The following is a 244091-nucleotide window of genomic DNA, read 5'->3' as shown; positions in this document are numbered from 1 at the left end:
CAGTGTACAAGGGTTCCATTTTCTCCACATGCTTGCCAATAGTTGTTATTTGTAGATTTTTGATGGTAGCCATTCTGACAGTTGTGAGGTGATATCTCTTTGTTTAGATTTGCATTTCTCTAATAATTAGCCATATTAAACATCTTTTCATGTGCCTGTTAACCATCTGAATGTCTTCTTTAGACAAATGTCTATTCTGGTCTTCATCCCATTTTTTGATTGGGTGGCTTTTTTGATACTGAGTTCTATGAGCTGTTTATATATTTTAGATATTAACCCCTTGTCAGTCATATGATTTGCAAGTATTTTCTCCCATTCTGTAGGTTATCTTTTCATTTCATCAGTGGTTTCCTTTGTTGTACAAAAGCTTTTAAATTTAATAAGGTCCCATTTGTTTATTTTTGCTTTTATTTCTTTTGCCTTAGGAAACAGATCCAAAAAAATATTGTTACGATTTATGTCAGTGTATCCTGCCTATGTTCTTCTAGGAGTTTTATGGCTTCAGGTCTTACATTTAGGTCTTTAATCCAACTTGAGTTTCTTTTTGTATACGGTATAAAGAATTGTTCTAATCTCATTCTTTTACATGTAACTGTCCGTTTTTCCCAGCACCACTTATTGAAGAGACTGTCTTTTCTCCATTGCATATTCTTGCCTCTTTTGTCATAGATTAATTGACCATAGGTCTGTGAGTTTATTTCTGGAGTCTCAATTCTGTTCCATTGATCTATGTCTGTTTTTGTGTCATTATCATGCTGTTTTGATTACTGTAGCTTAAGTATAGTTGAAGCCTGAGAGGATGATAACTCCAGCTTTGTTCTCCTTTCTCAAGATTGCTTTGGCAATTTGGAGTCTTTTATGTTTCCATATGAATTTTAGGATTATTTGATCTGGTTCTGTGAAAAATGTCATGGGTATTTTGATAGGGATTGAATTAAATCTGTACATTGCTTTGGGTAGTTATGGACATTTTAACAATATTAATTCCTACAATCCAAGAGTATGGGATATCTTTCCATTGCTTTGTATCATCTTCAGTTTCCTTCATCAGTGTTTCATAGTTTTCAGAGTATAGGTCTTTCACTTCCTTGGTTAAGTTTATTCCAAGGTGTTCTTTTTGATGAAATTTTAAACAGGAATATTTTTTTACTTTCTCTTTCTGATGGTCCATTATTAGTGTATAGAAAGCAACAGATTTCTGTTTGTTAATCTTGTATCCTGAAACTTTGCTGAATTCATTTACTAGTTCTAGTAGTTTTTTAGTGGAGACTTTAGGGGTTTTTATATATAGATAGTGTCATGACATCTGCAAATAGTGATGGTTTTACTTCTTCCCTTCCAATTTGGATGCCTTTTTTTTTTTTTTTTCTCATCTGCCTCCTGTGGCTAGGACTTCCAGTACTATGTTAAATAAAAGTGGCGAGAGTGGGTATCCTTTTGTTGTCCCTGAATTTAGAGGAAAGGCTTTCTGGTTTTCATCACTGAGCATGATGTTAGCTGTGGGTGTGTCATAAATGGCCTTTATTATGTGGAGATATGTTCCCTCTGTACCCACTTTGATGTGAGTTTTTATCATGAATGGATGTTGAATTTCGTCAAATGCTTTTTCTGTGTCCATTGAGATGATCACATGATTTTTAACCTTTTATTAATGTGGTGTATCACATTGACTGATTTGTGAATACTGAACAATCCTTATATCCCTAGAATAAATCCCACTTGATCATGCTGTGTGATCCTTTTTATGTATTGTTGGATTCAGTTTGCTAATATTTTGGTGGAGATTTTTACATCTATATTCATCAAAGATATTGGCCTGTAATATTCTTTTTTTTGTAGTGTCTTTGTCTGGTTTTGGAATCAGGGTAATGGTGGCCTTGTAGAATGAATTTGGGAGTAGTCCATCTTCTTCAATCTTTTGAGGTAGTTTGAGAAGGGTAGTTATTAACTCTTCTTTATATGTTTGGTAGAATTCCATTTGAAGCCATCCAGTCCTGGACTTCTGTTTGCTGGGAGTTTTTTTAATAAAAATTCAGTTTCACTACTACTGATCAGTCTGTTCAAATTGTCTGTTCTTCATTCAGTCTTGGCAGATTGTATGTTTCTAGAAATTTTTCAATTTCTTCTATGTTGTCCAATTTATTGGAGAAAAAGTGTCACCTTGATCCAGCATCTTTGAGGAGAAACTTCTTAAAACTCTCTACAATATGCAATATACTGTATCTCAAATTACTCTACTAATGGGTCAGACTCACATCATTACATTAATTACTGTCATTGCTCCTTGTCTGCATGCTTCTCTATTGAGCATGCAACTGGTCAAGTTGCTTTTCATGCAACTGATCAAGTTGCTTTTCATGCAGCTATTGCTTGTTAATAGCTAGAATCTTGGGCAGAGAGACCAGTTTCCTGGGAAAAAAAACTGCTGAGGTTAGAGAAGACACATCCATAAGAGAGAAGTCTGAGTGTGATGGGCCTTGAAAGGCGAGACTTGATTGATTTTAGAATCCCAGAGGGAATGAAGAGAAAGGGAGTTCTAGACAAAACTCTCTAGTTCTGACTTTAAAGAACCAAAATGAAAACGGCAATAATCATTTTCTTTTTTCTGCTGTATATTTCAAAAATAATACAAGGATAAAAAAAGTTCGTAAGTAAAATTGTGCTACCTTTATTTAGTAAACTTCCCTTAGTCTAGAGTTGTACTGCTTTCTGTTTTACCGGATTTTACTAAGTCACTCCCTTTTTTTGAAATGTTTCTAATGCCATAATAGAATACAGCATGTAATGTTGTCAGTGAGTGAGGAGACGGACTACAGAAATGAATATATTGGTTCAAACAGTCAGCATATTACTGGTGGGGTTCTACAGAAGTAATGTGTTTCTATCAGGTTTTGCTTTTGAATTATAAAAACAATACATACTCATGGTTTTTAAAATAAGAAACAAATAATATGGAAAAGTGTAAAATAAAAAGTAAAATTTGAAGCCATCCTGTTTCTACTTCCCACAAGTAACTTCTATTAACTTTTTTAATGTATCATTTCAGAATTCTATCATATACAAGTACATGTATGCACATACATGTGCCGCACACATATGCATACACATTTATGCACTGCATATACTTTTATATGCCTTTTTTTGTACATAAACACAGCATATCTATTGTTGTTTGCTAGTGGCCTTTCTGCTATTTGTCTCTGTATTATTGATTTCTAAGAGCTCTTTGTATACAAATAAAATATGCCTTTTTCATGCATTTCAAATGTTTAATTTGAACATTAATTCGTTGTTTAATTTTGTCCTTCAACTTGATTTATGGTAGTCTCTTTTTCTCACACTGAAATTTTTAATTTTAGTTTAGTCAAATTATCATTATTTTCTACTATGGCTTCTGGAATTTATGTCCAAGATTATAAGATATATAACACCGTTTTTTCTTCCCTACCCATATGGCTTAATTTTTGTTAAGATAACTTTGTTTTACAGCAGTTTTAATTTCACAACAAAACTATGAGGAAAGTGCATAGATTTCCCATAGACTCCTGCCCCCAAATATGCATAACCTCCCATTATCAATATGCCCAACACAGCAGTACATTTGTTACAATTGATACACCTACATTGACACATCATTGTTACCTGGAGTCTATACTTTACATTAGGGTTCACTATTGATATTGTATATTCTATAGATTTGGACAAATGTATAATGGCATGTATTCACCATCATAGTATCATACGTAATATTTCACTGCCTTAAAAATCTTCTATGTTCTGCCTATTCATCTACCACCACCCCCAATTATTTTATAAAATTTTTTGTGTTTAAGTGTTTAAGTCACCTAGAATTTTGTTCATGTCCCAGTGGCTTTTACTGAAATAACCTTTTCTTAAAATGTCACCTTTATCATATATTAAAATCGTATATATATTGTAGTGTATTTCAGGATTCTCATTATACATTTTTCCATTTGTCTATTTCTTCTCTAGAACTAAACTCTTTAATTACTGCACTTTTACAATGTTTTTAACATCTGGGAGGACTGGTCCTTTCTTTACTCCTCCTTTTTTTCAAAATATGCCTAGATAATGACATGTTTTAGCCATATAAACTTTAGTGTCATCTTTCAGGTTCTCAAAATAAAAAAAAATTCTATTGGTATTTTAATAAGAATCTTAGTAAAATAATATATTAATTTAGGAGAATCAGCAGTCTTAGAATATTGATATATCTATTCTGAAAACAAATTATATGTCTTGCAGGTATCTGGATTTATTTTGAGTTATTTATTTTTCTAGTGTTTTTCATATTAAGTGGGTTTATTTCTAGTTTTTATTTTTTTAACTTGGCTTGTAAGGAGAGTCCTAGATTTCCATATACTAATTATATAACTAGTTACCTTTCTAAATTCTTTTTTGTCTTAGTTTTTCCATTGATTTTCTTGGGGTTTTCAAGTATACGTGCATGTCATCACGAAAACTAGGATATAATTGCCTCCTCTTTTTATTTTCTTGGGTTTATTGAGATATAATTGACAGAAAACATTGTGTAAGTTAAAGGTGTACAATGTAATGATTTGATATGTATATATACTGCAAATAATTACCACAATGTTAGTTAACACATCCATCTCCTCAAATAGCTACTGTGTGTGTGTATGGTGAGAGCTTTTAAGATCTTTTCTCTTAGTAACTTTCAGGTATACAATACAGTATTGTTAACTATAGTCACCATGCTGTACATTAGATCCCCAGAACTTATTCATCTTATAACCAGAAGTTTGTACCCATTTCCCCAACCTCATCCTCCCCACACCTCTAGCAACCACCAGTCTACTCTCTGTTTCTGAGTTCAGTTGTTCGTTTGTTTTTTAAGATTCCATGTATAAGTGAAATCATTCTATGATGCCCTCAGGGTTAATCCATGATGTCTGATGTCAAAAATGGCAGAATTTCCTTCTTCTTTACAGATGAGTACTATTCCATTTATTTTTATCAATATATACATCATCATATTTTCTTTATCCATTCATTCACTGGCGGACACAGGTAGTTTACATGTCTTGGCTATTGTAAATGATGCTTCAATGAACATGGAGATGTAGATACCTCTTTGAGATACTGATTTCATTTTCTCCAGCTATGTACCCAGAAGTGAGGAACCTCTATACTGTTTTCTATAGTGGCTATACCAATCTACATTTCCACCAACAATCCACAACAGTTCCCTCTTCTTCACATCTTTGCCAGCACTTGTTATCTCTTGGTCTTTTTGATAATAGCCATTCTACCAGGTGTAGAGTGGTATCTCACTGTGGTTTTTATCTGTATTTCCCCAATGATTAATGATGTTGAGCACCTTTTTATGGAACTGTTAGCCATTTGTATATCTTCTTGGGAAAAAATGTCTGTTCAATTCTTTTACCCAGTTTTTAAACATCAGGTTTAGTTTTTTGCTATTGAGTAGTATGAGTTTCTTATATGTTTTGGATATTAACCCCTTAATCAAAAAATCGTGGCCAATACCAATGTCAAGGAGTTTTTTCACTATGTTTTCTTCTAAGAGTTTTATGGTTTCAGGTCTTACATTTAAGTGTTTAATCCAGTTAAGGTTAATTATTGTGAGTGGTGTAAGATAGAGGTCCATTTTCATTCTTTAGCATGTGGATATTCAGTGTTCTCAACACTGTTGAAGACACTGTCTTTTCCCTACTGAATTTTCTTGCTTCCCTTGTCAGCTTGGTCCCTTGCTGACCGTATGTGTGGGTTTATTTCTGGGATCTCGATTCTGTTCCATTGGTCTCTGTGTCTGTTTTATGCCAGTACCATACTATATTGATTACTATAGTTTTTTAATATAGTTTGAAATCAGGAAGCGTGATGCCTCCATCTTTGTTCTTCTTTGTCAAGATTGCTTTGGTCGTTTGGGACCTTTTATATTCTATACAAATTTTTGCATTTTTTTTCTCTGTAAAAAATGCCATTGAAATTTTGATAGGAATTGCATTGAATCTAAAGATGACTTTCGGTAGTATGGACATTTTATTTAATATTAATTCTTTCAATCCATTAACATGAGATATCTTCCCACTTTTTTGTGTCTTCTTCAGTTTCTTTCATCAGTGTCTTCTGGTTTTCAATGTACATCTTTCAGCCCCTTGGTTAAATTTATTCCTAAGTATTTTATTTGATACTATTGTGAATGGGATTGTTTTCTTTATTTCTTTTTCAGATTATTCATTGTTAGCATATAGAAATGCAACTGATTTTTGCATATTGATTTTTCTCCTGCAACTTTACTGAATTCACTTATTAGTTTTAACAGTTTTTTGGTGGAGTCAAGGTTTTCCTATATGTAAGATCATATCCTGTGCAAACAGGGAAAGTTTTACCCCTTCTTTTCCATGTGGATTGCTTTTATTCCTTTTTCTTGCCTGATTGCTCTGGTTAGGAATTCCAGTACTGTGTTGAATAAAAGTGGTGAGAGTGGGCATCCTTGTTTTGTTCCTGATCTTAGAGGAAAGGTTTCAAACTTTCACCATAGGTATGATGTTAGCTGTAGGCTTGTCATATATGGCCTTTATTATGTTGAGGTTTTTGTTGAGAGTTTTTAATCATGAAAGGATGTTGGATTTTGTCAAATGCCTTTTTGGGCATCTGTTGAGATCATTTGATTTTGATCTTCATTCTATTAATGTGATGTATCACACTTATTGGTTTGCATATACTGAATCATCGTTGCATCCCATGAATGAATCCCACTTGAACGTGGTGTATGATCCTTTTAGTGTGCTGTTGAATTCACTTTGCTAATATTTTGTTGAGAATTTCTGCATGTATTTTCATTAGGGATATTGGCCTGTATTTTTCTTTTCTTGTGGTATCCTTAGCTGGCTTTGGTATTAGGGTAGGCTGGCCTTGTAAAATGAGTTTAGGAGTGTTCTCTCCTCTTGAGCTTTTTGGAAGAGTTTGTGAAGGACTGGTATTAATTCTTCTGTAAATGTTTGGTAGAATTCACCAGTGAAACCATCTAAACCTACCTAGCCTTTTGTTTGTTGGGAGGTTTTTGATTGCTGACTCTGTCTCCTTATTCATTATTGGTCTGTTCATGTTTTCTATTTCTTCATGATTCAATTGTGGTAGGTTGCATATTTCTAGAAGTGTAACCATTTTTTTAGGTTGTCCAGCTTACTGGCGTGTTATTGTTCATAGTAGTCTCTTATTATCCTTTATATTTCTGTGGTGTCTGTTGTAATGTCTCCCCCTTCATTTATAATTTTATTTATTAGAATCCTCTCTCTTTTTTACTTAGTGTACCAAAAGTTTTGTCCATTTTGTTTATCTGTTTAAAGAACCAACTCTTAAGTTTTGTTAATCTTTTCTATTCTTTTCCTATTCTCTATTTCATTTATTTCTGCTCTGATCTTTATTTTCTTCCTAATGCTAACTTTGGGCTTAGTTTGTTCTTTTTCAAGTTCCTTGAGGTATAATGTTCAGTTGTTTATTAGAGATCTTTCTATTATGTATGCATTTATATCTATAAACCTTCCTGCTAGAACTGCTTTTGCTGTATCACACTAGTTTTGGTGTGTTGTGTTTCCATTTTCATTTGTTTCAATGTTTTTTATTCCCCTTCTGAGTTCTTCATTGATCCATTGGTTATTTAGGAGTGTACGCTTTAATTTCAATGTATTTGTGTATTTTCCAGCTTTCCTCCTGTTATGATTTCTAATTTCATACCATTATGGTTGGAATACATCCTTGATATAATTTCTCTCTTCTTGAATTTGTTGACATTTGTTTTGTGGCCTAATATATGATCTATTCTAGAAAATTTTCCATATATACTTGAAAAGAATGTATGTTCCACTGCTGTTAGATGGAATGTTCTGTACATGTCTCTTAGGTCCATTTGGTCTGTAGTGTTGTTCAAATCCACTATTTCCTTATTTGGTCTCTGTATGGATTGATCTATCCATTGTTGAGAGTGGTACCTTTTCATTCCTAATATTTATCTTTTATTCTTTTTCTCCTTTCTAATTAGCTAGTATATTCAGAACAATATTAATATAATTGCTTTTAATAGAATTACTGTCTCTTTTTTCCTATGACTACTTTAAGATTTACTCTTTATCTTTGATCTTCAGCAATCTGACATGATGTCCCTAGAGTATGTTTCTTTGTATATTTCCTTCTTGAGTTTTGCTGAGCTTTTTGGATCTGTAGGTTGATTTTTTTCACCAAACATGGGGAATTTTGAAATCTTTTTACTTATTCACATATTTTTTCCTGCCCCATTTTCTCTCTCTTCTCCTTGAGGGGCTCCAAATACATGTACACTAGATTACTTGATGTTGTTCAATGGATAGGTACGTGGATCACTGAGATTGTGGATTTTTTTCCTAATATTTTTCTATCTATCCTTGAGAAATTTCTATTCATCTGGCTTCCAGTTCTCCAGATGGTTTATCTGTGATATCCAATATGCTATTAAGCCTGAACAGTGAATTTTTCATTTTGATGCTGAGCTTTTTATTGCTACAATTTCAATTTGATTCTTTTAAAAAAATGTATTCTGGTAAAATATACGTAACAAAATGTATTATTTTAATCATTTTTAAGTATGCTCAATTCTTTCTTATTGTTTCTGTTTCCCTGATAAGATGTCTATTTGTGCATTCATTGTGATGATATTTTCCTTTATGTTCTTGATAATGTTTATAATAGCTTCCTTAAAATACTTGTGTGAGTCTTCTCAGAGTCTTTTCTATGGGAAGCTTTTTCTATGGACTTTGGGTCACATTTTACTGTTTGTTCATGTTTATTGTATACTGGATAGATATACACATTAGAGATTCTGGATTCTGTCATCTTCCTCTGAAGAGTATTGACTTTCACTAGCTGCTGTCTTTATCTAGTAAAGGCTTGGTTTTATGTTTTGTTAGAGTAGGTCTCTTTGGGCTTTGCCCTTAATCCTAGGGTGACTCTTTTAGTACAGGGATATAATCTTTACTCCTAAAATGTTGCCCTTGAGGGATTTCTGTGGAAACCCTGAGTTGTTCACCAAGCTGCTTTAATTTGGTGGGATTCAAACTCCAAACTCTGTCTCACACAGTGAGCAACAATAGAAATCTCTGTTTCAGCCTTCCATCTGTTACTTTCTGCTGGGTTCTGTAGAGTCTTCCCCAAAAATGTACAGTTCAGGGATCAACCCTGGTGGGAGTATACATGCAAATTTTTTTTTTTTTTTTTTTTTCCAGTATGCGGGCCTCTTACTGTTGTGGCCTCTCCCGTTGCGGAGCACAGGCTCCGGACGCACAGGCCCAGCGGCCATGGCTCACGGGCCCAGCCGCTCCGCGGCATGTGGGATCTTCCCAGACCGGGGCACGAACCCGTGTCCCCTGCATCGGCAGGTGGACTCTCAACCGCTGCGCCACCAGGGAAGCCCTACATGCAAATTTTTAAACTCCTTCTCTGTTTTCCTTTTTTCTGAAATCCACCTCTCCGAACACTCAATTGTCAACCATTCTCTCAACTTTGAACTCTGGCCTCTGATACCTCAATCAATAAAAGTGTGGCCTTCTGCATTAATTCTAGCTGCTCCGCCATCTTTTTACCTCAAGGGAAACCCATATAAATGTAGATCTTGCCCAGTGATGTTCTCCTCTTTCAAGCATAAAATTCTCTCTTTCTGTTTCTGCCTGCTTTTGGTCACTCTCCATTGTGTCTTCAGATAGTTCTTTTAAATTTGTTTGTTTTAGTATTTTTCCACAGTTTATAATTGTTATCAGTGGGATAACAAGTCTGATTCAAATTACTCCTCAATTACCTAATTGGAATTCCAAAGGATTTTTATTTTCATATTTATCTATCTACTTCATTATTTCACATTCATGTTTATTATTTTACTTCATGATCAGTTTAGTCACTTAGACCTAGATTTGACTCCTGGCTCTGACATTTATTATGTCGTTACTTCAAGTTTCTGATCTTTAGTGAGTTTATATGGCCCTTATGTGTAAAATGGAAATGAGCCTATGTACCTTAAAAGGTTGATTACTTTTGAATATTAAATGTGAAGACATATGTAAAACATGGGCACAGGGCCTAGAACCTCATTAACACTCATAAATGCTGCTACTCTTCTTAACATAATTCTATAAGATTGGAAGGTCAGATATTACTATATGGGATGACTTACCTAAGATCTTACTGCTAGATAATAGGAATACAAATCAATTAAATCAATTCTGCAAGATAAGTTTATGCTTCCCAGAGGTTCCTGTGTCAGTATTATCCCTATACAAAGGAGAAACTGCCAGATTATGATTCGAAGGAGGAATAGCAAAATGAGGATTACTAACAGTAAGGCTGCATGGTCAACATTCTGTGCAATGTCGTTTTCTCTTCTTTGAGCATTTAAGAGCCAGCCAACTGACTAGTGGCCAGAAGATACTACTGTAGCATTTTTTTTTTTCGTAACAGAGAAGAAAGAGGCTAACTTTCCAATTTTAGAACCAGCCAGAATATTCAATGAGAATACTTAGGCCCAGTAAAATAAGTGGTCCTCATATATATGGTCAGTAAATATTATATACCACTATGCAATGAACTCTTCTCTCCTCCTGGTTTACTTGTGACTCACAAATGATTAATTTGTACCCTGGGCAAACGTGGAACTTCAGAAATTGGTTATAGAATGAGCTTTTCTATGAATAGTTAACATCAATATTTGTTCTGTATACTGGAATCATGTTATAGATGTGCGTATGTATTGTTTGGGGTTATATCTAGGCAATGCATAGGATTTTGTGTGTGCTTTGTTAAAGTATTTTGCTATAGTGGAGCAATTTAATGCTATAGATAAAAGGGGAAACTGGTTGATGTTGCATCAACTCTCTCTCTGGTAAGCATTATTACAGCTACTATTCACATTTATGCCCGTTCAAATAGAAACTCATCAGGCATGTAAACTTAGGGCTAGATTCTGATCTCTAATGCATAGCATGAATTGCCACATATTTTTTTCTACCAAAAAAAAAAATCCTTAGTAGCATCTGAGATTAAAATCTGTCCTTTCAAATTGATTTTATTTTTATCTAGACTAAAAAGCAAAATGCAGTGTCAGAAGAGGAAATAAAATAATTCCTGTCAAGCTGTGGGTTCTTTTTTTATATATGATTCTTGTGAAATCAAGTGTTCATATATTTCTATAATCATAATAGCTCTGAGAAAAAATAGAAAAATTATTATTTATTCCTTTTAAAATAGAATCTTTTTATCCTTTTGAAATCATATGCACAAAATTAGATTGTAGGGAAAGGCCATATTATAAAAAGAACATTACCTAAGATTATAATACATGAAAAGCAAGCAAAGCCTGTTTACATAGAACATGAGATTTATAAGAATAGATTTTATATTTATTTCTATGAAAATTTAACAATTTTATTAAAACTCACCAATAAAATATTAAAAAAATAAAACTGTCTCATTTGGGGCATTTATATTTTTTTTCAGTATAGGATAATTGCATGGAAGATTTGAAGATAAAATCTTCATTTACATTTTTTCTCAGCCCAGGAAATTTAGTTCAAACTATGTTTATTGAGAACTTTTTATAACATCACACTGTGCCTAGGCATTTTTAGGGAACACAAGAAAATGAATCTGGTGCCACCCTGCCTCAAAGAAGTATGTAGCTAGTAGGACAAACAAAAGCCCACATGTTACACCTGGATATGAAAAGAGTGGGGAAACCTTCGGAGTATAGTTTTCAACAGTAAGGTCTCAGAGAGTAATGTTGTTGTATGCCACTTATTTCAGAATTACAAGTGATCTTAAGATTGCCCAGCATAGTGCCTGGAGCATAATAGGTGTTCAGTAAATGTTGAAAGAGTAGATGAACATTGTCTCATGCTTGCGGTTGGGTAGCAGGCTCGATGTATTGTGAGTCTGTGTGTGTGTGTGTATGTCGACTGTCTCTGTGATTAAACTGTTTACTTTAGAATTAGAGTAACTTTATATGGATTTTACCATCTTTGTGACCTTGGACACCTCCATTTTAAACTCTGTTTTCTTCATCTGTCAAATGTGGTGATAATATCTGTCTCATAAATTTGTTGTAAAGAGTGAATGAGCTAATGTATGTCAGGCCTATTTATAGTGGCTATAATAGTTTAAGTTAGAAAAAATTGCTACAGTTACTCTTACTGTTCTCATTATTTTTACAAATAAAGGATGGGTGAAAGTACCTCATTATGAAACAGAAGTAGTTAAACCATACATTGACATTGCATTGTATAAGTAGCAGAATTTTAACTCCAAATTGATAGCACTTCGTTTTATCTATATTATTTGATTTTTAATTAAGGAAAAATATGTCATGAGTTATAAATAAAATAAGTTTATTATATGATTTTGTACTTAGTAATTTTGTCTTTGCAGAGTGAAAACTCAATCACTTAGGAATGATTATTTACTCTTTCATCCATTCCACAAATGTCAGCTGAGCATCTAGTGTTCACCAGGCATTAATAAGGAAGGCACTGTTGATAGAGCAGTGAACAAGACTAACTCCCTGCTTTCAAGAAGTTTACATTTAGTTGGAATTCTAGTTCATTGTTCACAGACCTGGATTTACAAGTCCAGCCCTTCAGAGGTGGTGGTTCACAGGTGGTGAGCAGTGTCCTAGGCATAGATGGCATATGAATGAGGGTTTCTTTTTTTGACTCCATGAATTATAACAAGGCCAGACACCATCAGGCTTGAAAAGTTACATTATAGCCCACATTCCTGAAAGTTATATTTAATTGTTCTCCTCTGTCATTTTAAGGGAAAGATCAATTTTTGAGCATACTTTAAGAAATTATGAGGGCTTAGGTACAAATGAATAACAAAGTTAGGTCAGGAAGTACATGATCCCAGTTGACTCTAACTCTACTATTAGAGTTCTATTAATTCTGTTATCTAGGCTACATTAAGTAAAACTAATTAAATTTCTCTCTCTGTCTTTTGAATATTAGAAAACTTTGGGCCTTGGACTGGTACCTAGATTCATAGCTATTTTCTGTTTAGAACTTTTCTTCTATTTTCCCCACCATTAATCACCTTATTGCTAACTATGGTGAAAGAACTTATTTATGATTAATGATTTCATCATTATGTATGATGAAAACAGTGTACTAACCCTCAGAAAAGGCTATATGTCCTTGCCTTCTCTGCTTTTCTGTTTATTGTTTGAACGAGACAGAACTATTTTTGAGACAGACTGAGCAAACTAAGCATTTGTAATTTTGTTTCAAGTTTAATTTCTTACCAGTAGGAGGATTTGGGCAAATAGCCTTGTCCTTTTTGCTCAGCTGTAAAGTGCAGATGATAAAGCTTGCCAGATAGTTATGTGATTCAGATTTCAAAATAAGAATGAGGCTTTAGAAAGTATGCATAGACTTTGATATAGCTAGCTATTGTTTTTATTGGCAAGAAATAATGAATAATTATAGCAGCAACTATTAATTAAGCATTTTCTAGGCGCCATATGCTTCATATAGATTGTTGGTAGTCCTCACAGTAACTCTGCATTATAGGAATAATTATTGCCTAATTATATATAAAAAAATATGGTCTTCAAAAACATTAACTGGCTTTCCCGCAGGTATTTGAAATACTCAATTGCACAGCCAGAATTCAAATGCATGTTTGTGCCGATCTGAATCCAACGCTTGTTGCACCATATTGCCTCTCTATTGGATGCTAAAACGCCGAAGTGGAGTGAGAAAGCTTATGCCTTCAATTCCCTGTTATGGCCTTACTCTTTTTACTTCTTTTTCAAAAAATTTACTCGTTATAGGCACATGTTAAATCAAATAGTATTGAGTGCCCCCTCAATAGGAATCCACCTGAAGATAACTGCTTTTAGTTTTTAATTGCTTCAAATTTTCTCAAGTATTTAGCCACCTAATTGTAAATAATGCTATGTCTAGGTTTACCAATATTAGACATTATTTATAGATAGAAATTATAGATAATTTATCATAGGTGATGACTTAGCTCACTTATACCACCTAGTAGCTCTATGTCTCCCTATCTTACCAATATAGTTTTAAAAATTAATGTTTACCTTATTGATGTTATATAAATATTGTTCACTGCAAAACCAAGTAATATATTATAATTACATTTCCTTTCTTGTACAACGATTTTTATTGCCTAGGGTTTTTCTCTCATTCTCTGTTACAAGCTTTTTACGATCAGAAAGAAACTTTCTTTTCACCTGTTCCTTTTCCTATCTCTATCACTATTCTTTGAAACCATGATTGATATAAATGTTAACTTTTATCCAGTTAGTTTCTTTATTAAACTTGCAGCAGGTTTTCTTGTAGACTCTGCAACCCATCCCTGCCAGAAATTCATTTTAATTCTCAAAGAGCCAATGCATTTGATTCCAGAAGTTTGCCAAAATCCACATTTAAAACATCTTTTGATAGACAAAATTTAAGCAGAGATCTTTGCTCTTTTTCTCACAATAAATAGATTCTATGGTAGGAGCAGTATTTTATTTTAATCAGTAAGTACTTTAAGTAAATTAGCATGGGTTTTCATCACAGCTTAAAAATATGTGCATTGGGGCTTCCCTGGTGGTGCAGTGGTTGACAGCCCACCTGCCGATGTAGGGGACACGGGTTCGTGCCCTGGTCCGGGAAGATCCCACATGCCGCGGAGCGGCCGGGTCCGTGAGCCGTGGCCGCTGAACCTGCGTGTCCAGAGCCTGTGCTCCTCAACGGGAGAGGCCACAACAGTGAGAGGCCCACGTACCGCAAAAAATATATATATATGTGTGTATTGATACCCTCTTGGCTAGTGGACCTCCAAAATATTGAAATGGTAGATGTCATTAATTGTTCATTTGATCTCTCAAAGGAGGTATGCTTTTGCAGCATATCAGAGCAACCAAAGAAGATGGTAGCTCAAAGCCAGTGAGAGTATTGAGTCCCTTTAAGGAATATAACAGCTACTTTAAATCTACTTAGTATCATTTGAAATAAAATTTATGTAGTATATTGAGCATATTGAAAATATTTTGTAATCCCACTATACCTAATGACTTACAAAATCCTAATCCAGGGATGGAATTTTATAAAAAGAAATGAGAATGTCAAGCCTTGAAAATATGTCATGTTGAGTCTATTTAAATTATTTACTAATAAATAGCATAAAGTGAATTGGTGAGTGTGGGTCTCCAAGCAAACATTGCATATTCAATAAAGTATGTTAAAATATACTTTCAGAGTGTCTTTCAGAAAGTAGGATTCTAAATTGAACAAAAGAGAAATAAATTCAAGATTTGCAGGACAGTGTTTTCTTTTGAAAAGGTTCATGAAGAAGACCTGTAATTAATGTGTTAAATTCTACCTGATACAGTGTTTCTTTTTTTTAAACCATGTTAAAGAACAATAGGGAAATATGAGTAGGTATACTGTTTTGTATAACAAAATATATAAAATAAAAATATATATCATATGAGAGCAAAGTATTAACACTGTCTTTGCAATAGGGTTATGTGGAGGTGGGGTGGGGGACTGTAACTTTTATACTTCCATATCATTTGAGGTTCTTAAAGATGAGTATCTGACTTGTTGAAAGCAGAAAAATAAAAAAATAGAGACATCTTAAAGAAATAAGTAAAGGGTAGATAAATCTGAAGGAAAAAAATAAAATGTAGCCTTTATGTCTTGTTAGTATCGTGAACTACATACCCGAACGTCTCAGAGTAAACAACCAAAAATGATGTGATAGATACAAAAATAGTGTTTGCATGCAACTGTGAACTGGAAAGGCAGTGTGGAAGATGATGATGGTTTGTTTAGCCAAAGAGGTTAAAACAAACAACAAGAAACCTAGGTAAAAATGTGATCCAGAGAGGTATGCCTTAGAGTATTTGTTGAACCTGGTAAACCCTGGGCTAGGGTTTTCATGTGCTCATTCCTTTTTGTTTTTTCTTTTGCAGTATGCAGGCCTCTCACCGTTGTGGCCTCCCCCGTTGTGGAGCACAGGCTCCGGACGCGCAGGCTCAGCGGCCATGACTCATGGGCCCAGTCACGCCGCAGCATGTGGGATCTTCCCGGACCGGGTCACGAACCTGTGACCCTTGCATCGGCAGGCGGACTCTCAACCACTGCGCCACCAGGAAAGCCCACTCATTCCTTATTGAAAGAGGAACAGGAAGCAGTCAAACTCCAGGTTCTTCTTTGGTGGAGAGTTTAAACTTCAGGTCCCCTCAACATAGACTTCAAATCTCTGCACCTTCATTGTAAGAGTGCATAATAAAATCAGGCTGTCACCACCCACAGCACTGCAAGAAAAACTGATTGGCTCAAACCTTAGCACTGAATATAGTGAAAAGAATATCTCCCTGATCACTTGTAACCACAAGCTGGTCTTGTGGGTTTGCTACTGAAATTCACACTACATGGTGTTATAAAAAAGAAAATTAATGCAAGAATTTACAGTGGTCCTAAGTTTAAAATCCCCCCAAGTACCTGGCAGAAGCAAACATAAATCCCCTCTGAAGGACTCTACCTTCAATGAAGGACTCAAAAAAATCCCCACAGGTAAAATTTTTTTTAAAAAATGAGTTTGCAGGCTTTCCTGGTGGCACAGTGGTTGAGAGTCCATCTGCTGATGCAGGGGACACGGGTTCATGCCCCGGTCCAGGAAGATCCCACATGCCGCGGAGTGGCTAGGCCTGTGAGCCATGGCCGCTGAGCCTGCGCGTCCGGAGCCTGTGCTTCGCAATGGGAGAGGCCACAACAGTGAGAGGCCCATGTACTGCAAAAAAATGAATAAATAAATAAATGAGTTTGCAATCAAAAATTACAAAACAAGTTGTCATAAATGAGTATCAGAAACAGTATTCAGGAGAATAAGATTAGTAAACATTTCAGATATTAAAATTATCAAACAATATAAAACAAATGTGTTTAATTAAGAAATAATAGAAGGGATTAAGTTCACAAAAGAATAATAATAAGGTGGGGAGACTTGACCTACCACATATAAAGATTTGGTTTAAAGCTTTAGTAATTAATACAGCAATATACTGGTGCAAAGGTAACTGGATTGGCCAGTGAAACAAAATAACCCAGGAATATCTATGTGGGTGGAAACTTACTATATAACACAGCTAGTGTTATGATAGGGATTGACTTTTCAATAAATGATATTGGGCTCATTGATTATTATGGGAAAACAAACAGATAAATGGGCCAAAGAGTTACTATATTTTAATCTGATTTTGCTTTCAGATGATCTTTTATTTCTGATCCTCTTACTTGTCTGTCCACCTGCCCACTGATCTAAAGGGGCAAAATCTGCTATTGTGTGTTCCTCAGTTACTGTTTTGGCAAAAAAATTAAGGAGAAAATTTAAATTGTTACACTGGAAAAGTTACCTCTGAGCTGACTCACTCCCACATCTTTGTCTACCCCCACCCAATTCATTGGTCCCTTCTCTCAGCTTCTGACCTTTGACACAGTCATTACATTACATTCATTCTTCTTCTGTAGTATCAAGTAGATACTACATTATCTACTTGAGAGTTACTGCTGATAGTTTTCCCCAGACATGATTCATATAAACATATATCATTTTTGTGTTCATAAATCTTTTTAAATTGTGCCTTTTTTCAACTGTGAATCTTTTGGACAGTATTATTAGTTATCTCACTCTTTTTGTCCCTACCACTGTTACCATCTAAATCAGTGTTTCTCACCAACGGTGCAAGAGGGTTCCCTTTTCTCCACACCCTCTACAGCATTTATTGTTTGTAGATTTTTTGATGCTGGCCATTCTGACCAGTGTGAGGTGATATCTCATTGTAGTTTTGATTTGCATTTCTCTAATGATTAATGATGTTGAGCATTCTTTCATGTGTTTGTTGTCAATCTGTATATCTTCTTTGGAGAAATGTCTGTTTAGGTCTTCTCCCCATTTTTGGTTTGGGTTGTTTGTTTTTTTGATATTGAGCTGCATGAGCTGCATGTAAATTTTGGAGATTAATCCTTTGTCAGCTGCTTCATTTGCAAATATTTTCTCCTATTCTGAGGGTTGTCTTTTCATCTTGTTCATGGTTTCCTTAGCTGTGCAAAAGCTTTTAAGTTTCATTAGGTCCCATTTGTTTATTTTTGTTTTTATTTCCATTTCTCTAGGAGGTGGGTCAAAAAGGATCTTGCTGTGATTTATGTCATAGAGCGTTCTGCCTATGTTTTCCTCTAAGAGTTTGATGTAAATTGATACAGCCACTATGGAGAACAGTATGAGGTTCCTTAAAAAACTAAAAATAGAACTACCATACGACCCAGCAGTCCCACTACTGGGCATATACCCTGAGAAAACCATAATTCAAGAAGGTATTACCACAATGTTCATTGCAGCTCTGTTTACAATAGTCAGGACATGGAAGCAACCTAAGTGTCCATCGACAGATGAATGGATACAGAAGATGTGGCACATATATACAATGGAGTATTACTCAGCCATAACAAGAAACGAAATTGAGTTATTTGTAGTGAGGTGGATGGACCTAGAGTCTGTCATACAGAGTGAAGTAAGTCAGAAAGAGAAAAACAAATACCTTATGCTAACACATATATATGGAATCTAAAAAAAAAAAAAAATTGTCATGAAGAACCTAGGGGCAAGACAGGAATAAAGACACAGACCTACTAGAGGATGGACTTGAGGACATGGGGCGGGGGAAGGGTAACCTGAGACAAAATGAGAGAGTGACATGGACATATATACACTACCAAATGTAAAACCGATAGCTAGTGGGTAGCAGCCACACAGCACAGGGAGATCAGCTCAGTACTTTGTGACCAACTAGAAGGATGGGATAGGGAGGGTGGAAGGGAGGGAGATGCAAGAGGGAAGAGATATGGGGATATATATATACGTATAACTGATTCACTTTGTTATAAAGCAGAAACTAACACACCATTGTAAAGCAATTATAGTCCAATAAAGATGTTAAAATAAATAAATAAAAAATAAATCAGTGGTTCTCAACCAAGGGTAGTTTTTCCCCCTAAAGAAACATTTGGCAATGTCTGGTGACATTTTGGGTTGTTATGGGTGCAGTGTAATATGAGGCCAGGGATGATGCTATGACAGCCTCCCATAACAAAGAATTACCTCACCCAAAATCTACATAGTGCCAATTTGAGAAGCCCTGCCCCATATAACTGCCTTTTGAGCTAATTTCTTATCATGCTTCTTTTTAATTTTGACTCTTCTGGATGTACCTGCTCTCCTAGGCCACCTTCCTAATGTAAGAAAACACTGTGTTCTGAATTCTGTTACTGCAACTAATATCTAGCCATAAGATAGCCTTTTTCTTCAGTGGGTCCCACAAAATAGTACACAAAGTGGAGAATGGATTGGCAGAAATAGGTTTGAATCAAGATAGCTAGGGCTTTCCTTCTCTCCTATATCAGTGTTTTCCCTGCTCTCCTGTATCAGTGTTTTTCCCCCTATAGATTATGAACTTTAGGCAAATTAATAAAACACAGATAGTGGTCCTGCCTTGGTTTTCATTCCCAGACTATATGGAAAAGAAGCATTTACTGGGTGGCTAGTTATGTGTGCCAATCATTATACTAAGCCAGTGCTTTCAGAGATTTAGCTCAGTGATTCTCAAAACAACTCTAAGAGAAATCTTATTATTCTTAATTTACAGAAGAGAAAACTGGGACTTCGAAAAAGTAAACATAAATGCCTTTCCCAGTTTCACACAGAAATTGGAATTTGATCCCAAGTTTTCTAATTCAGGGTTAATGTTCTTTCTACTATCCCACTCAACCACTTTAGACTTTTATTACTTGCAGCATGCCTGTTTTATCTAGTCCTTTTTTAAGACTTTATTCTGTTATCCAGAAAAATACTGGATAACAGAATACTATATGAAAAATACTGTGACTTTTTAAAAAATAGGTCCTCTTTTTTTTCTTCATGTTTTTAAAAGACTATTTTTTAGATCAGTTTTACATTCACAACAAAATTAAGAGGAAGGTATAGAGATTTCTCATATACTCCTTGACCCCACACATGTGTAACCTCCTCAATGATCAATATCACTAATCTGAATGGTACATTTTTTACCAAGGCTGAACCTACAATGACACAGCATAATCACTCAAGAGTCCTTAGGCTTTACTCTTGGTGCTATACATTCTGTAGGTTTGACAAAAGTATAATGACATATATCCATCATTAGAATATCATACTGTTTTCACTGCCCTAAAAATTCTATGTTCTCTGTTTATTCATCCCTACACCCACCTCCCCCCGGCAACCACTGATCTTTCTACTGTCTCCATAATTTTGCCTTTTCCCGATATCATGTAGTTAGAATCATACAGTATGTAGCCTTTCTGATTGGCTACTTTTACTTAATACGCATCTAAGATTCCTCTATGTCATTTCATGACTTAATAGCTCAATTTTTTTTTAGCACTGGTTAATATTCTATTGTCCGGATATACCATACTTTATCTGTTCATCTACTAAGGGACATCTTGGTTGCCCCCAAATTTTGACAATTACAAATAAAGGTGCTATAAACGTCTATGTCCAGATTTTTCTGTGAATGTAAGTTTTCAATTCCTTGCGTAAATACCAAGGATTTGCTGGGTCATGTGATAAGAGTATGTTTAGTTTTGTAAGAAACCACCAAACTGTCTTCCAAAGTGGCTGTACCATTTTCGATGCCCAGCAGCAATGTATGAGAGTTCCCTTTGCTCTACGTCCTCCCCAGCATTTGATGTCAGTGTTCAGATTTTGGCCATTCTAATAGTGTAGTGGTATCTCGTTGTTGTTTTAATTTGCATTTCCCCTTTTCTTCATTTTTCACCCTGCCATAATTCAGAGTGCCTTGTATAGTGCTATGGGTACAAAAATGCTCAATAAATATTCTTTAAAAAGAAAAAAGATACAGGTGGGGGGCAGATGGGTGTAAAGAAGAAAGGTAGGAATGCCTGACTTCTTCAAAACAATGTAAGAACCCTGCCAGAGCAGTTATTTCAAAACAGAAAAGGCTAGGTTTGCATTATAAATTAGGACTTTGTTTATATTTCCTTTTGACTCAAGAAATACTGTACTTCAGAAGCCCTTATTGCTTGATGTATTTGAATCATTTATCTTACTGATTTGTATTTTCTTGTTGCAGTGAGGTTAAGTGTCATGATGAGTAAAGAAAGGCGAGACCTCCCATGCATTATGGACTTCCTTGTGACTCAGCATTCTTGTTATCATCAAAATAAAAAATGGGTTTCACTTTCATACCATTTTTTGTTTGTATGACCATTTTGATGAAAATGACAACAGTCATTTGAAAATATTCAATACCTATGCATAATATTTTTAAAAGTTTTCAGTAGCTTACTATAGCTAATAAGATAGAGGTGTAATTGTCTATATTAATTGATTTAAAGCATACATTTTACATAATTTCTATTCAATTTAAAGTACCTGTTAGTCATGGTTTTTTAAGAGTTGTGGTCATTTTTCAGAAGAATTATTTCCTAATTTTAATAGGGAGTGCCATGTTCTGTATGTTTAGCTTAAAACTGAGTAAATGTAAAAACATTTCAAAGGTAATATTTTTTAAATGTATACATATTCAACAATTAATACAAATGTTGATTTCTCTTAACGTTTTACTTGTATATGTCAAGAGTACAGGTCATTTTGAGAGGGGAAATGCATAATCATAACCTTCACAACTCCTGCCTTGCTTTCATCAATAGGAAATCAGGGACAAAGTATGTATTAAGTATATTAGAGAAATGAATATATTTTAGAGGTTATGTGTATGATCTTACTGAAAATGATTCTCGACTAAGTGTGATCATTTTCATTCCCCCTCACCCATGCCAGAAAGAGTTTGGATAGGTCTGGAGGCACTGTTGACTCTCACAGTGGTTGGAGGGAGCTGAGTACTACTGGAAGGGTCCAATAGTGTTAAATTACTTGCAGAGCGTGGAACAGTCCCCGCTAACAAAGATTTTTCTTATCCAACGTATCAGATGTCTGCATTAAGAAACACTGAAAGATATTGATTCATATTCTACTTTTATCACCAAGTATAAGACACTAGGTACCTTTATGAGAAATCTCTGAGAGTTAAGGCATCTCCAAGGCAAAATCTTTAAACTGAACAAACCTCTTCCACTCATGAAGATGTTTGTTGTAAAAATAAAGTTTATCCGTGTCACATGGCATTAGGTGTTTGAAGGATGTATCCTGAACTGTTCTTAGAAGCATTTTTCTCCAGTGTTAGCCCTTCAGAAAAAGGCCCAGAAATGAAAATAGAGACTTAATCTCTTATTATGAGGAGATTATTAAGGTTGGGATACTGAAACTCAGCAATGACAATTGGTTTAGATTCAGGTAAAAGGGCTCACTAAATGGCCCGGTACTTTATCTGGTAAAGGTCAAGACTCAAAGCAGAGAGAACTCTAGTAGGAGACTGTCATACTACCATCCCCACCATAGATTGAGAAAATTGATAAAGGGAATTAACATATATTGACCACCTACTATTTGCTAGACAGTGGGAAAGGCGCTATGTATATATTCATTCATTTGTACAATAAAATTTTGCTATGATATACAGTAGGAAAACTGCTGGGGGATATATAGCTCCTGCAATTCAAGAACATCCAGTATGATGAGGGAGACACAGAAGCAGTCAACTGTAACTACATATGATAAGTGCTATGATATGGAGTACATACTGGTACAGTGGGGGCATATACATTTATTCCTGACTTGGAGAATTGGGAGGTCTGAAAATGCTTTAACAGAGGATGTGACATCTAGTATGAGTCTCTTTATATCATCTAATATCAAAAAAACTATGTTGAGTTCTCAACTATAGATGAGACTGAAGTTACAAAAAGGCAATCTAATCTCTATAAGGCCATATAATAATAATAACAATTCTTCATATGGCTTGTAATCTGCAAGAGTGTTATATTAATTATTGTAATCCTCACAACCACTCTATAACATAGATGCTTTTGTTATTTCAATGTTACAATTAAGAAAACTAAGCCCAACAAGGCTAAGTAATTGTTCCAAGATCACGTATTCATAAATGTTGGGATTTGAACCAAAGCAGACAAACCGTAGTGTCTGTGTGCTTAACCACTGTAGCATACACTCTCTCTCCTACTTGATCATTAAACCAGAGTTCAGAACTCAGCAGTCAGACTCCAGAACCCAGGCTGTTAAGTGACAGAATGAGATTGGCATTTTAGAAAGGTTGTTTTGACAATGGTATAAACAGTGAACTGAAATTAGACAGACTTGGAGACAGGAAGGCGAAATAGAAGAAAGAATGGCTGCTGGTCTGATCTTGGGTAGTGGCAGCTAATGTGTACAGTAGTGTACAGATTCAAGAGATTTTAACAGTTGGAAAGATTATGACTTGGTGATTAATTAACATGGAATATGAAGGAAATAGGAAAGTCAGGGATCACACGAGGGCTTTTTGTTTGACTGAGTGAGAAGTTGATAGTTGGGATGGAGAATACAGGAGGGAGAAGAAGATTTGGAGAGAAAGTTGTTAAGTTTTTCCATTCTCTTTAAATTTTATGTTTGAAATGCTCTAAGACACCCAAATGAAGATATCCAAAAAGCAGAGGCATTTTTAAATCTGGAATTCAGGAGAAAGGCCTGGGCTGTAAATAGAGAAAAGGACCAAGCAGGGAAATGTAGGATTGCCAAGCATTTTTAAAGACACAGTTGAGGTTTTTAGGTCGAAATGTATCATGGCCCAAATCTATAAAATTGTGGTGGGTGTGTATGTGAGAGAGAGAGAGGGGGGAGAATGGGGAGGGAGAGAGAGAGAGAGAAATGGTGGTGGGGGAAGATAGAGGGAGAGGAGAAGAAAAAGGAGAAATCTTGGAAGGCGTTGGGGAGGATAAAAGATTGTAAATACTTAAAAGTTAATAAATCTTTTCCTGTTTGCCTGCTCAGCTTCGGGGTCAATTCTTGGGCTGTTTTATAATGTTGGAAGGGAGGAGAATTGAAAGAAGCTGAGAAAGCTTGATTGATTTACACTAGGAAGTTAGAAAGAGAAGATAATCAATCCAGAAGACTGGAGGAGGGTATATATTGGAGGAAAATGTCATATTGGGTGGAGCTTGGAGATATAGTTTGAGGAATATTTGCGGGTATGAGATGAGATTCTGGGGCAGCCGTGCTGCTCTGGACAAAAGAGAATTTTAAGATCTTTTACTATGCATTAGCAATGAAATCCTACATTAGTGCTTGTTCATGAGAGTTCAGTAAAGATTTAAAATCTCTTTCCGCTTTTCAGTGCTTTTTGGATATAGGCTGCTGTTTTGTTTGTTTTTATCTGAACATGGCATTATGAGTCTGGCCAAAAGGTAACTTGGCTTTATATAGGTTACTTCTAATTTCTCTCCCAGAACTCCAGCAACTTCACAATTTCTACTGAACATCTTACATGACAGTTTTAGAAGTACATACTGTTCCATTGTATAGATGTATCATAATTTATTCAAAAATCAGTATCTTTGAACACTTAGGTTGTTTATAGTTTTTTAATCATAAACAACGCTTTAATAAAAAATGTTTTTCATTAGATTCGATTACTTTAGAAAAAATGCTAGAAATACACTTACTTGGTCAAAAGGTATCACATTTTAAAGACTTCCGGTTGTTATCTTCAAATTACTTTTCAGAAAAATTATCTCAATGTATGCATATAAATGTGTGTTCATTTTTCCCCAAAGTCCCAATATGGATATTTCAAGCTTTTTGTCTTTGCTAATCTGAATGATGAAAAGTAGGATTTTTTTTTTTCAATTTAACATATTTTTGAGCCCCTGCTGTATAGATTTGACACAGGCCTAATTTCTGGGAAGAGACAAGTTCCTTATTCTTGTGGAGGTTACATTTTAGAGCATGTGTGAGGTGGTAGGCTGAGGGTAAGAAAAATGGTTTAGGAAAGAGAAAAAATAAATACTTAAATATATTTGAAAAAAAGGGAGGATTAGAGCATAATCCAGTTGGTGGCTTGGACTAGGGTGGAGGAGGAAAGAAGGGTTTCAAGAAAAGTGGGAAAGCTTTTCTCTTTGATTTTAATATCAGAATCAGGCAAAGACAAATCGGAAAAGTTATAAACCAGTCTCACATGAATACTATGATGCAAAAATCCTAAATAAAATATTGGTAAACTGAGGTGAGTAGTGTGTTATGTGAGCGTTAGTATCTCTGGACCATTAGGCTTTATGGAAGAAATTCAAGAATGGCTCAGTTTTTTTAAAAAAAATCTATCAGTGTAATCTATTACATCGAACAAATTAAAGCAGAAAATTATATGGTCATCGCAACAGATGTGTAAAAAGCATTCAATAAAATTCAACAATAATTATAAGAAAAACTTAGCAAATTAGGAATAGAAGGAAAATTCCTTAACTTGATAAATGTTATCTACAGAAATTAAATAAGTAAAACCAAAAACAGCAAGCATGCCATTTGAAAGTCTGAATAAAAGAAAAGGTTGCCTATTATTTCAACTTCTCAACGTATTAGAAGTTCTACCCAATAAAAAAAAGAAAGAGGGCTTCCCTGGTGGCGCAGTGGTTGAGAGTCCGCCTGCCGATGCAGGGGACACGGGTTCGTGCCCCGGTCCGGGAAGATCCCACATGCCGCGGAGCAGCTGCGCCCGTGAGCTATGGCCGCTGAGCCTGCGCGTCCGGAACCTGTTGCCCCGCAACGGGAGAGGCCACAACAGTGAGAGGCCCGAGTACTGCAAAAAAAAAAAAAAAAAAAAGGAAAGAGAGATATACAGATTAGCTAGCAAAACACAATGTCATTACTTGCAGATGGTACTGTTATCTGTGTTGAATTAAAAGAACATAGCAGCAAGTTTGCTGGATAAAAAATAAACTCACAAAAATCAGTAACTCTCTTATCTACTAATAATCAGTCTTTTAAAAGAATCCTGATGTCACTTAGCTGTCTTTAGAGCTTGTTATATATTATGTGTGATTAGTAAATAACCTTAATATTGAAACAAAAAAAAGATAAAAAGGGTATCAGTAATAACAAAAATTATACCAAGAATAAACATAAAAGGAATGTCCTGAACAGTTTATCTGAAGAAAGTTATAAAATTATAAAGCTTTGTTGAGACATTTAAAAACATATTAACAAATAGATATATGTTGGTTTGACTAAATACAAAAAAGGTGCAAATTTTCCTCCACATTAGTCTGTAAATATAATGTGAATCTAGTTTGTCAGGGTTTTTCATGTTTTGGGTTTGTTTGTTTGTTTGTTTGTTCAGGGAAAATGAATGAATTTACTGAACAGATGCTTATTCAGGGACTACCCTGTATCAAAATCTGTAGACGCTATTAGGGATACAGCAAAAAACAAAACAGGGAAATCCCTGTATTCGTGGAGCTGACATAAATAGTTCCAAGCTTCACAGCTCTTCTAACATTTACTTTGAATGCTATGAGGAACAGTAAAGGAAGTACAAGGCTAATGCTGATTTGAGAGAGGAGGAAGAGTTGTGAAGAGAGGGAGGAGTAATGCAGGCTAGGCTGTCTGTATATTTTCAACTTGATTATAAAGATTCTTTTTTAATTGAGATGTAATTGATATAACACATTATATTAGTTTCAGGTATACAACATAATGATTTGATATTTGTATGTATTACAGAATGATCACCACAGAAGTCTAGTTAACATCTGTCACCATACACAGTTACAGAATTTTTTTCTTCTTGTGATGAGAACTTTTAAGATTTACTCTCTTAGCAACTTTGAAATATGCAATACAGTATTAACTTTAGTCACCGTGCTTTACATTACATCCCCATGACATTTATTTTATAACTGGAAGTTTCTACCTTTTGACTCCTTTACCAGTTTTGCCCATCTCCACACCCCCTGCCTCTGGCAAATACCTATCCATTCTCTGTATCTATAAGCTTGGGGATATTTTGTTTGTTGTTTTTTCTTTTGTTTTTTAGATTCTGTATATAAGTGAGACCATATGGTATTTGTCTTTGTCTAACTTATTTCACTTAGCATTATGCCCTTGAGGTCCATCATGTTGTCACAAATGGCAAGATCTCATTCTTTTTTATGGCTGAATAATAGTCCATTATATATTCTTTATCCATTCATTTGTCAGTGGACACTTAGGTTGTTTCAATATCTTGGCTTTTTAAAATAATGCTGAAATGAACATAAAGGTTTTAATAACTAAAATGCAATTCTACTGAATAGCAGAATAGACAAATAAAAAAGAAAGACAGAAATAGGCCCAAGTGTAAAAAATTTACAACATGATACAGGTGGCATTTCAAATTAAAATGGGAAAATTATGGATTATTCAATAAATAGTGTTGTGGCAATTTGGAATGAAATTAATACACTAGCCTCATAACTTACACCAAAATAAAGATCAGATGGGTTAAAAATGTTGCAATTTTTCTCACCTTATTTTTTGCTATGAAATATTTCAAATATACTGAAAACTACAGGATAATTAAGTAACTCAATCAAATCAAATTACATTTAATTCTGATTTCTCTCTCACTTAAAAAAAATAATAATAGTATGTTACTGACAAAGCTAAAGCCCACTTTCCATCCCTTCTCCAGTCCTCCCTTTACAGAGGTAACCACTATTCTGAAATTAATATATTCAAATGCATGGATGTTTTTATGTACTTTTTAAATATATGTTGATAAACAATAGTATTCATTAATTTTTTAAAATCTTATGTTTAAGTCTGCAGTTCATGTGTAGGGCTTAAATCCACCTGGAATTTGCCTTACATATGATTTAAGGTAGGGATCTAATTTTTTTTTTTTTTTTTGTGGTACGCGTGCCTCTCACTGTTGTGGCCTCTCCCATTACGGAGCACAGGCTCCGGACACGAGGGCTTAGCGGCCATGGCTCACGGGCCCAGCCGCTCTGTGGCATGTGGGATCTTCCCGGACCGGGGCACGAACCCATGTCCCCTGCATCAGCAGGCAGGCTCTCAACCACTGCACCACCAGGGAAGCCCGGGATCTAATTTTTCAATATAAATAACCTATTGTCCAGAAGAGCCCATCCTATTCCTACTGATTTTAATAGTATAGTTTCTATGAGGTTTATTACCATTACCAAGTGTGTATGCTTTTTTGTTTCTATTGTATTCTTCCTTGATACTCATCTTCCCTTCAGTCTCTCCATTTTTTTCCATTTGCTAGAGTATATTTTAGTCTGACACTTAAACATCTGAGTGTCTAATCAACTCTTCTGAGTGGGATCTGCCATTTCTTACACTCCTTAGTTTTCCTCTTTCTTGATTCCCTCCCTATTGCTAGATGCTCAAGCTCAAATAATCATCCAAGAAACGATAATAGGAAATTCTTCTATGCCTGAAAGTCTTTTTATTCGACTTTTCATATTTGAAAACTGCGTTTGTGGTCCAGTGGTTGGGAATTCTCACTTCCAATGCTGGGAGCCTGGGTTCAGTCCCAGTTGGGGAACTAATATCCTATAAGCTATGTGGCACAGACAAAAAGAAAAAAAGAAAAGATCGAAAACTGCATTTGTTAGATATCTGATTTCAAAATCATCTTCTCACAAATTTAAGATATTGCTCCATTTCTTTCAGTGTTGCTGATCAGATGATTGATCTGTGACTTGTTTCTTCCTTCTGGAAGCCTGTAAGAGCTCTTTATCTGGTGGTCCAAATTTTCATAAAGATATGTCTAATTATAGGTACTTTTTAAATCTATTGTACTTGGCATACATCCTTTTTGTCTGTGGCATTCTACCTTCTGTTATTTCTATGATTATTTTTTTCATTTCTATGTCTTTATTTTTTCTCATTCTGAGACTTAGTTGAATGTTAACCCTTTAGAATCAGTCCTCTATAACTCTTAACTTACTATATCCTTCCTTGTGCTTGTAATTCTACTTTTTAAAGATTTTTCTCAACTTTACTTTCTAAGCTCTGCTTTATCACTTACCACTCCTTCTACTTTCATTCTTTCCAAAGTTATTAAACTCCCTTTTCTACAGATAGATGGCCCTTCATTTTTTTTCCTTATTGTATGCTTTTCCCTTTAAAAAAGTATTTCATTACTAGTATATTAATGAGATCTCAAGAGAGAGGAAATGGAAATATGTGTTCAACGTATAATCTCACAGCAGAAACACATCTTAAGAGCTTTTGACTGCCTTTACTGTTCTTTTTAAAGCATAGAATATGCAATTTATGTTTTTATTTCCTCTTTGGAGAATGATTTTTAGTCTCTAGATAGTATTATTTATACTCTTTATCTTTAGTCAGTAGTTTCTAGTTTTATTGCCCTGTGATTAGTGGCTGCCCTATAGATTTTCTATTTTTTTTTTTTACATCTTTATTGGAGTATAATTGCTTTACAATGGTGTGTTAGTTTCTGCTTTATAACAAAGTGAATCAGTTATACATATACATATGTTCCCATATCTCTTCCCTCTTGCATCTCCCTCCCTCCCACCCTCCCTATCCCACCCCTCCAGGCGGTCACAAAGCACCAAGCTGATCTCCCTGTGCTATGCGGCTGCTTCCCACTAGCTATCTACCTTACGTTTGGTAGTGTATATATGTCCTTGCCACTCTCTTGCTTTGTCACAGCTTACCCTTCCCCCTCCCCATATCCTCAAGTCCATTCTCTAGTAGGTCTGTGTCTTTATTCCTGTATTACCCCTAGGTTCTTCATGACATTTTTTTTTCTTAAATTCCATATATATGTGTTAGCATACGGTATTTGTCTTTCTCTTTCTGACTTCACTCTGTATGACAGACTCTAGGTCTATCCACCTCATTACAAGTAGCTCAATTTCTTTCTTTTTATGGCTGAGTAATATTCCATTGTATATATGTGCCACATCTTCTTTATCCATTCATCCGATGATGGACACTTAGGTTGTTTCCATCTCCGGGCTATTGTAAATAGAGCTGCAATGAACATTTTGGTACATGACTCTTTTTGAATTATGGTTTTCTCAGGGTATATGCCCAGTAGTGGGATTGCTGGGTCATATGGTAGTTCTATTTGTAGTTTTTTAAGGAACCTCCATACTGTTCTCCACAGTGGCTGTATCAATTTACATTCCCACCAACAGTGCAAGAGGGTTCCCTATTTTTGGAGTTCAGTGAAGTTTTCTATGTAGTACAGAATATAATCAGTTTTGATAAACATTACATGGATGTTTGAAGAAAATGTGTTTCTATTATATACAAAGTTATGTGCATCCATTCTGTTGGTTAATCCTTTAATTTACTTCTAAATGCTTGATTTGTAAATGACTGTTAGAGAAGCTGTTATCCCAAAACAATTATTTCCATCTTTTCATGTTTTCCTTGAATTTCAAATAGCTTTCTTTTGTTTCCTTTTTAAGTGCTATGTTATTTGTAGTATAAAACTTCATAAAATATATATATATATCCTTATTGTAGATCTACACTTCTGATCAGTTTTTTTAAATTCACTTTGTCGGTAAATGTGCATTTGCTTTGATTTCCCCAAATGTGCTGTTAACGTTGCCACTCTTCCTTTTTTTGTTTGTATTTGCTTGATATATCTTTATCTTTTCCATTAATTTTAACCTTTGCTTAGAAATTTTTAACATGTGAATCTTACAGCATATAATTTCTTATATAGCATAGAATTGCTTTCTTATAGCATAGAAAGGAGCATAGAAATCAATTTTGTTGTTTAGACTAGCCTAAGAGTCTTATTTTTCTAGATAAAGAACTGAATGATCTCACTGTTACTATGAGAAGAAATATGTTTGTTTCCATGTTCTCTATTTTTTACACTTATTTTTAGAAAACATTTCTCTTTTTTTCTTTTGTTATATCTCTCATGTGTGCCCTGGGAAGTGACAGTGCTTGAATTCGCCTGTGTCCCTTACGAATATAAGCAGTTCACTGTCATCACATATACTTATCAGTGTTGGACTGTTTTTTTCTTCCACTTTTATTTAGATATAATTGACATACAACCCTGAATAAGTTTAAGCTGTATAGCATAATGGTTTGACTTACCTACATCATGAAATGATTATCACACTAAGTTAAGTGAACATCTATCATCTCATATAGATACAAAATTAAAGAAATAGAAGAAAAAAATATTTTTCTTTGTGATGAGAACTCTTAGGATTTACTCTCTTAACAACTTTCATATATAACATATAGCAGTGTTAATTATATGTTTATCATGTTGTACATTACAGCCCTGGTACTTAACAGGGAGGTTGTACCTTTTGACTGCCTTCATCCAATTCACCCTACCCCTACCCCCGCCTCTAGTAAACACAAATCTGATTTCTTTTTCTATGAGTTTTTTTTAATTTGATTTTTGAAGTGTCATTGACCTACAACACTGTTAGTTCCAGTTATGCAACATAGTGATTTGATACTCCTATACATTACAAAATGATCACAATAAGTGTAAGTTACCATACGTCACCATACAAAGATATTTCATAGTTGTTGATTACATTTCCCACACTGTACACTTCATGTCTGATTTATTTTGCAACTGGACGTTTGCTTAATCTCCCTCACCTATTTCTTCTGCACCACCCCCACCTCCCCTCTGGCAACCACCTGATTGTTCTCTGTATCTATAACTGTTTCTTTTTTGTTATGTTTGCTCATTTGTTTTTCAGATTTCACATATAAGTGTGCCCATCCATGTGGTTGCAAATGGCAAGATTTCATTTCTTTTATGGCTAAATAGTAGTCTATTATATATTCTTTATCCATTCATCTGTCAGTGGACACTTAGGTTGTTCCCATATCTTGGCTTTTGTAAATAATGCTGCAGTGAACATTGGGATGCATGTACTTTTTGGATTAGTGTTTTTGTTTTCTTTGCATATATAACCAAAAGTGGAATTGCTGGATCAATATGGTAGTTCCATTTTTAGTTTTTTTTGAGGAACCTCCATACTATTTTTCATAGTGGCTGCACCAATTTACATTCCCACCAACAGAACATGAGAGTTCCCTTTTCTCCACATTCTTGACAATTCTTATTTGCTGTCTTTTTGAAAATAGCCATTCTAACAGGTGTGAGATGATGTCTCATTGTGCTTTTGATTTTCATTTCCCTAATTATTAGTGATGGTGAGCATCTTTTCCTGTGCCTGTTGGCCATCTGTGTGTCTTCTTTGGAAAGATGTCTATTCAGGTCCTCTGCCCATTTTATAATTGGGTGGTTTGTTTTTCTGATGTTGACTGGTATGAGTTTTTTGTATATTTTGGATATTAACTCTTCATCAGATATATTGTTTGCAAATATATTCTTCTGTTTACTAGGTGGCCTTTTCATTTTGTAGACAGTTTCCTTCACTGTGCAAAAGCTTTTTAGTTTGATGTATTCCTGCTTGTTTATTTTTGCTTTTATTTCCCTTGCCTGAGAAGACATATCCAAAAAAATACTACTAAGACTGATGTCAAAGAGCTTACTGCCTATAATTTTTTGGAGAGGCTGTCTTTTCCCTAATGTATATTCTTGCTCCCTCTGGCATAGATTCATTGACCATAAGTGTGTGGGTTTATTTCTGGGCTCTCTATTCTGTTCCATTTATCTCTGTGTCGGGTTTTGTGACAGTACCATACTGTTTTGATGTCTGTAGCTTTGTAGTGTAGTTGAAATCAGGGAGCATGATACATCCAGCTTTGTTCTTCTTTCTCAAGATTCTTTTGGCTATTCGGGGTCTTTTGTGTTTTCATACAAAGTTTAAAATTATTTCTTCTGTGAAAAATGCCATTGGTATTTTTAAAGAAATTGCATTGAATCTGTAAATTGCCTTGGGTAGTTATGGACACTTTAACAATATTAATTCTTCCAATCTATGAACACAGTATATCTTCCCATCTGTTTTTGTCATCTTCAATTTCTTTCATCAGTGTCTTACAGTTTTCCAAGTACAGGTCTTTTACCTCTTTAGTCAGATTTATTCCTAGGTATTTTATTCTTTTTGATGCAATTGTAAATGGAATTTTTTCCTTAATTTCTCTTTCCAATAGTTCATTGTTAGTGTATAGAAATGCAACAGGTTTCTGCATATTAATTTTGTATTCTGCAACTTTACCAAATCCATTGATTAGCTCTAGTAGATTTTTGGTAATATCTTTAGGATTTTCTATGTATAGTATCATGTCATCTGCAAACAGTGACAGTTTTACTTCTTCCTTTCCATTTTGGATTATTTCTATTTCTTATCTGATTGCTGTGACTAGGACTTCCAATACTATTGGGATGTTGAATAACGTGTCTAGGGTGAGTATCCTTGTCTTGTTCCTGCTCTTGTAGGAAATACTTTCAGCTTTTGACCATTGAGTATGGAGTTAGCTGTGGGCTGTCATATATGACCTTTACTATGCTGAGGTTGATTTCCCTCAACACCCACTTAGTTGAGAGTTTTTATCATAAATGGATATTGAACTTTGTCAGAAGTTTTTTCTACATCTATTGAGATGATCATATGATTTTTATTCTTCAGCTTGTTATTGTGGTGTATCACATTGATTGACTTGGGGATATTGAACCATCCTTGCATTCCTAGGATAAATTCCACTTGATCATGGTATATTACCCTTTTAATGTATTATTGAATTTGGTTTGCTGATATTTTGTTGAGGATTTTTGCATCTCTTTTTGGATTGTTTTTTTTTAGTTTGCTCTTTTCTTTTTCTCTTCCTATATTTTGCTATATCTGCTGAGTTTTTCTTGATCTTTCTTTATTCTAGTTCCCACTTGGAAGTTTTACATTATATTTTTACTCTACTAGTGCTTTATTCTTCTTTCAAGGTCATGAATAAAATTATGTAATAGTTCCCCTCATGTACAATGAGAGATTTAACATTTTACTTCCTCCCATTCTTACCCTTGCCACAAACACACACACAAGTGCGTGTGCGCATGCACGCATACCACTTTTTTGTCATGATAATCTTGACTTTTAGCTTTAGATCAACGTTATCTTTTTTACATTACTTAAATTTTGTTAAATGATTATTTTAACATGTTCTTTGGCTTAGACCCATGTTAACTTGGGCATATAATCCAAAGCTTTAATAGTTTTTTGGTGATACTTCTTCATTATTAAGTATTTTGCATTTCTTAAATTCATTTGTTTTTTGTTTTTGTTTTTTTGTTTGTTTGGTTTTTTTTGCGATACGCGGGCCTCTCACTGTTGTGGCCTCTCCTGCTGTGGAGCACAGGCTCTAGACGCGCAGGCTCAGCGGCCATGGCCCACGGGCCCAGCTGCTCCGTGGCGTGTGGGATCCTCCTGGACCAGGGTACGAGCCCATGTCCCCTGCGTCGGCAGGCAGACTCTCAACCACTGCACCACCAGGGAAGCCCCAAATTCATTTGTTTTTATGATGGATGGTAAGTTTCTGAGTCCTTGCATGACTGTGAAATACTTTTGTGTCTTTGAAAGTGAACAATAGAGCTAGGCTAGTTTTAGATTCTTGGGCAGAAATCTTTTACTTTTAAAAATTAATTGATTATGGTCCACTGCCTTCTATTACATATGGTATGAGAGAAGTCTAGTGTCAATCTGATGTATTTCATTTTAGATGACATGTTTTTTCTGCTTGAAACCCATATAGGGTTTTGTCTTTCCTTTATTATTTAAATTCTTTAGATTTAAATGTATCACCAGGGTTTTTTATGAGTAAGACTTCTTTGTGTAAGTTTGAGTAAGCCCTTTTATTGTGAAAATTCATATTTCCTTTATCTCAGGAAAATTTCCAGTATTATTTATTTGATTGCTCCCCTCCCATCTACTATCTTTTCTCCCACTCAAATTCTTACTATATTGGACCTCCTGGATTTGTCCTCTGTATGCGGGTTCTCCAGAGAACCAATGGGATATATGTATGTGTATGCATACCATATGTATGAATGTATACATATTTGTATATATAAAGAGATTATTTTATGTATATAAAGAGATTTATTTTAAGGAATTGGTTTGTGCAGTTGTGGCAGCTGGCAGGCAAGTCTGAGATCTGTAGGCAGATTTCAGTCTGAAAATTCCAGCAGGAGGTTGATGTTGCAGTCTTGCATCCCAAGGCAGTCTGTAGACAGAATTCATTTCTACTTGGAGGACCTCAGTCTTTCCTCTAAATGCCTTCAAGTGATTCGATGAGACCCACCCACATTACCAGTTAACTGCTTTACTCAACATCTATTGATTTTTTTCATTAATTAGTTAATTAATTTGGCTATGTCGGGTCTTAGTTGTGGCACATGGGATCCTTCATTGTGGCACACGGGCTTCTCTTTAGTTGTGGCGCATGGGGTCCAGAGTGTGCAGGCTCAGTAGTTGCAGCACAGGGGTCTCTAGTTGTGGCATGCAGGCTCTAGAGTGCGTGAGCCCTGTAGTTGTGATGCATGGGTTAGTTGCCCCATGGCATGTGGGATCTTAGTTCCCCCACCAGAGACCGAACGCACGTCCCCAGCATTAGAAGGTGGATTCTTAACCACTGGACCACCAGGGAAGTCCAGCATCTATTGATTTTACATGTTGATTACATCCAAAAATTACCTTCACAGGAATATCTAGACTGGTGTTTGATCAGACCACTGTGCACTAGAGTGCAACCAAGTTGACATAAAATTAACCATCATATCCTCGGAATCACTTTCTCTTTGCTTTTTATTTCTCTTGCCTTTTAGTTTGAATTCTAGGAGAATAGTCTTCTAAAACAGTCTTCTAAATTCACTTATTTGCTGCTTGCAGCATTTATTGCTTTTTATAAATTTGGTGTTCATGTTTTTATTTAAAAGCAATATTTACTGATTTCATATTTTTCATAGTTATAAACTTTCTATTTTAATTTGAAATATTTTTTGGATAGTTATATATTTTTTTAAACAAATTTAAATTTTTTTTTTAATTTTTAAAAACTTGTTATTTTTTAACTATTATTTGAGTATTTTTTAAATTTTTATTTTGAAAAATCTCAAAGCTACAGAAAATTTGGAAGAATAGTTTAATTAATATCATTATACTCTTCACCTAGATCAATGTTTTTCACATTTGCCATATTTGGTTTATGTCTTGTCATATCCATGAATCACTTATCATTATTTGGCTAAACCATTTGAGATTAAATTACAGACCTTGACTTCTGTCTAAATAGTTACTTCAGTAATATCTCCTAAAGTAGGGACATTCTTTTACATGACTTAAAATAGTTTTTGAAATCAGAAAATTTAAATTTAACATTGATGCAGTACAGTTATCTAAATATACAGTCTATATTCAAATTTTACCAGTTATTTCAATACTGTCCTATTATAGTAATTTTTTTCTCCAGTCCAGTTTCCAGTCGAGAATTATGCATTGACTTTAGTTACCGTCTAGGAGATTTTTTTTGAAATGATATGCTCTTTCTTGACATAAATCTGTTTTATAGGGAAATATTTAGTGTGCCTCTTCAGAACAAACACCTTCTTTTCATATATATGATGTTTTTTTGTTTGTTTTCTTATCATAAAGAGCAGTTGTATATGTATCCAGTTTCAGGAGTTCAGAATTTGATAAAGCTTATATTAGTCCTTTCAAAAACTTCAAACCCAGGGAAGAGGAAAGGGAAAGTTTGTCTTTTTCTAGTTTTAATATACTCAGTTGATTTACTCTTGACTCTATAACTTCAGAAAACAATTGTGTCTTCCTTTCTTCAATATCATTCTTCAGGAACAATTTTCAGTTGTTATTCACAGTATTTAGAGGGCATTTTGTTAAGCCCATCTGAGAATACAAAGTAAGTGTAAAGTCTGGTTGAATGGGCTATAATCACGTAGAGAAGGCAATTAGAGAGCAGCTATGAGAAATGGGAAGAACTTATGGAAAGTTCAGAGCCTTGGGACTGAAAAGATGCATAAGATTTGCGTAATAGGGAAAAGATTCCTAGTGAGACCTCAGGAGGAATATAGATCGTTAAAGTTTGATTTTAGTATGCCACTATGAAGCATTTTGTAAAACCTACCCCTTTACTTTAATTCTATCAGATTAAATAAACAGGCAAACAGGCATAAATTGTTCAATTCCTCCACACTAGCAAATATGTCCTAAAGTTTTTAATATTTTGTTATTTTTCATACCTTATCTGTGATAGTGTCCCCTTCTCATTCATAATGTCTTTTGTTTGCTCTGTTCATCAGTCTGGCTAGAGATTGGTTTACATTGTTATCTTTATCATTTCCCTCCTTCTTCTTTCCTTTTATTTTAAGGCCGCGCCATGCGGCATGCAGAACCTTAGTTCCCTGACCATGGATCAAACCCGTGCCCCCTACATTGGAAGCGCAGAGTCTTAACCACTGGACCTCCACGGAAGTCCCCTTATTACTTATATTTACTCTTTTTTTCATACTTCTTTGATTGAAACATTTTATTGATTTTTAAGCTTTTTCTAATTTAATAAATGCATCTGAAGTGATACCTTTATTACTGTTTTAATTAATTAAGCAGGGTTTCAAAATCAGGTTAATTAGGGTATAAGTTGTACAAAGTAAAATTACCTTTTTACTGTACAGTTCTGAGCTTTGGTAAATGTACATATTCATTTACCCACCACCATAGTGAGGTTATAGAACCTCCATCACCCACAAGAATTTCTTTGTGCCCTTTTGTAGTCTGTGCCTCTCCTCAACTCCAGTCCTTGGAAACCAATGGTTTGTTTTATGTCCCTATAGTTGTGTCTCTTCCAGATTGTCATATAAATATAATCATACCATGTGTAGCCTTTTGATTTTGTCTTCTTTCACTTAATGTAATACACTTGAAATTTATCTGTATTTTTACATGGCTCAGTAGTTCATTATGATCAGACTACTGGCCTGTATTATTCTGAATCTTTTATACTTATTGAGGCTTATTTTGAAGTTTCTTATGTCCTCATTTTTCATCAATGGTCTCATATATACTGGAAAGGAATTCTCTATTTTTTGGTGCTATGTTCTATATACAGCTGCTAGAAAAACTTATTAATTCTGTTGTTCAAATCTTCTACGTTCTTACCTCTTAGCCAAAAGAAGTACTAGTACTGCCTGGAATATCTTTTCCATTTTTCTTTGTTTTTATACCACTGAATCATTTGGTTCTAGGTGTGTCTTATCTGAGCATCATAAAGCTGGTTTCATTTCCCTAATTCCATTCTCATATTTTTTAAGAAGTTAGTTTAACACATTTGTATTTATTGTAGACATAGGCACATTTGATTCATTTTTACCATTTTATTTTGGTTTTGTTTAATTTTTCTTTCCTTTTTTCCTCCTTTCATGCTATCTGTTGAACTTATATTCTTTTCTGCTTTTTTATTTCTCCTCTGCTGGTTTGGAAACTGTAACTTTATATTCTGATCATTTTAATCATTACCCATAAATTTTAATATACATAAGTACTATCGTATTTTCTCATAAATTTTAAAATCATTTATCCTATCCTCTACCTAAGCAATCTTTGCAGGTTTATCTCCCACCTTTCTTAATAATTTTTTCCAGAATTGTAATAACATCTTTGAGTTTTGTTGGTTTTATTTTTAAAAAGATTAATTTGATTTCTGTGCTCAGAGTTACGTCTTATGTCCCATGCTTTCCCTCAATGTTCAGTTTTTTCCTTGCTTTAAGAAGTAGCTATTTCAACAAACATGTTTAGCAGGTAAACTAGATCTTATAGGCCTAAAAATACCTTTATTTTGGCCTTACTACTTAATGGTACATAGTTTTAAATGTTTAGGTTGCAGTTGTTTTTCCCTCAGTACTTTGAAGATATTCCTCTATATCTTCTAGCATCTTTGGATACAATAAGAAGTCTGCTATTTAATTATTATTTCTTTACAGCGAATCTTTTTTTCTCTCTAACAGTATTAAGATTTTCTTATCCACCTTGATTTTTACATTTGCTCTATGTGGGGGTTGAGGTGTGGATTTATTTTCATGTATCTTTCTGTAGATTTAATGGTGATGATGCTTTCAATCTTAGATATCACATTGATCTTTAGTACCAGAAATATCTCAGGCACATGTCTAAACATTGCTTATCTGCTGTGCCTTTTATATTCTATTTCTGAAATATCTGTTTTGATAGATGTTAGAGCCTGTTTCCTCCATGACTGTTAGTAGCTGTTTCACAATTTTCACCTCTCTGTATCTCACTCTTTGTGAATTCCTTAATCCTGTTTTCTAGTTTACTGTCTTTTCTACTATATCCAGTCTAGAATTTCTACTGTATGCTACGATTTTCTTTTTCAACTAACATATTTTCATCTCCAAGAATTTTTGTTGTATTTTTACATATACATCTACTCTTGTCTTTTCTTTTGACTTTGTTTTGTATTTTCTTTTTATTTTTATAGGTGTGGTTTATTCAGTATTTCTTTGTGAATTTTAAACTCTTATTTTTAAGATGTTTTCTGATTCCTCCAAGTATGTATTTGTTCTTGCATACTTTTTTCTTTTTTTAACTTTACATACTCTTTTTAAATTTTTATTTTGTAGTGGACCATAGTTGATTTACAATGTTGTGTTAGTTTCAGGTGTACAGCAAAGTGATTCAGTTATACATATACATGTATTATTCTTTTTCAAATTCTTTTCCCATTTAGGTTATTCCAGAATATTAAATAGAGTTCCCTGTGCTATACAGTAGGTCCTTGTTGGTTATCTATTTTACATATAGTAGTGTGTATATGTCAATCCCAAACTCCCAATTTATCCCTCCCCACCCCACCTTTCCCCTTTTGTAACCATAAGTTTGTCTTCGAAGTCTCTGAGTCTGTTTCTGTTTTCTAACTAAGTTCATTTGTATCATTTTTTTAGACTCCACATATAAACGATATCATATGATAATTTGTCTTTCTCTGTCTGACTTACTTCACTTAGTATGATAATCTCCAGGTCCATCCATATTGCTGCAAATGGCATTATTTCATTCTTTTTAATGGGTGAGTAATATTCCATTGTGTATATGTAACATCTTCTTTATCCATTCATCTGTCAATGGACATTTTGGTTGCTTCTGTGACTGGGCTGTTGTAAACAGCTCTGCAGTGAACGCTGAGGTGCATGTGTTTTGTCCAGATATATGCCCAGGAGTGAGATTGCTGGATCATATGGTAGCTCTATTTTGTTATTTAAGGAATCTCCATACTGTTCTCCGTAGTGGCTGTACCAATTTACATTCCCACCAACAGTGTAGGACGGTTCCCTTTTCTACACACCCTCTCCAGCATTTATTGTTTGTAGACTTTTTGATGATGGCCATTCTGACTGGTGTGAGGTGATATCTCATTGTAGTTTTGATTTGCATTTCTCTAATAATTAGCAGTGTTGAGCATCTTTTCATGTGCCTGTCAGCCATCTGTGTGTCTTCTTTGGAGAAATATCTACGGAGCTGGAGGAATTGGGCTCCCTGACTTAAGACTGTACTACAAAACTACAGTAATCAAAACAGTGTGATACTGGCACAAAAACAGAAATATAGAACAATGGAACAGAATAGAAAGCCCAGAAATAAACCCACACACCTGTGGTCAATTAATGTATGACAAAGGAAGCAAGACATACAATGGAGAAAAGGCGGTCTCTTGAGTAAGTGGTGCTGGGAAAACTGGACAGCTACATGTAAAAGAATGAAATTAGGTGGTCCAGTGGTAAGGAATCTGCCTTCCAAGGCAGGGGACACGGGTTCAATCCCTGGTTGGGGAACTAAGATCCCACATGCTGCAGGGTAACTAAGCCCATGCACCACAACCATTGAGCTCACGCACCTCAACAAGAGAGCCCGCATGCTGCAAACTATAGAACCCACACACTCTAGAGCCTGCACGCCACAACTACAGAGCCCACACACCCTGGAGCCCTGCACGCCACAACTCGAGAGAGAAAACACACACACCACAACTTGAGAGAAGCCCAAGCACTACACCTAGAGAGAAACCCAAGCAGACCACACGCCGTAATGAAAAGATCTCACATGCCTCAGCAAAGATCCTGTGTGCCACAACTAAGACCCAGTGTAGCCAAAATAAAAATTAAATTAAAAAAATAAGGAAAATAAAGAATAAAATAAATAAATTTTTTAAAAAGAGAATGAAATTAGAACACGCCCTAACACCACACACAAAAATAAACTCAAAATGGGTTAAAGACCTAAATGTAAGGCCAGACACTATAAAACTCATAGAGGAAAACATAGGCAGAACACTCTTTGACATAAATCACAGCAAGATCTTTTTTGATCCACCTTCTAGAGTAATGAAAATAAAAACAAAAATAAACAAATGGGACCTAATTAAACTCAAAAGCTTTTGCACAGCAAAGGAAACCATAAACAAAGCAAAAAGACAATCCACAGAATGGGAGAAAATATTTGCAAATGATGCGACCGACAAGGGATTAATCTCCAAACTTTACAAACAGCTCATGCAGCTCAATATGAAAAAAACAAGCAACCCAATCAAAAAATGGGCAGAAGACCTAAATAGACATTTCTCCAAAGAAGACATACATACTCTCCTAATTGTTGCGGTTGTTGACTTTTTTTCTTGGCTTTAATTTGCCTCATGTACTTTGGAAATTATTTTGCAGGTTCATATTGAAGGGAAACTTTTTTCTCTATCTCTGTCTTTTTCTGCTTTATCACTGAGTCAGTATGTGACTTGGCCTGTGTTTTAGGAGGTAGACTTAGTGTCCTCTGGACTCCTGCGTTTTTATAACCTTTAGTTCTAAGAACTTTTTTCAGCCTCTTTTCATAGTTTGGGAAGTCATTCCTCAGTATAGGTATCATGCACTGAGACTGACTCAAGTCTTTTGCCGGGTAGTTATTTTTATCCCCACCCCCATGCAGTATCCAACCCCTGGTGCCTCTGACTGCTACCAAACCTGGAACCAAACAAGTCTATGCTGTCATCCTTGCTTACTACTTTGTGTTCTGTTACATGTCAATTTTTACTTTTATACAATTGTATTTTTTACTGTTTTCTCTTATCTGTTATTACTAAGTATCTGAAACAGAGAAGTCTCTAAAATGTGTACTCCCACTGCCATCTTGACCAGAAGAAGTCCTATCAATATAGTTTTTATGTAAGAATTTGGAAGTTAGGATATGAATCTTTGTCAAACCCTTCATCTTTGATATATATATAAGATTCATTCTGCCACCTTATTTAATGCCATAGATTTGGTGCACCAGAACAAGAAAATGAACACCAATTCATATTCTACGGGCATAATTTCTAGACTCAAAGTGAATAGGTTCAAATCATGGCAATTGGTATTCACTCCCTGTGTGACTCAACCTTTCGAAGACATTTGTTTCTGCATCTGTATTTATGAGTTTGTATCTACCTCATAGACATGTAAAGGATTAAATATGGTAATATATAAAACATTAGTATAATATATGACTTGTAGTAAGCCCTCAATGAATGTTAGCTATTATTTTTACAGTGAAGTTCATGATATGCACATTAAATTGTATAAATTCACCTAGAGCCATTCTCTTTTGTGAACTATATGTAAATAACACATGTATAAAATTATATTTAGGTATATACCCTAGTAAATGTGATATATTGATTTGTACTTTGAAATTAAGTATTACCAAGATTGTTAACCCCCTATGTTATGTTTATACCTTATGGGTGATTTAAATTATCTTCAAAGGCAATTTTGACTACTGGATAGTTTTTCCTTACAGACCAACTTTAAGACTTAATCGTCTCATCAGGTATAACTATCACTAGTTATATCTAAACTAATCAGGTGTGTATTTATGACAGGCATTGATAATCATATATAACTGTGCGGTAATAGAAAATCATTTGAGCTCAGAATCAGAAGATCTGGGTACACATCTGGACTCTGCCAGTCCCTGGAGGTGGGATTTTATCCAACACCATCACCTCTCTGAACCTCAGTTTCTTAATTTCTTAAACAGAGATAATAATACCCACATACCAGTGTGTTTGTAAAGGTTAAATAAATTATGAGAATGCAATCTGTAAACTGTAAATCACCGTAGAAATATAAGCTGTGATTGCTTGCCTTCATTACAGTGGCTTTATGGAGCTCATATGGAAAGCAGGTTACCCTGAGCCTGTAAAGTTTGTTTCATTTGCAGTCCATCCTGTACTTTTGTAATAAGGATAAACTCTCAGAGAGTAGTCTATGAAGAATGATTGTTAGGGAATGGCAGTGATATACATTATCTAGTGTTTATATTTGACAGTTTAACTGCTGAGACCAAAGTTTTAGAATCCTTTGCTCTTTCAAACACAACATACAATATTTAGTTCTTAGCAATTTGGAAAAGCAATAAAGGAATCCTAATTTTAGTTCTGGAGTCAGCTGAGCAGGCATTTCCTTCCCTATTCAAATAAAATTACTGCATACCTTTAGTGGATTATGCCGAACTCTAAGATGTTTATCCGTAGTTGATGTCTCTCTCTTTTTTTTTTTTGGCTGCATTGGGTCTTCGTTGTTGTGTGTGGGCTTCCTCTAGTTGAGGTGAGCAGGGGCTACTCTTCGTTGCAGTGTGTGGGCTTCTCATTGCGGTGGCTTCTCTTGTTGCAGAACACGGGCTCTAGGCGCGCGGGCTTCAGTAGTTGTGGCACACGGGCTCAGTAGTTGTGACTCATGGGCTCTAGAGTACAGGCTCAGTAGCTGTGGTGCACGGGCTTAGTTGCTCTGCAGCACACGGGATCTTCCCGGACCAGGGCTCGAACCCATGTCCCCTGCATTGGCAGGCAGATTCTTAACCACTGCACCACCAGGGATGTCCCAGTGGCTCTATTTTAAGTCACAAGAAATGTGTTCCCCACCTAAGTCTCCAATACAGTTTTTCCCTTCTTTCTCCAGACTCAAATGTAGCAGAAACTACTCTAAGTGGAATGCTTTGTCGTTACCAGAGCAGGATAAGCATTAAACTAAAATTTTAGTTCTTTGAAGCCCAGTAAAAGGTTAGCACGTAAACTTGTAGTTCCACTCAGCTCCTTTTAACCCCTTCCTTAACTGTCTTCTTAACTTTCCACGTATGGTTCAAAAAACAAAGCAGTATGAAAAAGTATTCACTGAGAATCTTACTTTCAATCATGTTCCTATCTGCTCCCACCATCACCCCCTTCTGGTCAAAGCTATTACTGGTTTCTTATGTATCCTTCTGGTATCTGTTTATACACACAAACACAAGATAGACAGAAAGATTCAATCCAAAGTAGGATTTACGGGGTGAAAGAATAAGTGCATTCTTTTAAAAATAAGTTTATTGTTTCAACCACCGCAAAACAACAGAGAGTAGAGGCATCGGGGATGGAGCCTGTTGGAGTTGTGCAGACAGCCTGGATTTGGTCCAGGCTTCTTTATTCCCTGGCCACGTGGGTTTGGGCAAGTCATTTCCCCTCTCACGGAGCCTTGGTGTACTCCTCTGCAAAAATTGGAGACCAGGCTCTGTCTTAATTGGTTGATTATGAAATTAGATGAGATAATGGATGAGAATTGTCAGCATTGCCCACCTTTAAGGTACTATGATCATCAACCTGAAAATGTCTACAACCCTGTGCCCACGTGCTACGCTCACTTGCTTTGTTTTCTTATTATCATACAGTGAAACTGACTTTTTTCTTTTTGATGTTCCGTACTATAAATTTTAACACATATGTAGATTTGTGTCACAACCACCATAATCAGGATACAAAATAGTAAGTACATTTTTATTTTAATAAATAAAATAAAATGGCTAGTTGCTCTCCACGATGAAGCTTTTACACCTTCACTGGACTCCCCCCAACAATATATGAATGAGTTTTTCTTATAGCTTTGACAAAAGATAGAGTTGATTGTTTGCTGTGATTGTTTGTTGTTATAGCATTCTCCGGGCAGACATAAGCAGTGGACTAAGGCTGCAGCAGCTGTCTGGTCCTTCTTCTCTTGATTAAAGTTGCTTAAGCCTAAAATCTGAAGCTTAAACAGAAAAATAAATACTAGATGGAGGCCTCACATTTTAATCACATTTGAGAGTAGCTACTTTTCCCATCTGCTCTTGAAACAAATAGACAGCTCAGTTTTCACCACTCTGTCTTTCTGAATAATTAAGAGAAACCTAAAGGAAAGCAGAAAAAGTAGTCTCGATTGCAGTTGTGTATCTTTGACATGATAACGGTTCTTCACTAAATATTGCCAAGTTCAGATGCACATATATTTTCTCTTCTGCCTCCTACCCAGCATCAAAACATTTAGAAATGGATAAAACAATATTACAATTTTATATTTTCATTTGTAAATTTACTTTAAAAAAAGAATGGTATTAATAAGATTGACATGAGAAAATTGGACTAAAGTGTTTGAAACATTTTCTTTCTGCACTAAAAATGTAAATCAGCCATAGATAACCAAAATAGCATTCCTTTGTACTTGGTTTGCAAACGACTGTCCTACAGGCCAGATTCAGCGAGCAGGCTTGTATCATCTGTATCACATAATCTTTCAAAATGGGGAGATTTTGCATTGAAATCCAAATCTCTGGTTTGTCTTGAATAATCAGACTATCTGGCCACAGTTACACATATTATTGCACTGCCACTGTTGATTGGGGCATGCACTCTAATTCACTACATTTCTGTATATGACTACTTCCCTTATTTTTTTCCTACATCCTCTTCAGAATACTATATAATTTAGTTAAAGTTTTAACAAGTTTTAATATCAGCAAACACTTGTTTTTATTACCAGTATTTTTAGGTTTCCATAGAGTATTTAGCAGTAATATTTCAGAAAAAAAATATAGTTATCATTATTAAACTATTTGTTTTTACAAACATGAAATCTGACATTTGATTTAATGGTTGGACTACTTACCATAGAAATTTCTTTCCTTCCTAATAAATGAACGTATTTTCTTAGAATCTTGGAAAACTTTCATTGATTTTTATCACTTTCCAAATGAATCTTGCCTTTTTTCCACCTGATAGATTATTCCATATCCATGTCATTTGACTTCTAAAGATACATATTGTATCTTTAAAATACTTTAGTTGCTGAGAAATGATACAGCAAAGTTATGATCAGAATTACAATCGTATTTCTTCTGCATTTTGATCCCTGAGCTGATGAGCTGACTTACTGTATAACTTCTCATTGATTTTAATCTTCCAGACTTTGCACACTTCTTTTCTATTTAGTTGAGCTTTAATCACTTGCTCACCTAACACCCTACACTCTTATTTTATCTTTTATTTTTTTTACATCTTTATTGGAGTGTAATTGCTTTACAATAGTGTGTTAGTTTCTGCTTTATAAGAAAGTGAATCAGTTATACATATATATATATCCCCATATCTCTTCCCTCTTGCATCTCCCTCCCTCCCACCTGCCCTATCCCACCCTTCCAGGCGGTCACAAAGCACGGAGCTGATCTCCCTGTGCTATGCGGCTGCTTCCCACTAGCTATCAGTTTTACATTTGGTAGTGTATATATGTCGATGCCACTCTCTCAGTTTGTCCCAGCTTACCCTTACCCCTTCCTGTGTCCTCAAGTGCATTCGCTAGTAGGTCTGCATCTTTGTTCGCATCTTGCCCCTAGGTTCTTCATGACCATTTTTTTTTTAATTTTAGAATCCATATATATATGTTAGCGTACGGTATTTGTTTTTCTCTTTCTGACTTACTTCACTCTGTATGACAGACTCTAGTTCCAGCCACCTCACTACAAATAGTTCAATTTTGTTTCTTTCTACGGCTGGGTAATATTCCATTGTATATATGTGCCACATCTTCTTTATCCATTCATCTGTCGATGGACACTTAGGCTGCTTCCATGTCCTGGCTATTGTAAAAAGAGCTACAGTGAACATTATGGTACATGACTCTTTTTGAATTATGGTTTTCTCAGGGTATATGCCCAGTAGTGGGATTGCTGGGTCGTATGGCAGTTCTGTTTTTAGCTTTTTCAGGAACCTCCATACTGTTCTCCATAGTGGCTGTATCAATTTACATTCCCACCAACAGTGCAAGAGGGTTCCCTTTTCTCCACACCCTCTCCACCATTGATTGTTTGTAGATTTTTTGATGCTGGCCATTCTGACTGGTGTGAGATGATATCTCATTGTAGTTTTGATTTGCATTTCTCTAATAATTAGTGGTGTTGAGCCTTTTCATGTGCCTCTAGGCCATCTGTATGTCTTCTTTGGAGAAATGTCTATTTAGGTCTTTTGTCCATTTTTGCATTGGGGTTGTTTGTTTTTTTGATATTGAGCTGCATGAGCTGTTTGTAAATTTTGGAGATTAATCCTTTGTCAGTTGCTTCATTTGCAAATATTTTCTCCCATTCTGAGGGTTGTCTTTTCGTCTTGTTTATGGTTTCCTTTGCTGTGCAGAAGCTTTTAAGTTCCATTAGGTCCCATTTGTTTATTTTTGTTTTTATTTCCAATTCTCTAGGAGGTGGGTCAAAAAGGATCTTGCTGGGATTTATGTCATAGAGTGTTCTGCCTATATTTTCCTAACCGTTTTATAGTGTCTGGCCTTACATTTAGGTCTTTAACCCATTTTGAGTTTGTTTTGGTGTATGGTGTTAGGGATTGTTCTAATTTCATTCTTTTACATGTAGCTGTCCAGTTTTCCCAGCACCACTTATTGAAGAGGCTGTCTTTTCTCCACTGTATATTCTTGCCTCCTTTATCAAAGATAAGGTGACCATATGTGCGTGAGTTTATCTCTGGGCTTTCTATCCTGTTCCATTGATCTATACTCCCTGTTTTTGTGCCAGTACCATACTGTCTTGATTACTGTTGCTTTGTTGTATAGTCTGAAGTCCAGGAGCCTGATTCCTCAAGCTCCGTTTTTCTTTCTCAAGATTGCTTTGGCTATTTGGAGTCTTTTGTGTTTCCATACAAATTGTGAAATTTTTTGTTCTAGTTCTGTGAAAACTGCCATTGGTAATTTGAAAGGGATTGCGTTGAATCTGTAGATTGCTTTGGGTAGTATAGTCATTTTCACAGTGTTGATTCTTCCAATCCAAGAACATGGTATATCTCTCCATCTATTTGTATCATTTTTAATTTCTTTCATCAGTATCTTATAATTTACTGCATACAGGTCTTTTGTCTCCTTAGTTAAGTTTATTCCTAGGTATTTTATTCTTTTTGTTGCAATGGTAAATGAGAGTGTTTTCTTAATTACACTTTCAGATTTTTCATCATTAGTATATAGGAATGCAAGGGATTTTTGTGCATTAATTTTGTATCCTGCTACTTTAACATATCCATTGTTTAGCTCTAGTTGTTTTCTGGTAGCATCTTTAGGATTCTCTATGTATAGTATCATGTCATCTATAAACAGTGACAGCTTTACTTCTTCTTTTCTGATTTGGATTCCTTTTATTTCTTTTTCTTCTCTGATTGCTGTGGCTAAGACTTCCAAAACTATGTTGAATAATAGTGGTGAGAGTGGGCAACCTTGTCTTTTTCCTGCTCTTACTGGAAATGGTTTCAGTTTTTCACCGTTGAGGACGATGTTGACCGTGGGTTTATCATATATGGCCTTTATTATGTTGGGGTAAGTTCCCTCTATGCCTACTTTCTGGAGGGTTTTTATCATAAATGGTGTTGAATTTTGTTGAAAGCTTTCTCTGCATCTATTGAGATGATCATATGTTTTTTCTCCTTCAATTTGTTAATATGGTGTATCACATTGACTGATTTGCTTATATTGAAGAATCCTTGCATTCCTGGGATAAATCTCACTTGATCATGGTGTATGATCCTTTTAATGTGCTGTTGGATTCTGTTTGCTACTATTTTGTTGAGGATTTTTGCATCTGTGTTCATCATTGTTATTGGCCAGTAGTTTTCTTTCTTTGTGACACCTTTGTCTGGTTTTAGTATCAGGGTGATGGTGGCCTCGTAGAATGAGTTTGGGAGTGTTCCTCCTCTGCTATATTTTGGAAGAGTTTTAGAAGGAGAGGTGTTAGCTCTTCACTAAATGTTTGATAGAATTCACCTGTGAAGCCATCTGGTCCTGGGCTTTTGTTTAGTGGAAGATTTTTAATCTCAGTTTCAATTTCAGTGCTTGTGATTGGTCTGTTCATATTTTCTGTTTCTTCCTGGTTCAGTCTCAGAATGTTATGCATTTCTAAGAATTTGTCCATTTCTTCCAGGTTTTCCATTTTATTGGCATATAGTTGCTTATATTAGTCACTTTCGATGCTTTGTATTTCTGAGGTGTCAGTTGTAACTTCTCATTTTTCGTTTCTAATTTTATTGATTTGAGTCCTCTCCCTTTTTTGCTGATGAGTCTACCGTAAGGTTTATCAATTTTGTTTATCTTCTCAAAGAACCAGCTTTTAGTTTTATTGATCTTTGCTATTGTTTTCTTCATTTCTTTTTCATTTATTTCTGATCTGATATTTATAATTTCTTTCCTTCTGCTAATTTTGGGTTTTGTTTGTTCTTCTTTCTCTCATTGCTTTAGGTGTAAGGTTAGGTTGTTTATTTGAGATGTTTCTTGTTTCTTAAGGTAGGATTGTATTGCTATAAACTTCCCTTTTAGAACTGCTTTTGCTGCATCCCATAGGTTTTGGGTCGTTGTGTTTTCATTGTCATTTATTTCTAGGTAGTTTTTGGTTTCCTCTTTGATTTCTTCAGTGATCTCTTGGTTATTAAGTAGTGTATTGTTTTTTTGTTTTTTTTTTATTTGCGGTACACAAGCCTCTCACTGTTGTGGCCTCTCCCATTGCAGAGCACAGGCTCCAGATGCGCAGGGTCAGCGGCTATGGCTCACAGGCCCAGCCGCTCCATGGCATGTGGGATCTTCCCAGACCAGGGCACGAACCCGTATCCCATGCTTCGGCAGGCAGATTCTCAACCACTGCACCACCAGGGAAACCCAGTAGTGTATTGTTTAGCCTCCATGTGTTTGTATTTTTTTCACAGATGTTTTTCCTGTAGTTGATATCTAGTCTCATAGCGTTCTGGTCAGAAAAGATACTTAATACAATTTCAATATTCTTAAATTTACCAAGGCTTGATTTGTGACCCAAGATATGATGTATCCTGGAGAATATTCCATGAGCACTTGAGAAGAAAATGTATTCTGTTGTTTTTGAATGGAATGTCCTATAAATATCAATTAAGCCCATCTTGTTTAATGTGTAATTTAAAGCTTGTGTTTCCTTATTTATTTTCATTTTGGATATCTGTCCATTGGTGAAAGTGGGGTGGTAAAGTCCCCTACTATGATTGTGTTACTGTCGATTTCCCCTTTTATGGCTGTTAGCATTTGCCTTATGTATTGAGGTGCTCTATGTTGGGTGCATAAATATTTACAATTGTTATATCTTCTTCTTGGATTGATTCCTTGATCATTATGTAGTGTCCTTTGTCTCTTGTAATAGTCTTTGTTTTAAAGTCTACTTTGTCTGATATGAGAATTCCTACTTCAGCTTTCTTTTGATTTCCATTTGCATGGAATATCTTTTTCCATCCCTTCACTTTCAGTCTGTATGTTTCCCTAGGTCTGAAGTGGGTCTCTTGTAGACAGCATATATATGGATCTTGTTTTTGTATCTGTTCAGCCCCCCTATGTCTTTTGTTTGGAACATTTAATCCATTTACATTTAAGGTAATTATCGGTATGTATGTTCCTATTACCATTTTCTTAATGGTTTTGGGTTTGTTATTGTAGGTCTTTTTGTTCCCTTGTGTTTCCTGCCTAGAGAAGTTCCTTTAGCATTTGTTGTAAAGCTGGTTTGGTGGTGCTGAATTCTCTTAGCTTTTACTTGTCTGTAAAGCTTTTGATTTCTCCATTCTCCACTGAATGAGACCCTTGCCGGCTAGAGTAATCTTGGTTGTGGGTTCTTCCCTTTCATCACTTTAAGTATAGTAATCTTGGTTGTAGATTCTTCCCTTTCATCACTTTAAGTATATCATGCCATTCCCTTCTGGCTTGCAGAGTTTCTGCTGAAAGATCAGCTGTTAACTTTATGAGGATTCCCTTGTATGTTATTTGTTGTTTTTCCTTTGCTGCTTTTAATATGTTTTCTTTGTACTTAATTTTTGATAGTTTGATAAATATGTGTCATGGCTTGTTTCTCCTTGGATTTATCCTGTATGGGACTCTCCGTGCTTCCTGGACTTGATTAACTATTTCCTTTCCCACATTAGGGAAGTTTTCAACTATAATCTCTTCAAATATTTTCTCAGTCCCTTTCTTTATCTCTTCTTCTGGGACCCCTATAATTCGAATGCTGGTGTGTTTAATGTTGTCCCAGAGGTCTCTGAGACTGTCCTCAATTCTTTTCATTCTTTTTTCTTTATTCTACTCTGTGGTAGTTATTTCCACTATTTTATCTCCCAGGTCACTTTTCCGTTCTGCCTCAGTTATTCTTTTATTGATCCCTTCTAGAGTATTTTTTTTCATTTTTTTTTTTCTTGCGGTACGCTCTGGACGCACAGGCTCAGCGGCCATGGCTCACGGGCCTAGCCGCTCCATGGCATGTGGGATCTTCCTGGACCGAGGCACTAACCTGTGTCCCCTGCATTGGCAGGTGGACGATCAACCACTGCACCACCAGGGAAGCCCTAGAGTATTTTTAATTTCATTTATTGTGTTGTTCATCACTGTTTGCTTACTCTTTAGTTTTTCCAGGTCCTTGTTAAACATTTCTTGCATTTTCTCCATTCTATTTCCAAGATTTTGGATCATCTTTACTATCATTATTCTGAATTCTTTTTCAGGTAGACTGCCTATTTCCTCTTCATTTTGTAGGTCTGGTGGGTTTTTACCTTGCTCCTTCATCTGCTGTGTGTTTCTCTGTCTTCTCATTTTGCTTAACTTACTGTTTTGGGGGGGTCTCCTTTTCGCAGGCTGCAGGTTTGTGGTTCCTGTTGTTTTTGGTGTCTGCCCCCTGTGGCTAAGGTTGGTTCAGTGGGTTGTGTAGGCTTCCTTATGGAGGGGACTAGTGCCTGTGTTCTGGTGGATGGGGCTGGATCTTGTCTTTCTGGTGGGCAGGTCCACGTCTGGTCGTGTGTTTTGGGGTGTCTGTGACCTTATTATGATTTTAGGCAGCTCTCTGCTAATGGGTGTATCTGTGTTCCTGTCTTTCTAGTTGTTTGACATAGGGTGCCCAGCACTATAGCTTGCTGGTCGTTAAGTGGAGCTGGGTCTTGGCGTTGATATGGAGATCTCTGGGAGGTTTTTGCCGTTTGATATTACGTGGAGTTGAGAGGTCTCTTATGGACCAGTGTCCTGAACTTGGCTCTCCCACCTCAGAGGCACAGCCCTTACACCTGGCTGGAGCACCAAGAGCCTGTCATCCCCACAGCTCAGAATACAAGGGAGAAAAAAAGAAAGAAAGAAAGAAGATAAAAGAAAAGAAAAGAAGATAAAATAGTTATTAAAGTAAAAAATAATTGTTAAAAAACATTTTAAAGTAATAAAAAGTAAAAAGATAGAAAGAAAGAAGAGATCAACCAAACCGAACTACAAATCCACCAATGATAACAAGCGCTAAAAACTATACTAACAAAAACCAAAAAAACCAAAAACGGACAGACAGACTGTAGGACAAATGGTAAAAGCAAAGCTATACAGACAAAATCACACACAGAAGCATATGCATACACACTCACAAAAAGAGAAAAAGGTAAAAATATATGTATATCGTTGCTCCCAAAGTCCACCTCCTCAATTTGGGATGATTCGTTGTCCATTCAGGTATTCCACAGATGCAGGGTACATCAAGTTGATTGTGGAGATTTAATCCACTGCTCCTGATGCTGCTGGGAGAGATTTCCCTTTCTCTTCTTTGTTCACACAGCTCCCGGGGTTCAGCTTTGGATTTGGCCCCACCTCTGCGTGTAGGTCACCTGAGGGTGTCTGTTCCCCGCTCAGACAGGACGGGGTTAAAGGAGCCGCTGATTCGGGGGCTCTGGCTCACTCAGGCCGCGGGGAGGGAGAGGGGTATGGATGTGGGGCGAGCCTGCGGCAGCAGAGGCCAGCATGACGTTGCACCAGCATGAGGCGCACCATGCGTTCTCCCAGGGAAGTTGTCCCTGGATCTCGGGACTCTGGCAGTGGCGGGCTGCACAGGCTTCCGGGAGGGGAGGTGTGGATAGTGACCTTTGCTTGCACACAGACTTGGTGGCGGCAGCAGCAGCCTTAGCTTCTCATACCTGGTTCTAGGGTCCGCGCTGATAACCGCGGCTCACGCCCGTCTCTGGAGCTCCTTTAAGCAGCGCTCTTAATCCCCTCTCCTCCCGTACCAGGAAACAAAGAGGCAATAAAAAGTGTCTTGCCTCTTCAGCAGCTCCAGACTTTTTCCTAGACTCCCTCCCAGCTAGCTGTGGTCCACTAGCCCCCTTCAGGCTGTGTTCATGCGGCCAACCCCAGTCCTCTCCCTGGGATGTGACCTTCGAAGCCTGAGCCTCAGCTCCCAGCCCACACCCGCCCCGGCGGGTGAGCAGACAAGCCTCTTGGGCTGGTGAGTGCTGGTCGGCACCGATCCTCTGTGCGGGAATCTCTCCGCTTTGCCCTCCGCACCCCTGTTGCTGTGCTCTCCTCCGCGGCTCCAAAGCTTTCCCCCTCCGCCACCCGCAGTCTCCGCCCGCAAAGGGGCTTCCTAGTGTGTGGGAACCTTTCCTCCTTCACAGCTCTCTCCCACTGGTGCAGGTCCCGTCCCTATTCTTTTGTCTCTGTTTATTCTTTTTTCTTTTGCTCTACCCAGGTACGTGGGGAGTTTCTTGCCTCTTGGGAGGTCTGAGGTCTTCTGCCAGCGTTCAGTAGGTGTTCTATAGGAGTTGTTCCACATGTAGATGTATTTCTGATGTATTTGTGGGGAGGAAGGTGATCTCCATGCCCTACTCTTCTGCCATCTTAAGCTCCTCCTCCCTGCACTCTTAAGATGGCTCATTTTTAAATGGTATAAGCAAAGATTGAAGATGATGGACATTGCTTTCTTTGCACTTTACCAGAACTGTGGAATGCTTTGTTTATGAGCGCACTTAATTAAGGTTCACATCTCTGTTAAAAAGAAATTCATTTAAATCTGGTTTTATTCATTTTTAAAAATCAAAATTCTTTTCATGACTTGTACTGTATTGTTGTTATCTAAGAATAATTGGTACCAGGATGAGAAATTTAAATGAAATAGGAACTAAAGATTTATGGTAAATAGCAGGGACATAGGAGTGAAGAGGGAAAGTTTAGTAAGACTTTATTATGAAAAGTATTAAACCAAAGGCTATTTAAAGACAGGTTATAATTTTAACTGTGGGAATAACAAAAATCAACAGAGTGAATAAATTTTTTCTTTTTTCTGATGTCTAACACAGTTGATAACACAATATGACATTCTGTCCTTAATGTTTAACTTCCTAGCATGCTTTTTAAAAGATTCCTTTCTTACAAAAATATTCAGAGCATTTTTTTCAATTTTCCCAATGCCCTCTCCAATCCTTTGATATTCAAATTATTCTCCTTTGTAGCACCCATTGAATCATCATCCATTTTCTCTATTTCATTTTAACTGGTATAACTGGCTTTATGTATGATTTGAGTAGTATTCAAATATCACTTTCATTAACCTCATGATATTCTGCATTTTTCCCAGTATTGACTTTGAGTCAATTTGCATTACATTATTTATAGCCATAAATAGCATCCCAAAAAACATATACATTTACATCATCCAGTGATTAAGGGAAGATTGACCAGCAGAACTTTCATCATGATGGGTAAGGACAGGCTCTTTAGTGTTGACTGGGAAGAATATTTGAGTAGGGAACAGTTATTGAGTGATGCATGCATTAGTCAGTATTTTATGGTGTGAGAACTTTTGCTTGGGTAATGAATATCCAGATAATGGGAACTCTTTTGGGTCTTTAGTCTTCTGGATATGGAACTGTGTCTTTCTGGGTGGCAGATTCTGAAGTTTTTTGAGTTCAATGTAAAAGCTTCCTATCTGACATATACTCATCAACTATATATTTCTTTAAGTACCATAAAAATGTGTGTGTGTGTGTGTGTGTAACCTTTAGACTTTGAAAAAAGTGAATTGATTTCTTCAAAGTAATAAGATGGAAGTTCATTCGTAGCATTGGTTAAACTAGGCTGCCAGTGTTGATACTGATATTCATTTAGCATGAATAATATTCTACCAGCCAAGAAAGATATTTTTCTATGTAATAGATATTAGACAAAAGAGCATAACACCAGGTGACGCACTACTACATTACAGTAGATGCTCCAAGGACAAATCCATACCAAGGAAAAGAAAGCCCTGATGACAGAACTAGATGAACCACACGTGCAGTTAACCACTCACTGCAAGGATGAATTTAGTTAATCTGTCACAACCTAATTTGTTAGAAGTGAATCTTAAAGTAGAAATTTAAAAAATGAAAGAACAGTAATCTAGAAATGGGGGATATAATGGCCAAATGTTATAAAACACTAATTAAACAGAACTTAAAAATTCTGACATTTATTGTTCAAAGACTTTTGAATAATGTTAAGACAAAGACTTTTCTAGGTTTCCTATATATGTAGTAAGTTCTTTGATTAGCAAATCTCATTCTAACCTTAAGTGATTTCTCTTTCCTGTGAACTTCTAGAAGTTTCGTTCTCCATATTGCTCCTTTGACAGATAATTTTATACCAACCATGAACAACTCTTCTGCTATTTTCTGAAACTTACTTAAATCTTACATTGTTACTGAACTACTTTTGTGCTTATACCTTTCCAGCCAAACTCTAAGCTTCTTATAATCGATCATACTCTCCAATTTCTATTATTACACCTTATTAATGGTAGACACGACCAAAATATTTATTTGATTTGGTTGATGCAAACCCATTCTTTTCCAGAATAAGAAAAATTAACTTGATTCCTATTTAATGTATGGGTACAATACTTTCGTGAAACTACAAAAAGCCTTTGTAGCAAATTTTAACCAATACCCCATTACTAAACTTATAATGAATTCTTCTAATACGCATTGTGAGTACAATTGCAGATTCATGCTCTAAAGACTTTCTGAGAGGATAGCATTTATGAGGGTGAGATGATGTATTTGTGAAGGTGTTCAGAAACAAGTATTTTCTGACACTGCTGTTGGATGTAAATTGGTACAACTCTTGGAAAGCAATTAAGATATATATGTATACCAGAAGCCTAAAGATATTATTATCCTTTGACCCAATTTCTAAAAATCTATTCTAAAGAAGTATAGAAAAAGCATTATTCTAAGGAAACTGCAATATTATTTATAATAATTAACTTTGGAAAAAACCTAAATAATTAATAAGAGTGAATGGTAATAGGCACATTACAGTACAATAATATGATGTTATTATAAATAATGTTTGCAAGGAATTTGAAACATTGACTTTTTTGTTAAAAAATGTATAAAATTTAGGTATACTATTATCACTGCTTTACAAACGAAATGCGTAGGGGAAAATGTCTGGAAGAAGCTATGCAAAAAAAACCTAACAATTTAACAGTGATTTGTCTTTCAGTGGTAGAACTGTTTCTTTCTTACACTTATTTGTGTTCTCTAATAATCCTATAAAAATCATGTATTATTTTTAGAATGCAAAAACAAGCTGCCTTATATTTTTTAATCTATGAAGCAAAACTTAAATCATATCTCTTTGGGGAAAGACATACTTTTAAAAAATGAGAACCCGGGCTTCGCTGGTGGCGCAGTCGTTGAGAGTCCGCCTGCCGATGCAGCGGACGCAGGTTCGTGCCCCGGTCCGGGAAGATCCCACATGCCGCGGAGCGGCTGGGCCCGTGAGCCATGGCCGCTGAGCCTGCGCGTCCGGAGCCTGTGCTCTGCAACAGGAGAGGCCACAACAGTGAGAGGCCCAAGTACCGCAAAAAAAAAAAAAAAAAAATGAGAATCTTGCCTTTTAATAGTTTTTAGGACCTTCAAAATAAAAAAGGAAAACTAGAACTACTTTAAAACACTGAGGACCTGATCAAATTCACAGTCATTCTGCCATGACTCTTCCTCCTTCCAAATCAAAGAGGCCTCAATGCAAATCATCAGACTCCTTTTCTCATCTGGCCTTCTCTCTCATATATACATATATATATATATATATATTCATTTACATATATATTATATGTATATATATAAATTTTTATTGGAGTATAGTTGATTTACAATGTTGTGTTAGTTTCTGCTGTACAGCAAAGTGAATCATTTATACATATAGATCATTACAGAGTATTGAGTAGAGTTCCCTGTGCTATACAGTGGGTACTTACAGGCCTTCTTTTGACTTACCAGAGACTAAGCCAAATGCCTGCCCATTTCAGTGTGGCAGCTTCCAGACTCCTGCCTTTACTACCCATTATTTACTCTTCATTTCCTTCTTATGAAACCAGATAGAATTGCCCCTTGTAGCTTTCACCTAATTATGTGTGCTGAGTCCAACCTCATGTTTTAAGAAACAGACTACTGAACTATCGAAGGAAAGCTTTACCTCTATTTGAGATGGACTACTCTTAATCTTTCTCATGTATTGTTTAATGTCACTGACATGGGTGGTTCAAATTGCAGACACAAAACTTCATTTTCTGAAACTCAACTCACAGTTCTAGTTCAGGCATTGTTGTTTATAATTTGCACATACTAGTATAGTTGGGCCATTAACTTTTTAAAATATATGTAACAGCTTTATTGACCTGTAATTCATATATCATACAATCCACCCAATTAAATTAAGTAGTTCAGTGTTTTAGTATGTTATAGCTTTATTGACATATAATTTATATCTAATACAATCAACCCAATTAAATTATATAATTCAATGTTTTTTAGTATATTCACACAGTTGTGCAACCTTCACTACAATGAATTTTAAAACATTTTCCTCACTCCAAGAAGAAATCTATACCCATTAGCAATAACTCCTCATTTCCCCCAAGTTGTGTTCCCCCCTTTGGCCCTCCCTAGGCAACCAGTAATCTGCTTTTTGTCTCCATAGATTTTCCTATTCTGGAATTTCTTAAAAATGGAATCATATAAAATGTGGTCTTTTGTGACTGGTTTCTTTCACTAGGCACAATATTTTTAATGTTCATTTTGTTGCATATATCATTAATTTGTTCCTTTTCATTACCGAGTAATATTCCATTTATGGATATACCCATTTTTATTTAACCAGTCATCAGTTGATGAATATTTAGGTAGTTTCTACTTTTTAGCTATTATGAATAATGCTGCTTTGAGCCTTTATGTACAAGTGTTTGTGTGACCATACGTTCTTATTGCTCTTCAGTATATAACTAGGTGTAGAATTACTGAGTCATATGGTATCTCTATTTTTAACATTTGAGGAACTATGAGGCTGTTTTCCAAAGTGGCTGCACCATTTTTTAGCCTACCAAGGGTGTATGAGGCTTTCACTTTCTTCATATCTTTGTCAGTGCTTGCTAGTATCTTTTTTATTTTGTTATTACCATCCTAATGGATGTAAAGTGGTACCTGATTGTGGTGTTTTGTATTTCCCTAATGTCAGATGATGTTGAGAATCTTTTCTTGTGCTTATTGACCATTTGTATATTTCTTAAAGAAATGACTATTCAGATGCTTTACCTGCTTTCAAGTTGTCTTTATTATTGTTTTAAGAGTTCTTTATATATTCTAAACATAAATTCATTCTTGTGAAGCACAGAAGTTTTAATTTTGATCATATACAACTTATTCTTTATCACTTGTGATTTTGGTATCATATCTAAGAAGACTGCCTAACCAAAGATCACAAAAATTTATTCCTATATTTATTTCTAAGAGTTTTAGCTTGTACATTTGGTTCTAAGATCTATTTTGAGTTAATTTTTTTGTGTATGGTATAAGAAATATACCCAACTTCATTTATTTTTTTAATGTGAGTATCCAGTTGTCATAGCACCCTTTCTTTTTTTAAATACTATAGTTTTGTGATGTTTGAAATAAGAAAGTAAGAGTCCTCCAACTTTGTTCTTGTTTTTCTTTACTCTAGCTATTCTGGTTCCCTTGAATTTCCATATGAATTTTAAGTTCAGCTTGTGAATTTCTTTAAAGAAGCCAGCTGTAATTGTGATAGAGATTAATCTAGAGATCAATTTGGGCAATATTGGCATCCTAAAAATATTAAGGCTCATGTTCATCCATGAACATGAGATGTCTTTCCATTTATTTGTCTTCTTTAATTTTTTCAACAATGTTTTATACTTTTGAGAATGTAGGTTTACACTTCTTTTAATAAATATATTTCTAAATATTTTATTCTTTTGATATGTAAATGGAAATTTTTCTTCCTTTCATTTCATATTGTTCATGGCTAGTATAGGGAAATATGGCTGATTTTTGTATATTGATCTTGCATCCTGTAACCTTGCTGAACTTGTTTATTAATTTCTATAGTTTCTTGGGGGATTTATTTTGATTTTCTTCATATGAGATCATATCATCTGAAACACAAATAGTTTTACTTTTTACCAATCCAGATGTCTTTTATTACATTTACTTGCCTAGTTTCCTTGGCTAGAACCTCTAGTACAATGTTGAGTAAAAGTAGTGAGAGTGGACATCCTTTGTCTTCTTCCTGATCTAAAGGGAAAACATTCATTCTTACTTCATTAGGTATGACGTAAGCTGTGGGTTTTTCATAGATGCCTTTTATTAGTTAAAGAAGTTCCCTTCTTATTCTAATTTATTGGATACTTTTATTATGAAGAGGTGTTAGATTTTGTCAAATTCTTATTCTGCATCTATTGAGATGATCACTTGATTTTTGTCTTTATTCTATTGATATGATGGATTACATTAATTAATTTTTGGATGTTAAACGAGCCCTACATTCCTGAGATAAATTCCACATAGTCATGGTGTATGATCCTTTTCATATGTTGCTGAATTTGGTTTAGTACTATTTAGTTGAGGATGTCTGTGTCTGTATTCATAAGAGATATTGTTCTATAGTTTTCTTTACTTGTGATGTCTTTGTCTAATTTTTGTATCAGGGTAATAATGGCTTCAGAATGAAAGGAGAAGTGTTCTCTTCTCCTGTTGTTTTGGAACAATTTGTGAAGAATTGGTATTGATTGTTCTTTAAATGTTTGAAAGAATTCAGCGAATCCATCTGGGCCTAGGCTTTTATATATGGGAAGGGTTTTTTTTTAAGACTTTCTTAGAGCAGTTTTAGTTTCACAGAAAAATTGAGGGGAAGATACAGTGATTTCCCGTAAAACCTCCTGTCCCTATACGTGTGTGAATCTTTCATTATCAACATCCCCCACCAGAGTGGTACACTTGTTATATTGATGAATCTACATTAACACATTGTGGGAAATTTTTATATTACTGATTCAATCACTTTACTTGTTACAGGTCTATTCAGATTTTATATTTCTTCTTGAGTCAGTTGTAGTAGTTTATAGCTCAGGAATTTGCCTATTTTACCTAAGTTATCTAATTTTTTGATTTTGTATTCCCTATATTCTTTTTTTTCTACAAGTCAGTTATATCCTCTCTTTCATTTCTGATATTAGCAATTTGTGCCTTCTCTTTTTTTTTTTTTCTTGATTAATCTAGCTAAAGGTTTGTCAATTTGGTTGATCTTTCCAAAGAACCAAATTTTGGTTTTATTTGTTCTTCTCTACTTTTTCTAGTCTCCATTTTATTTATTTCCACTATAATTTTTATTATTTCCTTCCTTCTACTTTCTTTCAGTTTAATTTCTCTTATTGGTGTCTTAAGGTGGAAAGTTAGGTTACTGATTTGAGATCTTTCTTCTTTTTTAATATAGGTGCTTATAATTTTCCTCTAAGCACTGCTCTAGCTTCATCCCATATATTTTGGTACATTATATCTTGTTTTCATTCATCTTAAAATATTTTCTAATATCTCTTTTATTTCTTTCTTGATCTACTGATTATTGAAGAATGTGTTGTTTAATATCTACATATTTTTTAATTTCCCAAATTTCTTTCTGGTACTGATTTTTTATTTCATTCTGTTGTGATTGGAGAACATACTTTGTATGATTCAATCCTTTTAACTTTATTGAGGCTTTTTTTTTTAATTCACAAGATATGGTCTAGCCAGGAGAATGTTCTGTGTCCAATTAGAAGAATGTGTATTCAGATATTCTTGAGTAGAATATTTTATGAATGTCTGCTGAATCTAACTGGTTGGTTTATAGTGTTATTCAAGTCTTTTGTTTCCTTGCTGACCTTCTGCCTAGTTGTTCCTTCCATTAATGAAAGTGGGATATTGAAGACTCCAGCTATTGTTGAATTGTATATTTTTCCCTTCAGTTCTGTCAGTTTTGCCTCATGTAATTTGAGGCTCTGTTGTTAGATACATGTGTGTTTATAATTATTATATCTTCCAATGGTTCTACTTTTTATCATTATAAAATGTCCTTTATCTTTCATAATAATTTTGTTTTAAAACCTATTTTATCCAGCTTCCTTTGGTTGCCATTTTCATGAGCTGTGTTTTTCCATTTTAAAAATTTCAACCTATTTTTATCTTTGAATCTAAACTGTCTCACCTATAGCATACAGTTAGATTTTGTTTTTTTAATCCAATTTGACAGTCTCTGCTTTTTGATAGATTGTTTAATCCATTTGCATTTAATGTTATTAATACATTTAGATTTATGTCTGAAATTTCATTCTTTGTTTTCAGTATGTCTCATATCTTTTTTTGTTCCTCTATTCCTTCTTTACTGCTTTCTTTTCAATTAAGTGAATATTTTCTCATGTAATATTTTAGTTCCCTTAATGATTTTTCATTATATTTTAAAGTTATTTTCTGACTGATTTCTCCTGGACTTACCATGTACACCTTAACTTATCAGATTCTACTTCAGATTTTACTAACTTAATTCCAGTGAGATAATTTTATTTCTATATAGCCCTATTTCCTCTTCTGCCTTTTTGTGCTGTATAAGTGTTATGCACTTACATGTATATGTGTTACAAACATAACAACACTTTGTATAATTTTATGTCTTTTAAGAAGCTAAGAGAAGAAAGGAAAGCAAGTGTGTGTTTATAGTTTGTTACATTAACCTTCTTATTTACCATTTCTGGTTCCCATTGTTTGTTCTTGTGGATTTGAGTTACAATCTGGTGTCATTTCCTTACTGCAATACAGCTTTGCTCCCTCTCTCCTCCTTACTGAGCTGGTGGGCACAGATGAGGGAGTGAGTGGGTCATGATTCAAGTGCCAATGACTCTCACTGTTCTTACCAAGAGTTAGTAAATTGTCTTGCTTAATGTTTCTTCATTTACTTTGTACCCTTAGGACAATTTCCAGAAATTTTCAGTGACTTTGTTTTTATAATTTTTACCAGTTATGATTGTTTTACTGGTGAACTCCTCATCCATTTCACAAGTGGGTCTTGGTCATTAACTTTTGGATGGTATCCTATCAACCTCTCTGTTCTTCACAGAGGACCTTTATTACTGTGTGATTTATAATTTATTAATATGTTGGTATAGCTCTAGAAATCAACATCATCATGCCATAAATCACTTTATACATTACATGTCAATGAATTACAGCATCTCCAAATATCAATAATACATGTGTAGACTTATGGCCAACAGTGTGAATATATATTCAACCTAACTTAAGATCACCTGTTTATATAGATGACACTTTGTAAGTCATATACAAGGAAAGGAAATAAGCAATTCTGGGTCACAGCCAATCTTAGTTTTTGTCATGTTATTGCCTTCATCCATATGCAATGTAACAAAGCCAAAGGGGAAACTTTCCGCTTTCTCTGAGAGATGATTCCCTAGTTAACCCAGGCTATGCCAGCCAGGATGGGACAGGCCCTCCTTCCTTCTCCAGCAGCCATTCTCTTCCCAGAGCCTCCCTGGCAAAAGGTGATCTTTGCTCTGTACTCTGTTTAAAGAACTTTGTCTCAAGTTCTTTAGAATTTTAAGAGTTCTGAAGTTAAATTTTAAGAGTTTGACTCTAAGGAGTTAAAGAATTTGAAGAGTTCTCACTTCTCCCCACCCAGTCTGCATTGGCTACTAATCCTCCACTCTAATTCACCCAAGAAAACCAGAGTAAAAGATCTTCTGGATCTATTGTTTGATTAAGCCTTCAGGCACCTGCATACAATATGTTAAAAAGGCTCAGTTTTATTCCATTTTCTTGGTAATAATTTTTCTGTTTTGTTTAATAATTGATATCTAGTCATTTCCTATTGTTCACTGAAGTGTTACTATTTCACCCACATGCAGGTTAACAGGTTTCTCTGTTGTGTTATTCCAATTTTCAAAAATGTCTGGTGGCCTGTAGAATAAACTTAAAACTGCTCAGGAAGTCTTTTATAACGTTTCCTATTTGGCCATAGTTTACTGGTCTTGCCTCATCTCTGATCTTCTGCCTGTGCTTTACTTATACTGGGCCAGCAACTTAACTACTTTCTCAGAACGTATCATTTACTTCACATGTTCATGCCTTTCCTTTCAGAGATGCTAAACCAAGTGATTGCAAAAATATCCTGAAAATAATGTGAGGTGGTAGGGCCCCAGTCCACATCTACTGAATCAGATTCTTTACAGATGATGAGTTTTTTAAAAGCTCCTTAGTTGATCTTAAAGCTACTTAGGAACCATTGCTGCTCTCATTTCTCTCTTTGCAGCATCTTGCCTTTCACTTGCTTTCACATTTCCTGACAAAATCTTGTTCAACAGAAACAAGAGACAGAGACCCAACTAAAATATTACCTTCTCTGAAAAATTTTTGTCAATTCTGTCTCCATTCTTAGTCTAATGGATATATGTTGTTGCTCTTGGCTAATTAGTAGTAGGATCCTCTTTCTGTGCTCAGAGAGTTCCCTACATTCTGAATTAGAGATAGTTCCTACCTAAAAGACTTAAAATGCCAACTCTTGACTTTATCAGCCTTCCTTACATATTGAGTGTGACTCCACAAACAAGACTCTTAATCAAGCATACACACAACATCTTTGAAGCAAAACCTAGAGACATTTAAAAACAGACCACAGACTCCATTTACAGAGAAGGTAGTACTGGCAGTGGCAGCTACTTCCAGTGTCCAATATAGCAGAAAAGTCGTTCTAGTGGCAGCATCCAGCTTGCAGCTCCCAAGCAGGAGCATTGTACACTGCTGCCTCTTTTCTGGCTGGGTCGCCTCCAAAGCTGATTCTACGACTCCCTGGAGAATTCTGTGAGATGCTTCCTACCTTTTAATAAATTTTTCTGCTGAAATTACACTGAGTTGGTTTCTATTGCTGGTAACTAAGATACAGGGACACCTAATAGAATAACCACCCCATTACACTTCATTCACAGGCCAATATAATAATGAATTATATTGTCTTATAGTTAATTGCCAGTAGAATATGGGTTAACTATGTCAAGAGGGAAGGAAAGAACATTTTAGGCAGAAGGCATAGCAGGAAGCCATATATGGCTGGAAGGAACATAGAGAATACCAGCCACTGAAGGGACAATGTGTCCAGAAGATAAAGTGAACTAATTGGTGAAAGATGTCAATGGATAGAAAGTTGTTAGGGGAATTAAGTAACTGGATCATAGTAGCTCTACAAGACCATCTGAAGACACTTTTATTTTAAGTTCATGAACAATGTAAAGTTATTGAAGGTTTTTAACTGGCAGATGTTATGCTCAGATTTATATTTTGAAAAAAAATTACTCTATCACATAAAGAATAAATTGGAGGTGGGGAAATGCTGGTTGGAATTCGCTTGGATTTGAGCTTTGCTCATAGTATTATGAGGTTCTGCATTGTTCCAAGTTAATCACTGCTTTCTAGCTTTGTCTTGCTACTAATTCTAAAATGTTCCTTTTGGAGTAATCCAGGGTGAAGTCCTCCCTCTCCCATCAGAGAGCCCTTTAACCTTTAAAGCTAACTAAACATGCAGAGCAGTCTGGGGCAATATTTTCTCCAAGTTTCTTGCTGTTTATAAATAGCTATTGCTAATAAAGACACTTAAATTTTTATCAAGGCCATTTAACTTCATATAGATGTATAACTTAGATTGGATTCTTTTGATATCCAGGAATTAAAGCAGTTCTAGTTTGTTTTTTGTTTGTCTGGTTTTTAAGAGCTGGGGTACATTTCATCTTACTCTTTTAAAACTAAAAATGAAAGTATCACACTAAAACATATGCTAATAATGTGTCTTTATGTTATTTTATGTATTGTTATGAATACTATGGCTGTATTACAAGAGCTATTCAAAACTAAAATTAAGTCTGAAGATACTATTTATACTTTTAGTTGGTCTCAGAGAATGAAACAATGATTGCACATGGCCAGATTGCAGATGGCCAGCCAAATAATTAGAGCTGCTACTGATTTTAATAAGTATGACCTTCTGAATTTTAGCATATCCCCCAAAACATTACAAAAGACATTCAGTGGAAAGTCAACCATTTGGTTTTTCATTCATTAGTATAGTCAAAAACCTTTCAGTTTCTGAAGAATAATGTTACCATTCTAGAAAATCTTTCCAAGCAATATCCCATGAGTTTGTTTCTAAGTCTATGAGTCTGTTTCTGTTTTGTATATAGATTCATTTGTATTTTTTTTAGATTCCACATATAAGTGATATCATACCAAAGGGGAAAGGGGGGGATAAATTAGGAGCATGGAACTAACAGATACACACTACTCTATGTAAAATAGATAAGCAACAGTGATTTACTGTATAACACAGGGAACTATATTCAATATCTTGTAATAATCTATAATGGAAAATAATCTGAAAAATATGTGTGTGTGTATATATATATATAACTGAATCACTTTGCTGTACACCTAAAACTAACACAATATTGTAAATCAACTATACTTCAATAATAATTTTTTAAAAAGCAATATTAAGAACAAAGGCAAGGCATTTGGTGACTAATACATGCAAAGTTGGTAGGGAGATATCTCTAAGGCCAGCCTGCTCACAACAGCACTGCAGAAACTAGGGGAGGAATCAGAGGTTAAAGGTCAAGACAGAGGAGCCTTTGCAAGTTCCAGACTGGTATCTTACATAAGAGTGATTTTGTTCAAATCATTCTGTGTTTTTTTGTTTTGTTTTGTTTTGCTTTTGGCTGTGTTGGGTCTTCATTGCTGCATGTGGGCTTTCTCTAGTTGCTGCAAGGGGGAGCTACTCCTGTTGCGGTGCATGGGCTTCTCACTGCGGTGGCTTCTCTTGTTGCAGAGCACAGGCTCTAGGCGCCTGGACTTCAGTAGTTGTGGCACGCAGGCTTAGTAGTTGTGGCTCGTGGGCTCTAGAGCGCAGGCTTAGTAGTTGTGGCACACGGGCTTAGTTGCTCCGTGGCATGTGGGATCTTCCCAGACCAGGGCTCGAACCCATGGCCCTGCACTGGCAGGCGGATTCTTAACCACTGCACCACCAGGGAAGTCCCATTTCATGCTTATTTTAACAAACAAAGAAAAGTGTAGAATTTGCTTAAGAAAAATAAAAGTATATATTATTTGTCCAAAGTACGTTTAAGGTAATATGAAGCTGAACCATATGAAAATGTCATTTTTGTAAGTCAAAAATGATTAAATATGACAATTTTATGTGGCCCAACCTAATAAAACCTACCAGTGCACTATAACATACCATAACATATAGCAAATCATTGAGTTTGCCCATTCTGAGAAGATAGATACACATTTTTCTCCATTTTTTAGTATCAACAATTATCTTCTATCAAATAAATTTAGTCTTACTAGATGCCAAAAACACTTGCTGTGGACCTTTTTAAAATACGTTATCAAATTTATAAGAGAATTTGATGGTAATATTTTTAATGGTAACGAAGGGGCAACAGGGTATAAAATGTACTGATGAACTGGCTCAACCTATAATGTTTTTAAAGACCTCATTGATCTCTGGGCTGATATTCTAGGACTCAGGGATTTTTCCAGAGCCGTCACAGAATTAGAGAAGATATACTCACACTGTAGATCTCCCTAGTTCCTTGGAACTTAAAATCTCAGGAAAGATGAGGGTTAATATAAATAGTTTTTTTTTTAAGTAATCGTGGCAGCTAACACTTAAATAGTGTTTACTGTGCCAGGCACTGTTCTAGGTGCTTTACATGTATTAACTCATTTAGTCCTCACAGCAATACAGTGAAGTAGGTAGTACTGTCATTATTCACATTACACAGATGAGGAAGTAGAGATACAGAACAGTTTGTACAAAACTTATACAGCATGTAAGTGCCTGAGCTGAAATTTAACCCTAAGAATTCTGGCACCAGAGTTGGTACTTAACCAACAGTAAACTGCCTCTCAATATAAAGAAGATCTAGTATCATTCAGTCAATTCTAATATACTGCAAGGTTGCTATATTAGTTGAAATACTAAGTTCCTTAATAGAGCTTGTCAAGTTTCTTTCCATTCTAATAGCTGCTATTCTGGACTGTTGCAATAGTTCTTTAGCTAGGATACAGATTTCTAATCTTCTCCCCCATTTCTAGGCCAGCCTGCATCCTGCTGCTAGATTAATACAAGTAAATCATCACTTCAGTCCTGTTACTACCTTGCTCAAATTGCTTTAATGACTATATTTCCACTGCCAGGAAAGGATGTAAATGAGAGCACCCTCTAGGATCTGGTAGCATAGCTCACCACAAGCTCAGTATTTCTTGGAAGTTTCCTGTTTTATCTTAAAAATTTGCACAAATTTTACATCCCACTCCATAGTACATCTGTTTGTTTTAATATAAAAATAATGTATTAAATTTAAATAAATGTTTTAAAATAGTGTTTTAAATTTAGATTAAAACTTAAATTACTTAATTCTTCAAATTTTCAAATAAAATTGATGAGCCAGAAAGATGCTTTATATTTATTCTGGGCCTTCTAATGTCACATGAGGTTTGCATTCTCCTATTTGAAGAACCTGGGTATTCAGGATAGATTTTAGGTGCCTTTGCGTCTTATTTATTTATTTATTTATTTTTGGCTGTGTTGGGTCTTTGTTGCTGTGCACGGGCTTTCTCTAGTTGTGGAGAGCAGTGGGCTACTCTTCGTTGTGGTGCGCGGGCTTCTCATTGCGGTGGCTTCTCTTGTTGCGGAGCATGGGCTCTAGGCACACAGGCTTCTGTAATTGTGGCTCACGGGCTCTAGAACTCGGGTTCAGTAGTTGTGGCGCACTGGCTTAGTTGCTCCACAGCATGTGGGACCTTCCCAGACCAGGGATGGAACCCATGTCCCCTGCATTGGCAGGCAGATTCTTAACCACTGAGCCATCAGGGAAGCCCTGCTTCATATTTTAGAGTCTAAGTTATCTGGCCATATTCCAACCTTCCCATCTTATAACTTGCTGTTTCCTTGTATTAATCCTCTGATAAATCCATCTACCCATCCATAAGTACTTACCACATACCCTCCTAAAGATGTCATTTACCGTATACCACCTGTATATCTTGGCTTTTGTCCTTTCTCCCCGCTTTGTAATATAGGCATACCTCATTTTATTGGACTTTGCTTTATTGCACTTCACAGATATTGCATTTTTTACATATTGAACGTGTGTGGCAACCCTGCGTTAAGCAAATCTTCTGGCGCCATTTTTCCAACAGCGTTTGCTCACTTCATGTCTCTGTGTCAAGTTTCGGTAGTAATTCTTGCAATATTTCAAACTTTTTAATTATTATTGTATTTGTTATGGTGATCTGTAATCAGTGATCTTTGATGTTACTGGTGTAATTGTTTTGGGGCACCAGGAACCACACCCATATAAGATATGGAACTCAATCAGTATTGTGTGTGTTCTGACTGCTTCACTAACTGGCTGTTCCCCCATCTCTCTCCCTCTCCTTGGGTCTCCCTGTTCCCTGAGACAAAACAATATTGAAATTAGCCCAATTAATAACCCTACAGTGACCCCTAAGTGTTCAAGTGAAAGGAGGAGTTGCACATCTCTCCCTTTAAATCAAAAGCTAGAAATTATTAAGCTCAGTGAGCAAGGCATGTAGAAAGTTAAAACAGGTTGAAAGCTAGGCCTCTTGTGCCAGACAGTTAGCCAAGTTGTGAATGCAAAGGAAGAGTTCTTAAAGGAAATTAGAAGTGTGAGTCCAGTGAACATATGAATGACAAGAAAGCAAAACAGCCTTATTGCTGATATGAAGAAAGTTTTAGTGGTCTTGGATAGAAGATCAAACCAGCCACAACATTCTCTTAAGCCAAAGCCTAATCCAGAGCAAGGCCTTAATGCTCTTCATTTCTGTGAAGGCTGAGAGAGTTGAGGACGCTGCAAAAAAAAAAGTTTAAAGTTAGCAGAGGTTGGTTCATGAGGTTTAAGAAAAGAAGCCATCTCCATAGCATCAAAGTGCAAGGTAAAGCAGCAAGTGCTGATGTAGAAGCAGCAGCAAGTTACCCAGAAGATCTAGCTAAGATAATGAAGGTTAAGAAAGAGAAAAACAAATACTGTATGCTAACACATATATATGGAATCTGAAAACAAAAATGGTTATGAAGAACCTAGGGGCAGGACAGGAATAAAGATGCAGACGTTGAGAATGGACTTGAGGACACGGGGAGGTGGAATGGTAAGCTGGGATGAAGTGAGAGAGTGGCATGGATTTATATATACTACCAAATGTAAAATAGATAGCTAGTGGGAAGCAGCCGCATAGCACAGGGAGATCAGCTTGGCGCTTTGTGATCACCTAGAAGGGTGGGTTAGGGAGGATGGGAGGGAGACGCAAGAGGGAGGAGATATGGGGATATATGTATATGTATATGTATAGCTGATTCACTTTGTTATACAGCAGAAACTAACACACCATTGTAAAGCAATTATATGCCAATAAAGATGTTAAAAAAAAAAAAGATAATGAAGATTGGTACACTATACAACAGATTTTCAGTATAGCCCTATGTTGGAAGAAGATGCCGTCTAGGACTTTCATAGGTAGAGAGGAGAATTCAGTGCCTGGCTTCAAAGCATCAAAGGATAGGCTGTCTCTCTTGTTGGGGCTAATGCAGCTGATGAAGTTGAAGTCAGTGCTCATTTACCATTCGGAAAATCCTAAGGCCCTTAAGAATTATGCTAAATCTACTCTGCCTGTGCTCTATAAATGGAACAACAAAGCCTGGGAGACAGCACATCTGTTGACAACATGGTTTACTGAATATTTTAAGCCCACTGATGAGACCTACTGCTCAGAGAAGAGATTCCTTTTGAAATATTACTGCTCATTAACAATGTACCTGTCACCCAAGAGCTTTGATGGAGATGTGCAATGAGATTCATGTTGTTTTCATGCCTGCTAACACAACATCCATTCTGCAGTCCATGGATCAAGGAGTAATTTCAACTTTCAAGCCCTATTCCTTAAGAAATACGTTTAATAAGGCTATAGCTGCCATAGATAGTGATTCCTCTGATGGATCTGGGCAAAGTAAATTGCAAACCTTCTGGAAAGGATGCACCATTCCAAATGCCATTAAGAATATTTGTGATTCATGACAAGAGGTCAAAATATCAACATAAATAGGAGTTTACAAAAAATCGATTGCAACTCTCATGGATGACTTTGAGGGGTTCAAGATTTCAGTGGAGAAAGTAACTGTGGATGTGGTGGAAACAGCAAAAAGCTAAAATTAGAAGTGGAGGCTGAAGATGTGGCTGAATTGCTACAATCTCATGATAAAACTTGAATGGATGAGGAGTTGCTTCTTAAGGATAAGCAAAGAAGGTGGTTTCTTGAGGTGGAATCTACTCTTAATGAAGATGCTGTGAAGATTGTTGAAATGACAGTAACTTAGCTGATAAAGCAGCAGCAGGGCTTGAGAGGATTGAGTCCAGTTTTGAAAGAAGTCCTGCTGTGGGTATGGGTATAATGCTATCAAACAACATTGCATGCTACAGAGAAATTGTGAGAGCAAGAGTCAATCAATGCACCAAACGTCACTGTTGTCTTATTTTAAGAAATTCCCACAGCCACCCCAGCCTTCAGCACCCACCACCCTGATCAGTCAGCAGCCATCAACATCGAGGCAGGAACTTCCACCAGGGAAAAGATTATGACTCACTGAAGGCTCAGATGTTTGTTAGCATTTTTTTAGCAATAAAGTTTTTTAATTAAGGTATGTACACCGTTTTTTAGACATAATGCTATTGCACAATTAATAGACAACAGTAGAGGGTAAACATAACTTTTATATGCACTGGGAAACCAAAAAATTTGTGTGAGTTGCTTTTTGAGAATAATATTTGCTTTATTGCAGTGGTCTGGAACTGAACCTACAATATCTCCGAGGTATGCCTGTACCCTCTCTCCTCACTTCTGTTAAAGTGCTAATCTTTCAAGACCTAATTCATTTACTAGCTTTTCCTGACTACTCCAGTCAGGACTTTGAATTCCTGTAATACTTACTCAATGCTTATTATACAACAGGTTGCATTTTTAATATTTGTTTGACAAAGTCTTACACATAAACTTTTTAAGAGTTCAACATGCAGAGAAGCAAAAAAAAGGACATTTCGGGCAGTGGACACGGTGTGTACAAAGGCACAGGATTATGAAGTAGCACAGAGTATCCCAGTAAATGCTAGGTTGTTTACTATAGCTGGAATGTAGAGTATATACTGGGAATGTGAGAAAAGTAGGAATCAAACCATGAAAGAATATATAACTCATGCTACGAAATGTACATCTCACCTGCCCCAGCCCCTACCATAATTAATGGGAATTCATCAAAGAAATCAAATAGGAAAGATTTATTGTATTAGTTTTAATCAACTTTGATGCAATTTCTCTAGGTTTTAATATTCTTCATTTTCTTAGATCTTATTTTTATTTTATATACCAGTAAAATTATCATATTTTTATGCAGCCTTTTTTCTTAATCTATATGTATCCTCCATATACTCAATGTGTATACACATATATATGTATAGACACATATAGAGAGATGAATTGTTCATTGCTTTAAAAGATGGAATTACACACACACACACACACACACACACACACACACACACAGACACCCCTGCACCTTGCATTTCTCGCTCTACAGTGCTTTGTAGAAATAGCTCTAATTTATTTTTTTAATGACTGCAATATTGTGTAGTATGGAGGTACCAAATTTTTTTTAACTTTTCCCCTATTTGTAGACATTCATCTTGTTTCCAGTTTCTTTATATTTTTTAAGGCGATATAGCTAAATCAAACCTTATGTTTATCTGACTAAATTTCACTGTAGCCTGTGATTAATTCACCATAAACTATTAAATAATCCATGTAGGTTTGGGTATATAAGATGAAGTAAATTTATATTGATAATTTCTTATTATGATACTGTCTCATACCCTCTGTTTGCTACCAAATTGGTGGATATTTAGGAGTTGTTCCCAGTAGTACTATAACATCATAATGCATGAAATAGACCCATTTGATGACTCAAATTTTAAGTTAAAGTGTAGTGATACCTTATATATTAAAAATAGGGAAATTACAATAATATTTTCTAAACTGAGATGTTAACAGGAATTTTATGACAGAAATGTTCCATGGTCAAATTATTTGGGAAAATATACTGAATTGAACTGGGTTCTGCAATTGTTCGCATTTCTCTAAGAGTGCATTATTCCATGAAATGCCATTTGGTAAGGAGTGCTCTACATTATTCTAAAATAATATAGACATCTGAATTGTGTTCAGACATAAGAGCAGATTTTCAAAGGCCATTTTTTGTGGCACCATTTTGATAGACGTGTACTGTTGGTCCCCCGGGTAGTACAGGTCTGGGAAAGATGACCCACTCAGATTGCTGCTAATTTGTCTAAGTGTTATTCCCAGTACCCCTCCTATAGTTAATACATCTATTAATCAATCACAAAAGCTTGGAATTCCAGTGATACTGGATTGTGAATATTGTAAAGCATACCCAGTACCTTCCTTACCTTCATAGTTTTGCAAACTTTTCCTGTTCCATCTGCCCATAATCCTCTCTCTCGTTATGTTTCTGTATATTAAGATCTCAGTTTTCTTTAAATGCTCCCTTGTTTTTGAAGCTTTCTCCAGTGGGAATTAAAACCATTCCTTTTCTGATTTTCTCATACCACTTTGCCTTTCTTTCAGTAATTTAACTTCCTGCCTTATGATTCACACAGTTGTTGTTCATGTACATTACAGTAAATGTTGTGCCATGACCTCTAGTTCATGTGGAGGAGCTCATAGACCAGCTGAGGATAAATAAATTTATACAATGTGATGTGATATGTACTTATAATGGTACACAATGCTAGTGGTAAAAGGAATGACATGAGAAACTATGGACTAAAACGTTTGAATGTAAATTAGCTTATATAACTAAGATTTTAGCTTTATTTAGAATGTTTAAGTCTAGAACTGAAGTAGAATGTTGTACTGGTTATTGTACGTAACTTTCTCTTCCACTTAGCTTATAATTGCTCTGAACACCTGGCCTGTATATTACTTATTTTGCTGTTTTCTATTGTACCTATAGCACTCCTATAGATAAATAGAATACATTCAATAAATGTTTGTTAGATTGAATTAATTTTTAGAAGCTGCAATTTTAAAAAAATTTATTCTCACAATCTGAAATTTGATAGTTTATGTCTGCATATTCAGACTGCTATTTTATTCTTAATTTAAGACATAGTTATAGGGAAGGCGACAACATTTTAAAATCTTTATTATTTTTTGACTCTCAGAAGCACTTTTGGAAACTGTAGACTTACTCCATGGATACTGCCTTTGCACAAAATATTTATGGACTTGCTTTTGTTCCTTAAGATACTATTTTGCATGCACATTACTAGTTTCATCTGAATTCTTAAACCAAGTAAATGTCATGTCAAACTAAGCTTAGTGGGTCAAAAGTTATGTATGCCTTTTGGGGTCAGAAACAACAAGGGATCTTGTGTCGTACAAAAGTTAACTGTAGAGGCAATTACAAAAGAGAAATTCCAGAAATATTTTCACAATTCTGGCATTTCTGGGCTTGTTTACAGCCTCCGAAGATAACCATTTTGAAGGACAAAAGTGACTTAAAGTATATTTATTAAAATACCACATTCTTCATAGTCCAGTTTATTAAGGAGAGTTGTTGGTTTTGTTGGACTGGAATTTAAGCATTTTATTATGTTTCCTTACTAATTATCTGTCTAATACTATTTTTAATTGGTATTAAACTTTTAACAGTGACCCTGATATTATAACTTGTTTTAATTAAAGAATAACATTCTTATCTCATCATTATCTTTCTTTAAAAAAATGCCATTACAGCCCAGTTTTTTTTTTTCATTTTGTATTGGATATTTTCCATCATGAAAAAAATGTATACATTCATGCTCATGATTTTCTCATTATTATATTCATTGTTATCATTGGGTATTGATAATGGAAGATGAGACCAAAGTCATCCTTATTACCTGATTATCTGATCCTTTACCTAAAGGAGCGTAATCTAGAGATAAGACCTAGGAGATATCAGATGAAGCAAATACTGTAAAGCAGCATTTATTTCAATTGCACTTATTTCGTTTCTGAGAAATTAAACAGGAGTTGAGCTAAAGTTTACTTTTGCTTTAGCCAGAAAGAAAAGAATTGTCAGTCATATTAATCCTGTAGACATGAAGAGATAGATCTATTTAAGAAAACAAATGCCTTTTTATACCCTTTGAGGTCACTTGGGATATCATTTATTTCTAATTTTTATTCTGAATTCAGAGTATTTTATTTTATACATTTATAAAATCAGCTTTTATAGGGACTAGGTACCATTTTTCAATTTCTCTTTAATTTGTGTTTTACTTATAAATAATAAAATAATTGTACTACTCTAGACTTTACTAATTAAGTCTGATAAAATTCACTTGCAAGTAATTAGTACAGAATACATATTTTCAAAAGGATTCAAACAGGTTTATGGAGCGTACAACTTCAAATATCAAAGGGTAAAATAGAGATTTGGGGTGTACTAGCCTAACCTTTTAAATCTGGTAGATAAGGAAGCCGTCTGAGCTGCTGTCACATGCATGACCTGGAATAATTTGGACAATTGGGCATTCTTATATTTTTTATGCAAAATATATATTCACAAATACTGTCCATCATGTCCAGATTTTTAATAAGGTACTTTGATTTTTGTGAAAATAAGTTATAACTATTACAAGGATAGTATACTTTGTGAAGAAATTGGGCTTGTGTTATTACAATTTTTAACAATTAACATTTGCATACTCTTTTACGTTTATCCAAGATTTTTATATTTATTATCTCAGTTCATCTTAGAAACAGTAGAGATAATACATACATGGTTGATAGGAGTTAAGACTCATTTAGCTGAAGAACACTTGCCCTTTCTGCCCTCCCCTCCCCCTCCCCTCCCTCCCCACTCCACACACACAAGCTTAGGCTAAAAGGAGATATTGTGGTTTATAGGATAGAATGGTCTCCAGAAAGACTAATCTGAGGCTCGCAGTTCTTATCCCCTGAATTGGCTTCATTGTCAGCTCCACACTTGGTGTCACTGACAGTTTTGAGTGTCAGTGGTCCTGATCTGATTAAGTATCCATCCTTGGAAACCTCACTGTGGACAGAGGGATAGGGGGCTATGCAGACTGGCTTTGGCAGTTAGGCCCACCTCTGAAGCTGTCGAACGGGTGAGTTGTCAAAAGGAAAATTGGTATACAGTTAGCAGAAATAGCAGGAAAGCATGGTGGAGAGACAAACTTCAAGTATCCACTCCAGCAGGTATTATCATCTCCACTTAACAGATGAGAAAATGGATAGTCAGAGAGGCTAAATGATCTGCCCAAACTTAGGTCCTCTGCTTACAAATTCTGCTCCAGGCTGCCTTAAAGGAAAAGGAAAGTAAGAATGGATAAGACAAAAGAGGTGGTTCCAGGTATTTATTTCTAGTTTGTGTTTTGAAGTGAACCAGGCAATATTGATTTTAGGGTGATGATTAGGGTTAGAGTTGTTGAACAAGACATTTGTGGGAAATAAAATGTCGTGAGGTCTGTGCAAGGGAGTAGTAGGAGGTACAGTAGACATGATCCTTAACATCCAGAGTTAGGATTTGGGGATAAAAATTAAAATAGCTAGCATTTATTAACCATTCCTTATGCCTCAGGCACTGTGCTAAACACTCTTCCTATAATATATGTTAACACTCACAACATTCCTATGAAATGAGGATTTTACAGATAAGGAAGCATAAACAAACAGAGATTTAATATCTTGTCCAAGACTATATAACTAGAAAGGGTTAGAGTCAAGATTTGAACCCAGGAGTTCTAGAACCCACCACAGTGCCTGTTTTTGTTTTTCATTGTTAGCAGTTAAAGTAGCAATGTTTAGTTACCTGCCATGTGCTGGCTGCCATAGCAGATATTTGTCTGGTGTAACACCTGTTTTCTAGAAACTTACCCTTTAAGGTTGGACAGTACAGCAGTTCATACGCAGCCACATTTAAGAATTTAAATTTGAATTGCTAAGTTCCTACAGATCATTGTTAATGTTAATTTTATACTGTTTTGTTCTATATTTATCAAAGTTACACATGCACATAGTTTAAAAAATCAAGTAGTCCTACAAGACTTATTTTTAAAAGAAATTAGCAGTTTCCTGTTCTACACCTCCTTTCACCATTTTTCCAATTACCAGAAGCAATCACTTTCAGTTCTTTCTAGGTGTTTCTTTTGGTGTTTATGAAGAACAATATCTCTAAATAAATGATTATATTTCTACTTCTTGATTTTTTTTCAGCTTCACATTTAATCCATTAATTTCCCACTGCTCATGTTTAAAGAAAGGGGGATATCTGGATAATACATAATTGGGGCTTGATGACTGTGCATTCCATAGATCTGACTATGCTGTTTTGTTCAGGAACTCCCAGTGTCAATTTATTGAGAACTTTAATCCAGTTTTTAATCCAGTTAGATTCTCTTTAATCCAGTTAGATTCTCCAAAGAAGAATCTTTCACTCTCCTACCTAGAGGTTATAAGATGCGCTACTAGCATTTTACAAACTAAGTAGAAGAGGACTTGGGATGTCATATTCAAAGTATAAAATTTCATTCAGTTCTGTTTTCAGTAGAGTACTCTGCTGACCAGAATTCTCCAAATTTCCCAGTTTGGGAACCTTCTGTTTTACCGCTCCAAAGAATAAACATTGTCTTCGGCTAGGATGATAGAGGGAGGGGTACTTGTCCAGTTGCAGATGGTAGAGAGGGAATGCAAGAGACTAATTCTTAAACAGACTTCCAACCAGCCTTGCTCTTATTTCTACCTTTAAACTACTTCCATAAGTCTGGGTGCTACCAATTACTAAGTTTCTTGGAAACTGTAATGCAAATAAAACTTTTTCCTGGCTTTATCTCCTACTAGTTTAAGATTTAGTTTGTTTGGATTTGCTAAGTCAGTTAGCTGTAGTCCTTCTGCTGTCTAGTTTCCAAATTTTGGTACTGTCATTCATCCTTCATTCTCTTTTTCTTTCTTGTTTCATGCTTTTTAAGGAAATATTTAATATTATATTGTATTTTAATGTGGTTTTGAAAGGGGATGGAATTAAGTATATGTTCAATCTACCATCTTTAACCAGAAATCAACATTATTATCTACTGAGTAGTTTTTCTTTCTAACATGTGTTAGATTTGAGATAAATACCTTTTTTTTTAATATCTTTTTCAAAAAGACAATTTCTATTTTAAGAAAATGGGAAATTACCATATCCAATTCCTATACTCAGTCTCAGAGTAAGACTTGAAGAGATTGCTGGTTATGTGTCATATATTTTATATTGAATGCTTTTATTATGACACAGGCCTGCTTTCTTCACAGTGTGTGGGGATGTTTAGTACTCCATTGCCCTGGGAACAATAACTAAGAGCCATATATTACAGAGCTCAATATATTAGAGTCAGGACATGGACAAGATTATCAAAATTTCCAAATCAAAAACTGGGCAACATTGTTTAACCTTTAGAGGAAGTAATTGTTTGTTTCATTATCTTACTTAATATATGTATACAGTGATTTTTGGTTATTAAAGACAGTGTCGTGTGTACATTTCATTATTTCACCTAATACAGTATAACATAATTTTTGATTGTCACACTATGTTTTATGAATAAAGATTCAGAGACTCAGAGAAGTTAAGTTACTTCCCCAGATTCTTACAGCTAGTGGGTGACAGAGGTAGAATTTGAACTGAGGATTCACTTACTTCAAAGCTAATACTCTTTGGAAGTGGCCGTGTATAATAAAATTTGGAAATATAGGACCACCGTAAAGTTCCCCAGAACTTGGGGGGAAGTCACAGAAAGGTTGCTATCAAAAACTGTAACCAGCAGAAACCAATGCAACATTGTAAAGCAATTATACTCCAATAAAGATATAAAAAAAAATTGTAACCAGAAAATCACACCATTTATTCTTTGTACATTTTCACACAACCATTTCATTGAATCCTTGTAACAGCCTTATGAGCTATGTAGGTTTAAATCTTATTAAGTGTGTAAAATACCGTTTGCCTGTGTGTGAACAGGATTAACTCACAAACCTCTTCTCCTGGTCCCCCAACCCCATCACTTCCATAGATAAAGGAAAACTTAATCTTACCAGCTGGTAGTAACTTGGTCACTTCTGAGTTAAAATTGAGTCAATTTAGGCTTTAAGATTCTTCTTCTTATCCTCTCCTTCGCTTCTGCTCTTCCCCAAGTTCCTGGGGAGGCTCATATCGTCCTGATATCAGCGGATAAGCATGGGCTTCCACATTCTTCTCTCTGCTTGCTGGTCTCTGCTGAGTTACTCAGGGCCCTTGGCATTTGGGCACCATGTGCCGTCATCCGCTGAGATGTGTTTCCTCTTGCTGGGCCTCTGGACTTCATATACTTAGTCTACTGCTGAGGTTCTTGCTGTGGTCTCCAATTGTGAGGACCAGGTACTCTTCACCCTGTTTCCTCAAACCCCAGTCTCCTTAATGTCTTCCAGATCAGTCTTAGCCACTTTTGCACCCCTCTCATGGCAAAGACTTCAGTAACTTTTCAGACGTTCTGCCACAATGCACTGGTACTCTCTGAATCCAAAGATGTCTTCAGACAAATCCTCCCAGCTACCTTTCTCAGTCGTCATCTTCAGTACTCTACCCTCAGATACCTCAACGCTCTTTTTTGTCTGGTGGACAGTATTTTTTTTCCTTTCCATGGGAAAACACCTGTTGTGTCGTCTTGCGTTCTTATCTACTCTGTAGTTTTTACAGTATAAGCTTTATGAAAATAATATATAATAATGCAGCTCTCTATGTACTGAAGTGATCAATTGACAAAACATATTACATAAAGAAAGCAAGGTATAGAACAGAGTGTATAACCTGCTCCATTTCTGTAAATACATGTATAGATATGGCAATGCATTAAACATTTCTGGAAGAATACATGAGCGGTAGCAGGGATTGCCTCTGGGGAGGGAAAATAGATGTCTGGGGGACAGGACTGGATGGGAAATTTTTCACTGCCTTTTTATATCTCTCAAATTCTATATCATGCAAATAACCTATTCAAAAATAAATAAAAGATAATTATAAAACATTTATAATTTGGCTTCTTCAGTCCTGCCAAGCTCCAGATCATCTGATTCTCATCCACAGACAGAAAGTAGCTCTTTTGGCAAAGCTATCTTTTTTGCCCTTCTCTGCTTCCTGATGTGCCACTCTTTCTTGTAGAACTTTATTGAAGGCTGCATGAAGCAGCAGCCTGCTCCAACATTCTGAATTTTTCCCCTTCATTAGAAGGGAAAACACTTCAGTAGGAAGATGGCCTGAGTCCCAAATATATCAGATGGTGGTTTAGCCACTTTGCTAACTTGCCAGACTAAGAGGGGTCCGCACTACCCGTCACCTGACCTCTTTGGCCAGGCCAAGACTGTATTTTAAGGTCTGTTACTTGCAAGAATTTTTATTATCTGCAGGCCTATCACACTGAATAGATGTTTAATTAATTATGATGCATATAAACGCATGAATGAATAATTTTTATTTACAGGAATAACCCACCTAATTTTAAATGTATTAACTAATAGGGATTTTAAAAGTCTGTATTTTAAATTTCCCAACTGTTCAGTAATTATAGCTGTCTTTTTTCCCCCTGATTCCAAGATCCACTCAAGGATCATGCATTGTATTCAGTTGTCATATCCATTTAACCTCCTTTAAACTTAAAAAAAGAAAAATTCCCAGCCTTCTTGTGTCATGTTGTTGACATGTTTTAAAAGTCTGGGCAAATTGTTTGCAAGATGTCCCTTAATTTAGATTTTTCTGATTTTTTTTTGATTATTAGATTGAGATTAAACATTCTTGGCAAGAATATTCCATTGGTGATGTTGTGCTTTCTCAAGGTATCATATCAGGTGTAAGAGGAGATTAGTAACACAGTAGAAAAGCACACTACTATGGTTTGATGGAAGATCCAGTTTGAGTTTTTCAATTCTACTTGCTTTAACTTTACACTAAACAGGTAGTTTCTAAGTGGTTTGTACTTAAATAGACCAGGTAGCAGGAAATAGTATTATATCCAGTCCATTTGCTATCATTTTGGAACAACAAAAAGTTGCCTTTTTAAATTTATCAGTTCTTGTGAGTTTGTAACAGTTTGGGGAGCTCTGATAAAATCAACTTTCTGATTTGCAAAGCGGAGGGCCAGGTGGTAATAATATCCATTCATAGCACTGAAGTGAGAATTACTTGAGATGTTAACAGAAGTAAAATATCACTGAAAGTAATATGCTCTGTGAAGAGTCTCTATTAATATAATCAACCCCACTCAGGTATTTCTCTTTAAAAACCACATATATGGCATACACTATTGTTATTGTATCTGACACTGTTGTACTTTATGAATATTAATCTTTATAATGACCCTTCTACTTGGGTACTGTTATTATCCCTATTTACAGATGAGGAAACTAAGGCACAGAGAGGATAAGTAACGTTCCCAAGGTCATATAACAAATAAGTGGTAATGGGGGACTTCCCTGGTGGTCCAGTGGTTAAGACTCCACGCTTCCAATGCAGAGGGCGTGGATTCAGTCCCTGGTCGGGGAACTAGATCCCGCATGCATGCCGCAACTAAGAAGCCCACATGGCACAACAAAGGTCCCTCATGCCACAACTAAAACCCAATACAGTCAAAAGTAAATAAATAAAATGGTTAAAATGGTAAATTAAAAAAAAAATAGGACTTCCCTGGTGGCACAGAGGTTAAGAATCCGCCTGCCAATTCAGGGGACGCGGCTTTGATCCCTGGTCCGTGAAGATCTCACATGCTGCAGAGCAGCTAAGCCCATCCTCCACAACTACTGAGCCTGTGCTCTAGAGCCCATGAACCACAACTACTGAGTCCGCTTGCCACAACTACCGAAGCCTACGCGCCTAGAGCCCATGATCTGCAACAAGAGAAGCCACAACAATGAGAAGCCCACGTACCGCAATGAAGGGTAGCCCCCGTGCACCGCAACTAGAGAAAGCTTGCACACAGCAACAAAGACCCAATGCAGCCAAAAATAAATAAATAATTTTTTTTTTTAAAGTGGTAATATTTCCAACTGTTTTTCTGTGAGACCCCACTTGAAAACAGGCAGCAGCCTATATAGCTGCAGTGTGTACTTAAGGATAATTTACATTCCTTTAAATAAATGTGTGTGTCTATGTTATTTCTGTTACAGAGAGAAGAGGTACTCCTTTATAGGGACTCGTAAAGACACAGAGCATCTAGAGATTTACTGCCTCCATTACACTGCTGGGTCTCACAGCACATGTTATGTTTTTATCAGTTTCTCTGCAGAAGGTAGGAGTTGTTTTCTCTGCATGAATTCTTCATATAATTATAGTTATCTTGTCTGTGAACTTAATATTTATTGAATATGAAAAACATCTGACATCTATAGATTAAAATGCCAATTGGGAGATTGGGATTGACATATATACACTAATATGTATAAAATGGATAACTAATAAGAACCTGCTGTATAAAAAAATAAATAAAATTCTAAAATTCAGAAAATAAATAAAATGCTGGACTTCTCGAAATAGTTGACATACAAACACCTCTAAAGAATATTTCTATTATAAAATTAATACATATTTATTGTAAAAAAAAAAGAAGACAATATGGAAAAGTAGAGTAATCTTACCACCTTGAGATAAGTACTTTTTATATGTTATCATGTTTTTCTGAATTTATTGATATGTCTATATGATGCATAATAATACATATATAATTATGCATTATGTATTATTATATACATATGTACATATATTATGACTAAAAATAATAGAATATAAATGCTCCTTGGCTAGAATGCTTCTTTTTTAATTTTTTTAAATTTAATTTAATTTTATATTAGAGTGTAGTTGATTTACAATGTTGTGTTCATTTCAGGTGTACAGCAAAGTGATTCAGTTATACATATACCTATATCCATTATTTTTCAGATTCTTTTCCCATATAGGTTATCACAGAATATTGAGTAGACTTCCTTGTGCTATACAGTAGATCCTTGTTGATTGTCTACTTTATTTATAGTACTGTGTATATATCAATCCCAATCTCCCAATTAATTCCTCCCTACCACTTTCCCCCTTGGTAACCATAAGTTTGTTTTCTACATCTGTAACTCTGTTTCTATTTTGTAAATAAGTTCATTTGTATCATTTTTTTAGATTCCATATATAAGCGATATTATACGATACTTGTCCTTCTCTGTCTGACTTACTTCACTCAGTATGACAATCTCTGGGTCCATCCATGTTGCTGCAAATGGCATTATTTTGTTCTTTTTTATGGCTGAATAATATTCCATTGTATATATGTACCACATCTTCTTTATTCATTCCTCTGTCGATGGACATTTAGGCTGCTTCCATGTCTTGGCTATTGTAAATAGAGCGGCAGTGAACATTGGGGTGCATGTATCTTTTCAAATTATGGTTTTGTCCAGATATATGCCCAGGAGTGGGATTGCTGGATCGCATGGTACTTCTATTTTTAGCTTTTTAAGGAACCTCCATACTGTTCTCCATAGTGGCTGTAGCAATTTACATTCCCACCAACAGTGCAGGAGGGTTCCCTTTTCCCCACACCCTCTCCAGCATTTATTGTTTGTAGACTTTTTGATGATGGCCATTCTGACTGGTGTGAAGTGATAACTCATTGTAGTTTTGATTTGCTTTTCTCTAATAATTAGTGATGTTGAGCACCTTTTCATGTGTTTGTTGGCCATCTGTATGCCTTCTTTGGAGAAATGTCTATTTAGGTCTTCTGCTCATTTTTTGATTGGGTTGTTTGTTTTTTTGTTATTGAGCTGCATGAACTGTTTATATATATTGAAGATGAATCCCTCCCTGGTCACTTCATTTGCAAATCTTTTCTCCCATTCTGTGGGTTGTCTTTTCATTTTGTTTATGGTTTCCTTTGCTGTGCAAAAGCTTTTAAGTTTCATTAGGTCCCATTTGTTTATTTTTGTTTTTGTTTTCATTACGCTAGGAGGTGGGCCAGAAAAGATCTTTCTGCAATTTATGTCAGAGAATGTTCTGCCTATGTTTTCCTCTAAGAGTTTTATACTTTGCCACCTTACATTTAGGTCTTTAATCAATTTTGAGTTTATTTTGTGTATGATGTTAGGGAGTGTTCTAATTTTATTATTTTACATGTAACTGTCCAGTTTTCCCCACACTACTTATTGAAGGGACCATCTTTTCTCCATTGTATATTCTTGCCTCCTTTGTCATAGATTAGTTGACGATAGGTGTGTGGGTTCATCTCTGGACTTTCTATCCTGTTTTATTGATCTATGTTTCTGTTTTTGTGCCATTACCATATGGTTTTGATTACTGTAGCTTTGTAGAATAGTCTGAAGTCAGGGAGCCTGATTCCTCCAGCTCTGTTTTTCTTTCTCAGGATGCTTTGGCTATTCAGGGTCTTTTGTGTTGTAAAATTGTAAAAAAAAAATTTCTAGTTCTGTGAAAAATGCCATTGTTAGTTTGATAGAGATTCCATTGAATCTGTAGATTGCCTTGGATAGTATAGTCATTTTGATAATATTGATTCTTCCAAACCAAGAACATGGTATATCTCTCCATTTCTTTGTGTCATCTTTGATTTCTTTCATCGGTATCTTATAGTTTTCAGAGTACAGGTCTTTTGCCTCCTTAAGTAGGTTTATTCCTAGGTATTTTATTCTTTTTGATGTGATGGTAAATGGGATTGTTTCCTTAATTTCTCTTTCTGAACTTTCGTTGTCAGTGTGTAGGAATGCAAGAGATTTCTGTGTATTAATTATGTATCCTGCAACTTTACCAAACTCATTGATGAGCTCTAGTAGTTTTCTGGTAGCATCTTTAGGATTTTCTATGTATAGTATCATGTCATCTGCAAACAGTTTCAGTTTTACTTCTTCTTTTCCGGATTTCTTTCTTTTTCTTCTCTGATTGCTGTGGCTAGGACTTACAAAACTATGTTGAACACAAGTGGCTAGAGTGGACATCTTTGTCTTGTTCCTGATCTTTGAGAAAATGCTTTCAGTTTTTCACCATTGAGAATAATGTTGCTGTGGGTTTGTCGTATATGGCCTGTATTATGTTGAGGTATGTTACCTCCATGTCCACTGTCTGGAGAGTTTTTATCATAAATAGGTGTTGAGTTTTGTGAAAAGCTTTTTCTGCATCTATTGAGATGATCATATGGGTTTTTTTCTTCAGTTTGTTAATGTGGTGTATAAATTGATTGGTTTGTGTATGTTGAAGAATCCTTGTGTCCCTGGGATATATTCCACTTGATCATGGTGTGTGATCTTTTTAATGTGTTGTTGGATTCGGTTTGCTAGTCTTTTGTTGAGGATTTTTGCGTCTACGTTCATCAGTGATATTGGCCTGTAATTTTCTTTGTTCATGATATCTTTGTCTGGTTTTGGTATCAGGATGATGGTGGCCTCATAGAATGAGTTTGGGAGTGTTTGTTCCTCTGCAGTTCTTTGGAAGAGTTTGAGAAGGATTGGTGTTAACTCTTCTCTAAATATTTGAATAGAATATAGAATTCACCTGTGAAGCCATCTAGTCCTGGACTTTTGTATGTTTGAAGTTTTTAATCACAGTTTCAATCTCATTACTTGTAATTGGTCTGTTCATATTGTCTATTTCTTCCTGGTTCAGGCTTGGAAAGTTGTACCTTTTTCAGAGTTTGTCCATTTCTTCTAAGTTGTCCATGTTATTGGCATATAGTTGCTTATAGTAGTCTCTTTTGATGCTTTGTATTTGTGGTGTCAGTTGTAACTTCTCCTTTTTCATTTCTAATTTTATTGATTTGAGTCCTGTCCCTTTTTTTCCTGATGAGTCTGGCATAAGATTTATCAAATTTGTTTATCTTCTCAAAGAAACAGCTTTTAGTTTTATTGATCTTTGCCATTGTTTTCTTCATCTGTATTTCATTTATTTCTGGTCTGATCTTTATGATTTCTTTCATTCTACTAACTTTGGGTTTTGTTTGTTCTTCTTTCTCTAGTTGCTTTAGTTGTGTTTTTAGGTTGTTTATTTGAGATTTTTCTTGTTTCCTGAGCTAAGATTGCATTGTTATAAACCTCCCTTTCAGAACTGCTTTTGCTGCGTCCCATAGGTTTTGGATCATTGTGTCTTCATTGTTGTTTGCCTCTAGGTATTTTTTTATTTCTTTGATTTCTTCAGTGATCCATTGGTTGTTTAGTAACATTGTTTAGCCTCCATGTGTTTGTGTTTTTTACAGTTTTTTTCCTATAATTGATTTCTAATCTCATTGAGTTGTGGTCAGAAAAGATGCTTGATATGATTTCAATTTTCTTAAATTTACCAAGGCTTGATTTGTGGACCAGGATTTGAACTCACCTGGAGAATGTTCCATGCTCACTTGAGAAGAAAGTGTATTCTGCTACTTTTGGATGGAATGTCCTATCAATATCAATTAAGTCTCTCTCGTCTAATGTGTCATTTAAGGCTTGTGTTTCCTTATTGGTCTTCTGTGTGGATGATTTGTCCATTGGGGTAATTGGGGTGTTAAAGTCCCCCACTATTATTGTGTTACTGTCAGTTTCTTGTTTTATGGCTATTAGCATTTGCCTTATATATTGAGGTGCTCCTATGTTGGGTGCATATATATTTACAATTGTTATGTCTTCTTCTTGGATTGGTCCCTTCATCATTATGTAGTGTCCTTCCTTGTGTCTTGTAACAGTCTTTATTTTAAAGTTTATTTTGTCTGATTAAAAAGCTGCTACTCCAGCTTTCTTTTGGTTTCTATTTGTATGGAATACCTTTTTCTATCCCCTCATTTTCAGTCTGTATGTGTCCCTAGAGCTGAAGTGGGTCTCTTTTAGACAGCGTATACATGGGTCTTGTTTTTGTATCCATTCAGCCAGTCTTTTTCTTTTGGTTGGAGCATTTAATCCATTTACATTTAAGGTAATTATTGATATGTATGTTCCTATTGACGTTTTCTTAATTGTTTTGGATTTGTTTTTGTAGGTCTTTCTTCTTCCCTTTCTCTTTTGTTCTCTTCTCTTGTGATTTGATAACTATCTTTGGTGTTGTGTTTGGGTTGCTTTTTCTTTTTGTGTGTTATGTATTGTAATTTTTTGGTTTGCTGTTCCCATGAGGTTTTGATATAGCAGTCTATACGTATACAAGGTTGTTTTATGTTGCTGGTCTCTTTCCCACCTAGGGAAGTTCCTTTAACATTTGTTGTAAAGCTGGTTGTTTTTGTTTTATGTACTTACTTTTTGCCATATAAAGTTAGCATTTTTATGAGGTTAAATTTGTCATCTTCCTCATGGGTTCTGGTTTTGGTGTCTGCTGGTCCATTGGCTTTTTTTTTTTTTTTTTTGAACTGTGTATATTACGGATGGTTTTAAACACAGAGTATTTGGCAGAATAGTATAATGAACCTCCATGTACCTCAGTCTGGCTTCAGTAATTAAGAACTCACAGCTAATCTTGTTTCGCTTATATCGTCTGTATTATTTTGAAGCAAATTCAGATATTAAATCATTAAGTACTTCAGTATGCACACTGACTTTAAAGGTATTTTTAACTAACCTGTATTTTACATCTGCCATAGTTTGTCTTGCTGGAATCACTGACTTTCACTACAAGATACTTATAATGTTAAACCAAACATCAGCATTAGTTAAGATTATTGTTACATAATTTAGGATTTTAAAATAGCCTCTATGAGAATTTAATTATACTGAATACTTATGTTACTCCTCTCGCATTGATTAAATATACATATCTGTATGATATCCGTATAACTTTTTTGTTACTAAAGTTATATCTTTCTTTTTTAACCAAATCCTGTTCTTTTAATCATTTTTTTTTTTTTTTAGATGTTGGGGGTAGGAGTTTATTAATTATTTATTTTTGCTGTGTTGGGTCTTCATTTCTATGCGAGGGCTTTCTCTAGTTGTGGCAAGTGGGGGCCACTCTTCATCACGGTGTGCGGGCCTCTCACTATCGCGGCCTCTCTTGTTGTGGAGCACAAGCTCCAGACACACAGGCTCAGTAGTTGTGGCTCACAGGCCTAGCTGCTCCGCAGCATGTGGGATCCTTCCAGACCAGGGCTTGAACCCGTGTCCCCTGCATTAGCAGGCAGATTCTCAACCACTGCGCCACCAGGGAAGCCCCTAAAGTTATATCTTAATAAAAAGCTTCAGCTTCCTTTTTTACTAAAGTTATGCCTTATTAGAATCTATAACTCTTCTTATACCATGATATAAATTTTATTTTCCTGTCCTCAGAAGGCACTATCCTAAATTGTGAATTATGTTACTATATTAAAAAGACTTTCCAAGCCTTTTGAGTAAAACTTCGTATACGCCTCTCCAGACACATAACAGGGTTTGTTTTGTTTTTTTTTTAATCCGTGGATTAGATAGAATTTCATTTGTTATATGTGGTTAATATCTGATTAGTTTTCGAGCTATCAGTTCAGAAGAAAGCAATACCATCTTAAGGCCTTCTTTGGGGTTTGATACTGAATGTAAAAGTTCATCATAAGAAGTTAAGAAAGTATCTCATGATTACTAATGCCAGAAAGAGTACAGAATATCATTAGACATGATTCTTATTCAAAGAAGAAGGATAAAAAAACCAGAGTTAGTCTCAACTGGAAATAAGATTGTCAATACATATCAAATGCAGAGAAGGAAAATAAATCTGAACCTTCATCACAGCTAAGTAATATCATGTAAGTTTTTATAGTTAAGAGACTCCTTTAGGTTAATATTGCCAGATTATTTCATTTTATAAATGAGAAAACAGAAGAGCAGAGAGCTTAGCTGAAGCTTATCCAAAGTCACAAGAATGTTTCTTTATCCAGTTTTCTCAGAAGATATTTAAGAAGTATTATAAATAAAAGGTTCTAAAAAGTTATCATTATTAGCAATAATAACAGTTATTCAGTGCTTACTATGTAGCAGTCAATCTACTAAATACTTTGAATTATTTATTTCATTTAATCCTTACAGTGTGCTTTGAGGTAAAATCTTTTATTATCCCCTTTTACAGAGGTAAGGAATCTGACTCTAACCCAGGCAGCCCGAGACACATAGCCCTCACTCTTAATTGCTGTTATTCAGAGAAGAGACTCCTAAATGTTATAATCAGTAAGAAATTGTATTTCTCTATCAACTAAAGTAGACAGAGTTACTGGAAGAACAGAGAGAGGATTCCAGCAGTCAATCCTAGAGATAAAGCAGGAATGGAAAGTTTTGGCAAGATAGATGGCAAGAAATTACATCCTAAGGAAAAATAATGTGAAAGGTCTAATTAAAGAAATTTGTGGCATGATTTGACTCTAGATTATTCCCTTATTTTCAGGGAATGCTGCATCCCTCAATTCATTTTTGCATTTATAAATTTTATTTTGGTTTTCAAATAAAGGATGGCTTATCTTTTTCATAAATTAATGAAGAAAGCAACACCCAAAACGTGTTGACTGTTGCTCTAGGTTTTAATGTTTGCTGCAGTTCGTGTCTAAAGGTGCACATGAATTAAGCAAAAAAAATGAAATCATGAAAGAAGAAAGAATTTTTTTTAATGAATTTGCAAGTTTAGTTCTAAGTAGCAATCACAGTTTTAGCTTGAGGCTTTTCTGGGTGATTGTGAATAATGATTAGGTGAGATTACAAACCCCAGGCAAAGCCCGAGGACATTAATCCTACTAGACAGTCATTTATCCTCAAAATAAATGGTCCTTAGTTTGTGGAGTATTGTTTGAAATACCAGAAGGAATCAAGACTTGAGTCTGTCATTTTATCCCAAGGGTCATCTCAGGAGTCTGAAGCTTAAATGTTAAGATAAATGTTAACCAAAATGAAAACCGTTGGCAGGCTTTTCATTTACTGTTGCTTTATTTTATTTTTACTGCTTTGGGGTATGTATTTTTATTTACCCTCAGATGGAATTATGTATTAAAAAATTGTAACCCCAAGAAAGTAATATCACTATTGAAAATTGTGTTCAACTGTGTAGAGCATCTATTCAGGGGAAATGGGTAAGATTTTTTTTAAAAAGATAATAAATTCCACCTCTCATTTTTATTAGATTTTCATGGAAATTTATGTTTGAGAGAATTCTGATTTACTACTCTTTGCTAAAAACATTCTTCTAGCCCGATCTTATCATGTAAAATTATGAACTGGTTAGTGTGGCTATTTTGAAAGCCCTGAAGTTTTGAATTCGTGGATAATTATGTATTTTCAATTACCAAAATCTCCATTTCCTTCGATCCTTATAGCTCTTTGCTCTAACTCTTCTCTAAAAACTTTGTGACTTAAGTTCTTAAAATTAGTCCACCCTCTTTTAAAACATATTTACATAATAGATAGTAAGAGGGAGGAAATTAACAAACTAAAACATTTACTTAACTCACCCAATGTATGGAATAATAATGATGATAATACTAATAAAAAGGGTAGTGTTCTCGTAATCATCTAATAACATGAAGAAGGGTAACGAGGCTTTATATAGGGTTTACTATATGCCGGTCACTATTCTAATTCACATTCTAACTCAAAACTCCATTATTATCCCCAATTTTAAATGAGGAAACTGAGTCAATAAGAGATTAAATAGTAAGTAGTAAATTTGGGATCAGAAACCTGAACCAGGGCTTGAGGGAGCCACAGTAGAAAATTCTCAGTCCTACATGGCCTCACATCAATACATATAAGGCTTTGTACTGGGAACATAGCGGTAAATGAGGTAGGCACAGTTCCTGATTTCATTAAACAGAAAATTACACAATTTATTTCATTTCCACATTATAAGGTAATGCAAGAACATATGTAGGGACCTCATATAGTCTGGGAAAATCAGGCAAAGGATCTCTGAAGAAGGGGCTTTTTGGCTAAGATCTGAGGGATGAGTAGGATCCACAAGGTCAGGTGGAAATGGGGAGTAGGATAGGCAGGGGCCACACTGTGACTTTTATGGGCCCTAGACACTTTTGCCTTCATGGGCCCCTTCCTCCATAAGAATATTAAAAATTGTATTTTGTGATTATACTGGTATGAAGACAAATATGTTAGTATTATATACTAAAACATTTTCTTTCAACGAAAAGTGTTTTTTTTTTCCTTATTTTAATAGAAAGTAAAACATTTTCATGGACTCCTAAAAATATTTTGGGCCCTAGGCACTTGTGCCCGCTGTACCTAATGGATAAGTCAGCCTGGAGGTGAATATTGGGCCAAACATTTCAGATGGAAGGAACAGCATAGGGACTTGCTTGCTCAGGAAACTGAAAGGGGGCCAGTGTGCAGGTGAGGGAGGCATGAAGTGAGGCTGGTGAGGCAGACAGGGCCCTGTAGGCAGTGTTGTTTATCCTAAGAGCTTCCAAACGGTGTGTGTGTGTGTGTGTGTGTGTGTGTGTGTGTAGGTGGGTGTGCTTAAGTCAAATTAATATATGCACATGGTTAAAATCAGTAGTTCTTTGGTTCCCCTTTTCCCACTGACGCCTCACTTCTCTTTCCACTTTTCCTTCTGATATTTATCTTCATTTATCCAGGTAAAAGTAATTTGCTTCCACCTCAGATTTTTTAATTTATCACTTTTAGGCATCATATAGTAACACGCACACACATACACACACAAATAAAGAGGCATTATAAATTCACTCACTTAACCCTACCCCACCTCTACCTTTTCTCTGTCATTCTTCATTTGGTTTTATCTCTGTTTTGGGTTTCTCTGTTGTAACTGTGGATACAGCAGTATACCTTTATAATATCTTTATTTCTTATCCCATTAACTGTAGATGCTGCTTTGGGATTGTTCCCTCTAGCAGATGAGGATAAGTGTGTCCACATTCTCCATGGTTCTGTTCTCAGTTCCTTCATTTTTGTATTTCTAAAATTGATGCCATTTACATCTATTTTATAACCATAATTAAGCATTTATATATTATTGTGTGAAAAGTGCCTTTGCATTTTCTGTTCCCACCACCTGGAACATCCATTCACCCACAAGACCACATTGACTGTTCCTGCCCTTCCTTAAGTTCTTGACCCAAGTGACAGCTGCTCTAAGTAGGGCTGTTCCTGACCATCTTATCGGAAATAGCAACTCCCCTACCTAGGATTCTTGTTTTACTGTCTGTTGTATTTTTCGCTGTAGCACTTATTGTTAATACAAATCATATATTGTATTTCACTTAATTTTTAAAATTATTGTCATTCTCCCTGTCCTTGACTACAGCTTCAAGGAGACAAGGATTATCTACTTTAATTTCTTTGATTTTTTTGGTTTACTATTTTTCCCCTCACTTTTATAATCTCAGTGGCTAAAATAGTGCCAGATACAGAATCATTTGAATTAATGATTAATTATAGTCCCAAGTAGTCTTCTTTGGTTATATTCCCTTACTTAGGCCAATTTTCAGTTTTCTTAAAATTTCTAATTGCCTATTTTTGTTTTTCTTGCATTGTTTTTCTTTGTCATATTCCCAGTTCTTTCCAACTCTTCATTATGTGAAACATTCTGGGCATCTCTTTTTGTTTTTGTTCTTTTCCCTGGGAGCTGCTCTTCTAGATCCTTACATCCTTTGGCTGCACAACTGTCATCCTAAGGCTTCCCTTTCCTCCTCAACCCACATTTTTTCTCTTTTTCGTTGTACATCCTCCTTTAATGAAGCATATCCCTTAGCAACTTTCTAAGAAAGAATATATGGATGATAAACTTTCTGAACTTTCACATGTTTGAATGTTCTTTATTTTATTCTCACTAGAAGTGTATCCAGGTTCTAACATCAGAAGGTGCAAGCGTGGGAGCAGGGCCTGACTGGGAAAAAGGGGAGAAGTGGGGTTTGTGCATCAGTATTGGAGAGGGAGAAAAAGCATTAAAAGGTGCCACGTTCGACTACTTGCCCTACGTGAGACACAGTCTAAAAACTGACATTTTGTGCCACTTCTACAACTGACTTTTTATAATAGTCTTAACAATCATTGTGTTAAAAATTGTAGAAAGGGTACCGACTTTGAAGAATGTGCTGAGGATAAGCAGTTGCTGCCTATCTAACTGCTTGCCGTCTGAATTGTAGGTTGTCTGGGATTCTAGGGTACAAATCATTTTCCCACTGAACTTGGATGGTGATGCTCCACAATCTTTTAAAATTTATTTACACCAGCCTGAGTTGGTCCTTTGTAGCTCATCTGTTCTTTCCTTCTGGTAACTTTTGGGGTCCATTCTTGTTTTTCTTGGTGTTTTCAGTTCCCAATGATGTGCATGTTATAGGCTTTTTTCTGTTCATGTTGTATTCAGTGAGCACTTTCATCTGAGGAGTTTAATCCCTAGAAAATCATCTTGTACTATTTCTTTAGTAATGTCCTTCCTTTTTTTCTTTTTTTTCTTCTTGTTCTTTCCTTCTGTAACTGTTGTTATTCTGTGAAGGACCACATGAGCTGAACATCTAATGTCTCTTCTTTATAATAATATTTTCTATTTCTTTTTAAATCTATTTCCAGGCAATGCTCTCAATTCCTAAAACCAAACCAAAAAAAGAGATTCATAGGAGGGTTGAAATATAAAATTATGTTTTCATTTTCCAAGAGTCTTTCATATTCTCTGGGAGTTTTGTTTGTTTGTCTTTGTTTGTTTAAAGATGAAGAGGGTAGTGATTAAGAGCACAGATTTTGGAGCCAGACTGAGCTTGAATCCCTGTCTCCCACTTAGTAACTCTGTGACCTTGAGCAATTTTAAATTATCTGTCTCTGTCCTAATCTGAAATGGGGATAATAATAGTCTGCTTATCTCAGAGTTCTAAGGATTAAATGAGTTTGTAAACATAAAACGTTAAGAATAAAATCTGGAATGTAGTAAGCCTTATATGTATTTGCTATTATCGTTACTATTATAATCATCTCTAATATTATTTTGTGTATGATGTCTGCTCACTGTCTCTGAGGATGCTAGCTAGAGTTCTTTTTAAAATTCATCTTTTTTCCCTAAGTTACCCATTGCCTCCAATTCAGCTTCATTGTTCTGTTTGCTTTTTGGTTTTTTTTTCCTCTTTTTTATGCAGGAAGCTTTCTTTAAATATCTGGTAATTCTTGGATACAGGTTCATATATAACAGTGAGGAAATAAACAGCTGATTGGGAGCTTTGCATACAAAGGCAGCTTTTCCTGATTTCAGGTGTTTAGGGTGGCTAGGACAGAACCCATTCATTACAATCGAGAGTCCCTAAATGCCAGAGATAAAAGCTATTCATAGGATTGATTTTCCCCAAGAGGAGCCCTTTGATTATTTCTTTAGGAATGCCTTGCTTCAGTGGATGTGGGTGCCAGCTGTTCCTTATACAAACCTTAAATTAATCCCCCCGTTTTCAGCCCAACCTCTCACTGCTGCTCTCATTGCTGCCCTCTCACTGGGCATCCGCGAGCCTTTGAACCTCTCTGTAGTTCTACAGATTGATGGGTCCGATCTTAGCTTTTGCCACTCCATGTCTACTGTAGGCTGAGGTTTCCTGTGCTCCACCGCAGCATTTTCCTCTCTGTATTTTCCTGTTCACATTAATTTTTTGAAATCTCTTATCTGTTGATGGTCTGTCCCCCATACATTGTGGTGTCACTTATTTTTTATTCCTTTACTATCATTTTAGTAGGTCTTAACAGAAGTAAAAACATGTATGGTCTACCTCCCATCTTTAACTAGCAGTCATTGAATGTTCGTAAGTAGAAAAATGACCAGATCAAATGTCATTTGAAGTATAGCAGCATAAACTAACAGACTAAGTTTTCCTGGATATAATTATGTGATGCTTATAGCACCTAGCACATGATAGATAATAAAACTAGTTATTAAAATAATGACATAAATATATGTTCTTAGACATAAATAGATCAATATTTAATGAAATAAATATTAAGCAAAATATATTTATCATATTACATAAAATATTAATATGTTATATAATATATTATTCCCCAGGCTAAAACAGAAGTAACTTTCTTCAGAAATCATCTAATCTCTACCTACTCTAGCAGTGCTTTCCATCTGTTGCTGAATACCAACCTATCTCTTTTATCATTGAATATAAACGTGATTTTGCATAGAATAGCAGTAAATTAGTCTTAAACCAGCCTTTGACTTCTAGAAGCTTATAATCCTTTATTTGCAGTAAGATGACAGCTATGAGGATCAAAATACTATCTCATAGGGTGGCAATGATGATTAAATGAGATAAAATATATAATTTCATTTTCCCCTTCTTCATACTGTGGACCCATTTTTAAACCACCTCTAGAATATTTCCATAACTAGAGTAAATTCGCTAATCCAAATCCCCTAACCTGTATCTGTATGAAAATTTGGGTACTTTAAAGAGGATTGTTGCCAGCTCATGGAATGTTACATCTAAAAAGTGTTTTTCCTGCTTTCTTGTTGTCTTAAGCAGCTCCGTTGGGTACTTGATTAAAAGATACTTGTAAGCTTTAGTGCTGTTAAAGAAGTATACATTGATTATAGCCAAGTCTTTATACTATGAATCATTTCTTTATCAAAGTTCTATCTTTATAAATTCTAGTCACTTAAATGCAGTTTTTTAGTATTTCCCATCTAATTTGTTGTGCTGTCATGTGTGATTTCTCTTTAATGTTATTGAATAGATTAAGAAAAATGCACTTAGACAAGTTGCTTTCATTTGAATATCCCTTAAAAAGAAATATACATACATAAAAATTATAAGTGGTAGCAGAGTTTTATTATAGATTATTAGGGTCTCTCATTTACTTCCTGTCTTTCACATAACCTGGGGAAGGGGAAAGGAGAAATTTTAAATCCAAAACCTAATAAATTCAGTAGATTTCAAGGAAAATAATAAAAGTTACAGTAAAGAAGATTCCAGACTCCAGATATCTACAACTATGTGATTGTGGCTTAAAGAAATTAGGAAACCACTATGCATTTTTCATAATTAAAATATATTGTCCACCCCTTGAGTTTCCTTATATAAATAAAAAGATTATAATTTCAGATATCATTATTGTCATACCTATTTGCCTTTATTGTAACTGGAAATTTTCAGTATCTTCTTCTTGTCTCTTTCTGACTGTTCAGTGCTCACACACACATACAGTGTGTGCACGTACACACACACACACACATCTGAGGGAGTAGTAAAAACAAAAGGCATTTTATTAAGTAAATAACGCTCCTCAATGGTTTTATTCATTTTAAATAATAGATCAGAAGTTCATTTTCAGGGCACTAGCTTCTATTTTTACATAGGAATTATTTTTAAAACCATACTATGCTATTTTCTTTCATAATTTGAATGTTGTTATGATTTCTTGGTAGCACTACAGAAATTTTCCTGCTTGTTTTTTCCTGCTTGTTTTTCTATTCACAGTATTCAAAGTGAGTCATGTGACCTAGATATTGAAAATTGAGGTAGAGTGTGCTGCATTGCTGATATTTACTGTGAAACCTCAGAAACTGCTTCCACGGGCTAGAATTACAGGGTGCACGTGCACACCATTTAATATTGCTGCACAATCATTTTTAAATCTTGCCTAAAATACTGTTTTAAAATATTCAATTAATAGAACATAATGCTTTTATATTCCAGTTTAAAAGGCACAAATAATGATTGTTCATTTTAAAGTTTTAGATCATGCTAGATAAGACTCATTATGGATTTTTCCCCATTATTTACCTTGTGTTTAGAATTACAGTAATCTACTTATTTTGAAATCTAACCCCAATAAGGTGCAATTAGTCTGTTGCTATTTCGTAATTTGGGGTGAACTCTGTTAAATTATTAAAAATAAAATAGTATCTAGAGTCTGCAGTATAAAATTGTGATCATCAAGAGAAGTTATTTTATCATCTGTCAGATTGGTGTAGAGCATCTCTTTCAAGAAGTCAGCTTTCACATTCAGGAAGCCATATTCTCCCAGTGTGGAAAGCTCTTTCACCACTTAATACTTTTGTGTAAAAAATAAAACCCAGAAAGGAAAGCACTGAATGAATTAAAGCATCTGAACACGTGACTGACTTTCAAGTCATGTATGTACTGAAAGAATCTGATTTGTTTTCTCTTTACTCACTGCAAAAATATTATAAAATAGAAGAAATAACAGATTACATAGCAACTCCCAGCTAAGAAAATTAAAGCACAAATGTGCTAAGGATCAGCTCTGTAGTTTTGTTTGTCCTCTTTTTTTTTTTTTGCGGTACGCGGGCCTCTCACTGTTGTGGCCTCTCCCGTTGCGGAGCACAGGCTCCGGACGCGCAGGCTCAGCAGCCATGGCTCACGGGCTCAGCCGCTCCGCAGCATGTGGGATCTTCCCGGACCGGGGCACGAACCCATGTCCCCTGCATCGGCAGGTGGACTCTCAACCACTGCAACACCAGGGAAGCCCTGTTTGTCCTCTTGATGACAGAGAGATTAGCTTACCAAACTAATTCATAGGTTTCTTTATATAGCCAGGGAAATCTACAGAGTACCAGGGCAGATGACCAGAATCCGTATTGAGAAGTCTAAGACCATAAGCTGGAAACTCAGTGCCTAGAATCCAATCTGAAGTACAAGGAGAGGCAGAAATAAGTAAGGAATACAACCAGGTTTGGCCAAAGCTGGGTAGAATGAGATGCAGTAAACAAATAAACAATAAGCAAATACAAGAGAGTGGCCCGGAACCAGGACTCTAACAGAAAGTGTGGGTGCAGCATATTAATATCTTTTGGGGGAGTGGGAATGGGAGGCATATCAGGACTAGATACTTATTATAATTGAACAGTACACCGAGCTCTGATTTGTCTCCAGCTCCTGGATGAATTTGCTCGTCCTTTTTCCCAAATCAGTATTTCCCAAACTGGTGTTTCATGGAACAGTCTTCTAAAAGCTGTATCATGAAGGCTGGGAGAAAATATCACTTGTCAAGTAAATCTGGAAAGTGAAAATACACACACACACACACACACACACACACACACACATATGTATATATTCTTCATATTTTTCTTTCTTGAAAATGCATAATGCCCTTATCATGTAAAAGTTTCTTAGTAGTCCTGGAAAAAAGAAATCTGTAAACCCAACCATTCCCAAACATGTTTGACCTGGAACACTATTTTGCATCATATCAAGTTCCATCTTTTAGAGCTGTGTTCTCCAGGACACCAGTTTGGGAAACTAACTGTCTTGTTTTATAAGTATTTCAATAAGCTGTTGCAAAGCCATTTTTAAAAGGTAGGATATATGCTGAATAAACGAATGAATTTGTCCAGTATTTACTAATATAGTTGTTTCAACTTCGCACAAGATCCAGTCTTTGATACAAGAAGGGCTCACATTATTATCTGTATAGTCAGACAAATAGGAAATCACTATAGCAACTTATTTTTAAAGGTCACTTACTGTGTTGAGTTATATAAGCTAGGCTCTACAACACAGAACCACTGATCCCATATTTGGGGCAGCAATCACTATTCATTAATAAGAGCATCAAAGCATGTTTCACAACAATTATATTGTGCTCTTAGTAATTCTTGGTAAAGAGGACTCCAACTAAAAGGGTCCTGAAGTGGTCTTGTGTTAACAAGACACACAGAACTGCCAGTAGCCAGGAGATTTGTACTTTCTGTTCTGGATCTGCCATCAGCTGTCTATGAGACATTATAAAAGATATTTCTCTTCTGAAAAATGAAGAGATTACCACTTCCCAGCTAGATATTAAGAATGAACTTCTAAAAAATTCTAAGTTCTGTGCTCATTCTGTACCCAATATTAATGTGAATTTCCAAAAGCTGGATGTAGTATTAAAAGTTTCTGTTACCCTATATTTTAAGTGATCTTCCAAACATAGTTTGGGAAATACAGGACTAAATATATTCCAAAATTCCTTGTAATTCTGAAATGTTATATTCAATTATTCTAAATTATATATTTACATTTTTCTCCTTACAAGAAAGAGGACGGTATAAGTTCTTTATAAGCAAAGAACTTTACCATGTGCTTGTGAGGGACCAGAGCTATTTGAAAAATGTCCTAGGTTACAGCATTATCTTATAACAGCTCAACGTTTAATTAGATCTTTTTAATTTTTAATTAATTAAAAATAATATATGCATGATTTTAGAGTGTTAAAGATTTTTTAAGTTGTTATATAGTATTGGTCTTTATGATTTCTAGATAAAATACTCTAAAATCATGAACATATAATTTTTACTTTAAAAAATTGCATGTTACAACTCTAAGGAAATAATAGCTAAAGAAGAAATAGTTTTTCCAAAATAGAAACCGTGTTGGTTTTTGTCACTTAATTTAGTAGTTCATCAGTGTCATGTGTCATCGCATATTCTTCTAAAACATTTTTGAATATGACATAGTAACTTTCTGCTATTAAAAAAAACAAAAATAAAGGAAAAATATTTTATTTCTTTGGAGGTAGAGTGGTACGTAGAATGGTTGGGATTTTCTTAAGGAAAATTTAGTTGCAAAAAATATTTGGGACAGGAGACCATTTGAAAAGATTCTCACTGGCCAAATTTGAGACAGTTTGAGCATCAAAATAAATAATGATGATAATGAATTATAACACACTGAATAAAATAAGAATCCAACCATTAAATGAATAAATAAATAAGTGGAGAGAAGAGAAAGCTCTTTCTTAAATTAGAACAACAACTAATGCAAGAGATCAGATCATGGAGTTAGAAAACCATCAATGGGATGCTAAAATTAGTGGGTAAAATTTTACATAAAATATTTCCCCACGAATAATATTTTAACTATAAAGGAAACAATAATTTGACAGTGGAGAAACCAGTGGACATCACATTAACAAACTGATGAAATTTAACACCATCAATATTGTATTAAACTGACATTTCATGTGCCTCCTGATATGATGCACTTGAAAAGCACACAGCATTACCTCTGTAGTATTCCCGCCAAAATGCATAACGCAAAGCTAATCATGAGGAAACATCAGACAGACTCAGAATGAGGGACATTTAACAAAATACCTGGCCTGCATTCTTCAAAAATGTCAAGATCAAGAAAGACAAAGAGAGGCCAAGTAAAAGTTCCATTTTAAAGGAAACTAAAGAATCTTTAACAACTAAATGTAATGTGTGATAATGGAACCTGGCCCAGGGGATTTTTAAAAAAGTATAAAATGCTAAAAGGGCATTATTTAATAGTTATCAAAAATTTAATATGAACTGTGAGTTACATATATTAAATTTCTTGATTTCAAAAATTATATTGTGGTTATATAAGAGAATGCCCATGTTCTAAGGAAATGATTACTGAAGTTTTCAGAGGTAAATTGGCACATTGCTCCAATTTACTCTCAAAATAAGAAATTAGATAAATAGATAAGATACTTAGATGACAAAACAAATGGGGCAAAATGTAAACAGTTGAGGAATCTGGATGATGTTTCTGGAGAGTTCCTCATCCTATTCTTGCAACATTTCTCTGAGTTTGAATTTATACCAAAATAAAAAGTTTTAATACTTCTTTGAACTCGAGTATGCCACTGAGAGTTAAAACCTGTTTCATTATCATGGGTCAAATTGTTCCAAGTATTTAAGAAAAAAGGCCAAACCTTAGAAATGTATTCCTTGCTCTTTGTCCAAATTGATAAAATTATAAACCTAAATTAATATGGTGATTAATCCCCCTCTCTCAAGAAAAGGTAATTGATAGTGTATTTGTGAGCCATGTTAAGTTCTTTTTTTTTAAGATTTATTTATTATTTATTTTATTTACTTTTGGCTGCATCGGGTCTCAGTTGTGGCCCACGGGATCCTCATTGAGGCCCGCAGGATCTTTCCTTGCAGAGCGCGGGCTTCTCTCTAGTTGTGGTGGGCGAGTTTTCTCTTCTCTAGTTGTGGCGTGCGGGTTCCAGAGCTCGTGGGCTGTGTAGTTTGTGGCACACAGGCTCTCTAGTTGAGGCACGCGAGCTCAGTAATTGTGGCATGTGGACTTAGTTGCCCTGCGGCATGTGGGATCCTAGTTCCCTGTCCAGGGATCAAACCCATGTCCCCTGCATTGTAAGGTGGACTCTTTACCCCTGGACCACCAGGGAAGTCCCTCATGTTAAATTCTTTATGTTAAATGTACCATGTGAATTCAGGGTATTAATATTTTAAGTGAATGCACTTGGAGAATGTACAATGGACAGCTATTTCAAGACACACATAAAACTTAGACTACATCCATTCTTCCCAACCTCCACCCCACCTGCCACACGCTTGTTTATTCCTCATCCTCCACTTTATGTGGCTAATTCAAGTGTAACAAGAGCTTTGTCCGGTAATCTTTTTTGCCTTCTATATTTTGTAATCATTGTCACCACTCTATAAAGGTGATAGTTTATGTATTAAATTAAGAAAGGTTTTTTTAAAAAGACTTTCTACTAAAAAAATTACCTGGTTTTTAATATTTTCTTTGTGTCATATATTACTATGTTTTATTTTTTAAGTGGGATAATCATTAAATTATCCTTTTAAATATTTTGTGTGCATTGCCATTTTTTAAAACCTGGCACAATATGTATATTTACGTTATGTATGTTATTTACATGTGTTATATGTATATTTACATAAAGGAAGTAAAAATATGTTTTACTTCTTTTATCCTTCTCAAAGTATAAATCTTGCCTTCTTTGGACACATAAGCTATATAGTCTTTATACACTAATTAATATTTGTTTTCTTTTCAGAAGTTACATTTGCGAGTTAGTTGACATTGCAAGTTGGCAAGTCAGAGTAAAATCCAGAGGACTAAATTGTTCTGTGGTTTAAATTCTTTAAGATATTTTCCGTTTAATAGATAATCAGGAGACAAAGACTGTAATAGATTCAGATATCAGCTGGTATAATTTTTGAATCCAAGAGTCTAGACCAAAAATAAATGTGTAAGAGGGGTAAACTAAGAGGGGCAAAGTATGTGTGAATATGTGAGTATGTTTGAAGCAGGATTTTTAAATTGTTTTGATGTTTCTGTGTAAGAAAGAATATTATTATTATTATTAGGCCATACCGCACGGCATGTGGGATCTTAGTTCCCTGACCAGGGATTGAACCCGTGCCCCCTGCAGCGGAAGCTCAGAGTCTTAACCACTGGACCACCAGGGAAGTCCCAAGAAGGCATATTCTTATTCTTAACGTTACAAATATTGAGAGAGATGAAGGATTGTTTTCTCACAGAACATTTAATGGCTTTCTAAGTAAAAGTAAACATATAAGCATTTTAGCAAATGATTTTTTTTCTGTTGAATCTTATTTTTTTTAATTCCACCAAGAATTTTATAGTCTACATTCAAAATGTATTGAATAAAACATGTCAGTAATATTCTTGCCCTTTTAACAACCATATAATTTCTCTGAGAAAATGGTCCTGTGTCATCATGTAAAATTATTTTATAGAATTAAATCTTGGCGCTCTTATCTACGTAAGAAAGGATTCAGCATCAATGTTGACCTACTTTTTTTCTCATTCACATTTTTTCAGCAAGAGAATAACTGTCTCACACCAAGATTTGAAACCAGGATTTTATCGTAACATATTTAAAAAGAGAAACTCATTCTTCTTGTGTTTCTGTAATCTGAATATCAGGTTATACCATATCAACAGCCAGCAGATGGAGAAAAAAAAAATGCTCTGGGAAGCTAGGCTATAAATACTAGGTTAATTCCAGAACTTCAAGATTTTCAAAATTTTGCTAAAGCTTCTCTAAACTCTCTGATCTTTTAGTAAGAAATTCATAGTTTAGAGTGGGAAAGAAAGGCACAGAATCTCAAGTTGAGGTCTGTATACTTCAGGTGGTTTCATCATCCTCTTATACTTCCTGTGAAAGCCATTTGTGGTCCTCTAATCTCCTCACTGGTGTCGGTTCAAAAAAATCGTTCAATTGGGAATAGAAAAGTTATTTTTTTTTTCCCATGATACCAGCGTTGTGACTCTCTTATACATCTAGTGATCTTCCTATTAAAAAAAATCAATATATTAAATTTACCCTTAGTAATTGAATGCCCAGTTGGAAAAGCTGCTTTGGCTTTCATTCATTAAGTATAATTCATGCACATGTGTGCCAGGTTCTGTAATTGGATTAATGTTGCAGACATAGAAGATATAGTTCCCATTCTCCAGTTGCTTAAGACAAGCCGACTGAACCATAACAATGCAATATAATAAATATGATATAAGTAAGCACAATGTGCTATGGAGGTATGTAGTCATAGCTCCTAACCCAAAGTGGGTAGTTGTAGAAGTCAGTGATTTTGACTACCAAAGATGGGGTTAGTAAAATATGAGGTGAATTTTGTGATCCAAATCAGCTTTTTTCAATACAAACATTAGTCTTATTAACATTACCAATGTATTGAATGTCTATGATATGTTAAATGTGACAACAAATGCAGTCTTATCATCTATATTAGATATCTTAATAATAATGAGAATTTTTTTTCCCTAAAAATTATTTGTCTTATTTCTTCTGATTGTTGGGCTCTTTATGGTTACTGGTATATGCCAGTTCAGGGCACACAACCCTCATGTACTATTGGCTTTCAGAGATACCTAAGGAAAACTATGGATTCATTAGTAAAAATTCATCCTTTACTACTATAAACCCAACTCAAACTCATGTCATACTAATGATTGTTGGATCACTCCCTTCATCCTTGTGTGTGAAGGACAGTAAATCATGTTTACATTGTGAGCCCTCAGTGATAGGAAAAGCATTGTGATGTAGTGTTTCTGAAAAGTAGTAGTAATGAATTTGGAGAAACAGCCTTGAACAGAGAGGGAGATTTCCAAACACAAGAAAAAGGGATACAGAAATTAAGATGAAAGATAAGAAGGTGGGAAAGGTTAGCAAAGAGAACATGAGTTTAAGTGAAGTAAGGTAAGTGGAAGAAAATGTAGTAGACTCAAGAAGTTTGAGGACATTAATAGTTAAATATCATGCAAAAAGACTTAATGGAAACTCACTTGTACTTGAAGTTGGGATGTTGGGCAATCTTTGTTATTTTCTACAATTCTGTCTCTGATTTTTACCAACTCTGCTACCACAGTAACTGCGGAAAACTACTTTAGCCTTTGATCAGTTCTAATTAGCTCTCTATAGTGTAGTGAAGACCTATATCTTATCTTTAGTTGCGTACTGCAGTAAACACATAGTTTAGTCGTATATAGTCATCTAATTTTTAAAAGAATTATGTGTTGATATGGCTACAGAATTAATTTTTAACTTTGGTAAGAACAGACTTTAGTGGTAAATGAAAATTTTGTTCTGTAATGTCACAGGAAAGCAAGCAGGCCCAATTTTTAAATAAGCTGAACCATTCAACATTTTCATGAAGCAGAGGGAGAGAATATCTTTGAGAAGGTTTTGTTTACTTATTTTTTATTTCCACTCATGACTTTAGTAGATGTCAGTCAATTGGGGGAATAATACCTCTTGTTTGGTGATACCATTTCATTACAGTGAGAAGTACACAGTGAAGAACCGGATAATGACCTAACACAGTAATGATTCTTGTTGATTTATATCTCATATGGGGAAAAATAAAATCATGTTCATCTGTATTTGCTGTTGAAAGGAGAGGTTTTACAAGTACCATTTTTGCTTTCACTTATGCATTACATCTATTATCTTTTCAATAATTGATAAATCATAAGACTTTTTGGACCAAAGTATGTTGGAATCTTTAGGATTTTGAAAATTTCAAACTGATGGTATTCATATGACATAAATATTGATGATGGCTTAAATTTTAAAATGGACAAGCTTCTGTCTACCTGCAAGTCACCTTTTTAGGAGATTCTGAAACCAGTTACATTTACTGAAAAATCTCCAATTAAAATGTGAAGCAAGTAAAATACTCTCAATAGTCATTAGGTGACTATAATCCTTTTTTTTGTGTTTACCAATTAGAATTATTCTTAATACTGTAATTGGCTTTCCACACCCTCCTTTTTTAGCACAGTCCTTTTAAGTGTTGAATATAGCCTTACCTGATGACATTACTGATATAATATATTGAGATACTTCATTGGGTTGGAGTGACTTACTAGATGCCAATTTGCCACACCCAGAATGTTGCAAAGCTTAGAACATGGCACACAGGCCTATTTACTTGTTCCAGACTAAATAAGTATCTTTGTGTATGTGTGTGTATATACACATATGCCCATGTATTCCTTTATTTCAATGATCTTTATTACAGCGATAGAGGGCAGAACAATTCTGAATGTATACATAGGTGTTTAACAATCCTCAGTCATCATATTATCTTTCACAGTGTAAAAGACCCTTGAGCAACATTAAGCAATATAAGACTATATTCTGTATTTCTTGTTATGGGTCTAAGGTATCCTGTTTTCTTTTTTCTTTTTTAACCTCGATAAATTAGTTAGTTAACAGGTGCTTGTTGAACACTTTCTAAGTGTAACCTAAAGTTTAAAGTAATATTAAGGAAAAGAAAGTGAAACCCTGGCCCCTGTTGACCTTCCATTTAAGTGTTTCCCCATAGTAGGAGAATCTGCAGGTGACCAGTCTGCTCCCTTGAACTGGGGTTGAGGTGTGGAGGACAAAGTACATCCTCTCAGGACCCTCGGGTACTGAAGAAGATGATCTTTCAGACAGATGTGCAAATTGGTGCTGCAGATACAAAGTAATAATAATACAGATTGTACTGTCCTCCTGAATTGTCATATCTAGCCTCCTTTCTGCCGCACATACATATGACTATACTTATATTTTAGAGCATTTCTTTTTTTTACTCCTAAGTGTGCTTTTTTCTTAACATTAGAAAACAATACTATTTTAAATACTTGATCACTATTCCAGTATAATGATTTTATTTTGGATTCAAGTTAACTTCTTCGCTAACACTATTTAATACCTGTTGTATTACAAATATTATGTTAAACATTGATCCTGAATGCCACAGCCCTGGACTTTTATTTTAACATCCTTTCCAAAGTATAATACATGTAATTAATGAAAATTCTATAAGCACCAGCTCCAAAACACCATGGTTTAATAGTATATCTTAGGCGTACTGCTGAATCTTTACTTTATTAGTAAAAAGAGAGTTTAGGGAAGAAATATTTTTAAATCATATATTTTTGTACTGGTCAAGATTCTTTATTACAAATAACATAATCCTCTTTGACCAGTTTATCAAAGGAAACACATTAAAAGGTATTAAGTAGCTAACAGACTCCAGCAGGACCAGAGAGCTGGCTCTGAAGTTAATAACATTTTCCAAGCATCTTTCAGGAGCTCCTCTAGCCAAAAACACTCTTTTCACTGGCACCCAGCACTTATGATGCATCTGTCTGAACATCACTGCTGTCCCAGAAGAATATCCCAAAGAAATACCTGATATTTCTACCAACAAATCAAGTTATCCAAGAAGAGTTGTATCCTCAGGTTGTTTGCTTCCAATGTCAAATCATGCTCTGTGAATTTGATTCCTGGAACCAAAGGTACTTGCCAAGCTGCAAGACAGTCTCAGAATGCTAGTTTTCTGATCTCTGCCATGAGAAGATTGGTATCGTATTGTAGAAAGTTAACAAAATATAAAGGAAGTGTTCAAAGTGTTGTGGCAGCCAGGGTGACCAATGCCACAGACAACAATGAACTAGATTAATTTTCATGTTAAATCTTCTTTGCAACATTTTATGTTTTTAGGGGTCAGATATAGGTCATTATCTTTCTCTGGGAAATTTATCCCAATCTTTGCCTTCACTAAGCATCCAAATTATTTTCTCAGTAAATCACCCACCATATATTAACTTCTCTAACCACCATTCATTGTTGAACTGAACGAGAGGAGCACATCTGTAGTGTAAGGCAAGATTTCTTGCCCTTACCACTATTGACATTTCAGATGGATAATTCTTTGTTGCTGGGGACTGTCCTGTGCATTATGGGATGTTTAGCAGCATCTCTAGCCTCTACTCATTAGGTGCCAGTAGCATACACACACACACACACCCACACACACACAATGATAATTAAAATTGTCTTCAGAAATTGACAAATGTCCCCTGGGGTGCAAAATCACTGCCAGCACTGAGCTCTGCCCACCAGAGCAACAGCCAGCTCTACCCACCACCAGTACCTCCCATCAGGAAACTTCCACAACCCTCTTAGATAGCCTCATCAACCAGAAGGCAGACAGCAGAAGCGAGAACTACAGTCCTGCAGCCGGTGGAACAAAAACCACATTCACAGAAAGATACACAAGACAAAAAGGCAGAGGACTATATACCAGATGAAAGAACAAGATAAAACCCCAGAAAAACAACTAAATGAAGTGGAGATAGGCAACCTTCCAGAAAAAAGAATGTAGAATAATGATAGTCAAGATGATCCAGAACCTCAGAAAAACAATGGAGGCAAAGATTGAGAAGTTGCAAGACATGTTTAACAAAGACCTAGAAGAATTAAAGAACAAACAAACAGAGATGAACAATACAATAACTGAAATGAAAACTACACTAGAAGGAATCAATAGCAGAATAACTGAGGCAGAAGAATGGATAAGTAACCTGGAGGACAGAATGGTGGAATTCACTGCTGCAGAACAGAATAAAGAAAAAAGAATGGAAAGAAATGAGGACAGCCTAAGAGACTTCTGGGACAACATTAAACACAACAACATTTGCATAATAGGGGTCGCCGAAGGAGAAGAAAGAGAGAAAGGACCCGAGAAAATATTTCAAGAGATTATAGTTGGAAACTTCCCTAACATGGGAAAGGAAATAGCCACGCAAGTCCAGGAAGCACAGAGGGTCCCATACAGGATAAACCCAAGGAGAAACACGCCGAGACACATAGCAATCAAGTTGGCAAAAATTAAAGACAGAAAAATTATTGAAAGCAGCAAGTGAAAAATGACAAATATCATACAAGGGAACTCCCATAAGGTTAACAGCTGATTTCTCAGCAGAAACTCTACAAGCCAGAAGGGAGTGGCATGGTATACTTAAAGTGATGAAAGGGAAGAACCTACAATCAAGATTATTCTAGCCAGCAACGATCTCATTCAGATTCGATGGAGAAATCAAAAGTTTTACAGACAAGCAAAAGCTAAGAGAATTCAGCACCACCAAAGCAGCTCTACAACAAATGCCAAAGGAACTTCTCTAAGTGGGAAACACAAGAGAAGAAAAGGACCTACAAAAACAAACCCAAAACAATTAAGAAAATGGTCAAAGGAACATGCATATTGATAATTACCTTAAATGTGAATGGATTAAATGCTCCAACCAAAACACACAGGCTTGCTGAATGGATACAAAAACAAGACCCATCTATATGCAGTCTACAAGAGACCCACTTCAGACCTAGGGACATATACAGACTGAAAGTGAGGGGTTGGAAAAAGATATTCAATGCAAATGGAAATCAAAAGAAAGCTGAAGTAGGAATTCTCATATCAGACAAAGTAGACTTTAAAACAAAGACTATTACAAGAGACAAAGGACACTACATAATGATCAAGGAATCAATCCAAGAAGAAGATACAACAATTATAAATATATATGGACCCAACATAGGAGCACCTCAATACATAAGGCAACTGCTAACAGCTATAAAAGAGGAAATTGACAGTAACACAGTATTAGTGGGGGACTTTAACACCTCACTTACACCAAGGGACAGATCATCCAGACAGAAAATTAATAAGGAAACACAGCTTTAAATGGCACAATAGACCACATAGATTTAATTGATATTTATAGGACATTCCATCCAAAAACGGCAGATTACACTTTCTTCTCAAGTGCACACAGAACATTCTCCAGGATACATCACATCTTGGGTCACAAATCAAGCCTCAGTAAATTTAAGAAAATTGAAATCATATCAAGCATCTTTTCTTACCACAACGCTATGAGATTAGAAATCAGTTACAGGGAAAAGAAACATAAAAAACACAAACAAATGGAGGCTAAACAATACGTTATTAAGTAACTAAGAGATCACTGAAGAAATCAAAGAGGAAATCAAAAAATACCTAGAGACAAATGACAATCAAAACACAATGATCCAAAACCTATGGGATGCAGCAAAAGCAGTTCTAAGAGGGAAGTTTAAAGCTATACAAGCCTACATCAAGAAACAAGAAAAATCTCAAACAATCGAACCTTACACCTAAAGGAACTAGGAAAAGAAGAACAAACAAAACCCAAAGTTAGCAGAAGGAAAGAAATCATAAAGATCAGAGCAGAATTAAATGAGATAGAAACAAGGAAAACAGTAGCAAAGATCAATAAAACTAAAAGCTGGTTCTTTGAGAAGATAAACAAAATTGAATAACCATTATCCAGAGTCATCTAGAAAAAGAGGGAGGGGATTCCCTGGTGGCACAGTGGTTGAGGGTCTGCCTGCCAGTGCAGAGGACATGGGTTCGAGCCCTGGTCTGGGAGGATCCCACATGCCGCAGAGCAACTGGGCCCTTGAGCCACGGCTGCTGAGCCTGCGCCTCTGGAGCTTGTGCTCCGCAACAAGAGAGGCCACAGTGGTGAGAGGCCCGCGAACCGCAATGAGGAGTGGCCCCCGCTCACCGTGTCTGGAGAAAGCCCTCGCACAGAAACGAACACCAAACACAGCCAAAAATAGATAAGTAAATAAATTTTAAAAATTAAAAAAAAAAGAAAAAGAGGGAGAAGACTCAAATCAATAAAATTAGAAATGAAAAATAAGTTACAACAGCCAAAGCAGAAACACAAAGCATCCGAGAGACTACTACAAACAACTCTATGCCTATAAAATGACAACCTTGAAGAAATGGTATACCTTCTTAGAAAGGTATAACCTTCCAAGACTGAACCAGGAAGAAATAGAAAATATAAACAGACCGATCACAAGTAATGAAATTGAAACTGTGATTAAAAACTTCCAATAAACAAAAGTCCAGGACCAGATGGCTTCACAGGTGAATCCTATCAAACATTTAGAGAAGAGCTAACACCCATCCTTTTCAAACTCTTCCAAAAAATTGCAGAGGAAGGAAAACTCCCAAACTCATTCTGTGAGGCCACCATCACACTGATACCAAAACCAGACAAAGATACTACATAAAAAAGAAAATTACAGACAAATATCACTGATGAATGTACATGCAAAAATCCTCAACAAAATACTAGCAAACAGAATCCAACAACACATTAAAAGGATCATACACCATGATCAAGTGGGATTTATCCCAGAGATGCAAGGATTCTTCAATATACGCAAATCAATCAATATGATACACCATATTAACAAACTGAAGAATAAAAACCATATGATCATCTCAACAGATGCAGAAAAAGCTTTTGACAAAAATCAACACCGATTTGTGATCAAAACTCTCTAGAAAGTGGGCATAGAGGGAACCTACCTCAACATAATAAAGGCCATATATGACAAACCCACAGCAAACATCATTCTCAATGGTGAAAAACTGAAAGCATTTCATCTAAGATCAGGAACAAGAGAAGGATATCCACTCTCACCACTATTATTCAACATAGTTTTGGAAGTCCTAGCCATGGCAATCAGAGAAGAAAAACAAATAAAAGGAAAACAACCTGGAAAAGAAGAAGTAAAACTGTCACTGTTTGCAGATGACATACTATACATAGAGAATCGTAAACATGCCACCAGAAAACTACTAGACCTAGTCATGAATTTGGTAAAGTTGCAGGATACAGAATTAATGCACAGAAATCTCTTGCATTCCTATACACTAATGATTAAAAATCGAAAGAGAAATTAAGGAAACACTCCCATTTACCATTGCAACAAAAAGAATAAAATACCTAGGAGTAAACCTACCTAGGGAGACAAAAAAACTGTATGCCGAAAACTATAAGACACTGATGAAAGAAATTAAAGGTGATACAGGGGCTTCTCTGGTGGCGCAGTGGTTGAGAGTCCACCTGCCGATGCAGGGGACATGGGTTCGTGCCCCGGTCCAGGAGGATGCCACATGCCGCAGAGCGGCTGGGCCCGTGAGCCATGGCCGCTTGGCCTGTGCGTCCGGAGCCTGTGCTCTGCAACGGGAGAGGCCACAGCAGTGAGAGGCCCGCATACCGCAAAAAAAAAAAAAAAAAAAAAAAGATGTTACAAACAGATGAAGAGATATACCATGTTCTTGGATTGGAAGAATCAATATTGTGAAAATGACTGTACTACCCAAAGCAATGCAATCTATACTACCCAGATCCAATGCAATCCCTATCAAATTACCAATGGCATTTTTTAAAGAACTAGAACAAAAAATCTTAAAATGAGGATACAAAAGACCTCGAATAGCCAAGCAATCTTGAGGGAAAATAACGGAGCTGGAGGAATCAGACTCCCTGACTTCAGACTATATTACAGAGCTACAGTAATCCAGATAATATCGTACTGGCACAAAAACAGGAATATAGCTCAATGGAACAAGATAGAAAGCCCAGAGATAAACCCACGCACCTATGGTCAACTAATCTATGACAAAAGAGGGAAGGATATACAGTGGAGAAAAGACAATGTCTTCAACAAGTGGTGCTGGGAAAACTGGACAGCTACATATAAAAGAATGAAATTAGAACACTCCCTAACACCATACACAAAAATAAACTCAAAATGGATTAAAGACCTAAGTGTAAGTCTAGACACTATAAAACTCTTAGAGGAAAACATAGGCAGAACACACTATGACATAAATCACAGCAAGATCCCTTTTGACCCACCTCCTACAGAAATGGAAATAAAAACAAAAATAAACAAATGGGGCCTAATGAAACTTCAGAGCTTTTGCACAGCAAAGGAAACCATAAACAAGATGAAAAGACAACCCTCAGAATGGGAGAAAATATTTGCAAATGAAGCAACTGACAAAGGATTAATCTCCAAAATTTACAAGCAGCTCATGCAGCTCAATAGCAAAAAAACAACCCAAACCAAAAATGGGCAGAAGACCTAAATAGAGATTTCTCCAAAGAAGACATACAGATTGCCAAGAAGCACATGAAAAGCTGCTCAACGTCACTAATCATTAGAGAAATGCAAATCAAGACTACAGTGAGGTATCACCTCACACCGGTCAGAATGGCCATCATCAAAAAATCTACAAACAATAAATTCTGGAGAGGGTGTGGAGAAAATGGAACCCTCTTGCACTGTTGGTGGGAATGTAAATTGATACAGCCACTATGGAGAACAGTATGGAGGTTCTTTAAAGAACTAAAAATAGAACTGCCATACGACCCAACAATCCCACTACTGGGCATATACCCTCAGAAAACATAATTCAAAAAGACACATGCACCCCAGTTTTCATTGCAGCACTATTTACAGTAACCAGGTCATGGAAGCAACCTAAATTCCCATCGACAGACGAATGGATAAAGAAGATGTGGTACATATATACAATGGAATGTTACTCAGCCATAAAAAGGAACGAAACTGGGTCATTTGTAGAGACGTGGATGGATCTAGAGACTGTCATACAGAATGAAGTAAGTCAGAAAGAGAAAAACAAATATCATATATTAGTGCATATATGTGGAACCTAGAAAATGGTACAGATGAACCAGTTTGCAGAGCAGAAACTGAGAAAGAGAAGTAGAGAAGAAACGTATGGACACCAGAGGGGGAAAGCAGCGGGGGCCTGGGGTATGATGAATTGGGAGATTGAGATTGACATGTTTACACTGATGTGTATAAAATGGTTGACTAATAAGAAAAATAATTAATTAAAGAAAAAAAAGGCAAGGCTCCTGATCTCATGTAGCTCATATTCTAGAACAGTGGAGGATGGGGAGGAGGCAGACAATATACAAGTAAATAATAAATGAACAGAATATTAAAAAAAGAAACAATCACTGCCAGTTAGAGCCCCTAAGTTACAACTGTGTTTTTGCTTAGTGGACAGCTTACACAAATTAATGGAAGCCACCTTTGACTACTTTATCTGTGTTTCTCACCATTGATGTTGTAGTTATATGTCTCTCACTGCTTCCCCTAAATTCTTTTCATCAAAATATAAGAAATTGTATAAATCTAAAAAGGAGGTTGAAAAATTATCTCTTCTGTGTAGCTTCCTCCAGTACTTCCCTTTTGCTTTGTCTTCTGTCCCTTTTGCACAGTGTAACTATTCTACATCCTCTCCCTTCTTCAAGGGTAGTCTTGACATTGGATACCTATAAGAAGGAAGGGAAAAGGAAAGTTAGTTCATATTTTCAATTTAAACTTTGTGCCCCAGAAATTTGGTTAATTGAGTGAGTACATATTTCTTAAGCTTATCATTGGAACAAATGAAATACAAGTTTCCATTTTGTCATTACATTAAATTTACTTGAAAAGATGTTCCCAGGATACAGAAATTAGCTGTTATGTAGTCAAGATTTGGGATAGAGCGTGGAAAGCCTCTTTAAAAAATCTTCCGATATTTCCTTTTGTAATTCAGAGCATGCACAGGGAAATATAGATAAGCCACATAAATTGCCTTTTTCTTTTCATGCTTATTGCAGTATTCATTAATTTATATATATTTTCACTCCTTAAAAAATAGTCTATATGAGTAAGATGGTTTTATATATTAATCCTTAACTATCCTAAGCAAAGATAAAATAGTAAAAGGAAAGAAAATCAGTTTAATGACATTTGGTTTCCTGATAAATTTCAAAGTTGACATGAATCATATTGCTACTTTTTCAAATTAACTTCCAAAATTGCTAACCTGTTTTAATAGTTTAGGAGCATGCTTTTCCAAAATTGAAAAGTAACATCTAATTTCCTTATTTTAAGCATTTCTTTTACTGCTTAATAAGTTGTAGTTTTGCAAGTATAAGAACATGATTAAATTTCTTTTTGTATTGCTTTTAAATAGAATGAATAATTCAGCTTTTTATAAGAATAGTTTCAGTTTTTATACTGTATCATAAATAGCTCATCAGCCGTGTTAAAGAGATTTTTTTCTCCTTGCCAGAAATACTTAAGGTTTTTCTATTATAAAAAAGAGAGAAAGAGAAATGTTGATGTTATTCTGTCTTGAAATAATTCACTTGAAATAATTCACTAATTCTAAACAATACATTTTTATTAATTTTGGCTAACTTTATCTTACTGTATCTCCAGAGTGTTTATTATACTAATTAAACTCATTTAGAATTTGGTATAGCTCAGATATGTTTTAACAGTATATATAGGAAAAATACTTATTTACAAATGTGTGATAGGTAAGCACAAACATATAATTTTTTGCTATCCGTTGACCTATTTGGAAAGTTACAAATATTTTGTGGCTTACATCTTCCTATTTTTAATATTAGCGAGGTTAGAATTTTACGTAATGCATCAAATGAAAAGAATTTGGAGAGTCTGAGGTACACTGTGTAAAATATAATTAAACATAAGAAATTGATATTCATGTTTTATTATTTATGGTTAAAATTAAAGAAAATATTTAATTGGAAAGAGAAGAGTAATACATTCTTGGTCGTCTGAATTATCATTAAATTTTTTAGAAACTATTATTTTTATTATAAAATAATACTATTTTGAAAACAGTGGAATAAGTAGAAAATCAGAATGAAGACCTCCATTTCTAGCAGTGTAACAGATTATTCTCAAGGGCTGTCTTAATTGTAAACAACCAAATCTTGCCTAAAGCTTAATATTATTTCATTGTTATGTTCCACAGGTTGAAGTAAAACCTCAGCAAGCAAGGGAGAAAAAACTTGGGCTGAAACTAAACCATGAGCAGTAAACATACAAGACAGGGGGAGTTGTCTTAATGGCAAATGAAAGTAAAAACACTTAATCCAGAAAGAAACCTATAGGCCAACAACAAGATAAATAAGCTAGAAGAAATTCTCACTTAAAGCCCCCAAGTGGGGTTTTTTCCTCTTGTTTTTTTGTTTGTTTGTTTGTTTTTAAAGATGGCTCTTTTTTTTTAAATTTTTATTTATTTATTTTTGGCTGCATTGGGTCTTCGTTGCTGTGCGCAGGCTTTCTCTAGTTGTGGTGAGTGGGGGCTACTCTTCGTTGCTGCACGGGCTTCTCATTGCAGTGGCTTCTCTTGTTGAGGAGCATGGGCTCTAGGCGCGTGGGCTTCAGTAGTTGTGGCACATGGGCTCAGTAGTTGTGGCTCGAGGGCTCTAGAGCACAGGCTCAGTGGTTGAGACGCACGGGCTTACCTGCTCCGCGGCATGTGGGATCTTCCCGGACCAGGGCTTGAACCCGTGTCCCCTGCCTTGGCAGGCGGATTCTTAACCACTGCACCACCAGGGAAGCCCTCCTCCTGTTTTATTTACAGATTATGTCAACCATATATGTGTTCATAATCAAAGTCCAGCAAACATATAAGGAAATAACCCATTGTGAGTGAGATTTAGCAGTATTGACCTAAAACAAATAGGCTGCCAGTTATTTCTCCAGGGGAAAAAAAGGGGGTTAATTTGGGATCAGCAGAGAAGTGAAATTTGGAGTCTGCATCCATGGTGAGCCACATGCAAGTCTCCACAAAGCAAGGAAAGGAGAACTGCTTTATAGAAGAGAGAAAGAAGTCGGAAGGGCTATAGTAAACTAAGAGTTTATGATTGGCAGAATTGTTGCCAGGAAAGAAGAGAAGTCTTTCTTCTTCCTCTAGGCTCTGCCGTCATCTCAGAGCATGAGAGCTCCCTCTTCTGATATCACAACTCTGTTTAATTGAGGTTTCTGTTTATTAATTTTTACAGTAGAAACGACAAATTACAAATTTAGACCCCAAGGACTGTGGATACTGAAATTATCTGATGTAGAATATGTAAAAACAAACCTGAAATACTTTTAAAAATAAGCCAAGAGAATTTAACTTACAAGTGGAAAATTTAATTGTCGAAAAGAAATCCTCAATGGATAGGTGTATTAGTCAGTGTCTAGTCAGAAAAACAAAAACCATTCTAATTATTTTATACAGAGACAATTTAATACAGGGAATTGGTTACCCAGGTTATTAGAAAGGACCAGGAAAGCAAAGAGAGGATGACTGGCAGAGCAAATAAAAAGTAAAAACGAGTAATAGCCAGAACTCAGAAGCTGCTAACATTTCTTGGTTGGAGCCTGTGATCCTAGACTCACTGAGATGCTGTTGCAGTCACTTCTGGATCCGCCAAAGTGGTGTCATCTCAGCCAGAATTACCAAAAAGTCACACTGCCTCTTCTCAAAATGCTGGGTTCCAGAATCACCTCTTTCCTCTTGCCCAAATAGCAACTCTTTCTTTATAATCTGCAACTGGTGTCTTTTATTGGAAGAATTCAATAGGAAACTTGTCAGGGGAACCAGGCATTTTCAAACTCCTCACCTCATACAATACTAAACAGAGTATAGAACAGTGGAAACAATGAGGACTTTAAGAGTCAACAGACAGATAGTTGGAAGAATGGATTATGTATCAGTTTGAACACAGCTGAAGGGAGAATTGGTGGGTTAGATGGGATGTTTCAAAATGGCAGAATATATGAGAAAAACAAATACATTGAAAACATGAAACAAAGGTAGAGATTTGTAGGCTTAAATGGGAAATTCTGAGACTAATCAAAGCTCCCCACAGAAAAAATAGAGGAAATGAAGGATAGACAGTATTTAAAGAGCTAATAACTGATAATTTTCCAGAAATGGTGAAGAATAGAGTCTACAAATAGCAGAAGCACAAGATGTAACAAGCAAGAAAAATAAAAATAAATCCATATCTTGAGATTGTATGGTAAAACTGTAGGATATCAGACAAGAAAAGGTTGTAAAAACAGCCTGAGGGGGTAGAAACACATAAGCTGAAAAGAAACAATGAAATGGACAACAGACCCCTCAAAAGCAACAATGGAAGCTAAAACTCAATGGAATATCTTTAAAGTGCAGAGAGAAAATACTTGTAAACCTAAAATTGTGTGCCTAGTGAAACTTTTTTTCAAGCCAAAGTTCTAAAAAATGTAGACAACCAAAAACAGAGTTTACCACCAACAGACATAAACTAAAGGAACTTCTAAAAGGAAATGATTAATTAAGAAAAATATCATTAAAATGACAGAAAAAAATAATTTCAAAGTCAAATATGAAGGTAGAAGTAATGATGAGTGAAAAAAATTGGCAGATAAAATAAGTCCAATAAAATCTATATAAAATACCATTACTACTAGTAGTAATAATAGATATTATTATTTAAAGTTTCGGGGGTTGAAGAAAATGGAAAGAATGTAATGTCAGACATCAACAGCATGAAAGCCTGGGGAGGGATACAGCAGGGATTATCAGTACTCATAGTAAAATTTCCAAGGAAATTAAAAGAGTATAAAAGGAGTGTATGAGGGCAATTCCATGGCAGTCCAGTGGTTAGGACTCAGCTCTTTCACTGCTGGGCCTGGAGTTTGATCCCTGGTTGGGGAATTACGATCCCACAAGCCACACAGTGCAGGAAAAAAAAAAAAAAAAAAAAAAGAGGGTATGATATCCAGTCCAATAGAAGGGAGAAAATGGAATAAGTTCCAAACAAATAAAAACTATGCCAATCAATTTTTAAGGCAAGAAGAGAGGTTTTTTTTTTAAGCATAGAAAAATGGGACCAATAGAAAGCAAAAGGTGTAAAGTAATTGAAACAAGTCTAAAAACATTAGCAATTACAATCAGTGACACTCTGAAAATATAAAGACATGAAAAAGTTAAAAATAAAAGGTAGTAGAAAGTTATACTGGGCAAACACCAAACAAACAAAAGCTGGGGCGTCAATCTTTTTTTTTTTTTTTTTGCGGTACGCGGGCCTCTCACTATTGTGGCCTCTCCCATTGCAGAGCACAGGCTCTGGACGTGCAGGCTCAGCGGCCATGGCTCATGGGCCCAGCTGCTCTGCGGCATGTGGGATCTTCCCGGACCAGGGCACAAACCCGTATTCCCTGCATCGGGAGATGGACTCTCAACCACTGCACCACCAGGGAAGCCCTGGGGCGTCAATCTTAATGTGACAAGCATGACTAGAGATAAAAAGAGTCACCACATAATAATGAAAAGTTCAGTTCACTAGAAAGATATAATATATAACATGCTCCCTGGTTTCAAACTATATTACAAAGCTATAGTAATTAAAACAATATGGTATTAGCATAAAAACAGGCATGTAGATCAATGGAACAGAATAGAGATCCCAGAAATAAACACATGCATGTATGGTCAATTAAGTTACAACAAAGGAGCCAGGAATATGAAATGAATAAAGGATAGTCTCTTCGACAAATGTTGTTGGGAAAATTAGACAGTCTCATTCATGAAGAAGAATGAAACTGAACTGCTTACATCATACACAAAAATTAAAATAGGTTAAAGACTTGAACACAAGACTTGACACCATAAAAATTCCTGGAAGAAAACATAGACAGTAAGCTACTTGACATAAGCCTTGGCAATAATTTGTTGAATTTGACACCAAAAACAAACCAACAAAAGCAAAAATAAACAAGGGTGACTATGTAAAACTAAAAAGCTTCTGTACAGCAAAAGAAACTATCAACAAATTGAAAACACAGCCTACTGAATGGGAGAAAATAATTGCAAATCTTACATCTGATAAGGGACAAATATCCAAAATGTACAAAAAATAAAATTTAAAAATAAAAATTGGGCAGAAGGTCTCAATAGATATTTTTCCCAGGAAGACATACAGATGGCCAACAGGTACATGAAAAGATGCTCAACATCATTAATATATAAGGAAATGCAAATCAGACCACAATGAGATATCACCTTACACCTGTTAGAATAGCTGTCATCAAAGAGTAAAAAAATAAGTGTTGGTGAGCATGGAGAAAATGGAACCCTTGTGCAGTGTTGGTAGGAATGTAAATTGATGCAGCCACTATGGAAAACAGTATGGAAGTTCCTCAAAAAAATTAAAAACAGAATTACCATATGATCCAGCAGTTCCACTTCTGAATATTTATCTGAAGAAAGTGAAAACATTAATTCGAAAAGATATATGCAGCCCCATGTTCATTGCAGCATTATTTACAATAGCCAAGAGATGGAAACAACCCAAGTGTCCATCAGTGGATGAATGAATAAAGAAAATGTGGCGTATATGTACAATGGAATATTATTCAGCCATAAAAAAGAATGAAATCTTGCCATTAGAGACAATTTGGATGGAACTCAAGGGCATGATACTAAGTGAAATAAGTCAGAGAAAGACAAATACTGTATGATTTCACTTATATATGGAATCAGAAAAAACAAATCAAGCTCATAGATACAGAGAACAGATTGGTGCTTGCAAGAGGTAGGGTTTGGGGGGTGAGAGAAATGGGTGAAATTTAAACAAAACAAAAACAAGTGTTAAAGAACTGACATATCTAAACTTCCCAACAATCAAGCCAAACTAAAGAGATAAAAGGATAAAAATATATATAACAATATTAAGCCTCTATGCCCATAAAAACATGGCTTCAAAATATATTAAAATATTAAAATTCAATAAAATTAAAGGAAGAAAGTGATAAACTCAATACCATAATAAATTTTAACATACATTTGTCTGATTGAACTATGTACCCAACAATTAGACAGTATGCATTCTTCTCAAGTGATTACTCATTTACAAAAATACACCATATTTTTTAACCACAAAATGTCAATAAATTTCAGAGAATTATCTTACAGACCACATCTTCTGACATATAAATAAAAGTCAATAGCTAAAAGATAAATTTTTAAATGACTATACATTTGGAAATTTAAAGAAAAAAGGCTTTTGAATAACTCATGAACCAGAAAGGAAATACTTCTAACTGGACAAAAACTAAACATTTCAAATGTATAGGATACATAACCTTAACTGCTTACATTAGAAAAGGAGGGAGGCTGAAAGTCAATGACTTAGGGTTCCAATTTAATGAGTTAGAAAATGAACAATAGCTTTAAAAACAAAAAGTAAGAATGAGATAACAAAGAGCAGAAACGAATGAAATAGAAAACATTTAGCAGGTGGGATCAACAAAGCCTGAAATTCCTTCTTTTAAAACACCTATGAAATAGATAAACCTCTGGAAGTTTAATCAGTTAAAAATTAAAGGGAAAAAGCAGAAATAAATGATATTATCAGTTTGTTTTTAAAGGTACACACCTACAAATCAAGTAGAGATTAAAGGATAAGAGGATACGCTTAACAACTTGATACCAATAAATTTTGAAAACTTAGGTAAAATATACAAACTCCTAAGAATTATCACTTACCAGAAGTGACTCAAGAACCAGATGAAAACCAAAATAACTCTGTAATCATTAAAGAATTAAATACTTTGTTAAAACCTTCTCATTTAAAAAAAAAAAAAACACTTCTGGCAGAGTTACAACTGACCTCTGACATTTCAAATAAAAATTATTTCAAACTTACATACTCTTCCAGAGAAGAGAAAAAGAATAAGTATCCCCAAATTCAGCAAATACATCTATATCAAAACCTTAATATCCAAACCAGATAAAGACAGCAAGAGAAAATAAAAGTATGATTCATTCTCACTCACAAATGTTAATATCAAATCCTAAACAAAACATTAGCAAACTGAATACAACAATGAATAAAAGGAGAAAATACATCAGGACTAAGAAGGGCATCAAAAGAATGCAAATGTGGTTTAACATTAGGGGGGGAAAATCTGTATGTGTCATTTAGCATATTTACAGGAGAAAAAACGTGGTCATCTCAATAGATTTTTGAATAATTTAGTTGACTCATTCAACTAAATTGAAGGAGGAATAAAACCTCTTAGCAAAAGTGGGAAAAAAGGGAAGATTCCCTAACTTCATAAAGGGTATCTATCAAGAATATGCAGCAAATATTATTCTTACCAATGTAATACAGACATTTTCTTTAAAATTGGAACAAGACAATTTAACATTGTAGTGGAGGTCAGAGTCCCCACAGCAAGAACAGAAAAGAAATATCAACTATAAGCATTTGAAAGGAAGAAATAAAACTGGCTTCATTTGTAGATGACATGATTGTCTGCTTGGAAAACTCAAAATAATGAACAGGTAAACTGTTAGAAATAATAAGAGAGTTTAGCAAGTTGACTGACTATAAAATCAATAGACAAAGATAAGTTGAATTTCTAATGTTAAAAAAGTTAGAAAACATGCTGTTTACTACAGCCACAAAGACTTAAAGTACATAGAAATAAAATGAACAAAAGTACGCAAGATCTCTATGGAAAAACTATAAACTTTATTGAGCAACAGTAAAGATCTAAATGGAGAGTTGCACTAATATATTAGATTCAGTATACTCAGGTTTTTCCAAATTGATTCATAGATCAATGTGATGCTAGTGAAGAATTGTAACAGGATTTTTAAGGAATTCTACTTCGGAATATCTACTTGATATTAACCTCTCTTGGAATTCCTTTTTATATTTCTATAAGAAAGGCAAGAAAAAAAAAGAAAGGCAAGAAAAGGGTCCTGAATAGGAAACAGACATAGTCATAAATCACGTAAGTCTGTAAAGTCTGCATTTCAAGCCAGTAAATTGAAACTCCCAGGACTCTTTAAAAACCTAATAATGGAAGAGACCAAAGAAAACATTCCGAGGTTTCTGAATATTTAATCTTAGATAGTTGCAAGTTATATTTCAAGGTATTTTTTATTTTCTATAAATGACTTGGAGAAATGTTGATTATTTTTTAGATGTTTAAGAAAACAATGTTGAAGAACACTACTTACTAGGAAGAACATCTGTATCTAAAAACAGTTTTATCACATGAGTTTATATTTCAGCACACAAACAAAAAAAAATTTACAGGTTTAATTTGCAGCCAGCTATATTTTTGACATATTCTTGCTTTACTAGACTGAATGACTCAATGACTTAATATTTCTCTCTGCACTGAATGCAAGGAATTTTACCAACTACCCAATAATTTAATGTAATTTATACTGTTTAAATCTCTTTTTCCTGCCTGAAAGTAAATTTTGACTCTAGAATGCTTTTCTTTTGACATCACATATTTCACAAGTAATGTACTTTGGGGGTCACCTAAAACAAAAAATGGGTTTCTTACCAGCAGATACCATTCCCATCTAATATGTTCAGTCTGCCTGATTTTTAGTATCATGTAAGAATTAATGGAAGTGCCCAGATATTTTTAAAATAGGCTTATTTCTTCAATTATTCTGTATTTTTTCAAAGCTTAATAGCCTGAAACCTAATAGATATATTGATAAAGTTGTGGGATAAAAACAAATATTTACAAATCATTATTCTGAAAACAGATGATATTCATTTGTTTCAGGTTTTGCATTTCTTCCTCAAGGAATATAGATATATAACATGTATTCTCTAAGGGAATGTTTCTGTTGCCTTTATATGTATCTGTTTTTTTCCAGTTCTCTCTGAAGTATTGAACTGTTGAAAAACAAATAGAACATTTAATAATTTTTTCCTGTAGCATCCCTCAATCTGGTGTACTATGTTATATAAATTTCTGTTTTACTTTTTTCTCACAAAGTAGAAATTTCTTCATTGGTTTTTTTTTTCTGAATATAAAAGGGGTGCTACTTATTGCAGATGTCTGTTTTTCTAATAATGTAGACAAAAGTTTATCTTAGAACGGGTTTTCTGGAAGATGTGATATCACATTTTATTATTGCCATAGATATTTCTGTAATAAGAGCAATGTAGACAACACACAGTAACATAATTCCAAATCTTTGTCATGGGATTTGATTGGTTTTTATTAACAAAATCAACTGGGGAACTGCCAAATACTCTATTTCTTTTTTATATTTTAGACCAGTGTTCTTCAATATGTGGCATTTAGACTTCCACTTCTATCAAAATTACCTGGAAGTGCTTGTTAAAAAGTACAGGTGCCGGGCTTCCCTGGTGGCGCAGTTGGTTGAGAGTCTGCCTGCCGATGCAGGGGACACGGGTTCGTGCCCCGGTCCGGGAGGATCCCGCATGCCGCGGAGCGGCTGGGCCCGTGAGCCATGGCCGCTGAGCCTGCGCGTCCGGAGCCTGTGCTCCACAACGGGAGAGGCCACAACAGTGAGAGGCCTGCGTACCGCAAAAAAAAAAAAAAAAAGTATAGGTGCCTAAATGCTACCCTATAGTTTCTCAGTTAGAATACTGTCAGTCTGGTCTGCACATATGCATTTTAACAAGCAGCACTGGTGATTCTTAAGCACTCTACAGTGCCAGAACCACTAATATACCCTATAGCCTGAAAACTGAAGAAACTTTATTCTCTGCTTTTTTTGCTATACTTCATCTTCCAAGTTACTACTTTTTTATTGAGGTATAATTGATATAATATTAGTTTCAGGTATACAACATAATGATTCAATATTTCTATATATTACAAAATGATCATCACAATAAGTCACATTAACTTCTATTACCATACATAGTTACAAAAAAATTTTTTTTCCTTGTGATGAGGATTTTTGAGATCTACTCTTTTAGCACCTTTCAAATATGTAACACAGTATTACCAACTGTAGTCAGCATGTTGTACATTACATCCCCACGACTTATTTATCTTATAACTGGAAGATTGTACCTTTTGACTCTCTTCATCCATTTCACCCACTACTGACTCCCCACCTCTGGCAACCAGCAATCTGTTCTCCGTATCTGTAAGCTTGATTTTTGTTTTGCTTTGTTTTGTTTTGTTTAAATTCCACATGTAGGGAATTCCCTGGCAGTCCAGTGGTTAGTACTCTGCACTCCCACTGCAGGGGGCACGGGTTCGATCCCTGGTGGGGGAACTAAGATCCCACAAGCCGAGCGGCATGGCAAAAAAAAAAAAAAATCCACATGTAAGTGAGGTCATATGGTATTAGCCTTTGTCTGACTTATTTCATATAACATAATGCCCTCACATTCCATCCATGTTGCCTCAAATGGCAAGAATTTTTTTTTTTTTTTTTACAGCTGAATAATATCCCATTGTATCTGTATACCACATCTTCTTTATCCATTCATTATCCATTGATGGACGCTTGGGTTGTTTCTATCTCTTGTCTATTGTAAATAATGCTGCAATGAACATGAGAGTGCATATGTCTTTTCAAATTAGTGTTTTCACTTTCTTCAGATAAATACTCAGAAGTAGAACTGCTGGATTATATGGTAATTCTATTTTAAAATTTAAATTCTATTTTAAAATTTTTGAGGAACCTGCATGCTGTTTTCCATAGTGTCTGCACCAATTTATATTCCCACCAACAGTGCCCAAGGGTTCCCTTTTCTCCACATCCTTGGCAATACCTGTTTTTTGGTGTGTGGGTGTGTGTGTGTGTATGTGTGTGTGGTTTTGGTTTTGTTTTTTTTGTCTTTTTGATGATAGCCATTCTGACAGGTGTGAGAAGATATCTCATTGTGTTTTATATTTGCATTTCTTTGATGATAGTGATGTTGAACACCTTTCCAAGTTACTTTTTTTTTTTAACATCTTTATTGGAGTATAATTGCTTTACAATGGTGTGTTAGTTTCTGCTTTATAGCAAAGTGAATCAGTTATACATATACATATGTTCCCATATCTCTTCCCTCTTGCGTCTCCCTCCCTCCCACCCTCCCTACCAAGTTACTTCTTAATGCTATTATATCTGCATTACAGCCCTTAAGCAGCAACTCAAACCAAGGAGAAGCAGCCTCAGCTCCGACTCTGAGCTAAATGGTCTTCCCTACACTAGTTTACCTGAGGAACTTCTCTTCATCCTTTACAGCCTATGGCTGCCCAGTGTTTGTCTGTCAGGTCTGGAGTACAGATAGCATTTGTAAAAATCTGTCCCATTCTTTCTTGTTACAAAGAGTTTAGGAATTATTATCTCTTGATTTATTTAAAGAAATATTTTAGTCCAGTATTAACTTAGGGGATAATGTTTACAGTGAACGGTTTGCTTTCATTCTTTAATTCAGTATAACTACAAATTCGAGCAGCTTTTAACTAAGTTAAAAAGAAAAATTCACTGCCCTTCAACCTCTTAAATACAGCTTGTAATTCTCTATCAGGGGTTATGATATATTTCTAAATTTTAGCTCTACATTACTAGGATTTAGTTAGTTCCAGAAACCTTATAGGCTACAGGCCTTTTTTGTTATGTAGAGACCAAGGGAGGTAAAGATAAAGACCTTCCAGCAAATTATTCGGCTCTCACTCCTGTAAGAGTTTCTGGATAAAAGAAATAAACTGTCAGCATGTTTTAGAGAATTGAGAAGTTTGACAATCCTGTGGGGAAGTATTCCTATCTAATCTTTTAAATGTATGTCCATCTATGTTTTCCATAGTTTTCGGAATCTCCTCTTTAATTCCTGTGATACTACAATAAAGAAATAAATCACCTCCAGAGTCAAAAATCTGAAATTAAGGAAAGTAAACAGTACACTACTCAAGCTTTTCTCTTCCCCTACCCAGTTAAAATAACAAAATAGAAAAGCAACATGGTCTGTAATTAACATCTCCCTTTTCCAAAGGCATTGCTAGCCTTATGTCATCCTCACAGGTTAGCAGGGAGTATACGTTGAAGCCATGAGAAACAGATTGTGTACCCCCAGCAGTCAAAACAACAAACTGCTTATTTCATTGGTTCCTATGCATTATAAACCAGTGCTTCTAAGTTATCCTAACAGGTTAACCAGATATACCAGATTTGGGGGACCAATGGTAGACATCTCCTTGTCCAGGACTCCGTTCTCTTCTCACTTTTATCCTGATTTGGGAAGTCTGATTTTCCTAGCCTGAGAAGTTCACCAACTTTGAAAGAAAAAGTTCAGCCTCCTCTGACATGAACTGGAGATAGAGCAGATGTTCTTAAGTTTATGTTCAATCCTAACACACCTGAGGGATTAGTAGCAGTGACAAAGTACAGTGGCGGAGAAGGGGAGATTGGCAGATTCGGAGTAAGAAAAGGAGTTGTTGAGACCACTGAGGATTCACGGTAGTTTTGAATTGCAAGGAAAAGGTCATGCTTATAACTTTAAGGTAGATATTAAGGCAATATTAACTTATTACTGTCTAGTATATTATTTACACTTTTTACTGCTTTATGTCAGAAATCTTCTGGCTTAAGATTTTGCAAATAGCAAATGCATTTTTGCATTAACAAACATATGAGGTCATATTTTTGCTTTTCTTCCATACTAAATTCACCATGGAGCTGGATTGGTTTTTGCGGTGCTATTTCTATCTGACTAGCTAAAATTATATTAGCTTCATAAATAACTTGGGTAGCCTTTATTCTTTTTGTATTTTTCTGGATCAAATTACATGAAATAAGAGTTCTATATGTCGTAAAATTTGTTCGAACCTACCAGCATAGCCATCTGGTCCTGGGATTTCTTCACAGGTGTGATCTTTGACTGTTACTTCAATTTCTATATTACTTATTCAAGTTCTTTATTTCTTCTTGTAATAGTTGTGATATTTTACATTTTCCTGGGAATTTATTTATTTATAAATTTATTTATTTCATCTCTATTTTCAAATATTTTAATATATAGTTGTTCATAATACCCATTCTCCTGTTTTAATCTTTTGATGTGTATAGTTATTTTCTTTTTTTAATTCTGTATTTTGTTTATTTGCACATTGTCTTGTCTTTTTTCAGTCTTGCCCAAAGTCTACTTATTTTATTAATCTTTTCAGATAATCAGGTTTTGGGTTGCTATTCTTGTTTGTTACTATTGTGGAGGTTGTTGATGTTGTTCTCTACATCACCTGCCCCTGTATTTATATTTCCTTCCTTCTTGTTTCTTTAGGCTTGCTCTGTGACTCTTTTCCAACTTCTTTAGCTGGATGCTTAACTTCATTTAGTTTTAATCTTTTTTGTTTTTTGCTTTTTTTTGATAAATGTTTGATCTATGGACTTCCTTCCAGCTCCTGCATCAACACATGTTCTTTCTTTCTTAGGATCACTGAGTATTAGATTTTCAGTTTTGTTCAAAGCAACCCTTTTCACTTGACTTTTCCTTTCCTGACTCCTCTGCGGCTTTGCTTTTAGTCCTTGTCTTAGTGTTGAAGTTTGGGATTCGAGGAACAGAAACTCATTCACATTAAGAGAAAAGATGAGTTAATGTAAGGATACCAGTGAACCGTAACTGGAAAGTTATCGGATACCAAAGCAGTTCTCTGTGTCACTCCTTTAGAGGGACATGGCCTCTCTTGGTGCCTCCACCTCTCCCCCCCACATCTCTGTTCTCTTCTGTTTCTCTCTAAGATCTAACTTCCTTATGCTCTACCTAACAGATGATTCCATCATCCACTCATGGTTTTTATTTTGTCTGACTTCAGCTTTAACATTGCTCATCACTGCTGTGCTGTGCCTTCTTTTTTTTAATCATTACTCTTTCCTCTGAGTTTCCACTGCTAATCAGCCAGTTATTTCCATATTTCTTAGTTCATACTCCTAACAAAGAGAATCCATTTGGCTCAATTCATCTTTTCTTAATAGGTCATTAACCAATTTATATGCCTACTATAGTCAATCACCTGTACTGAGGGGTGTGGGCAAGACACTTTCCCTTAGGGAACAGGCTCCAGCCATCTCTAATAGTTCTCTTGTTCTTATTTATTCAGTTTCACTCCATTAGCTCCTTCTCCTCATACTTTAATTTTGTTTTGTCACTCTAAAAAAATACTCTTTTGATCCTGTTTTTGTCTGGCTACCATCAACTCATTCTTTTTTTCACCTCATCCATTGTATTCAAAAGAACAATATTTGAAGTGTTCACATCCTTGTCTCTCATTAACTTCTCATCCCACTGAAATTGGGCTTCCTCTTTTATTATATTCCTGAAACTGGTCTCATCAAGGGCACCAGTAATCTTCTAATTGTCGTATCCAGTGGAAATTTTTCAGTCCTTATTTCACGGCTGCTCTTCAACATTTGACATTCACGGCAACTTTCTTCTCCAAATATTCTACTCCCTTGGTTTCTGTGAATCTGCATTCCATGGTGCTGCTTGTAACCTTCTGACTATTCTTGCTCTTTTTCTTTTTGCAGGTTTTTTTCTATGCCCTCCACTTATAATGTTGATATTCCCCAGTATTCATACTTACCCATGGCTCTTTTTCTCTGTGTTCTCTCTATTCTTATGGTTTCAACTATCATATATAAACTATTGATTCCAAAACTCCCATTTCCAGGCTGGACTTGCCCACTGAACTTCAGATTCATATATCCAGGGATGATCTTTGGGCGTCTCCAAGTCAACATAACCTAAACTGAATTTATCATCCCTGCTCCCTAATATGTTCCTCTTGTATTTTTTGTTTCATTTGTTGGTATAGCTACTTATCATTCAGACAAACTAGAAGTATGAAAGTCTTCATACTCCAGGGTTGGGAAACAGCAGACACACATTCTTATTACAGGCATAGGATTCATGAGCACATGCTGACACTGCCTCACCCCATTCTCATAATAGGTATATGGCTCTCATGGTTGTTTATCCTAATGAGGTTGGATGACATCACAGAATCCTTTTCTACATGGTGTTGTAGGCAACTACTGTCAATCGATTAGGCTTGGTATCCGGCTTATTCTTCACCCAACTCTTTGTGCAGTCACCTTTAGGACTACATCAAGAGCTTTCTTGTCCTGTGTCTTCTGGGTGGGTTTGCTGGGAGGCATCCACAGAAGATCAAAAAGTGGAAGAAGAGTGATATTGAGATATTTATTTTTACAGGTGTCGTCACAGTGAAGGACACAACTCCTGTCAATACCCTCTTCAATTCTAGAAACTGCTCTTTTCTGACTTAGAGGTGTAATGGGTCTTTGGTATTGCCAGTCCTGGGGCCATATACTATCCCTTGCCAGTTCCCCTAAATCTACTCCACATCTTTGCAGGTAAAGTTTTTCACAAATTACCCAATTTGAGTGTACTGTTGTCTTATTTTCTGCTGAAATCCATGCTATATCAGATAGCATGTGAATTAAAACTTATTTGCCATCCCTTTCCTAGACTCCTTACATCATCCTCAGGCCCCACACATCCATATAATAACTAAGATTTGCTTATTTCAGAACCCAAATATTGCTCAATTGTATTCCTTCTCTCTAGTCTCATTCTCAGAATCCTAGTTCAGGCCCTCAGTATCTCTCTATGAGATAAAAATGTATGAAATGGAAAAGGATTGATATTGAGGCGAACTATTTAACAAAGGTTGCCAATCCCTGGCAAACTGATTACATGGTCTACTTGATTATATTTGGTTTAATTATTCTCTGGTTAATTCATGAGTGTGTTTTCTGTGGCCCCTATACTTTTGCCTTCTGCTCCTTATATTTTAAAAGATCATTGTTTGGGGACGGGGGGGATTGTTTTATTTATAAATATAGGAATCTTTGATCTAATGGAATCCTCTTATATAAAATAAAAGTGGAGCTGGTTCTTGTTAAAGTAAGGTTAGCACTTCAGACACAATAGGAAAATTACTGCTCAGCATCTATTACCAGTGCTTAATAATTACTTTTCTCCTATTTCCTCCAGCTCTAACTCTACTGCCATCCTGGCCCTGTGCCAAATTAGCATGTATAAATATTCTCACCTGACCTTAGCCATGATACATTAATAAATAGGCTGTTCCGTTTTGCTAACAGAGAGTTTGTTCTACCTATATTCACCAGGGTAGTCAGAAACTGGTTAAAATGAGATCCTGGCTCTCATTCTATCTGGGGAAGATGATTTTTCAAGAAAGATTCTCATTTCAAAGGCATTTGGAAAGTCTATCATAAGAATTTACTTATTCTCATTTTTCTATGAATTAAAGAAATTTGATGAGTGAAATATGGAAAATTTTACAGTTTGTCAGAATTCCTCATTCTTTTTCTTTATAACCTTTTTTTTTTTTTTAATTTTTGGCTGCATTGGGTCTTCGTTGCTGTGTGCGGGCTTTCTCTAGTTGAGGCAAGCGGGGACTACTCTTTGTTGCGGTGCGTGGGCTTCTCACTGCAATGGCTTCTCCTGCTGCGGAACATGGACTCTAGGCAAGTTGGCTTCAGTAGTTGTGGCATACGGGCTCTAGAGCGCAGGCTCAGTAGTTGTGGCGCACGGGCTGAGTTGCTCCGCGGCATGTGGGATCTTCCCGGACCAGAGATCAAACCCATGTCCCCTGCATTGGCAGGAGGATTCTCAACCACTGCACCACCAGGGAAGTCCACAGAATTCCCCATTCTAATGTAGGCTGAATATCACTCTCTGATAACTATGATCCCGTTGGCCCTTCTACCAACTATATTGTACAGCAAGATTTTATATCATATACTATAAATTATATCTCCTCCATCTTCCACTTGATCTTTTTTTTTTTTTTTTTTTTTTTTTTTGCGGTACACGGGGCTCTCACTGTTGTGGCCTCTCCCGTTGTGGAGCACAGGCTCCGGACGCGCAGGCTCAGCGGCCATGGCTCACGGGCCCAGCCGCTCCGCGGCATGTGGGATCTTCCCGCACCGGGGCACGAACCTGAGTCCCCTGCTTCGGCAGGCGAACTCTCAACCACTTAGCGCCACCAGGGAAGCCCTGATCTTATTTTTTAAGGTGTTTTTTTTAAAATCCCTTTAAGGATATTAGGATCCTAATTCTATTCTGCAACCATCAACCATTCTTCCATCTCAGAGTTTCTTCATCCTTGTTAATGGAAAATGGTTATTTGGATAGGATTGCAGGGAAGGAGCCTTTCGATCTGCCAATAGAGAATTCTAATAGATTGAACTTGGACATTGAGTCATAAATCTGTAGTCATTCAGTCAATAATGAATATATACGACTTCTGAAATGTCATCTAGCTCTTATTTTACCATCTGGTCCACAAGCTTTCTAATGACTTTGCCAAATACCTTCTTAAAATCAAATTTACTAGGGCTAGAGTATTTTTCCGATCTGCCAAGCAAGCGATACTTTCAGGAAATGACTGAGGTTAGTCTAACATGACTTGTTCTTGGTAAAGATGAACTAGCTCATAGTTATCACTGTCTTCCTTTATAAACACATGTAAAGCTATCTGTTCATTAGTTCCTTCCAGAAATCTTGCAGAGCTTAAAAAGCACAATTTAAAGCCTGACTGGTTTATAACTTGAGATCTCCACATTCTTTTCCTTTTCAAAAAAATTAGAGTTTCATTATCTAGTCTCTTATCATCTCTTCTAGTCTCTGTAGTTCTTCAAAGATTACCATCATCCAGGGCTTCTCTTGTGGTGCAGTGGTTAAGAATCTGCCTGCCAATGCAGGGGACACGGGTTCAAGCCCTGCTCCGGGAAGATCCTACATGCCACAAAGCAGCTAAGCCCATGCGCCACAACTACTGAAGCCCACACGCCTAGAGCCCGTGCTCTGCAACAAGACAAGCCACCGCAATGAGAAGCCCGCGCACCACAACGAAGACTAGCCCCAACACGCTGCAACTAGAGAAAGACCACGTGCAGCAACGAAGACCCAACGCAGCCAAAAATAAAATAAATTAATTTTAACAATGTATTTTTTAAAAAAGGATTACCGTCATCCATCCAGTCATTTCATCTCCAGGTTCTCTCATTCATTTCTTTCAGGCAATCATGTAGGGCAAACCCGTGCCCCCTGCAGTGGAAGCACAGAACCTTAAGCACTGGACCACCAGGGAAATCCCTGTGATTTATTCTGTAAAAAATTTTTTTTGTTTTTAAATAATTTTAGACTAAAAAGAGAGTTATAAAAATTGTGCAGAGCATTTCCATGCAGGCTTTACCTACCCTCCCATAATGTTAACATCTTGCATAGGGCATAATCAAGTGGTCAAAGCTAAGGAATTAATATTGATGCAATATTATTAACTGAACTATAGACTTTATTCTGATTTCACCAGTTTTTCCATTAACGTACTTTTTCTTTTCAAGATACAGTCCAGGATCCCACATTACACTTTACTTTCATGTCTCTTTAGTCTCCTCCAATCTGTTAGAGTTCCTTAGTCTCCTTACCCTTCATGCCCTTGACCCTCTGAGTACCAACTACTCAGGCATTTTCTTTAATGTCCCTCAGTTTGAGTTTATCTGAAGTTGTGTCTGATTAGATTGCCATTATGCATTTGTGGGACAAATATTTGGAAGTGATGTCCCCTTCTCAGTGCATTCTAGCAGGGGGCGCATGATGTTGATATGTCTTTCTACTGATGGTGTTAACCTTGATCACTTGGCTTACTGGGTGTCTGTCAGGTTTCTCCACTGTAAAGTTACTATTTTCCCCGTTTGGAAATACTTTTATGCTATGCAAATATCCTGTTTCTTCTTATACTCTCGTCTACTATTTTTAGCATTCATTGATCACGCCTGCCACAGTTATTACTGTGGTGTTCAAATAGTGATTTTCTGTCTTCCTCGTTTCTTCTGCATTTATTGACTTATTCTGTAAGGAAGAGTTGTTCCTTCTTTTATTTATTTATTTTTAATGGTTTTATTGTGATATAGTTGACATACAATAAACATATTTAAGGAGTACAGTTTGATGTTTTAACATATGTGAAACCATCCCCACAATTAAGATAACTAACATATCCATGTCCACCAAAAGTTTTCTTATATTTCTTTATAATTCCTACTTCCCTTATCTCCGCACCCTCTTGATGTCCTCAAGCAATCACTGATGTGTTTTCTGTCACTGTAGATTAGTTTTCATTTTCTAGAATTTTATATAAATGGGAAAATGCAGTATATACTCTTTTTCATTAGGCACTTTTTGCTCAAGATGATGACTTTGAGTTTTATTCTTGCTGTTACATGACTCAATAGTTTTTCATTTGTTTTTCAGAGTTATATTCCACTATATGGATATACCATAGTTAGGTTATCTGTCTGTTCACCTGTGATGGATACTTGGGTTTTTTCAGTTTGGGCTATCACAAATGCCCCTTCTACCTTTCTTTTGATTAGTGTTAATAGATTTATCATTGTCATTTCGTTGCTATCTTTAAAGTATGATTTTTGTAAGCAGCATTACTTTTTATTTTTTACAAAGTCTGACAACCCCTGCCTCTTTTTTTTTAACATCTTTATTAGAGTATAATTGCTTCACAATGGTGTGTTAGTTTCTACTTTATAACAAGGTGAATCAGCTATACACATGCATATGTCCCCATATCCACTCCCTCTTGCGTCTCCCTCCCACCCTCCCTATCCCACCCTTCTAGGTAGGCACAAAGCACCGAGCTGATCTCCCTGTGCCATGCAGCTGCTTCCCACTAGCTATCTATTTTACATTTGGTAGGGTATATATGTCCATGCCACTCTCTCACTTCGTCCCAGCTTACCCTTCCTCCTCCCTGTGTCCTCAAGTCCATTCTTTATGTCTGTGTCTTTATTCCTGTCCTGCCCCTAGGTTCTTCAGAACCTTTTTTTTTCTTTTTTAGATTCCATATATATGTGTTAGTTTACGATATTTGTTTTTCTCTTTCTGACTTACTTCAATCTGTATGACAGTCTCTAGGTCCATCCACCTCACTACAAATAACTCAATTTCCTTTCTTTTTATGGCTGAGTAATATTCCACTGTATATATGTGCCACATCTTCTTTATCCATTCATCTGTCAATGGACACTTAGGATCCTTCCATGTCCTGGCTATTGGAAATAGTGCTGCAATGAACACTGTGATACATGACTCTTTGAATTATGGTATTCTCAGGGTATATGCCCAGTAGTGGGATTGCTGTGTCATATGGCAGTTCTAATTTTAGTTTTTTAAGGAACATCCATACTGTTTTCCATAGTGAATGTATCAATTTACATTCCCACCAACAGTGCAAGAGGGTTCCCTTTTCTCCACACCCTCTACAGCATTTACTGTTTGTAGGTTTTTTGATGATGGCCATTCTGACTGATGTGAGGTGATACCTCATTGTAGTTTTGATTTGCATTTCTCTAATGATTAGCGATGTTGAGCATCCTTTCATGTGTTTGTTGGCAATCTGTATATCTTCTTTGGAGAAAGGTCTGTTTAGGTCTTCTGCCCATTTTTGGATTGGGTTGTTTGTTTTCTTGATATTGAGCTACATGAGCTGCTTGTAAATTTTGGAGATTAATCCTTTGTCAGTTGCTTCATTTGCAAATATTTTCTCCCATTCTGAGGGTTGTCTTTTCATCTTGTTTATGGTTTCCTTAGCTATGCAAAAGCTTTCAAGTTTCATTAGGTCCCATTTGTTTATTTTTGTTTTTATTTCCATTTCTCTAGGGGGTGGGTCAAAAAGGATCTTCCTGTAATTTATGTCATAGTGTGTTCTGCCTATGTTTTCCTCTGAGAGTTTTATAGTGTCTAACCTTACATTTCAGGGCTTTAATCCATTTTGAGTTTATTTTTGTGTATGGTGTTAGGGAATGTTCTAATTTCATTCTTTTACATGTAGCTGTCCAGTTTCCGCAGCACCACTTATTAAAGAGGCTGTCTTTTATCCATTGTATATTCTTCCCTCTTTATCAAAGATAGGGTAACTGTATGTGCGTGGGTTTATCTCTGGGCTTTCTATCCTGTTCCACTGATCTGTATTTCTGTTTTTGTGCCAGTACCATACTGTCTTGATTACTGTAGCTTTGTAATATAGTCTGAAATCAGGGAGCCTGATTCCTCCAGCTCCATTTTTCTTTCTTAAGATTGCTTTGGCTATTCAGAGTCTTATGTGTTTCCATACAAATTGTGAAGTTTTTTGTTCTAGTTCTGTAAAAAATGCCATTGTTAGTTTGATAGGGATTGCATTGAATCTGTAGATTGCTTTGGGTAGTATAGTCATTTTCACAATGTTGATTCTTCCAATCCAAGAGCATGGTATATCTCTCCATCTGTTTGTATCATCTTTTTCTTTTTTTTGAATTTTATTTTATTTATTCTTTTTATACAGCAGGTGTTAATTAGTTATCCATTTTATACATTTTAGTGTATATATGTCAATCTCAATCTCCCAATTCATCACAGCACCACCACCACCCCCTGCTGCTTCTCCCCTTGATGTCCATACGTTTGTTCTCTACATCTGTGTCTCAAATTCTGCCCTGCAAATTGGTTCATCTGTACCATTTTTCTAAGTTGCACATATATGCGTTAATATATCATATTTGTTTTTCTCTTTCTAACTTACTTCACCCTGTATGACAGTCTCTAGATTCATCCACGTCTCTAAAAATGACCCAATTTCGTTCCTTTTTATGGCTGAGTAATATTGCATTGTATATATGTACCACATCTTTATCCATTTGTCTGTCGATAGGCATTTAGGTTGTTCCCCTGACCAGGCTATTGTAAATAATGCTGAAGTGAACATTGGGGTGCATGTGTCTTTTTGAATTATGGTTTTCTCTGGGTATATGCCCAGTAGTGGGATTGCTGGGTCATATGGTAATTCTGTTTTTAGTTTCTTAAGGAACCTCCATACTGTTCTCCATAGTGGCTGTATCAATTTACACTCCCACCAACAGTGCAAGAGGGTTCCCTTTTCTCCACACCCTCTCCAGCATTAGTTGTTTGCAGATTTTCTGATGATGCCCATTTTAACTGGTGTGAGGTGATACTTCATTGTAGTTTTGATTTGCATTCTCTAATAATTAGTGATATTAAGCAGCTTTTCATGTGCTTCTTGACCATCTGTATGTCTTCTTTGGAGAAATGTCTATTTAGGTCTTCTGCCCATTTTTGGATTGGGTTGTTTGTTTTTTTGCTTTTGAGCTGCATGAGCTGCTTGTAAATTTTGGAGATTAATCCTTTGTCAGTTGCTTCATTTGCAAATATTTTCTCCCATTCTGACAGTTGTCTTTTCATCTTGTTTGTAGTTTCCTTTGCTTTGCAGAATCTTTTAAGTTTCTATAGGTCCCATTTTTTTTAATATTTTTTTTATTTCCCTTGCTCTAGGAGGTGGATCAAAACAGACCTTGCTGTGATTTATGTCAAAGAGTGTTCTTCCTATGTCTTCCTCTAAGAGTTTTATAGTGTCTACCCTTACATTTAGGTCTCTAATGAATTTTGAGTTTATTTTTGTGTATGCTGTTAGGGAGTGTTCCAATTTCATTCTTTTATATGTAGCTGGCCAGTTTTCCCAGTACCACTTATTAAAGAGACTGTCTGGGGCTTTCCTGGTGGCGCAGTGGTTGGGAGTCCGCCTGCCGATGCAGGGGACACGGGTTCGTGCCCCAGTCCGGGAGGATCCCACATGCCGCGGAGTGGCTGGTCCCGTGAGCCGTGGCCGCTGAGCCTGCGCGTCTGGAGCCTGTGCTCTGTGATGGGAGAGGCCACAACAGTGAGATGCCCGTGTACCGCAAAAAAAATAAATAAATAAAAATAAGTAAATAAAGAGACTGTCTTTTCTGCATTGTATATCCTTGCCTCCTTTGTCATAGATTAGTTGACCGTAGGTGCGTGGGTTTATCTCCGGGCTTTCTATCATGTTCCATTGATCTATATTTCCATTTTTGTGCCAGTACCATATTGTCTTGATTACTGTAGCTTTGTAGTATAATCTGAAGTCAGGGAGGCTGATTCTTCCAGCTCCATTTTTTTCCCTGAAGACTGCTTTGGCTATTCTGGGTCTTTTGTGTCTCCATACAAATTTTAAGATTTTTTGTTCTATTTCCTTAAAAAATGCCATTGGTAATTTGATAGGGATTGCATTGGATCTGGGTAGTATACATTGCATTGCTTTGGGTAGTATAGTCATTTTCACAATATTGATTCTTCCAATCCAAGAACATGGTATATCTCTCCATCTGTTTGTATCATCTTTTATTTCTTTCATCAGTGTCTTATAGTCTTCTGCATACAAGTTTTTTGTCTCCCTAGGTAGTTTTATTCCTAGATATTTTATTCTTTTTGTTGCAATGGTAAATGAGAGTGTTTCCTTCATTTCTCTTTCAGATTTTTCATCATTGGTGTATAGGAATGCAAGAAATTTCTGTGCATTAATTTTGTATCCTGTAACTTTACCAAATTCATTGATTAGGTCCAGTAGTTTTCTGCTGGCATCTTTAGGATTCTCTATGTATAGTATCATGTCATCTGCCAACAGTGAGAGTTATACTTCTTCTTTTCCAGTTTGTATTTTATTTGTTATTCTTCTCTGATTGCCATGGCTAGGACTTCCAAAACTATGTTGAATAATAGTGGTAAGAGTGGACACCCTTGTCTTTTCCTGATCTTAGAGGAAATGCTTTCAGTTTTTCAACATTGAGAATGATGTTTGCTGTGGGTTTGTCGTATATGGCCTTTATTATGTTGAAGTAGTTTCCCTCTATGCCCACTTTCTAGAGAGTTTTTATCATTAATGGTGTTGAATTTTGTCAAAAGCTTTTTCTGCATCTATTGAGGTGATCATATGGTTTTTATTCTTCAATTTGTTAATATTGTGTATCACATTGAATGATTTGCGTATATTGAAGAATCCTTGCATCCCTGGGATAAATCCCACTTGATCATCGTGTATGATCCTTTTAATGTGTTGTTGGATTCTGTTTGCTAGTATTTTGTTGAGGATTTTTGCATCTACATTCATCAGTGATATTGGTCTGTAATTTTTTTTTTTTGTAGTATCTTTGTCTGGTTTTGGTATCAGGGTGATGGTGGCCTGGTATCAGGGTGATGGTGGCCTCATAGAATGAGTTTGGGAATGTTCCTTCCTCTGCAATTTTTTGGAGGAGTTTGGAAGGATGGGTGTTAGCTCTTCTCTAAATGTTTGATAGAATTCACCTGTGGAGCCGTCTGGTCCTGGACTTTTGTTTGTTGGAAGATTTTTAATCACAGTTTCAATTTCATTACTTGTGATTGGTCTGTTCATATTTTCTATTTCTTCCTGGTTCAGTCTTGGAAGCTTATACCTTTCTAAGAATTTGTCCATTTCTTACAGGTTGTCCATTTTATTGGCATAGAGTTGCTTATAGTAGTCTCTAAGGATGCTTTGTATTTCTGAGGTGTCTGTTGTAACTTCTCCTTTCCCATTTCTAATTTTATTGATCTCAGTCCTCTCCCTCTTTTTCCTGATGAGTCTGGCTAATGGTTTATCAATTTTGTTTATCTTCTCAAAGAACCAGCTTTTAGTTTTATTGATCTTTGCTATTGTTTTCTTTGTTTCTGTTTTACTTATTTCTGCTCTGATCTTTATGATTTCTTTCCTTGTGCTAACTATGGGTTTTGTTTGTTCTTCTTTCTTGAGGCATAAAGTTAAATTGTTTATCTGAGATTTTTTTTGTATCTTTAGGTAGCCTTGTAGCGCTATAAGCTTCCATCTTAGAACTACTTTTGCTGCATCTCATAGGTTTTGGATCATCGTGTTTTCATGTCATTTGTCTCTAGGTATTTTTTGATTTCCTCTTTGATTTCTTCAGTGATCTCTTGGTTATTTAGTAACATATTTTTGATCCTCCATGTGTTTGTGTTTTTTACATTTGTTTCCGTGTAATTCATTTCTAATCTCAAAGTGTTGTGGTCAGAAAAGATGATATGATTTCAATTTTCTTAACATTACTGAGACTTGATTTGTGACCCAAGATATGATCTATCCTGGAGAATGTTCTGTGCGCACTTGAGAAGAAAGTGTAATCTGCTGGTTTTGGATGGAATGTCCTATAAATTTCAATTAAATCTGTCTGGTCTATTGTGTCATTTAAAGCTTCTGTTTCCTTATTTATTTTCATTTTAGATGATCTGTCCATTGGTGTAAGTGAGGTGTTAAAGCCCCCCACTATTATTTTGTTACTGTTGATTTCCTCTTTTACAGCTGTTAGCAGTTGCCTTATATATTGAAGTGCTCCTATGTTGCGTGCATATATATTTATAATTGTTATATCTTCTTCTTGGATTGATCCCGTGATCATTATGTAGTGTCCTTTCTTGTCTCTTGTAACATTCTGTATTTTAAAGTCTATTTTATCTGATATGAGTGTAGCTACTCCAGCTTTCTTTTGATTTCCATTTGCATGGAATATCTTTTTCCATCCCCTCACTTTCAGTCTGTATGTGTCCCTAGGTCTGAAGTGGGTCTCTTGTAGACAGCATATATATGGCTCTTGTTTTTGTATCCATTCAGCAAGCCTGTGTCTTTTGGGTGGAGCATTTAATCCATTCACATTTAAGGTAATTATCGATATGTATGTTCCTGTGACCATTTTCTTAATTGTTTTGGGTTTGTTTTTGTAGGTCTTTCTCTTCTCTTGTGTTTCCCACTTAGAGAAGTTCCTTTAGCATTTGTCTGGTTTGGTGGTTCAGAATTCTCTTAGCTTTTGCTTGTCTGTAAAGCTTTTGATTTCTCCCTCGAATCTGAATGAGATCCTTGCCAGTAGAGTAATCTTGATTGTAGGTTCTTCCCTTTCATCACTTTAAGTATATCATGCCACTCCCTTCTGGCTTGCAGAGTTTCTGCTGAGAAATCAGCTGTTAAGTTTATGGGAGTTCCCTTGTATAGTATTTGTCATTTTTCACTTGCTGCTTTCAATAATTTTTCTTTGTCTTTAATTTTTGCCAATTTGATTACTATGTGTCTCAGCGTGTTTCTCCTCGGGTTTATCCTGTATGGGAGTCTCTGTGCTTCCTGGACTTGCGTGGCTATTTCCTTTCCCATGTTAGGGAAGTTTTTGACTATAATCTCTTGAAATATTTTCTAGGGTCCTTTCTCTCTCTCTTCTCCTTCTGGGACCCCTATAATGCGAATGTTGTTGTGTTTAATGTTGTCCCAGATGTCTCTTAGGCTGTCTTCATTTCTTTTCATTCTTTTCTCTTTATTCTGTTCCAAAGCAGTGAATTCCACCATTCTGTCTTCCAGGTCACTTATCTGTTCTTCTGCTGCAGTTATTCTGCTATTGATTCCTTCTAGTGTAGTTTTCATTTCAGTTATTGTGTTGTTCATTTCTGTTTGTTTGTTCTTTAATTCTTCTAGGTCTTTCTTAAACATTTCTTGCATCTTCTCGATCTTTGCTTCCATTCATTTTCCGAGGTCCTAGATCATCCTCACTCTCATTATTCTGAATTCTTTTTCTGGAAGGTTGCCTATCTCCACTTCATTTAGTTGTTTTTCTGGGGTTTTATCTTGTTCCTTCTTCTGGTACATAGCTATCTGCCTTTTCATCTTGTGTATCTTTCTGTGAATGTGGTTTTTATTCCACAGGCTGCAGGATTGTAGTTCTTCTTGCTTCTGCTGTCTGCCCTCTGGTGGATGAGGCTATCTAAGAGGCTTGTGGAAGTTTCCTGATAGGAGGAACTGGTGCTGGGTAGAGCTGGCTGTTGCTCTGGTAGGCAGAGCTCAGTGAAACTTTAATCCGCTTGTCTGCTGATGAGTGGGGCTAGGTTCCCTCCCTGTTGGTTGTTTAGCCTGAGGCGACCCAGCACTGGAACCTACACAGGCTCTTTGGTGGGGCTGATGGCATACTCTGGGAGGGCTCATGCCAAGGAGTACTTTCCAGAACTTCTGCTGCCAGTGTCCTTGTCCTCATGGTGAGACACAGCCACACCCCGCCTCTGAAGGAGACCCTCCAACACTAGCAGGTAGGTCTGGTTCAGCCTCCTGTGGGGTCACTGCTCCTTCCATTGTGTCCCGATGCGCACACTACTTTGTGTGTGCCCTCCAAGAGTGGAGTCTCTTTCCCCCAGTCCTGTTGAAGTCCTGCAATCAAATCCCGCTAGCTTTCAAAGTCTGATTCTCTAGGAATTCCTCCTCCCATTGCCAGACCCCCAAGTTTGGAAGCCTGACATGGGGCTCAGAACCTTCACTCCACTGGGTGGACTTCTGTGGTACCAGTGTTCTCCAGTTTGTGAGTCACCCACCCAGCCATTATAGGATTTGATTTTATTGTGATTACACCCCTCCTACCATCTCACTGTGGCTTCTCCTTTGTCTTTGGATGTGCAGTATCTTTTTTGGTGAGTTCCAGTATCTTCCTGTCGATGATTGTTCAGCAGTTATTTGTGATTCCGGTGCTGTCACAAGAGGGAGTCTCCATCTGTTTGTATTATCTTTAATTTCTTTCATAAGTGTCTTGTAGTTTTCTGCATACAGGTCTTTTGTCTCCTTAGGTAGGTTTATTCCTAGATATTTTATTCTTTTTGTTGCAATGATAAAGGGAGTGTTTCCTTCATTTCTCTTTCAGATTTTTTATTATTAGTGTATAGAAATGCAAGAGATTTTTGTGCATTAATTTTGTATCCTGCTACTTTACCAGATGCATTGATTAGCTCTAGTAGTTTTCTGGTGGCATCTTTAGGATCTTCTATGTATAGTATCATGTTCTCTGCAAACAGTGACCGTTTTACTTCTTCTTTTCGAATTTGGATTCCTTTTATTTCTTTTTCTTCTCTGATTGCTGTGGCTAAAACTTCCAAAACTATGTCCAATAATAGTGGTGAGAGTGCAACCCCTGCCTTTTAATTGGGGTATTTAGACCATTTGTGTTTGATATGGTAATTGATTTGGTTAGGTTTGTCTATCATTTTGCTGTTTGTCCCATGTTTTTTATTTTGTATTTGTCCCATTTGATCTTTGTTCTTTTCCCCTTCTCCGTCTGTTTTCCGTTTTTGTGTAGTATAAACCTCGTTACATTTTTAAAAATTTAAATTGTTAATTATGTTTAAAGATATTTAAATGCAAGAAAAAGATTTGATATGTTTAGCCAACTAATTTCTATTTCTGGTGCTCTACATTCCCTTTGTCTTAGATCCAGATTTCAATCTGGTATTATTTTGCTTCTTCCTGAGGATCTTTATCATTACTTAAATTCTTTCAGCTTTGTATATCTGAAAAAGTCTTTATATCACCCTCATTTTTTTTTATTTTTTTTTATTTTTTTTTGCGGTATGCGGGCCTCTCACTGTTGTGGCCTCTCCCATTGCGGAGCACAGGCTCCAGACGCGCAGGCTCAGCGGCCTTGGCTCATGGGCCTAGCCGCTCCGCGGCATGTGGGATCTTCCCAGACCAGGGCATGAATCCGCATCTCCTGCTTCGGCAGGCGGACTCCCAACCACTGCACCACCAGGGAAGCCCTCACCTTCATTTTTGAAAGATACTTTTGCTGTTTGTAGAACTCTAGGTTGACAGATTTGGGGGGATTTTTTAGTACTTTAAAGATGAGAGCTCACAGTCTTCTCACATGCATTCTTTTTAGTGAGGAATCTGCTGTCATCCTTAACTTTGGTCTTCTGTACATAACACATTCCCCCATCCGTCAGCTGCTTTTCAGACTCTTATTTCAAGCAATTTGATTATGATGTGCCTTAGGGTAGTTTTCTTCATACTTTTTTTGTTTGGGATTTATTTTGTTTCTTAGGTCTCTGGGCTTATAATTATCACTAAATCCAAGAAAATTTTAGCCATTGTTTCTTTAAATTTTTTTGTTCCTGCTTTCTTCTTTCCTTCAGGAATTCCAGTTACACACTTGTATTACACTTGAATCATCCCACACGTCACTGACACTGTCCGTTTCTTTTTCAGTCTCTTTTCTTTCTCCATTTCACTTTGGATAGTTTCTATTCTTATGTCTTCACATTTACTAATCTTTTCTGCAGTGTCTAATCCACTGTTAATCCCATTCAGTGTATTTTTCACCTCATAGTTTTTGTCTCTAGAAGTTCAATTTGGGTTGTTTTTTTGTTTTGTTTTACTATCTTGCATATTTCTTTATATTTTACTATCTTGCATATCTCTTTTATAGTTACAGTAACTCTGCCAATGTTACAGTTACAGTAACTCTGCCAATGTTCTTATCTGCTAATTCTAAAATCTGTGAGTCTGGATAAGTTTCAATTGATTGATCTTTTTAATTGAAATTTTCATTTAATTGTAGGTTCACATGCAATTGTAATAAATAATACAGAGAAATCCCATGTCTGCCAATGGTAACATCTTGTAAAACTAGTGTAATATCATAACCAGAATACACTGATACAAAGCACTGATCTTGTTCACATTTCCTTGATTTTACTGGTACTCATTCATGTGCATGTATGTGTATTTAGTTCTGTACAGTTCTATCCCGTGTGAACAATTCTGTCCCATGTGTAAGTTCTGTTCTCTGTTTCTAAAATTTTGTCACTTCAAAAATGTTAAATAATGGAATTATATAGTATATAACCTTTGGGGATTGGCTTTTTTCACTCAGCATAATTCCCTGGAATTTCATTCAAGATTGACTGGTTTTATGCCTCACCACATGTTTTATTTTCCTGCTTTTTCCATGTCTGATCATTTTTACTTCATGTTATACACTGTGAATTTTTCCTTCTTGAGTCCTGGGTATTTTTGTATGCCTTTAAATATTCTTCAGCTTTCCTCTGGAGTGCACTTAAGCTACTTGGAAATAACAATTTGATCCTTTTAAGTCTTGCTTTTAAAACTCATTAGGTGGGACCAGAACAATGTTTAGTCTAAGTCTACGTATTCCCCACTATTAGGCAAGGCACTTCTGAGTATGCTACTCTATACCTAATGAATTATGAGGTATTCTAGTTCCCAGCCCAGTGTGAATGCCAAGTGCTATTCTCTCTATCCTTTCAGGGAATTCTTTCCTCAGCCTCAGTTATTTTCCTCACATGCATGCATTTGTACTCTGAGGGATGCTCAAAGGGAACCTCCCACAGATATCTCCATTTCTCTCCCTGCAGCTCTCTCTTCTCTGGCATTCTGTCCTGCAAATTCACACTGCCTTGATCTCCCCTGACTCTTCAGCTACATCTCCTCAACTTAGTCTGCTGAGCTCCAACTGGGTTCACCCTCTTTGCACACAGAATAGAAACTCACTCAAGGCAATAAGCTAGGGCATTTCTAGGGCTCATCTCCTTTGTTTCCTATTTCTGAAAGATCACTGACCTTGATTGACTGATGTCTAATTTCTTAAAAACCATTGTTTCATATATTTTGTCTGGGGTTTTTTTTTGGTTAATTTCAAGCAAGTGGGCAAATATAACCCCTGTTATTCCATCTTGGCTGGAAGCCAGAGTCCTCTATGATTTATTCTTAATCAAATTTATTTTTTCATTTTGACATAAGATTTATTCTCTTTGATCAAGAAGACAGAAACAAAATTGAAATTTAATTGTCTTTTAATTTCATTTTATTATTTCAGTGTTTATCCAAATAAAAGTCTTTCCCTGAATCTTCTTCTTGTTCCAATCATAACTTTAAAAGTTCCTTTTATATCTTTAGGATTTTTCTAAAGCCCAATTCATTCTGTACTTGATAAAAGTTTTTATATTTTTCTTGCATACCTTTTCATTTTTCCCTTCTTTTCTTTCTACTTTTCTTCCTTCTTTCCATTCAGTAAGTATTTATTGAAGGCCTATAATGTGCCAGATGCTGTGTTAAGCACTGAGAATAACTTATGGAAAGGATAGACAAAGTCCTTACTCTGTTGCGTAAATTCTAGTGATGAGAGAAAGGCAATAAACATAAACAGATTATTTTAGTCAGGAATATGTGCTATGAAGAAAATAAACAAGATGGCATTTTGAGGTGATGTTTGAGCTCAGATATTAGAAGAGTTTAGGAGAGGGAACAGCAACTGCAAAAGCCCGAAGTCAAGAATAAGTGTGACATATTCAATAAACTGAAAAAGGACACAACTGGAGAGTCATTTACAAAGAAGAGACTGGTACAAAATGTAATCAGGTAAATATCAAGAAGTCAAATGACATAAAGTCTTAAAGGCTGAATCTTCGGTTTATATGACTTTTCTTTTGCTTTTGAAACATACCTCTTTATACCTAAGCCACATGGAAAGCTCCCTGTTCAACCCCTTGAGCCTCTACATAACTCTCTGGTTTCTTCATCTTTGGGCTTAGGCTGGTTGTATGGTCATGGTCAGAGTGTCCTTTTTTTTTTTTTTTTAATTTAAAACTTTCTTTGAGTTCCTTATAATAGATGCTGACAATGCACTTTTGTCTGTCTTTGAATACTTTGAAATACACTTTCCCAAAGTGTAAGATACCTTTGTGACCACACCCAGTGTGCACTTCCTAGGCTATTACAACGTCCAAGAGAACATGACCGATTTTTCCAATTATATTCCAACTATACCTGTTATTATTATTCACAGTTAAACACAAAGAAGTACTTTAAAGAGACAGTTGTGAACAGGCATCCAAAATTTTGTCAAGCTCTCAGCCTTTATCACAAAAACTTCTATCAGATTGCTTCTCCCAATCCATTCTTTTTTTTTTTAACTTTTAAAATTTTTTTTTTTTTTTTTTTTTTGCGGTACGCGGGCCTCTCACTGTTGTGGCCTCTCCCGTTGCGGAGCGCAGGCTCAGCGGCCATGGCTCACGGGCCCAGCTGCTCCGCGGCATGTGGGATCCTCCCGGACCGGGGCACAAACCCGTGTCCCCTGCATCGGCAGGCGGACTCTCATCCACTGCGCCACCAGGGAAGGCCCTAAAATTAATTTTTATTGGAGTGTAGTTGATTTACAATGTGTGTTACTTTCTGCTGTACAGCAAAATGAATGAGTTATACATACACATATATCCACTCTTTTTTAGATTCTATTCCCATATAGGTCATTACAGAGTATTGAGTAGAGTTACCTGTGCTATACACTAGGTTCTTATTAGTTATCTATTTTGTATATAGTATTGTGTATATGTTAATCCCAGTCTCCCAATTTATCTCTCCCTGCCCCTTCCCCCTTGGTAACCATAAGTTTGTTTTCTACATCTGTGGCTCTATTTCTGTTTTGTTAATAGGTTCATTTGTACTATTTTTTTGGATTCCACATATAAGCGGTATCATATTTGTCTTTCTCTGTCTGACTTAACTTCATTCAGTATGACAAACTCTGGGTGCATCCATGTTGCTGCAAATGGCGTTATTTTGTTCTTTTTTATGGCTGAGTAATATTCCATTGTATATATGTACCACATCTTCTTTATCCATTCCTCCGTCGATGGACATTTAGGTTGCTTCCATGTCCTGGGTATTGTAAATAGTGCTGCAATGAACATTGGGGTTCATGTATCTTTTCAAATTATGGTTTTCTCCAGGTATATGCCCAGGAGTGGGATTGCTGGATCATATGGCCCAATCCATTCTTTTTTTTTTTAATATTTATTTATTTGGTTGCACCGGATCTTAGTTACAGCAGGCGGGCTCCTTAGTTGCGGCATGCATGTGGGATCTAGTTCCCAGGCCCCCTGCATTGGGAGCATGGAGTCTTAATCATTACACCACCAGGGAAGTCCCCTGGCCCAATCCATTCTTAACACAGCAAAAAAGAGATACCTTCCTAAAGTGCAATTAAAGTCTTGTCAATCCTATGCTTATACTCTTGAAAGCTTCCCGTTGCAATGAAAAAAGAATTCACAACATGATTATGAATAATGAGGCCCTACATGATTCCCTCCCTGCCTATTTCTCCAGCCTCATCTCATGCCACTCCCCACTTCCCTCATTACATTTCAGCAACGTGGATCTTCCTTCAGTTTCTGGATCACACCCAACCCTTTTCCAGCTCTGGAATTTTGCACATGCTGTTTCCTTTGCCTAGAATACTCTTGCCCAGATTCCCTTCTCATGGCCAGTTTCTCTCTCATCTTTCAGGTCTCACTTAAATTTCATCTCCTCAGGGAGGACTCCCATCTCTCTAAGGGAGATCTTTCCTACCCCTCACCCTTGTTCTCCCTTAGGTCCTTATTTATTTCTTTCACAGCACTTAACATGACTGCCAGTTATTTTATTTGTATATTCATTTCTTGATTTTTGGTCTTTCTCCACCACTGCATTGTAAGCCTTCCAATTGTAGGATCCCCACTGCCTACAACTATGTCTGATATGTAGTAGGCCATAATGAAGGATTTAAATAATTTCATTTGATTTTATACCTAGTTCATATACTTTTGAATGAATGAATGAATAACCATGTTATAAACAAATCATAAAACTTAGAATAAAACTGACTTTTCAACAAAGATTTTCTTTAATACTGAAGTATTAAAAAGTCCAGTGAGGGAAAGGACATATAGGTATTGTAAAATTCTCATTATCTGAATTACTGGTTCAGTGTAACCCAATTACTCTAAACACATCTATAGCTGAACAAATGAAAAAGATTAAGAACAGTATCATCTCACAAAATGCATTTTTACTAAATATAATTTCATTTTTAATGTTAATGACAAGTCTTCTTTTTGTATTTTATACGATTAATCAAGATTTGGTATATGAAATTTCCCTGTGGCTTTCTGGTATTTTATATATATGTATGTGTGTATGAATATTTATATATTTATATGTATAGTCATATATATATGAAGTAGACTGAGGCTACCAAAAATTTTCCTAGAAAAATAGAATTTATACAGTAGTGAGCTGTTTGTGATGTCTGATATAACACCAAAGTTGAAAATATGAAATAGTGTGGGATTTTATCTCTTTATCATTCAGCATTATTCGCATAATACAGTTAAATCAAAGCACTTGTATTATAATATCCTGGTGTTTTTTTCAAACAGAATATTTTTGTCTGTTGAAAAAAAAGGGGGTGGGGGGGCGTGGAATTCCCTGGCAGTCCAGTGGTTAGGACTCGGAGCTTTCACAGCCGTGGCCTGAGTTTGATCCCTGGTCAGGGAACTAAGATCCCACAAGCCACACAATGTGGCCACAAAAGAAAAAGATATTGTCTGTTGAAGTGTTCATACTTAAAATATACAAATTACTGCTGCAGTTGTCTTTTGAAGTGTTCATGCCTGAAACATTAAAACTATCACTGCAGTCTCATCTTTGGATTTGTTTATTGTTTATTACTAGTAAGAAATGACCTGGTAATATAAATTTGAAATTTACTTGAGGGTTTCAGGATTATTTTCTTATAAATTTGGTAAATTCCTTTTACTTCTCCCTCTTGTTTTCAGTGTAAAAATTCATAGCTATGTTTTGTTGTTACCTGCTGTGTTTAATAGATGACTTATATGTCAGCATCTGTTTTTGGGGGTTTTTTTTGCGGTACGCGGACCTCTCACTGTTGTGGCCTCTCCTGTTGCGGAGCACAGGCTCCGGACGCGCAGGCTCGGCGGCCATGGCTCACGGGCCTAGCTGCTCCACGGCATGTGGGATCTTCCCGGACTGGGGCACGAACCCGTGTCCCCTGCATCGGCAGGCAGACTCTCCACCACTGCGCCACCAGGGAAGCCCCCAGCATCTGTTTTCTGATTCTAATTTGGATATCTTTCTGACAAAAATAATGAATCAATAAATAGTATTACTGCTCAGCTATGAACTAGAATTAATAAATGCTCCTAAAAGTTACATAGCATTCCAGATACTTTGACTCTCTAGATCAATAGAGACTAGTTTATTAGCTTACAGGTTAATCTGAGTCATCAATATCCTTCTTGAAAACTATAAAAATAAAAATATTAAAACATAACCCTGTTGAAGGTTAGAAACAAAAAGCTTCAATAAAGAGTAAAGTTTTCAAACAGTACCTATAGTTAGAACTAAAAAAATCTTTATCTTTTTATTCTGCACCTTTGCTTCTGTATCAGGTTGCCATGGAAATTTTTTCATTAACATTAGATTGATTTTTCCAGAGATGAAATTGCTTGCATCGTCTCATCTCCTAATATTCCTAAAGCCTCCTAAGCCAACTTTAGTGGTTTAACCTCCAAGTTCCAGATTCCCAAGAATTTCTGCCATGCTGAGTATTCTTGAAACTCAAATGTAACACACTGATGTGTTCAATGTTAATATCAAGGTTACTGCCATGTTTTCATTCTTGGTCCAAAGAAAGTGTTTTAAACATTTTTAGGCATCAAGGGAAAACTTTGAATTGTAAGCTGAAGAATTCCAAGGACATTTACCTAATAAAAATAAAGAAACAAAATCAGATGCTTTTATAAAGGCTTATACGTAGTATTCTAGGCTTTTTTGCTATAAAATATTAAAGTTCAAGTTAATGAACAAAGAAAACAGTATTTGATTTGAGTAACTGGACCTTATACACCTCTACGTAATATGTTAAAATTCGTACCTGAGTCAGTTCTTAAAAGTAGAACTTCACCTTGTGTAGACTGCCAAAAATAAACATAATTTTGTCCTAAGTACCTGATTGCTTCACGCCTCTTGAGTGAACATCCCAATTGGTTTCCAAAAGTTATTCCTCAGGTTTTGAGGGAACATACCTTGTGTTACTTGTTTTTGAGCACCTAGATTTTTAGTAGATACTCAGTACATGTTTCTTACTACCATGTTTCTTACTGACATGTAATTTTAGTCTAAGATAAGATACAAAAGGCACCCAAGGAAGAAAAGGTTGAAAATTCATGGCATTTGATGTGAAAAGGAACCCAATTTCACCATCAATAGATACAAAAAATACTATTATAATCCTTATGTATGATATTTTAATGTAGCTTAAATGTTTCTACTTTTTTTTTAGGAAGTAACTTTTTATTTTTCTTTATACAAATACAATTTTTAAAAATTCTGCATCTTTTTTTTTTCAAGCCCAAATTTTATTATAAGATTCAGTGAACATAACTCTGTTAAATTGCTAGCACAGTTTCTCACTCTTTCACACACTGTTCTTACAGACTGACAGTGCTCTCCAGACCTCACTTTGAATAGCACTTAGTATTTAAGTGATCATTTAAAGTTAGGGACGGTACCTAACTTTTGAGCCTTACTTTCTTTATTTGTCCAGTGGAACCAATAATACTTACCCTGGCATTGTCAGAATTAAATGAAATCATTGAAGTGTCTGTCATTGCCTGGCAGAAGCTGTATGTCTATTAAATAGTAGTTCATTAATCACCCTCCAATGCCTAGGGAAATTCATAGGAATTCGATTTCTTTTCTTTCCTGCCTTTAGCAAGTCTGTGCATCACAGGCAACTGGACATCTGGTTTCTTTCAGTCCGACCATGGTGTTTAGAGTCCTTAGGCTTAGCCTGGGAATGTTCATTGTTACTGGCTGGCCTTTGCTTCTACGCCTTTTCAGTAAACAGCATTCTATCCTGATGATCTTTCCATAGCAGTACATTAGTGATCATCTCCATTCTAAACGTTTTTACTTTTAGAACATGTTCTTCAATTCATTTTTCCTCACTTGACAATATGTCTTAGAAATTTTTCCATATCGCTGTAGAACTACCTCTTTTTTTTTTTTTTTTTTTTTTTTTTTGCGGTACGCGGGCTTCTCACTGCTGTGACCTCTCCCGTTGCGGAGCACAGGCTCCGGACGCGCAGGCTCACGGGCCCAGCCACTCCGCGGCATGTGGGATCTTCCCGGACCGGGGCACGAACCCGTGTCCCCTGCATCAGCAGGCGGACTCCCAACCACTGTGCCACCAGGGAAGCCCAGAACTACCTCTTTTAACTGTTGTATTATCTTCCATATTATGAACGTTTTATTATTTACCCATTCCCTAGTTAATAGGCATTTAGGTTGTTTTGTATTTTTCATTCTAATGATCAGTGCTAGTGAATATCATTTTACATAATTCTTTGTGCACATATTTTATTATTTTTCCAAGCATGATAAAGAAGAGGAGCTACTGTTTCAAAGAATATGCATATCTTAATACTGGTGCTGATATATATACCTCCTAAAAGGAGGTAAATGGTTCTTCTACCAGTAGTTTGACACTAGCTGTTACCCCATACTCTTGACTGAACTTGCTATTACCAGTCTTTTAAAAATGTTTACACATCTTAGGAGTGAAAAGTGATACTTTGTTATTGCTTTATTTTGCATATTCTGATTACTACGAAGATTGAACATCTTTTCTTAAGCTTACAGGCCTTTTGGCATTTCCTCTTCTCAGCCTATCCATATTTATGGTCCATTTTTCTTTTGGGCTTTATATCTTTTTTTTATTGACTTTTGGAAGTTACTTATACATTCCAGATACTAATGCTTTAGACTGTTATATATGTTGCAAATATTTTCCCCCATCAATTGTCTTTTAAGTATTTTGGTGATTCTTTTGCTGAACAGAAGTTTTAAATTTTGATGTAGTCAAATTTAACAGTCTTTTTCATAATTGCATTTGCTTTTTGTATCTCCTTTAGAAGGCTTTCATAAATATAGTTCAAATAAACATTCTTTTATATTGTCTTACTGCATTTATGTTTTAGCTTGATTTAGTTTTTGTTTTTGACTTATGTCTTGAATCATCTGGAATGCATTTTTGTAAATTACATGAGTTATGAAGTAACTCATTTTTTTCCCCAAGTGAGTATACAGTTGTCCCAGTGCCACATATTGAATTGGCCATCCCTTTCCTACTGATTTAAAATACCACCTCATAAAAAAAATAAAATGCCACCTCTATCATCAACTAAATTTGCATATCTATGGGTTTATTTGTGGCCAGTCTCTTCTGTTATACTACTTGCCTATTCTTGTATCAATACTACAACTTTTTAATATGTTTTACTATTTGATAGGGCAATTATCCCTTTCTTGTTTTTGTATGTTAGTTTTATACTTAGCTACCTTCTAAATACCTTTGTCCTTGGTTCTAATAATTTTCCAGTTTGGGTACTTTAGGAAAATGATCATGTTGACTTCAAGTACTAACAGTTTTCTTTATTTCTATTAATCATACCTCATTTAATAGTTATATGTCTTACTAAATATTCAAGGCCAAGCCAATTCCACATAAACACCTAAGAAGGGACACATTTTTATCAGCTTCTCCAGAAGGTTTTATCCTTCTCTACCTATCCCTCTCCCAAATTTTGTCCTCCATTCACGCAAGATGGATTGGAGTTTTCTTTTTTCCTTCCTTCCTTCCTTTCTTTTCTTCCTTTATTTTCTTTTCTTTTTTTTTTTAATGAACAATTCTTAAGCTTGAGTTACTCCAACCAATATATGGGGCTAGGGGAATTAACAAGGTAGAGAAGCGATTCAAAAGTAGAATAGCCCATTATATTAATCTTTTCTGACCTGAAGTCGAATTTTTCTTTCTCCTTTATGTATTTGGGCATTTAATCACTTTGCCTTATAATCTTCAAAAGTCTATGTTTTGTCTCCCCAACATTTTAACTCCTTCCGATTAGGCTATTTCTCCTGCCTCATATACTCACAGTTCCTTTCCTCCTCCCCTGATACCTGTACTGCATGTCCTTAACTTCATATAAACCTGTATTCCAGCTTAGATTCTGTGTTCCATATTTCAGTCACACAAGTGCCATATCTCAGACTTCATTGCCCCTCTATCTTTTGCCCACCCCTCTTCAAAACCATGGTCCTATTTTATTTTTGTTTGATTTTCTTACATTTTTTGAAATAATTTCAAACTTACCAAGACGTTGCAATAGTGCAAAGAACTCTATTCACACAAATTCAGCAATTAACATTTTGCCATATTTCCTTTATCATTCTCTCTTGCCCCACTCTATGTGAGTGTTTCTGTATATTTTTTAGAATACTTTGATATTAAATTGCAAAAATCATATAATCTGTTTTGTTTTTGTTTTTTCTGTGCCTGTACTCAATAAGCCAGAGGTCCAGCTCTGTCCATAGTGCTGTCTTGTCTGATAAGTCATGTTCTGGTGAATAAGTTCACCTTTTGGATTCTGCCATAAATTCATGATCATTGACCTCAAATTGGCTTTCACTGCTACCTATGTATGAGTGACTGTTTTTAAATTTACAAATAGAGGGATGTTTGGGGATATCATTTTGTTATGATGTCCTGTATGGAAATTTGATCAGATGATACATTGTGTGTGATTTCATTTGTCTGGAATCACTGAGATTTCCTTTATGGCCAGCTATTTTTATTTACTTACCAAATATTTACATAACGCTTACTATGGGCCAGGAGCTAAGTACTTTATAAATCTTCACTTATTCAATTTGCTCAACACTGTGTCGTAGATATTAGTATTATCTTCATTTTGCAGATGAGAAAATTGAAGAAGAGAGATATAACTTACCCTAAGTCACACACCAAGAGGTAGAGTTGAAATTTTATTTTCAGCAGTCTGGGTCCAGAATTTGTGCTCTTAACCACAATTTTTAGGGTTTTCCCCCCAAGATTCTGCTCTTTTCCATCTTGTTCAACCTCACTTTTTAAGAGGCAGGTATTAAAAGTTATGCTTTCAACTTAATTTTTTTTTTTTTTTTTTGCGGTACGCGGGCCTCTCCCTGTTGTGGCCTCTCCCGTTGCGGAGCACAGGCTCCGGACGCGCAGGCTCAGCGGCCATGGCTCACGGGCCCAGACGCTCCACGGCATGTGGGATCTTCCCGGACTGGGGCACGAACCCGTGTCCCCTGCATCGGCAGGCGGACTCTCAACCACTGCGCCACCAGGGAAGCCCTTTTCAACTTAATTTTCATGGAAACAGTCATTCTCTTTTTATATTTATATTTCATTTGTTTACAAAATATTTTATTAAATTCCTAAATGACACCAGCACGTGTTATTGACTCAGACAGCTTTGGAAACAACACAACTGATATTCAAAAGCATATAATTCAGGTGGTATGAGCAGAAGTAAGCTTTTGCCTGTTTTCAAATGGAAATGCTGTTTTGATCAATTCAGTGATTTGTTTATGTGGAGGTCCGTTAAGAGACTTTCCTCTGTAGTTCAAATCAGAATATGTTCTTCAAGTAAATAAAGGCAGAATCACTGAAAAGTTATTTGCCATCTGACAGATGTCATTATCAGAAAATAAGTACATAGGAATGAAATTGCATTTGTAAATTAAGATACTTGTAGACCAGCAATGCTTATGTTAGAAATGTCATGGATCTATGATACCAAAGCTGTTTTTAGCTTTATGTGCATAGAGATTCATCCTATGCTAGGAAGACTGACATATTTTTTAAAGGTGTATTTCTGATACTCCCTAGCAGAAGTTCTCCCCTTCAGTCTGGTCAGGCTCTTCCCCCATCCCACGGGTATCTAATCTCAGTAAACATATATAAGATTGAGTTGAAAACAATGAAGTCATCTTTATAAAGTATTTCTTGCTTTTCTAGCTTATGTAGAAAGGATAGCGTTGGAATGACCAGGAGAACATCTAGCTCAGAGGAGGTTCTTCAGAGTTTTCCAAACGTTGGACACTAATTTACATTTTTAAATTATATTAAGTATTTTAACACAGTCATAAAAATAACATGCCCACTCACATGTGTTATACCAAATTGTAACACATGAACACATCATGAAACAAAAATAAACTGTGCTGCTAGTTTATATTTTTATGAACTGCTGACTAAAGCCTTACCACCAATTTCCCTGTAGATATGTGAACTTCTTATGAGTATGCATTTTTATTTTTAGTTGGCCTTTTTTTAAAACTTGAGTCCATTGTTGTATCTCCAAATCAAATTATGCAAGCAAGAGAATAGCTGCAGCATATGTATGCTCCATTACATAAATACAAATACGACACAGAGGAGTCTTCCTGCCACGTATCCTTATCACTCCTTAACAATTCTACAATGGCAAATTAATGTGATAATATTGTATTAACGAAAGTCTTCTTGCTTAATTTAAGTTTTTGGTAGTTCTTACCCATATTTTGTATTCATGACCAAAGACATGAGTAATGATTAGATATAGTCATTCAGTTTTGGAAACAGGATTTTCTTTACTTCCCTTCAAGCTTCTAGACCACTTTGATTGCAGCGATTTTAATATTGCCAAAGCCAAATTTACTATTTTTCCAAAAAGTTGACATTTACAATAGCTTTTATGTGGTAATCAGAATTGTCTCAATATTATAAAACCAAAACAAAGTACAGAAATAAATTTGTTGATGAAGATTACTTAAATTGCAACTGTCACCTATATCCCTTGGTTTCATACGTTTTATTAATCAAAATAACCCATTATTCTTATTGATGGATTTTAATAAGTAATATGATAATTTGGTCTTCCAAAATGAATTATTACCAACAAATCTCTTTTTCTGCTTTTTATAATGGAAGTTCCATTTAGATTTTATTAGACAAAAGAGACCTACAACTAAAATAATTTGAAAACTACTGATCTAGTTCAGTCCATTAATCTTAACAAATTGAAAAATTAAAGCTCAGGTTACATATCTTGCTCAAAGTTATAAGCTGGAAAATTGTAGATACCAAACTTCCTGTTCGTTCACTGTTCTTTGTATTATGTGTTATCTCATATCTGAGTTCCTATAGTACATTTAGTTTATGCCATGCCATTTAGCATTTAATGCCATGGTTTGTATACAGGCATTCATTTATTTATTCAACAAGTAATTTTCTGTGTGCCAGATACTCTTTTTTTTTTTTAATAAATTTATTTATTTATTTTTGGCTGCGTTGGGTCTTCACTGCTGCACGCGGGCTTTCTCTAGCTGGGGTGAGTGAGGGCTACTCTTCGTTGTGGTGCGTAGACTTCTCATTTGTGCAGGCTTCTCATTGCGGTGGCTTCTCTTGTTGCGGGGCACGGGCTCTAGGCACACGGGCTTCAGTAGTTGCAGCACGCGGACTTCAGCAGTTGTGGCTTGCAGGCTCTAGAGTGCAGGCTCAGTAGTTGTGGTGCATGGGCTTAGTCGCTCCGCGGCATGTGGGATCTTCCTGGACCAGGGCTCGAACCCGTGTCCCCTGCATTGGCAGGTGGATTCTTAACCACTGCACCACCAGGGAAACCCATGTCAGATACTCTTTTTGGCACTGGAAATAGTCTCTGAATCCAAAAGTTGAACTGAAAATAAAATAAGAAAAGTAGATTCTATTCAGCCTTCATTTGATTTTGGTTAAATAAATACACACCTACGATTAATCACCTTGTGTATCACTGATTGGTTTTAACATATCATTAAGAACTTTTCTATTTGTGATTATATTTTAGGGGAGTAAAAAAAAGTTCTCTAGGTGAGAAAAACAAATAATTCAACTCAAAGCACACTGTTTTCATACCCAGTACCTGATAATGTAAGTACATAAAACAGAATATGGTAAGGGCTGTTACATGCATGTAAGCAATACTGTAAAATGAGATAGTAACTCTAAGCAGGAGACTGGAAGAGGCTTCATGGAGGAGTTGACCCTGGAATTTAGTTAAAGGACAGAAGGTTGCTTTAAGAAAGTGAGAGGAAATCTTTCTATGCCCAGGGAACAACACGTGCATAGGCATAGAGTTGTGAACAGTTGTGGCATTTCCAAGAAAGAATAATGCATTAGAATACTAGGATGTCTTGAGAGAAGTGGTGAATAAGCATTTTTAGGCATCATTATATGATTGAACAACGGAAGTAATGAAATGTGAGGACTTTTTATATTGTACACCAGGTATTCCTCATGCATCTACCTGTTTCTGTTCCTAAGTTCTTGAAGAACACTGATGGTATTTTGTACTTGCCCATTTATGGTGACAAGTGCAGTGCCATACATGGCAAGGGCTTTGTATATCCTTACTGATTAATTACACTCATCATTCACTCAACAAATATTTTTGGCTCCAGCATGTGTAAGATTCTATACTTTGTGCTATGAGAAGTAAAAATAGTTGCGATACAAAGCCAGCCTTCAAGAAGCTATTGAGCCCAAAGCACAAATTAGTCTGGGATAAACCATAATGGGAAAGAATATTAAAAAATAATGTCTATATGTGTAAAACTGAGTCACTCTGCTGTACAGCAGAGATTGGCACTACACTGTAAATCAACTATACTTCAATTTTAAAAAGTTTTTTTAATTAGCAAGGGTTTTTGTCTGTTATGGTGACTAATACATCCATATGTTCACAGAGCTTATGTTCTTATCAGAGGAGACAGACAATAATAGGATAAATAGTAAAATACAGTATGTTAGATAGTGATGAATACTAAGAAGAAAAGTAAAGTAGGAAAAGAGGGAAATTGATTATCAGACAGAAAAAGGAAAGGTAAAATTATTTAATTTCTCTTGCCTCAGTTTCCTCAACGCTAGAAAAGAAAAAGTAGTAGTACTTACTTACAGGGCTGTGACAAGGCTAAGTGAGTTAATATGTGTATGTATAAAGTCCCAGAAGATGGTAGGATGTCAGCCAGTATTATTTATACATTTGGCCAGAATAACTTTAGCACAACAGTCATCTTATTTTCATCACTTATGGACTTCTTTTATTTTAAGACATATTTTTATTAAAGGATATACTTCCAAACAGTTTTGAACTACTTTATCTATGGAGGAAGGCTCCCTCATCCATATCTTGTTTGTTTTAGCTTCTGCTTCCAGTGCAGTCACATCTAAATCACTTTCTTACTGAAGTGAATCATCATTCTTTCATAGTATTTCTTATACAGAACAATATTTGCTTATCTGGATGTCAGGGCATCATTTTCTATTTAAGGCATCGGGTAGGCATCCAGATCTTCCTGTGGAAAATATTCATTAATGCCTCATCACTTATCACATCTCAAGGTTAACAGATCTAACAAAATGAGACCTTTATGCTTGCTTACCAGCTAAAAATGAGTACCATATTGGGATTATTATTGCCAGATAAATATAAAATATTCAATATTAATCTTTTGGAACTAAGATCATTTGCATGGATTAGGTAAGGTTTCAGGTCTCCTACTAACCTTTCTTTGCCTGTGTAACCTCTGCACATCCTTAGATGTATCCTGCTTCCCCCTTTCTCTGATCCCTGAAAACTGGACTAGCTCTTTCTTTGTGTTCATTTAGCACTCCATACTTAGCCCTAGCACAGCTGGTGTCACTCAGTGTTCTAATTAATTACCTGTTTACCTGACTGCCCACCTCCCTACCCTCCACCGCTCAGACAGTAAGCTCCTTGAGCTAGGGGAACAATGTTCTCTTTATGTCTGGGCCCCGAGTATCTGTTACAGTGCTTCACATGTAGTTGACTCCCAATAAACTTAAAACATTAAATATAATGCCAGGAGTACCTTTAATATATCAGGAATATAGAAACATAGTTATTTAACCTTGGTCACACATCCCTTAGTTGTTTCTTTGTCTCTCTTGGCTGCTTTCTGAGGAATAGCGTTGCTCAAGCATGCTGCTACACCCTGTCCTACACAGTCCCCTGTCCTGCTTTGGCCCAAAATCAAAAAGAAAAAGAAAAAGTAGGCCAGATATCTGGAAAGACCTCAAAGGTAGAGGAGCACCCTGTGGAGTACTGTGGTCCAGAATGTGATCCCTACTTTTCCAATTTTAAAACATTGACTTCGCCATTCCTCTCAAGGGTGATGGGCCTCTAGGTTCTGAAAAAAGACCATCTATATATATTTTTTTAACATCTTTATTGGAGTATAATTGCTTTACAATGCTGTGTTAGTTTCTGCTGTATAAAAAAGTGAATCAGCTATACATATACATATATCCCCATATCTCCTCCCTCTTGCGTCTCCCTCCCACCCTCCCTATCCCACAACTCTGGGTGGTCACAAGGCACGGAGCTGATCTCCCTGTGCTATGCAGCTGCTTCCCACTAGCTATGTATTTTACATTTGGTAGTGTATATATGTCCATGCCACTCTCTCAAATCGTCCCGGCTTACCCTTCCCCCCCCACCCGTGTCCTCAAGTCCATTCTCTATGTCTGCGTCTTTATTCCTGTCCTGCCCCTAGGTTCTTCAGAACTTTTTTTTTTCTTTTTTAGATTCCATATATATGTGTTAGTTTACGATATTTGTTTTTCTCTTTCTGACTTACTTCACTCTGTATGACAGTCTCTAGGTCCATCCACCTCACTACAAATAACTCAATTTCATTTCTTCTTATGGCTGAGTAATAGTCCATTGCATATAAGTGCTACATCTTCTTTATCCATTCATCTGTCAATGGACACTTAGGATCCTTCCATGTCCTGGTTATTGGAAATAGTGCTTCAATGAACACTGTGGTACATGACTCTTTAAATTATGGTTTTCTCAGGGTATATGCCCAGTAGTGGGATTGCTGGGTCGTATGGCAGTTCTGTTTTTAGTTTTTTAAGGAACCTCCATACTGTTCTCCATAGTGGCTGTATCAATTTACATTCTCAGCAACAGTGCAAGAGGGTTCCCTTTTCTCCACACCCTCTACAGCATTTATTGTTTGTAGATTTTTTGATGATGGCCATTCTGACTGGTGTGAGGTGATACCTCATTGTAGTTTTGATTTGCATTTCTCTAATGATTAATGATGTTGAGCATCCTTTCATGTGTTTGTTGGCAATCTGTATATATCTTGTTTGGAGAAATGTCTGTTTAGGTCTTCTGCCCATTTTTGGATTGGGTTTTTTGTTTTTTTGATATTGAGCTGCATGAGCTGCTTGTAAATTTGGGAGGTTAATCCTTTGTTAATTGCTTCATTTGCAAATATTTTCTCCCATTCTGAGGGTTGTCTTTTCATCTTGTTTATGGTTTCCTTTGCTGTGCAAAAGCTTTGAAGTTTCATTAGGCCCCATTTGTTTTCATTTTTGTTTTTGTTATTTTTACAGTACGTGGGTCTCTCATTGCTGTGACCTCTCCTGTTGCGGAGCACAGGCTCAGCGGCCATGGCTTACGGGCCTAGCCACTCCGTGGCATGTGGGATCTTCCCGGACTGGGGCACAAACCCGTGTACCCTGTATTGGCAGGCGGACTCTCAACCACTGCGCAACCAGGGAAGCCCCCCATTTGTTTATTTTTGTTTTTATTTCCATTTCTCTAGGGGGTGGGTCAGAAAGGATCTTGCTGTGATTTATGTCATGGAGTGTTCTGCCTATGTTTTCCTCTGAGAGTTTTATAGTGTCTAACCTTACATTTAGGTGTTTAATCCATTTTAAGTTTATTTTTGTGTATGGTGTTAGGGAGTGTTCTAATTTCACTCTTTTACATGTAGCTGTCCAGTTTTCCCAGCACCACTTATTGAAGAGACTGTCTTTTCTCCATTCTATGTCCTTGCCTCCTTTGTCATAGATTAGTTGACCATATGTGTGTAGGTTTATCTCTGGGCTTTCTATCCTGTTCCATTGATCTATATTTCTGTTTTTGTGCCAGTACCATACTGTCTTGATTACTGTAGCTTTGTAATATAGTCTGAAATCAGGGAGCCTGATTCCTCCAGCTCCGTTTTTCTTTCTCAAGATTGTTTTGGCTATTCAGGGTCTTTCGTGTTTCCATACAAATTGAAATTTTTTGTTCTAGTTCTGTGAAAAATGCCATTGTTAGTTTGATAGGGACTGCATTGAATCTATAGATTGCTTTGGGTAGTATGGTCATTTTCACAATGTTGATTCAATATTTGCAAGAATTTAATTTATAAACCAGGTGACCTGTTTGTTGGTTGGTTGGTTTTCATTGATTGAAATACCTGTATCTGATATCTAAGTCACTAACTTAATGATATCAAAGCTCCTATGAAATCCATCAAATAATTAAAGGGTTGTTCAATGCCTGTGGAAACAGAACAAAATGAGTTAAACTGCACCAAGGATTATTTTACCCACGCTGAGGAGCAACCTTGTCCTTGTCTCCCTGATGGCTAGGAGAAAATTAAGTAAGGGGTAATAAGGTCTCAAGTATACTTTTGAAAGTCCTTATAATGTTTTTCCTTATTTGCTAAAAGGAAGCCGTTTTAAAAGTCAGGGGAAAATGTCTTTTTGTAACTCAGTAATGATAATGTACAATTTGGTTCCATAATTCTTTTATCCCAACATTAAGTTCCTGAAATAATGATAATGTGGTATTGCTGACAATGGTTCTAAGAAAGAAGGAAAGATAAAGAATTAAAGTTGGATGAGCATTCTCTGTACCCTCTGACTCCTCTAATTCAACGATCACCATAGTCACAGGGTTAAATCAATTTCATTAAGAAGGTTGACTGTGTGTGCTGGCTGGTATTCCTTCATATACTAACAATGCGTGAAGATCCACTACAGAGTAGAGAGTTCATCCTCTACCCTTGTGAAGAAACAATGAAGTGTAGGTTAAATGGTCATTAAAAGAAATAAGTTGTACCTCTTGTCAAGGTCTACAGTCTGTCCTTCAAGCCTTACCTCAAGGTCCTTTCTATTCCAGAAGGTTGGAAACCCAAGTGCCTACGGAGGCCAGGCTGGTGGGAATGAAGCAGGAAGCCACTGCAGTGTACTGGAGAGCCAAGTCCTTTCTGAAGGAGCAGCCACTGCTCCGTTCCAGATAATTGTTGCAAGGCAGGAATGCTGACCTAGTGTTACCACATTGTCCAGTTTCTCAGGTAAAGCAGGAAATGCAAATTTTCATGTGACATCTTTTGATTTAAGTATTGTCAATTAATTCACTTGTATTATTATTCTCAAACTGTGTGCGTGCCAGATACTTCCACAGGTGGGATTTGGCCCAGAGCCCTCGTGTTTGTAACTTGGTTTTGTATTTTGCTTACCTATTTGTTAAATTGCAGACTTTATTTTCTACAGGTTTTGCTTTGCTTCAGCATGTTCTCTAAAATATTCTATGCCTGGTTTTGTGCTATTGAAACTACCTTTCTCTCCAACCTGAACATTTTGTGCATAAGTTTTCTTTGGCTGCTACATTTTCTCTGCCACCATCAGCATTCCACTGAGCAGTCAAATGCTAGATGGAGTCTCCTTGAGACACTTTTCTTATGCCACCACTAAACATCTACAGGTATTACTACTTACTCATTTCCTTCCTGATGTGTAAGCTAAATAAACACAGTAAAAGATCATGGGATTTAGAGATTGTATGCTTTGGGCTGCCCCTTCTAGAATTTACACAGAGACTGTCTTCTTTCTCTTGCATCTTGAGAACCTTATCAGATAATTAATTAGACTATGGTTATCCTTTACATTTAATTATGTTTGCTGGAGATGTTGATTAGACTTAAGTGTTCCTAGATATTTATACATATAAAGAGACAATGTATTTGTTTCTTCAATGGCTGAGGAATCTTCCTGTTTTCACTTTGAGTAACTTGATTGCCAGTGTTACAGGGGGGCGGTGGGGACCATTACCTCTATGTGGAACTAATTACTCCAGGTAGGAACTTGGCATCCATTGCCATGTGAATTGAAGAATGCTAAAACATTTTTTAAGTAAAAGAGTACATAAACATTAGTTGTTTCAATATGTTGTACAACCCCCAGATGGACAAAAATCACAATTGTTTCATTCTTAGTACAGTTTTGATTTTAAAAAATTGATATCTTTTTTTTAACAATGATTTGACCTATTGAGCTACCTTGAGTAGCCGAAATACTAGTAATTCACAGATAAAATGTGAAAATAACCCCTTAAACTTGCTTAATGCACTCTTAAAAAGATTATGTAAATGTAAGCAAGTATTTTTTATAAATAATCTTTATGAGAAATTTTACTATACCATAGAAAAGCAGAAATAGCCAACTATGTTGATGCCAAATATGCAGAAATATATCATAAATAAATTTCCCCTCAGAGTTACAGTGAGTTTATTAATTAGTTTATAAATGTTCTGGCGTGACCTGTTACTACACTTTAAAACAGTTCTCTAAATTTTTTTTAAAGGATATGTATTTGGGAGCTGTGATTGTTCACTTTTTGGCTTCTAAGAAAGTAAACTGCATCATAAGCATTTTCTACATGTTCATACAAACCCTCACTTTCCTTCTATATTTTTTAAGGCACAAGGGAAGCTGTAACTTGAAGTTAGCTGCCTCAGTTGCTTTTTCTTTGTAGTCATGTAGAATGGTGAGCGCAAAGAAAAAGCTCAGTTATGGGTAGTAATGCATGTGAATTCCTGAATATCATAAGGGGGAGTTATAAAGAGAACTAAATTTAGACCTGGAAAACCAAGTAATGACTGGAGAAACCAGGGAAGGCCTCTCTGAGGAAGTGACATGTAAAAACTGAGATAATCAGAAGTTGGTTTAATGAAAAACATGGGGATGACAGATGACATTGCAAGCAGAAAAGTAAGGGTGACAGCCTGAGACATTTTAGAACAAATCAAAGGGATAGCCTTAATTTTTCTTTCTGCTATTTAGGTCAGTCAGGTTAATGTGGTATTCTTTCTGACTCTCCCTATCTTTTTCTCCACTTAGCTAAAACAGAAAGAGAAATAATAGCATAATACTAGGCACAAAGCTTGTGACTGTTTCCAATAAAAATCTTCCCTAATGCTTTTAAGTATTGGGGAAACATTAATTAGCTGTTCTATGGATATAACATTTAATTTTTTTGGAAATAATAATTTTCCTAATTACAGGTCCAACACATTTTTATTATAAAAATTTTTTGAAAATATAGAAAAGCAATGAAGAAAATAAAAGTCACTCATGTTCCTGCTATCCAGGGATAAGCATGGGGAAGATACTGCTGTTCTATTACTATATCTACATAAATAGTAGCATTTTTGTAAATGAAGATTTATACTATACATGCAACTTTGTCATGTGTTTTTTCACCTGACAATGTCATGGACCTTTTCAATAACATGATTTTAATAGCTATGTATAAATAATAACAACTTAGATATTTATTATGTGCTAGGTACTAGTTTACGACTTTTAACTTATTGTATCCCCAGAACAAAGCAGTTGAATAAAATCTCCATTTTATAAGGAAAGAAAATTTTTTAAACTTTTCCAAGGTCACAAGCTATTAAAATGTACAGCTACATAGCATCTCAATACTGTACTTAATTTAAATAAAATCCTATTTTAGACTTCTAGATCATTTCCAGTATAATGTTTGTCTATTTGAAATAGTACTCATGATTCTGTGGGTTGGAAGTCTAGGCTGGGCTTAACTGGGACAGCTCATTCCTGTTCCACATGGTGCTGGCTGGGCTCAGTTACATGTCTGGGGCTTCAGCTGGACTAGCTGGACCAGCTGGACTTTTCTCTCTCCACAGAGTAATAAGTCCCAATTCCTGATGGAAGGAGCTACAAAATATTTGTGGCCAATTGCAATCTACTACAATTGCAATCTACTACATTCAGCACTTAATTCTCCAAAGGCTTCTATGTGCCGAGAATGTGTTGCTGAACGTTGGTAACATGAAATGGCCTGTGTAAGTAATCCTCCTGACCATAGAAGGGCATAGGTCAGGATCCTTGTTACCTTGACTCTGAAGACTGGCCTCAGTCTCAGGAGCCTATCCCTATACCTTCCGAGTTTGTGAAAAAGTGTAACCTTCCACGTGAATGTGATCCTCATGCACAGTTTTTGAATGTTTACACTCTTCTGCACTGAAAGGGCAAGGACGTTTGAAACTAGAGAGTTTTAGTGATCAGAGCAGGAAAGATGTGCTTGTGGTATCCTGATACAACTGTATAAAACAGGTGTAAATGTACTGGGGTACTTTGGGGTGAGTAAGTAGAGCCTGGCAGAGGCATTAGGTCTCTTACAAAAGATGTATCTGAGAGGTATGTTTTGGAAGAGGTGGCTGCACAGTGAATATAAGAACCAAATGAAAATAATAACCAGAGTTAAAATGAGGCTACTTTTTGGAAGGTTTTTTTTTTTAAATGAAAGAAGATATAACTGTAAGATAAGTGTGCTCATAAATAAAAATGCATAGCTTGAGTAAATAGGTGAAAGGTGAAACAGATGGGAAGGTTGAATGGGAAGGCTGGCTAAGTACTTTTAAGGAACTGTTTAAATAATAGATATGAGGATGAAAGATCACTGAAAAGGGAAATGTCATTCAGGGTTACCCTAAGAAGCATAATTTAACTTAATAATGATGGAAAGATGATGAGTATATCCATTCATTACCCAATCAAATGATAACATTGTAGCCACTCAGACATTACTCTTCAAAATGCTAACGCTTATGTTATTTCTTAATCCAATTATACCTGTTGTTGCATGTACATATTGTTTTGGAATTTAAGTATAGAGGTAGGTTTTATGTGAGCTTTTTTTCTCAATTGGAGAACATGAGGCATTCACCCTTGCAAATGTCAGAATGGAGGAGACTTCTTTTTTCTATTTTTTTAAATTTTTTTATTGAAGTATATAGTTGATTTACTGGAGGAGACTTCTTAACTTTGAATATTTCCTGAGTTAAGTTTATAATCATTGTATAAAAAGTACAAATGATAACTTATATAACATTAAATATTGGTGTTTTACCTAATTTACATAGTCTCACCTTGGTAATAGCTCATTCAGGATTCATTCTGTCCTACTGTGTATCCAAGTAATGGCCCTGAGCACAAGATTAATGCGTGATGTCATTATAAACATTTTAATAGAATTTACTCATAATATCACATGACTTAAAAATCAATTCATTATTTTTACATTAATCAAGGTTGTGTGACATTATTCAGAAGAATGTATGATGTTTGATGTTATTCAGAAAGACTTATGAAGATTACCTACTTATTTTCATGATGTCATATTCTCTGATATTTAGTCTGCATGGCGTTTTGGGTGTAACTTTTAAAATATACACTTACCACTGCATAACAGTGAATTTATTCTTAGGTTGACAAGAATGTCAGTAAAGGAGATAGAGGAAAAAGGTCTATTGCATTAATTATCATCCTGTTGAAATACAAGTTTCATTTTTATATGGTTGCATTCATCTATTTTAGTGGTTCCATTATTAATCCAATTAAAGTGTGTATATAAACCATTTAAATAAAACTCTGATGCACTTTACAAATAAAGTATAAAGTTAGCATATTGTTTTTTTTAGAAGCCCTATCATACTTTTGCTACACAGAAGTTATTACTCAGAGATTTTGAGATCATTAGGGACAAATCTAGAGCAAAAAACATCCTTTGTATTTTTTGTCAACATGCATAGTCACCGGCTTCTGTTGACTTCTTTTAAAAACTTTTCTTTCACTTCAGACACCTGTGTTGCTAAAACTTTACAGGCCTACGTGGTAAAAATCAAAATATAAAACTGTATTGGCTAACTAGAATGTAGTCATTGTAGTAACTTGTAGCTTGTCTTCATCAAGTATCTAAGTACCTGCTGTAGGCCAGGGGTACTACACCAGGAAGTGGGACTACTGGAGGAACCTAGAGAAACAAGTCCCTGCTGTGAGGAGTTTACATTCCTGTGGGGAGAGATAGGCAATAAACAAACAAAAAATGATAAGAAAAAAATCGGGTAATAAGAGGTATCAGTGAATTAACAAAGTTTCAGAGAATACCTAGGATTTACAGTGTGATCTCCTTGAGGAGGTGACATCTAATTTGAATTCTGAATGAAGCCAATGCAAAGAAGTGAATCAGGTCACTAAAATTCAGTTCACCAAAAGTCGACTCTCATAGACTAATTTGCATATTGAAAGATGGTTGGAAAATGAAATTGTTGGTAGAATGGTGGCAGATATTGTCAGAACATACACACACACACACACACACACACACACACACACATCTTTGTGAATTTTGTTATTGCTACCAGAAATGTTTGTGAAATAAATTTAAATTATGTTCTAAGTATAAGATCTATCCCTGATCCTTGGTATTAATGAGATGGAGGTGCCTTTCATATTACAATATCTTTTCTGTTTTAACCTGTGTCTACTGGGCTTGAACCAAGCCATATAAACAGGGTGGGTCATAATGGAATCTTTGGGGAAGGAGTGAAGGGAAAATGTTGTGGATATGTAGTTTTTATGTTAAATTTGGAAAAGAGGAGAAACTGGTGTTTTCATCATAAAACTATAAAAATAAAACGACTAAATCTTGAATGATTGGTCTATATAGAAGATAAACTTATCAGAATCTCGGAGGCAAATAGAATAGATTTTAATATTCAGCAAAAGAGGGCATGCATGGATTTCAAAAGTTTGAGAAGCATGTCCTGAAATGTTTTCCTAAAACTACCCTCTTGGCACTTTAGGAAATTTATCAAAGGCCCTAAAATTACGCAATTCTATTTTAGCAAATACTTCTAAGTGAATTATCAAAATGGCCATATATTTATGTACAGAGATATTTACCTCAGATTTATTAGTAATTGTGAAAATTTAGGAGAAAATCCACAAAAGGGCAGTAAGTAAATAAATTATAAACCTCTGTCCAAGAAAATTCTAAGCAATTAAAAGTCATATTTTGGAAAAATATTTAATGCTCAAGGTGAAAATAAAGTATAAAGTGGTAATAATTCAATATTTAAAGGAAAGAAGGCACTATTATACATAGAAAAAAATGGAATTAGTGTAGCTACTTTAGAGAGCAATTTGACAGTGCCTCTAAAGTTTAAACGTGCAGACCCTACAACCCAACATTAATATGATTGGTATACCAATAGATGAATAATCGTAAAGTCATATGTTAGAATACCATTCAAATGTTTAAAATTAACAAATTGGATCTATATATCTGCAACAGAGATAGATCTATGTATCTCAACAGAGATAGCACTCAAAGCAATGTTGAATTTTAAAAAGCAAGTTGCAGAATGGTATATATGTATAGTAGTATTTATGTAAAAACTTTAAAATACATATAACAAAACCAAATATTGTTTACATATATACATAAGGAATAAACATATAAAAACATAGCCTCGGGCTTCCCTGGTGGCGCAGTTGTTAAGAATCCGCCTGTCAATGTAGGGGACACGGGTTCGAGCCCTGGTCCGGGAAGATCCCACATGCCACGGAGCAACTAAGCCCATGCGCCACAACTACTGAGCCTGCACTCTAGAGCCCACGAGCCGCAGCTACTGAGCCCGCATGCTGCAACTACTAAAGCCCGCATGCCTAGAGCCCGTGCTCCGCAACAAGAGAAGCCACTGCAATGAGAAGCGCATGCACCGCAAGGAAGAGTAGCCCCCACTCGCCGCAACTAGAGAAAGCCCGCACGTGGCACCGGAGACCCAACGCAGCCAAAAATAAATAAATAAAATAAATAAATTTATTTAAAAAAAAAACATAGCCTGGAAAGATACAGACCAAAATAAGGATGTTGCCTTTAAGCCAGAGGGGAGGTGAATGGGATGAAAAAGAGAAATTGGATGGGGGTGAGGGGTAGTATTTAACTTCATCTGTAATATTTTTAAAGTGTTTTGTTTTTTTAAATAAGCAAAAGTGACAAAATGCTTACATTGTGAATTTGGAGTAGTGGTTCATTGTTTATTAGATTAAATTCTTTTTTTTAATGTGTGCTTTTAGAAATTTCCAAAAACAATGACTGAAAGAAAGTCATCCATGTTTGCAGTGGGTATGATTCAACAGTGAGATTACAGTTCAATTTTAGTTTTCATCTCAAACATCTCTGAATTTTCCAAATTTACAAAATGAATGTTGAGGAAATCAATGCCTCTTAGAGATAAATAGATGATAACTGTATAGTTACTGGACCTCAGCTGCGTGAAGGGTTCCTAAGGCCCTTACAACTGAGCTGCCTCTAGAATGGTGAAGTATCAGCCAAAAAAAGGATGACCCTCCCAGGAACAAAAGGAAGTAGGCTGGCTGCCTGCATGGTGTAGAAATGTAAAACCGGTCATGTCCGGGGATGGAAAGCAGGGGCATTAGTCTAAGCCAGTGGGTCTCAAGCTTGAGCATGCATTAGAATCACCTAGGGGGCTGCCCCCAGAGTTTCTAATTTAGAAAGTATGGGGTCAGTCCTGTGAATTGTATTTCTGACATGTTCCCAGATGTTAGTAACAATAATGATGCTTGTCGCAGGACCATGCTTTGAGAACCGCTGGTCTAAGCAAAACCCAGCCGTCAGATATTTGTATTTTTGATTATTGAAATATGAGGGAGACATTTGGCAGAAATGAATCCAATGTTATTATCTGGCAGATCTACAAATTACTTAATGGAGTGAGCCAGTCAGTCTTGGGGAAGTTGGAGTCACAAGCAAGAGCAGGCAGACAAAAAAAAAGAAAGAAAGAAATAGGCATCTAAAAGAAAGCTTGAAAGTGAGGAAGATGAGAGGTGGTCCAATCTGAAGACCACAGACCACGGAAGAGGTTTCTTTAGGAAAAAGCAAGGTAGTAAAATGAGCATGAAAAAGGACTGTAAAAAAAAAGTTTCACTCATTGGGGTCTGTTGCTATTTGGCCAAACTGGGAGTCCAGGATCACACAAAATTCTTATCTCTGTCACATCTTTCACTAGCACCAGGAACTCCACTAGGCTGGAAACTTCTTGAGGACAGGAACTGTCCCTTCCTTGCTCTCTCCATCCTTTCTCGTCCCATTCCCTGCCTCTTTCCTTTCTATTCTACCCCACTCAGCAGCTTTTTTTTTTTTTTTTTTGCCACACTGCCTGCAGGATCTTACTTCCCTGACCAGGGATCAAACTCTCACCCCCTGCAGTGGAAGTGCAGAGTCTTAACCACTGGACTGCCGGGGAAGTCCCTCAGCACCTCTTTAGTGCTAAACACAAATATTTCCTGGGGCTTTGGATAAACTGATGTCTTACCGTCTTTGTAATCCAGCACATAGCATAGTGCCTCGTACATAATAGCCACTCATTAACTGTTAAATGAAACATGAATAAAACACATATGTGATCAGCAGGGGTCGGTGAATGGGAGACAGAAATAGGAAGCTGTGCTTGCAAGCAGGTCATTTCTTTGAGAGGCATAGACCCAGTGGAGTGGGCCCAGAAATGCAAATTAGCACCTTGAGTCACCATTGAGAATGTACTACTTGGCACTATCTTTTACACCCCACATTTTTCCCAATAAATTTTTTCTGGTTTTCCCATTGCCTGCCAGTGTTTCCCACACCCATCCCCATGGTTCCTGACTTTCAGCTATATTAGTATTTGCTTCATTACAACACCTTTAATCTGCCTCAGAGCCAAGGCTACAATAAGGTGTATGCCTGAATCATGATGCCTTTTACTATAAAGCATTCTCCTGCTTTCCCAATGAAGAGATCTAAAAATAGATTTGGGACCAACTTAAATATGCAGACTTGTAAGAATGCAGATTGAGTAGTTTTGTGTATACTTACACTATGTGTTGATTGAGTTATACATGCACATATATTTAAAACAATCTAAAATATTAATTTTTATTTTAACTTTTTAAAGTTTTACTATTATTATATGAATCTTAAGTCATTTAACACAGTTTTTGAGGAACTTCCCTGGCAGTCCAGTGGTTAAGACTTCTTGCTCCCAATGCAGGGGATGTGGGTTCAATCCCTGGTCGGGGAACTAAGATCCTACATGGCCAAAAAAAAAAGTGATTGGATTAACACACAACTTTCTAGTTTTCAGGTTCTAAGAGGTGATAAATATGTTTTTATTGTCAGAAGGAGGTTGTGCGTAAATATGTTTTTATTGTCAGTTAGAAGGAGATTCTGTGTGTATATGTGTAACGCCATAATTATGGGTCTATCTCTATCTTGCATTTAGAAAGTTGCAAGAGCAACCAAATTGTTTTAACTGGAGTAAGTGGATCAAGTTGGAAGAAGAAAACACGTTGAGTTTGACATGTGATTTTGACAGCAGAGGACTTAAGAGTGGTTTAGTACACTTACCAGTTTATTCTATTTTTAAAAGTGTACAGCTTAGAACAGTATGGAGGTTCCTTAAAAAAACAAAAATGGAACTACCATATGATCCAGCAATCCCATTACTGGGCATATACCCTGAGGAAACCATAATTCAAAAAGAGACATGTACCACAATGTTAATTGCAGCACTATTTACAATAACCAAGACGTAGAAGCAACCTAAGTGTCCATCGACAGATGAATGGGTAAAGAAGATGTGGCACATATATACAATGGAATATTACTCAGCCATAAAAAGAAACAAAATTGAACTATTTGTAGTGAGGTGGATGGACCTAGAGTCTGTCATACAGAGTGAACTAAGTCAGAAAGAAAAAAACAAATACCGTATGCTAACACATATATATGGAATCTAAAAACAAACAAACAAAAATGGTTCTTATGAACCTAGGGACAGGACAGGAATAAAGATGCAGACATAGAGAATGGACTTGAGGACACCGGGAGGGGAAGGGAAAGCTGGGACGAAGTGAGAGAGTAGCATTGACATATATACACTACCAAATGTAAAATAGATAGCTAGTGGGAAGAAGCCACATAGCAGAGGGAGATCAGCTCGGTGCTTTCTGACCACCTAGAGGGGTGGGATAGGGAGAGTGGGAGGGAGATGCAAGAGGGAGGAGATGTGGGGATATATGTATACTTATAGCTGGTTCACTTTGTTATACAGCAGAAGCTAACACAACATTGTAAAGCAATTATATTCCAATAAAGATGTTAAAAAAAAAGAAAAACAGTGTGCAGCTTCTCAGTTTTTCATTATTAAATGTAGTGTTGACATATTTACATATGTTTCAGGCTACATTATTGGAATTTTGAAGACATGAAAACATCAGATGAACCAACCTGCAACATCTTGGATTCAGATTGGAAGATGAAGAGAAAGTTTAAAGAATGTGGCCTATAAAGGCGGGTAGTACCTGGAAATATTAACTGACTCACACTGTAAAAATGAGAACAGTTTCTAAACAATAGAGGTTATTTTAGTCCAACATCAAGGTTCAAGACAAAATGTTGAACTAAAAACTTACACTCCTCCCCTCCCCCACTTCAGACAGGTACCAGCATTGGTGAATATGATTTTCCTTAGTCAGAAGCACTCGTTTTTACCCATGTAGACCATCCTTAGGAATTAAATATTGATTATTTAATGTAGATTATAATGGGAAACTGATTTTTTCTACAATGGCAGATTTCAAGGACTTGGTTCCAAACTGAGCCGAAGCTTCCCAATGCATTTTGTACAGTCTGGGGAAAACTGTGCTGCGTTGGCCATTTTTGAAGGCCATGATGCCCTGTAATATAAGGATATCATCTTATTGCTGATATCTTTGGGGAGTCCCAAGCAGACACAGAAAATGAATGGAGGCAAGGAGTGTGACGGAGGGGACAAGGATGGAGGTCTTCCAGCTATACAAGTTCCTGTGGGTTGGCAGCGTCGTGTGGATCAAAATGGAGTGCTTTATGTCAGGTGAGCCCTTATCATTACCTGTGCTACCTCCAAGTTTGTGGTCCCCAGCTGAAGGAGGTACAGTCTGTTCCTCTGAGAGTGTAACTATTATAACGGACAGCACCTGAAATTAATTTGAATAAATGATCTTCATGCTGGAAGTATTTAAGTGTTTTTATTCTGTACTGTTTTGCGATGTAAATTGCCTTAGGTTACAAGAGAGGATTTTTATGCATTATTTGTGTTTATATAAAATGTCATCCTGCTTATCTCTCTAACAAGGATAAAGAAAAATAGGAAGATTTCTAAAAGAAACTCATGAGCATCATTACTACATTCACAGGAGAATGTAAAATACTGAAAACAGACCCGATGTCTCCTCACAATATTATTGTGTCCTTCATAGTGCTTCAGCTGGCTATTCTGATGTAAGGTTAAGTGTTTTTATCTATAGGCAGTTTCAATTATTAGTTTCTTAATGCCTGATATTAACTAAAAATAATTTCCCTATTTTTTCTGTGCAGTTTTTAATCTATTCCCTGCATATAATAGTAAAAGAATAAGTCATGATGGAGTCATCTCACAAGTAAAAATCATACAAATTACATATAAATGCCTGCTCTTTTAAATTTTGACAGCCTTTATTATGTTGAACAACTTGAATGAAGTAACTGAACTGTTGGCAAGAAGTTTTAGTCTTATTATTAAACAATTGGCACCTAAGTTCCTTACTTTGTAGTTTATCAGTAAGTATATGATTAGAATACCATAAATCTTTCTTTGTGATGTAATAAGAAAAACTATTACAAAGAGAACTTTTTAAAAAATATCACATTGCATCATTACATTAATGTTGTTACTTTCATTGTGGTTATTTGTATCTCAGCTTCAACGGAATTCTCATTTGTGCAAAGATGTATTTATATAAATGAAGAATTTTCCATTATATAAACCCAAATGATTTCATACTATAACAACTCTACTGTCAGTTCAGATTCTGTCCTGGGTTGGTTGGTTGGCTGGTTGGTTGTTTGGTTTGTTTTGTGAAAGGTATTTCTTGAGGTAATCTTAATGACCAATTGAAATTCTTTTGCACACGTGTTTTTTGTTTCTGTAATATTCAAGCTATTGCTCTATATTAATTGAGGTGAAGGGATAAGAAAGCAGGGAATGTGGAGCTCACCCCATGGTAGCTTAGATGGATGAGGACACACGGAATAACTTTCTCAAAGTGTTTCTATTGTCAGTGCTGTTAACAAACTGCCAGAAATACTTTGTTAGCAATGTATCAATAATATAGCAAGATATCAGTGTTATGTTCATATTTATGGTTTTCCTAGTCTGTAAGGAGCAAATATATATTCAGCTTAGAGCAAATAACTCCAAAAATCTTGATAACTTAGTTTTGGGGGGATTTTGTTTGTTTTGTTTTTGTTTTACTTCATCTTTATCCCTATGAAAAATAAATCAGCTTTTCAGGTTGCTGAGAGTTAGGTTAAAGCAAATTAAGTCTGGGAATCTGTCAGTTATCTTGCTCATGACTTTTCCAAGTCTGAGTAGACTTTACTATCTGTTAGTATGAGTTTGAGTTCTCCCAATCCAAATCTGTACACTAAAGATTATTTTGGAAACTAACTTTGCCAGATAAGGTAAGACACCTTCAAATAAATTCAGCCAGCATGGGTTTGATTTGTTTGTATATAACTGGTTAAATTACTACTTGAACATGTAGAAGAGCCTAGCCCTCCTTCTATAGCTTCCTTTGCAATGTGCAGTTTGCTTATAATTTTTAGGTTAGTCTCCAGCTGCTCCTGCCTCAGGGTGGCATTGAGGCTGCACATTAAATTTCCCACCTGCTTCCAATCTTCTAAACTTTATCTATGCCATAAGACTTGTAACTATTTTTATGTTAATTATTACTCCCAAAAGTTAATTAAAGAGCTGCAACTAAAGGAAAGAACCCAACTGACTGATTGAGAGGAAGTGTTTTTAAAGTGACTAGAGTAGAGTACTCATAGAATTCAGGAATTCTTGTCTTCAAGTTTAATTTTACAATTAACTGCCTCTAGGATTCATTCATACACTTTTTTTAACTGTAACACATTAGGCAGTTTCTTTTCATAAAATTCATGGATTCTTCACATAACTAGTGATTTTGTTTTATCAAAATTACCAGACCTCCAAAAACATCTTGCTGCCCCTACCGCTAGGGTGGAACTCCAGTCTGTAATATGGGAATTATTATTCTTTGCATATCATCTGAAAAAAATTGTTAGCCCAAATAAATGAGAGAGTTAACAAAGTTGAGGATTTTAATTGTGATTTTCTACATGCCTAAGTCACTTATATGATTGTCCATAAGTAAAATACGAATTGCATTTTAAAGCTGGTTTATTTATAGACACCAAACTACTACCTGTGTTTTTGTAGAAGCAGAATAGTCTACCCCCGGTAATGTAAAGCTTTGTTTATGAAATGGAGATATCGTTTCTGGTTAAACTTTATCAGATGGCTTAAGCGAAAGTTTTGGTAAATAGTCATAAATAAAAGATATTCTTGAATAAAAAGTATATAATAGTTTTCAAGACATAATATGCATACAAGCTGTAAAATCAGTACCTTAATAATAGAAGTCCTAAAATGCAAATTGCCCATTTTAAACTAATCCTCATTGTAAATAAACATTAGAGACTTATCCTGTCATCAGAATTAGTACCTCATCTGTAGACTTAAATTTGATCAGTATTCACATATCGTACTAACTTCTGTGACCCAAAGAGTAGTAATGTTGAGAGCACTACCCCATAACCAGCCGCAAGGCCTGCAAGGAACCTTTCTGCCACCTAAAACCCTGTCTCCTCAAGAGTTCCCCATCCTTATAAGTACAGCTTGGATCTTCAGTAGAATTTGAGCTGGGCCACATTGATCTATCTTCAAAGAAACACATGAATGAGGGAGGAAAAAGAGAAGCCTGTTTTTACACAGGGGCAGCTTGGTTCTAGACTCCAAGATTAAAGGGAAGAACTTGTTAGCTCGAATTTTTGTAAACTTAGTGACTTTCTGGTTTGACCTCCAACGTGTTCCTAAATTTCAGTTTTTCCTCAAACAGCTTTAGAAGTAGATCTTCTAGTTTAAAATGATAATGATTACTTTCATGTAGTTTTCTTGTTCCTTTCTTACCTGCTCTTTCTTAAGAATACATTTTTCCCATCCTTAGTCCACTCTTGGTTGTCAAAATACTTTTATTTATTTTTCTATGAAGATCTGTATTTTTCTGAGAAATATTTTGGTCAGAAGAAAGAGTGATAGTGTTAAAGGCTATAATTTAGTAGCTAACATAATACTGACAAAGAAAATGCTTTTCCTTAGTAGGACAATATTTCATAGGAAAAAACCCTGTGAAGGACAGTAAGACTATAAATTATGCCGTTTTTCATATAATATGTGCAGTCAGAATTATTTCCTGATGTTTTTTTAAACTATTTTCACAGTCCCAGTGGGTCTTTGTTATCTTGCTTGGAGCAGGTTAAAACATACCTGCTTACTGACGGAACATGCAAGTGTGGCTTGGAATGTCCTCTTATTCTTCCCAAGGTAACCATTTCGCAATAGATGTATCAGCAATTTTTCATTTTTTAGGTGTTTCATATATTTGCTTTTCTCATTTGGCATTTCATTTTTATATTACTTCTCCAATCATTTATACATTTTAAAGTCTTAAATTATATATCTTTTGCATGCATTTTGGAATGCTTAAAGATTGTGGAAAATAGTTCAAGTCCAAGAGTCATTTTCAAAGGTGACAAACCTATATTCATATTAAATATTTCATCAAAACCCCTTTTGCACCGTTTTATTAGAGCTATACCCATGCTCACTATTTAATAGTGCAGTATTTTTTTCCCTCCTGCTCAGTCTGCAATGTTATTTTTAGTACTGGTGTTGATAGATCTGCCACAAATATTTCTTAAATTACAAAGCTGAACCCTCATAGCCAAAAGTGAAACTGTTTTACTCCTTTGCAAGGTAAAAAGTAAAATCATTTTAAATGATAAAATATTTACTATAGAAACATGTCATTGTTTTCTGGGTATCTATAATAGTCCCAATCATAGAACTAACGATTAATAGACAAGTTTTTCTTTTTTATTTGTGTCACCTCATTCACAAAAAAGCACTTGAAACAGCTTATAAGTATATACACAATAAATATTTTTTTAAATAGATTGGTAGATTTTTTAAATCAGTGAAAAGGTCATATTAATATAGCAATAAAGTAAAGCCAAAGAAAAAGTTAGCATATAGCAATGTCAGATTTTAGGGTTTCTTAACTGTACTTCATCTGTTTTTGTACTGTTATAACATCAGGAAGTATCTAAAATTGGGAACATTATCAGATACTATTCCTTTCCATATATTTATCTTGGCTATCTCAGAATTAGGATAATTCTTATTATTTACCCTGCCACTAAAAACCATGAGTTCAGCAGAAGTATTTATTCCATTATATATAAAGTTGCTTTTCTTAAATTTAAAAACTTGAGAAAGTTGTATTCAGATTTATGGGTTAATCTATGCAAAACTTTTTTTTAACAAGGGGATCTTTTTACTTAATATTTTTACGGACATATTTTAAACAAAGGCTGTGCTTTTTCCAGGTGTTTAATTTTGATCCTGGAGCTGCTGTGAAACAGAGAACTGCAGAAGATGTTAAAGCAGATGAAGATGTCACAAAGCTATGCATACATAAAAGAAAAATCATTGCAGTGGCCACACTTCATAAAAGCATGGAAGCCCCACATCCTTCTCTGGTGCTCCCCAGTCCCGGAGGAGGAACAAGTATGTAATATGGTGAAGGTTTTAGGGATTTTTCCTCCCCCACTCCTCTCCTGGAGGAGTCACTAGAAATCACTTTGCCAAGCATTTTCTGAGTCCACTTTTCAAACATGCACAATGCATTTAAAATTATGTATGTTTTATCATTTTATTGCAAATAGCAAATTAGTTCTGAAAAATTCCCATGAAGTTGTCACCCAAAGTTTCCTATCCAAATCATTTAGTTAAATGAGGAAAATAAACACTGATTAGCACATACAAATGCTATGGTACGTAGAGCTGAGCTAACAAAAGAGAAAGTGCCATTGGTTTTTAGGAAACAAATGTAGCCGTTTTCCTAGGGCTTTATTGGAATGTGTAGTATCAAGTCCTTAAATGCAACTAGCAATGTTATCAAGAACTGGCAGTGTTATTCTTTTAGTCATTTAATAGCTACATATTGAACACCTACTAACAAATCACCTTGCCGAGAATTTTTTATACCTCCATCCAACACATACATGCACACACGCTTGTATGCACACACGAATTTTTAAAAATTTCAAAGCTGCAGAAAAATTACATGAACAGTTCGAGTACCCTAGATTTACCAGTTAACGTTTTGTTTCAGGAGTTGCAGATATTGTGACAATTCACCTCTAAGTATTTCAACACACATGGATGTTCTCTTATATAAACCACGGTCTAATTATCACATTCAGGAAATTTAAAACTGTTATGATAGTATTATCTAATATGCAGTCTATATTCAGATTTCTCCAGTTGTCCTAATAATATTCTTACAGTTTTTTCAATCCAATCTTTTTTAAAATCCAGGATGCAAAGATTGTGCAACTGCAAAGAGACGTTACTTTTCTTTAATCTACATCAATTCCCCAGTCTTTTTAAATCTTTCATGACGTTGATACTTTTGAAGAGTCTAGGCCAGTTTTATAGATGTTCCTCAATTTGGATTTGCCTGATTGCTTCCTCATATTTATATTCAGGTTAAACATAGTTTGATAGGAATACTGCATAGGTGATGTTATATCCTCATTAGGAAGCACATGATGGCAGTTTATCCCGTATTGATGACATTAAGTTTGATTTCTTGGTTAAAGTTATGTCCATGATTGAGGTACATTTTCCCTTTATGATTTATATGTAATTTGTGGAATTATACTTTGAGGCTGAGGAACTTCTTTTTGTAAGGGCTAGAATATGAACTCTCCAAAATATTACCATTAACACTTGAATAGTAATTCTGGATAAAATACAGCTGAACACCAAAGCATTTGTTTATGAAAGATAAGTAGCATTGTTCTGCAGAGTTCTGAAAAATAAGGATGAGGAATATAACTTGTAGTGATCAGAGAAAGCTTTATGGTAGAACTCAGATTTGAACCAGCCCTGGAAAATGGTAGGATTTAGAGACATAAGGGAAATAAGAAAATTCTTGTCTAGAATAAGTATAGCATAATTAAGAAATGATATGGAAACTAATGTGACTTGAGTGGAAAATTAAACCTGCATAGGTAAATTGAGGCCAAATTATTGATAGTTTTAGATACAAAGAGAAGCAGTTGTGACACCAAACAGGTCATTAAAGAGTCACACTTAGAACTCATGTGAAGAGGGTAGGGAAAGACAAACTTGGCAGTTATTAGCAGAGAGCTCCTCTCCAATAACCCTCTAACCTTTAAACTTTAACAGGAATGATCAGAAAAATTTGCTCCACTAAGGTATGTAAGAAAAAAATATATTTTAGTGAATTTTTCTTTTTCTTTAATGAGCTATGTTTTTTAAATTAAAAGATATTGCAACAACTTAAAGACATTTAACAGTAATAAATTATTTAAAATTTATCATTAGCCTGCCACCTTGATGTAAGTATGTTTTCATTTTTGCATCTTACCTTGCACATGTGTTTGCACATGCTCATATCTGCTGCCATTCTCACTTCACATCATATCAAACCATTTCAGCTCTGTCTACAGAGTCTGCCTTGTTTCCTTTTTAATGATTGGAGCAGAATCTTGGTCTAGGTCCTTTGTCCTACTCTATACATACAAGTTTCATTATTGAAATTAAAGGTAAATATTTAACTAGTATAGGTATAAGAGGTATATCTCCATCTCCTTTTAAAATGATATACTTTATTGGATTAATTTCTACTCTTTTACCAATTTCAGACATAGCATTTATTTCAATTTTCTAATTTTAAATTATATTAAAAGGTTGGGATTTAAATAAAGATTAAGAAGACTCATGTAGTAGTTTTCACCTCTCTTTATTTTACATGCATAAACATACAACACCTCTTTCGAAAGGTCTATTTAATATACACAAAAGCACTTGATGAGTACCTAGCATTTACATTTGCCAACTCTTGTAATACTTTAGTTCCTGACTGCAACATAAGAGCAGCATGACTTCTGTTTGTTATCTGTTTAGTATTCCTTTTATTTTAAAGATGGTACCTATTTTTCCCCACTATGGAAGAAATCCTTTCTAAACGACAGCTACTTTCTAAATTCTGTTGAATGTAAAAATGCCAATGTCTATATTTTTAATCATTGAATTGTAGACAGCTATATAAATGAACAAGAAAAGACACAACTTGGTGGTTTTATTACTAAAGAGGACACAGTCAGTCCCGTAATAATGTTAGTGATGTTAATACAGACGACTATGTTCTCACTATATGCCAAGCTCAGTGCCCCAAATATTTTTCATATGTTATTTCCTTGATTACAAACTGTAAAAATCTTTCTTTAACAAGAAAATGAATTCAGTTGAGTTTATCTGCTGTGATTTTCTTTTATGATTGGTTCTCAACTTTTCATGTACTGTATTATATACAGAAATGCTCTATCAAAGCATCTCTACCATGCCAGAAACAGAAAGCCCACATTTCCCAAGAAAAATATACGTTCACTACATTCTCTTACTTCTTGATTGTACACTACCAAGACTTCTGTTTATCCCGGGTTGAGAACCACTGACTTAGAAATTGTTATGTTATGATTTGACCTGTATACTACTCAGCAGGTAGGAGAAGTTTATTTATCTTAAATGTGTAATTATCCATTTAAGTAAATATACCTCTGATTGCAAATGAATCTGAGTATACTTGCTGATATGCTGTAAGTCTAAGAATTGGGGTGGCCAATGTATAGTATGAATAGTACCACTCTTACCTCCTGTGCCTCTAATAGACTCATTGGCATTTTCTCATGGAGTCCAGCTAGAGCTCAGCACCCTTTTCAGCATAGCTCTCTAAGCAGCCACCACCAGTTGATGGGAATTGGTATATGAAACTAATTTTATTTGCCATCCCTGTTTTAGAAGTCACAACCTTATAAAATAGTTAAACTTCCTTTGGGGCTAAAAAAACTTAAACCTAGAATTCTGACATCAAATGAAAATTCTGTATGATGAACCAGGTTGCTTTTGTTGCCTGTATTCTGTCTGATCTCTGAAAGAACTGAAGGGATTCCAAAAAGCCAGCTAGGGAGCAATGCAGTCTGTAAAAAGAGAATACTCAATTGGAGCCCAGTACTGAAGATTTTTGCACTCTGACTAAATTTTGCGTAAGATTTCTATCCTAATAAAAGAATTGCAATCTTTTACCTAATTTGGTTGACTGAGGCTGGTTTTACAACAATGACTAATTAATGGGAAAGAAATTGAAGTGTTAAAGTATTGCAAACTTGATATGAAGTTTAGCATGATTGTTTAACTTCACTGTATTTACTGTTGTTATCACTCCCTTTGTAAAAGATTCAGAATCTTATTTACTTAATTCACAAAAATTAAGACTCTGTTACTCTCACAGTGAAAATATTGGGATGAGGAAGAGTTTTCGTAGCTGTCCCGAGGAGGTTTTAGTAAGGTTATACAAACCTTTATAGGGCAACAAATTTTCTGGTGAAAATGGTAATTCATTTAAATCACTCAAGAAAATATTATGCCACACAGATTACAATTTTCTATTGTAACTGTGTTCTTAAAAAATTCAAATCCAAAAAATAAAAAATCATCATCATTTCCATCTGGGCTGTCATTCTTGATTTTGCATATTATAAATACTATTAGAATGGCTAATGTCAGTATGTACAGATTCAGTTCCCCATCCTTTCTCAACAGACATGAGGGAAACAAGCATAATGAGCAGTTACTGAGAACCTTTGGTCAACTAAGAGAGAACAGTGTGCATCTCTTACAATCAAAATTTATTGTAGAGTACAGAACTTTTTTTTTAATTGCAAAGAATCACAGCTTCTGTTTGCAGATTTCTTTTTTCAGATGCCCTCCCTTCCCCATTTCCTTCCCTCCCTCCATCCTAACACAAAAGAATTGAGACTACTAACAGATTTTATTTTTTTTTTCTCTTTCACATCAGATGCAACTCCAGTAGTACCTTCACGGGCAGCAACTCCAAGATCTGTAAGAAATAAGTCTCACGAAGGAATTACAAATTCTGTAATGCCTGAATGTAAGAATCCTTTCAAATTAATGATTGGATCATCAAATGCCATGGGAAGGCTATATGTACAAGAACTGCCTGGAAGCCAGCAACAAGAACTCCACCCTGTCTACCCCCGGCAGAGATTGGGCAGCAGTGAACACGGACAGAAATCTCCATTCCGTGGCAGCCATGGAGGCCTGCCCAGCCCAGCGTCGTCAGGTTCCCAGATATATGGAGATGGCTCAATCTCTCCAAGGACTGACCCACTTGGAAGCCCTGATGTTTTCACAAGAAATAATCCTGGTTTTCACGGAGCTCCCAATTCTAGTCCTATTCACCTGAATAGGACTCCTCTTTCTCCCCCTTCAGTAATGCTACACGGTTCTCCTGGACAGTCATCCTGTGCAATGGCTGGAAGGACTAATATACCTCTTTCCCCAACCTTGACTACAAAGAGTCCAGTAATGAAAAAACCAATGTGTAATTTTTCAACTAATATGGAAATACCACGAGCAATGTTCCATCACAAACTACCCCAAGGCCCACCTCCCCCTCCTCCACCTTCTTGTGCTCTTCAGAAAAAGCCATTAACATCTGAGAAAGATCCACTTGGCATTCTTGACCCTATTCCTAGTAAACCAGTGAATCAGAACCCTGTTATCATTAATCCAACTAGTTTCCATTCAAATGTCCACTCTCAGGTACCTGTGATGAATGTAAGCATGCCTCCTGCTGTTGTTCCTTTGCCAAGTAATCTCCCTTTGCCAACCGTAAAACCTGGCCACATGAATCATGGGAGTCATGTACAAAGAGTTCAGCATTCAGCTTCAACCTCCCTGTCCCCTTCTCCAGTGACATCCCCAGTGCACATGATGGGGACTGGAATTGGAAGGATTGAGGCATCGCCCCAAAGATCACGCTCATCTTCCACATCATCAGATCACGGAAATTTCATGATGCCACCTCTAGGACCCCAGGCCACTTGTAGTGGTATTAAGGTTCCACCCAGGTCACCAAGGTCAACAATAGGGTCCCCAAGGCCATCAATGCCATCAAGCCCTTCTACCAAGTCCGATGGACATCATCAGTACAAGGATATCCCTAACCCATTAATTGCTGGAATGAGTAATGTACTAAATACCCCAAGCAGTGCAGCTTTTCCTACTGCATCTGCCGGAAGCGGTTCTGTAAAGAGTCAGCCTGGTTTGCTGGGAATGCCTTTAAATCAGATCTTGAACCAGCACAATGCTGCCTCCTTTCCAGCAAGTAGTTTACTCTCAGCAGCAGCCAAAGCACAGCTAGCAAATCAAAACAAACTTGCTGGTAACAACAGTAGCAGCAGTAGCAATTCTGGAGCTGTTGCTGGCAGTGGCAACACTGAAGGACATAGCACTTTAAACACCATGTTCCCTCCTGCTGCCAACATGCTTCTCCCAACAGGTGAAGGGCAAAGTGGTCGAGCAGCACTAAGAGATAAGCTGATGTCTCAGCAAAAGGACTCACTGCGGAAAAGAAAACAGCCACCTACCACAGTGTTGAGTTTGCTCAGACAGTCTCAAATGGATAGTTCTGCAGTTCCTAAACCTGGACCCGACTTGCTAAGGAAGCAGGGTCAGGGGTCGTTTCCCATCAGTTCAATGTCTCAGTTACTACAGTCTATGAGTTGTCAAAGCTCTCACTTGAGTAGCAATAGTAGCCCGGGTTGTGGGCGCTCAAATACTGCTTTGCCTTGCTCTGCTAACCAGCTGCATTTTACAGACCCCAGTGTGAACTCCAGTGGTCTTCAGAATCCACTGACACAGGACGTACCTTTAAGAGGGGAAGCCGTGCACTGCCACAATGCAAACACTAACTTTGTTCACAGTAACAGTCCAGTCCCAAACCACCATCTTGCAGGTTTAATAAATCAGATTCAGGCTAGCGGGAACTGTGGGATGCTCAGTCAGTCGGGCATGGCCTTAGGAAATTCATTACATCCCAATCCACCTCAGTCAAGAATTTCAACGTCCTCCACTCCAGTGATACCAAACAGCATTGTTAGCAGCTATAATCAAACAAGTTCTGAAGCAGGTATGGTTTTATTAGAAAAAAGTACCCAAAGGTACTAAACTTTTATACGTTTTTTTAAAATTTATACCAAAATATTTATTATGATAAGAAATGATCCTTTCCCCATTGTGAAATTCTCATCATTTCTTTAGTATTTATAATTTTATTTACAGAATGCTAGGGATTTGTCTCAGAAAAAATAACAGCCAAGAGGATTCCATGTGTTTCCGTTATGTGTCAACCTGTGTCATTTTGAATTTTGTTCGACTTTCAGTTGGTTCTATAACCATTGGACTCGAAACTACAAAAGAAGCCATAGAAGGCAGGATCTCCTGGTTCATGAGACATGTACTTGGTCTATGCCAATATAAAAGCTGTTTCCCCTAGCTCTTGTTTGTATTCAGGTAAATGAAGCTCATTTGGAAAACCCCCCAAAAAAGGCAGAAATACATGGATTTTTTGTTCTTGCTGCTGACCAGAAATAGGTGAATGGATAGGAAAAGGTAACTAGAAGTTGTATGAAGTAGAAAGCTGTCTTCTAATGTGTTTTCTTATCCTAGTTTGCTATCCTTTATTATTATTTGTTTGAAAAAATTCATAAATGGATATTGGCTACTCCCTTTTTTAAAAAGGTAATAATTGAAGTTTTCTAATAAAAAAGGCTTGAAAACCTGATTTCCAGAATTTTTGATCTTGAAATTATTTTACAGTTTTCTTGGAGAACTAAACCATTGTTTTTACCATTGACATTATGGTATCTCTTTATCCGCTATTAATGAAGGAGACAAATTTATTTAAAAGTAGACACATTAGAAAGAACTATATTTTATTTCAGTAGAGTCCTCAGAAATTGTTACAAAAAAACGTAAAGAAGCACTATAGAGATAAATTCATTGAGACATCAGAAAATTTGACCATAAGAATAATAGAAAGAATACCCAAAACCCAACAATGACGATTTGAGAGATTGGTGGGAAATGACAGGGAGGAAATAAAAGATGAATATAGAGACAATATGATTCAGCTATGAAAACAGTGGGCTTTTAAAACCAGATTGCTACTGGAAGTGGGAAAACTACTGAGGCTTTTAATAATCTATTGTGTAGATATATATAGACTGTGTTATACCACCATGCTGGAAAGGCATTATGACCTACATGTCTTCGTTGCTGATAGTAAAATCAGGTGTTTTCCTTCCTGGTGTCAGTACTTTTACCTGCCATTCTCCACAACTTGTGTTATGTGTTATGTTTCGATGTCAGTATTTAATGAAGAACTGTTCATTGACCTCTTCTGTTAAAAAGAATATAAGGTGAAGATGATGATTGAAATGATTAGTGCCTTCTTGATATTCTTAGTCTAAGGAATCTCATGAAACTATTTTTTACGTGTTTAACAGGATTCTTATTCTGAAGGGGCTTCCAGCTTTTCAATGACTCATATTCCTTTTTAGATAATCCCAAACAAATGAAAATTTAATCTTGTGCATTTATCAGATTAAGGTTACATAAAATCAGTAACTATTTAAAAATACACTATATTTATTAAGCATACCTTCAATCATTTAGATGAGGCATTGTTAGTCTCATTGTGTTATATCTTTCAATTTTGATACCCCTTACCTCAACTTACTTTGTTTCAGGTCTAAGTTCATATTGCAAAGTGTACGTATTTTATTAATGATGTATTTTAATTTATCTATAATGGAAAAGACCAACATTTATTTATATTCTTGTTTCTTCTGATTGTCAAGTTTTGACTTATTTTATATAGTCTTAGACATGTATTTTCTTGTTCCGTGCATCTCTGTAAAACATCAGATCTGGATTGCCAGTGCTGGGAGTGTCAAAACACACATGTTGAAAATTTACTAATATAAGTAAAGTGTTAGCATATAAATAGCTAAAAGGGATGAGAATAAATGTCTAGTAATGATATGGATGTGACCAATCATGGGTAAGCTAACAGAAAGCATATCCCTGATAAAAATCTAGGTCAATAAGAACTTTTTAAAGTAGTAACCTAATAAAATTAAATACTGCTTAATGTACATAGCTCTGATGTGCAGCTGGTAATAAAAATGGGTAGATTTACTAATTAATATAATTCTTTTGATGAGCTGAATATTAAAGAGGTCTCTAATATCATGTTTCTTTTAGATACACAGTGAACTGTGTCAACTGAATGTACTGTTATTATAACTGCTTAGCCTGAATGTTTATTTTCACTGACATTTATTCATCCATCAAATAAACACCAAAGCTGGGCTTTCAGAGTGAGACAGCTGATGACAGTTACAACTATCCCTTTAAGTTTTGCTGAGTATTCCTAGCATACTAGTAAGGCATTAGAAGAAAACCACATTTTATTCTTAAAATGTTGCTTTTAGCTGTCATTGAGTACCTATGATGTGCCAGGTGATTTGCCTGTATTATTTCTAATTTGTGCAGTTTTCCAAAGTATAAGGTATTCTTGTCCTCATTTTACAGATGAGTACATTGGGCCTCAGAGAACTTGAATAACTGTCCAAGGTCATACATAATTGAATCAGGATTTGAACTCAGGTTCATCTGTTTCTAAAATCCATTTTCTTCCCAGCTGCATAAGTTCTTCATTTGAAACATCTAGTTGTGAAAAATACTGTTTTCACTTTCAAATCTTTAAAAATACCCAACAGATAGTGAATCAAAGCATACCAATGCATGTTAGGAACTACGTTTGTAAACTTTTGATGCACTTTTAGACAAAAGTCAGTAATTTTGCCTTCTCTATTTGGATTCTAATATCCTAGTGTACAATAATTAGGATGTTTGTGCCAATGCAGATGAAATGTCCACAGTATCAAAAGAACTACCCCTCATTTGTGAATCATATTTGGTAACCTTTATTTGAATGAATTTGTATCACCTCACTCAAATAAAAATGGGTTTCCTAGTGGGTGATGTGTCAATAGGCCTTTGAAGGAGGCAACTCTGCAGACGCTAGCCCTGCCATTCCAGGTGTGATAGCACAGTGAGGGTGAAAGAGACCCACAGGTAACATGGCCCAACTCTTCCTTGTGGTAATGGAGCATGAACAGAACTCAAGTGACCTCCTGCTCAATCCAGTGCCTTTTTTCCCCAGTCTGCTAAGCAGCAGCTCAAAAATGTTACATTAAGACCTTATTTAAGATCAGAAATCACTCTGAAAACGTTTAATTCGATTGGCTATTTGTTTTCAAAAACTTCTTTTCAAGAAAGTTTTTCTATCATAAACAGCCCAAATATTCATTTTTTAGGCCTATATGTGAATACCAGTCCATATTTTAAATGTATTAAAACTCATATATGAGAATCAGAGGCAAAGTAGTAAAAAAAAAAAAAATCAGATTAAAGGTATGAAATGCTTAGAAAACATTTCTAAAACTTAAGAATATACAAGGTTTTATTAATTCTATTTGGTGTTTTGAAATTGCCTTTCCACTAAAGCTCTCTAAACACTTTGCATTGTAAAGTTTACAGGTTTCTATTAGCTTTTTGGATATGAAATTACAAGTGAAGTTTAATATTTCCATGTAACAGATTTAGAAAATGACCAGTAGGATACTTGGTGACATTCCTCAAGTTGTAAAGCAAAGCTCTGGTGGATCTGGCAACCAAACCCCAATCAGTTCCTGATTCTCAATCCAAACACTCAAACTGCTGAATGCAGGTATGTTCTGAAATCCGTCACTCGTGTACATTTAAAGCAACTTTCAGTTTATGAAGTGAGATAAGTGTCAACACTTAAGTGGTTCCAGCACGTGTCCTGTGGTGTTCTGGTTTAGGGAGGAATTCAAAATCCAGTACCCCTGACTGACAAATTTCATCAAGTCCATGCCTCTTTGGGCCTCTGACTGCTGCCCGCCTGTTTACCATAGAACAAAAACACACATGCCAGTAACCTGGGCCTCTGCCGAGGACCCAGCCCTGTCAGTGTCCACATGACAACCCATCCTTCCATGGCCCTGTGGGTTTTCACAATTTTCAAAGAAGCAAAAAGATTTAGATTATTCTGCTAACCAACTTAATAACTGAACCTTACCTCCCTCCAATATGATAAAGTCATTAAATATAACTTTTTCACTTTAAAATGCCTTTTATATTCTCACTTTGTTTTCTAATAAAAAACATTTAATCAACTCTTCTAAAACACATGAAAATGTAGTCCTGTGAAAGGGCAGAGTATGAGTTTGTACCAAAAGAGAAAACAATTCAATCATTTATTTGCCTTAACTCTTAAAGATATACATTGACTAACAAGAATATAAATAAACCTATGAATAAATATTTGCTCATGAATATTTATATATATATATATTTTTTTTTTTTTTTAACTCTGGAAAAGAAAGTGGTTTTTTTCAGCACAAAATACATTTGATTGAAACTCAGTGCAGCCACTAATATGGTAGGTATAAGAAAATTAGAGATCACAAAAGAATGCTTTGGATAAAATATTGCAAAGTGCAAGCTTGGTTTTTTGTTCTATTTATGTATTTATTCTCAGAGCATGCCAGTAAAGAAAATAAAGGGAAATTGTCATTTCCTTCATTTGAGGTTATAGTTGCAAAAAGATTTTGGGATAAAAATACTCCAGGATGGATTGTTCTATGTTAGCTGTCTCAGGATATGGGACGTTTGTGTGGAAATAAGCCTCTAGTCTTTTATAGACTTATGTAGAATGAAAAAAGGCAGAGACTCCTTTAAGGTTGTGACTGAATTAATAATAATTGCTATTGAAAGTATTTCCACCCAAGTTTTTAAATGCCTAGATTTTACGCCTCACCTGATTGATGCATAGGCTTCTAGGTTGAAACTTGCCCTCTGCTCTTGTTTTTTAACCAAATACCAAAACTATATTAAAATCTTCATTATGTGATAAAAATCTATGTCTATTCTTTTAGTTAAATTTTTGCAAAATGAGCCATTTCTTCTTTGCTGTAAGTTATTTTTACAACAGGCAGTGTCTTGCTGTTTAAGAAGGTTTCCTAATATCAGGGTTACACCACTTGCTTTGTTTACATATTCCAGGTTTAATGTTTCCTTGTGTACAAAAAGAGGAGTTAAAATATGTTCAAATTTAGACACTGAGTCTATGTAATCAAAGGTGATAACAACTCAGAGTGGTGTGATATGTTTACTGATTCAATGATCTATTTTGTACCTTTCAAGAAATAAATTGTCCCAGTGTGCAAATTGGGGGAATTTTATTCTATTGCAACACACTAAGCTCACTTCTAAAATCACTAGAAATCCTTCAGTTCTCAAGGGGATGCCTAAGCTATTATTTACTAAAATCAAGTGGTCTAAGAACATTGAAGCAGCTTCTAAAAGTACCTAAATTCTAGGCAGTAATGTCAACTCTACAAAGACTTGACTCATTAAAAATAATTCTTAAACATTTTCCTAGTGTCATCAAAATAAATTTCATTTCCATGTGCATGGAGTACTAAATAAATCAAATCATAAACTTCCTACCTTCGAGGAACTTATATCAAACAACATTAATGCTAACAAAGCAAAGAATAGAGTAAAAATTATTTTCTAAGAATTATACTTCTTGCAAAGTCAAAGTAACAACTCACCTTTTTACAGATTAGGAATGGAACTAGACAAACAGAAATCTGAAGGAGTTGCTGAGATACTCCTGGGGTAGGAGCTAGTCCAGGGAAATTCTAAATATCTATCCAAGACCCATGGGTACGGGTATAAGAAAGAGTAGTATTTATCACAAATGCCCCAGAGCGGAGCTCCTGTGCTGCACGACTCCACAGGGATACCTCTCACTTTAGAGTCTGATAAACATGCTTCCTGGAACACAACTCCGTAGACCATCCCCCACGGAGTTGAGCAACTGAGAGGCCTGATCCTAAAGCAGTGTTTTTCAAACTTATTTTTACTTTTAACCACGGCAAGAAATTAACTTGCATTCCATTTAACTAGAGATATGTTTTGAATGTACAACAAAAGTTTCCTGAAAAAAACACTCTGTGTGATGCACTCTGACATTTTAGATCCCATTCTATCTTATCCTGTCTTATTCTATTTCTTTTTTTTATGACAGTCATGATCTACTGAAATGATTTCATCACTCACCAGCAGAACATGACCCAGCACTCACATGTATAAGTTAACAGACACAGTTTCCACAAAATAATATCCCAGTTATGCAATGTACTCTTTTTTTTTTCTTTTCTATTTCATTTATCAAAATATACTGGTTTGGGGGCATACTAAATCGATTTTACAGTCTTAAATAGGTCTAAGCACTGTCTTAGAATATTCATGAGGTAATTAACTCAGCAAATATTTATTGAATACCTAGTATGTGCTCTGCACTGTTTAACACTGAAAATAAAATAGTCACAATGGAAGGATACAAAGTTAACTATTCATAATCTAGAATCTCTACTTGCTCTGCTCATTAAACAAAATGAGATAAACTTCCAGTTGGTATATTGATGGATGGAGCATTTTAACTGTTATTCTAGCATTTTGAGAGAACAGAAATCCTACCAAGCAAGAGACTTAACCTCTTCTCTCAGCATTTGCTTCTTTACAATAAATATTAAGAAAAATATGATAAAAAGCATTTGTAAAAAAAAAACCAAAAATCTTTGTTACTTGAGAAACAGTGAAAAATCTCAAGCAATTTTTTTCATTTCAACAGTTTTCAGAGTAATTCTATGTATTAATAAAGGAAGCAGAAGTGATCAGTAGTAAAACACCCTTTTTTTTGTCTGACCCCATTACCACCCGAAGACTGGCCTCGCCTCCTCAACACGGTCATAATCACTCAGACCTCATATTCCAAGATTCAAGCTACAGTCCTTCCACTGTTCTTTCCTCTTCCCTAAGAGGTTGGCCCTGTTGAGGGTGGAGACTATTTCCTCAGATACTGCCACTGATTCCTTTCCCCTCTTCCTTTTCTCCTAAGTTGTGTTGGTTTTGGGTCCCTCCCTCCCTTCCTTATGGAGAACAAATAGACACTAGTCCCTAGGGCTTCCTGCCTACTTCTGGTAAAGGAATGCTAGGAATTTACATCAGGATCCAAAACACAAAGATAGAGTTTGGTATATTTTTGTAAATACATATTACCTTATCATTACTAAGGCTTGGGAAAATAATATCTTGTTGGAAGATCTAGACCTCATAAAAGTTATCTTTCAATTTTTTAAATCCTTTAAATATAGAAGAGAAAATTTTACTATTTCCATGGGATTGAAAAGTGAATTATATTTATTAGACTCACTAGGGCATGATATTTTCTCTTGTTTCTAGAAGCATTCGTTTTTATTAAGGATTATCATTGACCCTGTTTGCAATTAAAGTACACTGGCCAAAGCAAATGATAAAGGTCAAATAGTGAAGGAGTATGTTCCATATGATGTATTTCTTAGGTTCTTGAATTTATGGATAAAAACCAGTATTTGGGCATATCAATTAAGAAAAAGTTTTCTAGCATTAAGTAGTATTTATTCAAAATTGAAGCTATAGATCAAACTGGTAAAATGACACTTTAAAACGAGCTTTATGCCCTCTCTTGTACACATACAAAGACATGTACAACAATATTATTAATACTTAAGGACTAACCATGAGAGAGTTTAGCATGATATGAACAATGACTCTTCTCAAAGAATATTGGTGACAAAGAAGAGAAATAACTCTAAAGAAGTAGACATTACCTTTGTTTTGAAAAGCAGTGTTTAAAAAATGAGGCAAATAAAACACCTCAAGAATGAAATTGTTAGTAATAGGAAAACATCCTTTAAAAAATCCTTAAAAAAATTACTGATGCTATTTCTGTATACACACACATATACAGACACACACACACACATCATAAATTATATGTGTGTGCAAAGAATACTGTTTATATCTGGAAATCTACCCCACTGGAAAAAGCTACCACTGTTGTTTCCTAATTGTACTGGACTATCTCAGTGTCTGATTGGGTGTCTAGGCATGTGATCTCACACCAGGAAAGTTTATTTGGATGGCTTTCCAGTCCTATTTCCTACTTCTTTAAAAGTAACAGAAACAATGAGAAAAAGAAGTTATGCCAGTTCATGGTGCTGCTGGCTGGTGTGAAATAATAATTTTTTCTAATTAAAGGACTTCTCCAGCTTACTAACTTGTTCGAGGCTCCCAGCTGCCTTTTAGTTATTTAACTGCTAAATGTTTAGTGAATAGTTTGCTATTTTAAAAACTCTTTTAAAAAAACTCTCTCCCTCATTAGATTAAGCTCAAAACATCTTAGCTGCCAAAAGAAAACTCAGCTTTAAGAAAACTTTTTCCCCACATGCTTCAACAGACCACAGGTTTTTATGCAGAACTATGAAGTAAGTTCACCAGAGAATGCCTGTTCAAGATTAAGTGCTTCAGAAATAAGCAATTTCCAGTTTCCCTCCTGCTATAAAAATTCAGGATCTTCTTTCAATGACCCCAAGCATTAATGAGTTGACTTTAAGAATTCAGAGTACTTTGGGATGGACGTCTTCCTCCATAAGATTATTTTAACTCCCCAGCACACTTGGGAGTCTTCTAAAGTAACTTAACATCTTTCAGCCATCTCCTTTCCAGCATCCCTTATCTCCTGGCATTGGACCAATCATACCCTACAGAGTCAGTTTTCACTTTTCTCCACAAATGGGTGGTATTCTCTCCTCCACATACACACTTGCCACACACACACACACAGCATCAAGTGATCTGATTCCTAGAAGTTGAATGCAAGTTTTACGATCTTAATAGATTGATTCAACCAACACTTTTTGAATGCTAACCACGTGCCAGAGACTCTTAGGTCTTGGAAATACGGAGGGAAATAAGAAGTGATCCTTGCCTTTAATGGTTTAGAAAGATGATTTTAAATTTCTTCACTGCTTATCTAAGGCAGCAGGTTTAACCATGGGTGGGAGGGCTTGGGTGTGTAGGAAAGCACCATACAATATTTTCAGTCATATTTCTTTGTTCTGAGGATACATAGGACTCTATTACCCTCCATACATTTTATTATCTCCTTGCCTTTTTAAAAAATTACTTTGCTTCTACTTAGAAGCCTTTTCTATCTCCTTTTCCACTCTCAAATCCCAGATCAAATGTTACCGCTTGCTTAGTTTTTCCTGACACCTTCAGTTTTACAATTGTCCCCTTGTTATATACCTGCTATTGTTCCTGGCATATTGCCTTGTAGTTATACTAGATACGTGAAAAGAGCTTTAAAATTTCCTGGTTTGTAATAAGCTCTCAAAAAATGTATATTTGAGAGAGACAGAGAGATCTGTGTGTTCATCACATTGCCTAAACTCTGAGTTCCTTAAAGAAAGGGCAGCGTGTTGTATTGTTGTTGTTTATTTGTTTGTATCACCATTTCTACCCTTTTGTTCAGTAGAGTGTACTTGATTGTTGAATTGGTGTGTTGAAAATTAGAGAAAATAAAAAATATGCCTGATCCGCATATTAGCCTTAAGAAGCTTGTGGTATTCACCTGCTTCTTGTTTGTAATGCAAAAATATACCCAAAGTAGCTATATTTTCTTTATTGTCATTCCTCAAGAATATTTAGATGGAGAATTTTTAGAATAATGTCCCCAAATGACTACTTTCATGAATCCTCAATGTGGATGTTTCTCTCTTACAAAATAAAGATAAAAGAATAATAACCTCTACAGAAATCCTTCATCTACAAAGCCTTGTCATATACACACTAGAGTATTTTGAAAATGTACTCTGACTGTGATTAAAGGAATGGGTGATCTGTACATTTAAATATGCCGTTATTATTTAACAGATAGGGGAAAAAGCCATAGATAATGATTACTAGTAAATAAGAGTTTTTATTAGCTTGTTTAAAAAGATGGATTCCAAACGCAAATAAGGCACATACCTATTTAACGGAAATAGCAGAAAGATTTAAGAAGCAATGAAATGTTTAAGGTGTTGATTGTTTTATTACAAATCTGAATTAATATTTAAAAAATTGTATACCATATGCCTACTTCGGCATTTTGTCTCCTTTAAATGAAACAGAGCTTAAAAAAAAAAAAAAGACCACAACAGCTAGGAAAAATTGCAAAGTCGTGCTATAGAGATATATATGTTGGATATGCTGATTTATACTTACTACTATTACCATGTCATCACAACTAACTGCAGCTACTAATGTCAATAATAATGATGACAATGGTAACTCCTTTTATTTGTATACTTTTACACATTGCAAGCCTTTCACTTACCTATTTTTGAGTCTCACAACAATCATGCCAATGAGTTTCCTTAGGAAAAATTCAAAGGTAGGAAGGTTTCATATGCAGGAAGATGTCCATTTGTGTGTTATATATAATGATGAAAAAATCAAAATATAAATGCCGAACTTTATTGGATCAATAAATATGATCAATCCATATGCTACATGGTTTAAAATATTAGTACGGAGTTTTTATGTCAGAAAGGAAAAATTATTGTGGTAGTCTGTTAGGAGGAAACAAGAATAATATATAGTTATATCTGTACTACTATTACAACTATGGAATCATTTCTGTGTATTTGAACAAGGCCTCAATGGTAACGTGGTCAAATATAAAGTTTGTTATGATGACATGTAGCACAGCAGTAAAGTGTTTGAATTATTTTAGATTTTCAGTAACACTGGTATTGTTCATAATAACATATACATGTTTAATATTTTAATAAATTAAGTGTATGTGCTTATAATATTTGCCAAATGCATGTATTAAATGAAACAATGCATTTCTTTAGGGTAAGACATTTTTCAAAAAAATGATTGTAGGTTCCTTCAACAGAATGTGATTCTCACCCTCCCCACCCCACCCCTTGTGCATCTGGATCACCAGGGGTGATTTCAAAGAATACTACTGCCCAGGTGTACCCCAAGAGATGAGTTTTCAGCTGGTCTTGGATAGGGTCCAGACATTGGTTTGTTTGTTTTTAAGTTCTCTAGGTAATTATTTTGTGTAGCTTGGATTGATAACAACTAAAACAATTATAATACACAACTGAAATTTTATTATTAAGTTCCCTGAATTTAATATACATTACTTTAGTATACTTTAATATATACATCTTTAGCATACATAAGACTTTCAAGGTTAAGAATGCTATTTGGAAAAAAAAAAAAAGAATGCTATTTGGGTGAAGACTGGTCTGATTTAAGGAATCATGAGTATAAAGTATCTTTATGCTATTAGAATGACAAAGATTTAAAAATAATGATAAAACACAGTGTTGGTGAGAAAAATGAGCGCTGCCTACATTGTTTATAGAAATATAAATTGAATATATATTGATCAGCTTCACTGGAGGCAGTCTGACAATGTCTATCCAGAGCTTTAAAAATATGTAAACGTTTTGTCCCTGGAATTCCACTTTTAAGCATTTTCCCTTAGAAAATAATTGAGCATATTGGCAAAGATGAGTTAATAAGAATGTTTAGCATAGCGTTGCTTGAAATAGTAAAAGATTGTAAACAATCGAAATATCCACAACAATGGATTGAATCAATTATGTATATCCATACATGATACTAGTAAAATGGATCTATAGTTAACATGAAAGGATATTCACAATATATTGATAAATGAAAAAAAGCTGCAAAACAATATGATTCCATTCTTGTTAAAAAATATTTGTAACGTGTATATATATTTCTGCATATGTATATATATATAGGTGGGAAAAGCCCAGAAAACTATACACTAAAATATTAATAGTTATCTACATAGGTACTTTTTATTTTCTGTTTTGTATTCTCATGCATATTCTATGTGGGGGGGTTTTTTCCACTAAAAGAAAGTACTGGTATTATAAATATAGAACAAAAACTTTTTTTTAAATGTAAAAATATATTTTGAAAAATGAAGCATTGTTACTTTTATCTACCCAATTGAATGGACTACAGCACAACTTCCTCCATTTTCACCTTGTCTGGTTGTGAAAAACAAAATATTTGATAGTTAGAAACAGGTATTGCTTAAAGTACTAAGCTTCTTCAATATATTCATGTTCAAAGTAAGTCAAGAAGTATGAAGTCAAACTAGTTTCATTAACATGTCAAATCATCTCTAATTACAGTTTGTCTGGCTAGAATCTACAGAGGACATGTAACATATTATTTGAAATGTATCTTGATGTATTTTTATAGAGTTGTCTTCCTTAACATCCATAATTAATAAGTGGGTTTTTTTCCCTTTATTTTAGGCGGTTCAGGACCATCATCCTCCATAGCCATAGCTGGCACCAACCACCCTGCCATCACAAAGACAACATCTGTCCTTCAAGACGGCGTCATAGTCACCACCGCAGCTGGAAACCCACTGCAGAGTCAGCTGCCCATTGGGAGTGATTTTCCTTTTGTTGGCCAGGAGCACGCACTTCATTTTCCATCCAACAGCACTTCAAACAACCATCTTCCACACCCCTTGAACCCCAGCCTCCTCAGTTCTCTACCTATCTCTTTGCCAGTGAATCAACAGCATCTCCTAAACCAGAATCTATTAAATATCCTCCAGCCTTCAGCAGGAGAAGGCAAGTCTGAGATCAACCTCCACCCTTTAGGTTTTCTCAACCCGAATGTAAACGCTGCTTTAGCTTTTCTCTCCAGTGACATGGATGGGCAGGTATTGCAGCCTGTTCACTTTCAACTCTTAGCAGCCCTGCTTCAGAACCAAGCCCACGCAGCTGCCATGCTTCCCCTGCCATCTTTCAATCTGACCATCTCAGATCTTTTGCAACAGCAAAATACCCCTTTACCCTCATTAACACAGATGACAGCCCCACCAGACCATTTGCCAAGCAATCAGTCAGAGAACAGCCGAGCTGAGACCCTTTTAACCAGCCCCCTGGGGAACCCTTTACCAAGCTTTGCAGGCAGTGACACTACTTTTAACCCCCTGTTCCTCCCAGCTGTCACTGGGGCCTCAGGATTAATGGCCTTGAATCCCCAGCTGTTGGGAGGTGTCCTGAACTCGGCATCGGCCAACACCGCTAATCATCCAGAGGTTTCCATAGCAACTTCTTCCCAGGCAACCACTACCACAACCACTACATCATCAGCAGTGGCAGCACTGACTGTCTCAACACTTGGTGGGACAGCAGTGGTGTCAATGGCAGAAACATTGCTGAATATATCTAATAATGCTGGGAATACACCTGGTCCAGCTAAACTGAACAGTAACTCTGTGGTGCCACAGCTACTTAACCCTCTACTGGGGACAGGTCTGCTTGGTAAGTTAAATTTTTTCACAAATTTTTACAAAAGAAACGTTTTTCTAATTCATTTTCTCCTTTTTAAAAAAACTCCATTTTGTCACACTTTTTAAAAATGTTTTTGTTATGTCACAGCTTGCTTAAGGAACTAAATATAATAACACCCACACACAACCATAGTTATACAAACATGAAAATGACTTCTTCCTTTTCCCCCTATTCTAGCAATACTAAATATCATTTTAATCTGCTTTCTCTTCTAATTCTGATGCCACCTAAACCTAACCTACCCATCATTCTCTTAAGCCAAGTAGAGTCTTATTTTTCAAATACTTAAAGCACAGGTGCACCTTAAAAATAACATTTATTTGAATTTTAGTTGGTGTGGCATCACAGGGTTAGTATGAGCAGCTGCACTGTGGATGAAAACGGTTTGAGGAAGTGTTTTTCCATGTGATCCCTAAATAAACAAAACTAAATGCTTATCCAGCAAAATAAGAAGCAAGGCATAATAACATTCAGAGTTAAAGTTTGCCCAAGTTCAAGGAAACAGAAGGCCCCAATAGCTACTGCTAGGTTTTCTCAAGCAGTATTATTCTTTAGAACTTTGTGGCTTAAAAACAAAATCCTTTATGTAGATTGTCTTATCTCAAAAAATTTAGAAAATAATGTCAAGTATGTTCAGCTGTTTGATGTGAGTAATTGTAATATAAAGTATAGAGATGATGTCCATAAAGTCTGGAAACATAGGCAAATATACATGATATTGTCAAGGGTATCTTCAGTATCTTAAAAAAATATGTTTCCAGATTTCATGGACACCTTTACAAAAAAGTTTAATTAGTTCTATTTGGCGGTCAAATCAATGTAGTTAAGTAACCTACAAAGCATTACAGATTTACAGATTTCAAGCTATAGGGCAATTTCTGTGACGTTATCCTCAAAATAATTTCAGTGTAATTTCAAAACAAGTTAATTTTGAATTTTGAATATAAATGTAGTTATTAACTAATCCTATCTGATTATATAATATTTATTTTTAATGACTGTGACAATGAATCCTTTTGTATTATTAGCTTTCTTTACAATTTTAGTTTTAAGTAACCAAAATACAAAATACATATTTTGTATAAAAAATACACATTAAAACAAAACAAAATACATATTTCTAGACCAAATCTGATTTTATTTGATGGTATTTATTGATGACTGTGGCTTGAGAACTAAATTTTGTAAACAGGCCTGATCAGACCCACTTGTTTTAACTATCTTGTCAAATACTTATGCTTGCTAAAGCAGTTAGGACTAATTTTAACTTTTAATTGTAGTTGCTCTAACAAAAATGGTTTCAAGGAATTCTATAACAATGAAAATCAATATATAAGGATTGGCTAGTAGATAGACCAAAGACTTAACTTGTCTCTCCGTGATACAAAATCAAAACACTAATTGTGAAAGATGAAATTAAATAATAAAACTACTCTTTCCTTACCACTTAGTAAGACTTTGAGGAGAAAAAGAAAAAAGAATTACCATGTAAGTCTAGTTTTTAGTTTTTGTTTTAGGAATCCTCAACAAAGATAGGCATAGGACCTCCAAAGAATCACATTGACTTATATTTTATGTTTTTCAAACTATAGGTGACATGTCCTCAATAAACAGTACTTTGAATAACCATCAACTGACTCATCTACAGTCGCTGTTAAACAACAATCAGATGTTTCCTCCAACTCAGCAACAGCAGCAGATTCTTCAGGGGTACCAGAATCTCCAGGCTTTTCAAGGACAGTCCACAATTCCTTGCCCAGCTAACAATAACCCCATGGCTTGTCTGTTTCAGAACTTTCAGGTACTCTCCTTCCCTGGGTTACTTTAGTAGAAAACAATATTTACTATTTGTTTTACTTAATTGGGGGGGAAGAGACGAAAGAAGGTAGTTATGTACCTTTTCACCTTTACTTACTATTATTTCTCAATAATGAATATTGTTAAACATTCCAGTTTTTTGTGTGAAGCATTTTATTTTGTCTGAAGCATATCACTGGTCCTTTTGGAGCTGTTAGTAAAAACTGATCATGTTACCCTGTTAAACCCTTTTGTGGTTTCCCATCGCTCCCATGATTAAAATCCATATCCTTAACATGCTTACCCTGCCTCACTCTCCAGCCCCAGCTCTCACCACTCCCTGCCCGGCTTCAGCCACATGGTCTTCTTTTAGTTCTACAAACTGAATAAATTCATGGTAGATTAAGGAGCTGGATGGAAAGAGTAACACTAAATAAATACATGAAAAAAATATAGAAGATTTTAAAATAATCTTGGGGTAGAGAAGCCTCTTTCAGCAAGACACAAAACCAAGAAGTCAAAAAGAAAAGAGGTAACAGAATTGAATACATAAAACTTTAAAATCTGTATGACCAAAGGTATTCTAAACAAAGTTCAAGACAGGTGGCAACCTGGCAGAAAATACTTGCATAATAATAGCAAATAATTCCCATTCATAATATTTTTAAAGCCCCTACAAATTAGGAAGAAAAAAGATAATTGATTTGAAAAATGAGCAATAGAAATGAACAGACAATTCAGAGAAAATTAAATAATAATTAGTAATAAACATGAAAAGATAATCAGTTATATAAATTACAACATTACTATGTTCATCAGATTGATGATATCCCTTGCTGACAGAGGCGTGGGAAAATGGATTCTTTCAGATATATGTTTGTCTGATTGTATGCTGATATAGTCCTTTTGGAGGGTAAAAAAATATATATATATAAAATATATATATTTATATATATAAAATATGTATATATAAAATATGTACATATATACATATATTTATATACATATAAAATATGTATACATATACATATATACACACACCTCCTTTGACCCAGAAGTTCAACTTTTATGTATCTATTTTAGAGAAATCTTCAAATGTGAACAAAAGGGCACAGTCTAGAATGTTCATTACAACTTGATTTATGGCGTCAAAAATTAGAAACCACTTAAGCAACCATCAGGAGGGAAATAGTAAAATATGTTATGCTATATCCATCTATCTAGTAGTTTACAAGATTAGGTAGATTTATATAATCTGATATAGAAGATCCACAAGATTACAGAGCTCCAATACTGTAGTATTATAGAACAATACTAAAATACAATACCATTTATGTGAAAGAAAGAAAGAAGGCAGGAAGAAAGGAAGGAATGGAAGAAAGAAGGGAGACTAGATATACACCTACACACCTTAAGGTATTAAAAACAAGTCTGCAAGGATGCACTAGAACATTGATTACTTCTGAGAAAGAAATGGCATCAGAGTGGCATGCAGAAGTACAGATTTGGGTGGGGAAGTGATGAAAGCTTTTCTCTTTTCTGACAATGAGAAAATGTTCATATATGTCTTATATAATAAAAGAATTTAGAAGGAAAGAGGACGTGTCACTGAGTAAATAGGTAGATAAAGCCTGAAGGGACTCCATTAGATTTAGCAGTAAGAGCATCCCCAGTGACTTGGTGGAATGCAGTTTTGGTGGAGTTGTGGGAGCAGGAACCAGACTGCAATGAATGTAAGGATGAGAAAAGAAAGAGTATGGATTACTCTTTCAAAAACTTTCAAAAACTTAACTATGAAGAACATACGAGAAACAAGGTAGTGCCCCAAGGCGGGTGTAGGTTGAATGCAAACTTGTAAAATATGGAAGCCACGCACATAGGTGAATGCTAAAGGAAAGAGACCAAAAAAAGTGGAAGAGATTGAACATAAAGAAGAAAAGGGGTAACAGATAAGGCAAGATCCCTGAGGAGAGGCTTGGGATCCACAACATGAATGGAGGACGACTCTCAGAGAGTAGAAGGGGCTCCTCTTACACTGGGAAGCAGGACAGGATCAGGGACACATATACTGCAGAGAAGTGTGTGCTGCCGGAAGGCAGGGAATAGCAGAGTATAAGAATTATGAGAATTCTTAACCTGTGAACTTCATTATCTCTAAGTAAGGTCATTTCCTAAAAATACTGTGGGATATGGTACAGCAGCTGGCTTGAGGAAGTGGATAAATACCTGAATAGTTGTGAGAGGGAGTGATACCTAACCAGAGAATCATAGGATTGATGGGAACGTAAGCCCCCAGCTGTGGTTGGAAGCCATAAGTTCCTGTGGATAGATACTCAGCATCCTCACTGTACATATAGATATATAAGGTAGGGAGTTAAATTGATCCAAGATTGGGATTTTATCTGATAGGTGTAGACAAGGGGAGAATGGCATGAGTGTAGTTGTGTGCTGATAGATCCCAGGTTCTGGTTTAATAGGAAAGGATATAAAGACAGGAAGGGAGTGATCACTGTGGGGGAAAAATCCAAAGTATCAAGGGTCTATAGCAGCAATTCTTAGCTGAGGTTGGTGAAATTAGAATAACCTGTGGACTTTTTCAAATTGCACTCATCATTCCTGTCCTGAGTATTGATATTCTTCCCTGGCGGGCATTCCCTCCCTTCACCACTTCCCAATTAAGCATCACCTCTGTAGCAAGCCATTGTCACTGTTGGCAGCATGGGGGTGTCCCTCAGGCAGTGGCCTGGTAAGGTTCAAGAGTAGGCATTACTACCCTATTTAAAGACTTCAAAAATTTAGTGTCATATCAGAAATAGTTTATTGTTAAGAAAGAGGTATATGTATTTTGTTTTGTTTTATCTTATATTTCACTTAGATCAGTAGAAATATCAGTGAGTTAGAAATCATTTTTAAATCTGCTTTCCTTTTTAATTTGAGCTGTGCTGGTGACAGATTTGTTTCTCTCTTTGAATTCCAAGTTGCAAAACCTGCAATGACACTGAAAACATGGAGTCATCACCTGGAAACATTTTGGTTTTGTTTTTTTTTTTTTTTTGCGGTACGCGGGCCTCTCACTGTTGTGGCCTCTCCTGTTGCGGAGCACAGGCTCCGGACGCGCAGACTCAGCGGCCATGGCTCACGGGTCCAGCCGCTCCGCGGCATGTGGGATCTTCCCGGACCGGGGCACGAACCCGTGTCCCCTGCATCGGCAGGCGGACTCTGAACCACTGCGCCACCAGGGAAGCCCACCTGGAAACATTTTGTATCCAACCACCTCAACTTTAGTTTTCCTAGAGAGTGTTTAGTAATGATGATTTTTTAAAAAAACCTGTTACATGTTTTAATCAAAGAAACAGTACCCAAATATAATCAAGACATAAGGCTTTCTATACAGAGTGACTTTTAATTTCATTTTTGAGTCTTGTTCTTTCTTTATATTGCCTTCCTTGTTATATTTGTTTGTCTTCTGGTAAATCTTAAAATTATGGTCTTTCTCTTTAAGGACTTGAATATTTTTTTCTCTCTCTCTCACTGCTTCCTGTCTATTTCTTTAAGGTGAGAATGCAGGAAGATGCAGCTCTCCTAAACAAAAGAATAAGCACTCAGCCGGGGCTCACAGCACTTCCCGAAAATCCAAACACTACACTTCCACCTTTCCAAGATACATCTTGTGAGTTGCAATCGCGGATTGACCCATCTCTTGGTCAACAGGTGAAGGATGGCCTCATTGTGGGTGGCCAAGGTGATGCTTCCATAGATGCTATTTACAAAGCAGTTGTTGATGCAGCCAGCAAAGGAATGCAGGTTGTCATCACCACTGCAGTCAACAGTACAACTCAGATCAGCCCCATTCCAGCTCTGAGTGCCATGAGTGCCTTCACTGCTTCAATTGGTGACCCATTAAGTCTCCCCAGTGCTGTCAGTGCGGTCATTCATGGACGAAACATGGGCAGTGTTGATCATGATGGTAGGCTGAGAAGTGTAAGAGGGGCTCGGCTGCCCAGCAATCTGGACCATGGGAAAAACTCAAACGAAGGAGATGGGTTTGAATATTTCAAGTCGGCAAGTTGCCACACATCTAAAAAACAGTGGGATGGGGAGCAAAGCCCTGGAGGGGAGCGAAACAGGTGGAAGTGTGAGGAATTTTTAGATCATCCAGACCATATCCACAATAGTCCTTGTCACGAAAGACTCAACAATGTCTCCACACTGCCATTTCTGCCTGGGGAACAGCACCCAATACTGTTACCATCAAGAAACTGTCAAGGGGATAAAATTCTGGAGGAAAATTTCAGGTATAATAACTACAAAAGAACTATGATGAGTTTTAAGGAGAGACTAGAGAACACTGTGGAAAGATGTACACACATCAATGGGAACAGACCTCGACAGAGTCGGGGCTTTGGAGAGCTGCTGAGCACCACAAAGCAAGACCTCGTCCTAGAGGAGCAATCTCCGAGCTCCTCAAATAGTTTGGAAAGTTCTCTGGTCAAAGACTACATCCATTACAATGGAGACTTTAATGCCAAAAGCATTAACGGGTGTGTACCTAGCCCTTCAGACGCTAAAAGCATTAGTAGTGAAGATGACCTAAGGAATCCAGACTCCCCCTCTTCAAATGAATTGATACATTATAGGCCAAGGACGTTCAACGTTGGCGACTTGGTCTGGGGCCAAATCAAAGGACTGACTTCCTGGCCTGGAAAATTAGTAAGAGAAGACGACGTTCACAGTTCTTGTCAACAAAGCCCCGAGGAAGGGAAGGTATACCAATCTTTATCCATTGTCAAATACTAACCTTTGTTCAGATATCAATTATTATTTTTTTTATCATCACTTTGGATTCTTCATGACTCATTGAGGTCTCACAAACTTCTGGAGCATAAAATGAAGAGGGGATGGTTGTAGTCACCAAAATGTCGTATCGTCAAGGGGTGAGTTGTGAAGCATTTGTAGATCCCACTAGGGCTCAGGGTGGCTCTAACCCAAGAATCAGATTTCCAGAATTTTGTTAACTTTGCCTTCCTTCCTTGCATGTACCTAATTCTTCATTCATACACAGAGAATGAAGGCAAGTGGCAATGATGGGAGAAAAAAAAAATATGGTGGTTGCTGGAAACCAGCAGTGTGGCAGAGGTAGGGGTCCTCCCAGGCAGCAGGAAGTGCCCGGGGACTGCATCTCTCCCGTATGCTGACAGTGACACATAGAGCTGGCGAGAGGGTAAAATTGGGGTGGAGTTGCAGCCATTTCTGGAAGCAGCAGGTAACATCTGAGTTCAGAATGGAGTCTCCTTTCAGGAAACGTTCTGGGCCTTTATAACATATGGAAATGTTTAACCCCATAGTCTGGTTCTACTTAACACAATCTGATCACATAAATTCAATGAAAACTTCTCCATGAAACTACCATTCAATTTAGAAGAAATTAGTAGGGGTCTTCTGAGCTTCTTTTTCCCCCTCACAATTGGTAGAATTGACTCACTAGGCAAGAAATATGCAGAATGTTTAAAGTAGATAGAAAAATTTATATCCGAGCAGGAGGAGATAATAATGTACATTCCCCACATATGATGAAGAAACATGTAATTTTTCATCTCCTTAGGAAATAAAAATTCCTCTTACAGGTATTTATTATTCTCTTAAAGAGTATATTGTATAAAGCTCTTTCAACTCTGCTCAAACCTCCACTGGCATTTAGGTTTCATGGCAAAGGAAACCAAAAGCATTCTTGCCAGCACAATAAAAGGATTGTCTTTCTCCAAATGACCAGGAGGTCCTTTAACCCGTTGCTTATAATGCCTAATATATACTTGTCAAGATACACTCTGGGCATAATGTTTCTACCTTTGATAAGAAAATGAATTCCATACTCCTATTCACAAAACATTTTATTCTCTAATCTCTCTGAGATCAGACAATCATTCTTTAGGTTGATAAACCTAAATATTTTTGACAGTTTATTCAAAATATAATTAGAAACAGCAAAACTGGGCTTTTATGATATAAACGGACCTGCTACACATACAAGATGTAGACATTAAACTGTTTTATAATCTCTGTGCAAATGAAACCAAGTCTTTTTTATGTGCCATTTTACCAAAAAAAGCTTAACTAAGGAAAAGATTATGGCCTCACTTTCCTGGAAACATTCTTCCTGTCCTAAATGACTTGTCTAAATATCTTTTTATGTCCTCAGGAGAATAAAGGCATGTACTTTCAACACATTTCACATTAAACAGTGGTCCTAATCTTCTGCTTAGTCTGTGTTAGCAAATTCCTGAGATTTGAGTTCCTCACTGATGTTTAAGGAGATGCACTTAAAAAAAAAAAATCATTATCTAAGAGTCCAAGAAACATTTATTTTACTTTATTTAAATACTCAACTGATTTTCAGTCACTATAAAAGTGGTTCAAAAATCCAGATTCTTCTTCTTTATTATAGACAATAGGTAGATTCCTAATGGAGAGCATAAAATTGTTTCTGTAAATTCAAATATCCCCCCTCCCATTGGCTGACATTGTAATTTTGCATTCTCAAAACTTTGATATCAAAATCTTGATATCAAGATACACTAAAAATACTTCCGGTAAATCAGAAAAAGTAATTGAAAGCAAACATTTAGAGGTGAAAAACTGAAAATTTATAATAAAATATTCATGATAACACATGAAATGTTTATCTGTCATTAAAAATCAAGGTATAACAGCCTTAAAAGCTCTAGGGCACTTAACATTTAAAAAAACCCTCTGGTCTTTTCAGGACCTACCTCACTTTTGCACATAAAAAAACAAAGTGCTATTTCACAAACCCTTTTTCCCCCTATAGTTCACCAAACAAAGGAAAGGCTTCCTCATACCTTATTTAATGATGCCCAGCTAGCCAAACCCTGTTCTCAGTTAATAATACCAAGAAAGGTGAAATTTCAAACACAGATCTCTCTGACTTCAAGCCAGATGTCCTCTGCCTCATGTCTTGGTGATCCTGGTCTACCTAGAAAGGAGTAAACTATGGTTAATATCTGTGTAAGACAAAGCATGATCTATTTGAAAAGATCTCCTATAAAACATGTTTTACAGTAAAATTGGTTTAAAATTGTGAACCAATTATGATGTAAATTTTATTTACATTGAACTCCTTAGTCCTCACAGTATTGGATAAAGTCTTCCACGTTTATAACTAGACTTCTGCTTTTAGAAAGGTAAGCAGTGTATTAGGTTTCCTTCCATATACTGCCTGACATTTTAATGAAGTCAAGAGAGGAAGACAGAGACTGACTTCATAAACTATTTGTTTATTATAGTAAAATCTTACTAATTCTGTCTTGCTGATGTGGAATGTGGGACCATTTCCCCCAGTATGTGTCTCTGTAGTATCTCAGAAGAAAAGGTTCGCTAAACAGTTTGCTTACACATGATTATTTAAAACCTTCTTAGCCTCTCAGATTTTCATACTAGTATTTCTGTGTCCACCCAAGTATGTAACTTAATCCAAGATCCTGTCAGATCCCACCAGATAAAATCTGTGTTAACTCAAGTTTTAGAATAGATTTATTATCTTACCTCCTCCCATCCCTCACATCTCACAAACTTATCATTTGTTTTCTGTTACAATCTTTGTTCTCAGCAAGTCACTTCAAATCCTTTTTGGAAGCAGGCAAAGTAGAAAAAATAATAATAATTAATGAACACGACTGCAGGTTACTAGTTCAGATCAAGCCAGGCCCCTCTCATGTTTTCAGGTTGCATGAGTGGTCTCTGGACTGAGAGGTCAGGGCTGTGATTGGAGCAGGCGCTGAGATCTCCAAGTTGTCCATAACCTGATACTTTAGCCAACTGTTTGTCATGATAGTAAATGACTTGGTCAGCTTAGAAAGACATTTTTAATCTTCCGTGGGGTGTTAAATGTAGAAAAATTACTAATAATGCATTAGAAATGTCCTGCAATTTCTGAGATTCCTTTCTAGGAGGTATGATTTCTAAATATCAAATACTGTGTGAACACAGTCCTCAGAGAACTAGAGAGAAAGCCAGGTGTGGCAAAAAGAGGCCTGGGCTTCGGGCATTCTTGTGTGGGCTTAAACTCACCTCTGCCAGTTACCTAAATGGTCCTGAATAGGTATATTAATCTCCAGAGCTGAAATCTCCTCACTGCTCAAGTGGGAATATTAATTCCTACTCAGAATGATGTTTAAGAATTAAATGCATTACCATAAATAGATGGTACGCAAAAGAGGCTCAGTAAAAGTTAGCCTCCTCCTCTCTGTTGTCTATATTAAACAACCTTATGTATATGTGCTGCCAAAGCAAGCACTGTATTAAACAACCTTAGGAATTTGGATTCCGCCATTATAGAATTGTGGTCATTTGACCTTCATTATTGTTTACCTATGCATTATCTGTGTAAAAAGGACTTACTAACCAGGCTGGGGGTGAAAGGATAATAATAACATATTTAATGAATGAAATAGTTTATAACTATTTTTTCCGAACCTCAGGACATTGCATACAAATTGGCATATCTGATTATAAATTACTATTAGCTGTTCATTTTAAGCAGGAGTTCTACTTGGAAGAATTTTAAAGCACTTAGTTTGTTGAGTGAATTTGAAAGCCCCCCTCTCCTCAATGTTTCTAAACACTATAAACTCAGACTTTCTTCCTCTACCTTCCTACCCCACAAAACACTCAACAATAATTAGTAGAGATTTTTAACAGTCTGTGTAAAGTTGCACTGAATCACCCCTATATAATACTGTCCCAATATTGAAGCTATGTGACAGCACCGAAGGATGTTATGTGCCTTATATAATGCCATTCAGGAAGTGGTATCTCCTTACTGATTCATTTTTTCCTTTGACTATCAGTTTGTAACGAAGTACATTCTAGAAGATATTTATACTTTTTCTAAAGAAGTGGTACAAGCTTCTATCTGAGCCATGAACCCTTTATAGTTTCAGATTTAGTGGCCAAGAATAAGACCTCAGTGCTTAGTCATGGCTGGAGAAATGTACTGCCAGATCTTGGCACAGTATTAAGGAATTCTTGGAAAGGAAAATGGCTTCCACTGGCATTATACCTATACACTATGATGTACAAACATTTTAAGCCTGTGCAACTATGGGGGGTAATGGTTATCTTTATGTATTTATTTCAATAACTATTTTAAAACAGGAAAAAATGCTCTTTTTTTCTAAGATATATTTTGTAATTATCATCCACCATCTTTGATCTTACATTAACTAGCCTAAAAGGATTGACTATCAAGTAATAATCAAAAAATAAAATTCTTATTTTTTTCTGAGTAGATTATTTTTACTCTTTTTGCACACTGTCCCATTGGTCTCCATATTTCATTGTTACATTCGATGTGTGTTCTGACTCAAGCCAAATTTAGGAAAGAATTTATTTCTATATTGGCACCAAAATGTTCCCTTTCAGTGAAATGTTTGTTGTTGTTGGACAGGTAGAGACATCTCCTGATTACCCAGAAAAGTTCTACATGTTGGTTCAACACCACTTGGTTAAATGAAGACGTTTTTAAAAGCAATGGGTAGGGTGCTCATTCTCTAGACTCACACTTTGACTTTTTTCCACATGGTTATATTTGACAGGTAGAGATTAAAGTAGCTCTCTGAATGGTTGTTTAAAACAGAAAGAACTCATCATTATTAAAACTCATGCCAAATTTTTTTTGACACAATCACTTTCTGTATGTCAGTTCAGTATCACATGCACTCACGTTTTGATGTTATGGAGCAAAACCAGAGATAGCTTACAGTGGCATTCTGGGGATGTGTAACTTGAGAAACTGAGCCGGGGAACTAAATTTGGGAGGTATGCCCTCCTGTGAGGTTTAAACACTGTTACTTTGAAGAACATTCTTTCTGGGCTTGATTATCAGTGTTAACTATTTATATTCTTTGGTACTATCATTCTCTGTTGAAAGTGTTCTTTGTGTATTCCCTTTGCCTTATGTATTTTCTTAACCACTTCTGGAAATGAATTATTTTCTCTATACCCAGTCAATATCCACAATATTTTGGCTGCATTTTGGCTGGTGGGGCGGCTGGGGCAATCAATGCTCTGTAGCAACAGAATCTTTTTGAGAAAGGAGCAAAATCGTTTTTGCAAAGGAATAAGCAAGATAAAATCCAGGCAGACAAAGTCAGTGCCTGATCAAAATTTGAAAGGTAATAAACATGAAAAACTAGGTAACATCAAAAATATGAATATTAGGGAAAAGACTAAACTGAGTACAAAGCTTAGGTAAACTTTAGTAAATTGTGGAATACCATGAACTTTTTTTTTTTTCTGAGAAAGATTAAAGAGGAAAAGGAGGACTGTCTCCATTCACAGATAACTGAGACCAAGCACAGAGTTCTTGAGCTTGTTAATACAGTTGTCATATGGTTAGTAGCAAATGAAATCTCAGGTATGAGGCAAATACATGCTTCTGTTATATGGACTTTTAAACAGTGTATCCTTAGAAGTACAAGTTTATTCAAAACATTTAATTCTATATGTCATATGGATCTATATGAAATGTATTGTCATATTTAGAATAGATTTACTCTAGTCCTATAGTATAGTTCTCTAGTACTTAAAAACGCTGCTATCTGAACTGAAGAGGAAAGGAAACCAAGAAAAAGCCTCAGATAATGCCACTGACTAAAACTGTAATAATGTGGATTTGCTTAGTCCCTTTGAAAAAAATCGTGATTCACTTTATGGATTTTTCCTTAAGTGCTATTGTTGGAAAATTAGATTCATCCTTTCTGTCACAGGTGAGTCAACTTTTTACCCCCAAATTATTTGTTTATCATTAATTCCCATACTTGCAAAACTGTTGAAATATTGCACCTAAGTTAGCAAGACATTTTCAGCTTGAAGATTAAAATAGTTACTATTAAAATAGTTACTATTTAATAAATATTTGATAACAACAAACCTAATAAATGCCTCCTATTTGCTTATTGCTTCAGAACTGCATTTCCCAGACTTCAGCTCAAGTCACATGGTACCTGTACTATTAGTTAAAATTTTTCTTTAAATTCATTTACTCATTTATATATTCATTCAACAAATATTTTGGGCACGTATTATGTAGGCACTATTCAAGCCACTTTAAAAATAACTTCTAGTCTTATTCTAAGATATATGTGAAATCACAGGTATAATGTTTTCATATTTTTCTAATATAAATTTATATGGGTATATAACTATTAAAAATGATTAAAGGTCTGTCCATGTTCCACCTAAAACAATTTCACATGCCACCGGTGGCACTTTGGGAAAGGCTGCTTTGGTGTTTATAAAGCACCTTCCTATTTATAATCTTTTTAGATCCTCTCCATAAAGATGTGCACAATTATTTCCATTTGGAGCTCAGGAAAGTGGCATTCCTAAGGGCACAAGTCACAAGCAGTTAAACCAGGCCCCAACCCTGGTCTCCTAACTCTAAGCTTAGTACTCTTTGCATGATACCATTCCCCCAACAACAGGAGCTGATGACACTGTAGAAATGGGATGGGAAGTGAAGAATGAAAAGGGGCGATTGAGGTCAGCTGTTTTATCTCTGTTATGAAATCTGTGACGTGGCTCTGCTCTATCCTTTGACCTTTGTGTGACAGCTTTGCCTCAGCACTAAGTACCAACAAAGTAATCACCAAGAGATTTAATCCTGTTATCAGGGATTAAAACCTGCAGGGAGTTTTGACATCTTCTCTAGTTAACTGGCTCTATTCAAAAGTGATCTAGGATCTTTGGTCCAGGTTCTTCTAATACATACTATACCTCGCTTTCAGAGGGTCACTTTGGCTCTCTGAAATGTTTGTGTCTCCTTTTGTCATAGACTTACTTCTGAGATACACTACATGCTACTGTGCTGACCCGAGATCAAACTTAATTAAATTACCAAATGTTTAATACGTGCCTTTTGAACAGAATAAGCAACCAGAGCTTCAGACTTGTTCAGAAAACTCAAACTTCCACCATATAATAATGTCTGGCTCTATGGGTATGTTTCTAACCCTACAGACAGACTACAGGACTATTTATGTCAAAGAATTATTATATCTAAAGAATCTGAATGAATGAAAGAAGGGATTTAGTATTCAACATATGTGTATATTGATACATGAGGTAATATATGTACTATAAATACATATAAGTTCTGGATATCTTTTTCTAATTCTAGAATGACATATGTGCAGAGTTATACCATGATAGCCATTACTGTTAGCATCATCACTGTTAGAATGAGAATATGTTGGCAGATTACTGGTAAAGATACATTATAAAGTTCTCCCCCAATTTCTCACCAAGATAGGAATCAGCTTATGAAGCTTCTGCCTTTTGGATATACAGGAATATAAGATTATGAAATTACAGATTAAAATAGTGTCTTAAATTACTTGCTCCTTCAGTGTAAGTTTTATTTTAAAATATGTATGTGTTTAATCTTTTTAATGTTATATTTATGTATTTGATTCCCAGTACTTTCTTCATTTACCAGTTAGCTAAGTAATTTATGAGGGAGTATTCATTAAATCATTAAATATGATTTCTATTTGACTAGAGATGGAATTTATTTTGTTGTTCCCTGATACCTTTGGTGGGGGAGGGGGCGGGTATCTTTAAAGACTTTCTTGAATATTGTGGAAGTAGTTGAATATTTCCCCAGAACAAACACACCCACTTCATGTATTATATTTCATAATACAGAAGAGTACTAAACTTGTGAAACCAAATAAACTAAACATTTACTTGTGGATATGTATGATCTTGTCATCTCAGAAATACAGAGTGATGTGTTTCTTACTTATATTTAGTTTCAGAAAGCACCGTCATTGCTTTCTCTTTCAAGGTCATTGAATCCTTTATAAATAATGTAATTTATTATGAGATACCATAGAACCTTAGAGGCATATTTAAATGAAGAAATCATGGTAGAGAATTAGTTCAAAAAAATCACCAGAAAATTATCCAAGCATAAAAAAATTTTTGAAGATAAGTTTGAGCAAGTATCATCTAAATATCTATAAAACTATAATTGGATTTAAAATAATTTGACCTAATTTTTTGAGTATTGTGTATATACATATATACCTACATCTGTATATATGTGTGTGTATATATTTATATATATACCTATATATATTATGTATATTTCAATGTATATTAGAGTTGGTGTGGTGGAGAGAGGCTGCTTTGGAGTCAGGTCTGAGTTTCAGTGCTGGCCATGTTGCTTAAACTCACTTCGTCCCATCTGTAAAGTGACAAAACAATACTAGTGTGCAGTATTACCACATTAAATAATAAAAGAGTACCTTCTACATAATAACTGCACAAGAAATGCTTTTACTGCCCCTTATTTCTTAATTAAAAACAAAAATAGATGATTTTTTAAAAGTAGTTCAACCTTAGTTTTTAAAATTAAGACCAATTGGGTAAGTTTTCATTGTGATGTGTTCCTTTGTTTCACTGTGAATCTGCTTTCTGTTGCCTGCGTCAATCCCTGCTGAGATCTCTCACTACACCAGTTTGTGTCTAATAGAAGTTTATGTTGCAGGAGAGCTTTCTCCTGGCTGCCAAGAAAATAATTTAAATATAAGCAGAATTAGCTATAAATTACATAAATGTAAGGTGTGAAATATCTTTCATACTTTCTTTGTGTGAGTGAATGCACGATAGAACCTCATTTCTAATGTGAAATGTGAAAAGGTATCCAGGCACCTTTCTTTAGAAAACAACACATGGATATATTCATCTTACTTAAGCTTTTCCAGTCATCCCAATAAGACACTTCATCACTCCTGTAGAATTGTTACTGGAACAAAGTTCTCTCTTGTTCTGGCACAATACATTAGGTATCCCCAATGAACGTGTGTATATAAGACATTTGGATCCTTTGGGACAAAATACAGAAGTCATGAAAAGGAAAATGTTTCCATTATTTGACTGTTTTTCTCATTGAATAATTAGAAATGCTTGTTTTCAGACTTGATAATGGAGACCCTTTGTTAATCATTACTGTGTACTGGATTTGAAGGGGTCAAAGAAAAATTATTTATGAATGGTGTTCATGAGTCAGGAAGATTTAAAGACAAAAGTTAATCATTTCCTTGCTTATTAGTGTAAATTTTTTTACCCACTAGGCGTTTTGGCAACCTCTGAATTTTTATACAAAAGTAGTGTAGGGGTGAGGGAAAAACTGGGTTAAGGGATGGTGGGGGACTGACTGTGAAGCTATATTTACACAGCAAGGCAGTACTGTTTCTACTTAGATTGTGTTCAAGATCAATAAAAGTAGCAGTGTTTTTCTAAATGTGTTTTTATTCACATACAACATTTCCTATTTATTAATTGCTTTTCTTAGGAGAAGTGGCTTCAAGAACCATGATAGAGTTTATAAGGGGCAGGTGGCAAAGGCTGCACCTCCCCTTCCCCACTAATCCCCCAGCCACCATTTAGTGACACACTGCGATGAGATAGCAGATGTCACATAACCTAGGCTGGGGGGGGTGGAAAGCAGGACAGGGGAGAGGACACGCCCATCAGGTGTAGCAACACCCTCTTCCCACATCATTAAGGAGGACGTGCAGCTTAGTGCCCCACTCGTTCTCTGGCCTCTGCAGAGCCTAACGCATACTGAGTAACACTAGCTGCTCTCTGCTTAGCTAAGTGTTCAGTGTGACTTGTTGCATTTTAATTCTCACGGCGATGCTAGCAGGAAGGTAGGTATTATTGTCCTCATTTTAAAGAGGAGGAAACTGAGGCTCAGGAAATTTAAGTGTTTTATTCGTGCTAGAAAGTGAGGAGGTGGGATTCAGACTTCCATCTGCTGGCTCCAAAGTCGACCCCCTTCACTAACCACCGCTTTTGTTCATCCATAATGAAATACAGCTTTGCAATTGCTGAGCATCAGGCAGTGCAGAAAGCAAACCAGGATCTCCTGCTTATATGATTTTGTGAAATGAAGGTTATTTAAATTCCAAGTTTTGTTCTTAAAACATTATTTTGAAAATGTTGACACTTTTGAAAGCCAGTCTTTCCTTTCCCCTGATGTTGCAGCCTGGGAGCCGCAGAATCAACCTCTGCTGGAGTGAGGACAGAGCATTTGACAGGGCAATGAGGGTTAAGCCTCCCTTCCCCCAGTGCAGCACCTGCTTGTACAGCAGGAAAATAAACACACTGTTAACAATTGCAGGTCTGGGTAATGTGGTTTGGTCTTCATGCCTTCACTCAGGTGGAGCCCGAGAAGTTGAAGACACTAACAGAAGGTTTAGAAGCTTACAGCCGAGCCCGGAAAAGGAACAGAAAGTAAGCACTATTTTTTTTCCGTTTTGTTTTTCAAGGATATAATTTACTGGTTTTCCTTCAAAGGGACAATGAAATCTCACTGATTTTGTCCATCTTGGTACTTGCCTAAGTGCTGCTTAATAGTTTTCATCCAAGAGGACCATTATAGATAAATTAGCTACACAGAAAATATTTTCTTAACAATTTATACTGTGTGTGGGGTTTCCCACTTCATCAGCTCTTTCCTTACTCCTTCCGTCTCCATCCCTCCCATTTAATGGGAAAGAAAATATGATTAATATTCTCAACATGTAGCAATGAGTCTCTGAAAGTGTAGCAAAAGTATATCCCCTTGTAATTCAAATACTTTGGGAGGGGGAATACCCCCTCACCCCTAGTTGTACACATGTGAATAACTTTGGCAGATTAACTGTTAGTCAGAGTGATGGTAAATCATTACTTTTTCTTGGGGCAGGGGCAATAGGCTTTCTTTGGAATTATAATAACAAGTTGAACTTTGGGACATTATTATTATTCAATTTTTTCTAGATCTTTATAGTCTGAGTAAATGTAGTATGGACAAGTAGATAATGTTTGAAACACAATTTGACTGTAATGCAATGTAGTTTTATATATCATAACTATTATTTCATTTCAAGGTAGAGAACTATAAATGTGCTTCTGTATATGTACATGGAAAGTTATTTTAAATATGTATATAATCAATACACCTGTTCAGTTACTATAATTTTCATATTATCCAACATCTAAGAAGTATGAAAACATAATGATTAGTAGTGTATCTTGTATAAAAGACTTATATAATGATAATAATATCTATTAAAGGGCACTCATTCTCTTAGTGGTGTCTTCAGTAATTCTTGCCAGAGCTAAAATTTTAGAACTCAACAAATCTTGGGGAGACTCTCTTCACCTCACTAGAATGTCTCAAAAAGATGCCAGCTGCAAGGAGTAAACTCCTGTGCTCCTATGTTCGGGACTCCTTTGGAAGGTAGCAAGTTGGCACTGGTTGTGGTGAGGGCCAAGTGAATTGCCAGATTCACTGTAGATAAGGCACACAGTGAGACAAGTCCCCTCCCCTCTATTCTGACTGCAGTGACACAATGCAGAGCTTCTCAGTAGAATAAAGCCTATAAAATTCATACAAGGTCTGGATGAAAGGAGGGAAATTGCAAACTACCTAAGTCACAAATTTTCAGTGGGCCGTTTGCTTTAGAATATTCAATAGTACTTGTTTTTTATTTTTATTTTTTATAAATTTATTTATTTATTTATTTATTTATTTACTTTTGGCTGTGTTGGGTCTTCGTTGCTGTGCGCGGGCTTTCTCTAGTTGCGGTGAGCGGGGGTAGGCTTCTCATTGTCATGACTTCTCTTGTTGCAGAACACAGGCTCTAGTCGCGCAGGCTTCAGTAGTTGTGGCTTGCGGGCTCTAGAGCTCAGGCTCAGTAGTTGTGGCACACGGGCTTAGTTGTTCTGCGGCATGTGGGATCTTCCCGGGCTAGGGCTCAAACCCGTGTCCCTTGCATTGGCAGGCAGATTCTTAACCACTGCACCACCAAGGAAGCCCGATAGTACTTGTTTATTGATGTAAAATATCCCTGAAATCTTTTCTTTGGTGAGGTATGCCAGTTAGCTGGATTATGTGCAATATATCCAAAACTGTTGATAACACAGAAATAAAATAACTCCTCCAAATATTTAGATATACTGCCTTGAAATGAGCTGTATTTTCCCCATAAATTTGCTATTAAGCAATTTCTGAAAGGTAATGAGTAACAAACAGCAGTTTAAGCATTTTTCCTCAAAGCCAGTTTACTATTTCTGGTGAATTTATACGAGTCCTAAGTGGCATTATCTAAAGGAAGTCTCATGAAACCATAAACTTAAGAGTATGGATTGGAGAGGTAAAAGACAAAAATATGAAGCAAAACAGTTTTGTTTATCAGACTGTTGTCTAAGTAAACTGACTTGCCTTATAAATGCCTAGTAGAATACTCTACATTTTGCATATATGATTTAAAATCCATTTTTCTATTCTCCCAATCAGAAGATGGGCCAGAATTACTGAACCCATTTATAGATGAGGACACTCAGACCGAAATAGCTTAAATAATTAGTTGAAGGTTACATAATGATAAATGATAGTTGAACCCAATCATTTATTTATTTAATCATTTATTTATTCTCCAATTTAAGGAGATTAATTTAGCAAAAAATCTGTGCCAACCAGGCACAGTGCTATAGTCCCTGGACATCACTGTTTAGTGAAGGAGGCAGATGTAGAAACAAATAATTAAGATGCTAAAGTTGCAATGACAGGAATATGTATAGTATATTTTGGGATCACAGAGAAGTGGCATTAAACTCAGGTAATGGAAGACATCCTAGAGGAGGTAATAGCTGAGCCAAACCTTACACACTGCATAGGTATTAGCCAGACACAGAAACGAGGATGATGCGGTGGGGGTGGGAGATAGCATTTAGATAAGATCAGCAGTTGGATTTAGGGGACAGGAAACTGTAAAAGATGAAGCCAAAGATATAATCAGGAGCCAGACCATAAAGGGCCTAGTAAGGCCTCGTGGGTCTTTATGTTATTGGAAGTGCCTGAAGGGGACAGGTGGTTGGATTTTCACTTTAGATATAGCTATATGGAGGATAAATTTTAGGAGAACAGTATTGGAGACAAGGGCATCCACTTAGGAGGCCTTGTCAGAGGACAGGGGAGGATGAGGACTCAGACCAGGAGGGGAGCCATGAGAATGGAGGAGAAGGAATATGATCAAGATATATATATATTTATATATATATATATATATTTAGGAGGTAAAACTGACAGAACATCATGGTGATTTGGTTGGAATGTGAAGGAGAGCGAGCAATCAAGGACAACTCTCAGGGTTTTAGCTTGGGTGACTTCATGGGTAGTGTAAACTGAAGTGGGGAACACAGGAGAAAACTGTTGAGTGCAGTGTGAGGTACCTGTGATCCCACAGGTACAAGTCTGAAACTGGGAAGAAGTGGTATTTGATTATGTAAAACTGACTGCAGTCACATATTACCAATTTGAATGGTGGGCTAAGGATTGAACGCTGGGGCACTTGAACATTTACTAGAGATAATGAAGGAGATGGGAATAGTGATCAGAAAGGAGGAGGAGAACCAGGGGGTAGGGGAGTTGGTTTTTGACCTGAGTTGAAATCCTGTTTCCATCACTACGTAGCTATGTGTACCCTTGGGTACGTTATTTAACCTCTCTGAGCCTAAATTCTTCATTTCTAAAATGAGGATATTAATTCCAACCTCTTAGAATTGTTATAAAGAGAACCTTAACATGGTATTTAGTAAACAGTTATTTTTACTGTAAACAGTTATTTTAGTAAACAGTTATTTTTATTGTAAAGATACAGTTGAAACAAACAAAATCATCACGTATTTTTGCCAGTTGAAACATTCTATCACCATATTAGACGTTTAGAGCATTATGTAGTCATTTTAATTCTCAATATCCTATAATCAAATCAAACTGTACAATAAATAAATATCTTTAAAGTGATGTGCTTATTACAGCCTAATCACAAAAGAAATATTAATGTATTTATTGAAGAATCACTCAGGGTCATTTTCTACTTAAAAGAGGAAATAGCTTCATTAAAGAAAAAGATTACATAGCTTTTAGATATGATTTTAAGTAAGGATCAAATCTTCTGCCTATATGTACATATATATTTGTTCAGTAACCTTATTTTTATGAATCTGGAAAGTTATAAAGTAATAACATAAATCACACTTTTACTTTAAAACCAAGAAATGATACTTATTGTATTAAATTGTCTTTATCTTTTAAAATTGAAATATAGTTGGTTTACAGTATTACTTTCAGGTATACAACTTAGTGATGCAATATTTTTATAGATTAAACTCTGTTTAAAGTTATTATAAAATACTGGCTATATTCCCTGTGCTGTATGTTATATCCTTGTATCTTATTTTATACCTGGTACCTTATACATCTTAATCCCCTTCCCCTATCTAGCCCTTCACCCCACCCCCTCCCTACTGGTAACCACTAGTTTGTTCTATGTATCTGTGAGTCTGTTTCTGTTTTGTTACATTCATTTTTTTTTTTTTTTTTTTTTTTTAGATTCCACCTGTAAGTGAAAACATACAGTATTTGTATTTCTCTGACTTATTTCACTAAGCATAATACCTTCCAGGTCCATCCATGTTGTTAAAAATGGCAAAATTTCATTCTTTTTTATGGCTGAGTAGTATTCTCATTGTATATATATACTACTTCTTTATCCATTCTTCTGTTGATGGACACACTTAGGTTGCTTCCATATCTTGGCTATTGTAAATAATCCTGCTATGAACATGTATCTTTTTAAAGTGGTGTCTTCACTTGATATATCGAGCTAGTTCTCCTCCCTCCAGATGTGGTCAGGGATACGTGCACTGGCAATGGCTGCCTCTGCCCTGGTCAGAGGGTCTGTGCGGGCTCCATTCCCTCTAAGTGTGTGCACTCTCACTGGCAATGGCAGCCCCTGCTCTAGTGGAGAGCAGTGCCTGAGCGAGAGGGGCTGGAGCAGGAACCCAGTGAAGGCTAGGGAGTGTGCTGACAAGCCAGCCAAAGCACCAGGCTGTTTCCAATATGCTTTCTCTCTGCTGTGTGTGTGTGTGTGTGTGTGTGTGTGTGTGTGTGTGTGTGTGTGGCAGGGGGGTAAGCAAGTCTGTGCATGCACTCTTCAAGAGCGGAGTCTTGGTTTCTTACAGCCCTCCAGTAAGCCCCACTTGTTTTCAAACCAGCTCAGGGGCTCATCTTCTCAGTGTTGGACCCCAGGGCTGGGGTGCCTGAATGTGGCTTGAACCCTATGCTCCCCAGGGAGGATCTCCAAGCTGGTGATACCCCCTCCTCTTCTGTGTGTGACTCCCGACCAGATATCTTCTCCTCCCTTCCTACCAGACTCCATGTGGACCTTTCTCTACAGTCTTTGTTGTAGAGGAGTCATTATTGCTAGTCTCCAGGTCGTTTTCAGCGAGAGTTGCTCAACAAATAGTTGTATTTTTGATATATTCATTGGGGCAGGGGGTGGGATGTGCAGGTAGGTTCAGTATCCTCGCACTCCACCACCTTGATCTTTCATGTGTTGAATTTTCTTAAATCTGCATACTTTCCCTATGGATTAGGTTTTAGAATCGAAGTTTCTTGACATTTATGTCTTATCCAAGTTTGTTCTGTTCTACATGAAGTGAGTTGCTTAAATTCTGAACTGATAGTCCAGAGCAACGTGCACTTCTCATTTCCCTCTTATTTCTCATACCATTCACAGATGTGAACCTGGCTTTTTTTTTTAACTAATGAGGATAAGGGTAATGTGTGACAATGTAGGCAGTGAAGGTAAGTGGCAATTATCTCCATTAATAACTAGAAATGTGATTATATGAACATCTATTGCTTAATCAAGTAGCTTTTAGAGTGTCCATCAGTAAAAATGTTTATTATTAAATATCAGTGGGGAAGAGAAAATCGTAGAAGAGACTCCATAAGGAGGCCCTCTGGACTAGAAGACTGAATTTTGACTAATTTTTCATTTCATGGACTCATGGAGCTTTCTCTTCCTCTTTTAAGCTCATTTTTTCCTGACTTGACCAGCTAGTGTAAAAATTAGTATGCAGATTTGACATCTGGGAAACTCTCTTTACCTCTTGATTCCAAAGATGTATTCATGTAATTTCCTGTGCCACATCTCCATATTTATTCTCTCTTCCAAAAGTAGTCATTTCACCCTCTAATAACTACTTAAGTTTGTTAAAGGGAAAACATACTAATTACCTTAAATTGATACAAGGTGTTTATAAACATTTTAAATATCTTGTTGAAGAATGAAATCACAAACTCCTAAAGTTTTGTCTATTTATTCAACAAATAATGTTGAATTATTTTTATTCTTTAATGGTGATGTCACTGTAATTTTTCATAGTTAAGGAAAACATTTTTATGACTCTATTACTTTTGAAAACTATTTGTAGTTAAATATCCATCTTCTTCGCTATAAAATTGCAGTTGGTTTCACCAATTTTCCCTAAAAAGTCATGAAGTATTGTGTACAAACTGTTGTCATAGTACCTACTTCATCAGATTGTTATAAGGATTAAATGAAATAATGTGTATAAAGATTTAATACAATTCTTGGCACATAAAAACTTTTCAGTAAATACTAGCTATTTTTGTTATTAAAGGTGAGAGAACCAAGATTCTCTGATGGTTTTTCACTGAAACATTTTCCCTCTTTTTAGATATTTAGAACTTTTACATAGTCAATTTTAAACCCATAAGATAGTAAATAAAAATGCATAACAAATGTCTTTTAAACTTATGTTCATACTTTTATACAAAAGAAATAGTAAGGATAAAGCTATTTAACACATTACACAAGGTGTAATATTGTCAGGCAACTGGGCAGTTTGTGATACTGTCAAGACGTTTGCTAAACAGTCCACAAAAGGGGCCCTAGCCCAACCCCAGCTCAGCTTAAATTGCCCTACAGAGTCCTGGGATTGGATTCCTATCCAGTCACCCAGAATCATGCTTAGCAAACTCCTCATTGGGAAAAACAACTCAGACTGACTCTACAAGATGCCCAGGGCCCCTTAAAACTGGAAAAGGTAGGTAAATAAAAGACAGTATGTGAATAGATTATATCAACTTGGACAGTACTCAAAAATAGCAATAAAAGGGAAAGAAAAGTTGCAGAATGGTAGGTATATCAGGACACCATTTGTATGATATATATATATATATAAAAAACACGTAAAAGACAATACTGGGTACTGTTCATGGATATATAAAATATTAAAACACACTGTAAGAATACACAACACAGCTAGTTGCCTTTGGGGAGGAGGGTGGGAGAGTATGGGACTAGGAATTGATAACAAATGGGAACTTCAGCTTAATTTTTTTATAAAAAAGAATGAAAGGAAATATGTAATTTATTACCAGTTTATTTTTGGAAATGGGTTTGATAGGGATTGCTAATTTATTCTATGCACTTTTCTGCATTGTTTACATTTCTAAAAGTAAATGGGAAGAATATAAAAGCTAGAGGCTAGCTTACAGGCCAATAAAAGGTGGGGGAAGAGGTTGGTGCTGCATTGCCCTTATAATTTAGTTACAACCACTACATTAATCTTTCCTTTCAGTTAAACTGACTTAAGTGCATATATATTTCCCCAAATATGGAGCCGTTGTTTCAGCTTTAGACAAATATTTTTATTTAGTAAGTACATGGAGCATCCACAAGGTACCTAGCAGTATACTACTCAGGATTATATACAGAAACTAAATGTATGAATTTTTCAGTCCTGGTGTATGAGGGTAAAACTTGGTGAGGGCTGTGGTAAACCAAAAGGCCTCATCTGAAAGCATTCCACTAGGGCTTCTCTGGTGGCGCAGTGGTCGAGAATCCACCTGCCAATGCAGGGGACACGGGTTCAAGCCCTGGTCTGGAAAGATCCCACATGCCACGGAGCAACTAAGCCCATGCACCACAACTGCTGAAGCCCGCGCGCCTAGAGCCTGTACTCCACAGCAAGAGAAGCCACCACAATGAGAAGCCCGCGCACTGCAACAAAGGGCTAACCGCAACTAGAGAAAGCCTGCGTGCAGCAATGAAGACCCAACACAGCCAAAAATAAATAAGTAAAATAAATAAATTTATAAAAACATAAATAAATATTTTAAATAAATAAATAATAAAAGCATTCCACTAAAGCTCAAATATGTTTCTAAACATGATGTGAGCCAAACCAAATAGGTCTGTGAGCTAAAGTCTTCTACAACAACAAATTTCCAGTCTCCATGTAGATGCTGGGATAGGACTTAATTCTTGGAAAGCCAGGCTAGCAGCCTATTTTGAAAAGGTTTACCTCTGCAGCTTTTCTGGTAATTGTCGTGACAAGATAAGTGAAATGAATCACCTTAGTACTCAGAACAATTGGGTAATTCTTTATATGCATCAAGAAGGAAAAATTAGAGTGTACCTAACTATAGACATGGATAGTGTAGATTTGCCTGATTTTAGTAATTAGTTCAACAGCTTCCTAGATAGAACTTTCAATCATGGCAGATGTTCCATGTGTTATAGTACATGTGATGGTATGCTGAGTGCAGAGAAAAGGTCAGACGAGTGATAGACACTCTGAGCCCATCATTTTTTATTTTTTCAGATAGTTATGTCATTTTGGTTTGCGGGGGGGAAAAAAATGTGGCAGAGCCTCAGGTGTAGCGAGTTGAACTGTTTCCCACCTGGAACAAATGTGTACCAGAATTTCAGCCTTCACTTGTTCAACTCCCGAAGCCAGGAGCTCCAGAGAGGGTAGAGGGAGCTCCCTAGTGGCCAGAGCCTGAAGTTCAGAGCCCTTCCTCTGGCCACACAGCCGGATCGCCTGCAAAAGAGACAAACCAGAACAAAAGGCAATGCAAAGCAGGCTGGACTCTTAAGAGGACAAGCTACATCTGTGGGAAAAGAGACCTGTGGCCCAGCTTTCTTGCAAAATCATCAGACTATGGAAGAAACATGTGGAAGGGGAAAGAATCCATTTTCCCCAATCATGTGTTCAATTTTTTTTCTGTAGTTATGTGACTCTATCATTAGTATTCAGTTGTGAGAATCCCAGAGTGTTTTGTCATCTGAATTGTCAAATGTAAATATAAATTGACTTTCTCTTGTGGAATGGGTACTTCCGTTCTCTGACTAGGGAATTACATTGAGATTTTGTTTCTTTAATTTATTAATCTGGTGTGTTGTTTTCATTAATTCCAGAAGTGGAAAGCTAAATAACCATTTAGAAGCTGCTATTCATGAGGCCATGAGTGAACTGGACAAAATGTCTGGGACTGTAAGTTAATTTATTTTTCCATTATATTGTGTTTCTTTGGAAATAAATTGTATTATACTTTTTGGTAAAGTCCCTTAAGTACTGTCAAGCAATTCACATAGCAATACTAAATTACTAGGCTCAGAAAAAGACTAATATCAGAAAAGATTAAAAATAACTTAAGAAAAAATAACCTAGTGGTATTAACTATGATTTTTCCTGAGATAAGTACCTTTTTTTTCCCCACATAACATTCTTTTAAAATGTGAGCAGCAAAATATTGAAGTTCAAATCACGGCTTTGACATTTGACTGTCAGAATAGCAGTGATCATTAGTGTTGCCTAAGTATTCAGTAATATAAATTTCACTCTGCCCATAAAACAATAAGGGAAATTGAACATAGGGTCAAGATCAAGAGTATATAGACCTCTCATTTCCTTTCTACTATTATGTAAAAACATAAAATATTTGGCCCAACATTCTGTTGTTAAATTATTTAACACTATAACCACTGGTTTTAAAGAAGTAGAGTCAACTTTTTATTTACATTTTTTTTGAATGGTGCATATAATAGTGTTGAATGAGAGAGGTTTACTCATCATTCTCTAATTTATATATTGGCTAATGTAAATGCTCAAAATATAATTTTGATAATTTCTAATAAATATGAATTATCAAAAGCTACTCAGCAATGAAAGGTAATTTACTTTTACTTGACACTGTGTTAAGAAGGTTACCTGAATCCTAACAAGTCGTCTAGTGGCTGTTGAATGACAGAGATAAGTTATACGTTCATAGAGTGTTGGGATTGGTATGGACTTTAGAGATTTTGTGATCCGACACATTTCAAAAGTGGGTAAACTGAGGCCCTGAGATGTTAACTTTCCTGGTAGAATTATAGGAAAATTCTGGAGCGGAGATTATAAACTCAAACGCCTTCTAGGGCCAGGCAAATAATATAATTAAGTAAAAGGGGTCAAGTATGAGTAAAAGAGCAATTTCAGTGGATTAAGAAATGCCAACCAAGATGCACTGGTCAAGGTAGGCTGTGTACCAACTCTCAGTCTTAGAGACTCAGCGCCATAAAGATGGTTCCTCACTTGGGTCTCCTGGTTGAGGAAGGGCTTGCTCCACACCGTCATTCAGGGGCTCAGATTATTTCTATTTCTCGTGTCCACCCTTCCCCAGGGCCTCAGAGTGCTCCATTACATCCTTTGCATCCAGCCCAGCAGGGGAGAGAAGACTGTGTACACAGAGGACACCAGGATAGGTTTTATGGGCCAGACCTGAAAGCTCATCACTTGTGCTAACTTTCCACTGGCCTGACCCAAAGGCCATCATGTGGCCTTTTTAATTCAAGGGGACTACTAAATGTACTATACACCGTGCCTGCTCAGGAAGAAGAGAAAAGGGTTTGGCAATATCTCGCTAGTCTCTGTCTCAGGACATTTGGCCTTTGTGGCCAGCAGGCAGTCAGCAGTGCTGGGGACCCTGGCAACTTGGGGGCTGTGCTCTGTCCAGAAGGAGCTCCTGCTTCCATGCTGCAGCACATCTGAGCCATGTGAGGAATTGTGTCAGTGTTGCAAGATCTTCCCATTTTCATGAGATGCTACAAGTCTAGAAGTAAAATTTCTCATTTTTTAGTGTTGCCAACTATTTTTGAAATATTAAAACACCATATAGCTAAATAAAATCCCTTTCCAGGCCACATTTGATCCACAGGTTACTAGTTCGCAGTCTTGAATAAAGCCTTCTTTCCTCAATTTTAAAAAGGTTTCAGTTGGCTCTTCATCAGAGACTAGTGGTTTTAAAGAATGTATGTAGAGGGGTTAGGAGGATGAAGCAGTGTGAGAAACTCATAGGTGTTATTTTTGAAATATAATATTTTTTAAAGTTTTCTGTATTTGACTCTGAATAGCATTGGCCTTTGCTTTTATCTAAACATTACCTTTAAAACATGCATTTGAGCCAACTTGTAGTGGATCTTGAGAGCTGATTCTGCACATCCCTTCCTAAGTCTGAGTTCTGTGGCATCCCATTGGTAGCCTGAAACTGGCTGTGGTGAAAACATGTATTATACCACAGAGATTGGCATAGGCTACAGTGGGCTTGTGTCCCTCCACAGGGAGCTGATTGTTAAGCATTTACTACACCATTGTCTTGGGCGCATCCTGCCTTTCCTGGGTCCTGACCTTGCCTCCTCCTATCTGTATCACAACAGCCACAATACAACGTGGGGCACCTGATCACCTCCCTTGCGCTTGTCCTCTGCCCCTCAAAACCATACATGCTGTCTGATACCTGGGAACCAAGTGCTGCTGCTGCTCTACCACATTCGATCTGATACACAGCCCTAAATGCGGCTAGTTTCCGCATTTGTATATAAAGATGAGTTGTATGAATTGCTCTTCCCAGGCTACACAAGCTTAGATTGGCCAACAGATGGTAGTGGTATTCTGTTTTCCATCCGATTCTTCTCCTAAGTAAACCTCCTTGGGCTGAGTTGTGAGTATATTTGTATTATCTTTGACCCTTCTTAGCAGTTATAAAATAAGTACAGTGATGAAATAAAGAAGAAAATATGTTTCGTATATATTTATCCACTTTTCCAGACTTCAGTGAAATTAGGGAATTCAGGGAATCTCTGATGGGAAACGTCTTATTTTTGTCTTAAATGGACAACGGGGGTAGCAACTGCAAGTCCCATTTCCCACATTGATTTTTTTTTTTCCAGTTCTTCCTCTGTATTCCACTAGTTGGGGGGGTCCACAGAGTGTTGCTCTGCTTGTTAGTTTCCAAGATTTCTCATCCTCTGTAGTGACTGTGGGCACGCTGTGATCTGGGCCTTGGTAAAAACTTTAAATGCCTCAGGATAGCAATGATAGAAAATGAGGGCCAGAGTCTGTTCCCTACCCTGTTTCTTTGTCAGAAATCGTATGGTGTTTGTGATTTCAATCTCTGTTGTTGTTGTTTTTTTCCCCATCTCTTTTATTTCCAGGTTCACCAAATCCCACAGGGAGACAGACAAATGAGACCCCCCAAACCCAAGAGGAGGAAGATCTCCAGATAACAGGGACTACTCCACCAATGCGCAGTGTTTATTAAAGGAATGTGCACAGATATAGCTGTATATAAGTATTGATATAGCCGCTGTTATATCAATATTTATACTACGGCAGATAGTTAACACCGCCACAGGGTGCTAAAAGAAACAGTGATACAATATTTTTTTTTTTTTTTTTGATCAGGAAGGATAATGAATGCTGGAAAACCAATCAGAATCCCTGAATGATGAGAGTGATAGTCAAGAGATTACTGAGAAACTCTTTTTCTATAATACTAAAATTGTGATTATAAGAAATAGTCCAAATGTTTCTGAAGAATTTTCCATGTTGTATATAGAAAATGCAGAATTTCATGGTGATATCAAAAATGTAAATATTGTACAATATTGTCATGTACAAGCATACCTAATGCACACTTTATCTTTTATTGTACAAAGAAATAGTGTACAAAATTCTTTGGTTTCTATGGAGTACACCTACCAGAGACTACAAGTGTAAAGTGATAAATAAAAATACAACCTAAATGCTTTTCTATGATAATGTAAAAGATGCTGTTTTTGTATTTAACAGCAGAGAAAAGGCATGATAATGTATTAATTGAATTATGACATACACTGCACACCACTGAGTGTCCATTTATATTGTCTGTTTGGAATGAACCTTGCCTGGAAGCACTGGACTTGATTTCGGGTGTCTAGGAAATCGAAACCTTGCAGATTTCTAAAGGGACAAGGGCTCACAGGTCTAAATTAAGAATTCAGAAACTGCAACTATTTGTTGCATATTTTTTTTACCTAAGTTTTAAAGTAGAATAGGTTTTATATAAAAAAAATCTTAGATGGGATATTTTACTCAATCATTTCTGTAGTTAACATTTGATAGCCACCTCTTGAACTAGACAGCTTATGCTGCACCACCACTGACGCTCAGAGTTGAGGTTTTTTTGCAAACAATACCTGACAAGATAAAACTTTCTGTTTCCGTACATGGAGGCAAAGCCCCACTTTGAAACCATTATCAGAGGTAAGGTTGATTATAATTCAGTTTTTCTGTAGCAGCAAAAATAAGTACAAATCATCAAAGCAAGTTTCACATCCATTCATCAGTATTACTTACACCAGAAGTTAAGGTGGCTTATGAAATTATTAGCAATGGTAATTTTTTATCAGTATTATGTAACATATCAGATTTATTTTATTTAAAGAATTATTTATACCATTAATAGATTCTTATATATATTAATGTGGCTGAAATGTGCAGGTTGAATCTATTAACCAAATTATTTATATTATATTAAGTAAAAAAATGTGAAACAAATGTAGAGAGAAAATACTACATTGCAAGTATACAAACCTAAAACTGTGAGCCATTGTAAAGTACAAGGTTATTAATAAGAAATGTAGCACAACATAAATATCTTTTTTTCACAGTTTTTGTGGTGGTGGTATAACCCTATCTCCCAGGCAATTGAGCCAAGTTTCAGGCCTTCAGCCTGAAATTGATTGGATTGGATTCAATTGATGGATTGTCAAAGGAAGGGATCCCTTATCTCTTTATTCTTAGAGCCACCAACCCCACCTCCAAACCCTTAACCCTCGGGAGAGCACTGCCTCTTCCCCTCGCCTGGGATTCCCTCCACAGCCTACTGCTTCGGCTTCTGGGAGGCCCTCCAATGGCAGGCTCTGAACCCGTTAAATGCCCACCACGTCGCTTCTCTTCTCTCATCCACCCCTCCAGCTCCTCAGTCCCATGATGTAGCAGAGTTCCAGTCACTCAGGAAAAAGGAGACCAAGGTCATTCCCCTGTTTGGTTTCTCGGGGCCACAGCACAGAGCACTGCACCTGGGCTCACTTTTGATATCAACAGCTCTTAGTTCTTCTCCCAGGTCTCCTGTGTCTCTCTGTCCTTTCCATTCCCACTCTCACCCCTACCCCCAAGCCTGATGGAGTGCAACTGGCTACACTGGGCTTCATGGCCTGGAGGCAGGAACCCTTCCTTCTGGGGGTAGGTTGAGTTTGTCTTTCCTGTCATGGCCGGATTGCCTGCCTGGTCCTTCCTGCAGTCACCTGAAGTAACCTTGTGTACTTTAGTTGACTATTTTTGTTATAAGTTGATGTATTTGGTATGTTTAAACCATTAATGTTGTCCTTTTTTTTGTACCAGTCTGCTTTTCTACTGTGTTGTCTACACGGTTGTCTTTATTTACAGATTCACAGCATATGTGTGTTTGCGTCTTGGGTGTGTCTGCGTGTATGTGGGGTTTTGTGTGTGTTGATATGTAGAAGCTTTTTTAGCCTTTGCTTTTTTGTCTTCAGACTGAGTTTATGTCTGCCAAGCCTTCTTTTTGATATTTTAAACTAATTAGGTTTCTGCATCCCTGACCCGTGTATACTTTACATCAGTAGACCATGTAAAGTATGTTTGTGCCCATGATTTCACTGGTTGCTTATGGCTTCATGTGGGTGCTAGGTATTGTTTCAGTCCACACAGGTTTGGGTTTTTTTCTTTTTCTTTTTCTGTTTTTTTTTTTGCGGTACGCGGGCCTCTCACTGTTGTGGCCTCTCCCGTTGCGGAGCACAGACTCCGGACGCGCAGGCTCAGCGGCCATGGCTCACGGGCCCAGCCGCTCCGCGGCGTGTGGGATCTTCCCGGACCGGGGCACGAACCCCTGTCCCCTGCATCGGCAGGCGGACTCTCAACCACTGCGCCACCAGGGAAACCGAGGTTTTTTTCTTTTTTTCTCTCTTCTACAGTTCTATGGTTTCATGTAAGCAGTTAATGTAAATATTGTTAGCATTACATGCAGTGCTGTAACATTTTTTTAAATGTTGCACCTACTTTACAATTTAAAAACTTGGTCATTCGTACTTGAATTTTGCCCACAGAGCCATTTCATTCTCTTTGTATTAAAGCCAATTCATTTTTTTAAAATGAAGGCTAGCCCTTCTACATTAGTACATTTTTTTATTCCCTAAAATAAACTTTTTTTTTCAACAAATCTGAGAATGGAAGCAAAATGAAAAAAATTTTGCTCCTTTAAAGAACTGCATAGTCCCTAATTTTATTTTGTGCCCTTTAAAAGTCTTAGGAAGCACATGGAGAATAAATTATACCTTTAAGTGTTTTTTTAAGATTATTTCAAATGAGTGAAATCTAACTGAGCAGCACTTATTTAATCTGTCTTGTTTGTAGCGTTAAAAGCAATCAGGGTTTTTATTTATTTAAGGAACATTTTTGGTTTGTACTTTTTAGTCCTATTGTGCATGTAAATTCTTTGAGAAGAATATTCATCCCTTGTGATATCGTGGGCCACTGTTAGTCTTTTATTTGAACCCTGACTTTGAGTTATTTGCTATGTCTGTTTTTTAAGTAAACACAAGCTTCTTTTTTGAACGTTAACACTGCAGAATTTTGGGAGGAGTGGAGGGTGGTTGTTCTACTTTCTGTAAGTTTTATGAAGATTTTCAGCTGACTTATCCCATAAGGTGATTCTTTTTTTCATTTCAGACCATGATAACATATTGTAGTTAACTTTGGTAATCTTCCATGCAGTTTGCAAAGTTCCCTTGTAAGTCACAAGTGGTTTCGCATTGAGATTTTAAAATCTAAGATGCTTAAGGTGCTGGTGACATTGCTCTTTCTGAAAAGAAAGCCAAGATTCTAGACCTTACTGAAAATCTGATATCTTGTTTACTTTGCCCATTTATGCCCAAATGATGTAATGCAAGACTCAAGACTTTTCCATGTAGTGTATAAAATGAGTTATGCATTACTTGACTCATTTGGGGACTATGAACAAATACTATCAACCAACCAGAACTGTAATACTGAATTATTGTTTATCTTTTTCTTTCATTCACTCTATCACATTTGCATTAGCCAAAGAGATAAGAACATTAGTAATTCATATGTGTAAACAACCCAGAAGTGAATATTAAATCAGTGAGCCAAAAAGCAATAAACAACTCAAGCATGGGAAATCCTGCTAACAGTGGGCAGTCTGATATAGAAAAAATATATAAAAAACATTATCTTCAAATATGAAAGATTAATTTGTATCTACTGTAAATATGTGTTATCAGCCTTATCTGCTTTTATACACACTGTGTGTGTACCTCAGTGACCTTTTATAAACCGGAGAAATGGTTGATTTAATAATTTGTTATGTAAATACAAAGTTGTCTATAAATTGGAAAATTTGATGCCAGATGGCTTCACAATATACAACTGTGTTTTGTAACATCATGCCTTTATGGATTAAGTATAAATACACTGGATTGTCTGTGTAGAAGAGTAGCAATTTACATTTCACCTGCATATCAAATGGATATTTTTGTCCAAATGGTTATACTCTTAGAAAAAGAAAATGACCTGAACGGTTTCAATGTGAAAAACAAATATGGTTTTGAATTCACCAAAACTCCTTTTCACACTCAAGAGTGTATTCAGTTCCACACTAAATGCCTTGCATTATGATATTTCCATAGGAGATTCATTGATTCAAGACTGGGATCTACCTAGGAAACCTCCCCAAACTGAATAATTCTACTTTAGAGACAGGCTGGGCATCTTAATTTCTAAATCACAGGCAGGGGAGGAACCACAGCCTTCTTATTGCTTTTTAATGTATTCTTTTCTGCTTTGTTTTCATACATCATGGAGAGCACCACACAGACAAAGAGGGCCTAGTTCTGTGCACCAAGGTATCTACAGAGTGTCATCTCCACTCAGAACTCCTCGGCCTCAGCACTGTTGACATTTTGGGTGAGCTCATTCTTTGCTGTGGGGCCTGTCCTGCGTATTCTAGGATGTTTGGCAGCCTCCCTGGCCTCTACCCACCAGATACTAGTAGCATCCCTTCCAAATTGCGACAATCAAAGGTGACTCCAGACATTGCCAAATATCTCCGGGCGTGGGAGTCAGGGGCACAGGTGGGAGACAAAATGAGATTCGAAAACCACTGCGTTAACGGAATCAGTTCTGGAACATATGTCTGTATAAAATATGGGCATGTTTTGCATGCTGTAATCAACAGGAAACTGATTCCTAGATCAAAATCCAAAACAAAATCCATGCCAAAGGAATGCTTCTCAGTCCATGTTTAAGAAAGTGAATGTACTAGCTTCAGTTTCATTTTGAATGCACTTGACACTTTTGATCATAAGATTGACCCAGGACAATCCTGTTTTGTTTTTTGTTTTTGTTTGTTTATTTATTTATTTATTTTTGGCTGCGTTGGGTCTTCGTTGCTGCGCGCGGGCTTTCTCTAGTTGCGGTGAGTGGGAGCTAATCTTCGTTGAGGTGCACAGGCTTCTCATTGCGGTGGCTTCTCTTGTTGCAGAGCACAGGCTCTAGGCACATGGGCTTCAGTGATTGTAGCACGTGAGCTCAGTAGTTGTGGCTCGCGGGCTCTAGAGCACAGCCTCAGTAGGTGTGGCACGCAGGCTTAGTTGCTCTGCTGCATGTGGGATCTTCCCGGACCAGGGCTTGAACCCGTGTCCCCTGCATCGGCAGGTGGACTCTCAACCACTGTGCCACCAGGGAAACCCTCGATCTATTTTAATAGCTCTCTACATCAGCCTGGTTCAGGTGTCTGTAGTTTTTGTGTGATCCTCTTTGAAGTTCTGACAGAAACAGTTCAATAGATCTTGGAGATGTCATTGATACATTTATTAATTCAGTAAACATTTGTTGAGTCCCATTCTATGCCACAACCTATATGCAGCAATGTGAGTAAGGCAGACCCATTTCCTGCCCTCACAGAGCTGCTAAGGAGGAGGCCACTTAAACATGTAAGTACGATAAAGGGTGATAAGGGCTGGGATAGGGTACACATCACAGGCCCCTGACCTAGTTTAAGGGGAATGGGGGCTTGAGTGAGGGTCAGGGAAAGATGCATCAGAATTAGACAAATGAGAAGTGTGTGCCTTGTGGGAGGGTAAAGGAGAGCTTTTTACGGGCAGAGAGAAGGGCTTGTATGAGGCCTGGAGGTTAGAGGAAGCAGGAAAGAAGAGCGGCTAAAGTGCATAGTGCTAGGGGGAGTATGGAGAGAAGTGGGGCAAAGAACAGAGCGGGGGTCGGGGCATGTCCTGTCAAGACCGCACTGTAGGGAATTCCCTGGTGGTCCAGTGGTCAGGACTCCATGCTCTCACTGCTGAGGGCCCAGGTTCAATCCCTGGTCGGGGAACTAAAATCCCATAAGCTGAACCACATGGCAAATAAATATATACATAAATAAAAATATTAAGAAAAAAAGAGACTGCACTGTCACTTGACAGTAATGGGGACCATGGCAGGGTTTTAAGGATAGGCGTGATATGACCAGGTTTGTGTTTTAGAAAGATTATTCTGACTGCAGGTGAAGAACAGGAAGTTGGAAGGGGACAACATCAAGTGCAGCATTTTATTTTATTTATTTATTTACAAATTTTTATTTATTTTTGGCTGCGTTGGGTCTTTGTTGCTACACACAGGCTTTCTCTAGTTGCAGCGAGCGGGGGCTACTCTTTGTTGCGGCGCGTGGGCTTCTCATTGCGGTGGCTTCTCTTGTTGTGGAGCACGGGCTCTAGGTTGCTTGGGCTTCAGTAGTTGTGGCTCACGGGCTCTAGAGCGAAGGCTCAGTAGCTGTGGCGCACGGGCTTAGATGCTCCAGGGCATGTGGGATCTTCCTGGGCTAGGGCTCGAGCTCCTGTCCCTTGAATCGGCAGGCGGATTCTTAACCACTGCACCACCAGGGAAGTCCCCGCAGCATTTTATTATTTTGAGGTATAGCTGATTACAAGGTTACATTAGTTTCAGGTATACAACATAGTGATTAGTGATTTGAAGATTTTCGTAGAATATACTCCATTTAAAGTTGTTATAAAATATTGGCTATATTCCAGGTGCAGCATTTTTTAAAAGGAAAATTTTTAAAAGATCTGAGCCCACCATAATTCTTCATATTACATTTGTTGAGCAAGTTCCATCCCAGTCTTGAGGTATGTACATAACTATGTTTGTGTAAATTCACACTAACAGTCATGAAGAAATGCTATTCAGTATACTTACAGTTACTGCCAACAACATGATTCCCTATGTCTCTCACACAAATTAGTGCTCTATTGGTAGAGCAATAATGTTTCTACTTTGATGATCAGAAGTTGGGAAAGTTTGAAGTCCCAAAGCATTCTGTTAGATTGTTAGGAAGCAAGGCCTGCTTCCCAGAATGCACAGGTAAGTATAGGTCAGGTCCAGGCCCTCGGCACCATCCCTTCATCCTACACACCTCACTGGAAAACAGGAAGCTGCAGAGGAGCATGCGAGATGTCAGAGGTACCAGGTGAGCACCAAGGGTTATGAAGGCACAGGAGAGCAGGACCACAGGGAGTCAGGGCCCAGAAAAGGCCATCTGGCTACAAGGACCTCTGCCCCACATCAGGGGGGACCACAATGGCCTTTCATCATCCATTCCAGCCAGTGTTTATGTACATGCCCTTCAAAATATCCCCAACCACAATTAGTCACCTCCTACATTCAATGAACATTGAACTCGAGGGCTTTTTAAAGCTAATTATCTGTTTAAAAAAAGGGGGTGGGGGCAGAAGCAATTCTATGATCCAGATGCCAGCAAATAGCCCTTCTCTCTAGCACAGGGTCCTGTACACAGGAAATGGAGCCTCAACAGAGAGCCCATTATAACATTTACAAACTGGTCCTTGGAGGGGGATTGTCTACTTTGAAATCTAGTCTGTACCACTAAATAGTTGTTTGACTTTGGACAAGTTACTTTTTCTGTGCTTAGCCTCCAGGTCTAAGAAAGAGGGATAATAACAGCACTTCCCTCATGGGGTTGATGAGGGATAGAATGAGATAATGCAGATAAACTCTTAGTGCCTGGTACATAGCAGGCACTCAGGGACTGTTTATTGTTAAGCTGCAGTTTGAAAGGTTTAAATTAGAAAAGGGAACTTATTGCCAGGGTAAGTTGTTGTCAGACATAAGGAGGAGCCGTGTGTAGAGTTGCTGTCTCCCCAGGAAGCCTTTTAAAGGTAGAGTGGTTCCCCTGTCCAGGGCAAACTGCAACACAGAAGCCCTCTCTGGTGCACCCTGTCCAGCCCAGTTTCTGAATCTGCTTCCCGGGGTGTTTCTCAGATGAATTCCATTGTCTATAATGCCACATGCAGAAATGGACCAGCAAAATGATGTCCCAAGAAACTAGTCTGGAAAATGATTTCTCCAAGAAGTGCATTGGCTGTGGTAACCAGAACAGAAATGGAACTTCAGCCACAGAGTGTAGTTAGAACCGGCTCTTCAAATAAGTAGCTCAAGATGGTGTCCCTATTCTTGCCCCTGACTGGCTCCGTGAATTAGGACAAACCCCTGAGAAGATTCTGGGGCCAGACTCCTAAGGTGTGAGTCCAGTCATTCAGTGGCGGTGTGACCTCAAGCAAATTGCCCTCTAAGTGCTTTAGTTTCATCATCTGAAAGTGGGGCTACTAGGATCATAACATTGCTTGAGGATTAAATAGATGAATCGACATGAAGCCCTTAGAAGAGTGTAGGCTTGGAGTAAATGCTGTACAAGTCTAGCTATTGTACTGTTATTACTGTTAATAGAAGTGGAGCCTCACTCAGTTCCTTCATCCACAGATGGGAACGACGAAGCCCTCACTTATCTTGAACCAGTCTTCTGGGGGTAATCCCTTGAGGGGGTCGTGCCCTTCACGTGGAGCCATTTACTTCTCTTCCCTGATTTCAACATAGGTGCCTTTGAACCAAGCAAGTGTCAGGAAGTTCCCCAAACATTTGAGAATATGGAGGGTTGGAAGAAGATGTTCATAACTCTCCTAGGATGAGCCTGTCCTCAGACATGCATGAAAATGAAAAGAGAGAAATACACGGAAGCATGCTTTTAAAGAGGAGAGGAAAGAACTAATGATCTGGTAGTATTTTTCAGCGCTATTAAGGATTACTATTTGTTTCTTACTTGGAAGTTTATATCTAAATACTATACCTAGACTTTTTTGTCTAGGTACAAAAAAGTCTAGGTATAGTATTGAAGTATATGAAAAATACTTCTAAGACTGTGAAGCCTTAGGCACATCTTGCTAAAAGAGGGGGCAGAATTTGTCACACATGGGTGAAAGGAGTAGGTTTAGCTGAACACTTAGTGGCCAGGGGCAGGGCCTCTCCAGGGTTTACTGTCTTCCGCTCTGTGGGCCTCTGCAGAACACTGATTATGGGGAACGTGGCCAGGATGACTGCCCCCCCGGGGCTTTGGTCCCTGGACTGTGACTGAATCCCCCCAGAACATAGCTCTTCCCGCCAAGTTAATCTTAAATAGCTTTCACGGTCAGGGAAGATATCCTTAGGAAATCTGAGATCTGTTACAGTCTCTGTCCCCCTTTTCCAATCAAATAGGGATCGTCTAGAATCGGTAGGTTCCTTCAAATTTCGAAACAAGCATGGAGGTTAGGAGCCTGTGATTTCAGGCTGAGTCTCATTGTTCTGGTTTATTTGGCACAGAATGGGAAGCAAAAATTCACAGGAGCCAGGAAAGAAAGCATGCAAGGACTGGTGTGGAGTAATATACCGGCACTCTCTGGACAAGCCATCTGTCTGAACAAGAGCAGGCAAAGCTGAAGAGAGATTGTTCCCCCACCCCACCTTTCTCTTGGCTTCCCAGCTCTTCCCAAATGTCCAAGGTGATTACGGAGCAGGTGAGGCCTCCTGGGAGGAGGAGAAAGTGTGTGCACTGTGTTTCTGTGCTTCGTAAGGCAACCAGGTTAGCCAAGAGATCAGGCCATATAGCGATGGCCATTCTGAGGAGCTCATAGCTTTCTGAGCAGAGAACAAAATAAAAAAGAGATGTGGTTCCTGCCTCAAAGAATAACTTTCCTTGTTCTGAAGCAGTGGTTTCCAAACTTTATTATCAGAAATTCCTATCAGTAAAATAAAAATAAAATTGGGGACATACTATATATAAGTATACACGCGCACGTGTGTGTGTGTGTGTGTGTGTGTGTGTGTGTGTGTGTGTACTATGTGTAATACTGAATTAATATACTATGTGTGTTACAAAACACCCAAAATAAAAATTAGGGAAGACTGAGATGAACCAAACAGAAATAGAAATTTTTATTTTTTCCCTCTTTCTCACCCCAGTAGATTATCTTGCACTGTGCCTGGGGTGCGTGCATTCAACTTTGGAGATCACTCTAAGTGATGAAATACTGGGAGGTCATGGCATGTTGCTCCAATACCAAAGGCAGCGATGGAACCAAACCATCAACGGGAGCTCCTTGAGGAGGGACCCAGTTTTTCTTATTCAACTTTCTATGCTCAGTTCTAATTAAATGGTAGGTAAAGAAAGAAGAAAGGAAGGAAAGTGTCCTGAAAACCTGATAACTGATGTGGAATCCATGTTTTATATTAGGTTATATGACTAACCTTGATCTTTCTATAAGCTCAAAGCATCTATCAAATCTATCTCTCTGGCTGTGAGACAGGGTCACCTTCTCAGGAGAGTTGCTGATCCATGTGCAAGGGCCAGACTGTAGGCCCTGCACTGCTGCTCCCACCCTTGTAGAAGTGAGAGGACACGCCAACGCCATGCTCACATACCTGGGCCAGGCACCCTGAGTGTGTGCATGCATGTGTATTCTATGCACTCCCAGCCCCAGGAAAGCTCTGGAGCTTTCTTGAAAGAAACCCAATGTGTGTGGTTCTAGGCAGCTCATTCATAAGGTCATAGTGTTGTAGAAAAGGAGCTGAACCAAGCTGTAGTCTCAGCTCTGCTGTGTGACCTTGGGCAAGTGCCTTAACATCTCTCCACCTGAGTTTTCTCATCTGTCCTGAGGGGAACTGGTGTCACCCTACCTGACCCACAGGGTCATCATGAAGTTCACATGAACATGCTTATGAAGGTATTTTGCAAAGAATGCAAAACATAGTACCTTGATGTCATAAGGTCTTTAGACTTATGTGTTAAGGTCTTTTCAAGGCACAAAGACAAACTTTTCCTAGAAATCTTGGAGTTACCTATCCTGGGAAACGATCTCTTGAGGAGACCAGCTCAGAGGGATACTGGCTCATAGTAGATTTCTAATCTGAACCCAGAGTTCTGGAGGCTTCATAAGCCTAAAGAAGAAACCAAATGGACAATGGTGACTCCCGTAAAGCAATTTGGGTAGATCTCCATTTTTCTAGATAATGCCAAGATTTCCAAGGGAGGAGATTTGTCTGTTCATTTCTTCAATAAATATTTATAGAGCATCTTATCTCTGAGATAAAGGCCCCTTCCTCAAGGACTTTTGTTCCTGAAAATGAGAAAAACTTGTGAACAGTCATTGCAATACACTGACAAGAGCCACAAGCCAGGTGTGACTTATAAACAGCTTTGGATACTACTGGGAGGCTTAAATATTGCGGAATCAGGTAAGTGACTTATGGAAGTCCAGGAATTCAGGCATTACCAGGAGAGGTAAAGGACATTCAAGAGAGAGAGAAAGAAGTACAAAGGCCAGGGGCTGGGTGGGGGATGGAAAGAGGTAGAGAATAGTGTGGTTTTCGGGAACTCTGATCCAGTAAGTCTTGAATGTGATGTCCAGGAAGGAGAGAGGTAGACTATAAACCCAGAAAGTAAGCAGAAGCCAGCTCATGGTAAAAGTGGGGTGCCAGCAGGTCTTTTAGGCCAGGAGAACTTGGAAAGCCATTCAAAACATCTTAAACCAGATGAACGACAGCCATCCATCTATACACATACCAACAAATATTTGTTGTGCACTTAGCATGTGCCAGCACTATTCTAGGATACAGTGGTAACTATGGCTGCCATGTGCCTACTCTCACAGGATGGATAGTCTAGTGTCAAAGATAAGAAATTATTAAAGTGTAATGAGTATTATGATGGCCATAGGAGTCTATGGTACCATATAATGTTGTTTTACAAAGGCCACTTGTCAATATGCCTAAAAATGAGGCCACTTAGATGATATGTAACTCATATTTTGTTCTGTAACTATGACATTCACCCATGAAAACAGCTAGGAAATAATAAAGAATATAAGTGGCAACTCTGGTCAAGATTCACCACTGCTAAATCCACATCACCTGGGTGTGCCTACCCCAGGCTCAGCTAGGTGGCTATCATCTGAGGTGTTGGTTGCAGTCAGATGGTGCCTGCAGAGTCATGATGAAGGCTTCCTCCCCACATGTCCAGTGGCTGATTGATGCTGGCTGTCAACTGGGACCTCAGATGGCACTGTTAGCCAGAACACATGGCTTCTCCATGTGCTCTGGGCATCCTCACAGCATTGCGTCTGGGTTCTCAGAGCAAGTGTCCCAAGACACATTAGAAAGAGCCAGCGGGAAGCTGCACTGCCTTACTAACCTAGCCTCCTAAGTCACATGTTTTTGCTTCTGCCCAATTCGTTTGGTTGGAAGCAAGGCCCTAAAGCCAGCCCATATTCTGGAAGAGGGCAATTTGACTGCCTCTCCTGATGGAGTGACAAAAATTTGCAGACACATTTAAAGCCACTACATAGGTTTTCAACAAAATATGTGATTGGAATGCATTCTCTTTGCTGGTATAAATATTGCTAAGATAAAAATAATTGCTAATATTTGGGGAAAACTTATGTGCGAGAAACAATGCTAAGCACTCTACGTGTTGTGAAAATTAAATGACATACCACTCCCCATCCTATGGGACAAGTACTATTATTTCCCCATTTCATAGATCTGGAATCTAAAACTGAAAGATTTCAGGTAATTTGTCTGGTTTTTTTTTTAATTTATTAATTTATTTTTGGTTGTGTTGGGTCTTTGTTGCTGCACGCGGGCTTTCTCTAGTTGTGGCGAGTGCAGGCTACTCTTCGTTGCGGTGCTCGGGCTTCTCATTGCGGTGGCTTCTCTTGTTACAAGCCCGGGTTCTAGGTGTGCGGGCTTCAGTAGTTGTGACATGTGGGCTCAGTAGCTGTGGCTCACGGGCTCTAGTGCGCAAGCTCAATAGTTATGGCGCATGGGCTTAGTTGCTCCGTGGCATGTGGGATCTTCCCGGACCCGGGCTTGAACCCGTGTCCCCTGGACCGGCAGGTGGATTCTTAACCACTGTGCCACCAGGGAAGCCCCTAATTTGTCTGTTTTACCCAGATAGAAAGTGGTAGCCCCAAGAGAGGAGCCCAGGTGGGCTCAGGGTCCAAGCACTTATCCACTAAGCCAAACTGTCCCGTTTCCTCAAGGCTCATATATAAGATGAAGTTCAGGTACTTGAAATAGATTTCTCCAAGTTAATGAGTGAATGTATAACCGTATCCAACCACACATGAAAAGCATATTTGTACAGTTCATAACAAAATGGAGAAAATGTTTTCCTGGTAGCTCTTATGCGAAGGTTTCTGGAGGAAGGAGGTTGGCTTTAAAAGAAAGATGCTGTGATAATCCTTTTGTGGAGTAGAAGGGAAATACCCCAGCCACGTTGCAGGGCAGGAGAGAGCATCTTGGAAGAGGAGGTGCTGACGGTTGTGGGGGAAGGATGAAGAAAGAGGCAGGTCTCCCACCCTTCAATCTACCCCATTTCCCACAGGCAAATCAGGGGGAGATTTTAGGAGAAGAAACTTATCTAAAAGATATTTCCTTGTTGTAAAGAGATTTACAGGAAAGATGCTACGTGCTGTGCAACATGAACTCCCTCCATGCCTCTGAAAATTTTCAGTGAAATTGCAAAAAATCTTGATGAGTTTTGGTGTGGTTGGATTTATTGTTATAGCTAGTTTAGGGGCTGAGTTTTGTATCACAAATGGCTCAGAATCAGCCAGTGCTCAAAGGGGGGGCATTAACTTCCAGGGTCTTAAATCTTGCCCTCTAACAAGTAGTTCATGTCCCTGACAGAGCGATGGAATTCACTAACTAGTTGCAGTCCCACTAAGGCCCTCTTCATCCTTGCCAGGAATTGGCATCAGACTCAATCTGTTCCAGTAAGAATGAATCTCCTCCACTGAGCATAAGCTTACTGACTGCCTACAACACTGATCATACCCAGATACTAACAAACCTGGGTGACATTAAATTCTGGATTAAGGGGCTGTTCACCTTGTTTTGCCCACTCTAGATACCAGGAATCTACCAGGAAGGTAGGTCCCACTTGGTCCAGACACATAACAATTCTTCAATGAGTCTATGAAACCAATTCCAAGTACTCACTGAGACTAACCCAATGCTCTGTGGTGAGAACCATGTAAATTAGATGGTTGTTATTCCTTTGGTCTCAATCCCAGAAAAAGGATGAGATTTGGAGACTGGAGCTGAGCAGAGATGAGCAGAGCTGGAGCTGACCTGCAAGAGTCATGTAACGTGAGCAAGAAATAAACCTTTGTGGTTTTAAGCCACTAGGATTTGGGGATTGTTATAAAACACTCATAATGTATATTACACACTTGCTGTGTGGAAGGCTTTGTGGAATATGGAGTTGTACAAGATGCAGTCTCTGACTTCTAGAAGCTTACAATATAAGAAGGTTAGACACCCAAGTATCTTGTAAAGTAGCAGAAGTGGCCAAGATGATGAGTGAGGCAAGAGGACCATAAGGACGGTTAGCAGCATGGAAAGTCAGGGGAGATTTCATAGAGGAGGGATGATTGGGAGGCTCAATGATGCAGGGAATGCAAAGAGAAAAAGGACTGAGGAGATGTCTGTAGATTTTGTTTCTAGAAGACAAATAGGGGCTTTGAGGAAATACTTCCAGGTGAGGGGGTAGATGGGGCAGTTAAGGGGTAAAGGAGGTGGAGAGGAAGCAAACCCATCAACAGAAGATTACTCTTTCAACATGTGCAGTGAGAGAAACCGTAGGGATGGGGGAAGTCAAAGGACTGTGCCGTTTTTCAGGATGAGGCAGCAACCATACTTGGGGTCTCCACCCTCCCTACTCTCCCTCCTCATAGAGTCTACCCCACCCACTGTGCCTCCTGAGAGGAGAGGGAATTGGACAACTCCAGGCTCCCAGACTCAGATGACTGGACCGAGGGGGGCACCTGATTTGAGGAGGACAACCCAAGTTGTGAATGACATACCGCTTCAGTGACGGGGCTCAAAAAGATGACTGGGGAGGAAACTTGAACAAGCTCTTAGACAGCCTCATCCACCAGAGGGCAGACAGCAGAAGCAAGAAGAACTACAATCCTGCAGCCTATGGAACAAAAACCACATTCACAGAAATACCGACAAGATGAAAAGGCAGAGGGCTACGTACCAGATGAAGGAACAAGATATAACCCCAGAAAAACAACTAAATGAAGTGGAGATAGGCAACCTTCCAGAAAAAGAATTCAGAATAATGATAGTCAAGATGATCCAGGACCTCGGAAAAAGAATGGAGGCAAAGATTGAGAAGATGCAAGACATGTTTAACAAAGATCTAGAAGAATTAAAGAACAAACAAACAGAGATGAACAATACAATAACTGAAATGAAAACTACACTAGAAGGAATCAATAGCAGAATAACTGAGGCAGAAGAACGGATAAGTGACCTGGAAGACAGAATGGTGGAATTCACTGCTGTGGAACAGAATAAAGAAAACAGAATGAAAAGAAATGAAGACAGCCTAAGAGACCTCTGGGACAACATTAAATGCAACAATATTCGCATAATAGGGGTCCCAGAAGGAGAAGAGAGAGAGAAAGGACCAGAGAAAATATTTGAAGAGATTGTAGTCGAAAACTTCCCTAGCATGGGAAAGGAAATAGCCACGCAAGTCCAGGAAGCGCAGAGATTCCCATAAAGGATAAACCCAAGGAGAAACATGCCAAGATACATAGTAATCAAATTGGCAAAAATTAAAGACAAAGAAAAATTATTGAAAGCAGCAAGGGAAAAACAACAAATAATATACAAGGGAACTCCCATAAGGTTAACAGCTGATTTCTCAGCAGAAACTCTACAACCCAAAAGGGAGTGATATGATATACTTAAAGTGATGAAAGGGAAGAACCTACAATCAAGATTACTCTAGCCGGCAAGGATCTCATTCAGATTTGATGGAGAAATCAAAAGTTTTACAGACAAGTGAAAGCTAAGAGAATTCAGCACCACCAAAGCAGCTCTACAACAAATGCTAAAGGAACTTCTCTAAGTGGGAAACACAAGAGAAGACAAGGACCTACAAAAACAAACCCAAAACAATTAAGAAAATGGTCATAGGAACATACATAGCGATAGTTACCTTAAATGTGAATGGATTAAATGCTCCATCCAAAAGACACAGGCTTGCTGAATGGATACAAAAACAAGAGCCATATATATGCTGTCTAGGAGAGACCCACTTCAGACCTAGGGACATATACAGACTGAAAGTGAGGGGATGGAAAAAGATATTCCATGCAAATGGAAATCACAAGAAACCTGGAGTAGCAATACTCATATCAGATAAAATAGACTTTAAAATAAAGAATGTTACAAGAGACAAGGAAGGACACTATGTAATGATCAAGGGATCAATCCAGGAAGAAGATATAACAATTATAAATATATATGCACCCAACATAGGAGCACCTCAATATATAAGGCAACTGCTAACAGCTATAGAAGAGTAATTCAACAGTAACACAATAATAGTGGGGGACTTTAACACCTCACTTACACCAATGGACAGGTCATCCAAAATGAAAATAAATAAGGAAACAGAAGCTTTAAATGACACAATAGACCAGATAGATTTAATTGATATTTATATGACATTCCATCCAAAACCAGCAGATTACACTTTCTTCTCAAGTGTGCATGGAACGTTCTCCAGGATAGATCACATCTTGGGTCACAAATCAAGCCTCAGTAAATTTAAGAAAATTGAAATCATATCAAGCATCTTTTCTGACCACAACGCTATGAGATTAGAAATGAATTACAGGGAAAAAAATGGAAAAAGCACAAACACATGGAGGCTAAACAATACGTTACTAAATAACCAAGAGATCACTGAAGAAATCAAAGAGGAAATCAAAAAATACCTAGAGACAAATGACAATGAAAACACAACGATCCAAAACCTATGGGATGCAGCAAAAGCAGTTCTAAGAGGGAAGTTTATAGCTATACAAGCCTACATCAAGAAACAAGAAAAATCTCAACTAAACAATCGAACCTTACACCTAAAGGAACTAGAGAAAGAAGAACAAACAAGACCCAAAGTTAGCAGAAGGAAAGAAATCATAAAGATCAGAGCAGAAATCAGTGAAATAGAAATGAAGAAAACAGTAGCAAAGATCAATAAAACTAAAAGCTGGTTGTTTGAGAAGATAAACAAAATTGATAAACTATTAGCCAGATTCATCAAGAGGGAGAGGACTCAAATCAATAAAATTAGAAATGAAAATGGAGAAGTTACAACAGACACTGCAGAAATACAAAGCATCCTAAGAGACTACTACAAGCAACTTTATGCCAATAAAATGGACAACCTGGAAGGAATGGACAAATTCTTAGAAAGGTATAACCTTCCAAGACTGAACCAGGAAGAAATAGAAAATATGAACAGATGAATCACAAGTAATGAAATTGAAACTGTGATTTAAAATTTTCCAACAAACAAAAGTCCAGGACCAGATGGCTTCACAGGTGAATTCTATCAAACATTTAGAGAAGAGCCAACATCCATCCTTCTCAAACTCTTCCAAAAAATTGCAGAGGAAGGAACACTCCCAAGCACATTCTATGAGGCTACCATCACGCTGATACCAAAACCAGACAAAGATACTACAAAAAAAGAATATTACCGACCAATATCACTGATGAATATAGATGCAAAAATCCTCAACAAAATACTAGCAAACAGAATCCAACAACACATTAAAAGGATCATACACGATGATCAAGTGGGATTTATCCCAGATATGCAAGGATTCTTCAATATACGCCAATCATTCAATGTGATACACCATATTAACAAATTGAAGAATAAAAAACATATGATCATCTCAATAGATGCAGAAAAAGCTTTTGACGAAATTCAACACCGATTTATGATAAAAACTCTCCAGAAAGTGGGCACAGAGGGAACCTACCTCAACATAATAAAGGCCATATACAACAAACCCACAGCAAACATCATTCTCAATGGAGAAAAACTGAAATCATTTCCTAGAAGATCAGGAACAAGACAAGGATGTTCACTCTCACCACTATTATTCAACATAGTTTTGGAAGTTTTAGCCACGGCAATCATAGAAGAAAAAGAAATAAAAGGAATCCAAATTGGAAAAGAAGAAGTAAAACTGTCACTGTTTGCAGATGACATGATACTATACATAGAGAGTCCTAAACATGCCACCAGAAAACTACTAGAGCTAATCAATGAATTTGGTAAAGTTGCAGGATACAAAATTAATGCATTGAAATCTCTCATATTCCTATACACTAATGATGAAAAAGTTGAAAAAGAAATTAAGGAAACACTCCCATTTACCATTGCAACAAAAAGAATAAAGTACCTAGGAATAAACCTACCTAGGGAGACAAACTCTTTCTATGAGGCCACCATCACCCTGATACTAAAAAGAGACAAAGATACTACAAAAAAAGAAAATTACAGAACAATATCACTGATATGTATGCAGAAAACTATAAGACACTGATGAAAGAAATTAAAGATGATACAACAGATGGAGAGATATACCATGTACTTGGATTGGAAGAATCAACATTGTGAAAATGACTGTACTACCCAAAGCAATCTACAGATTCAATGCAATCCCTATCAAATTACCAATGGCATTTTTTACAGAACTAGAACAAAAATTCTTAAAATTTGTATGGAGACACAAAGGACCCCGAATAGCCAAAGCAGTCTTGAGGGAAAAAAATGGAGCTGGAAGAATCAGACTCCCTGATTTCAGACTCTACTACAAAGCTACAGTAATCAAGACAATATGGTACTGGCACAGAAACAGAAACACAGATCAA

General features: G+C 36.3%; 1 protein-coding gene across 3 annotated transcripts; it reads left to right on the top strand.

Moving 5' to 3' along the window:
- Positions 1–81867: 81867 nt before the first annotated feature.
- Positions 81868–225508, top strand: MBD5 (methyl-CpG binding domain protein 5). Of its 3 annotated transcripts, none has more exons than XM_082658880.1 (12): positions 81868–81983; positions 160593–160767; positions 170805–171477; positions 174948–175050; positions 176115–176295; positions 180677–182812; positions 195030–195356; positions 197678–197886; positions 201438–202646; positions 213130–213203; positions 222035–222110; positions 225089–225508. In XM_082658880.1, exons 3-12 carry the CDS (start codon positions 171365–171367, stop codon positions 225158–225160), a joined length of 4500 nt encoding a protein of 1499 aa, XP_082515006.1. In that variant the 5' UTR covers positions 81868–81983; positions 160593–160767; positions 170805–171364; the 3' UTR covers positions 225161–225508. The 3 variants fall into 3 exon arrangements, with proteins under 3 accessions (XP_082515006.1, XP_082515005.1, XP_082515007.1); XM_082658879.1 differs by having other exon boundaries at positions 195030–196055; XM_082658881.1 differs by lacking the exon at positions 201438–202646 and having other exon boundaries at positions 195030–196055.
- The last annotated feature ends 18583 nt before the right edge of the window (positions 225509–244091 follow it).

Source organism: Grampus griseus (genome assembly GCF_964374135.1).
Source record: "Grampus griseus genome assembly, chromosome: 7".
Classification (NCBI taxonomy): domain Eukaryota; kingdom Metazoa; phylum Chordata; class Mammalia; order Artiodactyla; family Delphinidae; genus Grampus; species Grampus griseus.
This window is presented reverse-complemented; position numbering and strand designations above follow the sequence as displayed.

Coding starts and splice junctions, on each gene's coding strand:
- MBD5 (XM_082658879.1), top strand. CDS start 171,365: ATGAATGGAGGCAAGGAGTGTGACGGAGGGGACAAGGATGGAGGTCTT. Junction 176,296..180,676: donor CAGTCCCGGAGGAGGAACAA/GTATGTAATATG, acceptor CTTTCACATCAG/ATGCAACTCCAGTAGTACCT. Junction 222,111..225,088: donor TGGACAAAATGTCTGGGACT/GTAAGTTAATTT, acceptor TTTTATTTCCAG/GTTCACCAAATCCCACAGGG.